The sequence below is a fragment of the Dipodomys merriami genome, unplaced genomic scaffold (assembly GCF_024711535.1).
Source record: "Dipodomys merriami isolate MVZ:Mamm:240054 unplaced genomic scaffold, mDipMer1.0.p SCAF_440, whole genome shotgun sequence".
NCBI lineage: Eukaryota > Metazoa > Chordata > Mammalia > Rodentia > Heteromyidae > Dipodomys > Dipodomys merriami.
Window position 1 is genome coordinate 271368 of NW_027206003.1, and position 248651 is coordinate 520018.

The following is a 248651-nucleotide window of genomic DNA, read 5'->3' on the forward strand; positions in this document are numbered from 1 at the left end:
GGCGCTTGGTGGTCTGCCTGCTAGCCCTTCCTGCTGTCCTGTGTGGGTGGGAAGCCAGCTCCTCTGCTGGCCCAGGGATGAGGTGACATTCGACCAGAGGAATGAGCTGATGAGAGGCCCGAGGAACGTGACCTTCACTTCACGGGCGCTGCCCTGTGGTGCAGGCCTGGGCTGGCTTCCTTTCTGTCCTCACCCAGGGTGGCAGGGAGGTGCCGGGTCATCCGCAGGCCCGGGGAAGTGGAAGCTGTGACCTGTCAGGGGCACATGCATTCCAGTTACCACTGATGTCAGTCAGGAAGCCTGTGGTCAAGGGGGACCGAGGGTTGGGAACCAGCTGGGGGGCTCCTGGCATGGTCCTCTGTCAGTCTAGACGGTCCTAAGGGACTCGAACTGGGAGGAATCCAGAGCCTTATAGGATTTGGGGCAGACAGGAGGGGACCTGAAAGGCAAAGCTTAGGGCCTGGGGTCTGATCACAGTCAGAGAAACACACACTAGGGGCTGGGAAGGTGGCCTAGTGGTAGAGCGCTTGCCTTGCATACATGAGGCCCTGGGTTCAATTCCTCAGCACCACATAAGCAGAAAAAGCCAGAAGTGGCACTGTAGCTCAAGTGGTAGAGTGCTAGCCTTGAGCTGAAGAGCTAAGGGACAGTGACCAGGCCCAGAGTTCAGGCCCCACCACTGGCCAAAAACAAAACAAAACAAAAAAAAAGTAAAACACACACTAAGGCTTCTTTTTTTAGAGATCTACCTGAGACAGTAATTCACTTATTTGTCCAATGTTAACTGAGCCCCTAATGCATTCCACGCACTGTCCTAGGCCCATGGAACCTGTGGAAGGCAGCTGGAGCTACCCTGAAGTTGGCTCACCCACAGCAGGGCAGAGGGACTTACAAGGAAGGCCGCCCGTCATGGCACCACCACCAAAAAACTATTCTTTTTTTTTTTGGCCAGTCATGGGGCCTGAACTCTGGGCCTTGGCACTGTCTTTCTGCTCTTCAGCTCAAGGATAGTGCTCTACCACTTGAGCCACAGCGCCACTTCCAGCTTTTTCTGCTTATGTGGTGTTGAGGAATCAAACCCAGGGCCTCATGCACACCAGGCAAACACTCTACCACTGAGCCACCTTCCCAGCCCCAACACTACTATTCTTGAAACTGGTATTTTGTTATATGCATAGGAAATGGACTTGATTTATGAAGAAGGTGGGCAAAGAGGAGACTGGGTAGAGGTCCAGGTCACAGCTGTGAATGGCCAGCCCAGGTGAAGCTGGCTCAAAGGATAAGCTCAAACTTCTTTAGTGAAGACATGTGAGTGAGAGGAGCAGAGACTAGCAGACAGTAAGCTGTTGCTCACAGAGAACCAGGGGCTTAGGGGAGATATAAATAGCTTATTCCTGTACATGCAAAGCTCAAGGTATCAGATGTGCAATGGAGGTGGTAGGCTTGGGGGCTAGGGGAAGTGCCTGGTCCAGCAAATACAATTTGGAGCTCCGGGAGTATGGGAAGGATGGTGATACGTCATGAGAAGGAGCTTCATACACCAAGGGGCTGGGAAGAAGGGCATCAAGGAGATCCTAAAGAGGAGCTGGTGAGGTAGGAAGACCAGAGAGCCGAAGAGATAGAAAAATGAACCGTGCCAGGCACAGCCAAAGGGCCTAGGAGAGAGCCCCAATCGTGATCCGGGCAACACCAAAGTATTACATCACTACCGCTGGGTTTATCTGCAGATGTGGTCAGGAGCTTGATGGTGGTAATGGACCAGGGGAGGTATTTATGCACAGGTTGTGGGCAAACAGGGGTCACCCACCACCTCAGCCTTGGCAGCAACCTCCCGAAGGAGACAGGTGTGGGACTTAAGAAGAGAGGAAGCAGCCAGGGATCTGGGAAAGACAGCTCACTGGTTTTCAGTTTTCCTATAAAAGGTAGGAAAGGCTGAGGACAGGGCCAGGGAGAGAATCCAGAGCTCTCCTTGTGCTTTCTTCAATATTCAAGATTCACAGGCCTCTCCACAGTTTGATGTCTACAGCCAAGCGTCATAGCCTGGGTGGCTTATCAACAACAGACATTTCTGTTCTGGAGGCTAGAAATCTGCCATCGCATGGTGAATCCCCTCTCTCTGAGGGCCACTTCTTGGTTCATGGTCAGTCCTTGCTAAGTATTTACGTAGAGGAAGGGGAAAATTCTCTGGGCACTAATCCTACGACAAGGCCCTCACACCCAATCACATCCCAGAGCCTCCTCCTCCACATACCTAGGGGTGAAGATCTCAGCATGTAAGTTTGGAGACGGAAACGTTCAGTTATCAGCGGTCTTTGACCCCCAACGTGAGGAATCTGGAGATGGGCTTTTAATGAGGTCCTTGGGGTGGCCTTAGTCACATGCAGAACTGGTGTTCTCACAAGGCAAGGAGACTAGGACAGGACACCACCGGGGGATGTCTGCGCCTCACCACTTCAGACCGGAAGCCGCCTGCTTATAACTCCTGGGGCTGGGCAGGCGGCTCCGTGCCAGAGCGCCCGCCTGGCCCGCCTGGGCGCGGGTTCGAGTCCTCAGCGCCCCACAGGCGGAGCGCGCCGGAAGTGGCGCTGCGCCCGCCTGGAGCTGCGCAGCTGAGGGCGGCGCCCGGGCCCCGAGCTCAGGCCCCGCGACCGGCCAAAGAAAACCCCCCAAACAAAAGCGTCGGGGCGGCGGCACCGGCGCGGGGTGCGGCCGCGCTGGCACGCGGGGACACGCGAGCGCCGGCCCGACAGCGCCCCGCGCCCCGCGCCTAACTCGGCGGCACCCCCGGTTCCTCCGGGACCCCGGCCTCGGCAGGCGAGGGGCGTGGCCTCGCGGGCGGAAGCCCCGCCCCGCCCGCTGCTCCGCCCCGGCGCCCGCCCTGTCACTCAAGAGCAAGATGGCGGCTGCGGCGCTGCTCCGCGGCGCGCTTCCGGGGCGCGGCAGCGCAGCCTGGCGCTGGCGGCTGCACGAGGCTCCGAGGCGCCGCCTGACTCTCGGCTCCGGCTCTCCGGGCGGCGACCCCGCGGACGGCGCCTCCTGGGACTGCTTCCTGCTGCATGAGCGCGCTCTGCTGCGCGTGCGCGGCCCGGACGCGGCGCCCTTCCTGTTGGGGCTGGTGACCAATGATCTGCCACTTTCGAGCCCCGACGCCGGCGCGGCCCCACCCCCTGCGCGCGCGGCGTACGCCCACTTCCTGAACGTGCAGGGCCGCACCCTCTATGACGTCATCCTGTACGGGTGAGCGCGGGCGGGGCGGGAGGGCGCGCGGGGCGGCGCGGGGGCAGAGCCTTCTAGAAGCCCGGGGAGCGGGCGTGGCCGGAGGACGGCGGGCCTCGGGTCTGGGGTCCGGCGTCGGCCTGCCCTCCCGGGGCCCCGCGCCGGCCCCGCGCCGCCCGCCCGCCCGCCCCGGCCTTGCCCCCGTCCTGGCCGCGCGTCCCCCGCACCCCCCGGAGATCCGGCGGAGGAGCGTCCCCGGAACCCGGGGCCCCCGCGGGGCTCTCCTCGGCCCTGAAACGCGTCCCTTCTCGCGTCTCGTCCCGTGGGGCACTTTGGACCCAGAACGCGTCCGCGTGGACTAGACCAGCCGGGCTGCTCTGCGCATGCGCCCGCCCCGGGGCCGGGCCCGGCCTTGCATCCAGACCACCAGAACCCGCCAGAATCCGACGTCCTCCCTCTCCCTCTCTCGTGGTGGTACCGGGGCTTGAACCCAGGGCCTTTTTATTCGAGGATCATACTCTGACGGCTCTACTTCCAGCTTTGTTTGGGGGTGGTTCATTGGAGATGAGTCTCACGGACTCTCCTGCCCGGGCTGGCTTTGAACCGCGATCCTCAGGTCTCGGCCTCCTGAGTAGCCAGGGTGACAGGCCTGAGCCTCGGGCGCCCGGCTTCATCTTAAATCTTTTGTGTCAGCAATGTGTGGTACGTGTGGCCCGGCTGACAATGTTGCTGTTGTTGTTTTACTTTGAAGTTGCTCAGAAGTGATAGCAAGCTGGTGGTGGTCGTTCACACTTGGAATCCTAGCTCCTCAGGAAACAGACCCGAGGATTTGGGGTTTGAAACAAGCCCCAGCAAAAGCCCGTGAGACTGTCCCCAGTTAAACACACAGCTGGAAGTGGAGCTGTGGCTCAAGTGGTGAAAAAGTCTGAGTTCCTCTGTCATGTCAACCCCCGAGTTCAAGCCCCAGGATGCTTGGACGTACACAGTGGTCAGTAGACACCAGTCTTGGAATTTTAAATTTAGATGTCATCTTGTGGCGGTGCTGCTCAGAATAAGGAACAGTTCCCGGATGGTCAGTTGACAACAGCACACTGTAGGGTGGATTGGGTTGCTAAGTTGGAATATTTATCAGGTTATATTCAGTACATTTTCATATTCAGCTATTTTCAATGTACAGTGAGTTACATGGATGTAACAGCAACATAAGTTGGAGCTACTCTGGCATCTATTCTGCCCACTGCTGTTAACATACTCGCTTTATGATGTTGTGTGGGGCCCTAAGACTCCTTTCTTACTTCTGCTATCGCCTTTTTATCTCTCTTCACGCGAGTCCTTGGCCCCTTGCCATCCTATTCTCTGGGAATACAGGACTTCAGTTTTGTTTTTTAGGGCTTTTTTCTCCTTTTCACACCTTTCCACCTGGCCCAGGGTGTGTCACCAGTTTTTAGTAATGGGTGATTTTTAACTGCATTCTCTGCTTGGTGACGGTGAGTTCCCACAGTCTGAGCACGTGGTCTGTCAGTTGCTGTCTGGCGTGCTGAGGCACTGTGGCCGTTTAGCACTGGCCTGAGGCTCAGCTCAGACCACATGCTAGCGACCCCCTGAGCAGGGGCTGTTGAATAATCTTTCATGAAAGCTTCCCTCTCCCATCCTAATTCATTTCACAGTCCTTTCACTCCTCAGCAATGGGATGGTGGTCCGTCAGCCTCCTTGGGGATTTTGGGTGCTGGCTGGTGTTGCCCACATTTTACCCTGCCCCAGCTCCGCGGTGGCTTGTAGGGGATTAAGACTGAGCTCTGCTGTCTTTCCTGCATTGCTGCCCGGGATGCTTAGGGGTGAGTCTTTGAGCTTACCCTTCTTCCTCAGTTGGCTGCTGTTTCCCTCGCTGGCTGCTGTGATGGGGAGAGGGCAGAGCTCCTGGAGCTCTGGAGTGTGCCGGCTGATGTGGTACCCTTCTCTGTGGGCATGTCTCTGCCTTCTTGCTCTTTCTCAGAGCTTGTCTCTGTCTCCCCCAGCCTCCCTCTCTATCTCTCTATCTTTGGAGGTGTTTTTTTTTTCCCCTTTGTTTTTGGTAGTCTTGCTAACAAGTCCAAGCTGGTCTCAAACTTTCACTCCTTGTCTCAGCTGGGATTATAGGTGCACACTACCATGCCAGACAATGTGGATTATTTAAACTTTCATACTTCCAACTTCTTATCCGTGAGGCATTCCTTTCTCTCAGTACCCTGTTCTGCTTCCTGGATCAGTATCTTTTCTCAGATAAAGCTCTAGATTTTTTTTTTTTTTTTTTTTGTCAGTTGTGGGACTTGAACTCTGGGCTTAGGCGCTGTCCCTCAGCTCTTCAGCTCAAGGCTAGTGTTCTACCACTTGAGCCACAGTGCCACTTTGGTTTTCTGGTAGTTTATTGGAGATAAGAGTCTCATGGACTTTCCTGCTCAGGCTGGCTTTGAACTATGATCTTCAGATCTCAGCCTCCTGAGTAGCTAGGATTACAGGTGTGTGCCACTAGTGCCCAGCTAAGCTCTAAAATTAAAAAAAAAATTGTTGGCTGTTATTTTTTTAGGAAATTTTCTTTTTTTTTTCTTTTGATCAGTACTGAGGTTTGAAATCAGAACCTTGTGGTTAAAAGGAGTCACTCTTACCTCTGAGCCGGACTTCCAGCCTAGAGTTTGCTTGTCATTTTTGAGCTAGGGTCTCATTTTCTGGTTGGGTATGCACTAAGGAACAAGAGATGTGCAGAGACGTAAGCTGTGACAAGTCTTCAGAGTAGTCAACCACCTTCCCAGGAGCTCTTTTCCCAAACGAATGGTTGCAAGCCCTTGGTCTGAGCCTAACCATCTCCTCTTGGGCCTTTGGCAGCCCTGGAACCTACTGGTAAATCAGCTGGCTCCTCAGTGGGTTGGTAGTGTACTTCCAGTGCAGTCTCCAGCACAAGGCCCAAATGGTTGGAGGCTAGATCTACACCAGAATTTGTAGGGGCTGGGCTCAGCAATTATACAAGGCGATCCCTTTCTGTGTCTGCCTGTGCTTCCCAGGGACAGTGCTGTGTATCTGTGGATGTGGCTCTCTGTGTGTTGGGACTTTGGAAATGTAGCCCTGAAACTCCACCGTGTGTTTGCCTAAGGGCAAGACTGTCTGCATTGTTTCTCATGTATTTGTCCGTGCTTAATGATGAGACTGGGCCTCTTTGGCCTGCAGTGCACTTGTCTGTCACCAACCCTACCCGCATTGGCAGCTTGCTCTATGTAGCCAGTCCTGACTCTGCCTGATGGTCTTGCTTGTCTGCTCCTCCCATGTGGGCAGAGTGGGGTGGGGTGGTCCCACATGGCTGTGAGCACTGCCCTTGGCCCTCCAGGGGCACGGTCAAAGCGCACACTTGTCTGTCTGTGATGCTGTTCACTGGTGGTGCAGCCGGGCACTGCTCTTCGTGCTTTGGTCTTCATCATTGTTGAGTAGGCAGTGGGCAGAGACTCCTTCCCATTCCCTAACCCCCTCCCTCTCTCCTGACAGGCTTCCCGAGGGGGCACCGGGCTTCTTCCTGGAGTGCGACAGCTCTGTGCTGGGAGCCCTGCAGAAGCACCTTGCACTGTACAAGATCCGACGGAAGGTCACGGTGGAGCTGAGTCCAGAGCTCCACGTGTGGGCTGTGCTGCCCAGCGCCCCCCATCTGTCCAGAGCTGTGCCTCTGCAGGAGAGGGCGGAAGCCACTGCCATCCTGGCCCGTGATCCCCGGACTGCATGCATGGGCTGGCGGCTTCTCACCCAAGACCATGGTGTAACTCTTGTGCCCAGGGGCCGGCTTGGGGACCTCCGGGATTATCACATACATCGATATCAACAAGGTATGGGAGGTTCGCCGGGACGGGTGGAGAGGAGGGGCGGGGAAGGGGAGCCCACATAGCTGTGTGGCCCCCAAGTGGGCAGGACAGGTAGAGAGGCTGGGTGGGATTGTCCTGCCCATTTGGACAAGACTGACAGGACTGGGACTCATCTCTCTGGTATCTGACCCCCCACAGGCATCCCCGAGGGGGTTCGAGACCTGCCTCCGGGAGTGGCTCTACCCTTGGAGTCCAACTTGGCCTTCATGAACGGCGTGAGCTTCACCAAAGGATGCTACATTGGCCAGGAGCTGACCGCTCGCACCCACCACATGGGTGTCATTCGAAAGCGCCTCTTCCCTGTGCATCTCGAGGGCCCTCTCCCTGAGCGTGGCATTGGCCTTGGCACTGTGGTGCTGACTGAAACGGGACAGACAGCTGGCAAGTTCAGAGCCGGCCAGGGGAGTGTGGGACTGGCCCTGCTTCGGTCGGACACCATCAAAGGTCCTCTCCACATGAAGACCTCTGAGAACCGTCAGGTGGCTATAACTGCCTCAGTGCCAGACTGGTGGCCTCCAGCCACCAAGTAGCCCTGTGTGCTCAGTTACTGGGGTGCCACAGTCTGTCTGCTGTGTTCCACTAGGTATGAGCCCCACTTCGCATGGTGCCCCCTGAACGCTCAACTGGAAAGTCCCTGTGTGCCCCGGGCCATAGTCATGCCCAGCCACCACTGATTCTTCTTGGGGAGGGTCCCATACTTGACCGACATCCTCTCCTGGAACACCCTGTGCCTGGGCCAGCAGGAACCCCCTCAGCCAGGAGAAGAAAGGGCCGGACAACCCAGTTGGGTTCACATATGAGTCCTTAGGTCAAAGACAGCATGGCATTGGTGTGGGCTTGGGCAGCACCTTGTTCCCAGCTGGAAGTGGGACACAGCATGTCTGCTGTGTCAGCAGGCTTTGGAAAAGGCTTCGTGGTGGGAGTTTGTCTGAGGTTGGAGCCATGGGCTCCTTGGGACGGGATGTCTGCACCCCGAGTCAGCATGGCTCCTTGGGACGGATTCTGCACATCTGAGTCATCACTTTCTAAGGGTGTCTCTGTGACTAGTTAACGCACACTGTGGGGTCTAGAAAGGCACCCACAACACACATGCCTCCTGCTTTTGCCTCTGGAAGTCTGCTTAAGGGTGCTTAAGTCCTGGCGGAGGGGCTTCTACTTGAGGTGTTTTTCTCTAGTTTGAGAAACTGCCCTGTGGTGTAAGTATGGGAGCAGCTCCCGGCCAGCGGTGAGGCGCGCGCCGCTGGGACTGGCAGCCTTTTCCTGTTGTAATGTGAACATGCTGCACAAGCAGGGAAGGGTGTATTAAAGTGTGGCCTACAAACAGCCACGTCAGAACTCTGGTTTCATTTCAGGCAGGAGGAGGTTGGGATGTGCTTTGGGGGTTGGTAGACTGGACATGTGCAGTTGCCATCCCTGGAGAACAGCAAACACCCGGTGAAATCAGCATGTCTCAGCAGAGCTCTGTGCACAGTGCTGTTGTGAGCAGGGGAGGGTCAGGTGTGGCCAGCGCACGCTCGGTTCTCAGGACTTGGGCAGCTGGTGGCTCTGAGCTTTGGTTTGCAGGTCCCAGGCCTAGGGGCCCCCAAGCCTAGACCACCAGTGGCTGGAACAGGGAGGGAGCCTATTGCCGTGCTGGAGCCCGGTCAGGGGCCCTGACAGCCTTAGCTCTGGAGGCCGTCTAGGCTGGTGGCCTCAGTGCCCCTGCACAGAAGTGCAGTTTTCAGTGGCCTGGGAAGGGGCTGCAGAGGCAAGAAGAAGAGGGAGGACCAGGAGGCTGGGCACTGCCTGGCATGGACTGCATAACTGGGTACAAGGACCAGGCCAGCACAGCGACTGAGGCGGAGCCTCCCCCGAGACCCCACGGTGCTGACGAGTGTCACCACGGGGCCCAAGGCCACGCCTGGTTGGCTGCCTGTAGGCAGGAGCAGAGACTCCTCCTGGGGCCATAAGGCTGTGCAGGCTCTGGCACGTGCCTGCCTTGTTCTGGTTGGGCTGTCCGAGCCTGGACCATGACCGCACGTGTCTGTCACGGCCTGGCGTCTGGCTCCCTTTCCCCCTGGAGAAACACGCACACGCATGCTCGCATGCACACATGCAAGGGAGAGGAGCATGCCAATAGGAGCTACTTGGAAGCCGCCGCAGCCGTGCCTGGCCTCCGCAGAGGACATGTTTCAGAGGTGTCCCTTCGTTGCCACCCCCATGCCTACAGCATTTTCGTCTACTTTGAGACATCTGGGAGGACTTGAGGCCAGTTTTCTCTCAGGTTGCACCTGCCACGTGACTGAAGGCCATCCCTTGGAGGTTGTGACTCTGACGTGAGTGTTTGTGTCTGAGCTAGACTGTTCTGGGTCTGTTACATACTCGGCCTTGTGCAGGAGCCTGCCTGAGAGTGGGGGTGGGTGGGGCCCAAGGCCTGGTGCTGTTTGGGGACTACTCAGTTTTAAAGCATGGTTCATATGGAACAGATACATATTTCTTGGAAAAACTAAGCCATGTTAAGCATGGTGGAATGGGCCTGTAGTTCCAGCTCCTCGGGGGGAAGAGCCAGGAGGGTCATGAATTTGAGGCCAGCCTGGGCAGAGTCAGTGAGACCTATCTTAAGACAGAATAGGATGGGGTGTGACTCAAGTGGTTCAATCCTTAGTCTCCGCCACCCCCCCCAAAAAAACTCAAATGAACAAAATGAATCAGCTTTATGGGGAGGGCTGGCTTAATTCTCCAGGACCCCCTGTGTGTCCTGGTGTGAGATGAGCTATCGTAATTTAACACGTACAGCTGGGTTTCTGCTGTAAACCTTTCGGAGCAACCACTCCGAGTCGTCTTTTAGAGAAAGCCTTCCAAGGAATCGTGACTCCATCCTGGGAAGATAAACTCTTGTGTTCGATGTGGGAGACTGGTCTCAGAGATTTCCACAGGCTCCAAGCTGTAAGATGCGTCCTAATTGCCTGGCACCTTACCCCAGGTAGAAAGGGAGAACTACTGCTTCCTATTTCTGTTGGTAGAGGAGCTGGCTTTGGACTGGTTGGTTTTCGTATTGCACTGTGTCATGACCTCTGGGAACTAACTGGAGGGAGTATCGAGGGGTGAAGGTAAGGGGTCAGGTTCTCTCAGAGGCTTTTAAAATTTTATTTTTATTTATTTTTTTACTTTATTAAAACATGGAACTGATAGTTTATGCCTGTAATCACAGCTCTTCAAGGAGGCTGAGATCTGAGGATTAAGGTTTAAATCCAGCCCAGGAAGATAAATCTATGAGATTATTATTTCCAGTTAACCAACAAAACCAAAGCTGGAACCGGAGGCATGGCTCAAGTTGAGTGCCAACCATGAGTGGAAAAAACAACAGAGCAAGAGACTGAGGCCTTGGGTTCAATCCCCAGTACTAGCACAACTCTCCCCCGCCCCCCAAAAAAAGTTCACAAAAATTACTGTGTATGAGCCAGGACCATTAGGAAAAGAGTACAGTCAAGTACATTAAGACATTGAAGTAACCCAACATATAAAATAAATACATTAAATATATCTAACAAAATAAGGTATTTACATTTGAGTAAGAATATAGAAGTGGTCACTTGCCCATGGCTGGGAGGGAAGAGGGAGACACTGGTTGATAGGTAAAGGTCACAGTAGAGGGAACAGGACCTGTTCTTACACAGGTGACTAGGCACAAACACCGGCATATGATTCAGAATAGCTGAGAGGACTGAGAATGTTCTCGGCATGAAATGATAAATGCGCAGAAACAATGGTAGTAGTATAATAGGTACTTAGAAACTGCTCTTGCAAGAAATACTGGCTCCTCATTTGGGCCCATAAGTTAACTAAGAGCAAGATAAAAATCTGACATCTCTAATAATTAAAAAAGTCTGACATCTCTGCTTCCATCTGTACCTTGGATACCAAGAACAACAAGATTGATAATTAGCATATGTATTTATTTGTTGTGTTGGTACCGGGGTTTGAACTCAGCTTTACGCTTTTGCTTGGCTTTTTCTGCTCAATGCTGATGCTCTATCATTTGAGAACTGGGCCTGGGTGCTGTCCCTGAGCTCTTCAGTTCAAAGCAAGCACTCTACTACTTGAGTCACAGTGCCACTTCTGGTTTTCTGGTGGTTAATTGGAGATAACAGTATCACACTTGGCTGCCTAGGCTGGCTTTGAACCGTGATCCTCAGATCTCAGCCTTCTGAGTAGCCACCGCCACCTGGCCACAATGAATTTTTCTCCCTCTAGAATGGGATCTCATGTAAGAAATTCTTGCACAAAAAAGTTCTCTCAAAATTTCTTCTAATTTGGGTTTGGTTTTTAAGACAGCATAGCTTTTAAAAATTCATTATGTTTTAAAATTCATTGTAGCTTTTTAAAAAATTGAGGTAAGATTCATATAATGTAAGATCATTTTAAAGTGTGCAGTTTGGAGTATTTGGTACAGTACAATATCATGCGCCCATTACTTCTGCATAGTTTCAGCATATATTCATCAGCTCAGAAGGAGACTTGGTACTCAGGAAGCAGTCACGTCAAGTTCATCCCTGTCCAGACCCTAGCAATCATAATGTGTTTACTATCTCTATGGATTTACCCTCTGTGAACATTTCACCTTTATATGGAGTTATACAAGCATGTGCCATGGCTCCTGTTCTTAGTAGGATGTCTTTTGAGATTTCTTCCATTTAAGGCTTAATAAGGTTTCATTGTGTGGATCACACCTGTAACTCTAGCTACTCAGGAAGCTGAGATCTGAGGATTAAAGTTTGATGCCAGCCTGAGCAAGAAAGTCTGTGAAGCTCTTATCTTCAGTAAGAGCTAGAAGTGAAGTTGTGCGTCAAGTGGTAAAGCATCAGCCTTGAGTGAAAAAGCTAAGGGAAAGCAGTCAGCCCCTGAGTTTAAGCCCAAATACTAGCACACACACATACATACACACCCACAAACATTCCTTTGTGTGGATGTGTTATTGGATGCTGGTTTTGATTTATTGTTGTATCCAGGTTCTTGGCATCTTGAGTAAACAATTGAGAAACACACACACACATACACACACACACAGAAACACACTCATCATTAGAGAAGCATAGATCTATTGACAAGTCAGTAAAGAGTAGTATGGGAATATGATCCATGTTGGGGACTGGGCCTGAGCAGGAGAGCTTCAACTCTTGGGAGAAATGATATGCGATGTATAAACATGAATCCTTAATTAGGGTGTTCTGATCATTTACTTAAGTATGACAGCTAACTGCAGTACTGTGCATGTTTATCCATTCATCTGCTGGGAGATGTGGATTGTTTTCATCTTTTTATTACCTCTGGCATTTATTTCTGATAGGCTTTCCTCGTATATGAGGATGTGTTTAATGGTGTCTTTTTCGGTGCAGTGCTGGGGCTTAACTCAAAGCCTCACACTCTTGCTTAGATTTTTCACTCACCCCATTTGAGCCATGACTCTAGTCCTGAATTTTTGCTGATTAATTGAAAATAAGTGTCTTTCAGATTTGTCTGCCCTGGTTGTCTTCACGCCTCATAGCCCAGCCTCCTCAGGAGCTAGGACTCTATGCGTGAGCCACTATCAGCTCTCCTTTTCTTTGCTCTTTATGCTCTTTTTTTTTTGCTTTAGATTGCATAAGCTCTATTAATCAATCTTCATGTTCACTCATTTTTGCCTCTGCTTGTTAAAAGTTTACCATAAAGACTCTAATGAATGTGCCAATTCAGTTATACTTCTTACCTTTAGAGTTTCCATTTGGTTGTTTTGTCTGTTTTCCAGTTTTTATGATGATGAGGTGATGTTGTTGTTAAAGGTGGTGTGGAGAGGGGTTACAGTGACAGAGGGGTTAGTTACATACACAGGCAGTGTGGACATTTCTTTTTGGACGGTGTCACTCCTTACCTCACGCTCAGTGTTTCCCTCCAGTCCCTACCCACAAGTTGTATAGTTCACTTTCAGCATAGTGCCTGGTGTACCACTGCTGCATTTGTCCACCCTTGGTTTTTGGTTTTTGTTTTTCTGTTTGAGACAGCACCTTGCCAGCCCAAGCTGGCATCAAACTGCAATCTTTCTGCCCCAGACTTCCTTCAAGTGTTGGTATGACAGGAATGTACCTCTTTTCCTGTTAAACATCATGTGGATGTTTTTAGGTTTTTACCTTAATATCCAAAATTTACTGTTATTCTCTATTTAATAAGACATCATACTTTTATCTTTCTTTTCTAAGAATGGCCAAGTTCTTTGAACCTAGTTTTAATAGCTGTTTTGAAGACTTAGACTGTTAATCTCGTATCTGCTTCCTCTCACAGTTTATGTTGCCAACGTTTTAGATTCCACATGAGAGCGATATGTGGAACGTGGTGTGTAAGTGAGTGATAAGGGCTGCTTGTCTTTCAGTGCCTGGCTTGTTTTGCTTAATATAATGATCCATGTCCCATCCATGTTAACACAAATGATAGGATATTTTTTTTTTTGTAGAGCTGGGTTTTGAATTCAGAACCTTGTACTTGATAGGCAAGCACTCTACTGCTGAGCCACACTTTCAGTCATATTTTGTGCTGCTTACTTTTTTTTGGGGGGGGGGTCCGGTCATGGGGCCTGAACTCTGGGCCTGGGTGCTGTCCCTCAGCTCTTCAGCTCAAGGCTAATGCTCTACCACTTGAGCCACAGTTCCACTTCCGGCTTTTTTCTTTATGTGGTACTGAGGAATCGAACCCAGGGCCTCAGGCATGCAAGGCAAGCACTCTACCACTGAGTCACCTTCCCAGCCCCTGTGCTGCTTACTCTTGAGTTAGGGTCTTGCTTTCTGACTGGTTGTGTGCCTGAACCAGAATCCTCCTATTTTACACTTCCTTCAGTAGCTGGAGTGACAGGCACAGGCCACCACGCCCAGCTTCTTCCCTTGAGAGGAAGTGTTTCCAAACTGGCCTGGAACGATGATGCTCTTGATCTCAGCTTCTCAACTAGCTAGAGTTTCAGGTATAAGCTACTTACCATCGAGTGCACTGGAGTCCATAGCTCTCCCCTTTAGATACTGAGGGCTGACTATATACCTAATAGGGGTATTGATGGATTGATCCCTGGTGTATCTCTCTCTCTCTCTCTCTCTCTCTCTCTCTCTCTCTCTCTCTCTCCCCCTCCCTCTCTCTCTCTCTCCCTCTCTCTTCTCTCTCTCTTCCCTCTCTCTCTCTCTCACACACACACACAAGAAATGTTGCAAATGTCACAGAGTCATCCGTTGGAATGCACAATTACATCTTCTTGTCATCAACTCCAATAACTTAAGTTAAAAAAAAAAAAAAGTTGGTATGGCAGCTCAAGCCTGTAATACTAGCTATTTAGTATGGTAAAGATGGAGGCTTAAGATTCAAGGCCAGCCCTGGGCAAAGGAAGTTCCACAGACTACCTCTACCAGTGGCTGGGCCTGGTGGCACGTGAGCCTATTGTTTCAGCACAGTGGCTGAGTGCAGCGGTGTGTGCCTGCATTCCCAGTGACATGGGGCGGCACAAGTACAAGGATACCGTCTCAGTCTGGCCTGGGCATAAAGCAAGAGCCTACCTCAGCAAACAGGACTGGGAGTGTGGCTCAAGTGGTGGAACACTTACCTTTAAGCATGAGGCTCTGAATTCAATCCCTATCACCACAAAAAAGAAGAAAGAAAAAGAAGGAAGGGAGGGAAGGAGGGAGGGGGGAAGGAAGGAGGGAAGGAAGGAAGAAAGGGAGGGAGGGAGGAAGGGAAGGATAAGGGAGGGAAAGAGGAAGGGAGGGAGGGATGAAGTAAGTGAGTAAGTAAGTAAGTGTTGGTAGCTCATGCCTGTAATACTAGCTATTCAGGAGACTGAGATCTAAGGACCACAGTTTGAAGCCAGCCCAGGCAAGAAAGTCCTTGAGATGCTCAACTTCAATTAACCACCCAAAAGGCCAAATGTAGAGCCGTGGCACAAGTGGTTGAGTGCTAGCCTTGAGCCAAAAAAACTGAAGGACAGTGCCAAGGCCCTGAGTTGAAGCCTCAGTATCGACACAAGAAAAGTATATGTATTTTAGGTAAATGTGAAACAAAAAGAGGGGACCTATAGTTCCAAGGAATGGAGAGGCTGGAAAACCAGCCAGAAAGGTTGCGGAGCTGTGCTGTGTGGCTGTGCAGGCAAGGCGGGTATGAGGAGGGCTGTAGGTAAGAGGGCTTCATCTCTTCCTGGAGGACCTCTAGGCAGCTGAGCAGCAGGGATGCCCTCTTTGCTCTCCCACAAGCCTATCCTGGGAGACTGTGGGGCGTGCTCTAATGCTTGCCCATACCAGTTCACACATGTACACACACACGTTTACATTAACACATGCAACCACGTATGCATGCACACACAAGAACACACACCCTCCAGCTGACATTCAAATGCAAATGTAAGATGTCATACATGTGCGTGCAGTCATATAACGCAGCTATACACATGTGCACATGCATGCATATATATATGCATGCTTAGGAGCAGCTGTGGCTCCTCATCAAGTTCCTGGGGGAAATGTCTTCCACTCCCTCCCTCCCTCCCACCCTCCCTTTTCTTTTCCCTCCCTCCCCCTCTCTTTCTTAGTTCCCACCTGCTCGCGAGGCGGTGCTCTACCACTTGAGCCACACCCCGGTCTTACTTCTTTTCTTCATCATTGAGAATATGCACTAAGCTTGCCTCCTCCAAAATCAATCAGGCTTTTCGGAAGTGATGAGTTCATGAGCATGGAGCTTCATGAGTGGGATTATTGTCCTTGTGAAAAGAACAGAGAGCTCTGTGGCTCTCTTTCTGCCAATGAAGACACAAGATATTGGTCAAACGCACCCTAGCAGAGGGTCCTCAGCACAAGCTGGGGTGCTAGCAATGACAATGGCACCCTGGAACTGTTTCAGAAATAAGGGTGGAGACTGCAGGTGTAGAGCAGCCTCAGCCCGGCACCTGGGGCTCCTCCCTGTCTTCCTCCAGCTCAGTTCTCTGGCCCCTGGGCCATCCTCCCATGCCCTGCTCTGGCTAACGACTTCCCTGGCTCCCCTGGTGCTGGTAGTTGGGGAAGAGCTCTGTGGAAAAGATGCCCAGAATATGGGCTGCAGGGCACTTGCCTCGGCTCCACCCGCCTCAGTGGGCGCCTGTGGGGAGAGCTGCGTGTCCCTTCAGACCTGGGCTTCTGGTGGCCCTGCTGCCAGCCCGCCCTCCTGGCAGGGTCTCCACGTCAGATGCACATGTCCAGGTCCCTTGGCCTGACCAGTCTGGGTTTTCTCGGCGGCCGAGCCTTGTTTGAAGATGGCTGAGCACAGCGGGCAGGATCAGCGTGGCCCTGGTCACAGGTATGTTTAGGGTGCAGTAGGCAGGGTCCAGGGATCTGGGTGTGGCTCCTGGATACCCCCTCCTTCTGCTAGGTTCAGGTGACTGAGCAGCCACCCAGGTGTTCCAGGGCGTTTGGGGCTGGTCCTGGGCCCCTGGGTACCCTCCTCAAGGCTGTTCACTTGACCCCTCAGAGTCATTCTGAGCCCCACGCTCCTTCCCCGACCTGGCCCGAGGTGGACAGGCTCAGCTGCGCACACCCCCAACCCCAGCCCCACAGGAGGCCGCAGGCGTCTTCCTGTCCCTGACCATCTGCCCTTTGCTTCCCTGGGGCCGAGGGTGAAATCAAATCCTGGTGACACCCAGGCTATTTTGGAGATGGGCTGGGCTGGCCAGCGGTGGGGGTGGGGCGGGGCCAGCCTTCCTCAGCCGAGGGTGTTTGCCTGTCCTTTCGTCCCTGTCCAGTCTGAGGACCAGCCGGAGTGTGGGCTGCCGGGGGAACCACACTGTCCTGGGCCCTAGAAGGGAGGCGCGACCCGGCAGCCCCTCATCTGCCATCAGTGGCCCAGCCTGGGCGCTGCCTGAGCCCCCGCAGAGACAGGTGAGGGGCAGAGCTGCAGTGTGTTGTGGGGGTCAGGCTGGGCGCGTGGGGAGGAGCTGAGCTGAAGGTCATGGTCATTCCGCGGAACTATGGAGCTTTTAGGGGTCCACCCCCTGGGCAAAGAGGGGGCCAGGTTCCCACTTCTCATCCAGGGATGAAGAGTTGGGAAGGGACAGTCTGTCCTGCTGGGGTCTGGAAAGGCTGGGACTGCCATCTGTACCCACCGCGTCACTGGGCTGTCCCTCGCTCTGAGAGTGGCTTGGGGGTCTTGCCAGCCCTGCCCCCAGCTCAGATAGATGCCTGCTGACAGCTGGGGCTATTTTGGGCCTGTTGGCTCAGTGGAGGGGACAGCCAGAGGGGCACTGACACTTGACTCCAGGAAAGAATTTCCTCTGGAGTGGGGGAAGCCGCAGGCCCAGGGGTCTAAGGTGAGGGGCAGATTGCCCTTGGAAATCCCTTCTGGAAGGGCATTGGGGGCACAGGCCTGTGAGGATGTCGTTGGGTTGGTGGCAGCAGGAGAGGGAGGGCTGGTAAGGTGGACATCACTCCCAGGCTGGGCTCCTCCTGAAAGCGTTTCACCCTAGGAGGAGCCAAGACGGTGAAGTTCTGTTAAAGCTGGTGGAGGGGCGGAGGGGTGGAGGGGTGAGGCGGGTGGAGTGGTAGGTGTGCATTGGTAGAGTAAGTCCGGGTCCTGATCCTGCTAGGCTAGACAAGGCCTCCAAAGGGCAGAGGACCCAAGCGTGGCAAGAGGCAGACCTCTCCCCAGGTAGACATCCGCAGGAGAAGGGAGCTTCTGGACAGCTTGAGGGGTGGGGCCTCAGTTTCCCTTGGTGGGAGAGCTTACCATCCAGAATGCATATCTAGAAGCCTCCGAAGGGAGAGCAAGAAGCTTCTGAAGTTATCCTTGTCTGGGTTTCTGGAAGCCGCTGAGGTAGTCTCTCTTTCCTTGTTTGTAGCGGAGTACCCAGGCAGGAGGGCAGCTCTCCAGTCGTGAAATGTGTGTTTCACGAGCCTCTATCCGGCCTGAAGCTGCGGAGTGGGGGTGCCTGTGTGGTGGGTGACTGAGAGGCTCCAAGACACGGCCCCCTTAGGCTCCGTGAACAGTAGGCAGTGCCTGGGCATGCCACTGGCTGGCCAACGTGCTTGTGGTGGGCACACAGGCACAGAACCGGCAGCAGGGCCATGGTGACACTGTCCCTGAAGGCCCCATGAGGCCAGGGGCTTGGGTTGACTTATGTACCTGCCAAAGCCTGGAGCCAGCTTCTCTGAAACATATAGGCGTCATACTGTCTATACACTCTTGCTCCTGTGTCTGGCAGAGTCAGTGTAGGCTCTTCATGTGGTAACAGAGGAAGAAGAGAGTTAAAGTAGAGATGTCCTGTCCTGCCTCGGGGCCCTCACAGACTGATGCGTTAATTGGGGGGTGCTGGAAAGACCTCAGTGCTCAGAGCTCCTGGATAGATGATCTCAAAGCAGCCTTCCATGGAACAGATGCTGAAAGCCCAGGAAATCTTGAGCCCTGGTCTGGGCTGCAGGTGGCTCCTGCCTAAGCTCTCCTGAAGCACAGGGAGATGTGGCCTGGCTGTGGAGAGAGTATGTTGCCCAGAGGAGAGGGTGCTGACTGCACAGTGAGTCAGCAAACCAGCGAGCGCAGCACAGCTTGGTCTAGGCTCAGCCTCCTGGAAGGGATTACAGGGATTAGGTACTTGACTCACCGGACCGAGAGCCGGAGGGCCGGCGGGACATGGACCCCACTCATCCCATGGAGGCCAGCTCAGGCCCAGAGACTGGGTGCTTCAGTGGGAGAGAGTGCTGTGGTGCAAGCCTCTTTTCACCAGGATGATCATGTCTGCACAGGAGTGGAGGGAGTTAAAGTACGTTGTGCCAGCAGCACAGGGTGCTCGTGTCCTTACATAAGGCTGTGCAGGCAGACAGTCTCATCTCATCCCATTCTAACAGGAGCTGGCGAGAGCTCAGCTCTGGGTGAGCCTTTGGAAGACAGAGACATGCAATCCCCGGCAGGGGGCAGAGCTAGCAAGGCCATGGAGTGCTGCGGATCAGGCCGCTCAGCCCCGGGCTCCCTCAGCCCAGCCGGTCTTGACCTGGAGCTCCTAGCTCTTCTCAGGAGGCTGAGATGTTGCTCAACTCCAGCGTACAGCATCCTCTAGCTGTCCTTCCCAGTCACTTCACTGTATGCACTGTCCCCCACCCCACTGGCCTAGGCCCACAGGGGGCAGAGCAGTAGGTGGGCGGCAGGGATGGGTAGGACATCAGAGTGAGTTGGGATGCCAGCCTATGGGCTGTTGGAGCCCCTGTGGTTGGAGATTGCCTTTCCTTTCCTTTCCTGCTGGTTAAGGAAGAACATACCCTCCCTGGGGGAGAGGGGAGGGGAGGGGCCCTATGGAAGAGGGGAGGCCTGCTCCGGTCCAGGGTGGCTGCAGGCAGGGTAACCTTCTTGGTGGGAGAGGGGGTCTGGGAAAGGAGGAGGAAGATGATGTGGCACACACTGAGAAGGGCAGGCTGCGGTAGAGAACCCCTCACCTACGGTGTACCATAGAGACAGGAAAAAGATGGCTGACCACTAGAACCTCAGTCCTGGTGGGTTCGGCACATCCCCACCTCTGCATGGCCAACACTTAGCCAAACACGCAGTTGCAGACGCTGTGGCACCATGGTGTGGGAGGAGGAGGCCAGGCACCCGCAGGAAGAGATGCAGAGCTGCGTGGGGAGTTGCATCATGTGGGAGGAGGCGGCCGGGCACCCGCAGAAAGAGATGCAGAGCTGCGTGGGGAGTTGCATCGCGTGGGAGGAGGCGGCCGGGCACCCGCATGCAGAGCTGCGCGGGGAGGAGGCGGCGGGACACCCGCAGGCAGGGCTGCAGAGCTGCATCGCGTGGGAGGAGGCGGCCGGGCACCCACAGGCAGGGCTGCAGAGCTGCGTGGGGAGTTGCATGGCGTGGGAGGAGGCGGCCGCAGGCATTGCTGCGTGAGGAGTTGCATGGTGTGGGAGGAGGCGGCCGGGCACCCGCAGGCAGGGCTGCAGAGCTCCATCGCGTGGGAGGAGGCGGCCGCAGGCATTGCTGTGTGGGGAGTTGCATGGCGTGGGAGGAGGCGGCGGGACACCCGCAGGCAGAGCTGCGGAGCTGCGCGGGGGCTGCCAATGGACGGGAGGAGGCGTCCGACAGGAGGGCGCCCTTCGGCCAAAGGGGCGCACCTGGCTGCCGGAGGGCGCCGGGGCGGGCGGGGTCCCAAGAGGGATTTTCGCGGGCGGAGAGGCCGCCTGGGCGCGGGGTGGGCGCCGTCCTGGCTGGAGGGCTCGCTGAGGGGTGGGACCCCGCCCCGCGGGCCGCGGCGCTGGCGGTGCTGCGGTGGCGGCGTGGGGAGGCTCTGAGGCGCGCCGAGGCCTCGCCCGCGGACGGGAGTCCACGCGGGAGCGGCGGGCGGCGGGCACAGGCCGGCTCCTCCTTCCCTCCGCAGGTGCCCAGCCCCGCCGGCGCCATGGAGCGCGCCTCCAGCGGCGCGCCCCGCTTCCTGACCAGGCCCAAGGCCTTCGTGGTGTCCGTGGGCAAGGACGCCACGCTGAGCTGCCAGATCGTGGGCAACCCCGCGCCGCACGTGAGCTGGGAGAAGGACCGGCGGCCGGTGGAGGCGGGCGCGCGCTTCCGGCTGGCGCAGGACGGCGACGTGTACCGGCTCACCATCCTGGACCTGGCGCTGGGCGACGGCGGGCAGTACGTGTGCCGCGCGCGCAACGCCGTGGGCGAGGCCTTCGCGGCCGTGGGGCTGCGCGTGGACGCCGAGGCGGCCGGCGCCGAGCAGGCGCCCCACTTCCTGCTGCGCCCCACCTCCATCCGCGTGCGCGAGGGCGCCGACGCCACCTTCCGCTGCCGCGTGCAGGGCTCGCCGCGGCCGGCCGTGACCTGGTCCAAGGACGGGCGGCGCCTGGGCGCCCCCGACGCGCCCCGCGTGCGCGTGGAGGAGCGCGGCGAGGCCAGCGCGCTGTGCATCCGCTCGGCGCGGCCGCGCGACGGCGGCACCTACGAGGTGCGCGCCGAGAACCGGCTGGGCGAGGCGCGCGCGGCCGCGGCGCTGGCGGTGGACGCCGAGCCCGAGGCCGCGGGCCCGCCGGGCGCCTCCACCGCCGCGCTGCTGGAGCACCTGCAGCGGCGGCGCGAGGCCATGCGCGCCCCCGGCGCCCCGCCCGACCCCGCGTCGCCGCCCGGCGCCGGCACGCGCACCTGCACCGTGACCGAGGGCAAGCACGCGCGCCTCAGCTGCTTCGTGACCGGCGAGCCCAAGCCGCAGACGGTGTGGAAGAAGGACGGGCGGCCGCTGGCCGAGGGCCGGCGGCACGTGGTGTACGAGGACGCGCAGGAGAACTTCGTGCTGAAGATCCTGTTCTGCCGGCCGTCCGACCGCGGGCTCTACACCTGCACGGCCTCCAACCTGGTGGGCCAGACCTACAGCTCCGTGCTGGTCGTCGTGCGCGGTGAGCCGGCGGGCGGGGCCGCGGGGCGGGCCGCGGGGTGCGGGCGGGGGGGGGGTGCGGGCCGGGGGGTGCGGGCCGGAGGAGGAGGGTGCGGGCCGCGGGGTGCGGGCGGGGCCGCGGGGCGGGCCGCGGGGTGCGGGCCGGAGGGTGTGGTCAGTGAAGGGTCGAGGCGGGGAGGTGGGCGCGGCCCGCGGCGGAGGGGAGCGGGCGCGGAGGGCCCGGGCGGGCGGGCGGGGGCGAGGCCGGGCGTCCGGGCGGAGCGGCTGCGGCCCGGCGTCCCTCGGCCCTGGCCAGGCCGGGCGCTCCGGCCGCCGCGGCGAAGTTGGAGGGCGCGCGGTGGTCCCGGGGCTCCACACAGTGCGGCGCCGCCGCGGCCTTGTTCCGGGGCCACTCGACGTCGTTCTCGGTGAACCCCCGCGCTGCCTCCCCACGCCCGCCCGGCCCAGGGCGCCGCGCTCTCCTCATGCTCCCCCAGTCTGCCTCTCCCCCTCTATCTCCCCCTCATCTCTCCATCCCTCCCCGTCTCCATCTCTCCATCTCTCCCCCTCGCCATCTCTCCATCCCTCCCCGTCTCCATCTCTCCCTCTCTATCTCTTCATCTCTCCATCTCTCCATCTCTCCCCCTCTCCATCTCTCCCCCTCTCCATCTCCATCTCTCCATCTCTCCCCCTCTCCATCTCTCTGCTCCCCCTCTCCATCTCTCTCCATCTCTCCATCTCTCTATCTCTCCATCTCTCTCCATCTCTCCCCCTCTCCATCTCTCCTCCTCTCCATCTCTCCATCTCTCCCCCTCTCCATCTCTCCTCCTCTCCATCTCTCCCCCTCTCCATCTCTCCTCCCTCTCTCCATCTCTCTGCTCCCCCTCTCCATCTCTCCTCCCCCTCTCCATCTCTCTGCTCCCCCTCTCCATCTCTGAGGACTCCAGCCGGGCCGCCGCTTCTGCGCTTCACCCCGCAGCCGCCTCAGCTCTTGTGCGCGGCCAGGCAGGGGCCGTGCCGTCGCCTCCCCGGCGCCTCGCCCACCCCCCTCCCCTCCCTGTCCTACCAGCGGCTCCTCCGTGTCCTCCCCCACCTCCTCCCCTCCCCAGCTGCACGCCTACCGCCCTGGGGTCCTTCCCACCTACCCTTCCTGCCCCTCACTTCCCAGCCCCATCCCAGCCCTGCCCCCAGCCCAGCCCTGTCCCCAGCCCCGCCCTCCCCCTGTCCCCACCCAGCCCTGTCCCCACCCAGCCCTCCCCCCTGCCCCTAGCCCCGCCCTCCCCCTGCCCCCAGCCCCTCCCTCCCCCTGCCCCCAGCCCTGCCCCCAGCCCCTCCCTCCCCCTGCCCCCAGCCCCTCCCTCCCCCTGCCCCCAGCCCCTCCCTCCCCCTGTCCCCACCCAGCCCTGCCCCCAGCCCCTCCCTCCCCCTGCCCCCAGCCCCTCCCTCCCCCTGCCCCCAGCCCCTCCCTCCCCCTGTCCCCACCCAGCCCTGCCCCCAGCCCCTCCCTCCCCCTGCCCCCAGCCCCTCCCTCCCCCTGCCCCCAGCCCTGCCCCCAGCCCCTCCCTCCCCCTGCCCCCAGCCCTGCCCCCAGCCCCTCCCTCCCTCTGTCCCCAGCCCCTCCCTCCCCCTGCCCCCAGCCCTGCCCCCAGCCCCTCCCTCCCCCTGCCCCCAGCCCTGCCCCCAGCCCCTCCCTCCCCTGCCCCCAGCCCCTCCCTCCCCCTGCCCTCATCCCAGCCCTGCCCCCAGCCCCTCCCTCCCCCTGCCCCCAGCCCTGCCCCCAGCCCCTCACTCCCCCTGTCCCCGCAGAGCCTGCTGTGCCCTTCAGAACGCGGCTGCAGGACGTGGAGGTGCGGGAGAAGGAGTCGGCCACGTTCCGGTGCGAGGTAGCGGAGCCAGCGGTGGAGGCCGCGTGGTTCAAGGAGGAGACGCGGCTGTGGGCGAGCGACAAGTACGGCATCGAGGCGGAGGGCGCCGAGCGCCGGCTGACCGTGCGCCACGTCTGTGCCGACGACGACGCCGTGTATGTCTGCGAGACCGCCGAGGGCAGCCGCACCGTGGCCGAGCTCGCCGTCCAAGGCATGCGGGCGAGGGTGTCCTGTGTGTGTGTGTGTGTGTGTTTGGGACGGGGTGGGGGTGCTGGTGGGGGAGCAGAAGGATGGAGGTGAGGGAGGAGTGTCAGGGGAGGGTGGAGGAGGGAGGAGTGAGAGTTGTTGGGGGGGGAGGGTGGAGTGGGGAAGGTGGTGCGGGGAGGAGCAGGTTGCTGGAAACTTGGTGCTGAGGCCTTTGGAGGCCTGGGCAGGGAGATGGGGCAGACAGGAGTTGGCAGGAGGGAGGTGGGACCCAGTGCAGGGGAGGGCAGGCCGGGGCCGGGGAGGTGAGGCAGGAGGTGGGACAGGGATGAGGGAGGGGAGCAGTGAGGCGTGCATGTGAGACCAAGTCTGATGGGCTCTGGGGTCCCTCCACCCCAGGGAACTTGACCCGAAAGCTACCTCGGAAGACAGCGGTGCGAGTGGGGGACACAGCCGTGTTCTGGGTGGAGCTGGCGGTCCCGGAGGGTCCTGTCCGTTGGCTTCGAAACCAAGAAGAGATGGCGGCCGGGGGCCGGGTGGCCATCACCGCGGAAGGCACCTGCCACACGCTGACCATCTTCCAGTGCAGTCTGGAGGATGCTGGGGAGGTGGCCTTCGTGGCTGGCCACTGCCGAACGTCTACCCAGTTCTGTGTGTCTGGTAAGGGCCTCAGGAGCAGTCTTCAGGCGGATCTCTCCCCTAGGGCGCCACCTTTCAGTCCATGGGCAAGGCCGGCCTTGTCCTCCACAAGGGCTGTGGGCTCCAGCCTGTGGCGGGGTGGGTGGCAGGAAGACACAGATGGCTCATCATCTCTGAACTCCTCTGTCAGGCTGGGGCATTTCCACATCAGCCAATTGTCTATAAGTCTGGGGTGGGGGCTGCTGAGCCCACAGTCTCTCTGATGCCACTAGAGCAGTATCCCCAGGAAGGAAGAGGTTCTGTGACTCACTTTCAGTCTAGGGCTTGGGCGGGGATGCTCAGTGATTTCCACCCATTGCCTTTCTTGGTGATCTCTATCCATCCTCCTTCCAGCCCCCAGAAGGCCACCCTTGTACCCCCCTGCTGACCCTGTGGTGAAGGCCAGGACGGAGAGTTCTGTGACCCTCAGCTGGTCCCCGCCATCCCAGGGGGACCGCCCTGTCACCATCGATGGTTACCTGGTGGAGAAGAGGCGGCTTGGTGCTTATGCCTGGAGTCGATGCCACCAGACCGAGTGGGTGGCCCTGCTGGAGTTTACTGTCACTGGTGTGGCTGAAGAGGGGGACTTCCAGTTCCGAGTGTCAGCCATCAACAACTTTGGCCAGAGTCCCTACCTGGAGTTTCCAGGGACCATCCACCTGGGTGAGCAGGGCTGCCTGATAATTCCACAGGTGTTGTCGCCATGCACAGAAGCAAGGCCTGACCGCCAGCGAGGCCAGGATGATCTTACATGACTTTTTTGGGGTGGCGCACTGGGACCGCCCCAGTCAGAAAGATAATTTTAAGACAGGATCAAGTCCCTCTGAAGCTGTTTCTCTCCATAAGCCCTACGGGGTGGGTAAGGCTTCGGCTGCCTCACCCAGGAAGTGGTGGGACTGGCAGGGGCTGTGCAGTAGCTGACCCTGTCTGTCATGAGCCTGACTTGTGCTCATGGTCCTTGTGTGCATGCGGGCGGGGCTTTTTGGAGTAGGGGACATTTGGGTTCCATAGGAAGAGGACAAAAAGGCAGAGACTGCCCCGTGTCCTGGCCCCGTTCTTAAAGCCACCCACCTTACAGTCCCTCATCTGGCTGTGAGGACACCGCTGAAGGCCCTGGAAGCAGTGGAGGGTGGCGAGGTCACCTTCTCCGTGGACCTCACAGTGGCCTCTTCCGGTGAGTGGTTCCTGGATGGGAAGGCCGTGAAGGCCAGTAGCGTGTACGTTATCCGCCGTGACCGCACCCAGCACACGCTGACCATCCGAGAGGTGCCTGCCAGCCTGCATGGGGCGCAGCTGAAGTTTGTGGCCGATGGCATTGAGAGCAGCGTTCGGATGGAGGTCCGAGGTAGGCCGCGACCCCGAGCACCCCTTCCTCTGAAGGGGGTGGAGATCTGGTGGGTGTCTTGGGGGAGGGTTGGGCCTCCAGTGGAAGGATAAAGGGGCAGGATGATGGCAGGGTGCTGGAGGCTCACCCAGGCTGCCGGTGTGGTCAGGCAGGGGGAGGGTGAACAAGGAGCCCTGTGGCTGGGCCCTCATCTCTCTTTTTCCCCTCCTTTTTCTGTCTCCCCACCATGATTCTTCATGCCCATCTTTCCCCATCTGTTTCTTTCTGTCTCTTTCCATTCTCCTTTGTTTTCCTGATGTATTGTTTCTTCCTCACTTCCCCTACTTGTCTCTCCCTGTGATCTCTCCTTTCCTCTTGGGGTCTCTCCATGCCTTTGTGTTCTTCTTCCATCCTGCATCTCCATCTCTGCATTTGTCTCCTCCACTCTACCCCTCACTCCTCCATCTCCCTGTCCTGGTTCCTCTGCACCTCTTGTGTCTCACCACTTCGGGGCTGCAGCTGCCTCAGGACTGACCGCAAGCAAGCCACCAGCCTCAGCTGCCCGGGAGGTGCTAGCCCGGCTGCATGAGGAGGCACAGCTGCTGGCGGAGCTATCGGACCAGGCTGCGGCTGTGACCTGGCTGAAAGATGGCCGTGTGCTGCCCCTAGGCCCCAAGTATGAGGTGCAGGCATCCGCTGGGCAGCGGGCACTGTTGGTACGAGATGTGGTGCAGGCTGATGCTGGCCTCTACGAGTGCATTAGCCGAGGAAGCCATATTACCTACCAGTTGTTGGTTCAAGGTGAGAGCTACGGGCAGGAAAGAGGGATTGTAGGTTCAGTATTGGGGAGTAGTGGCCTCCGTCTCAGAGAGGACAAGGCCCCTGCTTCTGTCATCCAGGTGAGCTCTGGACTTCCAGCTTCGGGATTCCTATGAGTGTGTTTGTGTGCCTGGGCTCTTGGAGGGTGGAGAGCAGGTCTAGCTGTATCTAGCAAAACATAGTGACTTTCTAGATTCTTTTTTTCAGTGAACATTTGGGCAGGAAATAGTTAAAACTAATGTTTAGGTAGGTAAAAGATAGTAAAGGAAATCAGATAATAAAGAAATTTAGGACCATTGAATAGTCAGTTTTAGCCAATTTGGGGAGCATATTTTCTCTATTTCTGTCCATTCTTTTTTTTTTTTTTAATTTATTTTGTGTTTCATCCCTGCAACTGGGTTATTTATTTATTTATTTTTTGCTGGTCATGGGGCCTGAACTCTGGTTTGGGCGCTGTCCCTCAGCTCTTCAGCTCAAGGCTAGCGCTCTACCACTGGAGCCACAGCGCCACTTCCGGCTTTTTCTGTTTTATGTGGTGCTGAGGAATCGAACCCAGGGCTTCATGCTTGCAAGGCATGCACTCTACCACTGAGCCACCTTCCCAGCCCGCAACTGGGTTATTTTACAGTGCTGAGAACCTTCCTGTTTACTATATGTTTGTGGCGAGGCTCAGGGTCAGGAAAAAAAGCTCTTCTTTGTCTTTGAAAGTTGAGGGAACTCAGGTGGAGAGGAGGTGTACATTGTTTGAAGTATCTTAAGATGGTTGAGATTGGAAGTGGTGCTGTGGCTCAAGCGATAGAGTGCTTGCCTTGAGCTGAAGAGCGCAGGGATAGCGCCCAGACCCAGAGTTCAAGCCCCACGACCGACAAAAAAAAAAAAAAAAGATGGTTGAGATTTGAGCCTAGGTGAGTCTGGCCAAATGACTGGTCTTTCTATAGGTCTAGGGCTCAGACATATTACTACATGGGGGTTAGTGAGGAGGGAGTATTCTCCAAGGAGCATGGCTCCAGCTCACAGGCCTAAGGATGGGAAGGCTCCGTTCTGCCAGGATGCATGGAAAACTTGTATGAAGACATTATACCCACGAACAACACACTTTCACCAGCAGAGCATGAATATTAGTTGATGGTTTCAAAGCTTCTTGGTATATCAGAAGTGGGGCAGGCTGGGGCTATGTTCAGGAGTCTAAGCTTCTCCCACTTTATAGATAGCATTATGTAGGTGTGTGTGTGTGGGGGGAGCCGCACGCACGTTCGGGATGGGAGGGAATGCCCCCTACATCTGCCAGAGGTGCCATAGCAATTTCTAGAATGTCTGTCAAGCTGCTCTGCTGGTGTCAGCAGACATCAGGGCAGGCGTCACATCTCTTGAACCCTTTGGGCCATGGGGAAGGAAGGATCAGGGTCAGGAAAAAAAGCCCTTCTTTTCCTTTGAAAGTGGTGGAAACTCAGGTGGAGAGGAGGTATACATTGTTTGAAGTATCTTTTTTTTTTTTTTTTTGGGTCCGGTCATGGGGCCTGAACTCTGGGCCTGGGCGCTGTCCCTCAGCTCTTCAGCTCAAGGCTAGTGCATTACCACTTGAGTCACAGTGCCACTTCTGGCTTTTTTTTCTTTTTGCTTATGTGCTGGGGAATCGAACCCAGGGCCTCATGCATGCAAGGCAAGTGCTCTACCACTGAGCCACCTTCCCAGCCCCTGTTTGAAGTATCTTAAGATGGTTGAGATTTAAGCCTAGGAGAGTCTGGACAAATGACTGGTCTTTCTAGAGTTCTAGGACTCAGACACAGGGACCCCCGTAGAAGGAACCAGAACCCGTTAAACAGAAACCCAGGTGTGGTACTTGACTTCGGTGGACCATTTTACTGTGTTCCTCCCATGTGTCCCCAGAGCCCAAGGTGGTGTTTGCCAAGGAGCAGCAGGCAAAAAGCGAGGTGAAGGCCGAGGCGGGGGCCAGCGCCACACTGAGCTGCGAGGTGGCCCAGGCGCAGACGGAGGTGACCTGGTACAAGGACGGGAAGAAGCTGAGCTCCAGCTCGAAGGTGCGCGTGGAGGCGTCTGGCTGCAAGCGGCGGCTGGTGGTGCAGCAGGCGGGCAAGGCGGACGCTGGGGAGTACAGCTGCGAGGCCGGGGGCCAGAAGGTCTCCTTCCACCTGGATGTCACAGGTGGGTGTCTTGAGATTTTTTAATTTTCCTTAGGATAAGGAACTGGTAATTGTTTATATTATTATTATATTTGAATTGCTTAGATTTTGTAAAGTGCTTCTAGTCTTTTTACTTAACCTTTGGTAACCTGCCAGGATTTGACTCAGCCAGGAAGTTGTAGAGGCAGCCAGGGTTTGGGCTCAGTATTGCTGCTGCCTCCTCTGCTCCTGCTCTGCTCCTGCTCTGCTCCTCCTCTGCTCCTCCTCCTCCCCTCTGCTCCTCCTCTCCTCCTCTACTCTTCTTCTCCTCTTCCTCCTCTTCTCTTCTTCCTCCTCTCCTCCTCCTCTCTTCATTTCCTCTTCCTCCTCTCCTCTTCCTCCTCCTTCTCTTCCTCCTCTTCCTTGTACTCCTCTTCCTCCTCTTCCCTCTCCTCCTCTTCCTCCTCCTCCCTCTCCTCTTCCCTCTCCTCTCTTCCTTTTCCTTCTCCTCTCCTTCTCCTTCTTTTCCTTCCCTCTTTCTCCCTTTCTCCCCCTCCTCCTCCTTCTCCTCCTCCTCCTCCTCCTCCTCCTCTCTTCTTTCTCTTCCCTCTCTTCCTCCTCTCCTCCTCTTCCTCCTTGTGTTCCTCTTCCTCCCCCTCTCTCCTCTTCCCTCTCTTCCTCTTCCTCCTTCTCCTCTTCCCCCTCCTCTCCTCCTTTTCCTTCTCTCCTTCTCCTTCTTTCCTCCTCTTCCTCCCTTTCTCCTCCTCCTCCTTTCCTTTTCCTCCTCTCCTCCTCCTTTCCTCTTCCTCCTCTCCTCCTCCTTTCCTCTTCCTCCTCTCCTCCTCCTTTCCTCTTCCTCCTCTTTTCCTCCTCTCCTCCTCTTCCTCCTGCTCCTCTTCCTCTCCCTTTCTCCCCTCCCCCTCCTCTCTCCTCCTCCTCCTCCCCTTCTTCTTTCTCCTCCTCACCTTCCTATTTCTCCTTACCCCTCTTCCCCCTTCTTACTCCCCCTTTTCTATTTGAAGATCACTGGCTTCAGTATTTTAGCAGTTCTGCTACTGGTCCACATCCTCTTGATTTCTGCTTGTTTGAAAACATTTATCTCATTTTTAATGTCAAGTGCTATTTTCTCTAGGAATTAACTTATAGTTTAGCAGCTTTAATTTTATATTTTGAAATATCAACTATTGACTTGTTATGGTTCCTTTAAGAGTTACATCTTTTCTTCATCATGTTGCTTTTAACTGTTTTCCCTAAAGTTGGCTTTCAGCAGTGCTACTGTGGTGACTTTATGTGGCTTGTTTCATGTTCATTCTGGTTGGAGTCTAGAGCATCTTGAGTTGTTGTGATTATGACATTTTATTAGTTGTGGACAGTCTTGACTTTTGTTTCTTCTGTCTGGTCAATCTTCTTTTGGGACTTCCATTGTGCTGTTAGACATTTTCATATTTTCTCACCTGTATTATATAGCCCTTTTTCTGCTTCAGAATCCTTTTTCTCTCTGCTTTAATTTTTGTATTTTCTTTTGACCTGTCTTCCAGTTCATCAGTCTTATGTTCTACTACATCTAATACAATGCTAATCTCCTTGAAGTTGGGTTTAATTTCAGTTACTGCATTTTCAAGTTAAAATTTCTGATTTTATACTTTATACTGAGAATGACACTGCTCATTCAATGGATATCCTGACTCTAGCCATTGCATTTAATTCTGATCACAGTCCTCCAGGGATTGGTTCTGACCACAGCCCTCCAAGGATCCCTCAGAGCCTTGGGGTGTTGTGTGGCTCCTTCTTAGACAGCCTTCACCTTTCTTGTCTCTTCAGTCATGTGAGGTTTGCTTGACTTCTGCTGTGGTTTGGTTTGGATGAGTGTCCCCGTTGAGGTTTATATGGTTGAGCTTGGTCCCTGGTGTTTTTTTTTTGTTGGTTGTAGGGCTTGAGGGTCAGTGTGCTGTCCCTCAGCTCTTCAGCTCAAGGTGAGCACTCTACCCCTTGAGCCACAGCACCAGTCCCAGTTTTCTGGTGGTTTATTGGGGATAAGAGTTCTGCAGACTTTCCTGCCTGGGCTGGCTTTGAACCATGATCCTCAGATCTCATCTCCTGAGTAGCTAGGACTACAGAGGTGAGCCACCAGCGCCCAGCTTGGCGGGGTGGTTTTGGGGAATGGGAACTCTACCTCATGAGTAGATTAATAGGGGGGATTAGCTCTTGAGGGACTAAATTGGTTCCCAAGACACTGGGTTGTCATTAGTAAGTCTGGCACCTCTGGAGCCTCTCTTCCACACATGTTCTTCCCACTGTGGTGCCACTTGCTGTGGCATCCTTGCCGGAGCTGAGCCTCTGTGAGGGCTGTCCTCTTCAACTTCTGAAACGGTGAGCTAAATGTATACATTTTCTGAGGTGCTCAGCCTCAGGCACTTTATTACAATAACACAAAACAGACATAGACATCTTTGTAGCCTCCTGCCCCATGCAGCTTCACAGCCCATCAAAGGTCTGGGAAGGGAAATGCCCACGCTTGGGATTCAGTGTCACACTATCCCAGTCCATTGGTGATTTGGCTCCTCAATCTCAACTTTCATCTCTGTCTACAGCATAGTGTCAACAGTGATCTGTGTGTAACACCGTTTCCCTTGTTTCTATGTCTGGATCTCACTGTCCTGCCATATTCAGCAAAGATGAGAAGATGCCTGGTGTGGGCCCCACCTGTGAGTGGCCCTTAGCTGTGACTTTCCCTCCTTGAAGCCAGGAAGTCTGACATTCTTCCAGAAATCTTTCTGCTGCGAGGCACATGGCTCTTCCCCAGGCCTGTCCATACAGGAGACCCTTGTCTCTGTTAGACTTTCCTTCGGTGTTTATCACACTGACTGTTTCTTTACCATCACCCATGCTCTCCCTGTCCACTGAATCTAAGGTGCCAGTCGACTCCTCATGCTGCTCTGCATTCTGTCTTGAAAGCATTGCTTTCTCATTTTCATTGTACACACATGTTGGCTTGTAGCTACCAGCTTCAGCCGTGGTTGTCTGTACCTAGGAGGCCCTTCATTGATGTTGGTTGTTAGAATCTTAGGATCTGTCATTGACTGGCATATCACTATGCAATGTGTGACTAGTTTCATTTATGTGAAGTCATAGGACCAAGCAAAAGTGGTTGTGGATGATAGAGGTCAGAATAGTGGCTGCTTTGGGGGCTGTTCCATATGGACAGGACCTAGGGATATTCTTTTTGTTGACACATTTTGTTTAATTAAAGAGGTTCATGGACTGTGCATTTGCATACTTTATGTGCTAGTTATACCAAGGTAATACATAGGATACTGTGTGGAATCTATATTGTGTGCCAGCTGTAGAGAAACAGTTTTACATAACTAGGACCTGACATGCAGAGCTGACAGTCATGTGGCAGAAACAGAAAACTCATAGGTACAGTTGCTAGGCTATCACTAGGCTCCTCCCGCCAGCCTCCGAATTCTTCTCAAGTCAGAATATCCTCAAGATATACACCTGAGTCTCTGAGACAGGAAACACTGTGTTTGTGAACACACATCCATGTCTGTGAACACAAACTGGGGCACACAATGTCATTGACCTCAGGGATACAATTTATGGGACCCTGAAGTTTCGATCTCTGTTGATACCAACGTTGTGTCTGATAATATGACCCTCCTATCCCCAGAGCCCAAGGTGATATTCACCAAGCAGCAGCAGGCACATAATGAGGTGAAGGCTGAGGCGGGGGCCAGCGCCACACTGAGCTGCGAGGTGGCCCAGGCGCAGACGGAGGTGACCTGGTACAAGGACGGGAAGAAGCTGAGCTCCAGCTCGAAGGTGCGCGTGGAGGCGTCGGGCTGCACGCGGCGGCTGGTGGTGCAGCAGGCGGGCAAGGCGGACGCCGGGGAGTACAGCTGCGAGGCCGGGGGCCAGAAGGTCTCCTTCCATCTGGATGTTGCAGGTGAGTTCCTTGTGGCATTTTTTTGAAGGTGATAAAGATGTGGACTGATTGCCATGATGATAGGCTTTCTGCTCTTTCTGTTAGACTTCATCTCTAATCTCCTAGTTTCCAACTCTCATTTTCCTGATGTGTTAGACCAAGGGAAACTGATGGGAGAGGGAGAAAAACATTTTTTTTTGGTTGGTAATAGGTTTTGAACTCAGGGGCTGGGCACTGCCCCTGAGATGTTTTTTTTCCCCCCTTAAGTCTAGCACTCTACCACTTTGAGCCACAGCTCCACATTTTGGGTGGTTAATTGGAGAGAAGAGTCTCACAGACTTTCCTGCCTGGGCTGGCTTTGAACCTCAATCCTTAGATTTCAGCCTTCTGAATAGCTAGGATGACAGGCATGAGCCATTGGTGCCCTGTGAGAAAGACTCGTTCTGTTCTGTGGACCCCAGTGGTGTTTGCAGTCACACAATCTCACCAGCTGCCCAGCATCTTTCTGGTTTGACTGTCTGTGTCTAACTCTGACTCCTTCAGACTCTGTGGTGTGAGGTGGCCTGGCCGTCTCACCTCGTGGAGGTCAGTTTCTTTCTGCTGGAGGCTGGTGTCATCCTCTTCCCCTTGCACAGCTCTACCTGGCTCTACCTCACTTGTGGGAGATGTTTGAATTTCATTTGATTGGGATTAAGGAAGATTTCAGCCACCAAATACATGGAGTTGCCTCAAGACTTATCTATGGATTTTTAGGGTTGTCGGTCTTCTTCAGTATTCTTCCCTTCTCTTGGGTGGGTATAGATGTTTTCTAGACCCATGCTTGTGTTATGTCAGTGCTCAGTAAACTAGCAGCAGAAATGTTTAGTTTTGAGGCTTAGAATTGTCCTTTTAAGGAAGGTCTTACTTTTCTTTTTTAACTTCAGTTAGAATGTTTTGTGTTGGAATTTCCCTGGACATTTGATTTATAAACTTACTCCTAGGAAGGAATCAGCAGGTTAGTGCTGGTAGTAGGGCTTTAACTCAGGGCCTGGATGCTACCCTTAGATAGTTCACTCAAAGATGGCTCAAAGATGCTGTTTCTTTCTTTTCTTTTTCTTTTTTTTTTTTTTTGTCTGTCTTAGGGCTTGAACTCTGGGCACTTGAGCTACAGTGCCACTTCTGGTTTTCTGGTGGTTTATTGGACATAAGAGTTTCACGGACTTTCCTGTCCAGGCTGGCTTTGAACTGTGATCCTCAGATCTCAACCTGCTGAGTAGCTAGGATTATAGGCATGAGCCACCAGCACCCAGCTATATGATGCTGGTTCTTTGGAGAAAAGAATTTCAGATGTTTCTACTTGGGCTAGCATCAAACCTTGGTGTTCAGATCTCAGTCTCTTGAGCAGCCAGGATTACAAGTATGAGCCACCAGCACTTAGTTTTTTATACTTTTTATTAGCAAGTGTGTGTGTGTGTGTGTGTGTGAGAGAGAGAGAGACAGAGAGAGAGGGAGGGAGGGGGGGAGAGAGAGAAAGAGAGAGAGAGAGAGAGAGAGAGAGAGAGAGAGAGAGAGAGAGAGAGAGAGAGAGAGAGAAAGAGAGAGAGAGAGAGAGAGAGAGAGAGAGAGAGAGAGAGAGAGAGAGATTTGGACATATCCATTTGTAAATGTACCTTGCCCAGTCTTACCTCTGTCATCTTCCCTCCAAGTCAATCTCAACATGCTGCTTCATTTTCACATGTGGATGTAAACTATTTTGATTATATTTACTCTCCTCTCATTATCCTCACCTTTCTTGTCCCTCTAACACCCTAAACTCCAAACATCTCCCCTTTTACATTTCTGCCATTTTTTAGTTCATGATATTCAAAGGAGTTTCATCTTGGGATTTCACACATACATATACTACCCTTTAATCAAACTGACTTCTTTTACACCTTCCCCTATTTTTCAACAGCTTTCAGTGAGTTTTATTTTAGTATCTGTATTAATAGATACAATGTATTTTGGTATTATTCACTCTACTGAATGTTAGAACATTTAGTATCCTAGCATTCTCTCCATGCTTGCCCTCCCCCCATACTGTATATAGTGCTAACATGGCAGTGTTTACTTTGTGACATTCCCCAGTAATTATTTGTGCCTGTACCTTCCTAGATGGTTCCTTGGGGAGTATGAAACTAAATGTATTTTTTAAAAGAGAGTCTTATTAGTTTGTTTTTCAAAATACTGGGCACTGAATACTTGATAAGGAAAAGATTTTTTTTTTTTTTTTTTTTTTTTGGGTCCGGTCATGGGGCCTGAACTCTGGGCCTGGGCGCTGTCCCTCAGCTCTTCAGCTCAAGGCTAGCGCTCTACCACTTGAGCCACAGCGCCACTTCCAGCTTTTTTCTTTTTGCTTATGTGGTGCTGAGGAATCGAACCCATGGCCTCAGGCATGCAAGGCAAGCGCTCTACCACTGAGCCACCTTCCCAGCCCCAGGAAAAGATGTTTTATTCAGCTCTAGATGCATGCTCTAGTTCTAGATGCTGAAAGCCCACAGAATGTAGACTCGGTTCTGCCTGAACCACACCATGGCAGATGGCATTACATATGAGAGGAATTCAGATGGCATGCAAGGAACATATATATATATATATATAATATAAAATGTATGTAAATACATATATTTATAAAATATATAGTATATAAAAACATATATATGTTTACATTATTACATATGAGAGGAATTCAGATGGCATGCAAAGACCATATATATATAAAATCTATGTAAATACATATATTTATAAAATATATAGTATATAAAAACATATATATGTTTACATATATACACACACTGGAGCTTGAATTCTGGGCCTGGGCACTGTTCTTGAGCTTCTTTGGCTCAAGGCTAGTGATCTACCACTTGAGCCACAGTGCCACTTCTGCCTTTTTCTGAATAGTGTATTGGAGATAAGAGTCTCAAGGACTTTCCTGCCTGAGCTGGCTTTAAACTATGATCCTCAGATCTTAGCTTCCTGAGTAGCTAGGATTATAGCCGTGAGCTACTGGTACACAGCTTTAAAATATATTTTAAATGGACACATAGTAATTGTACATACTTTTGGAGTATCATGTGACATTCTAGTACATGTATACAGTACATAATGATCAGATCAGACAAGGAGTATTTCTATCACCCTCAGACATTTGTGATTTCTTTGAGTGGGGAATATTCAAAATCCTCTTCACTAGCTATTTTGAATATGCAATCAATTGTTGTTAATTGTAATTATCTTACTGTGCTATATATAGACTTTTAGAAGTTACTTTTTCCCACTCAATACAGGTTCCACCTTGTAAAAGTCCCATTATCTGGGAATATTCGTGCAGTGGGCCTTGAGCTTGCAGAGTGTGAATCTTGGTGCACAATCTACACCCACAGCAAGAGTCTTACATACACTCCTCATGCTAGCAGTAAATGCGCTGGTACTGTATCATTGCAATGAGGAGGTTTGCAGATGCTAAAATCCCATGTGTATTTTTAATTAAAATGTTTCATATGTGTGTGTGTGTGTGTTATTTAAAGAAAATGTGACAAATTATTTTATAGTGCTAGATATGAAAAGATTAGATTACTTAGTCAAGTTCTTCAAAGTGTTTGTAAAAAATAATACAAAGCCAGGCACTGGTGGCTCACACCTGTAATCCTAACTACTCAGGGGGTTGAGATCTAGAGAGTCATGGTTTAGGAGCAGCCTGGACAAGAGTTTGCTAAACAACTTTTCCAAAAATAACTTTCCTAATACAGAGCTGGAGATGTGGCTCAAGTGACATAGTGCTAGCCTAGCATTAGACCCTGAGTTTAAAAAGTACTGTTAAAAATTGAACCAAACGCCGGGCGCTGGTGGCTCACGCCTGTAATCCTAGCTACTCAGGAGGCTGAGATCTGAGGATCGCGGTTCAAAGCCAGCCCGGGCAGGAGAGACTGTGAGACTCCTATCTCAAATAAACCACAAGAAAACCGGAAGTGGCGCTGTAGCTCAAGTGGTAGAGCGCTCGCCTTGAGCTGAAGAGCTGAGGGACAGCGCCCAGGCCCAGAGTTCAAGTCCCACTACCGACCAAAAAAAAAAAAAAAAAATTGAACCAAACTCTTGACTAGTAACATCAAAAAAGAACAAAGGAAAATGTCATAATGGAATCCAATATTTTTGTACATTCAATATAAGCTAATACAAAAAGAAAAAGAAAAAAAACTCCACCATGGAACGAACCATGGCAAGATGTGTTAGCAATCATGTTTACTGTCATCCTCCTTATTCAGTTTCATGTTCCATGGTTTGCTTCCATGCTAGAAATGATCCAAAAATATTTCATGGAAAATTCCAGAAATGAATAAGCAATTCATCAGTTCTAAATAGCATGTGGTTCTGAGTAGTGTGATAAACTCTCAGGCCATCTTGTTCCATCTGCCAGAGTAGCCACCTGCTCATATTTCATTACATAGTCATGCACTTCAGTGACTCACTCCAGGTAATCCTTCTTTTTATTTTTCTTTCTTTCTTCTTTTTTCTTTTTTTTTTTTTTGTTGGTCATGGGGCTTGAACTTTGGGCATGAGCGCTATCCCTCAGCTCTTCAGCTCAAGGCAAGCATTCTACTGCTTGAGCCACAGGAGATAGGAGTCTCACGGACTTTCCTGCCTGGGCTGGCTTGAACCATGATCCTCAGCTCTCAGCCTGCTGAGTAGCTGGGATTATAGGCGTGAGCCACTGGCGCCTGGCTTATTTTTCTTTCTAAAATTTTTTCTTAATTTTTTAAGTTATTGCAAAGGTGATATATGGAGTAGTTACAGTTTAATAAATCAGGTAATAAGTATATTTCATTTTGGACAACATAACCCTTTCCCTCGCTCTCCTAGTTTTTCCTCTTGTCTCCACCCACAAGTTGTATAGTTCATTTTCAACATGGTGTCTAGTGTGTACCACTGCTACGTTTGTCTACCCTTTGTCCTTCCATTTTTGTGTTCCCCCTTACCCTCTCAAAGTTGGATAAATGAACAAGCAAGACAAAAAGAAAAGAAAACAAAAACAACAACAAAGAAAAAACTTCTTGTTCTCATTTCCTAGAGTTTATTTTGATAAATATTATTTATCAGAGGCTCATGGGCATTGTGCCTCCCTAAGAGTATACTCCTGTGGGCCTTATTTTTTTTTTTATTAAATTTAAATTTTTATTTTTTGTGAACATATTGTACAGAGGGGTTACAATTACATGGGCAAGATAAATTTTTTTGTAGACTTTCATTAATGAATACTGTTGTAATTGTTCTGTTCCAGTTGTAATTGTTCTACTCCTTATTATTGTTGTAATTCCTTACTGTGTCTGATTTATACATCAAACTTTATCATAGGTGTGTATATATAGGGAAAGACAGCATATATAGGGTTTGGGGTTACTTGCTTTTTAGGCATCTATTGGGGTCAGGGAATGTATATTATTAGGTGGATAAGGAAGGTGCTGAGCAGTATTAGGACTTAACCTGGGCACACAGCTGGTGCGGAGCTAGGTTCTATCTAGAGCCACAAGACTGTCCAAATATTTCCCCCCTCTACTTGGCCACCCTAATTTAAACTTACATGTCTCTAGAGCCCAAGGTGATGTTTGCCAAGGAGCAGCCAGCTCGAAGCCAGGTGAAGGCCGAGGCGGGGGCCAGCGCCACACTGAGCTGCGAGGTGGCCCAGGCGCAGACGGAGGTGACCTGGTACAAGGACGGGAAGAAGCTGAGCTCCAGCTCGAAGGTGCGCGTGGAGGCGTCGGGCTGCACACGGCGGCTGGTGGTGCAGCAGGTGGGCAAGGCGGACGCCGGGGAGTACAGCTGCGAGGCCGGGGGCCAGAAGGTCTCCTTCCACCTGGATGTTGCGGGTCAGTGTTTTGGATACAAGGTTAGCCTTGTTTGGAGATAATGACTTGCCTTCTACTCATTGGCTGATTTGTGGTCTTTCCATTAGGCTTTGTCTCTTAATCGCTCTCCTTCCCTCTCCTGCCCTTTCATACTGGCAGCTGGGTTCACTAAGGATAAGTGGCAGCGGCAGGTCCTCCAGTCCATCTTGGGTGTTGTTTCTTTCCTTTTCTGCTTCTGGGGCTTGAATTCAGGGCCTGGGCACTGTCCCTGAGATTTTTTTTTCATCCTCGAGGCTAGTACTTTACCACTTGAGCCACTTCTGGTTACGGTAACTGGAGATCAGAGTCTCACAGACTTCAAATCATGATAGTCAGATCTCAGCCTCCTAAGTTGCTAGGGTTACGGATGTGAGCCATGGATGCCGGCTAGGAGTAGTCCTTTTTACAGATCCTTAGTTATACGTTCCCAGAACCTGCGTGTTGCAGTGTGTTGTTGGGCTCTGGGTTCTAAAGTAGCCCTGAGACTCTCGCCTGGGTGATGTGCTCACGCTCCCAGGTTCTCTCTCAGAGCCACACCCAGTCCTTACAGTTATTTATTTCTTTGGGTCCAGTCGTGGGGCCTGAACTCTGGGCCTGGGCGCTGTCCCTCAGCTCTTCAGCTCAAGGCTAGCGCTCTACCACTTGAGCCACAGCGCCACTTCCGGCTTTTTTCTTTTTGCTTATGTGGTGCTGAGGAATCGAACCCAGGGCCTCATGCATGCAAAGCAAGCGCTCTACCACTGAGCCACCTTCCCAGCCCACAGCTATTGATGAGAAATTTCAACTATTTAGTCACGCTTTTAAGTATGTCAGTCAGCCCTTGTGTGCTTTTTTTTTTACAGCTTTAGGTGTACTAGGATCCATTTCTTACCTTTCCGGTGTAGTGGACAGAAGTTACCTGCATGTCCAACTGTAAAAAAGTCCTACCTCTGCTTCGTTGCAGTGTCTGTGCAAAGTGTATAGAGCAGAGATTGGTTAATATGTGATATGTGATATACACTTGTGAGAGTGGAAAGATCTTTTTAAAGCGCATCATGTGTTCCTTTTGTCTTCCAACATTCTCTGTCAGAAGTGCCCTTGGAGACTGATGTATAAAATCAGAGTGAAGGCAGCTGGAGATAGTGAGCCAGTGCTGAGTGAAGGCGGTTGCTGTGGGGTAGGCGTTGGCTGCTGGACAGCACATACCACTTGGCATTTCCCTTGTGATTAGGCGTTCTTTTGGCTGGCTTCTAAAGAAAGCCAAGAAATTCATGAATTTTCCTTTTGCTAAAAGAGATTTAGCATGGCTATGTACCCATGTTTTACTGTTAGGTAGCACCACAAGTCAGTTGGATGTTGTGTATGTAAACACTTGTCTCTTTCTGTCTTTGGGAGATTGGTTTCAAGACCCTGTGGATCACAAAATTTAATCTTTAGGGAACAATTTCAAGAAAAGAGGTACTGTGGAGATGCTGGTGGATGGATCTATGGGATATAGAAGGCTCGCTGTATAATCAGTTATGAATTTGGTTCCCCAAAGAATTGCTATTGTTTTTGTGAAACATTATTTGGAGAAGATGTGTAACAAACCATTTTATAGCAAAAATTGACAAGTTATGTCAATTCCTATGTAATTATGCCAACACTGACAAAGAAGTGATAGAAAACTTGAACTGTTGTCCCATAACCTTCAAATAAGTGGAAGCAGTATTTTAGAAAATGCTTTTCATAGAGAAAAGATAAGCACAGTGATTCTGCTGGTAAATTATTCCAAAAGTCCCATGCGGATGGTGAATAAGACAAAGGAGATATGGTTTCCAATTCATCTTATGTAGACAGTATGGGATGATTTTCAAAATCTTACCAAGAATTAGGCAGAACTAAAGTTACAGGCTAAGCTAGAATACAGGCTAAGCACAATGTTGACACTTAACACATAAGGACCATATACTACAGTGAAAGCCATAGCTTATGAAGGTGTAGTTGACTTAACATTAGAAACACAGAAGATCACAGTGATGTCTGTTGATGGATTATAAGAGAAGTACACAGCTATTTCAATAAAGGCAGGAAAAGGCTTGATATAATTTAAGATTAGTATCCTGGAAAATATCTGACAAAATTTAGCATCAATTCATGACACACTAAAAAGCTTTGCAAAGTATCAACAGTGGTTGCTATTTTGGGAAACTGGTTGACAGTCTGCCTTACATGAGGGATTTGCCTCAGATAGGGACAGGAAGAGGAGCCCTCTGTCACTGCCCCTGCCTGGTGTACAACACAGTTATATGAGTAACATAGAGGTGTAAGATTGAGAATACCAAGAGTGAGGTTTATAGATCATAAGTTTAACAGTTTAAAAATCCAAAAGATTACTTATTAAACTTGAAAGTCTCAGGAAAGATCACCTTATATATAAATCTCACCTAGAGTTTCAGATATGAGCTACCTACCCCTAGCCTATACTATGACATTTTATATGAAGAAATTGAGAACCCAAAGTGGCTTCTGAGGGTGCATTGGAGCCCATCTTCCTCCCCTTTAGATACTGAGGGCTGACTATATACCTAGTAGGGGCGTTGATGGATTGACTCACTGGTATGACTCACTGTATGACTCACACTCACACACACACACTCACACACTCACACACACACACACACTCACACACACACACTCACACACACACACACACTCACACACACACTCACTCACACACACACTCACACTCCACACACACACACTCTCACACACACACACTCACACACACACACACTCACACACACACACACACTCCCCACACCCACCCACACACACTCCCCACACCCACACACACACACTCACACATACACACACACACACACACTCACACATACACACACACACACACTCACACACTCACACACACACATACACTCCCACACACCCACACACTCACACCCACACACACACACACTCACACACACACACACTCACACACTCACACACACACACACACACTCTCACACACACACACACAATATGTTTATCCATATACTAACAGTAAACACTGAAAAATAAAAATTTTAAAGATTTACAGAAGCTTGAAAAGCATTGTTTTTCATATTCTAGGTCCAACAAATGATAGCCCAGTGGAGGAAATTATTAAAATGTTTTGAGATAAATGGATGGAAGTTTGAAGGAATTAAAAACCATAGAAGATTTAATTTTATCCCAAGTCAGAATTAAAACGTACGATTTTGGATCAGTGTGTGGCTATGGGAGGAAAAAGAGGGTGGTCTTCATTGAGCAGTGCTAAGGTCATCACTGATGTGTAAAAAAAAATAGCCTTCTATATCTTTCTTAGGCCCTAGGTGAGAGTCAGTAACACTTGCATCAGCCACTTCAGTAAAGAAAGTAGGTCTTAACTAGTTATACAGATTATTTAGGCACTTCCTTATAATGAATGGTTTCATAACCAGAACAAAAAGGCACTGCTCACCCTGAATCAGTTAATATGATTTCCTAAGTAAAAAACCAAAAATACCTCCCTCCTCAAATTTATTTCATCAAAGACACCATAACAGAGTAAAAGATTAAGGCACATAGAGAGGGAGAGTGTTAAATGCATGTAACTGGCAAGACGCTGGTATTGAAATGAAGAAGGACCTAAAACCCAGACATTACTAGTGAAACGAAGGTCATCTTGAACAGTGATATGTGAGGAGTAAACACTATGGCAATAAATGGCCGAAGTTCTCAACCCTGTGCATCATCAAGACAGATCACTGGAGAGCCACTGTAGGCATCAGTGCACAGAGATGGTGTCACAGTGTTCCCCGGCACAGAGCCACTGAGCAGGGACAGGATATGTGGATAAACTGTGGAGGCTTGTGCCAAGGAGCACTGGGGCAGGACCTGGAGAAAGCCTGAGCTACTCAGCATCTCTGACCATGTGTTCCTCCCATGTGTCCCCAGAGCCCAAGGTGGTGTTTGCCAAGGAGCAGCAGGCAAAAAGCGAGGTGAAGGCCGAGGCGGGGGCCAGCGCCACACTGAGCTGCGAGGTGGCCCAGGCGCAGACGGAGGTGACCTGGTACAAGGACGGGAAGAAGCTGAGCTCCAGCTCGAAGGTGCGCATGGAGGCGTCGGGCTGCACGCGGAGGCTGGTGGTGCAGCAGGCGGGCAAGGCGGATGCCGGGGAGTACAGCTGTGAGGCCGGGGGCCAGAAGGTCTCCTTCCATCTGGCTGTCACAGGTCAGTGTTTGGCACACAAAGTTCACTTTGTTTCAAGGTGATGTGAGCCTGGGTGATGGTCCAGATAGACGAGTATGCTCTACGTTAGACTTCCTTTTATAGTCTCCTTTCCTTTGTCTCTCATTTTTATTCCTGTGGCTGATCCCAGGGAGGCTCTTCTCATGCAGTTGGAGTGATGTTTCTATGTAATTGTGATTAGCCATTCATCATGAATACCTGCGGAGAACCCTCCTAGTGTTAATTTGTTGTCTAAGACTTCTGCTTTTGGCCTTGTGACCTAAGTGTCCCAGAACCACATGGGATGCTCATTTGAGGAAGATCCTTGAATTTGTTTCAGACAGAGGAGGAAGACATTTTGGCCTCATAATCATCCTTGGAATTATACAGAGGATGAACTGTGGGTTGTCAAAGTTAAGGTTTTGGGCTGTTCTTCTGTCTTTTCCTGGAGAGATGGAAGTTCTCTCAGTGCATTCACTACATAGAGAAAAATCTAGATCCATGATTTCTTTGATGTTTGTGCAAAGCAAACCAAGAGTTGGTATGATGTGTACCTGTGCTCACCTGGGGATTGGAAACTGTAGCTTAAAGGAAAATCTCATTTTTCTTTTGCCTTTAGTTAAAGCATAGTCAGAAATTCCTCAGATAAGTTTATACATTTTGAGCTGGAAAGAAGTAAGTAGTTCAAACTCTTCAAGATGAGTTAGTACAGTAGTAGCCGTTAACTGGTCAAACCATCCATTCATAAAGATTCCTAGTTAGTTGTGTGTGTCTGTGCATCTGATGTGATTCACAGAGCCCGAGGTCTGAGAACTAAATCTGGAGAGTATATATATGTAATATGTGGAGACAGAGAGAGAGAGAGAGAGAGAGAGAGAGAGAGAGAGAGAGAGAGAGAGAGAGAGAGAGAGAGAGAGAGAGAGAGGGCACCTCCCAAGTACCAGCACAGAGCTAGGTGTGGCATCTATATGAATGGTGTGTGGTTGTGTAGGATTCCAGCCTACTAGGCATCTTTCTAAAATGTTATTTTGAGATTGACAAAATTTTACGGTAGTAAATTTGGAAATTTTTGACAAATTGAGCAGTTTCTTAAAATAAGAAGAAATAGACAAATAGTCCTATAACATCTAAAGAAATGTAACCAGAAATTAAAAAAGAAAACCTTCTTTATAGAGAAAGCTGTAAGTTCAGTGGCTCTATTGATAAGTTATACCAAATATACTGGAAAGAAAGTACCCACATTTGTGGAAATATTAAGAGTAGAACAAAAAGATACACTCACAAATATGTTTTATGTGGCGAGTACACAACATGGATACAACATGGAAACAAAAAGCTATATATAGAGGTTAATTCCAGGTGCATTAGAGATCTCAGCACCCCAGGTACACCATAATACTCTTAGTTGATGACATGGGTTGCTGAATAAGGCAAGATTTCTTATGGGGAACAAGCAGACTAATTACAGTGTATCCAGAGTACACGTCTGACTACATTATAATGAATAGCAGCTAAATTAGAAGACATGTGTTTTAATCTGCTTTGTGTTGCAATAACAAAAGGCTGGCTGAATGAGAAAGAAGTAAATTTGGCTAATTGTTCTGGTGACTGGAAGATTGTATGTAGCATGGTGCTGGGGTGCTGGTGGGGATCTTAGCTCCACACCATGGTGAAAAAGCAGAGAGGGAGCCTGCCATGTTCAGAAGGGCCAAATGCACGGAAGTTTATAGCAGTCTGCTCTTGAAAGAACACATTACTCCTGCAAGGCCCAGTGCAGTCTGCAAGACCCAGTTCACTTTTGGGGACTGGCGTTAACTCACGAGGGCAGAGCCCCAGTTGGTGTTCGATGGCTGTGGAGCCTTGGGTGGTCTGGGCTTTCCCCAGAGACAGCAGCTGATGGTGCCTAGAGCATCAGGGTGGGGCCTTGGGAGCTGTGAGCCCTGGGGTGAGGATGTGCCTCTGGGAGACTCTACGTTGCTGTGGAGGGACAAGAACACATGCATCCTGACCTTAGTGTCTCATTGGAGGAGCCTGTGTACAGAGACTGGGCCAGTGTTCTCTCTGAACAGCCCCACAGAACAGTGGCAAGATATATGGATATACTATACACTTTGCACTGAGAGGTGTTGGCACTTGTCTGACCACAACAGCTGGTGCAGTACCTAGAAAATATTCTGTCCCCTAGCCATGGTCATACATAGTATCTCTGACCATGTGTTCCTCCTGTGTGTCCCCAGAGCCCAAGATGGTGTTTGCCAAGGAGCAGCAGGCAAAAAGCGAGGTGAAGGCTGAGATGGGGGCCAGCGCCACACTGAGCTGCGAGGTGGCCCAGGCGCAGACGGAGGTGACCTGGTACAAGGACGGGAAGAAGCTGAGCTCCAGCTCGAAGGTGCGCGTGGAGGCGTCGGGCTGCATGCGGAGGCTGGTGGTGCAGCAGGCGGGCAAGGCGGACGCTGGGGAGTACAGCTGCGAGGCCGGGGGCCAGAAGGTCTCCTTCCATCTGGATGTCACAGGTAGGTGTCAGGGTTGGATTGAATAAGGGGGCACCCTCAGTGGCAGGTACAAAAAAACTAAGGGCATGCCAGGCAGCTTGGGCAGCCAAAAGGTCCCAGTGTTCCTGGGTCTTAGCATCCATGCCTCCAGCTCTGCTTAGAGGCTTCCTGGCCTGGATCATTGTCAGTAGACCAGAGCAAGTGGACAGGCTGAGCTCACTGTGGTGTGCACTCTGATAACACCAATGTGGTGGTCATGTGGATTGTATGATAACCACAGGCAGTTTTGAGGCTTGGTCCCCAGAGTTCTATAAGCCCCTGTTTGAGCCTGTGGTGTTCCTACAAGACCACCTGTGTGCACCTGCCTCTCTACCCTATCCCTTGGCCTGGGGAAAGGAGCCACCAGGGCTAAGCCAACTGTCTCCTGACCAGGGGTGGCATTCTGTTCCCTTGATCCCTCTCTGTAGCTTTGATCAAGAAAGATACATGCTGCTGGTTTGTGCTGAGGGTAGTCGTCCCTCCCAACTTGAGTCCTGCTGTCTGTGGCCTTAAGTGGTGGGATAGAGGAGGGGGCAGTGGTGTTCTGGTGGGGAGGGTCAGGATCCTGTTCATACAGATCAGGAAGCTGGTGTTCTCAGGAGGCTGGACTGCTGCAGTGTGCTCTCATGCTGTAACAGCTTACATGCACAGGCTTGGGTGGGCTTGGGATTCTCAAGGTTGTCTTGAGGACTGGCTATCTCCACCTTGTCTGTACACAGATGCAGAGCGTACAGCATGGGTCATATAGAGTTTGGAATTCTGTGTACTCTCACAAAACACTCTGCAAATCATGGATAGTGCTGCCTTGGCTAGGTCTAGTGTGTATTCTCTGATGCTCTTGTCTATGTCCAGAGCCCAAGGTGGTGTTTGCCAAGGAGCAGCAGGCAAAAAGTGAGGTGAAGGCCGAGGCGGGGGCCAGCGCCACACTGAGCTGCGAGGTGGCCCAGGCGCAGATGGAGGTGACCTGGTACAAGGACGGGAAGAAGCTGAGCTCCAGCTCGAAGGTGCGCGTGGAGGCGTCGGGCTGCACGCGGAGGCTGGTGGTGCAGCAGGCGGGCAAGGCGGACGCCGGGGAGTACAGCTGCGAGGCCGGGGGCCAGAAGGTCTCCTTCCATCTGGGTGTCACAGGTGGGTGACAGGGTAAGGTTGAATGGGGAGGAGCTCTTAGTGCTGGGTATAAAATAGGCCATGTTAGGCAGCAAAGGCCACTTAGGTCCCTGGGTCTCATCATCCATGTCTTCAGCTTTGCTCAGTGGCTCCAGGCCATTGTGCCATTGTCAGGAAACCAGAGCAGGCTGATGGTCCAAGCTCACCATGGTATGCACCTTGTTGTCTCTAACGCTGAGGTCACGGGGCATTGTGTAGTGGGGTGACATGCAGGTGGCCAAAGCTCACTATGCCCTTTTACCCCAGCTCCAGATATCTGCAAGCCCTTGCTTGGGTCTGTGTTGTTCCCACACATCCATCTCTGTATGTCTGCCTCCTCTACCTCCTCTCTGCCTGGGGAAAGGAGCCACCATAGTTCAGTCTTCTTCCCTCTTGGCCCAGGATGGGACTCTGCTCTCTGATATTCCTTTTATAGCCTTGGCCAAGAAAGATATGTGCTGCTTGTTGGTGCTGAGGATAGACATTCCTTTATCCTTTTGCCGGGGCCCCTGAATGGTGGGAAAGAGTTGGTAGGTCATTGGTGGTCTGTGGGCTGTGGGAAATCTGAGGCAAGGAAGAGTCAGGATCCTGTCTGCAAAGATCAGGAAGGTGGCATTGTCAGGGGCAGGCCAGGCTTCAGTGACCACACAGGCAGCAGCAGGTCGTCTGGGCTGGGGAGTCTGGGGTGCTCGGGGGTAATGAGGGCTGAGTATCCCAGGCCTCTCCATACACAGCTATGAAACATCACAGTGGGCCACACATAGCTTAGAACCATGTGCATTGTCATGCAGTGCTCTGCTAATCAGGACTAGCCTGATTGGGCTCAGGTGAGTGCTAGACACTGAAGAATTTGGATCTATTCTATAGTTTCTCTCTGATATCTCTGTCTCTGTTTCTTTCTTGTCTCTGTGCCAGTACTGGGGCTTGAGCTTTGGGTCTGAGAACCGTCCTTGAGTTGTTTTTGTTCAAGGCTCGAGCCAGTTGTACTTCTGGATTTTTGTGGGTAATTGGAGTTAAACATCTCATAGACTGGGGCTAGGAAGGTGGCTCAGTGTTAGAGTGCTTGCCTTGCATGCATGAGGCTCTGGGTTCGATTCCTCAGCACCACATAAGCAAAAAGAAAAGCTGGAAGTGGCACTGTGGTTCAAGTAGTAGAGCGCTAGCCTTGAGCTGAAGAGCTGAAGGACAGCGCCCAGGCCCAGAGTCCAGGCCCCATGACCAGACCCCCCCAAAAAAATAAAAAATAAATCTCATAGACTTTTCCTATCCAAGCTGGCTTTGAATTATTATCCTCATTTCTCAGCCACCTGAGTAGCTAGGATTACTGCCTTGTTCTCTTGTCTGTGTCCAGAGCCCAAGATGGTGTTTGCTAAGGAGCAGCAGGCAAAAAGCGAGGTGAAGGCCGAGGCGGGGGCCAGTGCCACACTGAGCTGCGAGGTGGCCCAGGCGCAGACGGAGGTGACCTGGTACAAGGACGGGAAGAAGCTGAGCTCCAGCTCGAAGGTGCGCGTGGAGGCGTCGGGCTGCAAGCGGCGGCTGGTGGTGCAGCAGGCGGGCAAGGCGGATGCTGGGGAGTACAGCTGCGAGGCCGGGGGCCAGAAGGTCTCCTTCCACCTGGGTGTCACAGGTCAGTTTTTTTTTTCCACAAAGGAAAGGCCCTGTTGGCTTTGTGACATCTCATCTTTCACACTGTGTTGCTTGACTGAGCACTGGAGTGGGAAGGGTGTAAGTAGGAGGGGCCATCACTCTGCACCTGGAACACTGCTTCCTTGTGGTAATGCCTTGTTATGCATTTCCAGCAGTCCTGGCAGCCTTGTGCTGGTTCTTGCTTTCCAGAGATGTATGTGGCTCTGTCTAGTGCATGGGACTCGGGCCAAGTGTGCCTGGGTACGAGAATGTTCTGTTGCGTGTCTGGCAGCACCTGCATTCTCTGATTAGGCAACACACGAAGTTTCCTGCTAGGGCCACTTGTTTCATTTCAATGAAATTAAATGAGGGGAGTTTTGGCTATACCATTGTACTTAAATTACCTTGAGACAAAAATTTGGCTTAGTAATAGTTTCATGTGTCTGGATTCTTCCTTCCTTTCCATGCATAGACGCTGACGTGCCATGGCATTGACGTCCTATTGTCGGCTCTGTGTGTAGGCTGTGCACTGTCAGAGTGCTGGTGGGACTGCTCCGAGGGGATTGCAGTGCTCTCTGATTTCCAAAGGCAATTTAGAACATTCTCTGCTAGTATTCTCTTTGGAGTTTGATTTATAATAGCCAAAGTGCAAGTGGCTTTGTGAGCTTTCTCCATCCTTGAAAAATGAGGTGACTTCCTTTAGAGGCAGCAGTTGTTCACAAGGTAGCGTTTATGTTACAGAATTCCTATTGTTCATCTCAGCTGTCATACAGCAGTCCCCGAAATACATTCCCTTCCCTTCACTAAGCCACCTAATGTCAGGTTGCAGTAGTTGTGACTTTCTATTGACCTGAGTGTCAATGGATGACATTTTTTTTTCCTTTTTTTTTTTTTTTTTGGTCGGTCCTGGGGCTTGAACTCTTCTGTGCCTGGGCGCTGTCCCTCAGCTCTTCAGCTCAAGGCGAGTGCTCTACCACTTGAGCTACAGCACCACTTCCATGGATGACATTTTCATATAGCTCCATTCTGCATTGAAATGTGAGAGCGTGTAGATTTTAAAAAATGTTTGCCGACTTTTAAGAGAATATGGCTAATTATTTTATGATAATAAGTTTGCAAAATTATGAACATTTTGCATTTCCTAGATAGTTATCAAAATGACACAGGGGAAAGAGGAAATTGAACGGCCTTCTTGAAGGAAATTATTAGTGTTTTATTGCATAGTAAGATGACATAATTGATAATGTGTAGTATAGTTCAAAGTAGTTATGAAGAATATATAAAATATAGTATTTAATAGTATACAAAGAATATATGAAATATTCTCACCATCTAGAAATAATAACTATTTTAGGTAATAATCTAACTATCCTGATTTGATCATTCTATGTACATATGTATGGGAATGTCTCGTTTGCCCTATAAATACATGTGATTATTTGTTGGTAAAAATAAAAATATTTCAAGGGCTGGGAAGGTGGCTGAGTGGTAGAGCGCTTGCCTTGCATGCCTGAGGCCTCAGCACCACATAAGCAAAAGAAAAAAGCCAGAGGTGGCGCTGTGGCTCCAGTGGTAGAGCGCTAGCCTTGAGCTGAAGAGCTGAGGGACAGTGCCCAGGCCCAGAGTTCAGGCCCCACGACCGGACCCAAAAAAAAAAAAAACAACAACATTCCACATTCATGTATATTATTCTAACCAGGAGAGGAAAATAAATACACTCTCTAAATTATTTTCTGTTGCACACAATCTGTCCAGTGACTCAAATGCAAATTATAATCCTGTTTTTAATATCAAAGGATAAAAAAGCAAACAGAACTCACTATGCCTGCAGAGGAATACATTGTGCCACAGGTCATAGATTGCATGTACATGATATCTTTAGGTTCAGACACACAAGCACATCTACAGAAAGAATGACATGGTTAGAATGAGTGAGTGAATCATGGGATTGTCTCAACTGATACAGAATAACAATTTTCAATTACATTTAACATTATGAAACCGGTTAGGTTTGATAAAATTTAGCCTCAGTTTATCCCGCACAGTTCTCAAGACATTGTATATATTTTGTTAATTGCTATGGAAAGCATCAAGTAATACCACATTTGAGAGAACCATGAAAGATTTGTCACTGAGATGAGAGAACAGCACATAAAGCCTGTTGTCATCTTCCCTCCAACACTGGATTGTAAATGAGGAGGCACAAAAAGGTGTATGGGTTGGAAGAAACATACATAGACTCACACATCAATCGAAGACTATTTGAGAATCTAAAATAGTAATATTAGGCTTAGCAAGATAAATGAGAAAGATGATTGGACTTGGCATATTTCACTTAGTCTTATATCCTTCAGGCTCATCTGAGTTGAAAACATGGCACTGCACCAGGGACTCCAGTGAGGAGCTTATGTTGCATAGTGACAACATCACAACGGAAGACCTGTAGAAGTAGTAGAAGTGCAGTGGGAGTGACAGCATGATGAGACAGCAGCCTAGTCTTGCTGCTTTATAATATTAGCTGAATATTAGCTAAGTGCAGATAAGAACTCAGACTTGGAGATGAGATTGAGGACTCAGAAACTTTCAGCTTTGTAGTGAGGATGTGTCCCATACTGTTATGTGAGAGACTTTTATTTTATTCTAGAGGCAGGGGCACATATATCATAAAGCTAATGGCTCCTTAGAGGAGTCTGTGCACAGAGACTGTGTCACAGTGTCCTCTCTGGAACAACCCCATCATGCAGGAAAGGTGGGTGAACTGTGGTATGCCAAGAGAGACTTGTTCTGGGCATACAGAAAGTTCTGCCCAGGGTGGCTCAGTGGAAGAGTGCTTGCCTAGCATGAATGAGGCCCTGGTTTCAATTCCTCAGCATTCCATAAGCAGAAAAGCTGGAAGTGGCGCTGTGGCACAAGTGGTAGAGCGCTAGCCTTGAGCTGAAGAGCTGAGGGACAGTGCCCAGGCCAGGCCCCACAACTGACCAAAAAAAAAAAATAAAGAAAGTAAGTTCGACCCTCCAACTACCAGGTCTAGGTCTTCTTCTACTGTGGGCTTCCTGACCTTGATGTATGTAACTTTGTGTATTCAGAGCCCAAGCTGATGTTTGCCAAGGAGCAGCAGGCAAAAAGTGAGGTGAAGGCTGAGGTGGGAGCCAGCGCCACACTGAGCTGCGAGGTGGCCCAGGCGCAGACAGAGGTGACCTGGTACAAGGACGGGAAGAAGCTGAGCTCCAGCTCGAAGATGCGCGTGGAGGCGTCGGGCTGCACGCGGCGGCTGGTGGTGCAGCAGGCGGGCAAGGCGGACGCTGGGGAGTACAGCTGCGAGGCCGGGGACCAGAAGGTCTCCTTCTGCCTGGATGTTGCAGGTCAGTCCTTTGGGGGGATTACCAAGTTGCCTTTGTTTTGAGGGAATGTAAACATTGCTAATAAGCAGGACAGACCCTGGAGCTCTTTCCTAGGTTTCATTTCTGCAAAACTTTTATCCCCCCTCTGCACATCTTCATTCTCATGGTTGAGCCAATAGGCTTGGTGTGTGTATGTGTTTAGTAGAGTCTAGGCTCTTAGATTTCTCAGGCAGAATCTATACACTGTAATGTTCAATCTTATATCCCCTGAATTTGTCCAGAATGTACCGCTGTTTCTTAGTGTTCTGGAATCTAATCATACCTGATTCATATTGCTGAGGTAGACTAGATGTCTACCTCAGGGCTTCTCCCCATAACTCCCATGAATTCTGCTAGACCTACACAAAACTATTTCCAAACTAGTGAGGTTGAAGATATCTAATTTTTAGCACAGAGTAAGGGTAAATTCATCATATCTAGAATGATGCTGACACTAAATATGGGAGTGTCAATGTTAAGTGTTGCAGAATACTCTTCCCCTCTTTCTCATGGATACAGAGCCCTGTTTTATGGCGTACTCTACATCCATGTTTGGTGGCATGTCTATGCAGATCAGAAGAAGCAGTGGAGCGGTAGACATTCCTGTGCTACCATTGTGGGAATTTGCAGCTCTGTTTTAAAAAAACATAGAGATACACTTTTTAATTCTGTATACACACACATACACACAGAGCATAAAATCAATGCTAAAATCTTAAAAGAAAATAAGAATTCGTATTTTAGGCCAATCTGTAATAGTATCAAGATTAATTTGAGACACAAAATACATTTTCCCTATTTTTTCTTACTATCTTTAAATACTTGTACAAAGTGTTTTCAATTTCATATGACCATTTATGTGTGCATCTTAATCTGTGTCAGCCCTTCCATCATTTACAAGTCCCTCCCATCCATCTCATTTCTACCTTTATTCTCAAGCTTCCTAGAAGTTCTACTTATTCATTAAATATTATGACTTATTTTCTCACCATTCCTCTATCCATTCATCCACTGGTTTTCCCTTAACTTTCTTTCTCTTCCCCAGACAAGACATGTTTCAGTTCCCTGGTTTTCATTTTGGTAAACTGTTAGTTGTTCAAATGGGTTACACTTTGAAAACCTGTTTCTGTGTATACCATATTTCAGTCAGCCCCTGGGTGGCCTCTGTGATTTAGTATTTCTGACCATGTATTCTTCTCTGTGTGTCCTCAGAGCCCAAGGTGGTGTTTGCCAAGGAGCAGCAGGCAAAAAGCGAGGTGAAGGCCGAGGCGGGGGCCAGCGCCACACTGAGCTGCGAGGTGGCCCAGGCGCAGACGGAGGTGACCTGGTACAAGGACGGGAAGAAGCTGAGCTCCAGCTCGAAGGTGCGCGTGGAGGCGTCGGGCTGCATGCGGAGGCTGGTGGTGCAGCAGGCGGGCAAGGCGGACGCTGGGGAGTACAGCTGCGAGGCCGGGGGCCAGAAGGTCTCCTTCCACCTGGCTGTCACAGGTAGGTGTCAGGGTTGGATTGAATAAGGGGGCACCCTCAGTGGCAGGTACAAAAAAACTAAGGGCATGCCAGGCAGCTTGGGCAGCCAAAAGGTCCCAGTGTTCCTGGGTCTTAGCATCCATGCCTCCAGCTCTGCTTAGAGGCTTCCTGGCCTGGACCATTGTCAGTAGACCAGAGCAAGTAGACAGGCTGAGCTCACTGTGGTGTGTACTTTGGTAACACCAATGTGGTGGTCATGTGGATTGTATGATAACCACAGGCAGTTTTGAGGCTTGGTCCCCAGAGTTCTATAAGCCCCTGTTTGAGCCTGTGGTGTTCCTACAAGACCACCTGTGTGCACCTGCCTCTCTACCCTATCCCTTGGCCTGGGGAAAGGAGCCACCAGGGCTTAGCCAACTGTCTCCTGACCAGGGGTGGCATTCTGTTCCCTTGATCCCTCTCTGTAGCTTTGATCAAGAAAGATATATGCTGCTGGTTTGTGCTGAGGGTAGTCGTCCCTCCCAACTTGAGTCCTGCTGTCTGTGGCCTTAAGTGGTGGGATAGAGGAGGGGGCAGTGGTGTTCTGGTGGGGAGGGTCAGGATCCTGTTCATACAGATCAGGAAGCTGGTGTTCTCAGGAGGCTGGACTGCTGCAGTGTGCTCTCATGCTGTAACAGCTTACATGCACAGGCTTGGGTGGGCTTGGGATTCTCAAGGTTGTCTTGAGGACTGGCTATCTCCACCTTGTCTGTACACGGATGCAGAGCGTACAGCATGGGTCATATAGAGTTTGGAATTCTGTGTACTCTCACAAAACACTCTGCAAATCATGGATAGTGCTGCCTTGGCTAGGACTAGTGTGTATTCTCTGATGCTCTTGTCTATGTCCAGAGCCCAAGGTGGTGTTTGCCAAGGAGCAGCAGGCAAAAAGTGAGGTGAAGGCCGAGGCGGGGGCCAGCGCCACACTGAGCTGCGAGGTGGCCCAGGCGCAGACGGAGGTGACCTGGTACAAGGACGGGAAGAAGCTGAGCTCCAGCTCGAAGGTGCGCGTGGAGGCGTTGGGCTGCACGCGGAGGCTGGTGGTGCAGCAGGCGGGCAAGGCGGATGCCGGGGAGTACAGCTGTGAGGCCGGGGGCCAGAAGGTCTCCTTCCATCTGGGTGTCACAGGTGGGTGACAGGGTAAGGTTGAATGGGGAGGAGCTCTTAGTGCTGGGTATAAAATAGGCCATGTTAGGCAGCAAAGGCCACTTAGGTCCTTGGGTCTCATCATCCATGTCTTCAGCTTTGCTCAGTGGCTCCAGGCCATTGTGCCATTGTCAGGAAACCAGAGCAGGCTGATGGTCCAAGCTCACCATGGTATGCACCTTGTTGTCTCTAACGCTGAGGTCATGGGGCATTGTGTAGTGGGGTGACATGCAGGTGGCCAAAGCTCACTATGCCCTTTTACCCCAGCTCCAGATATCTGCAAGCCTTTGCTTGGGTCTGTGTTGTTCCCACACATCCATCTCTGTATGTCTGCCTCCTCTACCTCCTCTCTGCCTGGGGAAAGGAGCCACCATAGTTCAGTCTTCTTCCCTCTTGGCCCAGGATGGGTCTCTGCTCTCTGATATTCCTTTTATAGCCTTGGCCAAGAAAGATATGTGCTGCTTGTTGGTGCTGAGGATAGACATTCCTTTATCCTTTTGCCGGGGCCCCTGAATGGTGGGAAAGAGTTGGTAGGTCATTGGTGGTCTGTGGGCTGTGGGAAATCTGAGGCAAGGAAGAGTCAGGATCCTGTCTGCAAAGATCAGGAAGGTGGCATTGTCAGGGGCAGGCCAGGCTTCAGTGACCACACAGGCAGCAGCAGGTCGTCTGGGCTGGGGAGTCTGGGGTGCTCGGGGGTAATGAGGGCTGAGTACCCCAGGCCTCTCCATACACAGCTATGAAACATCACAGTGGGCCACACATAGCTTAGAACCATGTGCATTGTCATGCAGTGCTCTGCTAATCAGGACTAGCCTGATTGGGCTCAGGTGAGTGCTAGACACTGAAGAATTTGGATCTATTCTATAGTTTCTCTCTGATATCTCTGTCTCTGTTTCTTTCTTGTCTCTGTGCCAGTACTGGGGCTTGAGCTTTGGGTCTGAGAACCGTCTTTGAGTTGTTTTTGTTCAAGGCTCGAGCCAGTTGTACTTCTGGATTTTTGTGGGTAATTGGAGTTAAACATCTCATAGACTGGGGCTAGGAAGGTGGCTCAGTGTTAGAGTGCTTGCCTTGCATGCATGAGGCTCTGGGTTCGATTCCTCAGCACCACATAAGCAAAAAGAAAAAAGCCGGAAGTGGCACAGTGGCTAAAGTGGTAGAGTGCTAGCCTTGAGCTGAAGAGCTGAAGGACAGCGCCCAGGCCCAGAGTCCAGGCCCCATGACCGGACCCCCCCCAAAAAATAAAAAATAAATCTCATAGACTTTTGCTATCCAATCTGGCTTTGAATCATTATCCTCATTTCTCAGCCACCTGAGTAGCTAGGATTACTGCCTTGTTCTCTTGTCTGTGTCCAGAGCCCAAGATGGTGTTTGCTAAGGAGCAGCAGGCAAAAAGCGAGGTGAAGGCCGAGGCGGGGGCCAGTGCCACACTGAGCTGCGAGGTGGCCCAGGCGCAGACGGAGGTGACCTGGTACAAGGACGGGAAGAAGCTGAGCTCCAGCTCGAAGGTGCGCGTGGAGGCGTCGGGCTGCACGCGGAGGCTGGTGGTGCAGCAGGCGGGCAAGGCGGATGCTGGGGAGTACAGCTGCGAGGCCGGAGGCCAGAAGGTCTCCTTCCACCTGGGTGTCACAGGTCAGTGTTGGGAATCTGTTCTCTTCTTTTGTAGCCTTTTAGTCATTAGATATCATCTCTTCAGGTCATCCATCTCTCACCTCCTGTCTGTATGCCCATGCTGAACCAGGGAACAGGAAACGGGAAGCACGTGGTTGGGAGGCCTGGTGCCTTACCTGTGCACCTGAAGAAGTGTTCTAGAAAGGAGAACTCAGTCCTCATCAGTTGCCTGTCTCTGCCTAATTAGTCCTGATGTTCCTCAGACTCAGCACTCTAGCTTTATCTTGCCATCTGAGCTAGGTCATATATCCTCACCTGGGATCTGTTTCTTTGGTGCTTTTGGGCAACTCCCAATGCACTCATCTAGAATCCCACAAAGGCTGTCCAAAGTCAGAGGTCTTTTATTTTTCCTGAAACTAATAAGAGGAAGTTCCTGCTTCCCAGGGTTAAATATCAGATCATCAAATTCATTCTTGCCTTTCACACTAAGCACTGTGTGCTCCTCACTGGGGCACAGTCTAAAACCATGTTTTGGTGGCAATGCCTGAGCAATCAAGACCAAGAGTCCAGGGTAGGTTGTAGATATGATCCTGTGATACAACGTCTCTGTATTTTGGAGTTCTCTTTTTAAAGCAAATCTTGTTCTTTTGTCTTCAGTTAGAACATTTTGCATTAGCAAACCTCCAGGAGTTTGAGTTATACATATAGAAGTGAAAAGGACTCTAACCTCATGGCACATCATACACTCCGTTAATGATGTGTGGCAGCCTGTATTGGCAAGATGGATTACTTCTGTAGAATTTCCCAAGTGATTTGAGTGCATATGTGACACCCAGCCAGGGCCATAAGGCGTCTGTGAGGTAACACAACCTTCCGTGTGGTGGGTCATGGTTTTACATGACCCCTAAGTGCTCACTTACATGGCAGTTTGGTATTGCATCTGGACACGACAGTTCGTTGATAGATGTACCAAAGAAAAAACCCACCAGGTACCTTTCTGACAAAGTAGGGAATAAAGCATGATATTGTTTTATGCCTGTAAATTGAAGAAGTTTCAACAATTTTACCAATTTGTGGAAAGCTACATCAAAATGTATATAAAAATAGTGCAATAACCAGCGTGGCCCTGTGGCCAAGCCCGCTGGAGGGGCAGGCATCAAGAGGCTGAAGTTACCACCCCAAGGAATGTGCAACCCAGGGCCGTGCCATGCTGCCGAAGGGGTGGGCCAAGCCGCAGAAAGGAGAGGGGCACAGATTATGTGAAGGCTGCATGTTCCAAGTCCTGAGGGGAGTCCAGAGGAGACCAGGAATCCTGAGGGTTGTCCTGAGGAGAGTCTGGATGAGAGAAGAGCATGGGAAAGACTGGGAGTCCTGAGGAGAGTCCTGAGGGGAGTCCTGAGGGGTCCTGAGGGGAGTCCTGAGGAGTCCTGAGGAGTCCTGAGGAGTCCTGAGGGGAGTCCTGAGGGGAGTCCTGAGGAGAGTCCTGAGGGGAGTCCTGAGGAGAGTCCTGAGGGGAGTCCTGAGGGGAGTCCTGAGGAGTCCTGAGGAGAGTCCTGAGGGGAGTCCTGAGGGGAGTCCTGAGGAGTCCTGAGGAGAGACCTGAGGAGAGTCCTGAGGGGAGTCCTGATGAGTCCTGAGGGGAGTCCTGAGGGGAGTCCTGAGGGGAGTCCTGAGGGGAGTCCTGAGGAGAGTCCTGAGGGGAGTCCTGAGGGGAGTCCTGAGGAGAGTCCTGAGGGTTGTCCTGAGGAGAGTCTGGATGAGAGAAGAGCATGGGAAAGACTGGGAGTCCTGAGGAGAGTCCTGATGAGTCCTGAGGGGAGTCCTGAGGAGAGTCCTGAGGGGTCCTGAGGAGAGACCTGAGGAGAGTCCTGAGGGGAGTCCTGATGAGTCCTGAGGGGAGTCCTGAGGGGAGTCCTGAGGGGAGTCCTGAGGGGAGTCCTGAGGAGAGTCCTGAGGGGAGTCCTGAGGGGAGTCCTGAGGAGAGTCCTGAGGGTTGTCCTGAGGAGAGTCTGGATGAGAGAAGAGCATGGGAAAGACTGGGAGTCCTGAGGAGAGTCCTGATGAGTCCTGAGGGGAGTCCTGAGGGGAGTCCTGAGGGGAGTCCTGAGGGGAGTCCTGAGGGGAGTCCTGAGGGGAGTCCTGAGGAGTCCTGAGGAGAGTCCTGAGGGGAGTCCTGAGGAGAGTCCTGAGGAGAGTCCTGAGGAGTCCTGAGGAGAGTCCTGAGGAGTCCTGAGGAGAGTCCTGAGGGGAGTCCTGAGGAGAGTCCTGAGGGGAGTCCTGAGGAGTCCTGAGGAGAGTCCTGAGGGGAGTCCTGAGGGGAGTCCTGAGGAGTCCTGAGGGGAGTCCTGAGGAGTCCTGAGGGGAGTCCTGAGGGGAGTCCTGAGGAGTCCTGAGGGGAGTCCTGAGGGGAGTCCTGAGGAGTCCTGAGGAGTCCTGAGGAGAGTCCTGAGGGGAGTCCTGAGGAGAGTCCTGAGGGGAGTCCTGAGGGGAGTCCTGAGGAGTCCTGAGGAGAGTCCTGAGGAGTCCTGAGGGGAGTCCTGAGGGGAGTCCTGAGGAGAGTCCTGAGGGGAGTCCTGAGGAGAGTCCTGAGGGGAGTCCTGAGGAGAGTCCTGAGGGGAGTCCTGAGGAGTCCTGAGGAGAGTCCTGAGGGGAGTCCTGAGGAGTCCTGAGGGGAGTCCTGAGGGGAGTCCTGAGGGGAGTCCTGAGGGGAGTCCTGAGGAGTCCTGAGGGGAGTCCTGAGGGGAGTCCTGAGGGGAGTCCTGAGGGGAGTCCTGAGGGGAGTCCTGAGGGGAGTCCTGAGGGGAGTCTTGAGGGGAGTCCTGAGGGGAGTCCTGAGGAGAGTCCTGAGGGGAGTCCTGAGGAGAGTCCTGAGGAGAGTCCTGAGGAGAGTCCTGAGGGGAGTCCTGAGGAGAGTCCTGAGGGGAGTCCTGAGGGGAGTCCTGAGGAGTCCTGAGGAGAGTCCTGAGGGGAGTCCTGAGGAGAGTCCTGAGGGGAGTCCTGAGGGGAGTCCTGAGGAGTCCTGAGGGGAGTCCTGAGGAGAGTCCTGAGGAGAGTCCTGAGGAGAGTCCTGAGGGGAGTCCTGAGGGGAGTCCTGAGGAGTCCTGAGGAGAGTCCTGAGGAGTCCTGAGGGGAGTCCTGAGGGGAGTCCTGAGGAGAGTCCTGAGGGGAGTCCTGAGGAGTCCTGAGGGGAGTCCTGAGGAGAGTCCTGAGGAGAGTCCTGAGGGGAGTCCTGAGGGGAGTCCTGAGGAGTCCTGAGGAGAGTCCTGAGGAGTCCTGAGGGGAGTCCTGAGGGGAGTCCTGAGGAGAGTCCTGAGGGGAGTCCTGAGGAGAGTCCTGAGGAGAGTCCTGAGGAGTCCTGAGGGGAGTCCTGAGGGGAGTCCTGAGGGGAGTCCTGAGGGGAGTCCTGAGGGGAGTCCTGAGGAGTCCTGAGGAGTCCTGAGGGGAGTCCTGAGGAGAGTCCTGAGGGGAGTCCTGAGGAGAGTCCTGAGGAGAGTCCTGAGGAGTCCTGAGGGGAGTCCTGAGGGGAGTCCTGAGGGGAGTCCTGAGGGGAGTCCTGAGGGGAGTCCTGAGGGGAGTCCTGAGGGGAGTCCTGAGGGGTCCTGAGGGGAGTCCTGAGGAGTCCTGAGGAGAGTCCTGAGGGGAGTCCTGAGGAGAGTCCTGAGGGGAGTCCTGAGGGGAGTCCTGAGGGGAGTCCTGAGGAGAGTCCTGAGGGGAGTCCTGAGGGGAGTCCTGAGGGGTCCTGAGGGGAGTCCTGAGGGGAGTCCTGAGGAGAGTCCTGAGGGGAGTCCTGAGGAGTCCTGAGGGGAGTCCTGAGGAGAGTCCTGAGGAGAGTCCTGAGGGGAGTCCTGAGGGGAGTCCTGAGGAGTCCTGAGGAGAGTCCTGAGGAGTCCTGAGGGGAGTCCTGAGGGGAGTCCTGAGGAGAGTCCTGAGGGGAGTCCTGAGGAGAGTCCTGAGGAGAGTCCTGAGGAGAGTCCTGAGGGGAGTCCTGAGGAGTCCTGAGGGGAGTCCTGAGGAGAGTCCTGAGGAGAGTCCTGAGGGGAGTCCTGAGGAGTCCTGAGGAGAGTCCTGAGGGGAGTCCTGAGGAGTCCTGAGGAGAGTCCTGAGGGGAGTCCTGAGGAGAGTCCTGAGGAGAGTCCTGAGGAGTCCTGAGGGGAGTCCTGAGGGGAGTCCTGAGGGGAGTCCTGAGGAGTCCTGAGGAGAGTCCTGAGGAGAGTCCTGAGGGGAGTCCTGAGGAGAGTCCTGAGGGGAGTCCTGAGGAGTCCTGAGGAGTCCTGAGGAGAGTCCTGAGGAGTCCTGAGGGGAGTCCTGAGGGGAGTCCTGAGGAGAGTCCTGAGGGGAGTCCTGAGGGGAGTCCTGAGGGGTCCTGAGGGGAGTCCTGAGGAGTCCTGAGGAGAGTCCTGAGGGGAGTCCTGAGGGGAGTCCTGAGGGGAGTCCTGAGGAGAGTCCTGAGGGGAGTCCTGAGGGGAGTCCTGAGGGGAGTCCTGAGGAGAGTCCTGAGGGGAGTCCTGAGGAGAGTCCTGAGGAGTCCTGAGGGGAGTCCTGAGGAGAGTCCTGAGGGGAGTCCTGAGGAGTCCTGAGGAGAGTCCTGAGGGGAGTCCTGAGGAGAGTCCTGAGGGGAGTCCTGAGGAGTCCTGAGGAGTCCTGAGGAGAGTCCTGAGGGGAGTCCTGAGGAGAGTCCTGAGGAGAGTCCTGAGGAGAGTCCTGAGGAGAGTCCTGAGGAGTCCTGAGGGGAGTCCTGAGGAGTCCTGAGGAGTCCTGAGGGGAGTCCTGAGGGGAGTCCTGAGGAGTCCTGAGGGGAGTCCTGAGGGGAGTCCTGAGGAGAGTCCTGAGGGGAGTCCTGAGGAGAGTCCTGAGGGGAGTCCTGAGGAGAGTCCTGAGGAGAGTCCTGAGGGGAGTCCTGAGGAGAGTCCTGAGGGGAGTCCTGAGGGGAGTCCTGAGGAGAGTCCTGAGGGGAGTCCTGAGGAGTCCTGAGGGGAGTCCTGAGGGGAGTCCTGAGGGGAGTCCTGAGGGGAGTCCTGAGGAGAGTCCTGAGGGGAGTCCTGAGGAGAGTCCTGAGGGGAGTCCTGAGGGGAGTCCTGAGGGGAGTCCTGAGGAGAGTCCTGAGGGGAGTCCTGAGGGGAGTCCTGAGGGGTCCTGAGGGGAGTCCTGAGGAGTCCTGAGGGGAGTCCTGAGGAGAGTCCTGAGGGGAGTCCTGAGGAGAGTCCTGAGGGGAGTCCTGAGGGGAGTCCTGAGGAGAGTCCTGAGGAGTCCTGAGGGGAGTCCTGAGGAGAGTCCTGAGGGGAGTCCTGAGGAGTCCTGAGGAGAGTCCTGAGGGGAGTCCTGAGGAGAGTCCTGAGGGGAGTCCTGAGGAGTCCTGAGGAGTCCTGAGGAGAGTCCTGAGGGGAGTCCTGAGGAGAGTCCTGAGGAGAGTCCTGAGGAGAGTCCTGAGGAGAGTCCTGAGGAGAGTCCTGAGGAGAGTCCTGAGGAGTCCTGAGGGGAGTCCTGAGGAGTCCTGAGGGGAGTCCTGAGGAGAGTCCTGAGGGGAGTCCTGAGGAGAGTCCTGAGGAGTCCTGAGGGGAGTCCTGAGGAGAGTCCTGAGGGGAGTCCTGAGGGGAGAGAGCAACAAAGAAGTAGAGCTACAGACAGGGGAGACAGAGTGGGGAGAGAAACAGCAAGAGGGGAAAGCCTACTGGAGTAGAGCAGGACAGGCCTGAGGAGGGAAGGGCAGGCCTCCAGAGGTCATTTGGGGCTTCCTCAAGAAGCTATTTGGGGCCTCCTCGAGGGGCCATTTGGGACCTTTTCCAGAGGTCAGTTGGAGCCTCCTCAAGAGGCCATATAGGACCTCCTCCAGAGATCATTTGGGGACTCCTCGAGGGGCCATTTGGGACCTCCCCCTAGAGAGGCCTCTGGAGAGATGCCTCCCGGAGCAGAGCAGAGCAGGCCTGTGAAGAGTGGAGAGGCGTGCAGAGAAGGAGGAAGGGAAGAAAGGAAAAGCCTTCCCTTTCGGAGGTTTGGAGCTTTGGAGCTTTGGAGGTCTGAGCTTTGGAGATTTGCAGGCTGACTAATTTCAGATCAACTAATAAAGGTCGGGGCTGCCCATTGGAGGCTTGGAGGTTTGGTGGTCGAGGCTGCTCTGGGTTCTGGGTATCTAGCCCAGGACAAGGTAGTTGTAGGCCCCCTTTAGTGTAAATAAATTTGTTATCTTTAACCATAACTCAGTGGATTGACTCACTCTTCTGAGGTCATAAGTATAGGATACTCATATCATTTGATAACTTTTAAAGAAACAGAACCAAGGTACTAAGGATCCTGAGATCTGAGGATCCCAGTTCATATCCAGCCTGGGTAGACAAGTCTGAGAGACTCCTACCTTCAGTTAACCAGCAGAAAAGTGGAAGTAGACATATGTCTCAAGTGAGAGCACTGTCCTTGAGCAAAAAAGCTAAGTATGAGTGTAAGGCCCTGAGTTCCTCCCCAGTGCTGACACAGTAAAATAAAATAAGATAGAGGAACCATACTTAACAAAAACTCACATAAGAAGGGTTAAATCCAGTTGTTTGGGAGACTGCTAAGAGCAGGAGAGAGCCTACCCCTAGGATGAGATTTGAATTTCCGGGACTCTCGTTCCTGTGGTGAGGACATGCTCTTTATGGTCCTGCGGGAGACAATCTCTATGTCATTCGCATCACCACTTCAGCACCTCCCTGAAGAAGCTTGTGCACAGAGGCTGTGCAGAGAGCCCCTGGAACTGCGCAGTGGGGCACTTGCAGGATGTGTGTATAAACCTGGATTATACCGACCAGAACTGGGACTTGTCCTGGCCACACAGAGCCCAGAGAGGCTAGCCCCTAGCTTGGCACCTCATCCAGATTTTCTTTCCCCTGGGTGGCCACCCTGGTCTAGATCTAGTGTGTCTCTTCCTATGTGTTCTCAGAGCCCAAGGTGGTGTTTGCCAAGGAGCAGCAGGCAAAAAGCGAGGTGAAGGCCAAGGCGGGGGCCAGTGCCACACTGAGCTGCGAGGTGGCTCAGGCGCAGACGGAGGTGACCTGGTACAAGGACGGGAAGAAGCTGGGCTCCAGCTCGAAGGTGCGCGTGGAGACGTCTGGCTGCACACGGCGGCTGGTGGTGCAGCAGGCGGGCAAGGCGGATGCTGGGGAGTACAGCTGCGAGGCCGGGGGCCAGAAGGTCTCCTTCCATTTGGATGTCACAGGTCAGTGTTAGGATAGTTCAGGGTTGGGCTATGGGTCTTGTCATGGGAATGCAAGGCTGGGACGGGCCTGGGTTTGGGTCAGTGCTGGGTTCCTTTCTGTGCTCCTGGGCTGCTGGACTCTCTCCTCTGCTACCCAAGGTACATGATGAGAATGTAGCACTCCTTTCCTTATTCCAGGCAACTTCTGCCCAACCTTGCCTGTCATGAGTTCTGGTGTTGTGTCTTCCTATGGTGGAGCTTTTAAAGTTCCAGGACTGTGGAAAGAGCCACAATCTTGCTGGTGTTTGGCCCTTTCTGTTATTCTTAGGCAGAATGGTCTGTTCTAGGCAAGCTCTGAACTCAAAGCCCTTAGTCTGAGGGGCCCTTCCCTTGGATGTTCTTCCCTGTGTAGGTGTGGGATCCCTAAGTTGGCCTTAGGGTTCTGACAGTCAGCTCTGGGTTGGCACTGTGGGACGACTCCGTTCAGGCCTGCCTCTGAGCCAAGCTGGCCTGCCGCTCACTTCTCTCTCCCACTCTCCCTCCCAACCCTCCCCTCCACAGCTGTCCCTGTGCCCTCTCAGCACTCCTGTGGGTGCAGCCCCACTCCCAGGAAAGTTATTGGGAGAGCCCTGGCAGCCTTACAGTTGAACACCATCCAGTAAAATCAGATGGCATCCTCCAGTGTCTTGCTGGAGACATCGATCCTGAGCTGGCTGATGCTGTGCTTTTCTAGCTATCCCTATCCTTACCTGGACCCCTTAACCACTGATCTGCCATTTCCCCCTCATCGCCCACTGCTCAGTCAGTGTGGTCTAAGGGTCCTGCTGGATGAGGCAGGCACCACCCTTCTTGGCCCTCTCCCGCTCAACCTTTGCTTCCCATGTTTAACTCTCAGCTTTTGCTTAGTGGGGTTTGCACACGCATGCTGTCTTTCCTGGCTGTCCCCATGGACTGCCAGCCTCAGCCCCTCGTGGCAAGATTTTACTGTGGTACTATATCTGGCACCACATTTGTCTGTGGAGTCAACCTTCTTTGGAAGACAAGGCCCTGGGCTTCAGCAATTGGTTGAGAAGAGCTGGTGATCCTCAAGCCTGATGTCCTTTGTAGCCATCTTTCACGGCTCCTGGGTACCTAAATGGTGGCCAATAGGTGGCACCTGTCCCTCTGGCTCCACAGAGAGGCAGCAGTGAGGGCTGTGGTTGGAAAATGATATACTCAGGTCCCCACCCTCATGCCAGTTTTCCTCCTCTCCCCCAGAGCCAGAGCTTGAGCCTCTGGTCCCAGAGAGACCCAGCCGCAGGGAGCCTCTGGTGGTCAGGGAACATGAAGACATCGTCCTGACTGCTACGATTACTGCATCCTCCGTGGCCACAGTGACCTGGCTCAAGGATGGAGTTGAGATCCGTCGCAGCAAGCGGCATGAGACCACTAGCTCAGGGGTCTCGCACACCTTGACTGTGCGTGGGGCCCAGGTGCTAGACAGTGCCGTGTACAGCTGCCGTGTGGGCACTGAGGTTCAGGACTTCCCTGTGCAGGTGGAAGGTAAGCAGGTGGAAGGGTCTCCTCGGCTCCCCCCCCCCCCCCCCCCCGTCTGCCATGAAGACTAGCAGGTGTGGGGATTACAGGGGATCCATGCAGGGCGCAGACTGATATCCCCATTGTGCCTGCAGAGGTGGTTACCAAGTTCTCCAGGCCCCTGGAACCTGTCACCGGGGAGTTAGGGGGCACGGTGAGGCTGGTCTGTGAGCTGATCCCGGAGCAGGCGGAGGTGGTGTGGCGCTGTGGGAGCACACAGCTGCGGGCAGGCAAGCGCTTCCAGATGGCTGCGGAGGGGCCCCTGCGCTCGCTGACAGTGTCAGGCCTGCGTGAAGAGGATGCAGGAGAGTATGTGTGTGAGAGCCGCAATGACCGCACCAGCACACAGCTCACCGTTAATGGTATGTGTGGGACAGTGGGGGAAGCAGGCGGCTCCTTAGGGGAGGTGACCCTACTCCTGACTACAAGAGGGATCTTGGCAGAGCCCTTCCCGTGGTCTCTCAAGCAGAGCTTTCCTCTGCAGTTCCCAGAGTAGTCAAGTTCACATCAGGGCTGAGTGCTGTGGTTGCAGAAGAAGGCCGTGAGGCTACCTTCCAGTGCGTGGTGTCCCCCAGTGATGTGGCAGTCATCTGGTTTCGGGATGGTGCCCAGCTGCAGCCAAGCGAGAAGTTTCTGATATCCCAGAGTGGTGCCAGCCACAGCCTGACCATCTCAGCCCTGGCGCTGGAGGATGCTGGCCAGATCACAGTGGAGGCTGAGGGTATCTCCTCTTCTGCAGCCCTGCGAGTCAGAGGTGAGGCCGGGGGTGAGCAGGGCTTTCAGGGTGGACTAATGGCTGATGGCACAGCATTGCCTACCTGTGTCCTGCTGGTCTGGCTGACCTTTACGTGACATGAAAACTGTCAGCTACAGAAAGATGACCCAGGACCTGAGGGAATGGATTCCTAGTCTGTAGGATAGAAGATGCAATTCTGCAGTTGTGCCTAGTAGGGAATGGTCTTAGGTTGAAGCACTTTAGGAGACTTCTGGAAGAGGTGGGCGTCTGATTCATCTGATGAAGAGAATAAGCATGTCAGCCTGCGTGCCCAGAAGCATGAAGTGTGTCTGAGCTTATCAAGGCCCAGATTTCATTTGAAAGAAAGTGGTAGCCAAAACGAATTCATGTGAGGATGCGATCTGGACATGTGCACCTCCTGAGGAGATCCTGGGGCAGTAGTCTAAAGCCTGTTTGTTTCTTTTGGTTCAGATACTAGGGCTTGGGTGCTGCTGTCCCTTTGTTTTTTTTTGTTTTGTTTTGTTTTTTGTTTTGTTTTTTTTGCTTAAGGCTAGAGCTCTACCATTTGAGCCACAGTTCTACTTCTGGCTTTTTGGTGGTTGATTGGAGTCTCCTGGACTTGCCTGCCCAGTTGGCTTTGAACCTCAATCTTCAGCTCTCAGTCTCTCCAGTAGCTAGAATTACAGGTGTGAGCCAATAGTGACACTACTTTTTAATTTTTTTCCCCCTTAACATGAGCAAGCAAGCATCCTTGCACCTTGTTACGCACAAATGATGGTGCGGCTGTTCTGGGGGCTGCAAACTCAGCCCACTCAGTCCCTAGAAGTACGATGCTGCTGGCTGCAGTAGACATTTCAGGCACTGGGGCATGGCACAATTTTTTTAGAAGAGGGGAGCAGACTTGGGAGGGGCAGTGGAAGGAGCAACTGATCTTACTTCATAAAATGTGCAAATGTGTAGCTGAGGCCTTGAAATGGAATTTTGGGACCCTGGTTCCCAAGCATGGAGGTTGGGAGTGAATCCCCCACTCCAGGGAGATCCTTGCCTTCCTGTCCCCCAGAGGCTCCAGTGCTCTTTAAAAAGAAGCTGGAACCACAGACGGTGGAGGAGCAGAGTTCTGTAACACTGGAGGTGGAGCTGACAAGGCCATGGCCCGAGGTGAAGTGGACACGGAATGCTGTGGCCCTGGTACCCGGTGAGAACGTGGAGATCTGTGCTGAGGGCACGCGGCACCGCCTGGTGCTGCGCAGTGTGGGCTTCGTGGACAGAGGCTTCTTCGGCTGTGAGACGCCAGATGACAAGACACAGGCCAAGCTCAATGTGGAGAGTGAGCCTGGGGCCCTGGGGCTGGGGGGAAGAGAGATCGGTGGGTCTCTCTCTGGGGTGGGGGGCCTGGAAGGGTGGGCCGGAGGGAGAGTTCCAGGAGTGAGGGTAGCCACCAGAGCTAGGAATGTTGCCTTAAATTGGGGTGAGGATTAATGAGCAGGTTTTTCTCTTGGAGGGTTCTGAGGAAATTGGATTGGGAGAGAAGGGAAGGGGAGCAAGTTGCAGACCTGAGTCTGCAAATCCTGGGGTGGGCAGGTGGAGGGAAGGTGCTGACACGGAGTCAGAGTTCTGGTTGGTGGGATGGGAGGGCTTCACTGCAGCATCTAATCAGTGCTCCCCACCATGTACCCCAGTGCGCCAGGTCCGGCTGGCCAGAGGCTTGCAAGCTGTGGAGGTGAAGGAGCAGGGCACTGCCACCATGGAGGTGGAATTGTCACACGCAGACGTGGAAGGCAGCTGGACCAAGGATGGCCTGCGGCTCCAACCCGGGCCCACATGCCACCTGGCAGTGCAGGGCCCCGTCCACATGCTAAAGCTCTCTGAACTACGGCCACAGGACAGTGGGCTGGTGGCCTTCAGGGCTGAGGGTGTGCATACATCAGCCCGGCTGGTAGTCACCGGTGAGTGGACTCTAGAATCTAGAGCCTGCCATCTCCTTTCCCCGCGTGGCCTAGGCAAGCGTACAGCCATAATTGGGGACAGGCTGTGTAATCTGCCTTGTGTAATCTGCCACCCCAACACCACCCTAGCCTAGAAGTTAGTTACCGCATAGCTTTTTGTCTTCCCTCACCTTCCTCCTCCTGTCTTCCCAGAGCTGCCTGTGCACTTCAGCCGCCCACTGCAAGATGTAGTCACCACCCAGAAAGAGAAAGTGACTCTGGAGTGTGAGCTCTCAAGACCCAACGTCAACGTCCGCTGGCTTAAGGTGCCTTTGTCCCTTCCTCATCTCGAGTCATGAGCAGGCAGGCAGGAGGGAGACCTCTGGGTTGAGCCACCCCAGCACCTGACGTGGCCTCTTTCTTCTACAGGATGGTGTAGAGCTACGGGCTGGCAAAGCAGTAGGCATAGTGGCCCAGGGCACCTGCAGAAGTCTCACTATTTACCGGTGTGAGATTGGGGACCAGGGCATCTATGTGTGTGATGCCCACGATGCTCAAACTTCCGCATCCCTGAAGGTGCAGGGTGAGTCTTGGGCAAGGTGTTTGGGATACAGCCAGTGAATGTGAGGATCTCCTTGTGTCCCTCCGTGAGGTGCCTGGCCACTTTGCCATCCCTTAGTAAGCGGGAGGGTGGCCATGCTGGGAGTGCTGCATGCTTGGGAGCGTGGTAGAGCTACCCTTGTTTCCTCAGGGCGCAATGTCCAGATCGTGAGGCCCTTGGAGGATGTGGAGGTGATGGAGAAGGAGGGCGCCACCTTTTCCTGTGAAGTGTCCCATGACGAGGTTCCTGGACAGTGGTTCCGAGAGGCCAGCAAGCTGCGGCCCAGTGACAATGTGCGCATTCGCCAGGAAGGTGAGAGGGCAAAGCAGGCCGCAGGTAGGCAAGGGCCTTGCCCCCATGCTCGGTGCCGCCATCCAGTTCTGACTGGCCTTTGTCCCCAGGAAGGATATACACTCTGATCTACCGGAGAGTCCTGGCAGAAGATGCAGGGGAGATAAAATTTGTAGCTGAAAATGCAGAATCTCGAGCCCATCTTCGAGTGAAAGGTGAGTGGGGGTCTCAGGGGAGGGGGGACTGGAGGAAGGACTGGTAGTTATTGGTCATGAGCACAAGGCCTCAGAGGCAAGTTGCTCAAACAGGACTTGAAGTGTCTAGCATCTTCTGAATCAGTGACTCAGGAGAGTAAGCAGAACAGTAGGGCCGGGATGTGGGACACCTGGGGAGATGGGAGGACTAGGCCCCGTCCTGTGTGTAAAGGGGGAGTTCATGGTGAATTCTCCTTCCTGAGGCTGCAGTCCACACTGGAGACAAGTGGTATGGATTTCTGACAAGCAGGATGCCTTTCCTGGTACCCTTGATAGCAATTGAGGGACCAAGAGGAGGGAGGGAGGGACAACCTTCAGGCAGGCAGGTGAGGGCAAGCTGGGGTGTGTGAGGGGATGGGAGCTCCTGAGGGAGGAATTGGCAAGGCCCTGCCCGTGGATGAGCTCCAGGCTGGGTATGGATGCCGCCGAGGAGAGAGTGGGCAGGGCTGCATGGGTCAGGGAGGCCTTTCATGGGCAAAAAGAAGTTGTAGAGTGGGATGCGCTTTCAGCAGAGGTGCAGCCACCCACCTTGCTGGTGACCCACACCATCCCTGAGAGGGACACTTGACTTGGCTACCTCTTGGTGCAAGCAGAGACGTTGGCTTTAAAGAATTGAGCGAAGGTCAAGCCATTGGGTACCTAAGGCCAGGAACAGTGCCTGTTGATGCCCATGCAGATAAAGTGCCTAGTCCAGCTATTCTGATTCCACCTGGCTATGCCCACAGAGCTGCCCGTGACCCTCTTACGGCCACTGCGGGACAAGATTGCCATGGAGAAGCACCGTGGTGTACTTGAGTGCCAGGTGTCCCGAGCCAGCGCCCAGGTGCGATGGTTCAAGGGTGGCGTGGAGATTGAGCCCGGGCCCAAGTATGATATGGTCAGTGACGGCCTTTACCGGAAGCTGGTTATCAACGATGTGCAGCCTGGAGATGAGGACACCTATACCTGTGATGCTGGAGACATTAAGACCAGTGCCCAGTTCTTTGTGGAAGGTGCGTGGGGCTAGATGCACGGTCTTCTGGATTTCCTGGGAGAGTGTCTGTATGTGTATGTGTATGGCTTGCCCAGGCATCCTCCCAGATGCTAGCTCTCTGGGAAGTGAGAGGGTTTACCCCCAGGAAGGAACATGGAAGTCGCCCTGGGACACTGGTCCTCTCTGCAGTATCCCGCTGATGACCAGTCCTTCACCCACAGAGCAATCCATCACCATTGTGCGGGGCCTGCAGGATGTGACAGTGATGGAGCCTGCCCCCGCCTGGTTTGAGTGTGAGACCTCCATCCCTTCCGTGCGACCACCCAAGTGGCTCCTGGGTAAGACTGTGCTGCAGGCAGGAGCAAGTGTGGGGCTGGAGCAGGAAGGCACCGTGCACCGGCTGACGCTGAGGAAGACCTGCTCTACCATGACTGGGCCTGTGCACTTCACCATCGGCAAGTCTCGCTCTTCTGCCCGCCTCGTTGTCTCAGGTGAGTTAGGTGGGGGTAAACACAGGCAGTACCATGAGCAGACATGGCCGAAGGCCACGGATGCCTCTGGCTCAAGGCCTGGAGTGGAAAGACTCGGGCCTGTGGGGTAGGGATGTGTGTCAGGGCTAGAATTCAGTGGACTTGAGCCCTGGACCATAGGTGATCTGTGTTGGACCATAGCCGGCATAGGGGGCATGGGAGAGCTTGAGTGAAGGAAGCAGGGAAAGTTTGATCTGATCAGAGGTCTGTGCGGCCATGCCTGGGTTCAGGACAGGGTGGACACTGCTCAGTGGCTTTGGGGAGGGGGAGTTGGGCAGAACACGGCCACAGGATAGGAGGTGGAGGGCCCAGAGGGAGCTTGCAGAGGGTGGTGAGCTAGTCATCAGAGGTCTGCTGAGCAGGATAGATGCTCAGGTGCTTGTTGAGCATGTAGGGCTGGAGCACATGTCGGGCAGGGTATGTGGGGCGGGCTGTGGGCATGTGGGGACAAGGAGGAGGCATGCAAAGAAGGGTGGGAGGGGAGGAACCGCGTGTGAATATGGACATGGCTCAGAGCACGGGCAGCTTGATTTGGTTTCTTGTGACCCCACAGCTCTGCCTTCTTCCCACTCTCTGTAGACATCCCAGTGGTGCTCACTCGGCCGCTGGAGCCCAAGGCAGCACGTGAGCAGCAGTCAGTGGTCTTGTCCTGTGACTTCAAACCTGCTCCTAAGGCTGTGCAGTGGTACAAGGAGGACACGCCCCTGGCCCCATCGGACAAGTTCAAAATTACATTGGAGGGCCAGATGGCAGAGCTGCGCATCCTCCGACTTACTCCAGATGATGCTGGTACCTACCGGTGCCAGGCAGGCAATGCCCAGAGCAGCACCAAGGTTACCGTGGAAGGTAGGGAGATGTGGAGAGGGTAGTGAACCACTAGGAGTGTATTAGCTCAGCTGGCAATGCAGTGCTGAGACCCTGACTTGTTCCTTTAGCTCGGGAGGTAAAGGTGACACAGCCACTGCAGGATGCTGAAGCCACAGAAGAGGGCCGGGTCTGCTTCTCGTGTGACCTGTCCCACGAGGATGAGGACATTGAATGGTCACTCAACGGGACACCCCTGTACAATGACAGCTACCATGAGATCAGCCATGAGGGCTGTCGTCATACACTAGTGCTGAAGAGTGTCCGACAGGCTGACGCAGGCGTGGTGCGCGCCACTTCTCCCAAGGTGTCAACCTCGGCCCGCCTGGTGGTGAGAGGTGAGCCATTGTTGTGGGGGTCTTGGGGTCATGCCCTCTGGATGGGCCCAAATCCTCTAACCAAGCCATATGTTTCCTTCAGCAAAGCCAGTGGTGTTCCTGAAAGCCCTGGATGATACATCTGTGGAGGAACGTGGCACGCTGGCTCTGCAGTGTGAGATCTCGGACCCCAAAGCCCAGGTGGTTTGGCGCAAAGATGGTGTGCAGCTGGGTCCTAGTGACAAGTATGACTTCCTGAACACAGTTGGCATGCGGGGGCTGGTGGTGCATGACCTGAGCCATGAGGACGCCGGCCTGTACACCTGCCATGTGGGCGGCGAGGAGACCTGTGCCCGGGTCAGCGTGCACGGTGCGTGGGCAGGGTCTGGCCAGACATCGGGGTGGGTGACCCTGGGGAGTGGTCTTCCTCCGACCTGGGTGGCCCGTGGCACTCTATGAGACTGAAGGGCTGCTTAGAGGGGGCGAGGAGATGTCTGTGCAGATCCCTGTGGGAGCCGGGCTTAGTGCCCTCTAGAGGTCCAGGTGGAGGTAGGTGGGCCAGGGGACAATAGGCCATAGAACCAAGAGTAGGCAGCTATTCTGGATATACTTGATGGCCCCAGTGGGCCGGAGACACTTGCTCTGTACCACAGGATACAGACTGAGTATCAGAGTAGCTGATTTCTGAGCAGAAACTGGCTGTGTGGGTGTGAGGTGCTGAGGGATATGGGCAGGAGGCTGCCTGGGAAAGACTCCAGGACAAGGGCCTGGTAATGACTGACCCAGTTCTCATTAATTATAGAGCCACAGGAGGTTTCTCAGTTCATAGTCAGCACCCAGGTCTGGCCCTGCCACCTTGAACTTGTGGGTTTTGAGCATGTCCCTCTCAGCTTGTTTGGGTTTCTAACTACAGGGCTGGTGCCCACTGCCCTAATTCAGGTTTTGATATCCTGATCTCAGCCCCCAAAGCTGCTTATTTAGAAGACACATGTTCACAGGCTTGCTGGTTCCTCATTTCATGGCAGCTGTGTGATAGCCTGGCTTGTGGTCTAAAGGGGAATAGTGAATTTGTCCAAGCCCTTTGAAGGAGCTCTCTTTTGGGGACTCCAGTTCCTCCTCCCTGAGATGTTCCAAGCTGGTGAGAAGTGCACCGTCCTTGCTGTCTTGGCCACCTTGATCATAGCTCATAGCCACTGGCCATGCAAGCTATGGTGTTGATCATGGGGGTGAGGAAGGAAAGGAGAGCAAGTAGGAACACACGCCATGAAATGTGATCTGACACTTTCTGGGGCAGTGCTGTGTTCTTGGTCCTCTGTCTCTGGGCCGTCTGCCATGACAAGTTTCCCATCGCTCTCAGATCTGCACGTGGGCATTACCAAGAGGCTGAAGACAGTGGAAGTGCTGGAGGGGGAGAGCTGCAGCTTCGAGTGTGTTCTGTCTCATGAGAGTTCGGGTGACCCAGCGGTGTGGACGGTTGGTGGGAAGACAGTGGGCAGCTCTGGCCACTTCCGGGCCACATGCCAGGGCCGCAGATACACGCTGACCGTCCTCGACGCTGCACCCAGTGACGCTGGGGAGGTGGTCTTCTCCATACGAAACCTCACCTCCAAGGCATCACTCATCGTCAGAGGTGGGCACACAGGCTGGAGCGGGCTTATCTCCGTGGCTGGTGGGGGCGGGGCTACCACACCTACAAGCTTTAGGTCCTGTCTTCCCAGCCTCCCACCTTCATTTGAAAGGATGTAGTGATTTGGAGAACCTGCTAAGATGTGAAGGGGTTTAATCATACAAGGGGCTTAATCGATGCATTTCTGAACATTCAGAGCTCACCTCCTAGGAGTTTGGTCTCCAGTCTGTGGTCTGACTATCCTGTTTGGCTGGTAGCTCCTATTCACACGTGGCCCATCTGTCCAGTCTGACACTTGAGCTTGTGTCCAGGTGCTTGGCTGGGAAATCACCATTGGTGTTTATTAGAGCTTGTGTTTCTGACTTTCATACTTGGTGTACTTTGTGAAGCTCTATGAACAAGGGCCAGCCTTGTGAGCCCTGAATGGCACTAAGAATACAAGGTCCTATGGCTTCATAGCTCCTGATTCTGGGTTGCCCCTGACTTCCAGGTCTCCCCTTTTCTGACAGGGCTTCTACTTCAAGGCCTTGCTATCCCTGGGGTCCAAAGTCGCAGGGTTTTAGGGCTATAGGTTCTGCGTTCTTGGTCTCCAGACACTCAATGTTTCAAAATGCTTCTCCTGGCCCACATTCTGGCCGGGGCTGAGGTTGAGGCCAAGGCTGCAGCTGTGGTGATGGTTAAGTGGCTGTGTAGCCATGGCTATGGTCATGGGTGTAACTGAGGTGGTGGTTGGCACTGTGGCAGTGGCTGTGATTCATGGGTGGCCACTTTCACTCTCTTTAGAGAGGCCAGTGGACATCACAAAGCCCCTGGAAGACCAACGAGCCACACCGGGCGAGGATGCAATGCTGAGTTGTGAACTGTCAAAGGCAGGAGCCTCTGTCCGCTGGCTGAAAGACGGGAAGGCCATCCGCAAGAGTCAGAAGTATGACATGATGAGCGAAGGCGCACGGGCTGTGCTTGTCATCCGAGGGGCCACACTCAAGGACTCCGGCAAGTACACATGTGAGACAGAAGCGTCCAAGAGCACCGCCAGCCTCCGTGTGGAAGGTAAGTGCCTTGGGAGACCCAGCTTCTGGTCATGAAGTGATCTCTGTCCTGAGACATTACTCAGAGTCTCAGGGAGAACTCAGGTTTGCCAAGGAAGAGAACAGGGCTGGTATGGCGTGTAACCTGTAACCTGTACCCTTTACCTGTTCTGTCCCTCTCCTAGAAAAGACCAATCAGTTCACCGAGTTGCTGGTTGACCTGAAGGCAGAGGAAAAAGGCACAGCTGTGTTTGCATGCAAGACGGAATACCCAGCACCTGCTGTGACCTGGCGCAAGGGCCTCATGGAACTGCGGGCCTCAGAAAAACACATCCTCAGCCAGGAGGGCTTGACCCTGAGGCTCACAATCAATGCCCTAGAAAAGGCAGACAGCGACACCTACACCTGTGACATTGGCCAAGCCCAGTCCCAGGCCCGGCTCTCAGTGCATGGTGAGGCAGGCGGGATACTCACTGCATTGTTTACTGGGATGCTGGCCTTGGGGACCGCAGGGAGCTTAGATAGAGGCTTTACATAGACCCTAGCGACTCAGAGGTTATCAGCGATCTGGGCTCAGCTTGGCCCATCTCTGAGGTAGGATTCATCACCTAGGTGGTCTTGGAGGGCATTCCAATACAACCTTCTATAAATCAATGCGTGGCCTTCTTTGACTTACGTGTTTATTGCTCAAGGTATGTTTCTCTGATGTCCAGACATGGGCGGCATCAGAGGCATGTGTTCTGCAGGTATTGTTCTGCACATGATGTACCACTGCCAGGTTTGCCAGTGGCCAGGGAGCCTTAGGTAGTCCCAGAGGAAAAGGGATGGTCAGTATGACCATTGTTTTGGTAGCACTGATTTAAAAGGTCAGGGTGAGATTCTCTGAAGAATAATGTGTTGCCATGGGAACACATGTGCTGTGGTAAAGGAAAGGTGTATCCAAGGAAGGAAGGGGAAGGTTGAAAACCAGAGGTGTAGACATTTACCTATGCTGCTTGGGTACAGAGTTCATTGGTCTTGGAAACCTGGAGAGGGGGTCGAGGGAGAGGGGGAGTGTTAGTGTCTGCTCATTGGTGGCGTGCCCCGACAGTCAGGGCATCTTTTGCTGACGTCTTAGAGAAGATAAGTTGTTTTTTTTTTTTTTTCAAACTCTGTGTGCTTGGATAGGCAAGGTATGCAAAGCATTGGTATAAGTGAAATTAGAAGGAGTTTCTTTGGGAACTTGAGAAAGTGTCTATTTCAGAGAAGCAGAACCACCGTTGTAACCCACCTTTGTAACAGCCCTTTGTGATTTTGTCTGGGTCTGACAAGAACAGTTTCATCCTCAGCTCAGGAGCTTTCAAAATAGTGATGGCGACTTTTTGCTGTCATTGTTTGTCTCCAGGTGTCAGTGGTTGTTTGTGTCAGCATGCAGGGTAGCAGCTGTCATTCTCCCTGCTTTGTAGAGAAGGAAGTGGTCTTGAAGTGGTGTGGAGGTGCCTGGCACAAGAGCAGGAGTAACCCTGCAGGAAGGGTCTCCTGACCACAGCCTTGGGAAGAGCCATATTTCTCTAGCTCTAGACAGTGGGGGGCTGACACTCCTTCCTGTGACCTTTCAGGCCGGAGAGTGCTTATCACCGAGGACCTGGAGGACACGGATGTTCAGGAGGGCGCCTCCGCTACCTTCTGCTGCCGTGTTTCCCCCGCCGACTATGGACCCGTGCACTGGTTTTTGGACAAGACCCCACTGCATGCCAATGAGCTCAATGAGATCGAGGCCCGGCCTGGGGGCTACCACGTGCTCACCCTGCGGCAGCTGGCGCTCAAGGACTCGGGCACCGTCTACTTGGAGGCGGGTGACCAGCGCACCTCAGCCACCCTGAGAGTCACCGGTTGGTTTTGTGCTGAAAGGCCAGAGCAAGCCGTGACAGGGCACCCAGTGTAGTCTGTGGAGAGCCTTGAAAAGGCTCAGACAACATCTCAGATAGAAGGTCTCAAGCATGCTTCTGGGGCTCACAGAAAAGGCACAATTAGCTGCCAGTGGTATGGGGACTCCAGTCCCAGGAACACCACTCGGGAGGCTGACCTGGGCTATTCTAGGCTGAATTCCTCCTACGTGATCTTTGGCATAGCTCATGTCTATCCCTGGAGGCCACGTAGAGTACACCATGTCAGGGATAGCAGTTGTGGACCACGGCTGCACTGTACACCGAAGCAACCTTGACTGTGTTCTCTGTTCCCTAGAAAAACCAAGCATCTTCTCCCGCCCTCTCACGGATGTCACAGTTACAGAAGGCGAGGACCTTAGCCTTGAATGTGAGACTTCCACTCTGGATATCCCTGTGCGCTGGACCAAGGATGGAAAGACAGTGCGGTCATCTGCACGGTGCCAAATGAGCTATGAAGGCTGCCGGGCCCAGCTGGTTATCACCGGCACCACCCTGCAGGATGGTGGACGGTACAAATGTGAAGCTGGCGGGGCCTGGAGCAGCTCCATTGTCAGGATCCACGGTAAGTTCCAGGGTGTCTGCCGCAGTTGCCTTCCTGAGGCACTCATGGTTAAGGTGAGCAGATGTCCACCAGGAGCATGACGTAGTGAGGATCCCAGGATGCCTTCTAGTTCTTTCTTTGTTCATTTCTGTTCTCTGTGTGGGCACTTGCAGGCCTTGCTTGGCTCCTTCCTCTATATCTCATCTCTCCTCCCCCTCCCTAACCCCTACCCTTGACCCCAGACTCCCCACCTTCTGTCTCCTGACCTCTGTCTGTGGCCAATAAGGTCTTTTTTTTATGGTACCTCCAGGCACCCTCTTCCCACCTTTGGTTTGCTTCTCTGTTTTATTACTTGTACTCTCCTAACCGAGTGCCATAGTTAGGGTGGCCTAAACACCAGGAGTTGTTTTGTCTGACAGTTGTGGAGAATACAAGTCCCAGGTCCAAGTGTCAGTCTTTACGAAGCACTCTGGAGGCGTCTCTCCTCCACTTGAAGACACTGTCTTCTCCGTTGTCCTCATATTGTTGTGCTCTGTGTATGTCTGTGGCCTGAGCTTTTACAAGGACACCAGTCCTGTGTAACTAACGGCCCATTCTAATGATCTTATTTTACGTTTTCATTTATTATTTCGCTGATGGTGGTACTGGGATTTGAACCTCAGGGCCTAACCCTCACTAGGCAGGCATTCTCCACTGAGCTAAACCTCCAGCACTTTTTTTGCACTAGTTATTTTGAAATAGAGTCTTGACTTTTGCCTGGACCTGGGCCTCCACCACAATATGACTGTTTTATACTTCCTATCATATCTTTGATAATAGGTGAGTGAACTAAACCCAGCTTTTATATTAATAAGGATCTTAAGAAACTGCAATCCTCCTGATCTCATTCTGCTAACTAGCTTGGATTATAGGTGTGAGCCTCTGGAGCCTAGCTAATTCTTTCTTTAAAGTTCAGGGTGTGGTGACACAGACTTTCTCTCAGTTACTTCTAATCCCAGGCAGAGACCGGAAGACCATGGTCTAGGCCAGCCCAGGCAAAAAGCACAAGATCCTATCTGAAAAAAACCTCAATGGAGCAGAAAGGGCTAGGGAAAAGTGGCAGAGTGGAAGAGTGCCTGCCTACCAAGCTCAAGGCCCTGAGCACCACCAAAATCAAATAAAGGAATCAATGAGTGCCTATTACCAATTAGTCTTCTTCTGAGTCAGGAATTGGTGCTTTCGCACTGAATTTTGGAGGACACAATTCAGTCTGTAATCCCTGCCACTTTTCATTCCCCTACTCCCTGGCTCACCATTCCACTCACATATCTTCTACCTTTCCCTAGAGGACGTGGGGGTCCCTGCCTCTGGCCCCCTGTGTGTGAACTGCCTATGTACTGTTGCTGCTTCCACAGGTGGGCTCTTGCTTAGGGAGGGTGACCTGAGTCTGTACTGTTTACAGCACGGCCAGTACGGTTCCGGGAGGCCCTGAAGGACATGGAGGTACCAGAGGGTGGAGCTGCCACATTGCGCTGTGTGCTCTCATCTGTGGCTGCACCTGTGGAGTGGCGCCATGGAGAGGATGTTCTGAAATCTGGTGGGAAGTACAGCCTGCGCCAAGAGGGTGCCATGCTCGAGCTGGTGGTCCGAGACCTGCAACCCAAGGACAGTGGGCAGTACTCGTGTTCCTTTGGGGACCAGGTGACCTTGGCCACACTCACTGTGAAGGGTAAGTGCTCCTGTCCACTCTGCCCATTTGGACCTCTTCGTTTAGTATAGGAGAATGAAGATGATGATGTTCTCTGTCTCTGTCTGACCCTGCTGTAGCCCTGCCTGCCCAGTTCATAGGAAAACTGAGAAGCAAGGAGGCCACAGAAGGGACCACAGCCACTCTGCGGTGTGAACTGAGCAAAGAGGCCCTGGTGGAGTGGAGAAAGGGAGCAGAGATCCTCAGAGATGGGGACAGACACAGCGTGAGGCAGGATGGCACTGTGTGTGAGCTGCAGATCCAGAGCCTGGCTGAAACAGACGCTGGGGAGTACTCGTGCGTGTGTGGGCAGGAGAAGACTTCAGCCACACTGACTGTCAGGGGTAAAGACCACAGCAGCCAAATTGATTTGCGTTCTGATGCTCAAACATTGCCTATATGTTCAGTGTTCCCTCTTCCTGTCTGTGCCACTTCATCTTGTATACCACAGAATCCTTCTCTGCTTCTGGGCTGTTGTATGAACCGGGAGACTGTGTCTTCAGCCAGCTTCCCACCCATGGGCCATGGGTTCTTTCCTATTATCCTGTTCAGTTCTGTGTCTTGTCCTTCCCCTGTCACATGCTACTCCCCAGTGGATTGCAGCAAGTCTGATATTTCTAATATCTGACTTTCCCCAGCCCTACCTGCCCACTTCATTGGAAGACTGAGAAGCAGAGAGGCCACAGAAGGAGATACAGCCACGTTTCATTGTGAGCTGAGCAAGGCAGCCCCAGTGGAGTGGAGAAAGGGAACAGAGACTCTGAGAAACAGGGACAAACACAGCCTGAGGCAGACTGGGGCTGTGTGTGAGCTGCAGATCCGTGGCCTGGCTGTGGCAGACGCGGGGGAGTACTCCTGCGTGTGTGGGAAGGAGAGGACCTCAGCCACGCTGACTGTCAAGGGTAAAGACCGTGTGTGCTCACGTGCATGGCTGGCTCTGTGTTTGAACATTTTCTCACAGCCTGTGTTTGCCTCCGTCTGTGCTGTGGTTTTTGTGGTTTTCTATGTGTCTTCATTCCTTAGTAGGTATTTCCCACACCTACTGTGTAGGACCCATCTTGGAAGCCAGAAAACAGTCAAGAATGGGTGGCTCTTTCCCTCCCCATACAGGTCATGGTTTGGGACAGAAGACAGGGAAAGGCAGGCAATTAGAAAGATGTAATTATAGGTCCGGCTTGGGAGAGGCACAGGGAGGGGGAGGACAGAGCGGGGGCGGTGGTCACAGCACATCAAGAAAGCAGAGTTAGCCAGGCAGCTCACACCTGTAATCCTAACTACTCTGGAGGCTGAGATCTGAGGATCGCGGTTCAAAGCCAACCTGGGCAGGAAAGTCTGTGAGACTCTTACCTCCAATTAGCCACCAGAAAACTGGAAGAGCTGTGGTTCAATGTGGTAGAGCACTAGCCTTGAGCAGAAAAGCTCAGGGATAGCGCCCAGGCCCTGAGTTCAAGCCCCACAATTGACAAAAAGGAAAAGAAAAATAATAGAGGGTTGGAAGAAGATGGAGGGATGATACACAAGGCAAGGATGCAAGAGGGAGGGAATCCTTGATGCGTGCTTCTAACCACCAGGGTGAGTCGGTCCTGTGGGTGTTGAGGTTTGAGATGAGGGTCCATCCTTGGGTGTGAGGAGGAGGTAAGGGCCTGTCCTTGGGTGTCAGGTGGGTGACAGGGCCTGTTCTGTGAGCGTGAGGCAGAAGTGAAGGCCTACCCCATGGAGTAAGATGTATGAGTGTGTGGGTATATCCCCCGTGTGTCAGGGTGGTGGGTGAGGGCAGGGGGAAGGTTAGTCCACTGGAGTTAGGCAGGGGTGGTCCCTGTTCCTTCTTGCCAGTTCCCCTGTGAGAAAGGGCACTACAGAGTCCCTTTGGAAGCTTCTGCTTCTGTCCTGTTGCCCACAGAGTGGGTGTCAGTGCCCCACTTCCTGTCTGCAAACTACGGAGTTCAATGATCTTCATGTCTACGTGACCGCACATGGTTAGGACATAGATGCCACAGTGCAGTCTGAGTGGTTCCTCTCCCTCAGATGGAGGAAGAGGCTTGGGGCCTTAGACAGATACAGCTAGCAGGGAACAGGGAGACTCACAGCTAGCTATGGCAGGTCCAGGGGCTTTTTATACACATGGGAAGCAAATCAGACCTTAGACAGAGCCAGCCTACTACACTCGACTTCTGATCCTGTGGTGTCCCTGTGTCCAGAGAGCTGGAACCTTTGTCCTGGTGTGGCTGGTGTTCCCATGATGGGTCAACTCCCCATCAGAGATCCAGGAGTGCAGGGAAGATTGATGAAGATGGATGACATTTATGAAGAGCTTGGGTATCACGGATGTTCGGGGAGGCCTGGGTATCTTAGCGTGGATGGAGTGAGACTCCTTTGTCTGGAGAGCTCTGTCTCACCTCCAGGATGGACTTCTCAGAGTGGGTGTGTGACGCTGCATGGCCACCTGTTGTCCAGGCCTTTGCTTGGCAGCTCTTGCACAAGTGTTGGAGACAGTTGCAGAAAGGTCAGACTGTCACTACACATCACAGAGTCAGAGCATGGAGGACTGGTGTCAACGAGTCCTCAGACCCACCAGGAGACAATAGGGTTGTCGCCTCCAAAGCTGCAGAGAGCTCATGAGGTAGCCTGCTTCATCAAGACATGCTGTCAATCTCTAATAGAGTCCCAGTGGGCCAGCTACTGTCCACCTAAGGGAGCTGCTTCCAGAGTTGAGCATGTCCCAAGAAGGGCTGGGCATGGTGGGCAGCCTGCCAGGATCCTCCTAGAAAGTGCTGCATTTTCAGAGGTTACCACTGGACTAAATCCAGATGATGCCCCAAGCCACTGTGTGCTTAAAGACCTCCAGGCAAAGAGTCCCCAATCTCAAGCAGATGGCCAGGAGCTCTGCCCACAGCTCTGTCTTCTGCTTCCCTGTGGCTGTCTGGATGATGCTCCAGGGTGGTCTCGGCATCCGTCTATACAGGAGTTCAGTGCACCGAGGAGTGTGCTTGCCCCCTAATGACAAGGGGGTGCAGCTTTGCGACTGCCTGCTCCAGGACCAACGTGGAGACTGCTTCTAGCCCAGTCAGGGTGCTCCTCCTTTCTTGTGTTTCCTGGGAAATGGCGTCAGGCGTAGCTTTCTATGACAGTTTCAAGTAGCCTCTATGGGGTCTCCTTCCTCTGTCCATTCACCAAGATAATGAACAACTGTGAAAAAAGGAAATACAGAATGGGCCTCTGACTCTGGTGTGATATAATCGGTGCATCCTGGCCAGACTGGGCCTTTCAGATTGGAGTTACAATGCAAGGCAAGACCGTTACAAAGATGGCTGGGGCAGGGGTTGTCCCTAATGGCTGGTGGTTCTGTTATCCTCTACGGGTCCTGTGGCTCTTCTGTGATTTGTGCTTGTTCTGACGCCCTCTTCTGTCTCTCCTTGGCCTCTACCTGGGTAGGCTTGGCCAGTCTGTTCTATGCCCTCACTGTGCTCTTTCCTTGCTGTGTGCCATGTGCTCCTTTCTTGTTACTTCCAGCATGTTTTTCATTACCCCAGCGTTCTCCTAAGATCCTGATATTCTTTGTGGTGGTTATTCTCAGCCCTGCTAGTCTTGCAGCCATAGAATGTGCCCTAGGCAGGTGGAACACAGGCTAGACCGTAGGGAGGCACATGCTCGTAAGCAGTGGCCCAGCACAGGCCTATGTGTAGTTGGGTTTTGTGTTTTCCCAGTCTGTTCGGGTCTTATTCTCTTTTCCATGTGCTTAGAAAGCATGATTATGTCCATGCTTTCTGACATCCCCAGGCCTGCCTGCCAGGTTTACAGAAGGTCTGAAGAATGAAGAGGCCACAGAAGGGGCCACAGCTACTCTGCAATGCAAGCTGAGCAAAGAGGCCCCCGTGGAGTGGAAAAAGGGAACGAAGTCTCTTATAGCTGGGGACAGATACAGCCCCAGACAGGAAGGGGCCATGTGTGAGCTACAGATCCGTGGCCTGGCTGTGGCAGATGCTGGAGAGTATTCCTGTGTGTGTGGTCAGGAGAGGACCTCAGCCACGCTCACCATCAGGGGTAAAGATTATCTATGTGTTCATGAACCTGTGGCTTGATGTCTTCACATTGACCCCATCACTGTCTTCCACCTTCACATGTAGTACAGCTCCTGTGGAGATCTGTGATCGACTATCTCTCCTCACTTCTAGTGTTTTCTGGGCATCTCTCACCTCTTGTATTCCTCATCCTAATGTCCTCATTCTCATGTTGTTCCACCGCTGCATCTTTCTTCCAGCTACTTGCTTTCTTCACTGTCTGTATGGTAGTTCATTGGGTTATGTTGTGATGTTTAGCAGTATGTGTGGCTCTTTGTGAATTCGTTTCTATGCAGAGACCTCCAATAGCTTCATGTTTTCAGTGACTGTTTGCCTTTCCCAGCATTGCCTGCCAGATTCCTAGAAGACTTGAAAAGCCAAGCCATCATTGAAGGTGCCACAGCCATGCTGCGGTGTGAACTGTCCAAGGGGGCTCCTGTGAAGTGGAAGAAGGGGTCTGAAACCCTCCAAGATGGGGGCAGATACAGCCTGAGGCAGGATGGGGCCGTGTGTGAGCTGCAGATCCGTGGCCTGGACATGACAGATGCCGGGGAGTACTCCTGTGTGTGTGGGCAGGAGCGGACCTCGGCCATGCTGACTGTCCAGGGTAAAGACATGTGGCCAAGTAGATCCATGCTGTGGCCTTTATGTTGAAGGATTTACATGCTGCTCAGTCCATGTTTTCTTCCATTGTCTGTGTCAACGTCTTTCCAAAACTGTGAGTCCCGATTTCCTGGGCCGTTGTATGAACCAGGAGAAATCACATCCGTAGCGAGCTTTCTACCCCTGTGCACCATGGTTTTCTGCTATTGTCTTGGTAGAGTCTATGTCTTGCTCTCATACTTACCATGTCCTGCCTGCCAGAGATCAACAGAGAATCTGTCCTACATACCAGACTCATATCCTTTACGAGGACTGAAAAGGACACAGGTACCTGGACATAATATTAAGAGAAGACAAAATCTGTATCAAGTTCTCAGCATACCTAGCACCTGACTGACACCTACTGGATTTTGTGTCTGCTCTGTACTGTTGATATATTCATTTGCTCAGAGTATGTTTACAGCTATGTCTTTCTGACTCCCCCAGCTTTGCCCACCAAGTTCACAGAGGATCTGAAGAATGAAGAGGCCACAGAAGGGGCCACGGCCACACTCCAATGTGTGCTGAACAAAGAAGCCCCAGTGGAGTGGAAGAAGGGAACAAAGACCCTCAGAGATGGGGAGAGATACAGCCTGAGGCAGGCTGGGGCTGTGTGTGAGCTGCAGATCCGTAGCCTGGCTGAAACAGATGCCGGGGAGTACTCCTGTGTGTGTGGGCAGGAGAGGACCACAGCCACACTGACCATCAGGGGTAAAGACCGTCCACGTGTGGCCACATGAGCCTGTGATTGTCATCTACACGTTGTGTCTCAGCACTCCTTTCTGCCTGTACGTGTCACAGCTGTGGTGACCCTGTGACCATCTGTCCTGTAACCAGGATTGTCTCAACTCCTTTTCTTCTTACTCAGAACATGTTCTCATGCTCCTGTCCTCCTAACACCCTCTCTCTATGACGCCTCCTTGGATGTGTGTCTCCTGACCATCTGCACTTTCAGTCCTATGTTCCCATGGTGGTCCTTCTACCGTGATGTGTGTGGCTCCTTGTGTAGTCCGTGTTCTGTGGAAGTCCTTCTGGGAGTTCCATGTCCTCAGTGGCTGTTTGGCCTTTCCAGCCCTGCCTGCCAAATTCATAGAAGACTTGAGAAGTCAAGAGGCCACAGAAGGGGCCACGGCCACACTGCGCTGTGTCTTGACCAAGGCGGCGCCTGTGGAGTGGAGGAAGGGGTCTGAGACCCTGAGAGATGGGGACAGGCACAGGCTGAGGCGGGAAGGAGCTGTGTGTGAGCTGCAGATCTGTGGCCTGGCTGTGGCAGATGCCGGGGAGTACTCCTGTGTGTGTGGGCAGGAGAAGACTTCAGCCACGCTGACCATCAGGGGTAAAGACCGTCCATGTGTGACCACATGAGCCTGTGGCTTGTTGTCCATGTGTTGTGTCTCAGCACTACTGTTTGCCTATACTTGTGTCACAGCTGTGGTGACCCTGTGACCATCTGTCTTGTCACCAGAGTCCTCTCAGTGTCTCTTACCTCCCTTTCCCTTGCCCAGGAGATGTTCTCGTGTTAATGTCTGTTACCTGAGCTTTCCCTGTTCCTCCAGAAACATTGCCTCCTTGGCCCTCTGTCCTTCATTTTCAGTTCATGACAAGGTTCTTTGTCAGTTTGTGTGACTCAGTGGATCCCAGGCATGGGTGGCACAGAGCCTTCCAGATAGCCCCATGGTTTCTGTTTGCCCTTCCTAGCCCTGCCTGCCAGATTCACAGAAGACATGAGAAGCCAGGAGGCCGTGGAAGGGTCCACTGCCACGCTGAGCTGTGAGCTGAGCAAGGTGTCTGCTGTGCAGTGGAGGAAGGGAAAAGAGATTCTAGAAGATGGAGGAAGATACAGCCTGAGGCAGAACGGAGCTGTGTGTGAGCTGCAGATCCGTGACTTGGCTGTGGCAGATGCCGGGGAGTACTCGTGTGTGTGTGGGAAGGAGAAGACCTCAGCCATGCTGACTGTCCAGGGTAAATGCCATGTGTGGCCACATGAGCCTGTGGCTGTTGTCTGTATGTGGTGTTTCAACGTTCCTCCCTGCCTGAACATTTGGCTCTGCGGTCGTCACCTGTGCCTCTCTGTCTTAAATCATGGTCCTCTTGGTATTGTGCTTCCCTTTCTCTCCTCTTCCAGATGTTCATTACCTTGGGCCTCTCGGGACATTTGCCTGCCTCACCATCTCTTCTGCTGTTGTTTTTGGGCTGTTTGTGTGTGTGTCCTTGTGTCCTATGCACTGTGTTCTTCCCCATGTTCTGAGTGCCTCCTTGGCCTTTCCTTACCCTGCCTGCCAGATTCATGGAAGACCTGAAAAGCCATGAGATCTGAAGGGGCTGCGTTCATGCAGCAGTGTGAACTGTGCAAGGCAGATCCTTGGAGTGGCGGAGTGGTGCAAGGGGAAAGAAGTCTGGAGAGATGGAGGCAGATGCAGCCTGAGACATCATGGGGCTTTGTGTGAGCTGTGGATCATAGGCTCTCAGTGCAGGATGCGGCGGTGTCCTCCTGCGTGTGTGGGCAAGAGGGGACTTATGCCATCCTGACCATGGATGGCAGTTACCATGTGTGGTCATTCTTCTCCCTCCTGACCATGTGTGGTTTGTACCCTCCTTATGTCTAGATGCCATGATCTCATTCCAAGTCACTGGTCTCTGTGATCCATCCACATGTGCTCCTGAGGACACGTTCTGTTAGCCAGGTCTAGGGACAGGAGAGAGCCTAGAGGAGCATGAGTAGAGGAGCATCGGTGACCCGGAGACCTGCGAGGGCCATCGGCATCTTGCCAGGGCTCTCGAGGAACCCCGGCGTTTTGGGCTTGGGCATGGCGCTGAGGGCATGTGTGTCATCACTGTGTTGAAGGTGGGGTGCTGGGAAAAATAGAATCAGGAATTCTTGAATTTGGCTAGATCACTTAACCGAGTCTTGCAAGGAACATCAGGCCTCTGAAGTTTGCTGCCGTAGGCTGTTCAAGCACTAAGCGCTACAGACCGGGAAACTAAAAAACCAGAAATTTAAATGAAAAAAAACCCAGAAATTTATTTTCCTATAAATTCTAGATAGTAGAATTCCAACAGCAAGTGTGGACGGGTTTTCCCGAGGCCTCTCACTCTGGCTGGTGAGTGTTCCTCTTTTCCATGTGTTCTCACGTGGTCACCCTTCTATATGTCTTTTTGTCCCAAACTTATAGTAACTAGTCATATTTTAGATTGGAGCCCAACCTAATGACTTCATTTTAACTTAATTCCTTCTTTCAGTGCCCTACCAGAAATAGAGTTATATTCTGAGGTACTAGTTGTGGGTGTCAGTGTATGAAGTAGGAGCAAAGAACACATAGCCATTCAGCTGGTAACACTCTACTCTTATAAAACTCATGTTCTTTTCACATGCAAGATACATTAAGACTATCCCAATATTCCAAAGCCTTAACTCATTTGAGCATCAAATCTAATTCCAAAATCATCTCTAAATGTCATCTAAGTGTGAGCCTGAAGGTATGATTCCCTCTGAGGTCAAGTACCTTCCTAGCTGTGAACCCATGAAACCTGGCAGAGTATTCACTTCCAGATCACAGGAGGACAGGTGTAGGATAAGGATTCTTACTGAAAAAGTGGTCAGTTAGAATGAAAAACGCCCCAAGCCAGTCTGAAACGTAACCACTAGGTTTATGTCTAGACAAGAGTCCTCTTTGTCTCAGTGCCCTGTCTTCTGGCCCCACCCATGTGGCCATGAATGGAGGTACCCTAGCCCTGGAGAACTGAGGAGGAGATAGCCTGTGGTCTTGGGATCCCATGTCATCCTCTGTGCCTCAGGCCCTGACCTACCTTCACAGTATAGTAGTAGTTGTTGTTCTTTCTTCTTTCCTCTCCCTCCTCCTCCTCCTCCTCCTCCTCCTCCTCCTCCTCCTCCTCCTCCTCCTCCTCCTCCTCCTCCTTCTCCTCCTCTTCCTCCTCTTCCTGCTACCCCCCTCCTCCTCCTTCCTTCTTACTTCTGGACCTGGGCATTATTGCTCAAGGCTATGCACTACTTAAGCAACACTTTTACTTCCAGGTTCTTGGTGGTGGGTTTGGATATCAGAGTCTTGCAGACATTACTGCTTGGGCTGGCTTTGAATCACAATCCTCAGATCTCAGCCTCCTAAGTAGCTAGGATTACAGGCATGAGCCACCAGTGCCTGGGTAACACAGTCAGACTTGGAGGGTAACAGATGTGTAGCTTAGGGGCTCTGTTGGCTCACCCCCAGAAGTCTGACAGCATTCCTTCATTCTATCATTATTAGGAGGTCTAGGCAGATGTGTGCCTCCCCAACCTAGGCTTTCGGTCATATGTTTACAACATGGTCCTTTACAACGGAGCGTGCGGCTCTTCGTGTTCCATGTTCTATGCACAGTCCTTCGGGGAGTCCCATGTTCTCCTTTGCTATTGGGCCCTTTCCAGCCCTGCCTGCCAAGTTCATAGAAGACTGGAGAAACCCGCAGTTACTCACCCTGTCTCTGTCCTTTTTATTCTAGGCTGGCAGCTTCTCTACTGCTATAAAGTTCTCATAAACCACATCCTTCTGTGCAGCTTTTCAGGTTCCAAGCCATTGCCTATGATCCTTCTCAGGTCCTTCCTGGATAATCTCATCTCTACTTTTTGGCTTCAGCTGAGCTGAGGTGACTAGCCCCTTCCTAATGTTCTCTCCAGATAATACTTTCTGGGTTTTGCTTTATGGCCAGGTTGTAAGTGTTCTAAATCGTGAGGTTCAGGTTTCTTCTTTCTTTAGCTTATCTATCTCTCCTCACATTTTATTGTGGGTGACAAGAAACCAGGCTACATCTTCACCATTTACCTAAGAATCTCCTCAGCTCAACATCCAATTTTATTGTTTCTAAAGTCTACCTTCTATAGAGTACTACAGCACATTGTAGAGTACTACAATGCATATAGAGTGCAAAATGCATTGTAGGTCCCACCTGAGACCTATCTTCCTAATGTGTACCTCTAAAATCTCCTAACCTCTAGCCTTTATACAGTTCGGAAGCCACCTCTATTTGTTACAGAAGTGCCCAGTCTATATTCTTTAGGCTGTCATACAAAGCATCATAGACCAGGGTGCTGAGTGAGAAATTCATTTCCTTGTAGTTCTGGGGTCAGACTGGAATAAGGTTTGTTCAGTCTGAATCCATTGCTTGGCTTCCAGACAGCTGTCTTCTACATGACTTCCTACGGTCCTCCTCCTGTGTTTATGTTTGAACTGCTTATAAAGATACTAGTCCTGTCATTGCCTTTTTTTTTTTTTTACCTTAACCACCTGTGCAAAGACCCCAACTGCAAATAATTAGTCCAGATGCAGCCAGGGTGAGGGATCCCTGGTCACTGGTAACTTGTACAGTGCACACTCTGGAATCAGGAGGGAGGGCTGCAGGACAGGTCAGAGGCCAAGGGTACAACGGGATAACCACAGCTACAGTCAATGGGAGTGCAGTAGGCATGAGTCAGCACGTGGCACTAGTGGGTAGGGTGTGGTTGCAGTAGTGTCAGGACAAGAACGTGTAACAGAGGAGAGGGGCTCATGATCTGGAGGGTGTACTGGAGCCCAAGTGTGTTCAGGTTGGACAGAACTGGATGGATCCCCTGCCTGCGATAGAAAGGCTGTCCATGAGACAAAAAACAGTGTCTGCCGTGGAAGTTACATGAGAGACATTCATCATCACATCACTGCATGTCTAGGCAGCAAGCTGGCCAGGCCTGGTATGCTTCCCAGACCTAGGAGATCACAAAGAGGACAAGATGTCTGCTGAGAAGATCTGGAATGGAGCTCATCTCTCATCCAAACTGTACTTCAGCAGATACAACACAGGATCCTGGAAAATAGTTATTGACCTGCCCTTTCCCATGACCCTCCAGTTTTCCTTTTTCATTCAGATCATGACCTCCAGAAGTTTGAAGGCTTCTATCTGTGTGATCCTTGCTAGTCCACACAGTTCATCAAAGATCTGAAGTTCCAGGAGTGCATGGAAAGGGCCCTGACTACTGCACAGGATCAGCAGAAGCCCCTGTGGGGTAGAGGGAGGGCACAGAGACCTTAGAGATGGGACAGATACGGGCTATGGAGGACAGGGCCGTATGTGAGCTACAGATACATAGCCTGGCCCTGGAAGATTCTGGCAAGTATTGATGTATTTGTGGGAAGACAGGGAATGGCCACTCTGACTGTCGGGGGTGAAGACCACAAGTGACGAAGTAGATCCAAAGGGTGCCAAGTACTGGCCTCATGCCATCCGTCCACACTCACCCCATGGCCCTCCCTGCTGTACCCTCTCCCCTGTGCTGCAGCCCTCGCTCACTGCTTTATTTGTTCTGAGAATCAGGAGATCGCAAGGCCTGCAGCCAGTTTTCTGCCCTTTGTAGCACTGTGGATTCTATCATTGGGTTTTGTCTTTGTATTGTCATGCCCTCTTCTCAGGGTTCTCAAGGAAGTTTGACATTGTATATTTGTTTCTGACTCTTTCTCTGCACTTCCCTGAAAAATTCATATAAAGTATAAGGCCTGAGGAAGCGATCGAAAGAGCTGTGACTTCCATGTGCAGTCTGGCATGAGGAGATCCCGTTCTACAGTGTGTTCAGCATGCCCAACACCTGACCTTGGTCCTGTCAGGTTTTCTGTCTTCCCTGTGCCACCCACATGCTTGTGAGCATGACGGTGGCTATGTCTTTCTGACTCCCCCAGCTCTGCCCACCAAGTTCACAGAGGGTCTGAAGAATGAAGAGGCCACAGAAGGGGCCACGGCCACACTCCAATGTGTGCTGAACAAAGAAGCCCCAGTGGAGTGGAAGAAGGGAACAAAGACCCTCAGAGATGGGGAGAGATACAGCCTGAGGCAGGCTGGGGCTGTGTGTGAGCTGCAGATCCGTAGCCTGGCTGAAACAGATGCCGGGGAGTATTCCTGTGTGTGTGGGCAGGAGAGGACCACAGCCACACTGACCATCAGGGGTAAAGACCGTCCACGTGTGGCCACATGAGCCTGTGATTGTCATCTACACGTTGTGTCTCAGCACTCCTTTCTGCCTGTACGTGTCACAGCTGTGGTGACCCTGTGACCATCTGTCCTGTAACCAGGATTGTCTCACCTCCTTTTCTTCTTACTCAGAACATGTTCTCATGCTCCTGTCCTCCTAACACCCTCTCTCTATGACGCCTCCTTGGATGTGTGTCTCCTGACCATCTGCACTTTCAGTCCTATGTTCCCATGGTGATCCTTCTACCGTGATGTGTGTGGCTCCTTGTGTAGTCCGTGTTCTGTGGAAGTCCTTCTGGGAGTTCCATGTCCTCAGTGGCTGTTTGGCCTTTCCAGCCCTGCCTGCCAAATTCATAGAAGACTTGAGAAGTCAAGAGGCCACAGAAGGGGCCACGGCCACACTGCGCTGTGTCTTGACCAAGGCGGCGCCTGTGGAGTGGAGGAAGGGGTCTGAGACCCTGAGAGATGGGGACAGGCACAGGCTGAGGCGGGAAGGAGCTGTGTGTGAGCTGCAGATCTGTGGCCTGGCTGTGGCAGATGCCGGGGAGTACTCCTGTGTGTGTGGGCAGGAGAAGACTTCAGCCACGCTGACCATCAGGGGTAAAGACCGTCCATGTGTGACCACATGAGCCTGTGGCTTGTTGTCCATGTGTTGTGTCTCAGCACTACTGTTTGCCTGTACTTGTGTCACAGCTGTGGTGACCCTGTGACCATCTGTCTTGTCACCAGAGTCCTCTCAGTGTCTCTTACCTCCCTTTCCCTTGCCCAGGAGATGTTCTCGTGTTAATGTCTGTTACCTGAGCTTTCCCTGTTCCTCCAGGAACATTGCCTCCTTGGCCCTCTGTCCTTCATTTTCAGTTCATGACAAGGTTCTTTGTCAGTTTGTGTGACTCAGTGGATCCCAAGCATGGGTGGCACAGAGCCTTCCAGACAGCCCCATGGTTTCTGTTTGCCCTTCCTAGCCCTGCCTGCCAGATTCACAGAAGACATGAGAAGCCAGGAGGCCGTGGAAGGGTCCACTGCCACGCTGAGCTGTGAGCTGAGCAAGGTGTCTGCTGTGCAGTGGAGGAAGGGAAAAGAGATCCTAGAAGATGGAGGAAGATACAGCCTGAGGCAGAACGGAGCTGTGTGTGAGCTGCAGATCCGTGACTTGGCTGTGGCAGATGCCGGGGAGTACTCGTGTGTGTGTGGGAAGGAGAGGACTTCAGCCATGCTGACTGTCCAGGGTAAAGTTTTTTTTGTTAGTTTTTTATTGTGAAAATACTGTACAGAGGTGTTACAGTTCATGAGTAAGGTAATGAGTACATTTCTTAGGAAGCATTGTTGCCTCCTCCTTTGTTTTTCCCCTACCATCCCTTCCCTCCCACTTCCACAACTACACTCTCCCTCCCCCATGCCTAAATTGTAAAGTTTGTTGTTCAACAGTGTTTTGTACATCTCATTGTTACAATGTGTCAACCTGTATCCCTATTTAAACATTTTGTTTTTTCCCTTTCCCTCCCCAAACTATACTAACATCAACTCCAGTGAAAACAGGTTATACAGTGTGGGAGGAACATACAAAGCAACAAAAAAAATCATATGAGTTGGCACCTGGGGCTCAGGACTGTAATACTAGCTACTCAGGAGGCTAAGATCTGAGGATGGTGGTTCAAAGCCAGCCTGAGCAGGAAAGTCCATGAGACTCTTATCTCCAATAAAGCACTAGAAAACCAGAAGTGACTCTAGCTCCAGTGGTAGAGCTCTCGCTTTGAGCTGAAGAGCTGAGTGATAGTGCTCAAGCCCAGAGTTCAAGCCCCACACCTGACCAAAAAAAAAAAAAATCACATGGTAGAGGGTAAAGATCTGTGAACACGTGACTTGTTTGGGTTTTTGTTCTTATTGTCTGCTCCCAGCCAATGCTGAACCTGTTCCCCAGAGTTGCCTCTCAGCCTTCTGCCCATTTCTCTATTCTGTCTGGTCCCAGTCAGTGTTAGACCTGTTCCTCAGGGCTGTCTAAGCCTTCTCTCCATTTCCCTATTCTGTCTGACTATTTTCACAGCGCTGGCCCGTGTCAACCTTCATCTGAGTCTTGGCACATTCTCCTCTCCTCTCCTCTCGTCTCCTCTCTTATTTTCTCCTCTCTCATCCTTCCTCTTCCCTTCCCTCCTCTCCTTTTCCTTCCTCTCATCTCCCCCCTTCTCTCTCTGATGCTCACATGGGGGAAGTGATTTTCCTTTGTGAGTCTTTTTTCTGTCTCTCATTCCCAGTGTGTCCACGGAGCATGCTTGCCATACCTCAGAGTCTTAGGTGCATGGGGAACAGAGATCTCCCTGAGTCTGTGGGACACAGCTCTCTCTTCAAGTCTGAGGGAGATGCAGCCCTGTCATAGGATCAAAAGGAGAAGTTCTTGGCCTCGGGCCTAGGAAGAACAGTGCCACAGACCAAGGGTCCGACAATAACTACATATCGAACTTGCATGTCTTCTGGGTAGACTATAGAGAACACCACTCCCTTCCCCTTTACTGCCAAGATCCTGAGGACATAGCTCTGTGGCAGGGCTGCCGTGTGAGGCAAACATCAGGAAGCCAGAGTCAGATCTTATGCCCCCTGCTAGCATCCCTACTCTCTTCCTTATTCTTGAAACCACCCAGGTCCTTATCCTCCACCCTTCCCCAGCCAGTCCTGATACATTCGATCCTATAGAGGTAGGCCATGGGACTGCAGGGGTGCCTGGCCCTCGTCCTGGTCACCTGTGTGTTGAGGCTCTCAGGTGTACGTCCTGAGCTGACTCTGCCTCATGTGATACACCCTGCGTTCCCGCAGTCCCACAGGTGGTGTTCCAGGAGCCACTGCAAAACCTGCAGGTGGAAGAGGGTTCTAAAACCAGCCTGCGGTGCAAGCTGTCGACACCTGACACTGGTGTGGTCTGGAGCAAGGGTGGACTGGAGCTGCAGGCGGACGAGCGCCGGGAGCCCCGGCAGCAGGGCTGCGTTGTGGAGTTGGTGCTTTGGGATGTGCGCCGTGAGGATGCGGGCGAGTACAGCTGCACCTGTGGCTCCCAGACCACGAGTGCCACGCTCGTAGTCACAGGTGGGTATCCACCTCTCCGTGTGGCTGGGGTAGGGTGAGTTCGGTCTGCATGCTGACCCTCGCGGCCACAGCCCCATGTCTGGGGTTCCAGTAGAGAAAATGGAGCTCAGCGAAGCAGTCCTGCAGCTCAGCCTTGTCTTCTAGGTTCCTCCTCTGAGCATCTCCGTGGGTTCCCTCATTTTGTACTTGCTTAAGGTCCTAATTTTTGTGTGCTCCCTGTTCCCTTGGACTCTGTGTGGTTCTCCGATTTCTCCCCGTGGTCGAGCCTCCCCACTCCCAGTGCTTTCTGTGTCAGTATCTGCAGCTCCAGGGCCCCCTCTGTGTCCCACCGCCATTCCTGTGCACTCTTCTCCATGGGCCTTCAGACCCTCTTGTAGCTGAGCTGGCGAGCTGTGAGGCAGCTTCTCCAGCTGTCACTTCCGTTTTGGTTCTTTCCCAGGACTGTGCCTGCCTCTCACTATGGATCTGCCTGATGTGGGTTCTGGGCTGCATCTCTTGGTCCTTTGTGTTGTAAAGGCTCAGGGCCTACTTTCATGCTGTCTCTCCAACCTTGCAGCTGCACCCGTGAGGTTCCTCCAGGAGCTGCAGGCCCAGGAGGTGGACGAGGGGACCACGGCGCACCTGTGCTGCGAGCTGAGCATGGCAGGCGGGAGTGTGGAATGGCGCAAGGGGTCCCTGCAGCTCTTCCCCTGCGCCAAGTACCAGATGGTGCAGGAGGGCAGGGTGGTTGAGCTGCGGGTGTCTGAGGTGGAACAGGAGGATGCAGGGGACTACACCTGTGACGCCGGCCATACGCAGAGTACAGCCAGGCTCTCCGTCCTAGGTGAGTGGTCTGTGGTCCCAAGTACCCCAGCTCTTCCTACCACATGGGGGTCGGGGGGCCTTGCTCTGCAGAAAGCAGGGTGGCCCAGAGCCTGTGGCTCTAAGTGTCCTTTTCTGGCCTGCCAGCCCCCAAGCCCACGTTCAAGACTAGCTTGCAGAGTGCAGAGCAGGAGGCAGGTGGTGTGGCCCGGCTGTCTTGCCAGCTGAATGAGGTTGATTCTGGGGCACCAGTGCAATGGCTGAAGGAGGGCATGGAGCTTCGCGTTGGTCCCAAGTATGAGATGAGGTGCCGAGGGGCCACTTGTGAACTGCTGATCCATGGGCTGGAAGCAAAAGACACTGGCGAGTATGCCTGTGTGGTGGGTGGCCAGAAAACTGTGGCCTCTCTCAGAGTCAAAGGTAAGCCAACCGACCTCCTAGGAGGGAGGCTGAGCCCTCTGCTGCACCCTCTCCCCTGAGGCTGCTTGGGAAGGATTCGTGGGCAGACCAGTTCAAAGGGCTGCCCAAGCCTCTCTTGGGTCACAGCTCTCTCCATTCTTGCACCGCCTCCTATGCCAGTCTTCCAAGAGAAGAGGGACCCTGCTTCCTGCCCCCCATCTGGCAGGTGGGGTAGCCCAGTCCGACCTGGGCAGCCTTCTCTGAGTCCCTCAGATCCTCTAGAAAGAAACTCTTGCTTCCCTGTTCCTCTAGGTCTAGTCGGGACAGGCCCGGCTGCAAACAGAGCTGCCCCTGCATGGTCTGTGGGGAGGCAGGTGCTCCAAGCCCAGTCCCTGTGTTTGTGAGCCTACTCAGTGCCTCGCCACACGAAGAGTGGCCAGGGAGGCTTCCTGGGGTGGAGGTGGGGGGGAGCGTCTCCAGGCTGGGTAAGGTGCTTCTTTCACCCTGCCCTCAGAGCCCGAGGTGACCATTGTGCGGGGCCTGGTGGATGCTGAGGTGCAGGCTGATGAAGACGCGGAGTTCAGCTGTGAAGTATCACAGGCTGGAGCCCCGGATGTGCAGTGGCGCCTGCAGGGCCTGCCCCTGCAGAGCAATGAGGTCACTGAGGTGGCTGTTGTGGATGGTCGCATCCACACGCTCCAGCTGAAGGGCGTGACACCCGAAGATGCCGGGACTGTCTCCTTCCATGTGGGGAACCATTCATCCTCTGCTCAGCTCACTGTCCGAGGTAGCTGACTTGGGTGGGCCTGTCAGACTGCACAGATGGACAACAAGGTTCCTTTGGGGGCTAGGATGCTGGCAGGGAGATAGAACTTAGGTGCTGGTGGTTTCTAGGTGCTCCTTGGCTGTGTGGGTGACTCAGGCCGGTGGGAGGTGTTTGGGGGCTCACACAGTATTAAAGCTCAAGGCCCTGCCTCATGGCCTTCAGGAGGTGGTACAGACCGTGACACTGCAGCCTTTGATTATCTCCAGCATCTCCACGGGTTAGAACCCAGATCGTTCTCTCTGCCTAGAGTTGGATCAGGGAGCTGATAACATGCCACCACATGTTTGTCTTCAGAAATTGGGGGATATACATATGTGTGCCAGGAGAGGACCCTTGAGTCATAGAAGCCATACTGAATGAGGACGTATGTCAGACCCAGGCTGATGCAATGCCTCTCCCATACCCAGCTCCTGAAGTGACCATCCTGGAGCCCCTACAGGACCTGCAGCTCAGCGAAGGCCAGGATGCCCACTTCTGCTGCCGGCTGTCCAGGGCCCTGGGCCAGGAGGCCCGCTGGGCCTTAGGAGGAGTACCCTTACAGGCCAATGAGATGAATGACATCACTGTGGAGCAGGGCACGTTGCACTTACTCACCCTGCACAAGGTGGGCATCCGTGACTGCTCTCCACCTAGACTTGGAAGGCTCCAAGTCCATTCCTCTACCAGGGATCAGGTTGGGGAGGTGATAAGCCCCTGTCACTGGGGGTAGTAAGATGAATCTACCCTTCCTGGTCAGGATGGGGCTGCCAGCACTGAGCATCTTCCTACCTGTATCCTCAGGTAACCTTGGAGGATGCGGGGACCATCACTTTCCAAGTGGGCTCATGTAGCTCAGAAGCACAGCTGAAGGTCACAGGTAAGCAGCTCCTCCCCACGCCCTACCCTCTACCTATGGACGCCTGTGGATGCAGGCTCCCCTACACCGTCGCACCTACCCACTGGCAAAAACCCAAGACTTGGAATAGTGATTTTGCCTTGGAATTGGACTTTTCTAAGTTCCATTCACTGAGGTCATGGACTACAGAGGACTCTGGGGTGGGCTGGCAGACTTTTCCATGAGAATGTGGGATCTCAGGCTAAAATTAATAGACACTTGCACAATCAAAGATGTGGATGAAACGGTGTATATGTGACACTGTATGTATGTGGGTGTAGTAAACATAGCCCCAGCACACAAGCGGGTTTCTAGAAAAATTCATCTTGAATTGTGTCTTGCCCCAGAACTAATCAGTCCTGAGGATTTGGTTTTGATTACTCATCCCTTGTATCTTCCTTTTCATTCTCATACTGGTCTTGTCAATCCACCCATTATTCATCTACCACTTAATCACTACCACCATTCCTCTGCTATCCGTTACCAACCCATTATCCATCCATTATTTAGTCCATCTATCTGTCCATATACCACTATTCTGCATCCATCCATCCATCCATCCATCCATCCATCCATCCACCCATCAGATGGTCTAGATCTGTTCATTTACCCATTCAGCATCAGGTATCCATTCATCCATTCACCTACCCACTCACTTATTTACCAGTCCATTTGTCCATTAATTCAAATACCCATCTGCTATTCAGTCATTCACCATCAAATCTTCCAGCCCTTGGAGGGATCTCAAGATAGGCCATGTTCATCTCTGTTCTCAACTAGACATGGTCACTCCTGTGGCCTGTGGGAAAGGCTGCCAAATACGAATGCCCTTAAAAGTTGATTAATGACAAGGGAGAGTTTAGGAGTGGATGAATGGGAAGAGACAGAACCTTTGTTCACTGGGGGATGTAACAGAGATGTGTGGTGTGCTTCAGTGGTGTTCTAGGCTAGGTGTCCCCAGCCTGAGAGAGTTGGTTCATGTACCAACACCTCCCTGTGGCCTTGGGGGGTCCTGGGCAAGGATGTGTAAATGGGTGTCCAGATATGATGGCCACACTTGGAAACTGGTGCTGGAGAAGAGAATGAACTGATACTGACAGCAAGAAGGGGAGGTGGTTAGATGAGTTTGGGGAAGCCAGTCAAGGGGCACTTTGAAGGCTTATGTGGGGTGTAAATGTGGGGGAGAACATGGAAAGGCTCCTAAAAGAGGGCTTACTTGGGTGGGCTTGCGGGCTTCTCTGCCCACCATTTTCTGATGGATACCGTTACCCCTGAAAAAGGTCCCTGCCCATGCCTCTGCTCTCGCCCATGGGACAGACACATCTGGACTTTGCCAGTGTCCTAGGATGGCATATGAGAAGTGCTGAGAGAAGAGCACAGGTCGGGGGAGGGCATACCTTCCTTGCCGGGCCCCAGGAAGCAGGTGGCGAAAGAGACCTGGGGTCTTGTCCTTCTCTCTGGGGAATGGGAGGGAGGGGCCCACTATGTGGTCACTGGTGGTCTGGGAGGGCTCTCAGCTTCTCCACTAGCTGTGGTTACCCCGACTGGCATCCAAGAAGCAGGTAGAAGAGGACAGAATGGAGAGCACAGGCAGGCAGCTCCACACATGCACACCTGAAGCTCCTGAGCTTGGACTCCACCAGGTGACATCCATCCCTGGGGCCCCAGAGGCCTAAGGCTGAAGGGACAGAGTGTCCTTCTGGAAGAAGCATCTGCCTCAACACCTCCAGAGAAGTAGGGTGAGGCTGACTCGCACCCTCTTGGAGCAGCAGGCTCTGGGGTACCTCTCTATTATTCACACTGAGTCAGAAGAGACAGCCTCGACCATGGTCTGAGCACGTCCCTTCTGCTTTCTGAGAAGGTGTGCGGATGTTATTGACCTCCGGTGGGTGATGCTAGGTATGCTCTGAAGGGTGTGTGGGAAGCGTATCGGTGAGCAGAAGTCATGCCTGGGCCTGAGCCACTTTTCAGAGGATCACTGAGGGTGATGTTTGTATTCTCCACTGTGGTCAGAGCCATGTAGCCAGCCTGGGTGGATTTCTAGACCCCAGGAAGAGACTCTTTCTGATTGGGCTGGTGCCTGATACAGAAGACCTCTAGGCCCATGAATCTCAAGACCGTTCTAGCGTATGTCACTTGGAACACCAATTCTAGAGAAAACATCTTTGTTGCTTTTCTCCTATCCTCTCACAGGACAAAACAATTGCTTTGAACGCTGATTTTGTGTTAACGTGTGTGTGTGTTCTTCCTCACACATGGAGCGATATAACTTAATTCAGTGTTGGAACTATCTAGAGTTGGCAGACTGTAAGTTAAGACTGCTCCCCAACTTCAGGTGCCAATTTCAAGTGTCAAATTGACAGACACCTGCCCTTCTGGCTCTCACTAACCCTCCAGGTTGATGGTTTTTCTAGGACAGCTTATCGACATTAGTGAACTAGTATTGCAAGTTTATTACAGAAGAGCCCATCCAGGAATAGCCATAGAGAAGAGTGACATAAGACAAGACCGGGGAGAGTGAGTTTGGCAACCCCTCCCTGACTCCCTCCCTGGGTGTATCACCCTCCAGCACCTCAAGACCCACTAATCTTGATCTCATCAGATCTATTTAAGAGAGTTTACTTTATGGAGATTAATCTATGGCTTTCCAGCTTTCCCAAAAGTTGATGAATGGTGATAGATGTTTTAGACTTCCTACAACTTGGTGACCACCCGAAGCTTTCCTAGTGTGACCAGAGTCCCTCATTAGTATTACCTTGTATATGGTCAAAGGAGCTTGTTACAAATAACAACAGTTCAGTCATTCAGGAAATTCTGAGGGTATTAGGAGTCCTGCGGGAACAAAAAACAAACTTGTTATTAGAACACACTCATGCACCAATGATCTCCGGAGTAGTTCCCACCGGATAGGCTGTAGGGCGCCCAGCCTGGCACTCCTTCTCGCCCTCTTATGCAGAGGCAGCACTATGCCTGGTACGTGGCTTGCAGAATGTGGATGTCTTCGCTGGGGAGGTGGCCACGTTCTCCTGTGAGGTGTCTCGTGTGGCTGGGCCAGAGGCCCGCTGGTGGCTGGATGGCACCCTGCTTCAGGACACTCCCCAGAGTGCCATCGCCGTGCACAGGGGGACCCTTCACTCTCTCACCCTCTCGGGCCTAGGGGCGGCCGACTCAGGCACCATCACCTTCCGCATGGGGCCTCTGGTCTCCACAGCCAAGTTGTTGGTCAAAGGTATTGGCCACGGGGGACCACCAGTGCTGGTGCTTCTGACTTTGCTGTGCCCGCACGCTTCCTGCAGGCTCCTGGGGAGCAGAGGAGGGTCGGATACAGCCTTCTAGGGCACACTTCTCCATGCCCGCTATCTTCCCAGGGCAGCCCCAGGTGGGCATACTTCCTGAATGGGAAATTCAGGCTAGGGAGCCAGGCAGTTGAAGGCGGCCCCATACCCATGTACTGAGTTCAGCCTGTGCAGGCTACTCACCTGGCCGCCACCTTAGCCAGAGGCTAGTTCCTTGAGGGAGCTTTCCTGGGCTCCTGGGTTCCTGTCCACACTTGTATCAACTTGCTCTCTGGACAGGAAGGGCAGCAAAATGTCATGGACTCCCCTAGCTCCTTCATTTGATGCCTTTGCTGACTGGCCTCCTGTAAGCGCCCATAGAAAAAGTGGGTCACTGAGGTAACGGTGATTTATCAAGTAGATTTTCAGCAAAGGGAAATGGGTGTTTCGATGGGAGGCAATCCAAACTATGGCTCTGGACTTTGAGCCAGGGACCCGGAGCCCAGCAAAGGTGTTGGAGGTGGGGTGTGGATGCTGCCCCTGGGCCAGAAGAGCCCAGTCTGGACAGATACCCAGCTCAACAGCACCATCAACCATGAATGTGGTGCTCTCTGAGCTGCCATGGTGGGTCCCACTTCCTGGCTGTGCCAGTAGCTGTGGCTGAGTCATTGCCGACCAAAGCTAAGCTTGCAGCTGCTAAAGCCACTAACATGGACGGCAGAGCGTGGGTGGGTATGGTGGTGTGTCCCAGGGGCTGATGCGTGTCCGGCATGTTGGCCGACAGATCCCACGGTGGAGGTGGTCAGTGCCATGCAAGACCTGGCGGTGGAGGAGGGTGGCTCAGCCGAGCTCCTTTGCCAGTACTCACGGCCTGTGCAGGCCACATGGAAGATGGACGAGCGGGAGGTTCATGCAGATGGGCACCGTGTCATCATAGAGCAGGACTGGACCGTGGCCAGGCTGACCTTCAGGCCAGCCCTGCCCAGTGACAGTGGCATCTATTCTTGTGAGGCTGCGGGCACCCGTGTGGTGGCGCTGCTCCAAGTGCAAGGTGAGGCTACCTGGCAGGCAGCCAGGTTCACCGAGCCATAGAGAAGGGCATGCTGTAGCATCCATCCTGGTCATAGAGGTGCTCTGTACAGGGGAATGATCCTGGGCGTGGCAAAACTACCCCACAATGCACTTAGGTTAGAGCACAACCAGTTACATGCTTACGGCTTCTGTGAGAAACTGACCACTAACCAAGAGGCATGGATTCTGAAGGTTCCTAGTCATGTGAGTGTGAGGAGAGTTCCAGAAACCATCACAGGTCTAGTTGTGCTGTTTGGGATGTGAGGAAGGGGTGTGGAGTCCAAACCCTGATGCTTCAGATACTTTGGCAAGTAAGGGCACCGCATCCAGCATCCATGTGGGGCTCCATGTTTGGGTAGCTTGTGAGTGTTGAAGTCTTGCGATCACCTGTGAGGTTCTCATCTGTGAAACAGGGAGCCCAGAGTGATTACCCTGTCTCCATGCGATCACTGGGGTGGCATTTTGTTTGACTCTTTGTAGTTGCAGGACTCTGTAGTTGCAGGTGAGCTTCTAGGCTCACAAGCACCTGAGCCCCTCCCTGGCTTCTCCCCACAGCCAAGAACACAGTGGTTCAGGGCTTGGAGAATGTGGATGCCCTTGAGGGCGGTGAGGCGCTGTTTGAGTGCCGTTTGTCTCAGCCTGAGGTGGCTGCGCACACCTGGCTGCTGGATGATGAGCCTGTGCACACCTCAGAAAATGTGGAAGTGGTCTACTTTGAGAACGGCTTGCGACACCTGCTGCTGCTCAAGAACCTGCGGCCACAGGATAGTTGCCGGGTGACCTTCCTGGCTGGGGACGTGGTCACATCTGCGTTCCTCACTGTCAGAGGTAACCGTGCTTCTCTGGTGCAGGATGGAGGGGTAGGGTGAGCCCCTCCCACCAGAGGCCTGGGTCCTAGCAAGGGAGGCTGAGGAGGGGGTGGCCTCTGAGATCTTTTCCACCCGATGCTCTACAGGGTGAAAAGATGTTGATCTCTGAGATCTCTTGTCCCCACCCCAAGCTGGAGGCTGTGCAGCCAGCTCAGTGAGACAGAGAGAGATCTGGGATGGGAGTGGCATCTGGTTGAGAACCATTCACCCTGCAGAGAGACAAGATCACGCGGGCTGGTGCAGGGCTGGGGTGCCAGTGGGTGAGACCCCTTCCCAAAGATCTTCCAGCCTGGGAGAGTTGTGGAGTGGGGTGTCAGACGTTGATACTGCTCACACAGGTGGCTCGACCCCTTCAAGTCTGTGGGGGATCTGCAAGAGCCCCTCCTGCTGGCAGTTCCATCTGGGATGAGAAGTAGGGGGTCCTTGGTTTCCGAGGAGCCTCCCACTAGAAGTCTGGCTGCTTTGAAGGAGGGGATGAGTGTCTTCTAAGCCCTTCAGTGTGAGGCTTCACCGGGTGGGGAGAATTGGCTGAGAGGTGTTGTTTTGAGACCTCTCCAACTGGAGGCAGCATGGAGGGGAGGCACAGTAGAGGCCAAGGGTCTCATGCTTTGCCTCCAGAACCTTCCCCTTGCGTTTATTCACCCGTCCACCCTCACAGGATGGCGTTTAGAGGTCATGGAACCACCAAAAGATGTGACGGTACGAGCTGGCGCCCAGGCCAACTTCACCTGCAAGCTCAGTGAGGCGGTGCCTGTGGGAGAGGCAACCTGGTATATCAATGGTGCTGTGGTCCAGCCAGACGACGCGGCCTGGAAGGTCACTGCTGACGGCAGCCAGCACTCCCTGCTGCTACGGAGTGCTCAGCCCCACCACGCTGGGGAGGTGACCTTTGCTGCCCGTGACGCAGTGGCTTCGGCAAGGCTTTCTGTGCTGAGTGAGTTGCAGGCTCCTCCCCGCAGGACGGGCGGGACAGGTCTGTAGACCACTGGGGTGGGTGACCATCCAGAACTGCATCCTGGGTGGAGTGGTTGGACGCCCAGAGTGGAGGTGGTGGTGTGTGTCCTTCTCAGTAGCTCCTCCTGCTGGTCTAAGGGGGTTGCTGAGTGAAGCTGTCTGTCAGATCAGGGCACTGAGGCTAGGGGCCCAAGTCCCGGTGAGGGCAGAAGTCAGAAGGAATGAGGCTCTCCAGTCCTTAGACTGCTGAGAGCTCTCAGAGGACCCCATCTTGAGTGGGCTGTGGGTATACAGTCTACTGAGACACATAGACCCGCTAGTTCACAGGTGGGGGGCTCTGTATCGTCTCTTCCTCCCTGAGACAGGCTGGGCCGCTGGGTATAGTGGCACACAAAACTTGGGGAAAGTGGCCTGCCCCAGGGCCTGTTCCACGTCCAGGGCCTGACCCTGGTGGCTGTTGGAAGGGCTGCAGGCCACAGTGGGTGTGCTGACCTTTCAGGCCTCCCTGACCCCCCAGAGGATGCCGAGGTGGTGGGTCGAAGTGGCCGCTCTGTGACCTTGTCCTGGATGGCTCCCACAAGTGACGGCGGTGGCGGTCTGTGTGGCTATCGGGTGGAGATGAAGGAGGGTTCCACAGGCCAGTGGCGTTTATGCCACGAGCTGGTGCCTGGGCCAGAATGTGTGGTAGATGGCCTGGCCCTTGGGGAGACCTATCGCTTCCGAGTGGCAGCTGTGGGACCAGCAGGTGCCGGGGAACCTGTGCACCTGCCCCAAATGGTCAAGCTGGGTGAGTCACTGCTCTGGGGCCGGGTCTGGGAGAGGAGCCACCTACCCAAGCTGGAGGGAGGGAGCCTGTGTGCTGGGGTCTGGACTGCAAAGCCCACCCTGCCTGATGAGGCCTGTCTGCTGTCTATGGGTGCTGTTTCCCAGCAGAACCCACGGAACCTGCGCCTCCCCCGCTCCCAGTCCCAGAGCGACGCCAGGCGGTGGCTGGCGAGGACGTCTGTCTGGAGTTGGAGGTGGCGACCGAAGCTGGGGAAGTTGTCTGGCACAAGGGGACAGAGCGCATCCAGCCGGGCGGGCACTTCCAGGTGCTCTCTCAGGGCCGGCGGCAGATGTTAGTGATCAAGGGATTCAAGTCAGAAGACCAGGGCCAGTACCATTGTGGTCCTGCCCAAGGCTCCATTCCCACCAAGGCTGCCACATTCCAGGGTATGTTCTGGGCTGGGGTGGAAAGCCCTGGGGTATGGGAACATGGCTGGCCTGGCCTTCCTCCTCATCAGTTCTCTGGAGGAAGGGCCGAGGGTACTCTGACACCCGGAGTAGGACATGATGGAAGACTAAGGCTGGGTCAGGAGATGAAACAGCTCTCACATTATTGCCTGAGGCCATGCCCTAGGCCAGCCCACCCATCCCTGAACAGGGTGCAGCCCTCAGCTTTCTAGTGCTGGTCCTCTTGAGTCTGGAACCTCGAGCACCTGCAGCTCTCTTCCCAAGACTTTTCCTGAGCTTTGAACCTCCTTCCCTCTGAGCATTCCTGTTCTCTTAGTGACTCTGCTCTGAGGTGCTCCCGCATGCTTATGCCCTGCTTGCTCTGTAATGGTGCCCCCTGCACCCTCAGCACCCTGGTACTTTGCCTGCATGCTCTGAGCCCTCTTCCCGGCTCCATTCACACTGAATACCTTAGGCACCCCATGCTCTTACCCCTCACCCCCCATGCCCTCTCAGCTCCCTCATGCTCAGTCCTTCTTCCACTCAGTCCCCTGCTCTGAATGCTATGAATCCCTCCTCTACTCTAGCTTCATTCTGTACTCTGAATACCTTCCTTTCCCGAGTCCTTTCTGTGTTCTGAGCTCCTTCCCCCTTTCTGAGTGGCAGCCTACCTTTAAGCACCACCCTGCACCAGTCTGTCTTTCCCCTGTTGTCTGCACCTGGCCCTAGTGCATTCACACGCATGAATCTCCTCCTTGTGTTGCTCCTTGAATTAATATGGGCTACTATATCAGCAGCAAGGGCCAGGAAGGAATGAAATAATCCCAGTTTGACTTTGCAGTCATGTCTTCTCTGGCCACCATGTGCCCTGTGCAGGTGGTCTGAGGGGAAGCTGATGTGGGCTTAGGCTCAGAGCTTCTAAAACCTGGTAGAATGATGTGGTACCCGGCGGGGAGTCGCGGTCCAGTAAGGTGACACACCGGTTGTCAGTGAGGGTGAGTGTGATCTCACGTCTCAGCCCTATCCTGCTGACCCATCTTCTGCTTTCTTCAGTGGTGCTGACCACAGGTTCTGGGGACGAGGCCCCCGTGCAGCCTAGCCTGCCCCCTGAGGCAGCCCAGGAGGGTGACCTGCACCTGCTCTGGGAAGCCCTCGCCCGGAAGCGCCGCATGAGCCGTGAGCCCACCCTGGACTCCATCAGTGAGCTGCCTGAGGAAGACGGCCGTGTGCAGCACCTGCGGCAGGAGGCAGAGGAACTGGCTCCTGAGCTCTCCGAGGGGTATTCCACAGCCGATGAGCTGGCACGCACTGGAGAGGCTGACCTGTCACATACCAGCTCTGATGATGAGTCCCGAGCGGGCACCCCTTCCCTCATTACCTACCTCAAGAAAGCTGGAAAGCCTGGGGCACCACCCTTAGCCAGCAAGGTGAGTGCCCTGCCTGCCAAGCCCCTTTCAGCGAGCAGAGAAAAGCCTGGGCATCTTAGACTTTCTTCATTCATGCACCCGTCTTTAATCTGTCGATTAATCTGTCTATACATCTACCATTCACCTGCCCATCTATGCATCATCTTTCCTTCCTGCTATTCACGGGTCCATCTACCATGTTCCCAGGCATCCATATATCCATTCTTTCTTGCATTCACTGGTCCATTATATCTACTTACCATATTTCCATCTGTACCTGCACCTGTTTATCCATCTGCACATCTAATATCTATTCATTTGTCCATTATCTACCATCTTTCGATTCATCCACCATCTCTTCTACACCTGTTCACCTATTTGACCACTTATCCATTGACCTATTCACCCACCTATACCCATTCACTGATCCATCAGTCTACTATTCTATGCTTATGTGCCAGTTTGTTTACTTATCTTCTATTTGCCAAGTCATACAGCCAGCCCTTTGTGCCCCACACATCTGTCCCTACTATCATCCATCCATTCGTCATCCATCACCCACCTATCCACTACCTTACCCATAATTTATCCACCATTCCTCAATCCGTCACTCCTGTACTTGCTCACCTATTCATCTGTTCTTACTCATCTGTCCACCTATCTACACCTTTGCCACCCACCTATCCATATATCCACCATTAGCCATCCATCCACCTTCCCTTCATCCATCCAGCCTGCCTTCCATCTACCCGTTCATTCTCCATCCATCTCCACTCACATAGCTGTGAAATTTTTCTTGGTCTTCCTGCTATTCCTTATAAGGCAGCTAATCCTCATGTGTGTGAATGTATAAAGCTATTTCAGGGAGGAGGTGGTCTTGTTTTGGGGTAGCAGTAGAAGCCAGTAGGCACCTAGCTCAAGCTAGTGTGGTTGCCAGTAGGTGGAAGGAAGAATAGAATGCTAGAGCAAAACATGGCCCTGGGGCCTTGATCCTGTGTGCTCCTGACTTCAGCTTTCATGCTCCACCATGACATCACATCCTGTGCCTGCAGATTGGGGTTCCAGCAGTCCCCTCTACGAAGACACAGAAACATCAGGAGCAACCAGCCACAGTGTGCCCACCCCAGGGAGAGGTGAGGGCTGAGGACCTGAGCGATCCCTCCATGGACAAGGCTGCCGTGAAGATCCAAGCTGCTTTTAAGGGCTACAAGGTGCGGAAGGAGATGAAGCAGCAGGAAGGGCCGGTGTTCTCCCGCACGTTTGGGGACACTGAGGCACAGGTGGGGGATGTCCTGAGGCTGGAATGTGTGGTGGCCAGTAAAGCAGACGTGCGGGCCTGCTGGCTGAAGGATGGCGTGGAGCTGACTGATGGGCGACACCACCATATCGATCAGCTTGGGGATGGCACCTGCTCTCTGCTGGTCACTGGTCTGGGCCCTGCTGACACTGGCCGCTACACCTGTCGGGTGAGCAACAAGTTTGGCCATGTGAGCCACAGTGCCTGTGTGGTGGTCAGCGGGACGGAGAGTGAAGCCGAGAGCTCCTCCGGGGGAGAGCTGGACGATGCCTTCCGGCGAGCCGCCAGGCGCCTCCACCGGCTCTTCCGCACCAAGGGCCCCTCGGAGGTGTCCGATGAGGAGCTCTTCCTCAGCGCCGACGAGGGCACCGCAGAGCCGGAGGAGCCTGCAGACTGGCAGACGTATCGTGAAGATGAACATTTTGTCTGCATCCGTTTCGAGGCACTCTCTGAGGCCCGCCAGGCAGTCACCCGCTTCCAGGAGATGTTTGCTACCATGGGCATCGGAGTAGAAATTGGGCTTGTGGAGCAAGGGCCCAAGGGAGTGGAGATGAGAATCAGCAAGGTGGCTCCTCTGCCTACCCCCTCAGTGCCTCCAGGGCCTGTGCCCAGCCTGCTGGCTTCTGATGCTGGTGAGTTCACACACTGCCTTGGTCGGGCTGCACGAGGATCCAGGGTGGACTGGAGGAGGCGTGGCAGCATCAGCTGGGTCACCTGCACTCCAGCATCAGCTGTTTGCAGATGTGGCCTACTGAGCCATGGTACACCCTGGCTCTGAGGTTAAACAGAGCTGAGTATAAACCCAGCTCTGCCTCTTACTAGCCGTGTGCCTCAGAGATGCTATTTGGCCTCTTTGACTTTCAGTTTTCACATCTGCAAATGGGGATGAGAATACCTACTTTCTGTTGTTTTTTTCTTTAAGGAGAGACTCGGAGATGGAACTCATAACATAGAGGGGTTCTGGGGTCTACTATGCACAGTATATTCTATTTCATCAAGTAAATAATTAAAAGTCCATTTCATTGCTTGCTTCTGTCTCTCCAGAACATTAGGAGGTTATCGTAAATGTCTAAATCATGTCTTGAAACTTCTGTCCAGTTTGGGGCAATTGTGTCCCTAAAAGGTCATTTGTCTGTTCTTCCAGGACTCCTAGATCACACAGCCTAACCTCTTTTCCCCCTATTCTTTCTGTTTCTCCATCCTTCTTGCTTAGTGGCTTGGGAAGCAAGCTTAGAGAATGGGAATAGGGCAGACTTAGCCGGCAAGATTCAGGGTGGGGTTATTAGACAGGGCCTCAACACTCAAATGAACAGTTGCACCAGACTTCCGGTCTGGTGGAAGCTTTTGATTGTAGGTGTGATTGGCATGATCAAGGCTAACGTGGCATGCCCTGCCTGTCTGTTCCAGCCCCAGTGTTCCTGACCCAGCTGCAGAACCAAGAAGTACAGGATGGCTACCCTGTGAGCTTCGACTGTATGGTCACAGGCCAGCCGGTGCCTAGTGTGCGCTGGTTCAAGGATGGGAAATTGCTGGAGGAGGATGACCACTATATGATCAACGAGGACCAGCAGGGTGGTCATCAGCTGATCATCACAGCTGTGGTGCCCTCAGACATGGGTGTCTACCGCTGCCTGGCTGAGAACAGTGTGGGGGTCTCTTCTACCAAGGCTGAGCTCCGTGTGGACTGTGAGTACTGCTCTCCTGAGCTGGGCTAGAGGTTGGTGGCAAGGGAGATAGGGAGCCTTGATGTCTTGTGGCCGGTGAAGAGGAGACTTTTCTGGGAGCAAGGGCCAGGACGAGAGTCTCAAGAGCGGTTAGGGTGAAGTGGTACAAGGACCTCATGTCTGTCTGTCAGAGGTGTATCAGCTGGAGAGAGGCCCAGAAGGTTTTGAAGGGGAGGTGACCCAGCCTTCCCCAGCCACTCCATTGAAACTTTTCTTGGGAGACCTCCAGTGGCTTCACTGGAAAATCTCTCAATAGAAGTGTAGAGGTAATGATTGACTGATGCTATGGTCTTTAAAAAATCTATGTGATCTTTACTCCTGATTGCTCGTACAGAGATTCTAAGTCCTTGGGATGCCCAGGTACAGGGCATAGCTTCTGTTCTCATGAGGTGACTCTTGAAGGTTTCCAAAGTAGCTTCAGGGTGGTGACTGCTAGCCAATCAGATCAAACCTTGATAAGGAGTCAGAGCTTTCAAACCTCAGGATCTATGCATACCAAGCAGGCATTTTACCACTGAGCTGTATACCCAGTACTCTTTTTTAAATTTCTTTTTCCTTTCTTTATATTTTATCCTTATTTACTATGTTCTTAGGTACACTACTTTGTAATATCTAACTTTGTTATTAATCCCACCTATCTTATTTATTATTTATTTATTTTTGGTCAGTCATGGGGCTTGAACTCTGGGCTTGGGCGCTGTCCCTCAGCTCTTCAGCTCAAGCACTCTACCGCTTGAGCCACAGCGCCACTTCTGGGTTTTTTGTGTTTTTTTGAGTGGTTTATTGGAGATAAGAGTCTCATGGACTTTGCTGCCCGAGATGGCTTTGAACCATGATCCTCAGATCTCAGCCTCCTGAGTAGCTAGGATTATAGGCGTGAGCCACCGGCGCCGGCTATCTTATTTTTTTAATCTCTAGAAGTTCTTAAGTCTTGGTAATATAGATCATCTACTTTTTGAACATATAGAATACAGTTTTAATAACTGTTTTTATGTCCTCCTCTGCAAGTTCTACCGTCATGGTCAGTTGTGGGTTGGTTTTGATTGATTGATTCTTTTCTACCATGTGCGTCTTGTTTTCTTGCCTCTTTGCATGGCTGATGATCTTAGTTTGTGTTCTACAGATCTTCAGCTGTGTTCTGGGATGCAGTTAGTTCCTAGGAAACAATTTGAGCCTTTATGATTTGTTTGGTGAGTCTAGAGTAGGGCTCAGTCTAGGGCTAATTATTCCCCGCTTCTGAGGCACAGAGTTCTGAGAAACTAGAACCATGTGTGCTGAGTTTTTCTACAGTGACTGGAGAAAACAGGCATTGTTCCTGGCACTGTTGCCTTCTGACCATTCAGATGTGTCTTCTCTCATGAATCTGCTAATCACTACCTGCTAAATGATGGCGAGTCCCGCCTGCACAGTTTTCTCTTCTCTGGCACTGTCCTGTGAACGCTGCTGCTGAGGTCTCCCAGGACTCAGAACTCATGGAATTCCCCTGATTTTGCCTCCATTTTCCCTGCCTAGACCTGGAAACAGTACAGAAAGCTGGAGAAACAAAAGATTTTGCTTGTCATTAAAGCTAGATAAATGATAGGTTTTGCTTATAGTCCCTATAATTAAACCATTATTGTCCTCCATTTGCCTAATGACAAGACTTAAAAAAACACTTTTATATTTATCTAGGTTCTTGTGGTAGTGTTTTTGTTCTTGTTGTTGCTTCAGGTGGGAGTGGTCTTGGTTCAGGCTGTTACAACATAACATGGATTGGGTGCCTTGTAAAGAACTAACTTTCTCACTGTTCTGGTGGCTAGAATTCTGCGCTCAGAGAGCCACTGTGCATATGGGATCTGGTCCTGACAGTCTTATTATTGTATGTCTTATAAATATTTTGTATTTTAGAAGTATCACAAATCAGCTGGGCACTGGTAGCTCACGCCTGTAATCCTAGCTACTAAGGAAGCTGAGATCTTAGGATTGTGGTTCAAAGCCAGCACAAGAAAACCCGGGAGACTCTTATCTCCAGTAAACCACTCAGGGAAAAACCGGAAGTGGCGCTGTGGCTCAAGGGGTAGAGCGCTAAACCTGAGCTGAAAAGCTGAGGGACAGTGCCCAGGCCCAGAGTTCAAGCCCCACGACCTACCAAAAGAAAGAAAGAAAGAAAGAAAGAGAGAGAAAGAGAGAGAAAGAAAGAGAGAAAGGGGCTGGGAAGGTGGCTCAATGGTAAGCGCTTGCCTTGCATGCCTGAGGCCCTGGGTTCAATTCCTCAGCACCACATAAGCAAAAAGAAAAAAGCCGGAAGTGGCACTGTGGCTCAAGTGGTAGCCTTGAGCTGAAGAGCTGAGGGACAGCACCCAGGCCCAGAGTTCAGGCCCCATGACTGGACCAAAAAGAGAGAGAGAGAGAGAGAGAGAGAGAGAGAGAGAGAGAGAGAGAGAGAGAGAGAAAGAAAGAAAGAAAGAAAGATCACATACCTAGCTTCCCACAAGGTAAAATCCACAATGTCAAGATAGTTAACCAAAAATACACAGGCTTGTAAAGAGACAGGAAAAAATAACCTGTAATGTGTAGATTAATCTACTCAATCAATCTACACCTACTCAAATGTTAGAACTAGCAAAGACAGTAAAACTCTATTCTGTGGATTTAAACATTTTAGCTTTTTTTTGTATTTAAGTAGTACAAGAGGTGAGAAACAGTGAATGAGACTGATAGTAGGTTAGGTAGTCTATAGGAAAGAATATAGTGTCATGTGAGAACAGGGAAGAAAGACTATAGTAGACAGGTTCCCTTTTATAAGGACACCGATCCATTCATGAGACTCCGCCATGTGATGTGATCACCTCCCAAAGCCCAAACTCTTTTGGGTTGATATTTTGACATATGAGTTTTTGTGGGGAGCACATTCAGTCATTTGACAGCGGATAAATTCAATCTCTCTTGCTCTATCTTGGCTAGAAATCCAAGTCTCTATCACATACCCATATTGGGACTTCAACTTAGGGTCTGAGTACTGTCCCTTAGTTGATTTTTTTTTTAGTTTACTTTTATTGTCAAGGTGATGTACAGAGGGGTTACAGTTACATACATAAGGCAGTAAGTCATTTCTTGTTGAACTTGTTACCCCCTCCCTCATTTTCTCCCATTTCCCTCCCCACATCCTCCTCCCAAGTTGTACAGTTCGTTTCCAACGTATTGTCTTGTATCACTGTTGCATTGGTTTGCACTTTGTCCTTTGTCTCACCCTTCCCTTCCCTAATTCATATACAATACCCAGGGCACCAAAATCAAATACAAAGGACAATATAAACCATAGGGGGGAAAAGACAAAAGAAAAAAGAAATCATGTGTACATTAAAACAAGAACAACAATGAAAAACCTCTTGTGTCCATATCTTAGAGTTTATTTCAGTTAGCCTCATCTTATGTGGTCATATGTACATATCAATTGAGCTATTCTGCTCATCTGCTAGGACTATCCTAGACATATATTAAGGCTACTACTTGAGCCATAGCTCCACTTCTTTTTTGAAGTTGGTAGTTAGAGTTAAGAGTTTCATGGACTTTCCTGCCCAAGTTGGTTTCAAACCTAGATCCTCAGATCTTAGCGTCTTGAGTAGTTAGTATTACAGGTAGGTGTGAGCCATTGGTGCCAGGCATAGCTGTTGGTCTAGAGGCCAATATCTATTTTATTCCTCATGGTTCTGTAGGATAAACCATAATATTTTTCCACTGTCATTGCCATTTACGAAGACTCCAAATCATGTGCTATTTACGATGCTTTAAGTCAGAGAGGCTTTTGGTTTATTACAGGCCTAGAAATATGGGGCCAGTAAACAGCCCCAAGTCCAGCAGGGTACAGTACAGCTGTTGCCCTCCTGACTTTCGAGTGTAAGTGATGCCCAGTAAGGCTGGACAGTCAGAACCTTGTCAAGGGCTGAGGTGGTCCTGGTTCAAGGTCAGCGCCTAGGCAGAGGAGCGGCAGGCCTTGCTCCAGCGTATCCTCCCTTCCCCAGTGACAAGCACAGACTATGACACTGCAGCAGATGCTACAGAGACCTCATCGTACTTCAGCGCCCAGGGATACCTGTCCAGGTAGGACCCCCTTAGCAACAGCAGAGCTCAGTGACTGGTAATCCCAACACTCTGGGGAAGCGGCCATGCTGGGCTGATGGGGTGGGCTTTGGACGGATGAGCCAGTTCTTGGAGCTTCTACCAGGCCCTGGAACTTTGTCTCTGTACCCTTCAGTTTAGCAGACAGGAAACCTCAAAATCAATCCATGTCTGACATGTACTCCAGAAGAGCCCTCCTACCCTTGCCCTGTTACTGGTCCCCTAATAGCTGCCCCATGATTTGTCTTTCTTGCCAGCCGGGAACAAGAGGGAACTGAGTCGGATGAGGGGCAGCTCCCCCAGGTGACAGAGGAGCTGAGAGACGTCCAGGTGGCTCCTGGCACACGCCTGGCCAAGTTCCAACTCAAAGTGAAAGGTAAGGGGTTGGTTGTGGGCCAGCCGCCATGATGGGACAGAGACCTAGAGCCTCCATAAGCCACAGTTAGGAGGGTACCCTAACCAGCAGCAAGTTGGGGGTCACATGTGCCTACTGCCTGGGTGAGCACCCTGTGGTCTTCTTTGGACTTTTGTCTCCCACTGAGTGAGAGCTCTGGTCTGACCATTTTCCTTTGTGGCCGCAGGCTACCCAGCCCCAAGACTGTACTGGTTCAAAGACGGCCAGCCCCTCACAACATCCGCCCACATCTGCATGACTGACAAGAAGTCCTTGCATACACTGGAGATCGTCTCAGTTACTCGGGAGGACGCCGGCCAATACTCGGCTTACATCAGCAATGCTGTGGGTGCAGCCTACTCATCTGCCCAGCTGCTGGTCCAAGGTGAGTGCTCACAGGGAGCAGGCAGAGCAGTACACCCCAGATAGTGTCCACTGGGGCTGACTGTCCGGCCCTGCCCCATCAGACCTGGGGTCAGAATCCCTTGGTCATTACCCCAGTGGACTGTCACAGGTGTCCAGAAGTTTACCCTTCAAGGTTAGGAGCTTAGGGTTCCTAGACCCAAGGGATCAAGTGTGCACATCTCTATAGAAGCACACTGCGCAGAAGCTGACTTGGGGAGACAAGTCCACATTTTCTTTTATTTTCCAAAAAATCTTGAACACTGAAAGCCAATGCTAAGCTTGACCCAAACCTGCCCCGTCATCAGAGCAAGGCTCCAGAGTCCCAGTGGGGATGGGGGGGGGGGGGGGAGGTGACGAGTTGTCACATTGTGTCTGGCCCGTGTGGCCACATGCCTATTGCGTTCTGAGTGTGTGATACCACTGCTGCTTGCATGAGAGCTCAATCAAATATCTGGAGGCCTTGCCCATGGATGGAGCAGCCTCAGCCCCATGCTCAGTGGGCAGGGCCATTAGGACGGACATGGCACTGTGTATGGAACCTAGGAGAGGGACACCTGTGCGTGCACCTCTTCTACCGGGTGCTTCACTCCTCCTGTTTCTTTCAGGCCCCGATGAGCCAGACGAGAAATCAGCATCAGGTAATACAGACCCAGATGGCAAGAGAGGGCAGCAAACCATAGGTGCCAAGGGCAGGGTGGATGTCCCTGGGGCTGGCAGTGGTGGTATGGGCAGGAGGCTGCCGGTCAGAGGGGCGACATGAGGCATCCTGAGCCTGCAGGATGCAGAAGTCCTCCTGAGGGTCTCCCAGGAGCTGTAGAGGGCTGTGGGTAGTTCCAGCGGGTACCCACAGGCTATGCCTTCCAGATGCACATGAACAACTGGTGCCACCCCGGATCCTGGAACGGTTCACCCCCAAGAAAGTGAAGAGGGGTTCCAGTATCACATTTTCAGTGAAGGTAGAAGGTAAGGCCATCACCTCACAGAGAGTGGTAGGCAGCACCTCACCCCTGGAGCCCCTGCTCCTGACGAAGGATAGGACCTGTCCGTCCTTGGTGAGGACATGCCCACTGGATCCTCTCATCCACAGGCCACCCAGCTCCAGCTGTTCACTGGCTCAAGGAGGAGGCGGAGAGAGGTGTGCTGTGGATTAGCCCCAGCACACCAGGCTACACCATGGCCAGTTCTTCCCAGCAGCACAGCCTGGTGCTGTTGGATGTGGGCCGGCAGCACCAGGGCACCTACACGTGCATTGCCACCAACGCCGCTGGCCAGGCACTCTGCTCTGCCAGTCTGCATGTCTCGGGCTGTGAGTAAGGTGGCTGGGGGTGGGTGACTGCATTGGTCTTGGGGCATGGAATTAGACATGGAACAGCTTTGAAGACTCCTTCACCAGCTCCTGGGATGGGACCTCCTGCAGACCCCTCTCCCAGCTCCTCTCATCCTCTCCCAGTGCTGGCAAAACCCACAGAGCAAGCCAGAGCTGTTAGTCCTGCAGGACCTTGTGTTCACCCTGCCTGTGCTGCTGACTGAGGGCCCTCTGCTCACGAGCCTCGCTCAGTCCCTCTGAAGGCTGCCCTTCAAGGCTACACTCCCATTCCTCATCCTATCTAGTGGCTGCCCCGTGAGCCGAGAGTGGGGCAGGGTGGTGGCTCAGGCACAGTGTCTTTGGAGAGTCAGAGGGAATGGGTATGTTCAGGACCCCACAGCAGCCCACACAACCCAGGTAGGGTCTGGACCTAGAATCTAGTGCATGAGGTCCAGGACCTCATCCTGATGGTTCACCCACTCTCCTGATAGTGCCCAAGGAAGAGGAGCAAGAGAAAGTGAAGGAAGCTCTCATTTCCACTTTCCTGCAGGGGTGAGTGGAGGATGCCCCCCCCAGGTCCCCCAGGCAGGGACACCCATGGAGGAGGCCCAGGAGCGGGGCACAGGGCAGCCATACTCCCGAGGGAGCACCCTGTCCTACAGTACAGCCAGATCTTCCCCTCAGATACCATGGAGTTTGTGCATACTGCCTTCCTCTCCATGACTCGGTTTCCCTGTTGTAAAATGAAGGCTTTCCCAGAATCCTTCCAGTATGGAGCCTGTGGTGTGAGACCCTCAGACTCTTTCACTCTCAGGCGCTCCCACTCAAGCCTCTCAGAACCCCTCTTTTCCCCTCAGGACAACCCATGCTATCTCGGCCCACATGTCAGAGTCTGCAGGTTTCACTGAGCTGGCTGGGCAGAAAAAAGGTACGGAGAATACAGGTGCTCTGAGCACTCCCGCAAGTCTGAATGGGGTTTGGAGAAGGCTGCTCAGAGCAGTGCTGGGTAGACAAACTCCGAGCTTCAGAGGGAATTGGAGGTTCTGTTGACCTCTGGGGTCTGAGGGCCTGTGGGGCCCTGAGGGGCAGCCCAGGCCTTGGCACGGTGTCTGTCCGGTGGGCTGTGGGGGCTGGGTCATCAGGCATCTTGCGATGAGGAGGCACAAACTTACCTTGGGCCCCATGCTTCAGGCTTCTCCTACAGTGGGAGAACTACTCAGCTCCCCAGAAATCAACCCTCTTCCCTGTAGCCATGCCGGCCTCCTGCCAGCCTTGGGCTGTGTCCACTCTCTTCTGGCTACCTCTTGTCCCGAGAATGTAGCCCCTTGGCTACTCCTGCGATTGTTGCCTAGTCACCTACTGGGTGCTCCACTGTCCCTCATCTGTGTCTCCTGTGCTCTGGTCATCTACTTCTCTCTCTATCCAGACCTGCTTCCTCTTGTTCTCAGTCCCATTGGCTCATGGGCTCAGACCCCCCACGAGACAATGTGATTTTTTCATCTGGCTAGACCTTGCTGGCCCCCTACCTAGCCAGCAACTCAGTCTTCTGGTCTCCGTGTCAGGTGGCATCCCATGGGGGAAGCCAGGTCTCCGTGCTGCCTTTGAGGCCCCCAGAACCAGGGATGCGCCTGCAGCATGGGGGACACCCAGCAAACACCCTAAGAATGCACAGACGCTTATGTGTTGCTTTTGCTCCCTCAGGAGATCTGGCAGCAGAGGAGGCCCGGGGTCACCTGTCTCTTGCTGAGGTGGGCACAGAGGAGTTCCTACAGAAATTGACTTCCCAGATTACAGAGATGGTGTCTGCCAAAATCACACAGGGTGAGGGCCAGTGTGTGTGTGTGTGTGTGTGTGTGTGTGTGTGTGTGTGTGTGTGTGTGTGTGTGTGTGTGTGTGTGTGTGTGTGTGTGTGTGTGTGTGTGTGTGTGTGTGTGTGTGTGTGTGTGTGTGTGTGTGTGTGTGTGTGTGTGTGTGTCTGTTTCTGTGTCTGTGTATATGTCTGTGTGTTTGTGTGTGTGTGTGTGTGTCTGTTTCTGTGTCTGTGTATATGTCTGTGTGTTTGTGTGTGTCTGTGTATGTCTGTGTGTCTGTGTGTGTTTGTGAGAGAGAGGTGTATGTGTGTGTGTGTGTGCGTGTGTGTGTATGTGCGTGTGTGTGCCTGTCTGTCTGTGTCTGTGTCTGTGTGTGTCTGTGTGTCTGTGTGTGTCTGTGTGTGTTTGTGAGAGAGAGAGGTGTGTGTGTGTGTGTGTGAGAGAGAGAGAGAGAGGTGGGGGAGGGAGGGAGGGAGGGAGAGGAGAGAGAGAAGCAGGTGGCTGGGTGATGGAGCACCCTCATTCATGCTGGGGGTTGGGCCTGGGTCCCCCTGGCTCCTTCACCCTGGGAACTGGAGAACAGCAGGGCAGCACCCTGGGTGTCACAACCCCGCTCTCACAGCCAAGCTCCAGGTGCCTGGGGGTGACAGTGACGAGGAGTCCAAGACCCCATCCGCCTCCCCACGGCACGGCCGGTCCAGGCCCTCCTCCAGCGTCCAGGAGTCTTCTTCCGAGTCAGAGGACGGAGACTCCCGTGGCGAGGTGAGTGAGGGGCACCCTCGGGGGTCAGGGTGGGAGTGGGCCCTGACCCCCTGGAAGAGATGGTGTGGGGTGAGAGAGGCAGGGGCAGGTCTTCTAGGGGGCGCTCCGGCAGGACCTCTGTGAGCAGGTGGCCCCGTGGGGCCCTTGGGAGGTGGGAAGAAGAATTCACATTCGGCTGGGAACACAGAGACCCCCACCCACGGCACACGGAAGCCAGGAGCCAGAGAACCCGTCATCTGTGCATGGGTTCCTGCAGAAGCATGCTTTGTGGCAGAATCATTCCTCCCCCGTTCCTCCCTCCACTTGTGCCTCCAGTGTGCCAGGCTCCTTGTTAGAGCTCAAAGTGGCAGGTAGGCAGGTAATGAGCTACCAACAGAGGGTAAGTATAGGTAGCCCCAATTGGGAGACCTAGGAGGGAGCAGTCATCTCTTGGGGTGATTGATAGAGGGCAGGTCTTCCACATCTCTTCCACAATGCATGGGGTAGACCATGTGCAGACTGACCTGCACTTCCCTCCTGCAGGCTGAGGTTGGCAGGTCTGGCTAGCACTTCCCTGGGTCTCCTGACTTGGCTTCCCCTCCTCTGTGGGCTCTTGGGGGGACTGTTGGGGAATTTGGGAGACCCCTAGAATCATTGGAGACTGCTAGAGACTGGCAACTGTCCATTCTTACTCTGTCAGATCTTTGACATCTACGTGGTAACGGCTGACTACCTGCCCCTGGGGGCCGAGCAGGGGGCCATCACACTTCGGGAAGGCCAGTATGTGGAGGTCCTCGACTCAGCCCATCCCCTGCGCTGGCTCGTGCGCACCAAGCCCACCAAATCCAGCCCCTCGAGGCAGGGCTGGGTGTCACCCGCCTACCTGGACAAGAGGCTCAAGGTATCCTGGTGGCTGGGGTTGCAGAGAATTGAACCTTGGGTACTTTGCCCCTTGTTCACTGACCTAGAAGACTCTGAAATCGCTGTCCCTGTTTGAGAGATGCGAGTCTGATCTTGGCAGGGGCAGCACTCAGGCTATCTGTGACAAGTTCCTATTTCTGACCAGCTGTCACCTGAATGGGGGCCCGCTGAAGCCCCTGAGTTCCCTGGAGAGGCCGTGTCTGAAGATGAATACAAGACCAGGCTAAGGTGAGTGTCTGGTGGGACTTCCCACTGGCTGGCCCTGGCCCATCACTCACAGAAAACCACTGCTTACCCGAGTCCAGTTGGAATGCTAGACTGCTTCCTTTATGGGGGCCTGTGACTCATTCTACATGAGCCTCTGTCAGGGATAGAGTTGAGCTCACCCCAGTTCCTTGTTGGGAACATACCAGGTCACTTCCTGGTAAAGAGAGCAGTTTTATGGAGGACAAAGGAATATCTCTCTCTTGACTCCTTACCCCCTTTCTGAAAGTTGGTGGTAGGCTGCAGATAGCAAGAGGTGCTCTGATTTGGCAGCTGAGAGATGTGGGCCACAAGGGAGCCAGCTCTGCTGGAGCAATGCTGAGGGCCTGCTGTTTGAGCTCCCAGGTCCCACTCATGGTTGCCTCTCCTGCCAGCTCTGTCATCCAGGAGCTGCTGAGTTCAGAGCAGGCCTTTGTTGGTGAGCTACAGTTTCTGCAGAGCCACCACATGCAGCATCTGGACCGCAGTCCACACGTGCCTGCTGCTGTGGCCAGCCAGAAGACCGTCATCTTCAGAAATGTGCAGGACATCAGCCACTTCCACAGCAGGTAGGTGTGTGGGCTGCATGAGGAGAGGGGGAAATGTGGTCAAGAACTCACCGTATAGCCTACACAGTTAAAAGCACAAGGGAAGGAGGTGGTAGGGGACAGACGTGTGGATGTTGAAAGGGGTGACATTGAGCAAGATGCATTGAATTCACAGATTGTTACATGGAAACTCCTTAAAGATGATAAAAAATAAAGAGGTGCCCAGATTAAAAAAATAACATGTACATGAACATACATACGCAGGCTGCAGGTCAGGCCTAATGGATAGGTATGCAGGAGTTAAGAGGCAACTTTTATATCATGTCTCTGCACAAGGCAGACCCCCCCACCAGGACACACAGATTGTACCTGCCTCCGGCACGGGAAGGCCTGGAGTACCCCTCTGCTGATTAGCATGTGCACAACCCACACGTATGTCTACTGCATGTGGGCCTACATGCATGTGGGTATATGTGTACATGTGCTGCCACCACATTACCACCAATATACTCAACAGCATGCACACCCATGCACAAGGCTTACCTGTGGATATACAGTGTATACATTGTACACACAAGCATATTTACCTGGACATGTGTGCAGGCCTCCATGCACCTGTATGCTATTGCACACTCACACAAGGCATGCAAATGCTCACACAAACACCCACATAGATACCTGTCCCATGCACACCCAAAGGTGTATAGATGACACACATGCACATAATGCACATAATAATACATGCTGTGCTTGTATGTTTGTTCATATCTGTACATCCTTATGTACACATCCACACAGCATACATCTGCCTGTATGTGCACCCACACATGCATGTACATGTGTGTAGAAGTGTACTTACCACACATGTCTGAACTCACGTAGAAGTGTACACACATATCCATACACACATTCAGGACACAGTGTACTTCACGCTCCCAGGGCCTAGCTCCTCCCAAAGGAGAGGACCTAGAGCCAGTCTGGGTGGATGCCCTGACCCCATCCCCTTCACAACAGCTTTTTACAGGAACTGACGCATTGTGACACAGATGATGATGTGGCCATGTGCTTCATCAAGAACCAAGAGGCCTTTGAGAAATACCTTGAGTTCCTGGTGGGCCGTGTGCAAGCCGAGTCTGTGGTCGTCAGCTCACCAGTCCAGGAATTCTATAAGGTGCCTGGGACCTGGCTTACTGGCTATTTGCCCTGCCCTGCCTGCTCCCAGGCCTTAGTGCTGCCCTCAGCCCCTCTGAGAAGGTCCCTTTGCCTGAAGGCCATCTGAGGTTGGAGCCAAACCTGAAGTCCGTCTTCCCTCACCTTCTCCATCACCTGGCCCTGCCCACCCCTCCTTGGGCTCTAACTTAATGAGAAATGCAGCCAGTGCTCTGTGCTCTTCAGCTGCACACTTAAGTTGCCTAAGCCCTGTGCTACACCTGTCAGATATGATGGCAGCTATCACCTCAGTGCAGGGGTGTCTGTGAGGTCCCTGGAGCCTGTCCTCCAGCTCAGGGTGATTCCTGCCTAAGCCCCACCCTCGTGACCCCCACAGAAATACACAGAGGAGACACTGTCAGCCAAGGACCCCTCCCAGCCACCCCCACCCCCACTTCAGCACTACCTGGAGCAACCAGTGGAGCGGATACAGAAATACCAGGCCCTGCTGAAGGTAGGCACAGCCATGTCTGGTCTGTCCAGGCTGGGCCAGAGGACAGATCTGGACTTGGAGTCAGCTGGTGTCCTGCCCCTCTGCCCCTCTGCCCCTCATATCAGGAGCTGATCCGGAACAAGGCCCGGAACAGACAGAACTGCGCGTTGCTGGAGCAGGCCTATGCGGTGGTGTCAGCCCTGCCCCAGCGCGCTGAGAACAAGCTGCATGTGTCCCTCATGGAGAACTACCCTGGCACCCTAGAAGCCCTGGGAGAGCCCATCCGCCAGGTCAGGCTCGGGGGTGCAGCGGGGTATATGTGTGGGGCTGCAGGGCGGGTGGCATGTGATGGGCATGACTTCGGAAGGGTGCTGGCTTAGGTGATGGTAGGTCTTGCACTGTGGACGGGTCCCCGCCAGCCACAGGCCAACCCCTGCCCACTCACGCCCCTAGGGCCACTTCATCGTGTGGGAGGGGGCACCAGGGGCCCGGATGCCCTGGAAGGGCCACAACCGCCACGTGTTCCTCTTCCGCAACCACCTGGTGATCTGCAAGCCCCGGCGAGACTCTCGCACGGACACCTTCAGCTATGTGTTCCGGAACATGATGAAGGTCTGTGGGAGCCGGAAGCTGCTGTGGGCTCTGACGGGCAGATGGGTGGATGAGGGAAGGTCTGTCTGTCCCTTGGTCTCCAAGATGGATGCTAGGGACCAGTCCTGTAGTCTGCGCCTGGGTGGTCTGGGCACGGCCATCGAGACCTGGCATGCCCAGGAGATGGTCAGTCCTCGTTTCCCGTACCCACAGCTGAGCAGCATCGACCTGAATGACCAGGTAGAGGGGGATGACCGTGCCTTTGAGGTGTGGCATGAGCGGGAGGACTCCGTGCGCAAATACCTGCTGCAAGCACGGACTGTCATCATCAAAAATTCCTGGGTGAAGGAGATCTCTGGCATCCAGCAGCGCTTGGCCCTGCCAGTGTGGCGTGAGTGTTGGGGGTTTTTTTTGGGGGGGAGGCCTGGTGGCTGGGGAAGGACATGTGGCTTTCACCCCATCTGTCTCTGGGTGGCACCCAGGTCATAGGACCCCCCAAGACTGAGTGTTCAGGTAACACAGTCTTTGGCCCAGTACCCCAGTGGGCTTGTAGGGATGGCAGGGTTTCTAGGACAGATGGTTCTGTTCCCTCCGTGGTCAGTTCTGGGTGGAGGACAGAGCTGGGGGCCTCACAGGATGGGAGTTGAACAGCATGTGGATGTCCCTGGCCCAGGTAGGGAGCACTTGGGCAACACAGTGAAGACATAACACATCGGGGCTCCATGACAGGAGAGTGAGGAATCTTGCCTCTGAATTTACTGCCTCAACCAAAACAGGATCTTCTTCATGATCTCCACCATCCCCAATACATACCTAGCTACCCTCACTCACCCTTGATCCTGGAGGGAAGCAGCCATATCCAGCCTGTCAGGGTATATTCAAGGGGACACCTCACACAAAGACCATTCAGAGGCCTCCTGTGTGGTCCTCAGGTTCTCCAGACTTTGAAGAGGAGCTGGCTGATTGCACAGCTGAGCTGGGTGAGACAGTCAAGTTGGCCTGTCGTGTGACCGGCACACCTAAACCAATCATCAGCTGGTATAAAGGTACACCCCTGGGGCCAAGGGAGTTCCTAGCCTCACCCTCAAGGGTGCTGGCCCTGAAATTGGGAGGAGGGGCTGGAGAGAAACAGGCTGTGTATGGGATGAGGATAGAGTGAGGGCCGATAAGCAGGGGTCTGGGATGTGAGTTGGGGACAGGCCAGGCCTAGTCCGGGAGCTGGAGCTGACAAGGTTGGGTGGGGGACAGGTGGTGGACAGATGAGCTCATGATGTAAGGTCAGGTACCCAGGGAAATGAGAAAGGCAAGGGAAGAGAGTGGTGGATAAGGACAGGCTCTGAGGTGGTGAGTCTGAAGAGCTGCCAGGCAGCCACGAGCCTGGGTGGAGCAAAGATGGAGACACCAACCGCTCACTCCTAAGTGGGAACAGTACCCTGGACAGGTTAACAGGCCGACCTGGGGAGTAACCATGAGGTTCAATCATCCACTCTAAGGGCTGAGAACTCTGAAAAGCTGTTATAAAGATCATTTATTGCAACAGAAAGACCCAGATTAAAGTCACTGAGAGGAAAGAAGGCTCCTGGGCAGGGTCCACACATCCCCAAGTCTAAGCTTCCAATTTCTCCTCCCAGCTGAGTCCTGAAACTGGCACCTCCCACCCTCGTAACAGCATGTGACACACATGAAGGGTTGCCACCTACGTAGCTCACCAAGCCTTACTTTCAGTCTTTTACTTGGGGGCTAGCTGTGTGTATGTGTGCCGGCAGCCCTTCCTAAAGTCAAGCCGTTACACACGGCCCAGAGGCCCTGCCACAAATACTGTTAAATATGAAGACATTTTAAAGTTGATAAAGTAATATGAAGTTGATACTGCATGAGCCTGAGACCCTTCCGCAAATCTGTGGTCCAAGCCCCCTAGAAAAATCAAGAGACAGCTAGGTGCTGGTGGCTCATGCCTGTAATCCTAGCTACACAGGAGGCTGAGATCTGAGGATTGTGATTCAAAGCCAGCCCGCTCAGGAAAGTCTGTGAAACTCTTGTGTTTTTTTTTTTTTGGGTCTGGTTGTGGGGCCTGAACTCTGGGCCTGGGCGCTGTCCCTCAGCTCTTCAGCTCAAGGCGAGCGCTCTATCACTTGAGCCACAGCGCCACTTTCGGCTTTTTTCTTTTTGCTTATGTGGTGCTGAGGAATCGAACCCAGGACCTCAGGCATGCAAGGCAAGCGCTCTACCACTGAGCCACCTTCCCAGCCCAGTCTGTGAAACTCTTATTTCCAATAAACCACCAGAAAACTGGAAGTGGTGCTGTGGCTCAAGTGGTAGAGTGCTAGCCTGAGCTGAAGAGCTGAGGGATAGCACTTAGGCCCAGAGTTCAGGCCCCATGACTGGCAAAATAAATAAATAAATAAAAAATCAAGAGACTCTTGCCAGCCAGGATATTCTAAGGCTTGAGGTCATCCAAGGAGCCGTGGGCCAAAGTTACATACTGTTTTTCTTTTGGGCTGTACTGAGTCTTTACTATACTTGAGTGGCTCCACACAGGAACAATGGTGGTACAAGCAGGCGGCTGTGAGAGTATGGGGGAGCAGTTGTGTCCCCCATCAGCATCCTGAGCCCAACGAGGCATGGAGTTAGCTTGTCGGTTAATAGCAACCAGCTTAAGTAGCAAACCTAATGTCTGAGCTATTTATACCAGGTCAAGTGAGCAAGAATATAACACACAGCCGGGCGCTGGTGGCTCATGCCTGTAATCCTAGCTACTCAGGAGGCTGAGATCTGAGAATCGCAGTTCAAAGCCAGCCCAGGCAGGAAAGACCGTGAGACTCCTATCTCCAATAAACCACTAGAAAACCGGAAGTGGCGCTGTAGCTCAAGTGGTAGAGCGCTCGCCTTGAGCTGAAGAGCTGAGGGACAGCGCCCAGGCCCAGAGTTTAAGCCCCATGACCGACAAAAAAATATAACACACACACTTCACGATGGAGACTAACATGGCTCAGAGCTGTAAGAACTCCAGTGAGCTCACTGCTGAGCCCGGGACCCCACCTCTCCCCGGGTAGTGCTTTGCTTGGGTAGCTAGCAGCCCGTGTGTACCACTGGGTTTCAGCTTAACTGGATGATGCATGATCCAAGTCCACATGGTGGTAGAGCTGCAAGAATCTCCACTTGGAGCCAGCAGCTCTGCATCAAGGGTGGAAGGGAGAAGCCATTGGAACAAAGCCAGCTGGTCCCTTGCTCCCTTCCCTCAGAATGGAGCCCAGTGAGGGTCATGGGCCTCCGTGTATCAGGAGTCTTGTGTCACCCAAGTTCTGTTGCATGCAAAGGGCTGATTTTTCAAATATGACATGTCTGGTGGCTGCATCAAGGACAGGACAGGGCCTAAGTCCCATAGGATACCTCCTATTGCCAGAAGCTGCCATTGGTAGAACAGTCACAGAAATCTGGAATTTGCTAAAGACCATGAGAACTCCTGATAAAGCTGAAGATTCCATTTTTATGTTACTCTTACAAAATGCCTGAGTCTGGGTTCTTTCAAAAGTAAAGAGATTTCTTGCAGAGTTGAGAGGCTGAGAAATCTGGTGCTAATCTGGTGAAGTTGGCGTGGCCACATCACAGTGTGGTGCTCCAGAGTGTCACGTGGGAAAGTGTGAGGGAGAGAGCAGTCATAGCGAGACAGTAAGCAAGAGGAATTTGGGCTGTGCTGGCTCTTACAGCAACTTGCTTTTGTGAGCTGACTTACTCCTGGCAACCAGCATCGATCTCTTCCAAGAGGAGTGCCCCAGGGACCCCATCCACTTCCCCTTGTCCCCACCTTGTGAGATCCCACCACCTCACATTACATACAGAAAACTAAGTAAGCTCCACTGCACAGACCTTTAGGGGCTGCATTCACACCAGCTCTAAACCACAGCAGAGCTGCAAGGAACTGTTACTATAGAGCCCAGAAATTGGCCTGGGCCCTACACAGAACTGCCTGATGGGTAGACCAAGTGAAAGACTCAGATGGGGCCATGTGGCCCCAGTACTCAAAGCGTCCTGTGAGATGTTCGTCCTCCTGTGGCTGGGAAGGGGACCTGAGGGACAAAGGTTATTATGACTTTGCCCACATAGGAGAACAGGGCCCTGAATCTTAGGCTTCTAAGCCATCCTTGCTGGTGGAGTGTGCAACATTTACATCAGAGCATTTGAGAAAGATGTTCCTCAGAAACTAGATGTCAGAAGGCATTGAAGCTCAGAGTTGCTGAGTCCTTAGAGATTCCTAGAACAGCCTCTTGAGCCTGTGCTGGCATCTTTGTCATATGAATGTGGTTTGGGTCTTTAGACCATTCATTCACCTCGGCACACAAAGGGCTCCCTGCTTATAACTACATTGTGTAGGTTGGTGGCTTGGACGCTGCTCTCCAGTAGAGCAGTTAAAGTGGGAGCTTTTGCTGGTGGTCTCTGCGTCGTGGATGGTTGTGAAAAGGCTTAATGTCCCTCTGGATTGGGGACCACAGCCAGAACCGTTAGAATAGGTTGTACATTTCAGCATTTGGGGGTGGGGAAGGGGTCATCCACAGCGAGTGTCTGCCCCTCCCTCTGCATCTCCCAGGAAGGATGTGTGGTCAGTGATGTTTGGGGTGTTCATACCAGACAGAATTAGTGCAGAATTTTTCATCCATCTTTTATTTATTATACTTTGTAATTTCGATCCTCAAATATATTTACATACCACTACCGATGTTTAAAGGATGGATGGCACCTGGTACTCCTTGGTTGCTAGGGAAAAGGTGGTTGCTAGGGAGGGACGAGCAGAACGGTTCTGTGCCTCGGAGCAGGGGCTCCGTAGATGGAGAAGGTGAAGCACTGGCTACGGAGGAAGGGCTGATGAAGCCAGGACTCAAGCTGAGAGAGAGAGAAAGCAGGAGAGTGTGACTTGAGAGAGGGACCACAAGGCAGGTGGGCACTAAGGCTTGGACTGCGCTGTTAGCAAGCCTTACTTGTCTGGGGGGAGTCTGGGGTGCTGAGGCTAGCTGTAAAGGCTAGCTGGCAGCAGGATAGGCCGGGCATAGGTGAGGGGAGGCAGGAAGGACATGTGGTTCATGGAAGTTCTAGGCTGGGTAGGCAATGAGAGTAGCTGAGTCCATCCACAGCCTGTGAGCCAGGGACACGGTCTCTGGGAGTTGCCAAGGAGGCCAGGGTAGCTGCGTAGCTGACTGCACATGAAATGTTTCTGTGGGGTGAGGCCTGTCCGTCCAGCCTCTGCTTCTAGCCACTGTCAAACTGGACAAAGACATGTTTAGGCTGTGCCCTTTATGGAGAGACACAGAATGGCAGATACTCAGAGACAAAGACAACTAGAGACATAGAGACAGAAACCAGCATTCAGAGACATATTAAGGTAGGGTCAGAGATAGCCCAGGACAGACAAAGAAACAGAAGTTTGGGTGGAGAAATAGATAGCTAGAAACCAAAGGAGGGATCAGACATCTAGAGATAGTGCTACAGATGTTGAGAGATACAAGTTGTCCCTCAACAGACCAGCCTTGGACCAGACTCTTGTACTTGAAAAGGTCAGGCTCTAGGATTACTACTCTTGTGACAGCCCTCACTTTTCCTTTGCAGATGGGAAGCCAGTGGAGGTGGACCCTCACCACATCCTCATTGAAGACCCTGATGGCTCATGTGCCCTCATCTTGGATAACTTGACAGGCGTAGACTCTGGCCAGTACATGTGCTTCGCGGCCAGTGCCGCGGGCAGTGCCAGTACTCTGGGAAAGATCCTGGTGCAGGGTGAGCAAGGAGGCTGACTGGGCTTGGGACCACTCTGCTCAGCCTACAACAGCAGCCTCTGGAGAAGGGGGGGGGCTGCAGCCAAGGCTTGAGGCTGGGACAGGCGAGAGGGTGGTGTAGACAGCTGATCTGAGCCAGAGCCTGCCTGCAGGCTCGGGACAGGCATCTGTGAAGGAGGACCTCAACACTTCCTCCGCTCTACTCACAGAATCTCTGTCACTGTGCTGGTCTGTCTCTGGCTGTCTACATCTCTTTATGTTTCTTGGTCTTTCCCTCACCCTGCAGTTCCCCCACGGTTTGTGAACAAGGTCCGGGCCTCTCCCTTTGTGGAGGGAGAGGATGCACAGATCACTTGCACTGTGGAAGGTGCCCCATACCCTCAGATCAGGTGAGGCTTGGGACTGCAGCCTCTGTCCGAGGTGCAAGGGCTGGGTAGCACAGTCCCTTGGTCAGGCTCAGGCTGGGACAAAGAGAATGGACATTATGGGGCCAAGACTCATGCTAGACATGGGGTTCCCTGTACCCAGCAGGACACGGCCAGGCCGGGTCCTCTGACTTCCCAAGGGCGGGCGGGTTGAGGACAATGGAATCTGGGGATAGCACACTGGGGTGGGTTCCCAGCACAGGGTGCCGCAGATGAGCAAAGGCGCTGAGCACCTAGCAGAGGGTGGCCCAATCCCTGTCTCTCCGGCGCCTGTTCCAGGTGGTACAAGGATGGGGCCCCGCTGACCCCTGGCAGCAAGTACCGAATGCTGAGTGAGCCCCGTAGTGGTGTGCTGGTGCTGGTGATCCGGACAGCCACGAAGGAGGACCTGGGGCACTATGAGTGTGAGGTAAGGTGTGTGGGGAGGGACACTTCTCCTCACCAGCCATCCTCTGTGTCACCCTTCATCTTCAGCCACCCCACCCCCATGCACAGGCCTTGCCCATCTCTGCCTGTGGCTTCCTCTTCACATCAGGTCAGGTCCCCACCAACTGACCCCTTGCCACCATCTTGGGATTGCCACCTGGTCTTTACCTCCAGGGGAAGACCTGGTACTGACCTGGTCTTTCCTCACGTGTGTAGAGATGTAGTGATGTTGCCCAGCACAGGACTTTTGGCCTGACACATAGCAGTGTTACCCTCTGCTCCTAGAGTCTGCATCCACAAGTCTGTGGTTGGAGCCAGTCAGAGTCCTCTGGGCCTCCGAAGCCCTGCCTTTCCTTACAGTAATCCTAAGTAGGTCATGCTCACTATGGATGTCCCTAAAGCCCCTGACTCTGGCCTCTGTCTGGCTCTCCTGGGGTTCTTATTTGTGTGGCTTCTTCGTGAACTAAAGGAGCCTGCTCTACAGGGAAGCCTGCTAGGGAGCAGGAGCTCCAACATTAGCTCTGGATCTAACTGAAGATTTGGATGCACATGGCCACGTGCAATGCTTTCACTCCCAGTCAGATTCTCACTTTTAGCCAAGTACCAGTGGCTCACCCCTGTAATCCTAGCTATTCAGGAGGCTAAGATCTAAGGACCATAGTTCAAAGCCAACTCAGACAAGAATGTCCACAGGATTCTTATCTCCACTAAAACTACCAAAAAGGCCAGAAGTGGAGTTGTAGCTCAGGTGGTAGAGCACTAGCCTTGAGCACAAAAGCTCAGAGACAGCACCCAGGCCCAGACTTCAAGCCCCAGGACTGGTTTAAAATCAAAAAGATTCTCACTATGTACTCACGTGCTCTGCTCCCCAAGGCCAGTAACCAGATTGGGTGGGGCAGGCAGAGAGAAGCTCCATCATTATAGAGACCTTGTATGAATATCATAGCTGGGCAGAGAGCCCTTTGCCCTGCGGGAGACACAGTCAAGGTTGGGAACTCCATGCTCCTGGCCACCAGAGTGACCCCAGCAGGATAGCCAGACCCCTCTGGGGAGCCCTAGATTCTCAGAGGACCTCTGCCATCCATTTTGCAGCTGGTAAATCGGCTGGGCTCAACACGTGGTGGCGGAGAGCTGTACATGCAGAGCCCTGCACTGAGGGCCCAAGACCAGCGCCACCGGGAGCAGCTCGTGGCTGCTGTGGAAGGTAGGTCCCGCCGTGCTGGGCTTACTAAGTCTTAGGCCTTGGGTTGCACTCTCCGTGGGCTTGAGCGGAGCCCAGTGAAGCTGAAACCATCACCCCTCCAAGCAGGATGTGCTGCCTTGATGAGGGGCCAGGGTTGGCATCTCAGGGAAGGAAGGGCGGTAGCTGGAAGGGAGGGGCCAGAGAAGGCAGCTGCAGGGCATTCTCAGTCCATGTGTAGTCTGGCGGAGCCCATGCCATGAGCCTGCTGTGAAGACTGGAGAAGCAGCCTTGGGTGGGCAGAGGATCCTAGAGCCCTGCTCAGTGCTCTGCACAGCAGGAAATGTGCACGAAGACCACATCTCAGCCCTACTGCTAGTGATCAGGGAGGCCCTGTGCAGGTGACAGGAGTAGTAAAAGACTGGAGGTTGGTGGCTCAGGTTGGAACCCTAGCTACTCAGGAGGCTGAGATCTGAGGATCACAATTCAAAGCCAGCCCAGGGAGAAAAGTCCATGAAACTTTTATCTCCAGTTAACTACCAAAAGCTGGACATGGAGGTAGTATAGTGCCAACTTGGAGTGAAAAAGCCAAGATCAAAAGGCCCTGAGTTTCAAGCCCCAGCACTGGCCCAAAAAAAGAGTGGGTGGCAGGAGACTTTCGTGGCGTGCAGCAGGTATTCCCGGTTCCCTGCTCCAGGCTGGGTGTGGCCCTGTAGAGGTCAGATCATTTGTTTAGTGTCCCTGGCCCGACTCGGGTCAATTGCTGGGTCCCTGAGAGGAAATAGGCTTCAGAATAAGCCACACTGGGGACAGAAGGGGACAGAGGTTATGACATGTTACTCCTGCAAGGTTCCAGCTGGCTCAGCCTGTCAGGACGGAGAGGAGGCAATGGGAGTCCTTCCTGTGCTTCCCAGTTGCAGCTGTGCACCTGGAAGGGGCTGCTGGAAAACTTCTCTTCTCTTGGGGTCTTGGAGCAGAGGCTGGGCCCACCCCTGGTGGGCCTGCAGCTCCCACAGTAGAATGGAGTTGAGTTGACACCCTCGAGGCCTGACACCTGGCCACTGTGGTGTTTGGCCACTGGAAACCATCCCTTTGAGGTTGAATCCCTGAGCTCTCTCCCTCTGAAGACCTTCCCAGAACTCAGGCCCTTGGACCCCGGAGCTCAGCCTTGGGACCTGGAATGCAGTCCATAGTTCTCACGGAGACTTGTTCTTCAACAGACAGAGGTCCTTTCGCCCTGTCCCTGACAGGGCCACAGATACTGGCCAAGTCCCTTTCTACTGATAGTCTCCCGTGTCTGATTGGTGTCCCCGAAGGCCCCAGGGTACCCGTGGGCCCCACCGCTGGGTGACCATACACTATGTGCAGCTGCTTTTGCCGCCACCGGCACGTCCACATCTCATGGTTGGGGACAGAGCATCTTCTACTGTCGTTCACTTGGTTATCACAAGGAGTCTCTTTCTGGGCACAGAGGAGGGGGGCAGCGTTGGAGAGCAGGCCTTGGGGCCCACCAGTGCCAGCTGCGTCGTTGATACTCTGGTGAGGCAAGAGGCTGGTTCTTGAAGACCTGGAGTTGGAGCCCAATGCCTCCCTGCTTCCTAACTCCTGTCCTGCCGCTTCTTCTTAACCCTGTGGCTCTGCCGGCCCGGGCAGGCCTGGCTGGGAGGGCGTTGCCCTCTGGCTTGTGAATTGCACCAGGCAGGAGCCCTGCTTTGCACAGCTGCGCCCCTCCTGTACTTGCCAGTACTCACTCAGGCCCACAGCTGGTCATCAGCAGCTGAGGACCATGGATGAAGGTGCTAGGGATTTGGCAGCCCAGAGGGGCCTGTCTACCGTCCCCAAAGCTAGAAAGGGGGAGCCTGTTGGGAAGGACAGAGGAAGACGTCCTGAGCTTTCTCATCATCCTGTTTCTTGAAAGTGGTGAAAATGCGGGCTATCTCTGGGATCCATGGAGCTTTATGGCTGAGTGCCAGTCTTCCTCTCTCCATGGTCATCCCTCCCTAGAAGGAAGCCTGCACAAACACATATGCATGCACATGTGTGAGTACACACATGTGAGAAGCACATGTGCATATACCTACATATATACATGTATACACCTGCATGCACTTGCGTATAATTGCAAGATATATGCATGTATATGCACACACACAGGAATGGCATCTTCCAAATGCACAGGCACAGCAAGTACTTTAGTTCTTTAGTGCACTTCATCTGAGACATGTTGAAAATTCTACCTAAGAGAAAACCTATTTATGTGACGGTGTAGCAAAGCAGGAAATGACACAGGCGAAGTGCTGTGGGCCTCCAGCTCAGTTTTCCCCATAAGGTATGATACAAAGGGCCGATGAGATGTGAGGGTACGGGTAGAAGCTGCCTGCTGGCCTGCTGGCCAGGCAGGTGCTCCGCTCCCAGGTGAGCCCCATCCTGTCCACACCTCTGGTCCTCCCCCAGTGAGGTGGGTCCTGCTGGCTCTGGAGAGTAGGCTGCTGGGACAAGCAAGAGAGGCCACCGAGGTTGTGGGCTGTGAGTACTGTAGGAAGACAGCTTGCTCTTCTCATGCAGAGGTCAAGACCCTTCTCGGGTGCCCTGTGGGGGCTGCTTTTGGAAGGACAGCTGTGACCTCGTACCATGAGCTCAGACATGCATTTTTAGGCCTCCAGTGTCCCTCATCTTTTGGCTTTTAGGATTTGGGCTGAAAAAGACATCAGCATCCAGTTCCAGTGTGGCTGCTGGTGCTTAGGAAGTGTTTCTGTGTCTGAGATGGGGACCAGATGCTTGACAAGTTTCCAGGGCAAGCCGACCCATGAGCTGAGGGAGGACCTGTGCTCCCAACAGGCATCCTGGGTCTTCTCCTGTGTGATGCATTATTGCCACACACAGACTTCGTCACCTCCTTTTCAAAGATGAAGGAGGCCTAGCACTCCAAGCTGAGCGGGACTGCCAGAGAAACACTTCCAGGCAGAACTTAGCCAGACTCCTAAGCTGAGCAGATTTCCACACTGCCATGCCACTCAGGTGGTCAGTCTCCCCCTACCCCACCCTGGCACTGGCTGGAAGGTAACCCTTGCTGTTCCGACTGTTTTCTTTGTAGTCACTGAGCAGGAGACTAAAGTCCCCAAGAAAACCGTCATCATGTAAGTGCAGGCGTGTTTCTAACCTTCCTTCTGACTGCAGTGTGCCCGCATGCCGCTAACTTGGACCTGCCGAGCTCTTGCCTGTGTCTCCTGGCCACCTGCTTGCTTGGCTGCCTGCACACGTGGCCTTTGCATGCCCCTTGCAGATTCTTGCAGACACCTGGGCAACCACTTTTCCTATGCCACTGGCTTCCCACACTTCACATCTTTTCTAGGGTCTCCATGCCTTACCCATAGCTCCCTTTCCCCAGTAGAGCAACTTTGTTCTGCTCGGTCAGGGCCTGGATGCCAATTGCCACAAGTTAGGCTGAGAATGTCTCCTCCATAGGCCGGAGACATAACTCTGCCCCTGTCTGCCCAGAGCATCTGGGGCCGTGTTATCCAGCAGAAGTTGTGGTGGTAGGAATAGCATATCTTCACTGCCCCGTGTAGCAGACAGTAGCTACATGTTTGTTTTGAGCACTTGAAATGTGCTAGTGTAACTCCAGACTGAGTTTTGAGGAAACAGCATGGGGACAGACCACTCAGGAGCCCAGGGGGGTGACCCGTGTGTCCTCATGGACGCAGCAGAGGGAAGATGCTGGAGTGACCAGATGCCTAGCGCCACCCAGCCCTGCCCTCACAGCAGACTAGGGCATTAGGTAACAAGTGGCACCAGCGTTGGAGAAGGCTCTGACTTAGCTGCAGGCCCAGGTTGGAGGCCTGAGTTTCAATGTTAGGTGCAGTGGAACATTTCTTTTTTACCAGATGAGGACAGAGATCTTGAGCATTCCAAAGGTCACATGTCTGTGACCTGTTCTTGGGAGCAACTGCTTCTGGATGAAGCCCCGATTTAGGCAAAAGAATAGACAAGAGAGAGGAATGTCTCAGGTGCAGTCCACACCTGGGGACAGCACCACACGGCCGCCATGTGTCTCCAGCCCCCTCTGCCTGACCCTGAGGGAAGGTTAGGACAGTGGAGCCTGTGTCTTGTCGGTTTGTTCTTACACCTGCTGGTCGCTTTCGAGGAGGACCTGGGTGGCTAATGTGTTTCTGACTTGGCCCCGAGGAAGTATAGAGCCATTCTCACCCCCTCTGCTCATATCTGTGAGAAAGGTAGAACACTCCAAGGCTGTCGGACGAGAAAGCTTGCAGAGTCTCTGGATATAACTAACATCCACCCTCACGTACCTGGCGCTGCATCCTGCTTCTTCCCAGACATTCTAGTCCTGTTTTGGAAGATGAAACCCAGAAAGGAAGGGCCTGTCTCAGTCACATGCCCTGTGACAGCCAGTCCAAGTCTGGAGCTAGCTGTCCAGCTTAGGTTTACCCTTCAGCCTGGCTGGGGCTTCACTAGCCTCATACCTTCCCCCCAGAGGCCAGGAGCAGAGGCTGCAGGTGAAACTGGCTCTGGCCTGCACTTAGCCTGTGCATGCTGCTGTTACAGCGCTGCAGCTGTCCTTAGCCGTACCCAGTGAGAACTGCCCAGTGCACCCTCCCCCACAGAACACAGCACAAAGCCTGCTCGTGGGTTCGATGAGGAGAGACTGGCACAGGGAGACATCATATTCTGGACCTTACCTGGTTTTTGGAGATGCCTGTCTGTGTGATGTGGCATGGGCCTTCCAAATACTGGACTGTTCTTTTAAGATCCCGTGTAGAGTCTGAAGCTAGTCCTATGCAACTTTGTGCTTTGTTTCTTCAACTTTTGGATTGGAGGTGGTTAAAAACTGGGTTCGAGAGCATGTGTAGGAGTTGGTGCACTCTCATTCCCCCTCCTACTCACGCATACGCATTAACTGGCATATGCTGATGGCATGGTGAGGCTGCAGGTCTCTGTACCCACCTCCTCTTGGGCCCTCTCCCCCCACCAGAGAGGAGACCATCACCACCGTGGTGAAGAGTCCTCGTGGCCGACATCGGTCCCCTGGCAAATCCCCCTCCTGCTCACCTTCCCGCCGCTCTGCCAGCCCTCCACGGCCAGGACAGCTGGCTACCGAGCTGTTGTACCCACCGAGGTCCAGCCAGCCCCGCACACTCAAAGTGGAGCCCGACCGGAAGCCTGCTGTACCTACACTGTTTGTGACGGAGGCTGAGGCCCTCTCTCCAGCTCATCCCAGCGGTGCTGGGCCCCGGCCTGAGTGGCTGGAGGTTGAGGAGACCATTGAAGTCCGAGTGAAGAAGACAGGATCACCGGGCGTGTCTCCTGTCAGAGAGAGCCCTGGCAGCTTAGGGGAGCTGCTCTTCACACTACCTAGAGGGACCCCTAGGGAGGATCCCAACACCAATAACTCCAACAACAAGCAACTGGACCAGGAGTCTGGAGCTCAGGGCACAGCTGCGGCATGTGTCAGTGAGCCTCTGTTTTTCTGTGTGCACACTGGGAGCTCTGCCAGCCCTGAGCCAGAGGAGGTGAGCGCCGAGGAGACGGCGGGGGAGAGTGATGGGGACGGAAGCACCGTTGTGACAGAGGAACCCCAGGACACCGGCGGCCTTGGGAGCCGTGACCCCAAAATTCTCACACATAATGGCCGTGTGCTAACCCTGGCTGATCTAGAAGATTATGTGCCCCAGGAAGGGGAGAATTTTGGCTGTGAGGACTCTGTGCCCCACATTCCTGACGATCCACCCTGCGAGGTCTCCGTGCTCCAGAGAGAGATTAGTGAGCCGACGGTGGGGCAGCCCGTCCTGCTCAGCGTGGGGCATCCACGTCCACGGGGCCATCAGGGCCCACCTGGCTTCTTCAGGTTGGGACGCCAGGTTTGCAGCCCAGAGGGTGCCTCCTTCCTTGTGCGGGAGGCCCAAGAGCCTGTGAGCAGCACCCCCTGGACCGCGTCCTTCTGTGCCCAGCTCCAGCGCTCTGCAGACAGTGGCCAGAGTAGCTTCAAAACGGAGGTTTCCACCCAGATGGTTGGCTTTGGGACTGTGGGAGAGACAGTCACTCTGCACATCTGCCCAGATGAGGATGAGGCTCCTGGCCCCTCCCAGAGCTGAGGCTGCACCAGCTGGTGAGACGCTCAGAGCCGGATACTCTCCATGTGCTGCCATTGTGACGTGGGGACAGCAGGGAGGGAAGCTGCTTGTAGCCCTGCTGGGCACTCTCATCTGACCTCAGGAAACTCCCAGCTCACCTTGGAATGTGCGCTAGGACTGCTGACACCCTTGCTGATCAAGTATGAGCATGAGCCAGCCCACCGCCTGTCCTGGCCCTTCTACCTCACTGGATCTGATCTTCAGCGGGGAGGACTGGACAGAGCCCCATAACGTTGGAAAGTGTTCAGTCACCTCAAACGAGCCTTGGCAAGGAGCAGCTTCTTCCTGGCTTGTCAGGGCCACACACAACACAAATCAGGGCATCTGTCTTCTCACTGTGGGTCCCAGCTGCCAGGCCTGTCCTGCAGGCTGGGAGACTGTGACCCAAGACTCGTCTCTTGAGGGATTTTCCTTGGACCACATCCAAGGCGTGTGTGGCCCCCATCACCAGCTCTGAAGATCTTCTGGCATCTTCTCTGCAAGGTGGACAAAGGCTCTGCAATTGGGAAGACACCCCATCTCTTGCTCTGATAGAAACAATAAAAATCTCCCTGCTGCTCTTCTCTGTTCCTTCTTGCTTTTGCAACTGGCTTCCCAGGGTCTCCTCCAGCTGTAGCCCTGGGTGGGCTTTAGCCAGCCACCCCCATTCCTTGATTCCAAGGTCACACTGGGGCCATGTAGGCCCACTCACCTTCCCCAGTAAAGCACCCATATGTCCCATCCCAGCCTTTCTGAGGCTCTGGGTAAACTTGTGGCCGCACATGGACCTAATTTGTCCACATACAAGTTGTGGGAGCAGACCCCAGGGACACATGGGTTGGCCAAGATAGTCACTAATAGTCATTCTGGACTTCCAGGGGCCTGAGCAGCTCTTTCTGAGCCCTGGACAGTTTGCTGTAGACCAGGTGGGCTTTGGGGAGTCACACGTGTGACCGGCCGGAGCACCTGGCACCCAGAGATTGGCTTCTACAGCAGAGATGCCCCAGGCAATTCCATGGTCCCTGCTGCTGCTGGGGACAGGGCTCCGCTGACCTCCAGCACAAGGCTTGACTTGGGATACTGCTGACATCTTAGGGTGGGAAAGGAAGGATGGCTGCCTATCCAGTTTGGGGCAGGAGATTATTACCAGCAGGGCCTGCGGAGGGTTGGAGTGGGGAAGGTTCTGGAAAGGAACTTAATGATGATGGATTGGTCATGTTGCCACATTCTGGGAGGCTTAGGTGAGACAGCTCAGGGGTCAGTAAGCAGGTCTGGAAGAGCCTGCCTGAGACAAGGGCAGGAGCCATGCTTAGGAGGAACCTGGAAGGCATGGGGGGGGGCAGGTGGAGGCTGAGAGAAGGGCCAGGGGAAGGCTGCTGGGCCTGGCTGGACTGTGGGTGGACAGTAGGGTGTTTCTGCTTAGGTAGGGGTGGGTGGGCACTGGGGCTGTCTGGGAGGTGGACCTGTCCTTAGGAAAGGCCATGGCTGTGGCCACCGGGACACCCTAGCCCTTGATATTGTGCAGTTCAGCACCCTAGGGTCTAGAGTCAGCCTTGAGGAAAACCAGCCTGGGGATGGAGGGTGCACACAGCGTGGCAGTGGAGGTGCTGTCTCTGCAGTGTCAGGGGGTGGGGTTGGGCCTGAGCTCTCCTCCAGGTAGAGGAAGCAGCTGCCCCAGCATGGGTCTTGGGGCATAGTCTCCTGAGTGAGGAGCAGATGGGTGGGTGAAATAGCTAGGGGTGTCAGGATCAGCACACGTAGGCAACCTTCCCCCCGCCTCCCCCCATCGGTCATGGGTCTTGAACTCGGCTCCAGGCAAGCACTCTACCACGTGAGCCACAGCACCACTTCTGGTTTTCTGGTGGTTAATTGGAGATAAGAGTCTCATAGATGTTCCTGCCCAGGCTGGCCTTGAACCGTGATCCTCAGATCTCAGCCTCCTGATTAGCTAGGATTATACCTAGGCAATCTTTGAGGACGGGGATGGGGATCCCTGCCTTGACACGCCTTAACCCTATTTGTGCTAACCCACCTCTTCACAGACACCGCCCTGGAGGAGTCTGCCCAGCCTGCCCTGGATGGAGTAGACCAGAAAGTCCTATCTGTCCTTCAGAAACTGCTGGGCCCTGAGTCTCTGGGCCCCTCAGCGGAAGACCTCGCTGGCACCCTTTCAGGAGGGTCCACCACGCTCCAGGGGGCCACTCCCCCACCCCCAGGCACCGCACTCCAGGAGGCCACCCCCTCACCCCCGGGCACCGCACTCCAGGAGGCCACACCCCCACCCCCAGGCACCGCAACCTCAGCTGCAGCCGGTGAGGCATGAAAAGAGCCGATGCATCCCACGCGAGCGGGCATGAGCACACATCCCACGCGAGCGGGCGTGAGCACACATCCCACGCGAGCGGGCGTGAGCACACATCCCACGCGAGCGGGCGCGAGCACACATCCCACGCGAGCGGGCGTGAGCTCTAAGCACACTGGGACCTCGATTTGGAGTCCTGATGGCTCATGAACTGTGCACCCTGGGGGGAACCCACCCCCCATTTGGCCTCAACATCCCATGTGTGGATTTAGGACAGGATGGGCTCTGGAAGGATCTTCCCACTATAGGTCTTTCTCAAGATCCAGGAGCCTCCTATGTTGGTCCTTGGCCAGCTTGGTTACCCCATTCTTCTCAATGGAGGGAGAAAGAAAGAAGCGAGAGTGGAGGAGGAAGGAGAAGAAGTGGAGGACAGGTGGAAGGAAGAGTGGAGGAAGATGGGAAGGAGGATGGAGAGGGAGGGGGAGGGATAGAGTAAGAGGATTGAATTAGGATGCTTCTCCCCATAGGATACTCCACTGTGACCTAAGACTCTTCCTTTAGGTGGGTAAGGTGCTCCTAATGTGGAGTACTGAGTGAATTTCTCCCTAAGGACAGAGGGTGCATTTGGGGGAAACTGAGGCTCCAGGTAGGGGACAGCTCCTCTGGGTCCTGCTGCCTAATGCAGATTCAGTTGCAAGGATTGCAGCTATGTGTCCAGACCCTTCCTGCAGACCAGGGTGGGCACTTGAGAGGTACCCCTGCTCCCCACCTGGTGGTCCAGGAATGGTTAACTCTCTGAGCCCTCAGCGGACAGGGCCAGAGTGAGCACTGGGAGGAGCCGTGTCCTGCAACACAGGTGCTGAGACAGGCAGGGCTGGGTAGTGAGGCCAACAGAGGCTGCAGGCAACAAGACTCTTAAGTGAGACAGGGTGAGCAAAGACAAACAGCTGACGCTGCCGTGCAAGGTCTTGAGGGTTTCAGTCAATGAGGCAGGCCAGCCACATGGAGCTTGTCTGCTCAGCCACTGCAGTGACTGGACTGTAGCCAAGCAAGGGTAAAAATGAGGGCCTACTTATGTCCTTCCACGCCCTGCGGGCATGAGCTTTCTGGCACTGCCTGTGATGACAGACAAGGGCAGACTGCCATGTTTGGGGCCCAAGCCTCGTGTTCCCCCAGCCCCGTGATGAGGAGACTAGGCAATCATGGGCAAAGTCAGAGCCAGAGGACATTCCTGTGCCCCCAAACCAGACCCAGATGGAGAGAAACCTGTGTCTGCCAGGGCTTTTGAGCTTCTGTGCATGTAGGCATGGGGAACAAACGCTGCAGGAGGAAAGGGGCCCGCTACCCATTTCCCCAAACACTGTGGCCTGGGGTGGGGGGTGGCGGAGGGCCCCATGTTGGTCCGTACTTGGGGCTCACAGTGGCGGAGGCCCTTCGAGTCTTCGGGGAGAACATTGCAGCCCCAGGTCCACCCTCACCTGATGTCCTGAGGCATGAGGGTAGCGAAGGAAGATCAGTCAGGAGAGCCTCTTTATGGTGGTGTGGAGACACCAGGGAACAGCACAGTATGACGTTCCTTTAGGAAAGGTGACCAAAGCAGGGAGGACAAGAATCTAAGAGACCCCAGGAGGGCAGGGTGCAGACGATGTGGGAGACAGTGGACTGTATGCTGTGGATGGGGCTGGGGAAGAACACAGGGACCTAGAGGTTCCCCAGTTGGCCACAGATCCACTGCGAGGTCAGCCTCACTCCAGCCCTGTCTGCAGAGGACGCTGTCCACCCCTGGTCCTGACCACCAACTGGGGATCAGGAGTGCGCCTTCCTCTCCAGAGCCCACCCCAGGCTGCAGACCATGCGTGGACAGCTGGCCGCACTCATCAGGCAGCAGGGCTCGGGGCTGCTCTCATGCCTGTGGCTTCAGGTTCCTTGGATGCACCATCTGTCTGCTGCCACCCCCAGCCCATCTTTTCTAATCAGTGTAGTGTGTTTTCTCTCTTCTCGGAGTCTGCTGGGTAGAGTTGGGTCAAGGGCCTTCCTGTTCTCCGTGGGGCCCTACACTGCCGTCTCTGGGCATCTGTGCTTGATGTCCGTCGTTCTGTGTTCTGCCCTTACATCAGTCCTGTTACTAAAAAACTGCAGAAGCCTCTTGGCTCTCATAGCACTAAGATTGTCAGCATGATCATGGTTTTCTCCGGGATGCTCTCCAGGGGTGGCCTGGAGGGCAGGGGCTGCTCTTCCCAGTGCCAGCCCGGCTGTCAGATAGGAGCACTGTGTCCGGAGAACAGGGAAGTCCTGGCATCTGGCCTCCGCAGTGTGGCCGGCGTACATCGCTGGCCTGCCGTCTGCTGAGCCACGAGTCTGAATATGCGGACCCTGCCCGGTTCTCAGCCAAGGTGCTGGGACTTGGAGCTTCTCTTAGCCACGGTCTCCTCCACCCCGCCTGGTGATAGGGAGACTTGCGGGGGACCCACACAATGAGCAGCACACAGATCTAAGGAGCAGCACACAGGTCCTCACCAGGCTTCTTGTCTCCCTCCAGCTGAAACTCAAAAGGTCCCACGGCTTCTCCCCCATGAAGACCTGGAGCAGGAGACAGTAACCTCTGCTGAGACCCAGGAGCGGACCGTGCCCATTCGGTAACCTTCCCCAACCGGCTGGGTTATCGTAGGGACGGGCAGGGCAGTGCGTATCTGCTCTGGCCCAGTGGCCTCAAGGAGTCTCTCAGTGTACTCCTTGCCAGCCCACAGCCCACAGGAGGAGCCAGGAGAGAGCCAACTCTTGGGTGAGAGATGTCCCTCCTTCTGTCTGCATAGCTTGTTGCATAGTTTTTGCCCCAGGCTCCACAAATGGGGTTGGGTAAGGACCTCATCTTATCAAGAGACGCAGCGACACGTGAAGTTCAGGGCTGGCTCTCCACCTGCCTCTGCTGAACCAAGGCTCTCCTTGCTGTGATTCCAGGGTAGAGGGCCTGGGCTGGTCCGGAGCAGGTACAGGGCAGCGGCTCTGGGACGTGCACAGCCACATGGTTGTGGAGACCACACAGAGGACGTACTTGTACCAGGCCACAGATGCTAGTGCTGCAAGTACGGGAGTGGCCCCCCTGCTGGGCGTGTATCTGTGTCCAGCATGGGAACTGTTTGCGTGAGAGACTAGCTCATGCCACCCAGCATGCCTCGGCCCACGCTCCCCTTGTCTCTTCCTCTGGGTCCCCTTGGAGGAGCAGGAACCCTCCTCGGGGGGGGGTGGGGAGGGATGCCAGTGGCAGACTCAGTGTCTGCTGGTCACTCTGAAGAGTAAGAGCCGTGGTCCGCTTCAGTCTGCCCGACTATCCAGAACTGCTTGGCCCACTGAAGTCTCAGCTGAAGGGACAGTGGGTGGGTGGAAAGAAATACTTTCCACCAGGGGCCTTGGCAAACAGGAGGTGGACAGTCTCTTAGGAGGGAGGTTGGAAAACCTCAGGACCAGGCCTGCACCTTTCAGCCGGGAGGGCCTCCCCAAGGGCTTCCCCTTGCCTCTTCCAGGCCCGCCGTCCATGCAGGTCACCATTGAGGATGTGCAGGTGCAGGCAGGGGACACCGCACAGTTTGAGGCTGTTATTGAGGGCAACCCACAGCCCACAGTAACCTGGTACAAGGTAGGCGCGGGCCCAGGACAGGTGGGATGGGAGAGGGCCCAGGACAGGTGGGATGGGAGAGGGCCCAGGACAGGTGGGATGGGAGAGGGCCCAGGACAGGTGGGATGGGAGAGGGCCCAGGACAGGTGGGATGGGAGAGGGCTTGCCGGCAGACGGCAGCTCCCACAAGGGGAGGGGGTGGTCTTCAGCGGATGCTCCTGCATTGCCGCACATTTGCTCTGGGCTGGTTGGGCGTGGAAGGGTGGGGTGGGCTCGGGGTGATGGCAGCATGGCCTGTCCTGTGCCTCCAGGACAGTGTCCAGCTGGCGGACAGCACCCGGCTCAGCCAGCGGCAGGATGGAGCCGTGTATTCCCTGGTGCTGAAGGATGTGTCTCAGCACGATGCTGGCATCTATACCTGTCTTGCCCAAAATGCTGGTGGACAGGTGCTGTGCAAGGCAGAGCTTCTGGTTTGTGAGGGTGAGAGAGATGGTTGGCCCTTTCCAGGTCCTAGCAAGGGGCCGTACCCTCCCCCCACATGGTGGTACCTAGACTAATATCCTACGGGCTACCCTAAGCTGTTCACACCAGTCCCACGGCTGGAGCGGGGGTGGGGGGTGCTGGGGGTCACCTCTGTCCATGCAGTCTATTTCCTGTGCTTTGGCTGCAGGAGACAGGAAGCCAGATTCAGAGAAACAAAGCTACCGAAGGAAGCTGCATTCCTTCTACGAGGTCAAAGAAGAGATTGGGAGGTATCTCCGCAGCCCTTTCCCCCGCCCCCCAGGCTCCAGGGCCTCTCATCCACACCTTGTTCACCGCCGGCTCCCCCCTTTCTTCCCCTCCTCCCTAGGGGTGTGTTTGGCTTTGTGAAAAGGGTACAACACAAAGGAAACAAGATGTTCTGTGCTGCCAAGTTCATCCCCCTGCGGAGCAAAACCAGGGCCCAGGGCTACCGAGAGCGAGACATTCTGGCTACACTCAGCCACCCCCTGATCACTGGACTGTTGGACCAGTTTGAGACCCGGAAGACTCTTATTCTCATTTTGGAGTTGTATCCTGCCCTTGGCCCCTGGGGAGGAGGGTGCAAGGAGAGGTAGCAGGCCCTGGCTCGGGTTACTGGGAATATGGTGGTGACAGTTCCACAGGACCCTGGAAGTCCCCTTGGAGAGGTGGTGCTCCCTTACCAATCAGCTGGCCACCCCTCTCCCGAGTCCACGCTCTTCCTGTGGTAGGAGTCCTTGGGGTGGAGGACATATACCAGTCCCCCCATGCCGCTGCCCGAGGCCTGGGTCTGTCTGCAGCCCCTCCCCTTGGGGTTAGGTATCACTTGCCACCCCAGGGGCCTCCACATCCCTGCGTCATGGTCACTGCTCTGTGGGCATGGTATGCAGGAAGCAGCTGGGTTCCAAATCCCAGAAGCTCTTCCTTGACCAAACCCAGGTGCTCATCCGAGGAGCTGCTGGACCGCCTGTTCAAGAAGGGTGTGGTGACAGAGGCCGAGGTGACTGCCCCTTCTGGCCTCAGCTGCAGGCCTGCTCTCAGGCCTGGACCCGGAGCCCCGGGCACAGTGCCCTGCGATGGAAGGCTTCCTGTGGCCCAGGGGTCCCGGGATGTCCAGCCCCTCCGTCCACATCTCAAGTTCTTTCACATCTCTGTGTCTCATCTTATCTATCCCCATCCCAATTACACATGTCCAGTTGGGTGAACCCCGGCTGCTTCTCTCCCCCACATCCCACTTTTCTTAGGTTGTTGCTTCTTACTCCCTCAAACACTCTTCACCTTGGAGAATCCCCGAGGCCTGTGGTACATAGGGTCCAGGAAAGTTTTGCCCAACACAAACTCTGTGAGGCCTAGCCTGGGTGCCAAGGGAGGAGGAAAGCTTGTCTTCCAGAGCAAGCTGGGTGTGAAATGGGCCCCTAGCCTTGGCACAGGACTGTGGACGGACTTGGGCCTTGGGCATGGGCCTTTGAAAGTCCGGACGGCTCACCTGAACACCTGCCTTGGCCACAGGTCAAAGTCTACGTCCAGCAGCTGGTGGAGGGGCTGCACTATCTGCACAGCCACGACGTCCTCCATCTGGACATAAAGGTATTGCTTCCTGTACCTCGAGAGCCCAGGTAAGGTGGGGCAGGCGGGAGCCTGCCGTCTGTGGACTGGGACGGTGCAGGCCCCTACCTTCCTGTCAGCTACCTGACAGGGCTTGCTTTCCACTGAGGATGGGGAGCTTACTACTTCCTAGAACCTCTCACCAGGTAGTGTTTGGCTCTGAAGGAGGAGAGGTCCTTCTCAAGCTGTCCCTAGCCTGCTTTGAGGGCTTGCTGCTGCTCCATGCTGGCCTCCTGGACCCGAGTGCTCCCTGAGCTAGGAAGTCCCAGAAATTCCCTCCCCCTCAAGGTGTGGCCTTGACCAACTCTCTGACTCTGCCTGGCAGCCCCCTAACATCCTGATGGTGCACCCTGCTCGTGAAGACATTAAGATCTGTGACTTCGGCTTTGCCCAAAAGATCACTCCTTTAGAGCCACAGTTCAGCAAGTATGGCTCTCCTGAGTTCGTGTCCCCTGAGATCATCGAACAGAGCCCCGTGAGCCCAGGCTCCGATATCTGGTGAGTGGGTTAGCAGCTGGCAGGGCTGCAGTTTCCCTGGAACTCCCCCCCATCCACTCCTGGGGAGACCTCTGACTGCTGAGGGGGGGCCAGAGGGTCCTCTCGGAAACGGTCATTTCCGCACACACAGACCCTTGGCCTATATGCTATACTTGGGGAGACTCACTGTGTATGGTTTTGTTCCTACAGGGCCATGGGGGTCGTCTGCTACCTCAGGTGAGCAGTCCCTGCTCTTGAAAGCCAACTCCTTCCCTGCAGGCCCCCAAAGGCCATGTGTTCTGCTGGCCAACCCCCAGATCAGACTCATGACCTAGGGGCCAGCTATCTTGGGAACAGGCCACTAGCCAGCCCTGATAGGAAGTTCCAATCCAGCGTTCTCACAGATACTTTGCTGTCATGAAGCTAAGTTGAGGTTGGAGGGGTGGGGGAAGGGGTGTCCAGAGGGCACTCGTAATAGGATGCTGCTGCTGCTATAGACTGAGAGAGCTGCTGCTGCTATAGACTGAGAGAGCTGCTGCTGCTATAGACTGAGAGAGCTGCTGCTGCTATAGACTGAGAGAGCTGCTGCTGCTATAGACTGAGAGAGCTGCTGCTGCTATAGACTGAGAGAGCTGCTGCTGCTATAGACTGAGAGAGCATCTCCTCTCCATGCTGAACTCCAGTCCCAACCTCGGGCAAAGCCTCAGCTAACCCCGACTCTCTGCCTAATTTGGGACCTGAACTCCTCAAGTTAAGGCTAGTTGCTACCCAAGCTGAGCCTAGATTTCTGTCCAGCTCTAGACCTGGGTCCCTACCCTGGGTGAAGGCCCACTCCAGGATGAACCTGGGTCTCTGTCTCAACCTCAGCACAGAAAATCATGTCAGAGTTAGCTCACACCCCTCCTTCAAGTAGTATCTCCTCAGTGTACTGAGCCTTGATCCCCACCGCAGGCAAAGCAGGGAACCTCTGCAGGTTAACTCTTCCTTGATCCTAAGCCGGGATCGTCACCCCATTATAAGCCCAGATGACCCAGGCTTTAATGTCTTGATGCCCATTCCAAGATGAGCCCCAAGTCTTTCTGGAAAAGCTTGACACTTTTTCAGGGCTGGATGGGAACGGTCGTTACAACCCACAAAAAAAACAATGAAACGCCACCCAAGTTTCATCTAAGGTTCACTTCCGCCCCGTGTTTCCAGCCTGACCTGCTCATCCCCATTTGCTGGTGAGAGCGACCGTGCCACCCTGTTGAATGTTCTGGAAGGGCGAGTATCTTGGAGCAGCCCCATGGCTGCCCACCTGACTGAAGACGCTAAGGACTTCATTAGGGCCACACTGCAGAGGAATCCGGGGTGAGTGCCCGCCTGCCCCTCCCCTGCTGGGGGGCAGCCATCCTCTTCCCTAGGGCTTCTGACCGCCCAGCCCTGGGCTTTCCTCTTCTTCCAGGGCCCGGCCCAGTGCCTCCCAGTGCCTCACCCACTCCTGGTTCCTGGTGAGTAGGGTTCAATCCCATGCTCTGCAGGGAGGGAAACATCTCAACAGGGGCAGGGGCGGTCTGGGCCACGGGACCCATCAGCGCAGAATTGCCGTCCTCTAGTTCAGAGGACACCCATGCGCTCACAAAGCCTCACAGAGGAATTGCCAGGAGGGCAGGCGCAAAGGGTAACGGTCCCTGTTGACCTGTAGCCTTTGACCTGCCCTCATGGACATCCAGGTGAGGACCCTTGTTTCCGGGACCCAGAGTCTGAGAAGATGGAATTCCCGGGGGTCCCTGCCCAGCTGGGCCCGGGCACCCAGGTGTCCCATCTGTAAGACTGTCCCCACCCCCCCTCCCCAGAGGTCCATGCCTGCCGAGGAGGCCCACTTCATCAACACCAAGCAGCTCAAGTTCCTTTTGGCTCGAAGTCGCTGGCAGGTAAGCTGTGCCCACCCCAGGAGTGGCTGCAGTCCAGGAAAGGGAAACTGAGACCCCAAGAGGACTGACTGTAGGTACACCTAGGCCAAGAGTGTAGGGGAGCCAGGGTGACCTGTGTCATTTCAGATTGGGCCCCTCTGAGTGTGTGACCCATGAAAAGGTCACTGGGCGGTGGATGTAGATGACACTGGTTGTCCTGGGGTGCAGTCCCAGCTGTTCCTGGGGACCCTCTCTGGCCCATTAGAGGCCTAGAAGATGGTGGGCAGTGGTCACTCTCTCAGTGCCCTGGCCTGCCATGTCTGCCTTTCACCCCTTTGTCTCACTGCCCCGCAGCGCTCCTTGATGAGCTACAAGTCCATCCTGGTGATGCGCTCCATCCCGGAGCTGTTCCAGGGCCCACCCGACAGCCCGTCCCTGGGAGTGGCCCGGCACCTGCGCGGGGATGCCAGCGGCTCCTCGAGCTCCACCTCTTCCTCAGACAACGAGCTCGCCCCGTTCGCCAGAGCCAAGTCGCTGCCCCCCTCCCCGGTCTCCCACTCTCCACTCCTGCACCCTCGGGGCTTCCTGCGGCCCTCCTCCAGCCTGCCAGAGGAGGCTGAGGCCTGCTCGGCCGTGGAAGCCGCAGGCCCACCCACATCGCCGCAAGGGACAGGGCCGCCGGCGTCGCCTGGCTCCGTGCCCAGACACAGTGTCATCCGCAGCCTGTTCTACCAGCAGGCAGGGGAGGGGTCGGAGCGCGGGAGTCTATCCCCCAGGGTCCGGAGACACCAGGCGAGGCGAAGGCACCTGCTGAAAGGAGGGTACATTGCAAAGGCCCTGCCCGGCTTGCGTGAGCCGCTGATGGAGCACCAAGCGCTGGAGGAAGAGGCTGACCAGGAGGAGCAGGCCATGCTCATGACCGAGACGCCCTCCTTCGAGGCCGCCCTGCAGCTGCCCAGCGCGAAGGCCCGTGAGGCCCCTGGCCGCAGCCACTCCCTGGGTCAGCCGCCGGGCACCACCGGCCCCTCCTCGGAGGCCTGCAGCGAGGGACACTGTCCACCCTCAGCACCCCTGGGGGCCTCTGCCCAGGGTGGGGGACACCCTGAGGAGACAGGGCCCCCTTTTCTGCCTGTCAGTGGTGACGTAGGACCTGCCCGACAAGCGGGGGCATCCAAGGACAGCCATCGGGGGCAACCAGGCTGTCACCTTGAGCCTGGTGCTTCCCCGCAGGAGGGCTGTGGGCCCTGCTCCACACAGCCCCCTGGCTGTGTCTCTCTCGGGTCATTTGAGGAGGCAGGGCCCCCACCCTGCAGGCTCTTCCTCTCAGGACAGCCTCAGACAGCCCCCACGGCAGCCCGGGGAAGCCCCCGGCTGGGCTCTCAGAAAGGGCCTGAGGACGCCTCTCCAGCCTCCAACGTTACCCCAGAGCCCAGACCATCCCTGGCCACTGAGAGCTCGTGGCAGGACACCGGGGATGCCCCAGACTCACCACCCCGCCTTCCGAAGCCTCAGGAGCAAGCGACCACCCGCAAGTTTTCCCTGGAGTCCCGCGGGGGCTATGCAGGGGTCTCAGGCTACGGCACCTTTGCCTTTGGGGGGGATGCAGGGGGGCTGCTGGGGCAGGGTCCGCTGTGGGCCAGGATGGCCTGGGCCACGTCCCAGTCCTCTGAAGAGCAGGAGGAGGTCGGGGCTGGCAGCTCCCAGCCCCAGGCCAGCTCAGAACCTGTGCTGGCGGCCAGTGGGGCTCCCCGGAGGGAGGCCAGTGGGGTCCCCCTGAGGACCTCCCCAGAGCCAACCTCGTGGGAAGAAATCGGACAGGTCTCCTTGGTGCAGATCCGGGACCTGTCCAGTGACGCCGAGGCAGCTGACACCATATCCCTGGACATCTCTGAGGTGGACCCTGCCTACCTCAACCTCTCTGATCTGTACGACATTAAATACCTCCCATTCGAGTTCATGATCTTTCGGAGAGTCCCGAAGCCTTCGGAACCGCAGGAGCCGCCCTCCCCGGAGGCTGAGGGAGAGGCGGGGCTGGCCGAGTTCCCGGAGGAGGCTGCATGGCCCTGGCCCAGCGAGTTAGGCCTGGAGATCACAGAGGAGCCTGAGGACCTGGAGGCTCTTCTAGGGGAGGCCGCTATGGACAGGAAGCGCAAGTGGTCCCCGTCCCGCAGCCTCTTCCAGTTCCCCTCGAGGTACCTGCCAGCCGACAGGGAGCCCACAGAGCTGGGCCTGCGCCAGAGAGTGAAGGCTTCCATGGCTCACATTTCCAGGATCCTCAAGGGCAAACCAGAAGGTGATGTTCCCGTTCCCCTGGTCTGCTGATCCCACAGGGCTCCCCCTCCCGGTGCTGAATGTGGCCCACACCCCCCAGCCCCGCCCTGCAGCCTGGGCAGGCGCCTCATTGCTTACTGAATACCCAAGCCCCAGACAGCTTCAGGCTGACCCCGGGAAGGGGGTCCGCGGACCCCAGAGCCTGCGGTGCCCCAGTCCTCCCTGATCTCTGGTCCTCTCATTCCTAGAGCCTCCCCCACTGCAGACTCTGGGCCATGAATCCCAGCCTCCAGACACCCGTGCTCCATGCCCTGCCCCAGTGAGCGTAGCCGCTGGCAGGGGGGAGGGATGTGTAGTCCCAGTGTTCACAAACTCCCTGGGGTCCCGGCCTCTCCCCTAGGACCTGGAAGTTGGGGGGTACAGAAGAAGCGCTGCTACCAAGGACCACGCCATCATGACCCCTTTTTCCTACAGGCCCTGAGAAGGAGGAGCCCCCTAGGAAGAAGGCAGGCCTGGCTTCCTTTCGGCTGTCTGGCCTGAAGGGCAGGGACCAAGGTTAGCAGGCTCCCATGGCCTCCAGGGGCCCCCTCCGAGCATCCCAGGTGCTCGGAGCTGCCACAGGCTGGAGCTGTCAGAGAGCTCCAGCAGGTTGGGCTGGAGCTGAACTCGGTGGTCTCCCCTCAAGGCTCATCTCATGTCCCCCCTCAGCACCCTCCTTCCTAAGGGAGCTCTCTGATGAAAGTGTGGTCTTGGGCCAGTCCGTGACACTAGCCTGCCAGGTGTTGGCCCAGCCAGCTGCCCAGGCCACCTGGAGCAAAGGTAAGGCGCTATCCCAGAGGCCGGGGCGTCTGCGGGTGGCTGTCCTGTAAGAGGAGAGCCAGGCTTGCTGTGTCTGGCAGACGGAGCCCTCCTGGAGAGCAGCAGCCGCCTCCTCATCTCATCCACCCTGAAGAACTTCCAGCTGCTGACCATCTTGGTGGTGACTGCCGAGGACCTAGGCGTGTACACATGCAGTGTGAGCAACCCACTGGGGACGGTGGCCACCACCGGTGTCCTCCGGAAGGCAGGTGTGTGAACTACGTCAGAGGCCCGTCAGACCAGGGAAGGCAGGGCTGGGGGTGCCAGGAGACCTTGTCTCCTTCCACGAGGCGGATGATGTTAGAAGCCTGAGCAGAGGGCTCGCCTGACACACGCTCTCCCATCACAGGGGCCCTATGGCCACTGCAGGGTATCTGCGTGCTCCCGGGGAGCTGGGCTGTTGCAGAAGGTTTACAAAGAGAGGGATCTGAATGGGGGCCCGGTGCTGCCCTGGGGGAAGCAGAATGCCCAGCAGGCGGGAAAGAATCAGATATGATTGCAGACGTTACCCTGTGCTTTGGGGTTTAGCTCTGAGTTTTCCAGCCTGAACCCCAGAGAGTCCAGCCTGCTGACCCCACATGCCCTGTACTCGGGGCAGAGCTCAGCAGACCTGAGCCTCCAGGACAAGGCCTGCGTGTGCCTGAGCCAGCCCAGGAGGAGGATGGGCTGGCAGATGTCTGACTGACTCTTGGAGAGGGTGGGTGCTGAGGGGAGGGAGGGGGGCAGGACTGGGCCAGAGGTGAGTCCTTGGGAGCTGACCATGGCGGCCCTTGCAGAGCGCCCCTCAGCCTCACCACGTCCAGACATTGGAGAGGTGTATGTGGACAGGGTATTGCTGGTCTGGAAGCCCGTAGAATCCTTCGGTCCCGTGACCTACATTGTGCAGTGCTGCATGGAAGGTACACCGTGGTCCCTTTGCCCACATTCCTGGGGGGGTGGCTGAGGCCCAGGTCTCCACAGGGTCAGCACCAAGGGACCCTAGGAGACACGGGGCCTGCTTAGGCCTCAGGGAGGGATTCTTCTCTCACTCATGTCTGTGTTCCCAGGTGGCAGCTGGACCACCCTGGCCTCCGACCTCTCTGACTGCTGCTATCTGAGTAGCAGGCTGTCCCGGGGCGGCACATACGCCTTCCGGACGGCCTGTGTCAGCAAGGCAGGAATGGGGCCCTACAGCAGCCCCTCCGAACACGTTGTCCTCGGAGGGCCCAGCTACCTGGGTGAGCCCCTGTTGGGTGGATGTGCTTGTGTGGTCAGCAGATTAGGCTCAGATGTCCTCCTACCCATGGCCCATGGGGCTGACCACAGCTTTTAGGAGAGAGAAAGCTCTACTTGCACTCAACAGTCAGAGCCTTATCTCTCCTGAGACCCCCAGCCCCACTCCACTTACACTCACACCTGTGATCTTCTACCAAGTGAACAAGCCCTCCCAGTGTTCCTTTGAGAATCAGTGGTAACATTCCTTGGGTGTTGTGTCTGGATTCGGTGGAAGGGTGCTGCTGATTAGTAATATCTGATGTGGGTGAAGAAGAGGACAGATGGTGTGTCTGTTGCCCCTGGTCTGTCCTGGAGAATCTTCTGACATGGGATGCACACACTTACGTAATGGTGCCTGCTTCTGTGTTCTGTGCTCTCCTATCCATGTACCCTCACAAAATGAGGGAGCCGGGTGTGGGGAGACTTACAAAGAGACCATTTGTCTGGTGCCTGGGAAAGGAGGGTGGGAGAAGTCTGGGAGTTAGGCTGCTGGTGTTTCCCTCCCTGATCCCCCCACTGACTCCTCCTCTCACAGCTTCTGAGGAGGAGAGTGGCTGGGGGCAGCCAGTGCAGCCCCTCCCCAGCACCAAGACCTTCGCCTTCCAGATGCAGATCAGGAGGTGCAGGGGCCTCTGGGGGTGGCTGGCGAGTGGAGACACTGCCTTAATTTCCCCTGCTAGCTCTTCATACTCTTCCCCTCCCCTCTGCACTGGGTCAAGGCACCTGCCCAGTGCGCCCTGCCTCTGCCCGCCTGCCTCTGCCTGCTTGTTCAGCGTGGCCCACCTCTCCGAGCGTGTGGGACCGCTCACGCCTTCTCCGTGCACCCTTACCCAGGGGGCGTTTCAGTGTGGTGCGGCAGTGCCGGGAGAAGGTGAGCGGCCGGGCACTGGCTGCTAAAATTGTCCCCTACTGGCCTGAAGACAAGACTGTTGTGCTTCGGGAGTATGAGGCCCTCAAGAGGTTGCGCCACCCGCATCTGGCCCAGCTCCATGCCGCCTACCTCAGCCCGCGGCACCTGGTGCTCATCCTGGAGCTGTGTTCTGGACCTGAGCTGCTTCCCTGCCTGGCTGAGAGGTACCCGGCAGCCTGGGCTGGCCCTAGCCCCGGGACGGGGGAGCGATGGGTGCAGAGCTCTGGGGAGGGGGCTGTGGATGCTGCTGACCCGCTCTCCCAGTGGAGCCCCCTCCCCCAGCCCAGTGTCCCTGTCCTTCCTCTGGCACTTCCCACCACTCCCTCCCCACAAGGGCTCGGTTGTGGGTAGGGTGCCCCGACCCCCCGACTTCGGGGCCTGACCTGAGACCCTGTGCCCCAGACCCTCCTACTCGGAGTCTGAGGTGAAGGACTACCTGTGGCAGATGCTGAGTGCCACCCAGTACCTGCACGCCCAGCACATTCTGCACCTGGACCTGCGGTCTGAGAACATGATGGTGACCGAGTACAACCTGCTCAAGGTTGTGGACCTGGGCAACGCCCAGAGCCTCCACCAGGAGAAGGTGCCGCCCCCGGACAACTTCAGGGACTACCTGGAGACCATGGGTGCGTACGGAGGCCTGCCCGGGGCCCACCAGGAGGCCCGGCCCCTCCAGATCCACCCACCCCACCCGCCTCGCGCCAGGGCCCCGCGCCCGCGCTCACCCACGCGTGCTCCCCCGCAGCTCCCGAGCTCCTGGACGGCCAGGGGGCGGTGCCGCAGACGGACATCTGGGCCATCGGCGTCACGGCCTTCATCATGTGAGTCCCACGGGGTCCCCGAGCCGTGCGGGTGGGCAGAGCAGGCCTCGCCCCACGCCCCTCCCCGCGCGCCGCCCTCACCCAGGTGACAACCTCCCGCCCTCACCGGGGTCCCCCGCCCGCGCAGGCTGAGCGCCGAGTACCCCGTGAGCAGCGAAGGGGCGCGAGACCTGCAGCGAGGCCTGCGCAAGGGGCGCGTGCGGCTGGGCCGCTGCTACGCGGGGCTTTCCGGGGGCGCCGTGTCCTTCCTGAGCGCCACGCTGAGCGCGCGGCCCTGGTGAGCGGAGCCCCGCCCCGCGAGCCCCGCCTCCTCCAGCCCCGCCCCCTCGGGCTCCACGGCCCCGCCCTCCTCCAGCCCCGCCCCCTCGGGCTCCACGGCCCCGCCCTCCTCCAGCCCCGCCCCCACGGCCCTGCCCCCTCGGGCTCCACGGGCCCCGCCCTCCTCCAGCCCCGCCCCCACGGGCTCCACGGGCCCCGCCCCCGGCTCCACGAGCCTCGCCCTCCTCCAGCCCCGCCCCCTCGGGTTCCACGGCCCCGCCCTCCTCCAGCCCCGCCCCCTCGGGCTCCACGGCCCCGCCCTCCTCCAGCCCCGCCCCCACGGCCCTGCCCCCTCGGGCTCCACGGCCCCGCCCTCCTCCAGCCCCGCCCCCTCGGGCTCCACGGGCCCCGCCCTCCTCCAGCCCCGCCCCCACGGGCTCCACGGGCCCCGCCCCCGGCTCCACGAGCCTCGCCCTCCTCCAGCCCCGCCCCCTCGGGTTCCACGGCCCCGCCCTCCTCCAGCCCCGCCCCCTCGGGCTCCACGGGCCCCGCCCTCCTCCAGCCCCGCCCCCTCGGGCTCCACGGGCCCCGCCCTCCTCCAGCCCCGCCCCCACGGGCTCCACGGGCCCCGCCCCCGGCTCCACGAGCCTCGCCCTCCTCCAGCCCCGCCCCCTCGGGCTCCACGGCCCCGCCCTCCTCCAGCCCCGCCCCCACGGGCTCCACGGGCCCCGCCCTCCTCCAGCCCCGCCCCCGGCTCCACGAGCCTCGCCCTCCTCCAGCCCCGCCCCCTCGGGCTCCACGGCCCCGCCCTCCTCCAGCCCCGCCCCCACGGGCTCCACGGGCCCCGCCCTCCTCCAGCCCCGCCCCCGGCTCCACGGGCCCCGCCCTCCTCCAGCCCCGCCCCCGGCTCCACGAGCCTCGCCCTCCTCCAGCCCCGCCCCCTCGGGCTCCACGGCCCCGCCCCTTCCCCTCGCGGTCCTCCCGCCCGCCCTCCGTCCTCCCGCCCTCGGTCCTCCCGCCCTCCGTCCTCCCGCCCTCGGTCCTCCCGCCTGCCCTCCCTCGGTCCTCCCGCCCTCGGTCCTCCCGCCTGCCCTCCCTCGGTCCTCCCGCCCTCCGTCCTCCCGCCCTCCGTCCTCCCGCCCTCGGTCCTCCCGCCCTCCGTCCCCCCGCCCGCCCTCGGTCCTCCCGCCCTCGGTCCTCCCGCCCTCGGTCCTCCCGCCTGCCCTCCCTCGGTCCTCCCGCCCTCGGTCTGCCTTCCCGCCGCGCCGCCCGCCGCGCCGAGGGCCCAGCCGCCGACGCAGCCCGCTCTTCTCCCTCTCCGCCCAGGGCCCGGCCGTGCGCCGCCAGCTGCCTGCAGAGCCCCTGGCTGACCGAGGCGGGCCCCGCCGGCTCCGGGCCCGCGCCCGTGGCCTTCCCCACGGCGCGGCTGCGCGCCTTCGTGCGCGAGCGGGAGCGGCGGCGCGCGCTGCTGTTCCGCAGGCGCCACCCGGCCCCGGGGCGCTGACGCGGGGCGCTGACGCCGGGCGCTGACGCGGGGCGCTGACGACGCGGGGCGCTGACGACGCGGGGCGCTGACGACGCGGGGCGCTGACGACGCGGGGCGCTGACGCGGGGCGCTGACGCGGGGCGCTGACGACGCGGGGCGCTGACGCGGGGCGCTGACGACGCGGGGCGCTGACGACGCGGGGCGCTGACGACGCGGGCCGGGCCGCCGCCCTCCGGCTCCCAATAAACGCGCGCCTGCCGCTCAGAAACACTCCGCCGGCCCGCGTCTTCTGTGCGTCCCCCGCGGCCCTCCCGCCCGGCCCCGGCCCCCGCTGACCCCGCGGCCCTCCCGTCCCGCCCGGCCCCGGCCCGTCCCTCGCGGGCCCTCCCGTCCTGGCCCCGTCCCCCGCGGCCCTCCCGTCCCGGCCCGGCCCGTCCTGGCCCCGTCCCCCGCGGCCCTCCCGCCCGTCCCGGCCCGTCCCGGCCCCCGCGGTCCTTCCGGCCCCCGCGGCCCTCCCGTCCCGGCCCGTCCCGGCCCCCGCGGCCCTCCCGCCCGTCCCGGCCCGTCCCGGCCCCCGCGGTCCTTCCGGCCCCGGCCGCATCCCCCATCTCCGTCCCCCGTGGGGCCGGTGGCCGCGCCCCGGCCGACCCCGGTTGCCGGCAGGGCGAGGCCGGAGACGCCCTGGAGACCCGAGCGCGAGGCCCGGGGCGGGCTCCGGTCCGGTCCACGGCCGTCCGCCGGGCGCTGCCCCGGGCCGCCCACCGAGGGTCCTGAGCGCCGCGGCCGGCCACGTGCAGCCGGAGGCCCCGGCCTCGGCCTCCAGGGCGGCCTCGGCCGGTCTCCCCGCAGGGCGGCGCCTGGGAGCCCACCGACACCGGAAAGGCTGGCCACAGCTCCCCTCTTCCCCGCTGACACACGGGACGTCTCCATCGTCCTCACCGGTGCGTTGAAGCTCTCCCCGCAGACATGTCCCAATTACCTCAGCAGCCCTTTGTCCGTAGGTACCGCGTGTTTTTGGTCAGTCGTGGGTTTTAAACTCTGGGCCTGGGCGCTGTCCCTCAGCTCTTCAGCTCAAGGCGAGCACTCCACCACTTGAGCTACAGCGCCACTTCTGGTCTTCTAGTGGTTTTTATTGGAGATCAGTCACTTTCCTACCCAGGCTGGCTTTGAACCACGATCCTCAGATCTCAGCCTCCTGAGTAGCTAGGATGACAGGCGTGAGCCACCAGGGCCCAGCTTCGTGGGTACTTCCGTAGCTATTAACTTTAGAGAATTCATGACACTCTGTGCGTGTACCACTCAGGTGAGCTGAACACGCCATTGACTGTATGTACCTGATGTGCGCATTGGATGCCATTTGCACGCACTTGCACGTCTCACACCAAGGCCTGCCCTCTCCACTCCTGCCGGGCATACTGGGGTTCGGGCGCCTCATTTCACCACAGGATAATCAGGGGCAGCAGTTTATTGAGCAGAGTGCTACTCTTTCCACACATACAGGACACAACTCCCCAAGTGTAACACCCTGTGCAGCATAGGGCAGTTCATGCACATCCTCAGCTGCAGGGCCACCAACACGCTAGGAGAGCCAGGAGCTGTCAGCAACCGCAAAGCCAGCCTGGGACACTCAGAACTTCAGAAGATGTGTGTACATGTGTGTTTGTGAGAGAATGTGTTTATTTAGGGGGGGAGGTGTTACTCCGATTATCTTTCTAGAGGCTGCTATCCTGTTCTAGGACACCCACATGCAGGTTAGTAGACTTCTACCAGCCCTACCTCTTATGGGACCAAACTTTTTTTTTTGGTTGGTTTTGGGGCTTGAACTCTGGGCCTAGTGGCTGTCCCTTAGCTCTTCAGCTCAAGGCCACAGTACCACTTCTGGTTTTCAGGTGGTTAATTGGAGATAAGGGTCTCAGGAACTTACAGCCTGGGCTGGCTTTGAACCCCAATCCCAGATCTCAGCCTCCTGAGGTGTGGGCCACCGGTGCTTAGCAGGGTTGAAGTTTAAGACAGGCTGGTAGGTGTGGAGCCGTTAACTTGCCTAACATCCTCACTGAGGCAGGAAGGTTCCTGGGGCTTGGCAGGGGGGCGGGGGGGGGGGGGGCCACGCCACAGGGCGGCCAGGGCACAGCCTGTGGCTACAAGGACAGACGGCCTGGGCTGGAAGGGCTTGTGATATTCCTGGACCTTTGAACCAGAGGAAGTAGTACCCAGGGCTTAGAGCTCTGTGAGGGCTTTTCGCAGAACTGGCACCCTGGCACGTAGGCGTCCACTGCCCAACCCCATCTGCACAGCCTTAACCAGAACCCAGGCTTCCACTGACTGTCCTCGTGGTCCATGGACATGCTCCCTGCCCTTGGGCCCTAGCGTGGCTCAGAAGTCAGGCAAAGGGCCAGGAGGGGAAGGGGCTCCCCAATCTCTGGAGTCACTGGGGAGCTAGGGCATCCCCAGGCCCACCTTTTAGCCGGCAGATGGTCATGGGGGTTGCGCTGCTTGACAGAGGTGAGAAGAGGGGTCGCAGGGGGCCGGAGAAGGGGGTCTCGGGGAAGATGAACAGCAGTGACCCGTCAGTCACACTGTAGAACGAGAGGTGGCCAGCCTCATAGTCCAGAAAGATGCCCACACGTCTGGGAGGCTCCCGGAGAGGGGAGAAGGCGGGCTCTGTGGAGGTGTAATAGCTCCCAAGGAACACCAGGATCCAGAACCCACAGGCAGCCGACAGCTCCCCTTTCTCCTTCCGGTTGACATTCTCTCGGCAGACACCCAGGGCCCAGCTGCTGCGATCCCCGACCTCCACCTCCCAGTAGTGGCGGCCGGAGGTGAAGCGCTCTTGGCCCAGCACACAGGGACTGGGGTCGAAACGCTCAGGGCTGTCGGGCAGGGCCTGCCGCTGCTCTCCTCTCTGCACGCTCCGCCTGTCCTCACACAGGACCAGCTCCGGGTTGGCCGTGTCTGGGTCCAGAGTCACATCCACTGCAAAGAAGGGTCTAGGGTGAGAGTCAGCACCCGCCGCTCAGGGCCGGTGCTGCAGGAGACTGCCCTGCTGTGGCCCACCCAGGGGGCAGCTTTCCCAACCACGTCTAGTTGTATGGGCCCTCCCCTGTGCACAGATGACGAGGAAATCCTGACTTCTCCATGTCTGTCCCGTCAGTCCCACACGGGAGCCTGAGCTCTGGGCCCCACATTCACAATGGGGCTGTGGGTTCTGAATGCCCCCAAGATAAGAGATTCAGAGTGACAGGCTGCTGCCTGGTCCTGACCACATTCTCAGGCATCTCCCCACCTACCTCCAGGTCTGGTGCAGCCCTATAGCCTTCACTCTGTTGCTTTGGATGTCTAAGTATAGCAAGAAAGAGATCTGGACTCTCTCCCTGGAGCCTGGCACTTTCTGGAAGCCTCAGAATTTCCTAATAAGAGCATCTTTTGTTATTCAGAGACCCCTCACATCACACCCGAGCGTCTGCTGGTGGGGGGGGGCGGGTGCACAAAAGCCTCAGGTCACCAGAGGACTAGCTATGGGACTAGATACAAACGTCACCCATGGACTCACCTCCTGGGACTTGGAGGACATTGCGTTTGATGATTGATGACTAATAATTGAATCATCTGCGCCCCAAAAATGGCACTTCCCCGCAAGACTCCTAATTGGTGAGGCGCCAGGAAGGAGCAGTCCCCGAGGGCATGGAGCCCCGTGCATCCCTTCTTTATATGTCGCTGACCTTTATCGTTTACAATAGTCCAGTAATAGTAATGCCTGGATCTCGTGAGCTCCCGGGTAAATTCTCTAACTCAAAAGGGAGTAGTGGGCCATACATTTATAGGTCCCGGCTCACAACGGATTCGACACAGGTGTGGAGCCCTTGGCTATGAAGTCTGCAGTAACTCTAAACATCAGCACGCAGCCAGACTGCTCGACACAGAACGTTGTCCACAAGGCTGGAGAACCCGCGCCGCTGGTGTCACGCAGAGCAGAGGGCGCTGCTCCAAGAACTCGCTGCCCTGTGTCTGTCCCAGGGTGCAGCCCACCCCCCACAGTCCAGCCACCCGAGGCCCTCATTCCTACCGTGAAACCTCTGCAGGGTCTCCACCAGGCCTGGGACCCTGCACACGGTCCTAAGCTCCATGGGCACCACTTCCGGAGGCTGCAGCTTCACATCCTGCGCCCTGCAAGGCACAGCCCAGCCTCATCCTCAGGGCTGGCGGCGGCCCCCACACCCAGCCCCCTGCCCCGGGGGGTCGCGGGCTCATACCTGCGCAGGGCCTCCTTAACGTCCTGTGGGGGGAGAGAGGGTCATGCGCTCAGCACCTGCACTTCTTGGGGACCCCTCCTCACACCCCTCGGCCAGGCCTTGGGCTTTCTTTGCCAACCAAGGTTAGCTCCAGGCCAAAGAAATACATCCATGTCGGGGAGAAGCCCATCCGGCACCAGGCTTGGACCAGGGACGCTGGACAGAAGCCTGAGCACAGGCACGGGCGCCGAGGGAGGGTGTGGTCCGCCACCTTGTCACAGCTCTCCTCCACCGGGCCATTCCCCCAGGGGGCGCCAGGCCACAGGCACCCCCCCCCCCCCCGCAGCGGGCACCATGCTGTGTGGACCTGGAGCCCTCCAAAGCATGAACTGAATAAATCTTTCTTTACCCAACCTCAGAAAATGAACCAACCCATCAACCCACCTGACACCCTGATACTGCACTTCCTCTGGCCAAAACTGAATGGAAATAAGTGCATTTCTGTAGTGTAAGACACTCAGTCTTCAGTGTTTATAGAAAACCAAGTGCAGCAATACACCCATGCACACAATCACGTGGAAGGCAGCTCCTGGAAGGCTTACTCCGTGTGTGTGTGTGTGTGTGTGTGTGTGTACATGCGCGTGCACTTATACTGGGGTTTGAACTCCATGCCTGGGAGCCATCCCTGAGCTTTTGTGCTCTAGGCTAGTGCACTACCACTTGAGCCACAGCTCCATTTCCAGCTTTTTTGGTTACTTACTCTTGGACAAAAAGCTAAGGAATAGCACACAGGCTCTGAGTTCAAGCCTCAGCACTGGAAGAAAAATAAAAACTAAGAACAGTACCCAGTGCAAGGCAGGGACCTTCTTGCACTAAGCCAGGAGTGAAGCCCGCATGCTCACGCCACACCGCCACACACCAGCTGCCAGGCCAGGATGACAGAGTAGCGAGACACTGCTCCTGCCAAGAGGTTCCTTGCAGGTGGGCCCAACAGCTGAGGCTTTCACATAAACAAGTCATTAATTCTGGGAGAGGAAACAGATCCCATGGCTTCAAGGAGCCTCGCGGGCACAAGCTCTGAAGCCCGGGCTGCCTTCACTGGCGTGCGTGGAGATGCGGGCCTGGGGAAAGGAAGCCTGCTGGGAAGGCACAAGGCAGCCACCAACTTCCCACACTTTTGTTCAAGGAGTGTGAAATACCTGCTCACTGCTCCGCGGGAACAGCTGTGCAGGGGCACACAGCCAGACAGCAGGGGCAAGGTCTTCCCGGATAGCAAGCCCAGCACCCAGGGAAGGGGCTGGCGAGGAAAAACACTGTGCCAGAGCACGGGCTGCAGGACTCAGGAGGGAGCACCTGGAGGTCAGCTATTTGAGAGAAAACACTGGCTCTGGAGCAGCCCCCAGGACCTCTCCCCCCAATTCAATCAGCCAGAAGGGAGGTCCTGAGGGGTCTTACTACAAATCATCTGGTGACGAATGCACCAACAATCACAACACACACAATGTAGCAACACCAGACTGCACACTGTATAACTTCAAAGTTTCAAAGTGAGGGGAGAAAATTTTCCATACATCCCGACCATCCCAGCTTGTCCAACCTGACAGTCTCTCCTCCTCTGCTCCCACCTCTTCCCCTCCACCTAGAGCCCGGCCAACCCCCCCCCCCCCCCCACCGTGTCTGACAGTTTGGCAAAGGCCATGCCACCAAGGGGAACACGGTAGGGGGCCTCTTCCTGGTCAGCTTGGGCTTCTTGCCAGTGGGCTGCCCCCTGTAGGAGGGTCCTGACCTACACTCTTCCCCTTGGCCTTGTGATCACACACGGACATTTTCTACATTCAGAGCTATCTGTTTCAGACTGCTATGTTTGCACTACACCAAGAGCACAATCAAGTTTCAGAGTATCTGTGGGGCCCCCCCAAAAATCCAGCTGAGCCCCGAGGAAGTGCCACCTGCAGCCTATCTGGGAACTCTTAGAGGTTATCCCTGTCGCTCCATCAACGCTCACTGAACAGGTTTCAGCAACTGAGGCAGAGAGTCCGTGGAAGGTGAGCAAGCTTTGGAGCAGAGAGCCAAGCATGCTCAGTGTCATTTGGGCTGTCCCGAGGACGGAGACGTGATGTGAGGGAAGAGAGGCCAGGTCAGCGCGCCAGCTTTCCAGGGCCAGAACCCATACCTGGAACAACTCTCCCAAAGTACAGCAAAGGGAGCCAAGGGATTGGCTACGGCCTGAATACCCCCCAAAGGCACGTGAGATTAAATCGCCACTGTGAGGCAGTAAGGGATGGCCAATCGTAAGGCTGTTATGAAACAGCCTTGAGACGCCCCATTTGCCATCTCTATGAATTACCCAGTGGTCACCATAGCAACAGAACGTGGACCAAGATGGTGCCCAGTAATGAAAACACTCATCTTCCAAGGGAAGAAAACAGACCAGGGAGTGTGGGCCTGCTGCTGAGAACAGGAGGAGGGGAGGGCAGCAATCCTGTAGGTGAGTGTGTGATCTAGGGCCATCACCAAGAGGGAAAGCTGCAGGCGGGCTTTTGTTGCTGACCAAACACCAGACGCTACCCCCAAGCTGGGCAGGGAGAGCGCACGTCCACTCCAGTGTCGGTTCAGAACAGTAATGCCCGCAGGCAGGAGGGGACGGGGGACAGACCCTGCAACCTTTGTAAGCACAGTCAGCCCCTCTGTATTCCCAAGGTTCTGCATCTGTACATTCAACCAACCGCAGACTCTGAGAATTGGGGAAAATGAAGAAATCCTGCCGGTAATGAACATACAGGCTTTTTCTCCTTTACATCTTCCCAAAGAACGTCATCTAGTGACTACATACGCAGCACTCACACGGAGGGTATGGTGCACTGTGCCATTTCACAGAACGCACCTGAGCCTCCTTCAATGTTAGTATTTTCTAAGGTCCAGGAAGGAAGCACTTAAGAAAAGCCCTGTTTGAGGATGAGGAGGAACACTTCCAAACCTCTTTTATCCTGGGCTGGGAGGTAGAACACACTGCATCTGGCTCAGCCCTGCCCACACTTCCCGGGTGAGTCTGGCCAGGCCCGCAAAAACCCGCGTCTGTGCCTCTGGGTGACCTCACCCAGGCCTTCCTGCGCTCACTCATTCTCCAGCGCTTGCCGCATCCATCTGTCTCTGGCCCTGAAGACAGCAAGGTCAAGCTCACTGTGACTGGTGGGACGCACTGTGGGACTCACCCAGCGGGGGGTGTGGAAGGCAGCGGTGGCGAGTGTAATGTGGCCAGTGTGTGGCAGGTGAAAGCGGGACACGTGCTGAAGGCAAAACACATGCGTGTCTGGGAAAGCAAGCAGTGTGTCTGCTGACAGGGTGCACCCTTGGGAGCTGTGTGGGCCTACGGGACCCCCCCCCACACACACACACTCACCTGCAGCAGCCCCAATGCCGGCAGCTGGCAGCGGCCCTCAAGCTCGGCAATGAGCGTGGCCAACTGGGAGCTCTGCTGCCCGAGCCTGGCCGCGCCCTCACGCAGTCTCGGCAACACTTCCAGCTCTTCCTCCTCCAGCTTCTGCAGCAGCTTCTGCTCCTCTTCCACCAGCAAGCGGCGCAACCGCTGGAACTCATCGAGCACATTTTGCCGCTGGCTCTCCACCATCTTCTGCAAGGTGCAAGAGCAACAGCCCTGTCAGGACCTGGGGACGCACCCACCCGCGCAGGACCCAAACCAACATCGCCAGGCCCTAAACCCAAACCTTGGGACCATCGACACCCCAAATCCAGCACCACCACCTGTTGCTCCAGGGCTTAAATCTAGTCTTGGGGTTACCAAGACTCCAGAGCCATCGGGAGCAGCACCACTGGCCGTCCCCACCCTGCTCCTCCTGCTGTCCGAGGCACACCGGCTCATCACGAGACCCCCGTGTCTGTGGGCACAATTCCTCCCGCACTGTCTCGGTGCCTCGGGCTGCCCCCGAGGACCAGGACCCCTTTGTTGGCACCTGCCTGCCACAGGGCACACGTTTCCTCGGCCTGTGCTTGGAAGAGCAGCGCATCCTCCATCTGCTTCCGCAGGTGCTCCACGGACCTCTCCAGCCTCCCCTGGGGTGAAGGAGACGGGCAGTCGTGAGACCCCTGCCCAGAAACGAAGCCTCTCACGCCGGACTTCTCGCCTTGCTTGCCGCCCACCGGACCAGCTGAAATTTGCCCTGGAGACGGGGTGCGGCGGCCCGCGCTGGTGTGTATCCTCACTGTGGGCCGTTCCTCTTTCTAAAACGCTCACCAATGGTGGTGGTAGGGGTCACCCCCTCATTGCTTTTGGGGGGTGTGCCTTTTCACTTGGCTTTTTGTTAGTTAGCTGGAGGTGCGTCTCATGGGCTTTGCTGCCTAGTCTGGCTGCCTGTGGAAATGCCTAGACTCAGCCTCTCGGGTAGCTGGGGCGGCAGAGTGAGGCGCGAGGGGCGCGAGGGGCGCGAGGGGCCGGCTTCACGCGCTCAGCTCTGCGGTCCCGCCCCCTGCGGAGCGCCCTCGGCGGGCCGGCGGCGTCAGGGCCTCGGCCTCCCCCTCCCCTTCCCCGCCTCAGGCACAGGGCCTGCACCCGGTCCGAAGCCACGGCCCGAGGGTCGCCCGAGCTCCGAAGCCTCGGGAACACGACGGAGGCTTTCCAAACGCAAGCTCACGCGCAGCACGCGCGCGCTGCCGTCCCCGCCCCTCGGACGTCCCCGCGGGGCTGAGGCCCGGCCCGGCCCGCGCTCCCCTCCGCGCTCCCGCGGCCTCCGCGGCGGCCCCACCTTGAGCTCGTCGGCCGCCTCGGGCAGCGGGCGCACGCGGTGGGCCCAGTGCTCCCCCGAGCGCTCGCAGGCGGCGCACAGCAGGCGCAGCTCCTCGCCGCAGAAGGCGGCCAGCGGCTCGCGGTGCGCGGCGCACACGCCCTGCGGCACCGGCGACGGCGGGTGCAGGCGCCGCGCCAGCTCGGCCATCTTGGCCAGCGGGCGGTTGGGCCGCAGGTTGCGCTGCGGGGACGGCTCGCGGCACTCGGGGCAGGCGTACGGGCCCTCGGGCTGGCCCCAGCAGCGCCGGATGCACTCGCGGCAGAAGTTGTGGCCGCAGTCGGTCATCACCGGGTCGGTGAAGTAGTCGAGGCAGATGGCGCAGGTGGCCTCCTCCTGGAGGTTGGCGGACAGGTCGGGGGCGGCCATGGCGGCGCGGCTCTCGGCCGGGCGGGCGGCGGCCGCGGGGAGCGCGCGGGGCCCGGGAGGCGCGGGGCGCGGGGCGCGGGCGGCGGGCTCCGGGGACGCGGGGCGCGGCCGGCGGGCTCCGGGGACGCGGGGCTCGGGCGCGCCCGCCCCGGCTTCCGGGACGCAGGCACGCCGAGAAACGGCGGCGGAAGCAGGAAGTGCGTTCTTTTTCATCCGCTTTCGCCTGGGATTGGCCACAGCGGGTCACGCGCCCTTCCGGGGCCTGAAGCGGCGGCCTCCCCGCAGGCCCGGGGGCGGGCGGGACGCAGGGCCGCGCTCCGGTGCCGGGGGCCTGGTGAAGGCGCCCCGAGCCTCCTCCCCTATGCGCGCGCTCCCCGTGCCCGCTCTCCCCGAGCCTCCTCCCCGTGCCCGCTCTCCCCGAGCCTCCTCCCCGTGCCCGCGCTCCCCGAGCCTCCTCCCCGTGCGCGCTCTCCCCGAGCCTCCTCCCCGTGCCCGCGCTCCCCGAGCCTCCTTCCCGGGCCCGCTCCCCGTGCCCGCTCTCCCCGAGGCTCTTCCCCGTGCGCGCACCCCGGGCCTCTACCCCGTGCGCGCGCACCCCAGCTCTCCCCGCCCGTGCGCCCCGAGCCTCCTCCCCGTGCCCGCGCACCCCGAGCCTCTTCCCCGAGCACGCGCACCCCGAGCCTCCTCCCCGTGCCCGCGCACCCCGAACCTCCTCCCCGTGCGCGCGCTCCCCGAGCCTCCTCCCCGTGCCCGCGCTCCCCGAGCCTCCTCCCCGAGCACGCGCACCCCGAGCCTCCTCCCCGTGCCCGCGCACCCCGAACCTCCTCCCAGTGCGCGCGCTCCCCGAGCCTCCTCCCCGTGCCCGCGCTCCCCGAGCCTCCTCCCCGTGCCCGCACTCCCCGAGCCTCCTCCCCGTGCCCGCGCTCCCCGAGCCTCCTCCCCGTGCCCGCGCTCCCCGAGCCTCCTTCCCGGGCCCGCTCCCCGTGCCCGCGCACCCCGAGCCTCCCCAGTGCCCGCGCACCCCGAGCCTCCCCAGTGCCCGCGCACCCCGAGCCTCCTCCCCGTGCCCGCGCTCCCCGAGCCTCCTCCCCAGTGCGCGCACCCCAGCTTCTCCCCGCCCGTGTGCCCCGGGCCTCCTCCCCGCGCGCGCACCCTGGACGGGGCGTCCTCCGGACGGGAGACGGCCTGGCACAGGGCGCGTCGACGCCCGCCGGGGTCCGCGAGCAGGAACCACACCAGCACTCGGGCGCCCGCCTGCAGCTCGGATATGTATTTAGAAGCCGGTCCGCTCGGAACTCGGGGCTCTTTGCAAAATTACCTCTCGAAGCTTCCGCCACTGCGGCCGCCGGCGCCCGCGCCTAGCCCTTGACCCACATGGTCACTGTGGAGATGACCATCTGGCCGGACTTGGGGGCCCCCAGGCAGAAGAAGGGCTGCAGGGGCCCGGGGAAGGCGGCCTGCGAGTAGGTGTGCAGGTGCGCGCCGTCGTGCGCGCTGTAGAAGGACACCTCCCCGGCCTGGAAGTCCAGGAAGACGCCCACGTAGCTGGGCGGGTCGGCGAGCGTGACGGGCGCGGGGGCCGCCGCGGGCGCCGGCTTGGGCCCCTTGCACAGCTGCACCACCCAGAACCCGTTCTCGGGGGACTTGGGCACGCGGTCGCGGCGGCTCACGTTGTCGCGGCACACGCCCAGCGCCCACAGCGCGTCCCCGGTGAGGTTCATGCCCACTTCCCAGTAGTGCCTCCCGGCCGCGTAGCTCTTCTGGCCCACGGCGCACGGGTAGGCCACGAAGCGCTCGCGGCCGCCGGGCGCGCCGCCGTCGGGCGGGAGGCTCAGGTAGCAGCGCTGGCGGCTCTCGTACAGGAGCAGGTAGGGGTAGGCCGAGCCGGGGTCGGGCACCACGTCCTCTGCGGGGAGGGGCGAGGACGGCCGGTCGGGGCGGGGGCCGGAGGCCCCTCCTGCCGCCCCCCTCCCCGCTGACCCACCGGCCCTGTGAGCCCGAGGTCGCTCGGTGGCGCCGCTCCCGGAGCCGGAGCGACTCAGCTCGGCAGGCCAGGGATGCCGCCCGATCGGAGCCGCCTCCGCACCCCGCCCGGGGCGCACTCCCCACCCGAGGTCCCCGGACGGGAGGCCCCGCGGCCGCGCTCACCCTGGAAGCTCTTGAGCACCTCGATCTGGCCGGGCACCCGGCACACCGTCCGGAGCGCCGCGGGGAGGTCCACCTTCGGGTACTGCACGCTCAGGCTGCTCTTCCTCCGGGGAACAGACGCGGCCCCTCAGCCCGCGCGCGCCCCCGCCGCCTCCCCCGCGCGCCCCCGCCGCCTCCCCGCGCGCCCCCGCCGCCTCCCCCGCGCGCCCCCGCCGCCGCCCCCGCGCGCCCCCGCCGCCGCCCCCGCGCGCCCCCGCCGCCTCCCCGCGCGCCCCCGCCGCCGCCCCCGCGCGCCCCCGCCGCCTCCCCGCGCGCCCCCGCCGCCTCCCCCGCCCGCCCCCGCCGCCTCCCCGCGCGCCCCCGCCGCCTCCCCCGCGCGCCCCCGCCGCCGCCCCCGCGCGCCCCCGCCGCCTCCCTCGGGGCCGCCCGCCTCCCCCGCCCGCCCCCGCCGCCTCCCCGCGCGCCCCCGCCGCCTCCCCCGCGCGCCCCCGCCGCCTCCCCCGCGCGCCCCCGCCGCCTCCCCCGCGCGCCCCCGCCGCCTCCCCCGCGCGCCCCCGCCGCCTCCCCCGCGCGCCCCCGCCGCCTCCCCCGCGCGCCCCCGCCGCCTCCCCGCCCGCCCCCGCCGCCTCCCCCGCGCGCCCCCGCCGCCTCCCCCGCGCGCCCCCGCCGCCTCCCCCGCGCGCCCCCGCCGCCTCCCCGCCCGTCCCCGCCGCCTCCCCCGCGCGCCCCCGCCGCCTCCCCCGCCCGTCCCCGCCGCCTCCCCCGCGCGCCCCCGCCGCCTCCCCCGCGCGCCCCCGCCGCCGCCCCCGCCGCCTCCCCGCGCGCCCCCGCCGCCTCCCCCGCCCGCCCCCGCCGCCTCCCCGCGCGCCCCCGCCGCCTCCCCCGCGCGTCCCCGCCGCCTCCCCGCGCGCCCCCGCCGCCTCCCCCGCGCGCCCCCGCGGCCGCCCGCCTACCTGGCCAGGGTGTCCTTCACGTCCTGGAACCAAGAGAGAGAGGGGCTCAGCTGCCCCCTAAAGAGGGGCTCAGCTGCCCCCTAAAGAGGGGCTCGGCTGTCCCCGCCGGCCGCCCTCACTCTGCAGACAGCTCTTCCCAGAGCCGTCTCTCCCGTCCCGTCTGGTCCGGTCCGGCCGGTGCTGTGCCAGCTCAGCCACGGGCGCACGGAGGGCCGGGAGCCTGGGGAGCCCAGCCCGGGCGCCTGCCCGACATGAGCGAGCCGCGGCCACGCGCGCGCGTGCGCACGGAGGTCACACCCACGGTTGCGCGCGCACACAGCTCCCCATGCGTGCAAGGCCCCGACAACGCGCTGGAGAGGGGCGTGGGGCAGAGCCCGGTCTCCACCCGGCGGGGCCTGCCGGGCTCCCACCTTGGGCAGCAGAACCCTAACGCTGACTTCCGGCACAGGACCCGCCCGGACGGTCTGCGGGAGCTGCCTGCTCACCAAGGCTCTGGGGCTCAACCTCAGACACAGGAAAAGGCCCCACTAAGTGTGAACAGGTTGTGGTTTTGGTTTATTTGCTTTTAAAATTTTGCCAGTCCTGGGGCTTGAACTCAGGGCCTGGGCGCTGGGCCTGAGCTCTTTTGCTCAAAGCTAGCGCTCTACCAGTTGACAGCTCCACTTCTGGACTGGTTTTGAACCATGATCTCCAGGTCTCAGCCTTCAGATTACAGGCTCCTGGCTTTGAATAGGCTTTTTTGTTTTTGTCGTTTTTTAATAGAAGAAAAACTGTATCCTAAGTTAGAATGGCTGTGAAAGCTATCAAGGAAAACCCCGCAGGGCATCAGCACCTGTGTGCTGTAATCCTTACAGATTCCCTGCAGGAGATATTTGCTTCAGTTGCATAACTATATGCATGCATGCGTCTTCAGGATCGTAGGGCAAAGTGCATTCTGTGCTGTAATTACCGGGTGCTCGAATGAGCCAGATGCCCACCCGTGTGTCAAGTCAAGGCCAGCATCTCTCCACCCCTTCCGGAGCCGTAGCATTGCAGGTACCTCTGCCCTGCCCCCAAACCAGTTCTGCCCATGCAGAGTCAGTGAGTCTCCTCCATACTAATGGTGAGCCCTGCCCCAGCTCTCCATCAGATGCCAAGTGCCCAGCACCACCTCCTTAGGCCTGGAAGCAGGGAGGTGCGGCTCATCTGGGTTGGAGCCTCCTGGAGGCTGAATTATTTCCTCCTTCCAAAATGTCATAGACAGAAGTCCTAGCCTCCAGGACCTTGGCATGTGAGTGTATGATGATCCTTTATTAAGCCTATTGAAAATTAAAAATACAGTAGGCTTGGCCACTGCACATCCCCTCACACTGTATATATTGGGAGCACACCCTGGGAGTCTCATGGCTGACTGGGAGTTATGGCTTGCTACTGCTGCCCAACATGGAGAAGGAACACTACACCACAGAATGCTAGCCTGCTGGTCTCCAAATCTTAATCTTTCCAAGCACTGCTGGGACACCATAGTGGAACATTCCACACCCGATCTCATAGGATCAGAATGATAAGTCAGAACACAGGGGTACTGAAAATTATTACATATATCCACCATCAGCAGAACAGATGAATTTCATGTTGAGACACTGGTTCTTGCCCCCAGATATCTCATTACATTGATGGCAGTATTCCAAAATTCAAAAGAAGATTTGACATCTGTACTTCTTCTGTCCTGAGCATTCCTGGTATGGGATGTGCCACCTGTACTCTTCCATCAGCCTAAGCTATAGCAGACGTGTCTCTCAGGCTGCATTTTCTCCCACGTTTAGCCCATGCTAGCTATCCCTGGGCCTGGGCATCCTCATACCACACCCCCATCTCCTGGCGATTTATACAGGTATGTGGCTATGGGTGGCTGGCCCGGCCCAGCCAGCCTCACCTGCAGCATTTGGACAGGGTCCTCTCGGCTCCGATCCTCCAGCTGCAGGAGCAGGTTGTGCAGGGAGTGGTTCTGTCTGTCCAGGGAGGCTTTGCTATCCTGCAGCCTCATCACTGTCTCCTCCTCCTCCTTCTTCAAGGTCTGCAGGAGCCTCCGCTCTTCCTCCACCAAGAAGAGGACCACCTTCTGGAACTCTACCAGGATGCGCTCTCTCCTCTCCTTTGCTTTATCCTGCAGGGGCCACAGCCAGCCATGAGATACCATGCCACCTGTACCATACAGCCAGCCATGAGAGACCATGCCACCTGTACCATACAGCCAGCCATGAGATACCATGCCACCTGTACCACACAGCCAGCCATGAGATACCATGCCACCTGTACCATACAGCCAGCCATGAGATACCATGCCACCTGTACCACACAGCCAGCCATGAGATACCATGCCACCTGTACCATACAGCCAGCCATGAGATACCATGCCACCTGTACCATACAGCCAGGGGCAGACAGCTCTGCTGCTGTATCCGTGCTCCAGCCAAACTGAACTCACTCGCTGGATCTGGTGAAACACTGTTGTTTTTTTAACCTGAAGTTACATGCTGTGGTTTCGTCCTTGGATGAATCTCCAGAGGTCTAAGTCTGCATCCACGGCCCCTGCACGCTTCCTCCCCTGAACACCTCCTCTCCCTCATGTTTTATTTCAGGTTAATTCTTGGGTCAGCGACTGACATCAGAGGGTGGAAGGAACCTTTTCCTTCCCTGAATCCCCGACACTGAAGACACTGGAAGGCGTTGGGGGCACATGCTACCATAGTGGGTGGGGATGGCTGTGGGGAGGGAAAGGCCCTCGGGGCCCCTCCACAGCCCTGGCACCGACCTGCCACTCTACTAAGCTCTGCTCCTCCTTGGCTTGCATCTTCTCTGTCTTTTCTATCTCCTCCCGGAAGTACTTCATGTCCTCCTCCAGCTTCACCTGTGGGATGCACAATCACAGGAATTAGGCCAGTGGATCGACCCCTCTCTGCCCGGCCTGAGTTGTGCTCTCTAAAGCTGCATGGACCAGACACCCCACCCCAGACAAGCCAGTTCAGCAGCGAAGCAGGTCAGAACAGGCCCCAATAGTCCATTTCTGAATGAGGGTTATGAGCTAGAGGCCCCTCAAATACAAAAGTATAGTTGCAGGAATTGCTCAATCTTTTTGTTCCTGAAGCCTGAGGGACAGAAGCTGGCCACCTTGTACAGGAGACACTTCCGGCTTTTGTCTGTTTATGTGGTGCTGAGGAATCGAACCCAGGGCCTCATGCATGCTAGGCAAGCACTCTACCCCTGAGCCACCTTCCCAGCCCAAGTCCAAGCACCTTTACTTGTGCTTTTCCAGTTTCCTTTTCTGTCCACATTAAGTCATCCAGCCAAGCATTGATGGCTCACGCCTGTAATCCTAGCTACCCAGAAGGCTGAGATCTAAGGATTGGGGTTCACAGCCAGCCCAGGCAGGAACGTCTGAAATTCTTTTTTTTTTTAAATTTTATTTTATTTTATTTGAGAACATACTGTACAGAGGGGCTACAATTACATGGGCAGGATAATGCATACATTTCTTACCAAGCATTGCAGCCTCCTCCTTTGTTTACCTTTCACCTCCCTTCCCAGCCTCCCCCCTCCCCCCACCCAATCATACCCCCCTCCCCCCCACCACCGACAAGCTGGTTTTGACATGACATTTTGTACTTCTCATTGTTGCAACAGGTCCACCTGAATCCTTACGTCTGAAATTCTTATCTCTAATCAACCAACAGTAAACTAAAAGTGGAGCTGTGGCTCAAAGTGGTAGAGCATTAGCCTTGAGCAAAAGAGCTCAGGGACAGCACCCAAGGCCTGAGAACAAGCCTCACAATTGACCGAAAAAAAAAAAAAAATGATCCTTTGGAGTCTGATTTGGAGAATCAGAACACTTGCAGTTCTGTAATTTGGGACTGAGAGGGGAAGGTGTGCCAGGGCTGGTGTAGCCTATGTTCCGCAGCTAGACCAGCAGCAGCCTAGTGCCGCTTTCTCCTACAAACCATTTGAGCACATTTCTAACCGGCCAGGCCGCAGGGACCCTTAGCTCTCAGAGGGAGTGGAACACAACTACCCCGGGACTCCACCCCTCCAGAGTGGCTCACTGGGCCGCCAGGCCAGGCCAGGGCCCTGAGAGTGAAGCCTAGGAGTAGGCCACGGAAAATGGCCTTGTTGGCTTGGGCCTAGGAGCCCTGCCCTTCACTGGACACCCTCCCTCTCTAGCATTGATCCTGGCTCCCTCTTCACTGGATGCCACTTTTTCATCTCCAACCGGGGTTCCTGACCCCCGAGAGGCCATTCCCAGTGCTGGCTAGCGCCTCTGACCCGCTGGTCAGGTGCCCTCCCTGCGGCCCCTCCCCTACCTTGTACTCCTGCACGGCCTCATCCACGGGGAGCGCCCTGTGGGACTGGTGCTCCCGGGACTCCCTGCAGACAACGCAGATGGGGGTCTGCTCCTCCAGGCAGAAGAGCTTGAGGGGCTCCTGGTGTGCGGGGCACAGGTCCCGCCTCTGCAGCCCCGGGTGCTGGCGCGCCATCTCAGCCACTTTGGTCAGCAGGCGGTTTGGCCGCAGGTTTCTCTGGGGGGACATTTCCCTGCACTCGGGGCAGGGAAATGACCCCTTCTGCCTCCTCTTCCCCTTCTTGCCTTTGGCCTTCTCCCAGGTCATCCGGATGCACTCGCGGCAGAAGTTGTGACCACAAGAGGTCATCACTGGGTCAGTGAAATAGTCCAGGCAGATGGAGCATGTGGCCTCTTCCTGTAGCTTTCTGGCAAGTTCCACAGCATCCATGGTTCCTGGGAGATTAAGGTGAGGGTTTCAGCTGGCTCACTGCGCCTGCTGCTTTCCCATAAACAGCACAGAGCCTCTGTGGCTGCTCACCCAGCCCCTCTGAACCTTGGTGCATTAAGCCTGAGCTGAACCCTGCCTGTCTTCGCCTGTCCAGATGGCCCTGCAGAAAATGCTAAGCTTCCTGAACACTTTGATGTGAGCCCCGGCCAGCCTTTGGGGCAGGGATGTCGCAGGTTCCTTGAGCCCGTGGCTGCGTTCTCCACCGGGTACCGTCGTCCCTCACACTGCAGTCCATTCCCAGCTGCAAAGTGACCGGGGCTCAGCGTCTGCCCTCAAGGCTGGAGCCCTCGCCCTGAGCTGACCAGACCTCAAGGCTGGAGCCCTCGCCCTGAGCTGACCAGACCTCAAGGCTGGAGCCCTCGCCCTGAGCTGACCTGCAGTTCTGGCTTTGTACGGTCACTTGGATGTGCGGAGTCTCACTGACTTTTCGCCGAGACCCCACCCCCAGCCTCGAGACCCCCACCCCCAGCCTCGAGATCCCCACCCCAGCCTCGAGACCCCCACCCCAGCCTCGAGACCCCCACCCCAGCCTCGAGACCCCCACCCCAGCCTCGAGACCCCCACCCCCGGCCTCGAGACCCCCACCCCAGCCTCGAGACCCCCACCCCAGCCTCCTGAGTGGACGGAGGGGTGAGCGGCCGGCGCAGAGCCGCGCGGGTCTTTTCTATTAGGAGCCAAGTTCGGTGCAGCAAAGATGCAAGCACCCGCCCAGTGCGCGGACACGCGCGGACACGGCCAAGGCTGCCTACACCTACAGTGCGCGGACACCCGCGGACACGGCCAAGGCTGCCTACACCCGCCCAGTGCGCGGACACCCGCGGACACGCGCGGACACCCGCGGACACGCCCAGCCGCGTGCACGCGCGGGCCGACGCACAGCCCACGTGTGGACGCACACGCACGCCGCCGGCGGACGGCGCTGGACGCGGGGCCGGGGCGGGCCGGGCTCGGAGCCGCCCGAGGGCGCCCGGGGCCGGGGCGGCGCGCTCCTACCTGGCCCGCGGCGGGCGGCTCCGAGCCCGGCTCTGTCCGGGACGCGGGGTCCCCGGACCTCGGTCACCGGCAGCCCCGAGAAGGCGCCTTGGCGGGCGGAAGGCCCATCCAGGGCCCCGCGGCCGGAGAGGCTGGCGGGGGCGAGCGGAGGGGTGCCCCGGGCCGCGCCGGGAGCCTCGGGGGTCGGAGAGGGCCGGTACGCAGCGGAGGTCCCGCAGGGCGACGGGTGCGGGGCCAGGCGCCTGCAGCCCGGGAGGCCCAACAGCCCGCCGCGCTCTGTGACGTCACCCGGAGGCGGCGCCTCGGGGTTGCCCGCACCTGGCCCCGCCCTGTCAGGCCCCGCCCTCGGGGCTCTGTGACGTCCCGGGAGGGCGTTGCCTCGGGGGTCTGCCCGCGCGAGGCCTCGCCCCGCCCACGGGGCTCTGTGGCGTCATCGGGAGGGCGGTGGATTACTTGGGGCAGGGCGGGGCTAGGTGAGGACGGGGCGGGGCTAGGTGAGAGGCGAGGCGGGGCTAGGTGGGGGCGGGGCTAGGTGGGGACGGGGCGGGGCTAGGTGAGAGGCGAGGCGGGGCTAGGTGGGGGCGGGGCTAGGTGAGGGCGGGGCGGGGCTAGGTGAGGGCGGGGCGGGGCTAGGTGAGGGCGGGGCTAGGTGAGGACGGGAGGGGCTAGGTGAGGGCGGGGCGGGGCTAGGTGAGGGCGAGGCGGGGCTAGGTGAGGACGGGGCGGGGCTAGGTGAGGGAGGGGCGGGGCTAGGTGAGGGCGGGGGTCTAGGTGAGGGCGGGGCGGGGCTAGGTGAGGGCGGGGCGGGGCTAGGTGAGGACGGGGCGGGGCTAGGTGAGGGAGGGGCGGGGCTAGGTGAGGGAGGGGCGGGGCTAGGTGAGGGCGGGGGTCTAGGTGAGGGCGGGGCGGGGCTAGGTGAGGGCGGGGCGGGGCTAGGTGAGGGCGGGGCGGGGCTAGGTGAGGGCGGGGGTCTAGGTGAGGGCGGGGCGGGGCTAGGTGAGGGCGGGGCGGGGCTAGGTGAGAGGCGAGGCGGGGCTAGGTGGGGGCGGGGCTAGGTGAGGACGGGGCGGGGCTAGGTGAGAGGTGAGGCGGGGCTAGGTGAGGACGGGGCGGGGCTAGGTGAGGGCGGGGCGGGGCTAGGTGAGGGCGGGGCTAGGTGAGGACGGGAGGGGCTAGGTGAGGGCGGGGCGGGGCTAGGTGAGGGCGAGGCGGGGCTAGGTGAGGACGGGGCGGGGCTAGGTGAGGGAGGGGCGGGGCTAGGTGAGGGCGGGGGTCTAGGTGAGGGCGGGGCGGGGCTAGGTGAGGGCGGGGCGGGGCTAGGTGAGGGCGAGGCGGGGCTAGGTGAGGGAGGGGCGGGGCTAGGTGAGGGCGGGGGTCTAGGTGAGGGCGGGGCGGGGCTAGGTGAGGACGGGGCGGGGCTAGGTGAGGGAGGGGCGGGGCTAGGTGAGGGAGGGGCGGGGCTAGGTGAGGGCGAGGCGGGGCTAGGTGAGGACGGGGCGGGGCTAGGTGAGGGAGAGGCGGTGCTAGGTGAGGGAGGGGCGGGGCTAGGTGAGGGAGAGGCGGTGCTAGGTGAGGGAGGGGCGGGGCTAGGTGAGGACGGGGCGGGGCTAGGTGAGGGAGGGGCGGGGCTAGGTGAGGGAGGGGCGGGGCTAGGTGAGGGCGAGGCGGGGCTAGGTGAGGACGGGGCGGGGCTAGGTGAGGGAGAGGCGGTGCTAGGTGAGGGAGGGGCGGGGCTAGGTGAGGGAGGGGCGGGGCTAGGTGAGGGCGAGGCGGGGCTAGGTGAGGGAGGGGCGGGACTAGGTGAGGGCGGGGGTCTAGGTGAGGGCGGGGCGGGGCTAGGTGAGAGGCGAGGCGGGGCTAGGTGAGGGAGGGGCGGGGCTAGGTGAGGGCGGGGGGGGACTAGGTGAGGGCGGGGGGGCTAGGTGAGGGCGGGGGTACTAGGTGAGGGAGGGGCGGGGCTAGGTGAGGGCGGGGCGGGGCTAGGTGGGGGCGGGGCTAGGTGAGGACGGGGCGGGGCTAGGTGAGGGAGGGGCGGGGCTAGGTGAGGGCGGGGCGGGGCTAGGTGAGGGCGGGGCGGGGCTAGGTGAGGGCGGGGGTCTAGGTGAGGGCGGGGCGGGGCTAGGTGAGAGGCGAGGCGGTGCTAGGTGAGGGAGGGGCGGGGCTAGGTGAGGGCGGGGGGGGGCTAGGTGAGGGCGGGGGGGGCTAGGTGAGGGCGGGGCGGGGCTAGGTGAGGGCGGGGCGGGGCTAGGTGGGGGCGGGGCTAGGTGAGGACGGGGCGGGGCTAGGTGAGGGAGGGGCGGGGCTAGGTGAGGGCGGGGGTCTAGGTGAGGGCGGGGCGGGGCTAGGTGAGGGCGGGGCGGGGCTAGGTGAGGACGGGGCGGGGCTAGGTGAGGGAGGGGCGGGGCTAGGTGAGGGAGGGGCGGGGCTAGGTGAGGGCGGGGGTCTAGGTGAGGGCGGGGGGGGCTAGGTGAGGGCGGGGCGGGGCTAGGTGAGGGCGGGGCGGGGCTAGGTGAGGACGGGGCGGGGCTAGGTGAGGGAGGGGCGGGGCTAGGTGAGGGAGGGGCGGGGCTAGGTGAGGGCGGGGGTCTAGGTGAGGGCGGGGCGGGGCTAGGTGAGGGCGGGGGTCTAGGTGAGGGCGGGGCGGGGCTAGGTGAGGGCGGGGGGGGGCTAGGTGAGGGCGGGGCGGGGCTAGGTGAGGGAGGGGCGGGGCTAGGTGAGGGAGGGGCGGGGCTAGGTGAGGGCGGGGGGGGCTAGGTGAGAGGAGAGGCGGTGCTAGGTGAGGGCGGGGCGGGGCTAGGTGAGGGCGGGGGGGGCTAGGTGAGGGCGGGGGGGCTAGGTGAGGGCGGGGGTACTAGGTGAGGGCGGGGCGGGGCTAGGTGAGGGCGGGGCGGGGCTAGGTGAGGGCGGGGCGGGGCTAGGTGGGGGCGGGGCTACGCGAGGGCGGGGCGGGGCTAGGCTGAGGGCGGGAGGGGCCGGGATGTAGTTGTGAAGGCACCGTGCCCAGGCGGCCGGGCGGAAGGGCTCGCGGCGGCCGCCACCTGGGGAGGGCGGGGCCTCCGTCGCGGTGAGGATCGAGGGTGGAGGATCGCCCGCGGCGTGGGGCGGGGCGGGTCTGCCCCGGGTCTGCCCCGGGGCTGGGGAGGTGGAGATGGGGTGCGGTGGCCCGAGGCTGCCCGCGGTCTCAGGGCACCGTGCGGGGCCGTGAAGGGCTGGGGGTCGCCACCCGGCTGCGGGTGAAGACAGCCCGGCCCGGGCCGTGGCGCAGGGTCGGTCCGTGCAGACAGACAGCCAGACAGCCAGCCTGGCGCGGGGTCCCTGCAGACAGACAGACAGCCAGCCTGGCGCGGGGTCCCTGCAGACAGACAGACAGCCTGGCGCGGGGTCCCTGCAGACAGGCAGCCAGACAGCCAGCCTGGCGCGGGGTCCCTGCAGACAGACAGACAGCCTGGCGCGGGGTCCCTGCAGACAGACAGACAGCCTGGCGCGGGGTCCCTGCAGACAGACAGACAGCCTGGCGCGGGGTCCCTGCAGACAGACAGACAGCCTGGCGCGGGGTCCCTGCAGACAGACAGACAGCCTGGCGCGGGGTCCCTGCAGACAGGCAGACAGACAGCCTGGCGCGGGGTCCCTGCAGACAGACAGACAGCCTGGCGCGCGCGGGGTCTGTCCAGACAGACAGACAGCCTGGTGCAGGCCGCAGACAGCGGCCTCCGGGTGGAGCGGCCCTGGCCGCATGGTGGACAGCTCACTGGGCTGCAGTAGGCTTTCAGCCGCTTCACTAGCACACGCACTCGGCCGCCATCCAACCTCGTGTGTAGCAGGCAGTGAGAGAAAGAGGTACAGACAGGCTGAAAGAGCTGGAGAGCCGGACGATGACTGCGTAACACCCAGGCAGGTCTAATTAAGGGGGGTTCTGGGCTGAGGCTCACTTCAATATGGAATAGAGCACAGAATTTTCAAAAATCTAATAAAAAACCCCAAGCGCACACATGACATCAGCATGGGAACGTCAAGCACACACATGACATCAGCATGGGAACGTCAAGCACACACATGACATCAGCATGGGAATGTCAAGCACACACACATGACATCAGCATGGGAACGTCAAGAAGCACACATGACATCAGCATGGGACCGTCAAGAAGCACACATGACATCAGCATGGGAACGTCAAGCACACACATGACATCAGCATGGGAACGTCAAGAAGCACACATGACATCAGCATGGGACCGTCAAGCACACACATGACATCAGCATGGGAACGTCAAGCACACACATGACATCAGCATGGGAACGTCAAGCACACACATGACATCAGCATGGGAACGTCAAGTACACACACATGACATCAGCATGGGAACGTCAAGCACACACGACATCAGCATGGGGACGTCAAGCACACACATGACATCAGCATGGGAACGTCAAGCACACACATGACATCAGCATGGGAACGTCAAGAAGCACACATGACATCAGCATGGGAACGTCAAGCACACACATGACATCAGCATGGGAACATCAAGCACACACATGACATCAGCATGGGACTGTCAAGCACACACATGACATCAGCATGGGAACGTCAAGAAGCACACATGACATCAGCATGGGAACGTCAAGAAGCACACATGACATCAGCATGGGACCGTCAAGAAGCACACATGACATCAGCATGGGACCGTCAAGAAGCACACATGACATCAGCATGGGAACGTCAAGCACACACATGACATCAGCATGGGAACGTCAAGAAGCACACATGACATCAGCATGGGACCGTCAAGCACACACATGACATCAGCATGGGAACGTCAAGCACACACATGACATCAGCATGGGAACGTCAAGCACACACACATGACATCAGCATGGGAACGTCAAGCACACACACATGACATCAGCATGGGAACGTCAAGCACACACGACATCAGCATGGGGACGTCAAGCACACACATGACATCAGCATGGGAACGTCAAGCACACACATGACATCAGCATGGGAACGTCAAGCACACACATGACATCAGCATGGGAACGTCAAGCACACACATGACATCAGCATGGGAACGTCAATGACCCAGGTCCCCATCAGCTGCGATTGCTCCCTGCTCATTTTAATGATATTGCTGATCCAACACAATGGACTTGAACTGTAAACATGAAAGTCAGGATTTGCAGAATAAAACATTACCATCAACAGCTACATTTACCATCAGTTTGGGTATCATTTCCACAGCTGGGGGATCTGGGTGTTGGAAGAAGCCTGCATGGTGCATGGGCTACTGTTATTTTTGTCACCATCTCATAGTGTGCACCCAGCTCCCAGTGAAGGAGACACTCGCTGGCCCAGGCAGGAAGCTGATGAAAATGGACTTGTAATGTCTTCATGGTTGCCACTATTTCTTATAGGTCTGGGTTCCCAGGCTTCTCACTAGGTGACATTAAAAGAAAGTACTGCGGATACTGCTCTTATCTGTGAGTTTTGCGGCAGTAACGAAGATTCTCACATCCCAGAGACTTGCTGTAACTATTATTCCCAATATTCACAATGTGTGCATGTGGGCCCTCTAAGCAGGAGGGCTGGTAGAGGCTTGTGAATTAAACCGACAAAGGATAAAGAAGAGATCTAGCACCCACATTTCACGGTACATTGTTCACTTTACATGTTGTTAGACATGGAAGTTTCTACGCCATTTTAACAAGCTGTGAACATTTGTGAAGCAATTAGAGAAAGGAAGCAGGGGACGGGACTTCTGGGGGTGCATTGTGGGAAAGGAGTGTAGGACATGCATGGGGGGAGGGGGGCTGGGAAGGAGCCTAGGACACGCATGCGGGTGGGTGGGTTGGTAGTTGTCTATGTAGACAGCTTGATGCAAAATCCAGCATTACAGACACAGATATCTGGTGCAAGACAGGAGACATCTTCATACCTGGAAATGTCCTTTACAAAAGAGATATCTGATCCCGGTGTCAGAGTCTGACACCTGTATCCTAGCTTCTCAGGAGGCTGAAACCTGAGGATTGTGGTTTGAAGTCAGCCTGGGTAGGAAAGTCTGTGAGACTTCTGTCTCTAATTAATCTCCTAAAAACTGGAAGTGGAGCTGTGGCTCCAAGTGGTAGAATGCTAGCCTTGAGTAAAAGAGTCCTGGGGTAACACCCAGGCCCTGAGTTCAAAGCTAGGGGACTGGCACACACACACACACACACACACACACACACACACACATGGGAAAAGGAAAAGAAATCTGTACCTTGATTTCATGTAGGAAAGGATAAAGGATTGAGGTTTTTTCTTTTTTCCTGTGTGTGGTTCTTAAGTTGCCTTCAGCTTAAAATAATATACCAAAAGGAGTATATTTTGAGATAACACGTCCCGATCCTCTCCAGCCCCTGGGCTTTCTGCAACAGGCCTTCATCCTCTGGAATGAATCTGAAATGTTGCTAGTGATGTTTTTAGGACAAAACACTCCAGACAGAAGTTTCTGGACCTTCAATGTCCCTTGAGCCCGTGTGTTGAAGGCGTTGTCTTCAGCCAGTGACACTGCTGGGAGATGGTCTAGAAGCTTAGGAAATGGAACCCAGTGTCAAGAAGTCATGGAGAGAGCCCTTGGAGGGGAGGTCAGGATGATGGGCTCGCTCTCCTCTCATTTAGCATCCATGAAGTGTCCGTGTTCACACGTGACAGTACGTGCTGCCACCGCAAGCCCAAATGGAGCCAGACGACAGCTCAGCCCCGCGAAGCCTTTCCTCCTCCACGGCGGTGACCGCCAGTGTCCGTCGTGGTCAGGGAAGCTGCAGCTGTAGCTGTGGGAGACCAGAGCTCACCACACCGCGTACGCCGGGGCCCAAGGATTACTTCGAGTGGACCAGCTTGGAAGACAGCAAACAGAACAGCCTAGAAACGTGGAGAAGTGGCCGTCTTACCGGTGAAATACAAACCCACGCAAGCTGCCTGGGACGGGCTCGGGCTTCCCAGAGAGCAGGCTTTTCCGGCGCCTCCCGTGATCTTCCTGGGCCGCCCCCTAAAGCTCAGAACCCTAAATTGCGACAGCTACTTTTGGGGATCCAGTGGGTGGCTCTGGACAGAGCCTTCGGGTCAACAGCTGCAAAGCCAGGTGCCTGCGTAGCCTGGGATCGTCCTCCGCGGGTTCCGCTATCTCAGCGCCTGCCGCGTCCCTATTGGCTGGCTCCCCGCAGGCGTGCTGGCTTCCATAGCGCCTGCCGCGTCCCTATTGGCTGCCTCCCCGCAGGCGTGCTGGCTTCCATAGCGCCTGCCGCGTCCCTATTGGTTAGCTTCCCGGAGGCGTGCCGGCAGGCTGTACTCTAATTGGCCCGCGGGTGCTCCGCCCTGCCGCCTGCCTCTCCTAGCTGCCTCTACCAGGTTGGGCTCCGCCGCGGCTAGGGGCGGCCGTGCGTGGCCGTGCGTGACCGTGCGTGGCCGCGCGTGGCCGTGCGCGGCCGTGTGTGACCGTGCGTGGCCGGCGGCGCGGGCCGCACCCTGTGTCTTTCGGAACCACAATTCTCTCAGAGCTCCTCTTCCCAACGCCCCGCGGTCACGTCTTCACAGGAGACGACGGAGGACCCGGCGTTCGGGGGCGGGACGCTGGCGGCTCCCTCGTGCGAGGGTGTGAAGTCAGTTTCCCTGGAAAGTAAAAGAAAACAAGCCAGAAAACAAGCCGGGTGCCCGTGGCTCCCGCCTGTCACCCCGGCTACTCAGGAGGCTGAGATCTGAGGATCGCGGTTCAAAGCCAGCCTGGGCAGGAAAGTCCGTGAGACTCCTATCTCCAATAAACCACTAAAAAACCGAAGTGGCGCTGTGGCTCCAGTGGTAGAGCACTCGCCTTGAGCTGAAGAGCTGAGGGACAGCGCCCAGGCCCAGAGTTCAAGGCCCACGACCAACAAGAACAAAGAAATGAAAGGAAAACAAGCTTTTCGGGCCCCAAAGGAATTCGCTACCATCGGGGCTGCGCGGAGCCTCCGACTGATCAAACGACCCCGGTGCGCGCGGGATCGCGGGACGGCGGCGCGGCCCCGGGGGCGCGGGATCGCGGGGACGGCGGCGCGGCGCCTGGCGCGGGATCGCGGGACGGCGGCGCGGCCCCGGGGGTGCGGGACCGCGGGGACGGCGGCGCGGCCCCGGGCGCGGGATCGCGGGGACGGCGGCGCCTGGCGCGGGATCGCGGGGACGGCGGCGCGGCCCCGGGCGCGGGATCGCGGGGACGGCGGCGCCTGGCGCGGGATCGCGGGGACGGCGGCGCGGCCCCGGGGGCGCGGGATCGCGGGGACGGCGGCGCGGCCCCGGGGGCGCGGGATCGCGGGGACGGCGGCGCCTGGCGCGGGATCGCGGGGACGGCGGCGCGGCCCCGGGCGCGGGATCGCGGGGACGGCGGCGAGGCGCCTGGCGCGGGATCGCGGGGACGGCGGCGCGGCCCACCTCCAGCGGGCTGAGCCTTGGGGTTGGTTCTGCTTGAAGGCCGCTCGTTTGATGGGGACGAGGCGCGGACACCCGGCTGTGATGCTTTTTAGCTTTCGTGCTCAAGGCCGGGGCTCGACCCCTGGAGCCACCGCTCCTCTCCTGGCCTTCGTGGTGCTAATTGGAGGTAAGAGCCTGCCATCTTCATGCCTCCTGAGTGGCGAGGACGGCAGCCGGGTCGGCGCTTGGCACAGGCACAGGTAATACACAAACCCGTCAGTTTAGTATAAATGTGACTTTGAAGGATAAAATAAGACGAACCCAGGAGCGGGTGTAGAAGGCCACGCGCGGCTTCTTTCCCGGTGGTGCTGGTGCACCCCGGGCGCGTGGACTCCGCTTTCCTGGGAGCCTCCGCAGCTTCAGCCTCAGAAGCGCTCGTAGCGCACTGACCGCGTGGACAGCTGTGTAAATGTGATTGGACACAAGCTATGACCCACCGACAGGTGACAGAGGGGGTGGGAGACCCGGGAAGGCCTGCCTGCGTCGCCCTCCAGGCCTGTCGGCGCGCTCTCCTCCGGGTATGTGGCAGGACTCTTCTAAAACGTGGGGCTTGTGAGCTATTATCAGACACAGCCAGCTCCAAGACAGGAAAGTGGGACAAAGAGGATATTTTCAGTTTCTGTGACCTACCTAGGGGAGGAGAAATGTTAGTTTCTGGAGGCTGCCTTCCTGCCTTAGGAGAGAAAGCAGGGGAGGGGAGGGGCAGGCAAGAGGGAGGGGAGGGGATGGAGGGGCGGACAAGGGGGAGGGGAGGGGAGGGGCCGGGAGGGGAGGGGAGGGGAGGGGGGGGCAGGCAAGAGGGAGGGGAGGGGAGGGGAGGGAGGGGCAGACAAGGGGGAGGGGAGGGGAGGGGCCGGGAGGGGAGGGGAGGGGAAGGCAGGGGGGGGGCAGGCAAGAGGGAGGGGAGGGGAGGGGCCGGGAGGGGAGGGGAGGGGAGGGAGGGGCGGACAAGGGGGAGGGGAGGGGAGGGGCCGGGAGGGGAGGGGAGGGGAGGGGGGGGCAGGCAAGAGGGAGGGGAGGGGAGGGAGGGGCAGACAAGGGGGAGGGGAGGGGAGGGGCCGGGAGGGGAGGGGAGGGGAAGGCAGAGGGGGGGGCAGGCAAGAGGGAGGGGAGGGGAGGGGCCGGGAGGGGAGGGGAGGGGAGGGAGGGGCGGACAAGGGGGAGGGGAGGGGAGGGGCCGGGAGGGGAGGGGAGGGGAGGGGCCGGGAGGGGAGGGGAGGGGAGGGGCCGGGAGGGGAGGGGAGGGGAGCACACAAGCACTGTCAGAGGCCGAAGCCCCGACATTATAACAAAAGATGACCGTTCACCTTTACTACTGCTCTAAAGCTATTCCGAAGTTAGTTCAGGCATCAAGGACAGAAAGTCCAAATACTTCAACCAAAAATACACTTATGCTAGGAAATAACAAGGTCTACCGAGTTACAAATCAGGACCATGGAGAAACAAAACAGAATACCACATGTAAGCCAGGCATTGGCGGCTCATTCCTGGCTACGCAGGAGACTGAGATCTGCACATTACAGCTCAGAGCCAGCCAGGGCAGGAAGTCCAGGAACTCCGGCTACCCACCAGAAAAGCTGAAGTGGGACTGGGGCTCAAGTGAAAGAGTGTCAGCCTTGAGCAAAGAAGCTCAGGGACAGTGCCCAGGCCCTGAGTTGGGGCCCCAGACAGACAGACAGACAGACAGACAGACAGACACACACACACACACACACACACACACACACACACACAATTTAGCTTTTGAACCCTGCCTTACTTAGCATTATGTCCTTCAGGTTAAACCATTGTGTTGCCAAATTTCAAAATTTCTGACCTCAGACCTCAGCCTTCTGAGAGCTAGGATTACAAACATGAGCCACCAAAACGAGACAAGAAATACTTTCTGCTCTCATTCATATGTGAAAACTAAACAGGTCTAATTTGTGGAAAGAGAGTAGAATGGTGATTATCACAGACTGAGCCTGGAAAAACATGTATCACAACATCACTCTGCAGGCTGGGGTTGTAACAGTGTTAGAGCACAAGGCCCTGAGTTTGATTCCCAACTCTGTCCCTTCCCCAAATCACACTGTACAACTTGAATATCTATGTGTGTGCTTATGCACATATTTAATATACCTCAATAATGCTGTGAAAAAGCACAAGTACATGGATGAAGTCACAATAACAAAAGCAGGCTTTTTCTGAGAGTGATAGGTCCAGCCCCTGCAGGGTTCCTCGATGTAACCAGAGGTGATCTGTTTTCAAGCGCTTTGGAACCAAACAGATAAAGCTCCTTAGGCCAGAAATGTGAGATTTTTGAAAATGCGCACCTGGTGAATATATCACACACAAAGCATCCTTTCCCACAATTTCATCCAAGTGCATCAGAAGCAAGGATTCTGGCCGTCAGCAGCTGGATGATGTTCTTAAGTGCATTGGCTCGGCAGTAAACGGGTGCAGCTGGGCCTGTGGCTCACAGCTGTGGTTCTGTGGACAGGGACAGACGTCCTGGGCCGTGCCGAAAGGACAGGTGGACTGGCGCAGGCCTCCCCAGCCAGTGGCAGAATTAAGGTACAAATCAGGGAACAAATACTTCATGTGCGCCATGCTGCTGTAGATTCTGGATATTTAGTGTTTCCTGTGTACTTAATGATCTTGAACATTGAGAACTTCTTACATATTTGGTAACCGTGATGTCTAGTGCCTCTTATCCTGAATATTCAGTGTCTCTTGAATATTGAGTGATACTTAATACCAAGTATTAATAGCAAGTGCTTTTTGTTTACCTGTATTATAAATACTAAGCAATATAACAAATTTAGTGTATGTTGTGATCATGAATATTTCCTTTCTTTCTCCTATATGTAGTAATCTTGTATATTGTCTCCTGCAGATTTAACATGCCTTAGTGTAGTGCCCAATTGCGATGTATTTGCTCACCACCTCCAGAGTATTCTGAGCCTCTCATCCTCTACCCTGAGGCCCATGTGTACTGCTTCTTGGGCACTGACATGGTGGTGAGAAGTCTATGCTTCCATCAGAAAGAATGATACTCCATCATTCATAAGGAAATGGAGACTTCGAAAAGCTAAGTGAAGTACACCAGATCCAAAGAAGCATAGGTTGTAAGGTTTCCCTCATTTGTGGTAATTAGAATGTGCCTAAAATCTACAGGTAAACACAGTGGATGCTAAAATACAAAAAAATTACACTTGGACATGATATAAATCAAACGGAACTTTAAACATCCACAGAGTAAGACCAAAGAGCAAAGGAGAGGCCCAGAGGCTCAGGAGCTCTGTATATGATCACTTATCCAGATGAGCTCCAAGAAAAGGAAATAGCGGGCTTTTTTGTTATTTTGCTTTTGTTTCCCCCCCTCCCCCCTTTGTGGCTGTTTTTTCTTTCTGTATCTTTTGTCTGTATGTAAGTTGATCTGTTTGGGGAAGGCTAAGGGGCCACAGAAATGGTGGGATAAAGGGCAAACAAATGCTGCAGTGATATTCACTAGACACTGTTGAAAATGAGCTGCCAGCTTGTAGGGGAGAGGAGTCGCGGGATAAACTGGGAGAAAACAAGGGAAAGTTGACATTGTTGAAAAAGAAATAAACATGTCACCTGACTTCTGCCTCTCCTTTACAATTAAACAACAACAACAACAACAACAAAAAAAAAACAACAAAAAAAAAACCTCTGGACAAAGCCAGGCACTGGCCGCTCACATCTCTAATCCTAGCTACTCAAGAGGCCAAGATCTGAGAATCAAGGTTTGAAGCCAACCTAAGCAGGAAGGTCAGTGAGACTCTTAGCTCCAATTAACCACTTAACGCCCAGGAGCAGAGCTGTGGCTCAGAGGTAGAGTGCTAGCTAGCCTTGAGCAAAAAAGCTGAGGGACAGCGCCGGGGCCATGAGTCCAAGACCCATGACACACACAAGCCAAAAACAACTGTGGACACTCAGAAAAAGACATAATGCATGTGCTTGTTATTGTGAAGTTGTAAGAGTTGCACTTGCTTTAGGTTCTAGGCCTTTGTCAACCATATGGTTTGCAAATGTTTCTCCGGCCTGCTGGAAGTCTTATCTGTTCACCTAGCTTGCCTGCTTGCTCCTCCCACCCCCCAGGCCCCTCTCTTTTGTGGTACTGAGGAGAGAACCCAGGGTCTTGTGCTTGCTGGGCAAACATTCTATCACTTAAGCCATGCTTTTTTGTTTGCTTTTTACAGTATCCAGACTTTGCCCAGGCTAGTCTTAGACTGTTATCCTCCTCTTAGCTGGCATTACAGCTATATGCTACCATACCTGGCCCTCATTCTTTTTAGAGTTCAATTGTAACTAATTCTTTAGAGCTCAATTATAGCTAGTTATAATTAAAAATTGTATTTTTTTTTTTTTTTTTTTTTTTGGCTAGGCACCTAGTGGCTCACTGTAACCCTAGCTACTCAGGAGGCTGAGATCTCAGGATCACAGTTTGAAGCCATTTGGGGCAGGAAAGTCCATGAAATTCTTAGCTCCAATTAATCACAGAAAAAGCTGGAAGTGGCACTATGGCTGAAGTGGTAGAACACGAGCCTTGAGCAAAAAGCCCAGGGACAGTGCTCAAGTCCAGAGTTCAAGCCCCAGGGCCAGCAAAAAAAACACCACCACCGCCAACATTTCCAATCCATTTAAGTGTCCTTGATAGACACTTAGGTTGATTCTGGATCTGTTTTGAATGGTGTCAAAGTGATCATGAGAGTGTGGGTGTATCTTCTTTAAACTCATTGCTTTTCCTTTCATTTATACCAGGAGTGAAATAGATGGGTCCTATGGTCGTTCTGTTTTTAATTTATGAATGTGTGGGTAAGCCTGTAAGAAATGACCTAGCAGAGCAGAAACAAACTCGATGTGGGAGGAAGGGGTGGGACAGGCGTACACTAAGACAGGGGACAGGCGTACACTAAGACAGAGGTGGAAGAATCACCAAAGCCAGAGCAGAAAATCACCGGTGAGGGTTATCTCTGAAGCTGACTCGGTTTGCACTTTTTCTGGAATTCAGTTTATTTCTTGTGCTCAATAAACATCTCATAGAGAGCAGCCCCATACAAGCATGTGCCAGGGATACACAAGCGAGCCAAGCCCTGTGGAGAGCCTTAAGTGGCCTGGCCGTTTGGAGCTGGGATAGCGACCCAGAGCCAGTCAGGCTTTTGCTCCACCTCCTATCTTAGGAAAGCCAGTGATGATGTCCTAGGCAGCCTTGGAATAGATCACTGTCCTTCCAGATCTCCAGTCTACCCTGTCCCCACCCCTTCTATCTTCCTTGGTCTGTATTTTCATTTTCACTAACTTACTTGTCCACATTCACTTCCAGGCTTAGATTTAAAAAAAAAAAGAAGAATTGAAACAAATTTCACATGACACATGGTAAACCATATGAAAGTTAATAATTCATGGCATTTAGCACATTTGCAGTATTGTATAACTATCACTTCTGGTTAGTTCCATCGCAAGAGAAAAATCTTGCACCTGATACTTCCCCCCTCTTCCAGCTCTGAACAATAATTAATCTGCTTTGTCTCAGAATTGGCCTATTCTGGACATTCCATGTATCATATGTAATTTAGGGTCTGGTTCACTTCTCTTAGTATTATGGTTCACGTAACACTGTACAATGAAACAGCATTTCATTGATTTAGAAAACACAATCTAAGTCAATTACCAGTTGAGTATCTGGGAGGCTCACACCTAGGAGTGGACTGGCTGGAAGAGCCGCTTTGTTCCCTAGCCAGAAATCCAACCAACATTGGCTTACAGAGGCGGCTAGCTGTTTGTCCTTCACCCCATTCCTGACAAACGCAACCCAACAAATGACAAGCTTTACACCAGCGTTCCCCGGGTGGAACTTTCTGGAACGGAAACATTCTGAATCTACGTTCTCTAACATCCGCTGGCTATGCATCGCCAGGGCATCTTCATAATTCTTAATTTAAAAAGCAAATGTCCCCAGGGTGGTGGCTGCGTGTTGACAGCTTGGCCTTGGAGGTGGAAATGGGAAGGTTCTCCTCAGCAGTCCTCTCACACTGCATTGAATGTTTCTTCGTGTGATACCCTGAAACGTCGACACCCAGCCCAAGGAAAGCGCCTCAAGTCACCGAAGGGCTCGGCGACGGGGTGGCTGCCCGGGCGGGCCCTGCACGCGCTTCACCGGGGCCCGCGCTCGCAGTTGGGTTTCGGTCAAGTGGTGCCACTTGCACGCCGCACCTCGTGCGTGTGCGTGCGCGTGCGCGCACAGGGAGTCCTCCGGGTCAGTGCCGTGTGGTCGGGGCACCGGGACGTTCTCCACCGCAGCAGCGTCGCTGGCTCCCGATGGCGTCTGCGGAGCTCGGGCCCGAGCATGACGTGCGCCGCACAGGGCGTTGTGTAACGTGTTATGTAAGTCCCGCACCCGCTGCCGCCGGCCGCGGCCTCCCGGGGGCCGCAGGCGCCCGCCCGCCCCGGGGACCCGCCCGCCCGCGCAGTGTCGCTCTTTCTCGGAGGCGGTGGGTGGCTCTGAAAAGAGCCGTTGGGGGCCGCGCGGGGCCGGCGCGGGGACTCACTTGCCCTTGGCCTTGTGGTGGCTCTCGGTCTTCTTGGGCAGCAGCACGGCCTGGATGTTGGGCAGCACGCCGCCCTGCGCGATGGTCACGCGGCCCAGCAGCTTGTTGAGCTCCTCGTCGTTGCGGATGGCCAGCTGCAGGTGGCGCGGGATGATGCGCGTCTTCTTGTTGTCGCGCGCCGCGTTGCCCGCCAGCTCCAGGATCTCGGCCGTCAGGTACTCGAGCACGGCCGCCAGGTACACCGGCGCGCCGGCGCCCACGCGCTCCGAGTAGTTGCCCTTGCGGAGCAGCCGGTGCACGCGGCCCACGGGGAACTGCAGGCCCGCGCGCGACGAGCGCGACTTGGCCTTGGCGCGCGCCTTCCCTCCCTGCTTGCCGCGGCCAGACATCCTCAACGCCCAGGCGCCGGACTCGGAGCGAACCAACAGCCGCGCGGAGGAGAGCGCGCGTGCGGCCCCGGCCAGTCCTTATATGTCGTCCAGAGGTAGGCTGGACGGCGCCTTCGGATTGGATGGTTCCAGGAACCAATCACAAAAGGAACCCGGCAGCTCCTAATTTGCATATGCCTTTCCCGCGGGTGACGTAACGCGACCTTTCATCCAATACTAGAGGCACGCTGTGCGATCCTTCATTTGAATACGGAGCACATAAGTAGAGTTAGCGCGGCCGCTGCGCGTAGACCTCCCGAGACTGACCACCATGCCAGATCCCTCCAAGTCGGCTCCGGCCCCCAAGAAGGGGTCCAAGAAGGCGGTCACCAAGGCGCAGAAGAAGGACGGCAAGAAGCGCAAGCGCGGCCGCAAGGAGAGCTACTCCATCTACGTGTACAAGGTGCTGAAGCAGGTGCACCCCGACACCGGCATCTCGTCCAAGGCCATGGGCATCATGAACTCGTTCGTGAACGACATCTTCGAGCGCATCGCCGGCGAGGCCTCGCGCCTGGCGCACTACAACAAGCGCTCGACCATCACCTCGCGCGAGGTGCAGACGGCCGTGCGCCTGCTGCTGCCCGGGGAGCTGGCCAAGCACGCCGTGTCCGAGGGCACCAAGGCCGTCACCAAGTACACCAGCTCCAAGTGAGGCGGCGCCGCCCCAACGGCTCTTTTCAGAGCCACCTCCAAGCTCAGAAAGGAGCGTGCAGCCGGGCCTGGGGCCGCCCGCACCGCGACCCGCACGGGCTGCGAACCCCGCGTCCTGTGCGGGCGCCAGAGGCGGGGTCGGCTCCCGTGCACGGAAGGGCGGCCTGGGGGCCGGGGAGCCCGCGGCTGCGCCCCGCCCCGGGGCCCCGTGCCGCCCGCCCCGTCCTCCCCACGGTCCTGAACGCCCAGTGGCGGCGGCGCGGTTCGCGCGGCAGAGCACCAGCCGGGACGTCGCCGGTGCCCAGCCCCGTCCCGGCCAACGGGGCTCCTTTGCTTTTCTCGGGCCGGGTGGGGGTTTGGGCCTCGCGGCCGCCCGCACCTGGCGCAGGCGCTCGGACCCCGGGGCAGCGGGGCGCAGCCGGGCCACGGCGCCGGAAGCCAGCCCGGAACAAAGCGAGCCGGGCCCCGAGAGGCACGGCCGGGGCCCCGTCTGTGACGGCTGCACCTTGTTTTCAAACCCTCTCCCAGGGCTCCATTTTCACTTCGTTCTAGATATTCCCTGGCAGGGATTTGTTTTTCTGGTGCTGGTCCTGGGACTGGAACTCAGGGCCTGAGCACCGTCTCTGACCTCCGTTGAAGGCTGAGGCACAGCGCCGTCTCCAGCTCCTTGGCGCTGGGGATGTGAGCGCAGGCCAGCTGGCCCGGCCTCCCGGGTGGCGGGGATTGCAGCCGAGCGGGCCTCCGGCGCCGGCTCTGCATTTCCTCCGTGTCTTTAGCAGTGGCCTTGCGTCACGGCGGCTGGGTGCAGTAAATCACTTCTGGTGGCTTACACCGTGCAGAGCAACGTTTCCAAAACGCTGCAGGTGAGCACAGGAGTCCTTTTGCTGGGTCCCTCCCCCTTTCCATCTGGGAACATGCAGGTCATTAAGAAGCCGTTTTGTATTGACTATATTTGGCACACAGTAAGGGTAACGGAAATGTTTCGATATTTGTGTGCATGAAGACGATGACAGACAAACCCAGGTTTATGTGAATTCCACACAGATGCGTTTTTGAAACTAGCTTCTTATATAGACGGTGCCACCAGAAAACCAGAAGTGGCTCAACGTGGTAGCGCTAGCCTTGAGCCAAAGAGCTCGGGGACAGCACCCAGGCCCTGAGTTCAAGTCCACCACTGACCCAGAGAGAGACAGACAGACAGGATAAAAGCTGTCTACTCTTCAGGTTTCTCCCGGGAAGGCTTGGTATTTTCAGGCATCAAGTAGAATCAGCATTCAGAAGCAAGGGTTCTGGAGGGTTCCTGTCTTCTCAGGAGGAACGCCAGGTCAATTTCCAGTGCTCTTGCGTCAAATTTAAGTGAATCATTGGAAAAGGAAATTTTATAATTCGCTTATTCTCTTTTGCTTCTGCATGTCTAGAAATCAATTCCGGAGACGTCGGTCCCGCCAGCCATCCAGCGGGCTGTGGCGATCGTCGGCTCCACGTAGTGTGCCTGGAGATGGACTCAGGCGCGAACTGCAGCCGCACTTGTCCACTGAGGGGGAGCAGGAGAGCGGACTGAGCGCTCAGCTGGCTTGGCACGGGCCGCGCGGGGTCGCAGTGGAAAGCGCGCCTGTGTGACCTCCGCGGCCGGCCGTGTGCGCAGCCCTGGCGGCGGCGCCCAGATGGGGGGGGGGGGCGTGAGATGGCGGCTTTAGTTAGCGACGGGCCCGGGCCCCGCTGCCGTCTCACCGTGGGCGGCTCTGGACGGTGCACAGCCCGCTGGCTTCTGGGCCATGACCCGGAGGCCGCGACGGAAGGAACAGCTGCGTCCCGGCTCCCATTCCAGTGTACCGGACGGACGGACGGACGGACGCGGGAGCCGCCGGCCGTGGCCCGTGCCATCGAGGCCCCGGGCGGGGGCGGAGGCGCTCGGCCTGAGACGAAGGGCGCCACCCGGGGCCCGCGTCCCCCTCCCGCCTCCCTGACTCCGTTTCCCGGGTTGGTGCGAGGCCCGGCCGCGCCGTCCGTGGGCGATCGGCTCCCAGGCCGCGGGCCCGGCGTCGCTGCCCACACGCGCGCGCACGCACACACTGTGGGGAGAGAGGCCGCGGGTGTGGGGAGGAGCGGCGCCGCTCGCTCACGCACGCACACTGGACAGAGACGCGGGTGGGGGGACCGGGGAGTTAAGTGGAGACCCCGCCCCGCCGGACGCGGGATCCGGTGCTGCTCCAAACGCACCGCACCAGCGACCCGGGCCGCGCGCTCGAGCGCCTGCGTGGCCGCGGAGCTGGGGTCCGTGGCGCCGGCCTTGGTGCCCTCGGACACGGCGCGCTGGGCCAGCTCCCCGGGCAGCAGCAGGCGCCCGGCCGTCTGCACCTCGCGACGTGATGGTCGAGCGCTTGCTGTAGCGCCAGGCGCGACCCGTGTCGGGGTGCACCTGCTTCAGCACCTTGCACACGTAGATGGCGTAGCTCTCCTTGCAGCCGCGCTTGCGCTTCTTGCCGTCCTTCTTCTGCGCCTTGGTGACGGCCTTCTTGGACCCCTTCTTGGGGCCGGCCCGGAGCGGGAGGGCTCCGGAGCCGGAGACAGCGCCCGCACCAGCCGCGCGCGAACCGCGGCACCGCCGAGGAAGGGCTGCTTCTCAGCTCTATATTCAAATGAGGGTTTGAAATTCGTAGTCTTTGATTGGACGCTCTCCTCCGGGACTAGGTATGTAAATAGGAGATGCGAGCATCCTCTTGCGATTGGACCGCCGCCCAGCCAATCCGAGCGCGCCTCGCCGGGCCGGCGCCTGGACCGGGCGTGCTGGCAGAAACCCTTTGTTTGAAGGCGGAGGCGCCCGGCCGGGGCCGCCTGCCGGGACGCGGCGCGGAGGGAGGGGCGTCCGGCGCCACCTCGGACCGCGGGCTTCGGTTCTGGGGCGGATTCCCGGACTCGTTCGCTCGTTAGGCGGGGAGAGGCGCTTGATGCCCGCTTAGCGGAGAGGCCGAACTGGCCGAGGCATTTACCCCGCCCCCGCCCCAGGCCACGCATTTGTGGCGGATTCGGAGCGCGTCGCCCGGCTCGCTCGGAAACAGGATGCGGACGTGTTACGGTTCGCTCTCGACCAAAGGGGCCGGGAGGCCGCGGCGGGGCGGCCGGGTGCGGCCTCCGGGGCGGCGGCTGTCCGCGTCCCGCCGTGACCGCCGGGGACCGGCCCCCCCTTTCCTCCCCGGAGCAGCGGCCCCGGCCGAGGCCACAGCCCGGGTCAGAAGCGTCCGGAAGGGAAGCGGAGGACGTCCCAGGCTCGGGCCGCTGCCTGCGCGTCTCCCTGCGGGAGTCTGTCCTTCCTCCCCGTGGAGTTCCGCGGGCGACGCGCCGCTGCGTCTGGAGCTGGACTCCCGCGGGCGCCCGGCCGCCTCCGGCCCGGCCTCCCCACCGCGCCGCCCCTGTCTGCGGGCATCGCCCCCCCGGGCCCGGCCCCCCCCCCCCGCCCGCGCCGCCCCTGTCTGCGGGCATCGCCCCCCCGGGCCCGGCCCCCCCCCGCCCGCGCCGCCCCTGTCTGCGGGCATCGCCCCCCCCCGCCCGCGCCGCCCCTGTCTGCGGGCATCGCCCCCCCCCCGCCCGCGCCGCCCCTGTCTGCGGGCATCGCCCCCCCCCCCGCAGGTGCCCGCGCAGCGCTTGGGAAGCGAGCACGCCCTGCGTCAGTCGCTGTCCGTCGGTCCAGCTCTGCCTGCTGCGGCCTGGTGAAGCTTAAAATTGGTTAAGGGCGGGCGGGGACTCAGCCCTCAGAAAGAGGAGGGAGCCTCAAAGTGTCCTCCAACAATACACAGAAAAAGTACCTCCAAAAGATACGGACACAAAGGGAAGCAACGGGGAGCAGAGGGGCGTCGTGTGAGGAGAAGAGCAAAAGACCCGCGTTGTTAACACGCAGCCCTCGCACGTCAGTGAGAGGAAATTTCCAGAGTGGCCTAAGAATATGGAAGAGAGACGTGCGCCACGCGGAGGTCACCAACGCTTTAAATGCAGGTTAACACGGACACTAAAGGAGATGCGGACGCAGCCACGCGTGCCGGAAAGCGCATCGCCGCCTCTGCGTGGGGAAGCGGCGGGCCCGCGGTGCGCACGGGGCTTTGCGCATCGCCTTTGCGCATCGCCGCCTCTGACTGCGGGACGAGGCGAGCCCGCAGTGCGCACGGGGCTTTGCGCATCGCCGCCTCTGACTGCGGGAAGCAGCGAGCCCGCAGAGCGCACGGGGCTTTGCGCATCGCCTTTGCGCATCGCCGCCTCTGACTGCGGGAAGCTGCAAGCCCGCGGTGCGCACCGAGGCTTTGCGCATCGCCGCCTCTGCGTGGGGAAGCGGCGGGCCCGCAGTGCTCACGGGGCTTTGCGGTGTCTTCTTTGATCTAGAAATCTCTGCTATGTGTCCGTCTACAAAGGAAATAACCAGGCTGCAAACAAAGATCGTGCTTCATCCACAGAGCTGGTAATAATGAGAAATGAGAGGCCTGACCAGCCGGTACTGGAGGATTCTGAGATAGGCCACGGCTCACGCTCACGGTGGAACATAATGAAATCACTAGCATTTTTAAGCTATTTAACAAGAGACCCTTAGGTGAAACAATATTAAGTACAAGGCTCAGAACGCGTCTCCCTGGGCGCCACAGCGTTACCACTCACCCCTGCAAGCCAGCCCTTCCTGCTCCCGGGACAAAAGGCTTCCCAACAACGCCCTCCTGCCTCTCCCGAGCCCCCCACCCTGGACCCCTGCCCTTTTGTTACTGGCCCTCGTCAATGCAAACACTTCTTTGAACATCTGTACAAAGACAGAAGAGGTTTTTCCTATTTTCTTAACCTTCTCAAAAGACAACTCTCTCCATGGACAACACCTAGCTGTACCTTCTCTGCTGATCCAACCAGCTCTGAAGACGTTTCGCTGTTTTTCCAACCCCTACCTTTATGTCTGAAAGCCTCTTTTCTTTACAGCATGTAATGGACACTCAGCTATTCCTTGAATGAATAAATGCGTAAATCAGCAGTATAAATCCAATTCTGACAAAGAAAATCGAATTAGTGAATTCTGTTCTAGATGGATTATAGCATGCCTTCATTTCTTGTATGTATTCTATTTTCTCATATTTTGTAGAACAAATTTATGACAAGCTTACTTTTATGATGAGGGGTTATTAAACAGATCTATATTGTTCTTCCAGTTTAACTGACTCCCAGATCTGGATTAGAGATGCACCTGCTTGCCCTGGGATAATAAATGAAATTCAGCTGTATGATTTCCATGTATTTTAGAAACTATTTAGGACCTGTGGTGAATCTGCTTATTCCTCCTCTGCATCAGTGGCATCTGGTGTACAGCACACTGAGCTAAGAACCGCTGTGCTGACCATCGCACCGAAATGGCTCACCAGGAGACCAGGCCTGCTGGCTCTCAGGTCTCTCTAGGGGGTGGCTCAGAGTTCATTTTAGATGTAATCTGTAGAAAAACCTGAATTTCCAAAGCCAACTCTTCTCAAACCTCCCTCAAAATATTCTTGTAAATTCACCATCTTGCAGGATGTTTTTTCCTCTTCAAATTGGATCGTTTTCCAGGAAAAAAAGGACATAAATGGCTTTTCTGTAAACTTTTAAGCACGCCTCTGCTGCATAGCCAGCAGTTCAGCAATCCCAGTTTAATAACCCCAGTCCTATCCCTTAGAAAAGCCCCTCCATGATGTAGTTCCTCCTGAAACATGCGGTTAACTTAACAAATATTTTAGGGTGCTCACTTAGGCCAGGTAACCCAGTTCCCAGATGTTTAAGTCAATTTAACTCTTATAACAGCGTTCAGGGTATATGAGGGTTTCTGCTTGTTCAAACTTTGTCCAGGCTCCTGAACCACCTTCTAGGCCCACTTGTGTGGGTCCACGGCAAAATCGTCTTCACAAGAAATCCTGGTAAGTCAGCGGAACCCTGTAAGATGTCACCAGTTTCCTCATCAATTTTCCTCTCATGCCCAGGTGATGTCTGGCTGTGCCGGCAGTGGATTCCCACCTGTCCACGCTGTGTTCCCAGTGGAGCCCCGGCTATCCCCACTGCAAGACCACACTGACGTGGTCTACACCTACGGTCATGGTCCTGAGTAAAACCTTACTGTTTTATGTTTTAGTCTGTAGTGTTAATGCCATAAACCTTGATATTTTATAAAGTATAAAAGACACATGAAAGTTGCCAGCATAAAAATTGAGTTATTTGTGTCAACACTAACAATAACAACAAACTGGGAAGTTGTTAAGGAAGTGTTCTTATGCATGCTTGATTGATAGAATCAGTCATGAACGACTATCAGAAGTGCAAGCTCACAGTTCACCACAATCTTACACAAAAGTGATAGAGGGGTTGTGCTTAACTTTCAGGGGACCCTCATTCAATCCCAAGCATTCTGCCCCCTTTCCCCATCCTCCACAAAGACATCTACCCAGTTGCTGTCCGATCAGCTTCAAATCATGGTCATCATTGTTTAAAAATATATATTCTTCCTCATTGGAGTGTTTCAAAACTTTTGTTCACCTCAGTCTCTTTGAATGTTCTATAGCTTGCGGTCATACACAATTTCTGTCATTACCAAGTCCCTCTGATGGGTACTTGTTTCCTTGTGGTGCTGAGGATGAAACTTAGGGCCTTCACATGTCAGGTACATGCTGAACCATCCAACTCAGCCATCAATCCATTTGTTACTCAGCTCACCATTTGTTACTTGGAATAACAAAGCCAGTCTGTTGGATGGACTGATGAAATGCTATAGGGCAAAGGAAGTTTTCCTTATGAGAAAGAGAGAATGGGAGAGAAGGAAGGGAGGGAGGGAGGGAGTGGAAGGAGAAGGGGTAAAAGCAAGCCCAGAAGCCATGGCCTCCACTTAGATACAGAGGGTAGATGGTTGTGTTTAGGAGTCACTTAAAAGAGGTTCAAGTAGCTGGGCGCTGGTGGCTCACGCCTGTAATCCTAGCGACTCAGGAGGCTGAGATCTGAGGATCATGGTTTGAAGCCAGCCTGCGTAGAAAAGTTCATGAGACTCCAATAAACTCAGAAAAAGCAGCAAGTGGCCCTGTGGCTCAAGAGGTAGAGTGCTCGCCTTGAGCACAAAGCAGCCCAGGGCAGCGCCAGGACAGACAGAAAAAAAAGAGGTTCAAGTGATTAAATTTCTTAAAAAAACACAAAACAGTAACAACAACAAAAACAAGCCGAAAGCCGTCCCCCTACTGTCCCTCGCGGCCCCGGGGACAGTGCGCAGTGCAGGGACAAGGTCATGCCCGGGCCGGCGGTCTGCATGAGCAGGACTCGCTCCTTTCTAGGAAGGGCGGGCCAAGAAGCCAAGTTCTTCCAAAATTCACTCAGGCTGTTCATACTGACCAAACACCGCCATGGTGGAGAACACGAGTGTCCACCTTGCAGCCCCGGCCAGGGGCCTGTCTCCAGCCCTGTCCCCAGCCCCAACTCCAGCCCTGCCCCCGGCCCCAATTCCAGCCCTGTCCCCAGCCCCACCCCAGCCCTGCCCCCGGCCCCAGCCCTGCCCCCAGCCCCTGCCCCAGGACTGTGGACTCCAGAACCAGGTAAGCCGCCTCTCTCCCCACGGGACACTGCTGTGCCCTGGAACTCTGTTGCAAGAAAGCCGTGGCCAGATGCATCCCCTTCTTGGAAGCCATGAGCCCAAATGAGTCCCTCTCCCTCGATGTTGCCAGGTCTTTGGCACTGTGGTATCAGCATGGAGATGGACCACGCCGGCTTCTGACCGTCCCGTGGATCTCTGCAAGCGAACCCCGGGAGCCCAGGCGGGTGCTGACCCCAGACACAGGCAGGAGTTGGGCCACCCAACCATCAGGCTCTTCTGCTTGGCCTTATTTATTTATCTTCCAGCAGTCCTTGGCAACGCCTGCGGTGGCCGCCTGACACTCGATCTGATTGAGCCCAGACATCTAGAAGAGGGGGCTGTTTCCAGCGAAGGCGAGTGGGCCTCCGGAGACAACTGCCTGAGTGTGAGCCAACCCTGAAGATCTGGGGCTGGGAAGGCTCAGGAGGGGCCGCGCCTGAGGAGACGGATTCCCACCTCTGCAGACACCATTCCCAAGGCAGAGGCACCACCCACCACCGAAGGGTCCCACACTAGTCGAGGCATGGATTGGGTTTCCTAGAAATCTCATTTGTGCTTTTTTATTTAGGTATGACACAGATGGGAATGGATGCAATCAATCCATTTGTGTTTTATACTTGACTTTTAAACCAAGGGAAAAATCTGAATAAACCCTCTAGCATCATTTGCTTGTACAGAACTTAAAGGACATTGATTTTGAGCTGGGTTCTGGTAGTTCACGCCTGTAATCCTAGCTACTCAGGAGGCTGAGATCGGAGGATCAAGGTTTGAAACTAGCCTAGGCAGGAAACTCTAAGACTTATCTCCAATTAATCTCCAAAAAGCTGGAACTGGAGCTATGGCTCAGATGGCTGGAGTGCTAGCTTTGGGGAGTGGAGAGTCGCTCAGCACCCAGGCCCTGAGTTCAAGCCCCAGGACTGGTGCACACACCCACCCGCCCACCCCACTGGTTTTGGAGTCCATGCAGCTGAGTGATTATTCTTAACTTCCCACTGGCTTTGCTGTAGATGACATCTGTGATGTATGGGTTATGATAGGAACACTTGACTAGGTTATTTTTCAAGGACTTGAAGACCAGCTCTGTAGAAAGTACTGACTCTTTATTTGGGCCTGCAAGTATCCAATCAGTAATCGTTTGCCATTCGGAGGCTGAAATTTCTACCTCAGGATGCTAACACTGTATTTCTGTACATACAGTCTATGAAGAGCCATGAAGACTGACTGCATGTGTGTAGATCACTGATTACTCCAAAAACCTTTACCCTGCCTCAGACACCCCCTATAAGTAACTCAAAGACCCTAAGCTCAGAGAGGTGGATCCAAGACTTGTTCTCCTATCTCCACATCTTAGCCCCATAGTAGACAAACCTTTCCCTTTTGCATATATTGTGTTATTTATGAGGATAAGGGAAAAAGAATGATAGAGTGTGAACAATCAGAAAAGGCATCACACCTATCTATGAAACCAGAATAAAGAATCTCAGTGAAAGCTGCCGACGACAGGAGGTTGGGAAGGAAAAAGACGTACCTTGGAAGGTGGGTGCCAGTGGGCGAGGCTGTGTAGGAGGAGGAGCATGGTCAGGAGCAGCCTGTGTGAACATGAACGTGGAACGACGAAGTCATCAGAAGGCCTGGAACACATCGCACGCAGGGGTGGAAATGGCAGAACCCCCTTTGTGAGCACCAACGCATGAATGCATGGCGATGAAAGGGAGGCGTGTTGCAGACAGACAGACAGACAGACGCTGGTCTTGCCTGGGGAAGGCTTGCCTGGCTGCGGCTCGGAGGGTGAAGGCGCCGCAGGCTCTGGACGCTCCCCCCAGCCCGGGATGACAGGCGGCGGCACGGAGCCCGGCCAGCTCGCGCTCGCGGGACGCGCACCTTCCAGCGCAGCTGGAGCTCAGGGCCCGGAGCGGTGGCCGCGCGTGCGCACGCGCGTGTGCACGGGTCACGGCCGGGGCACCCGACTCAAGCCGATAATTCTCCTTCCTCAGGAGGCTGAGATCTGCGGGTTGAGATCTGACGCCAGCCTGGGCGGGAAAGTCCTCAGGACGCCGGCCGGCCGGCGCGCGTCCCCGGGGGAGGGGAAGGGGGGGTCCGGCCGGCGCGCGTCCCCGGGGGAGGGGAAGGGGGGGTCCGGCCGGCGCGCGTCCCCGGGGGAGGGGGGGAGGGGGTCCGGCCGGCGCGTGTCCCCGGGGGAGGGGAAGGGGGGGGTCCGGCCGGCCGGCGCGCGCGCAGACGCGTACACCTGGCGGTGCCCACCCCGGGAGCGCAGGTCTCTCACACAGCTCGCCCGCAAGGAGCCGGGCACGCGAGGTGGATCTGCGCAGAACAGGGACTCGCGGGGAGGCCGCAGGCGGGAAAGGCCCGACGGGGACGCGGGCTGCAGGGGCAGCGCAGGAGCCGGGGGCGCGGCGCGTGGAGGGGACTCCCGCGCGGTCCTGCTGGCCCCGCCCCGCGCGGTCCTGCTGGCCCCGCCCCGCGCGGTCCTGCTGGCCCCGCCCCGCGCGGTCCTGCTGGCCCCGCCCCGCGCGGTCCTGCTGGCCCCGCCCCGCGCGGTCCTGCTGGCCCCGCCCCGCGCGGTCCTGCTGGCCCCGCCCCGCGCGGCCGCAGCCCCGCCCCGCGAGGTCCTGCTGGCCCCGCCCCGCGCGGTCCTGCTGGCCCCGCCCCGCGCGGTCCTGCTGGCCCCGCCCCGCGAGGTCCTGCTGGCCCCGCCCCGCGCGGACGCGGCCCCGCCCCGCGAGGTCCTACTGGCCCCGCCCCGCGCGGACGCAGCCCCGCCCCGCGAGGTCCTGCTGGCCCCGCCCCGCGCGGACGTGGCCCCGCCCCGCGAGGTCCTGCTGGCCCCGCCCCGCGCGGACGCAGCCCCGCCCCGCGAGGTCCTGCTGGCCCCGCCCCGCGCGGACGCAGCCCCGCCCCGCGAGGTCTTGCTGGCCCCGCCCCGCGCGGACGCAGCCCCGCCCCGCGCGGACGCAGCCCCGCCCCGCGCGGACGTGGCCCCGCCCCGCGAGGTCCTGCTGGCCCCGCCCCGCGCGGACGCAGCCCCGCCCCGCGCGGACGTGGCCCCGCCCCGCGAGGTCCTGCTGGCCCCGCCCCGCGCGGACGCAGCCCCGCCCCGCGCGGACGCAGCCCCGCCCCGCGCGGACGCAGCCCCGCCCCGCGCGGACGTGGCCCCGCCCCGCGAGGTCCTGCTGGCCCCGCCCCGCGCGGACGCAGCCCCGCCCCGCGCGGACGTGTCCCGTGGAGACGACGCTCAGGTCCTAGCAGCTCACAAAGAACGACCCCCAGACGGGGGCTCTCCAAATGACTAGAATGCTGCGTCCCCCGGTGTGAGAGCCGTGCGCGTAAAGCGATCTCCGGTAGGATCTCCCCGTGAGGAAGAGACGCCCGCCGGCAGAGCCGCCAGCGCCCGCGGCTCACGGCTTCCAGGACCCCGGAGGGGAGGCGCGCCGCCGGCAGGACTGGACCGGAAGCGCGCTCGGAGGCCGGGACCCCGCCCTGCTCACGCGCTTCCGGCGTTGGCGTAGGCGACGTCGCCGACGCCGTCCCGGTCCCGGCCCCGGCCCCGGCGCGCAGCGAGCCGTCCCGAGCGCTCGCCCCGGCCCGCCGGCTCCCCGGCGTCCTTCCCGCCCCGCCGCCGCCGCCCCGCCGCCCGCAGCCCTGGCGCTCCCCGCCGGCCCCGCCGAGGCCGCCTGCGCCCTGTGCCAGCGCGCGCCCCGCGAGCCCGTGCGCGCCGACTGCGGCCACCGCTTCTGCCGGTCGTGCGTGGTGCGCTTCTGGGCCGAGGAGGACGGGCCCTTCCCGTGCCCCGAGTGCGCCGACGACTGCTGGCAGCGCGCCGTGGAGCCGGGCCGCCCGCCGCTCAGCCGCCGCCTGCTGGCCCTGGAGGAGGCGGCCGCCGCCCCGGCGCGCGATGGCCCGGCCAGCGAGGCGGCGCTGCAGCTGCTGTGCCGCGCCGACGGGGACCCGCTGTGCGCCGCCTGCCGCATGGCCTCGGGCCCGGAGCCGCCGGAGTGGGAGCCGCGCTGGAGGAAGGCGCTGCGCGGCAAGGTAGGCCCGGGCCCCGCCGGCCCCCGCCTCCCGGGCCCCAACGCCCGGCCCCCGCCTCCCGGGCCCCCGCGCCCGGCCCCCGCCTCCCCGCGGCCCCCGGGCCCCGCCGGCCCCCGCCGGCCCCCGCCTCCCGGGCCCCCGCGCCCGGCCCCCGCCTCCCCGCGGCCCCCGCCTCCCCGCCGGCCCCCGCCTCCCCGCCGGCCCCCGCCTCCCCGCCGGCCCCCGCCTCCCCGCCGGCCCCCGCCGGCCCCCGCGCCCGGCCCCCGCCTCCCGGGCCCCCGCGCCCGGCCCCCGCCTCCCAGCCCCAGCCCTTCCCCGCCGAGCTCCCCAGGCCCTTCTCTGTAGCACCTGCTGTTGGGCAGAAACAACCCCCGAGTCCGGCCGGGTCCACGGTGACAGGACAGAGGCTCCCGCGTCTGCCCGCGGGAGGGAGGAACGGAGGGAGTGGCCGCCCGGCTCGGGGCCTGGCCTGGCCCCGGCGCGGGACCTCGGGGCGCCGCGTCTGGGCTGCCCCCCGCCGGATGGGGTCGGCGGGCCACCCTCGCGGGGCTCCTCCCCGGGGCGCAGGGACCCACGGGCCGGGGAGTGGGAGCGGACCGGGCGCGGCGGGCAGAGGTGATGCGGAAGGGGCCAGTGTGGGAAGAGCTGCCTCGCTTTGTCCTGAGACCGGGACGCTCCCCGGGACCCCTCCAGGGCACCGTGCTGCCTGGCCCGCCCGCAGCCCCCCTTCCTCCCCCCCTTTTGCACGGTGGCAGTGGGAAGCAGAGACTGTGCACTTTGGGGTTGTTTATGGATTGACAGGTGAGATGCCACACAGATGCCCAGCTAGGGGCATCGGGGCTTCTGCTGGGCTTTGTGCTCCGATCTTCCCCCTCGGTAACCAGCTTTTCTCCCAGGAGAACAAAGGGTCGGTGGAGATCATGAGGAAGGACCTGAATGACGCGCGGGACCTGCACGGCCAGGCCGAGTCAGCCGCCGCTGTGTGGAAGGCAAGTGTGGGGGGGGGTGCAGCAAACAGACCAGGCAGCAAAACAGGGTACCCCCCACCCTGGTTGACTGGAATAGGAGCTTTTGGACGCCATGGTATTTTTCTAGTGTGCTTATGGGCTTTTCCCCAAATAGAATCTAACCAAAAGTGGGCAGGGATCTTCACATTTTATATTGGGGGACTGCAATGCTAACTCTTTTATACATAGTGCTTTGTAGTACGTTTGTGGGGGGTGGGGAAGCGACAGTACTGGGGTTTGAATTTGCCAAGCTAATTAGGCAAGTGCTCTACCACTTGAATCATTTCTACCATGTACTGGTTTTTTTTTTTTTTTTTGACACTCTAAGGGAAACAAGACAAAACTTCCTCTTCTAGGGCCCTTGTCTGGGTTGAAAATTGAGTTGGTATAAAGTAGATTAACAGGAAAACAGTACTTGTTCATTAGCTCTAGTTTATGTGGCACACAAGTCCTTATGAGAAAATAGACCCAAAGATGCAGTTACATTCCAATCATTGTATACTGAATTGGGCAAAGAATTGTGTGCTGAGCTGACTGGTGTCGCATGCTATAATCCCAGCTACTCAGAAGGCTGAGATTTGAAGGTTTGATTCAAAGCCAACCTAGGCAGAAAAGTCTGAGAGACATCTCCAATTACCCAACCAAAAACCCAGCCTGGTGTAGCTCCAGCGGTGGAATGCTAGCTGAGAGCAAAAAAGCTGAGTTAGAGGTCAGCCCTAAGCTCACACCCTGATGCTGGAAATAAAAAAGCAAATATATTTGAAAAACAACTAAGTTATGTCAGGAAGCACAGAAGACAGTTATTTCGACAAGGTCTATGCAGAATCAGCCTTACTTCTCTCCTCAGTGATAAGAACATCAACTCTTTTGGTACAAGCAGGAATACATTGGTTTGTGTTGCTGTAACAAAAACACACAAGACTGAATACTGTATAAAGAAAGTGGGTTTCTTACCTTGGAGTTGTGGAGTCTGAAAGTCCAGGGTCCAGTGTCTCCATCTGTCTAGCTTCTGGTAGCATATGTTGACTACACTGGGAGACCAGAGACCTAGGGACCAGCCTTATCTTTCTCTGACAGTTTACCTTCTTGGGAATCAGCCAGGGTCTTCCCGATGACCTAACTCTTTCCAGAGGTAGTTCAGGCTCTTAAAGGCCACACAACCTTCGCCTTGTCGCGCTAGGGCTAAGCTCCAGCCCAGAAACCTTGAGGGACCATAAAAGAGGGCACCTTTCACATAGGGGTTTCATTCTTGCTTTAAGAAATAGCAAGGATCAGATCTTCCTAAACCTACTATTTTTGTTTTAATGGCCTTTGTTTTAGAATACTCAGGCCATAGCCGGGCGCTGGTGGCTCACGCCTGTAATCCTAGCTACTCAGGAGGCTGAGATCTGAGGATCGCGGTTCAAAGCCAGCCCGGGCAGGAGAGACCGTGAGACTCCTATCTCCAATAAACCACCAGAAAACCGGAAGTGGCGCTGTAGCTCAAGTGGTAGAGCGCTCGCCTTGAGCTGAAGAGCTGAGGGACAGCGCCCAGGCCCAGAGTTCAAGCCCCATGACCGACAAAAAAAAAAAAAAAAAAAAAAAAAAAAAAAAAGAATACTCAGGCCATGTTTTGGGGCTATCAAACTCATAACTTTATTTTTCTTTTTTCCCTTTTAAATTTTATTTTATCGTAAAGATGCTGTACAGAGGGGTTACAGTTACATGAGTAAAGTGATGAGTACGTTTCTTGCCGAACATTGCTTATAACTCTTGAAAGCAGACAGGGGTCTCTTCCCAACTAACAGCAGTGGTAGTAGGGACTGTGGTTCAGGGTGTCCGCAAGGCCCAAGGATACGGTTTTTTGTTTCCTCCCCCGCAGGGACATGTGATGGACCGCAGGAAGAAGGCCCTGACTGATTATAAGAAGCTGCGGGCTTTCTTTGCTGAGGAGGAAGAGCACTTTCTGCAAGAGGCTGAGAAGGATGAGGGCATCCCGGACGATGAGCATGCCGACCCTGCTGAGCGGTTCCGGTCCCTGCTTCAGGCTGTGTCAGAGCTGGAGAAGAAACACCGAAACCTGGGCCTCAGCATGCTGCTGCAGGTATGGGGCCGCGGGCAGGGTGCACGCCACGCCACCGGGAAGCAAACGTCTGGGGTAGGGACTCATGTCGGACGAGGCCCTACAGCACGGCCTGCCTTGGGCCTGCGTGCCTCTGGGGCTGGATTTCGAAATGGTGAGTGGTTGAGGCAGACATTGCAAGCAGATTCTGAGGTGAGGAAGTTACAGAGTATTCCCGGTTTCACCTGGGACGGGATACGTCACTACGTAACCCCGAGCGAGGGCCCTCGCGGGGCCCAGCGCCGCCTGGCTCCTCAGGACAGGAGACACCAGACCCCTCCTGGGGGCAGCTCTCCCCGCCCTTGGCCCAAGACGCGCGGCAGCTCGTTAGGGCTCTGTGCGCGCCACACACACCAGCACCTCCCTGTCTGCAAGGCGCCCCCACCCCCACGCGCATCACCTGCGGTGCGGCCCTGAGCATGGGCACAGGCCTGGGTTCGCGTCCCAGGTCCCCGTCGCCTGCATTCTGGCTCGGTTACGCCGAGGGCGTAGCTAGCTCCACCTCTCTCTCCCTCTGTCTCACTGTCTCTTTGCTGCTCTCTGTCTTTATTTCTTTTCACTGTCTTTATGTCCCTCTCACACCATGTCTGTGTGTCTGTCTCTGCCTCTGGTTCTGTGTGTGTCTGTTTCCCTTTCTCCCCTATTTCTGTATGTCTCTGTGTCTGATTTGTCTCTTTCTGCCTTTGTCTCTGTCTTCCTGTCTCTTCTCCCCTGCAGTGATGACGCTGAGCAGCAGGCGGGTCCCCAGTGGAGCCCAGGAAGGACCGCCTTCTACAGCCGGCCTGCAGCGGCCCCGCTGCACCCCTGGCCTCTGCCCAGCGTCGCCCTCCACACTGGACAGATGCTCACCCCTGGCCTCTGCCCAGCGTCGCCCTCCACACTGGACAGATGCTCATCTCCGTCAGCACCGACAGCGCGTAGGGCCGGAGGAAGTGTCGCAGGTGCCCCTGCCTCTGGTCATCCATGTAGCTCTCCGTCTCAGCAAAGTGTTGTTTTCCATGTTCCCTGAGGTGTGAATGTATTCCAGGCTAGTCCTAGGACTCCCTCCCCAGTGTGTCCAGCCTTCCTCGAACCCGTGCACCGAGGTCCCGGCATTGTCTTTGTTGAGGGCCTAGTAGTCACCAGTGTCAAAAGAACCAAACTGCATGCCTTTCCGTAGTGCCCAGGCCAAGGCTTGCTTGTGGGACCTCCCTCCGTGGGTAGGAAATCTGGGGCACGCCCGCCAAGGTCACATTAGGCACTGGGAAAGGTGAAATGCGGGGGGCACTGGGATGCAGTTTTAACCTGGCCTTTTGGGGAAGAGAAAATGAAACATTCTCCACCGTGCTCAGCGGCGTCCCGTCCTTTGAAGACGTGCTCTGCCGTGTGCTCAGAGCTCCTCCGCTGGCCGCCCGCCCCCTTCTTCCTGGCTTGTGCCTGGGTAGTCTCTGCTCCTCCTTGCCTCGGGGAGGGGCTCTGCCTGGGTAGTCTCTGCTCCTCCTTGCCTCGGGGAGGGGCTCTGCCTGGGTAGTCTCTGCTCCTCCTTGCCTCGGGGAGGGGCTCTGCCTGGGTAGTCTCTGCTCCTCCCTGCCTCGGGGAGGGGCTCTGCCTGGGTGGTCTCTGCTCCTCCTTGCCTGGGGAGGGGCTCTGCCTGGGTAGTCTCTGCTCCTCCTTGCCTGGGGAGGGGCTCTGCCTGGGTAGTCTCTGCTCCTCCTTGCCTCGGGGAGGGGCTCTGCCTGGGTAGTCTCTGCTCCTCCTTGCCTGGGGAGGGGCTCTGCCTGGGTAGTCTCTGCTCCTCCTTGCCTCGGGGAGGGGCTCTTTCCCAGCACCGGAGGGCGGACTCCCCCCCCCACCCCCCCAGCCCTCGCCACTCTGTGCGTCACCTTGCTGTATCTTTGGCTTCTCCTCGCTTCATGTTTTCTCCAGTAAGTGAATTTCACAAAATTTGTGATGTAGCCGTAGTGTGGTTGCCTGCAGCATCGTTGTGTGTAGATTATCTAGTCCAAGGGATGAAAGTCCAGCACAGGTGGTCAGAAACGAGTTCAGGGATCACAGATGCAGGCACGTTTAGACTCACTGTTTCAGGGATAACACCTCAGTGGGTGACTGTTTTCTCCAGGACCCCCCTGGCCTTGAGTGAGGACTGAGTCTGACCTGCCCCCACCCTGTGGTCCGGGGTCTTAGTGCTGAATAAAGTGGGTTTGCGCCAGCCCGTGTGCTTCATGCCCTTCCTTTGGTGTCTCTGTCCTCGTCTTTTACCCTGCCTCTGGCCCATTTCCAGCGTTAATGTTAAAAAGTTCTCAGTGATGCCTTGTTAAAGCATGGTAAAGAGTCTTTGCTTGGGACCACTGAGACAGGTGTGGTGGCCGCTTGCCCGTGGCCCCGTGGTCAGTGGACGGTGTGGGCTCACCTCCAAACACAGCCAGAGATTAGGATGATTGAGACTTCAGGAGTCGGGTCTCTAGATGACCCACCAATAGAATCTCTACTGCAGGCAAGACGGGGTAGCAAGGCATCCTTTGGGGACAGCGGGAGAGGAGGGACCCCGGCAGATGTATTAAGAGGATGAGAAGTTCCCTATGCCTGGCAAGGGTGAGCTGCAGCCATCAGACCAGGAACGGCGTGAACAGAGATGCAGCTGGCAGGAAGCGGGGCAGCTCTGGCTTCCCACTGAGTGTTTCTGACAAAATATGACCTCCGAACTCAGAAAGTCTTAGGTGGGTTGGAGATCAAAGTTAGAAGTCTGTGTCAGTTCTAAGTCGGCTCTATGCCATTCTACACGCGGCAGACCTAAGGGATGTACATCAGACTCAGAGGCTGTTTTCTTGGAACCTGTGATTGGCATGCCCTGTGGAGCTCAACAGGGGCTAGGGAAAGCCCTCGTGAATACCTCTGTAGCTCGGAGCTGTGTGTTGAGCACTCAGGAGCCCTGTCCCTGTGACTCCAGCCAGGTCCAGAAGGCCCTGCGTGTATCCCAGGCCTCTGCCTGCTGGCTGCTGGAGTGATCTCCACAGTCTACCGTGCTGTTTCCAGGGTTCAAATGTGTAGCCTGATGAAGTGTGGCGAGGCCTTAGTATTTTCCTATGCTGGCAGCTGGCATTGACCTCCCCTTGGACCTGATTCCAGTGGAAGAGCACTGGCCCTTTCCCATGCTCAGAGCCCTCCTGGCCCTCCCCTTCCCCACTGCAGAGCGGTCAGCCCTCCCCCGGGAACTGGCCAGCCTTGTCCTCACCCATTGCACCATGGGAAGAACTGACCTTCTCCACTAAATCACGTGTCTGCTGAGGCCTGCTTCCCGGTTCACGGGTGACCCTTCTCATTGTGTCCTCACGTGGTAGGAGGGTTGAGGGGCCTCCCTGGGGGCCCTTTGGTAAAGATGCTCATCTTACTTGTGAGTCCTTGTCCTTGTGATGGCATCGTTTTCTTCCTAATACCATCACAGGGACAGGAGGAAGAAGTCAGACATTCAATTAAAGCAGAAGCCAAAAGGCCGAGAATCCCAGAGAGAGATGCTCCAATTTATTAGATCTTTGAGAAACAAAAAACGACGTGCTCGTAGGAGTGAGTGGCCTCGGGAAGGTAGAGATACAAAACGCCTTCTCTCAGCATTACTGCCGAGTGCGTTACCTGGCAGGTTTTGCCAGATTTTAAAGTCAGTGACTCAAGAACCCAGCAATTCCATTCTGGTGTTTTCTGAAGAAATCCTCTTCAGTGCACAAGGTTACGGTACATCATGTGTAGTTCCACTGTTGGAAGTGGTGGTATACACCCTGTGCTGGAGAGGTGGAAGGTAAATGGGAGGAGACCATGGGGCAGGTCACACCTCGGGGAGGGATAAACTCCTGACACAGCTGCATAGTGGGACTGCAGGGTGCCGTGTAATGGAGACACAGCAGTCCATGTTTCAAAAAGCCACTTTCAAAGTGAATGGAATCCTATAGGCTGATTGCCAAATGACAGGAGAAATGAGGAAGAAGACTAAGAGCTGAGGGCATGAGTTGGCTCAGAACAAGAAGGAAACAGCGCCCTACCTTGGGCCTTTGCTTGGCTGTAGGAAGCCAAGTTCTAGGTCAGTTTAAGTCTGACCTAGTTTGGAGTTTTTGCAGTAGCACCTTACCAAATCTCGGGGAGTAGAGCTAGTGAAAAGAGCCTTCAACGTTTTGAGAACAGTAAAATGGTGAGCATACGGGAACAGGTCTGCGCCCAGTCCAGCAGATTCACAATGAATGCAGTGACCTCTTAGCATCCACAGGAACTGGTTTTAAGAGCAAACTCTATGCCCTCAAGTACCTATTTAAAATACTATTATTTGCATGTAACCTGTACACATCTTAAGTTTTGATCATCTCTAGAATACTAATATCTAATGCAATGTAACTGCTGTTTAAATCGCTTTGTATTGTTTAGAGAACAATGACAAGAGAAAAGCCTGTATGTGTTTTTCCAAATATTTTTGACTTATGCTTGGTTGAATCCACAGATGAAGACAACCCTATAGACAAAGTGAATGGTGAATATGACGTTAGTTATTCTAACATGCAAAGGCCAGTAGGTCCTTGAAAAATCCAGTAGGGCTCTGTGGGAGTTCCCCTCAACCTGCAAGCCGCAGGTAAACTTGTTCTCAGCTCCTTTGGGGACTTGGTTAGGCTCTGCTCTCTACCACGCATTCCCGTCTATTCTTTAAAGCAAGCGGCTATGCTCGAGACCCATAAAACAGCTCTAAAGCCCTCTGCCCTCTGCCTCCTCCTGAAGTGTGCGAATGACAAAGCAGCTTCCTAGATAGGTCAGTCCAAAGACCAGCTCTGGCACCTGGCTAGAGCATTCTCAAAGGAAGGTTAGTGCCTGGAAGAGGCGCTGCCTCTCGCGGGAAGGTCATAAAACAACCAAGAGCTCCTGGAATGACGTCCTCAAGTGCACTTGGACAAAGGATGCTTGTGGCACCTTTGTTTTACATAGTAGTTAATGCTAGGGGAGGTAATTCCTTTTCTTAAGAGATTGTGACTCTGTAGACGTGGGTAATTGAAAAGACACAGATTCTTAGAAGCTCTGTTGTTTCTGTGTTTCTGAAAAGATAGTGTTTTGTCCTTTGAACTGGTGTCTCTCTGATAGTAGATGGATTACACTGATCACCCTAGCTACTTAGGATTCGGAGCCAGCCCAGGCCAAAAATGTGCGAGACTCCTACTCTGATTATAATCAGAAAAAGAAAGAGCAGGACCCTGGTTGCTCACACCTGTAATCCTAGCCACTCAGGAGGGTGAGATATGAAACCAGTCTGCAGGTAAGTCTTCGAAACTCTTATCTCCAATTAACCACCAAAAAAAGCCAGAAGTTGAGCTGTGGCTCAAGTGGTAGAGTGCTATCCTTGAGAAGCTCCGTCAGGGACAGCACCCAGGGCCTGAGTGTCCTGGTGGCCACCCGCAGCTGTTGGAGGTGTACACCCCAGGGTGAATCCCTGGCCAGGTCTGGGCTTAGCTCCCGTGCATCTCATCTGGAGAGCTGTGTTGAAGGGGTTCAGCGTGGGCCTGGATGGCCCTCTTGGCGCTTGTGCTGCTCTCTGGCCACGGGCAGGGCAGGCGCCTGCCTTTGGTCCAGACCGGCCCGAGTGTTGGGGGAGGCCTGGTGGAGGGACTCAGCACGGAGATGGACTTTCTGGTTCGTTGGGCATCTTAGTTAGAAATTGTAGTCGCCGCAGGATGAACGCCCGTCCTGGATGCATCTCCTGGTGATTTTGCCACCAGCAGCCTTGAGATCAGGCCCCTGGACCAGCACCAAAACCAAAACAATAATAAATAAAACCAAAAAACAAACTCTCTTGGCAACTTTTTTTTTTTGCCAGTCCTAGGGCTTGAACTCAAGGGACTGGGCACTGTCCCTGAGCTTCTTTGGCTCAAGGCTAGCACTCTACCACTTGAGCCACAGGGCCACTCACTTCTGGTTTTTTCTGTGCATGTGGTACTGAGGAATCGAACCCAGGGCTTCATGCATGCTAGGTGAGCACTCTACCGCTGAGCCACATTCCCAGCCCTCTTGGCAACTCTTGAAAATGTACTACCTTACTATTGGCGAGAGCCGCCATGCAGTACGAGGCCTCTGGAGCCTTTTCATTTTATAAACAGAAGTTTCTGTTCCCTTCACCCTGACCCCAACTTTCCACATATAATTAAAACAAAGGCTTGACAGAACTTGGTGAAGATACATACTCAATAAAAGGCTTGCATCCAGAACACATCAGAAATTCTTTATAATCCAGTCACACAGAACTCCAGCCACCAGAGAAACGAGTGTGTGCAGAGGGTGGCTTGAGCATCCCGTCAGCAGTCAGGCGTCTGAAGTAAGCCAGGATAGAAAGGTAGCTCTAAATGCAGGCATGACCGTGTATCCCTGAAGTTAAATGGACTTATTCCAAATTAAGAACACGGAGTGAAAAGCAAAAGAAAATAGAGGATTCTGAGGGTGGGGGGTGGGGGACAGGCCTCAAATTCCAACAGATTTTGAGGAAACATTTAGCGAGGAAACACCTCGTTTGTTGATGGTGTTGCTGCAATATGCAATGACCCCCACTTGGCTGGGTGCCAGCAGCTCATGCCCACAGCCCAGCTGCTCAGGAGGCTGAGATCTGACACCAGCCCCAGCAGGAATGTCTGTGAGACTCTTATTGCCATTAAACTATCTCCCCCTACCCTCCCCCCCCTGAAAAAAATGCTGGAAGTGGCACGGTGGCTGGAGTGGTAGAGCATGAGCCTTGAGCAAAAGAAACAAGCTCAGGGACAGCGCCCAGGCCCTGAATTCAAGCACCAGGACCAGCACACACACGAAACATTGTTGTAGATAACTATCACAATAAAAGGGAGAAAGAAAATTAAGTATCCATCCATCTCTACCTACCTTTACAATACTATGGAGATGACAAGGCTGGCCAATTCTGTCTAATCTCCCTCTAGTACTTTAAAGTCCTAGTCTTTCTCCAAAGTGCGACGCAAGCGTCCCTGGACCCTAACTAACCACATTGGTCATCTGGAGCATGAGCCGGGAATGCCAGAAGCTCCTCTGTTGTGTTTGGGGAGGGTTTCTCATCCAGCCAGCGCTGGTGCCTGCCCCACAAGGACTCCGCCTCGGACGGCATCCTGCTGGAAGATAAAAACTTCAAATGCAGTGTAGGAATAACTCCTAGGACAGGATCACCTGCTGGAAAGGATAAAGTCATCTCTTTAGGGGATTTTAAACGGAGAGACAGCAGATGGCGGCCGGTGCTGGAGGCTGGTGTGGAGTGATTTCTGCAGGCTTCACAGCCTCCAGGAGAAACCACCCGACGACAACCCGACTTCAGGAAGGAGCCAGGGCTCCGCAGGACGCCCAGGGGCCGACCCCCCGGCCTTCACTCCAGCGGGAGCCCTGGGCAGATGACATCTTCCCAGACCTTGTAGACTAAGCCACCTCAGTGTCCTTGCTCAGCGCCCTTCCCCCGGGCTTTCTATCTGACTGCCCTCTGCCCTCTGCCCTCAGCCACGGGGAGGAGAGGAAGTGTTTCTGGTAGTGGAGCGTCATCCTCTTGCTCTTCTATTCTAGATTCTTCTCTGTTCACGTCTGTGCTCACTGCCAACTGCTGGTGTGGCGTCTGTCTGAAGACTGAACTTAGACCTGTGCCAAGGGCAAGGCTAGGAATTCTGGGATCTTTGGCTTGGCCTCGGCCGGCCTCTTGAGGGGAAGGAGAGGGAGAGAGCACTTTGAGGTAGAACAGATTCGAGGAAGGACAAGGGGAGGTGGAGGGGGAGGAGGACGGGGAGGAGGAGGATGTACAGGGGGAAGACCAGACAGGAGGCGGGAGGGGGGGCTGGCTTTATGTGTAACAGACTGCATGTTTTACGCACACCTCCAAGCACGCATCAGAACAGAACCCTACAGTGGACGTAGTTTCACTCCTGGGGAAGGCCATAGCGAGAACTACAAAGTGAGACTCACACGACAGAGTATTACTTTCCCGCAGTCCTGGAGACGGGAAGTGTGAGGTTGGTACGGCAGGGTTGGGTTTTTCTGGGGCGGGGGGGGGGGGGGCTCCTTGGCCGGGAGACAGCGCCTCGGAACCCTCGCAAGGTCTTTCCTCTGTGTCCGTGTCTGTGTCCTGACCTCTGCGGTGAGAGCCCGCCTCAAATTCATTTACCTTGTTTTCCTCCTTGAAGGAGCCATCTCGATATACAGCCATATTCAGAACTCCTGGGGGTTAGGACTTTAGTGTGTGCATTTTGGGTCAGGGCACAATTCAGCCCGATGTATGGCCAGGATTTGTTCTTAATTTCTATTTTATTTTTTGAACTTGGCATCGAGCCCTGTCCCTTAGCTTTTTTGCTCAAGGCTGGCATTCTGCCACTTGAACCACACCTTCACTTCCAGCTTTTTGCTGATGAATTGGAGATAGGAGTTTCATGGACTTTTCTGCCTGGGCTGGCTTAGAACTTGGATCATCATATTGCTCCTCCCGAGCAGCTAGGCTTTATAGGCATGAGCCACCAGCCTGGCCCGCGGCCACGGTTTTACACAGAAGGTAGCGAGTGCGAGGAGGAGGCAGACGTGAGAAGGTGCTGCTCCCTGCTAGGCACCCCAGGGGGCCCCAGGGGCAGTGAGGGCCCGGCCCGCGGGGAGCCTGTGTCTTCCTGGGTCTCTCTGGCCACGGGGCAGAGCGTCAGGGGGCTAGGATCGTGGGTCCAGAGGCAGAAAAATGGCCGTAGGGGGCCAGTAAAGGACAGTCCGGAGAATTTATAAATGAGGGAAGCCTGGGTGGCGTTGTAGAAGGCAACCTCGCCCGCGTCACAGTCCAGGAGAACCCCGACCTGCAGGAAGGGCTCAGGAGGACAGAGGGGGGTCCTGGGGTAGGAGAGAGCCCGGAATCTCCTCCTGTAAAACTCTACTGCCCAGAGACCGTGCCGGGGAGACTTGGGGATTCTCCCTTCCCGGCCCAAACTCTCCAGACACACCCCCAGAATCCAGGCCCTCCTGCTCCCCACCTCAATTTCCCAGTAGTATCTTCCTGCCCAGAATCTCTCCTGGGCCAGGACGCAGGGGTCCTGGTCAAACCTGTGGGGGTTAGGAGGCAGGTCCTGTTCAAAGAGCAGCCGCGTCACACTCTTCTGATCCTCAGACACCATGAGTTTGGGGTTCGCAGTGTCAGGGTCCAGGGATGGGCTCACTGTGGAAAGATTGGAACGTCAGGCCCTGGTGCGGCCACACGGGTGGCAGAACCCAAAGCCTGACAGGCGCCTAGCATCGCTCTCGGAACCGCTTGCTGCCCACGCGTCCTGCGTCTGGAGCCATCCGAATAGCCTCTCCCCAAGAAGGCGGCCGGCCAGGCTGGGAGGCAGGCTGAGGGGTTCCTGGGGTGTGTGGACATGGCTGCCAGCATGGGACGGAGGGTCAGCTCCCACTGTGGCCCTGAGCCACTTCCAGTTCCAGGTGTGAGAGGCAGATTCTGAGACAGTGAAACTGAGACATAGAAGAGCTACAGCGAGAGACGGTGACAGGGAGGCTGAGAAACAGACCGAGTCAGAGACACTGAGACAGAGCTACTGAGGGACAAACTACTGAGACAGACAAGCAGAAATACTTGGTCAGAAGCTGGGCACCGGTGGCTCACACCTAGAATCCTTGCTACTCAGGAGACTAAGATTCAGAAGATCAAAATGCGAGGCCAGCGTAGGAAGAAAAGTCCTTGAGACTAAAAAATAACCCGCAAAAAACAGAGCTGGAGGTGTGGTTCTAGTGGTAGAGCTAACAGTTGAGCAAGCAAAATCCAGTGAGCACAAGACCCTGAGTTCAAGCACCAGTACTGCAAAAAAGAAAAGATCCAGGCCCTGGTAGCTCATGCTTATAATCCTCCTTACTCTGGAGGCTGAGATTTGAGGATCAAGGATCAAAGCCAGCCTGGGCAGAAAAGCCCATGAGATTCTTATCTCCAAATAACCAGCAAGAAACAAAACAAAAAAGGCAGGATATAGAGGTGTTGCTCAGACTTGAGCAAAACCAGACAAACAAGAACATAAGGTCCTGAATTTAAACCCCAGTACCAGTACAAAGGAAGAAGGAAGGAAGGAAGGAAGGAAGGAAGGAAGGAAGGAAGGAAGGAAGGAAGGAAGGAAGGAAAAAGAAAAAGATAAATACTTGTGAGACAGAGACAGAGGCTGACTGTGGACCCTAACACAACCATGCAGATAGATATCCCGTGTTCGCGGGTGACCCAGCTGTGGAGTCACCAGCCTCATGTGCAAAACTCTAAGAAGATTCCAGCCCTGGAGATACAGAGACAAACATCTTCTGGAATCGGCTCTGTCTGCTCCTCACAAGCCTGTCCCATCCTTCCACTGCATGGAGCGCAGCCTTCCCGAAGCCCCCTTCCTGCAGTTACTCTTCCCGAAGCCCCCTTCCTGCAGTTACTCTTCCCGAAGCCCCCTTCCTGCAGTTACTCTTCCCGAAGCCCCCTTCCTGCAGTTACTCTTCCCGAAGCCCCCTTCCTGCAGTTACTCTTCCCGAAGCCCCCTTCCTCTTGGCGCTCGAGCCGGTGGCCCTCCTTGGCTTCTCAAGATCTGCCTGCTGTTGCTTGCTTGGCCTCTGATGATATTCCTGAACGTCCGTCCTTTCCTGAAACTACATCCCCATCAGCTGGGCTGAACAGGACCCGCCATCTTCTGTCTTCCACGCCGCTTCCCTTCGCCCGGCGTGTGCGGTTTGCTGCCTGTGCTTCTGGTCACGTGTCTCCCCCATGCCCAGCGGCGTCCCTTCTCTGTTGAGTCTGGGCGGTGCGGTGGAATCACTCATGTATCATCTGCTCTGTGTCTACACCTGAATTTCCTGTCTACCTCACCCCTTACTGAGGAAGTAGCTAACTCTGTGTATTTCCTCCCATTCCAGACTCTCTGATCATTTAAGAAAATATGAATTCATATCTGGGCACCAATGGCTCACACCTGGAATCCTAGCTACTCAGAGGTCAAGATCTGAGGATTGAAGTTCAAAGCCAGCCCAGGCAGACAAATCGACTCTTCTTTCCAATAAGCCAGCAAAATTCTGGAATTGGAGTTGTGGCTTAAGTAGTAGCATGCCAGCCTTGAGCAAAATAAGCCATGCAATGACATATGTCCCGGAGTGCAAGTCCCAGTGCTAGCATGCACGCGCGCGCACGCACACACACACACACACACACACACACACACGAAAATAGGTATTCTCATTTAAAAACATCTTCTGACGTTTCCCAGCACATGGAAAATGAAAGGCATTTGAGGAGATGCGAATGTCAATTACACTATAGACATGAATCATCATACTATATGATACGTACATATCACATACAATTATGAAAAGTACCATATATATGTAGTTACTTTTTTTGTTGCTGTTGTTGGTTGTGGGGCTTGGAACTCTGGGCCTGGACGCTGTCCTCGGCTCTTCAGCTCAGGGCTAGCATTCTACCACTTGAGCTACAGCACCACTTCTAGTTTTCTAGTGGTCAATTGGAGATAAGAGTTTCACGGACTTTCCTACCTAGGCTGGCTTCGAACTACAATCCTCAGATCTCAGCCTCCTGAGTAGCTAGGATTATAGGTATGAGCCACCAATGCCCGGCTCACGTATATGTAGTTACATATTCACTGAAAATCATTTAACTTACCAAAAGTTGCCAAAAAATTGTGTTGAAAACACATACAGCATCTTCCATAAACATAGTGAAGTCATCAAACCCATAAGCTTACTATTGATACAATACTAGTTAGTGACTCTTGTACACCCACTGAGCTCACTCTGATTGCCAAGTGTCCTTCCCAGTGCCCTCTGCCTTTCTCAAGCTTTATCTTTCATGCTCCCTTTCCCAAGCAGCTCTTCTCAATGCTTCATGCCCACGTGCTTGTGTCCACACTGGACAGCCCCCGACATGTCTACCATGCGTGACAGTACCCTCTGGTCTCCTCACACCCCTGTGGTCTCTTCCATATGCAGGACGGTGTCTGTTATAGCCTCTCCCCGCTTTCCTTTCCAAGCTTAGAAATACAGAAGGAACTAAAGTCTTCCAGAGAAGCTACAACTTGGCTTTTACTAGGGTGTGGCATTTGATACCACATCAGTGCTGTCTGCAATAGACAACTGCCTCATCCACCCGCATGAGCACACACACAAACACACTCGTGCACATATACATACACACAAAGAGGCATGCGCTCACATCTACCCCTGCACACATGTATGCACAAACACATCCATGTACACACACAACTCATGAACTGCATGCACTTGAACACACTCAGATATATGCACACATTCATGTGCACACATGCACATACAGATGGCAAAGATTTACCCAATGTATGGACAACTGCGTGCAGAAACACACCTGCATATAACTCACACGTACACACATATATACATGCTCACACGCGCGTGCATACAAGGTGAGCATCGGAAAGCCAGCGAGGTTCTCGATTCATCTCCTTGTGCCGCTAACCCATCTGTCTTCTTCTGTCCCCTTGGGTCTCTCTGGACTGTTCCTTTTCCTCTTTCTCTTCCTTTTCTCTTTCACCCTGAGGTTTGAGTTCACATCTCCTTTTCTCTCCATCATTCAAGAGTACACGATGGGCCGAGGCCAGATCCGCATGCCGTGCCCACCCTTTTCCCTTTCAGAGCCGCTCTTGTTTCGCGGTCCCAGCGGAGGCCGCTGCCCGCTCAGCCTGTGGATGGACAGCCCCAGCGGAGCACGGGTCAGGAGAGCCGCCCGCTCAGCCTGCGGATGCACAGCCCCCTCGGAGCACGGGTCAGGAGAGCGGGTCCCCTCACAGCGCTACCTGCTCACGAGGTTGCCTTTTCTGTAACTGGCAACGACACGTGAAGATGTGATGTGTAGAGTTCCGCCCGGACTCCGCAGCCGCACCCTCGAGGCTAGAGCTTTGCTCAGGTTTGAGCCTATTTTGCAGATGTTCCCAGTGTGCACTGGAAGTCTGGTCCTCAGGATGGGGGTGCTGCAGGCTGCTGGGACTTGCTGGCGATGGGGCCTCTTCAGCCCAGAAGAGGTACCCTCCCAGGTCCCTGGCTGGCTACCGGGGCTTGTTATCAAGAGGGAGCCTCGTACCGCCGTCTCCTTGTGTGATCCCTCATACGCATCCTGCCACACGGCGTGTGTCGTGAAGAGACCCTCTCAGAGGCTGACCCAGCCGGGCCAGCTGGCCATGACCCTTTCCAACCGAGAGTTAAATCAACCTCTTAAAAAATACATCACCCAGCTTCAGATCTTTGGTTACAGTCATGAGAAAAGCACAAGCATGGGGCTGGAACTGAGATGCGGGAAGCCAACCAGCCTGCCCAGAATTATCTAGTGAAGAATAACCAGCCCCCAGCTCTCTCGGAGGTGACAGGTTCTCACGGGACGGCTGGTGATGGGGCCATTCTCCCGCCACCCCTCCCGTCTTTAAGGGTAAAGGCAGTCCCTGCGCGCTGGCGGGGGGGGGGGGGGGGGGTTGGCATCCAGGCCTGTGGTTTGAGGGGGCGGACCTGTCTCACGGCGGACCACACTCACCATGCAGTGGCTCAGCCTCCGCTTCGCTGGGACTGGGTCCCTGCTGCTGATCCTTTGCTCTTTGCTCTGCCTCCTCCTCCAGCCATGTTCTGTGCTCTCTCTGGCGTTTTTTAAAGAGACAGACAATTCCAGCTATGACAAGTCCCAGTGAGATGCAGGTCAAGGGCAGCGCTAGTCTCCATTCCATAAAGAGATACCTGGAGAAGGGGGCTAAGGGCAGCAGGAGGAGCAGGTGAGAGAGCGTCTTTCACACTGCAAGACTGACAGCTTGAAAGGCATGATGTTTACAAACCAGTCTGAAAGGGTCATGAACGTGTATGGTACAATGGTACTATGGTGCCATACATATTCTGAATGTTTATGTCCCATCTCCACAAGCCACATACTGAAGTCCTCACCCATGAGACGGGATTGGGAAGTGGGCCTTTGAACATGATATAGTCATGTGGGGTGGAGCCTCAAGCCTAGAATTGGAGCCCTTATAAAAGGGGGTCTCAGAGAGCTCCTTGTTAGGGTGTAGTGAAAAGTGCTATCTAGGACCAGGAAGCAGCTCCCACCAGACACAGTACCTGCTGCCCCTTCACCTAGACTCTGACCTGCACCCAGGGCTGCTGTTTGTGGTTTAATCGCCACCCAGACCCAAATACGTGTTGCGGCATCAATCAGAATGGAAGAGGACAATTGTGCACATACAGAGAGAGAATATAATGACTAGATATCTACTTATAGATAAAGAGAGACAATGAAATATTAAACTGTGATGATTTGGGTAAAGGATGCATGATCTTCTCTATTATTTCTACAAGTTATCTGTAAGGTTGACATCATTCCAAAGTAACACTTCTAATAGGGCAGGGTATTGGGCTCACTCCTGTAACCCTAGCTATTCAGGAGGCTGAGATCTGAGGACCACAGTTTGAAGCCAGCTTGGGCAGAAAAGTTGCTAAGACTCTTATCTCCAGTTAATCAGCAAAAAGCTGGAAGTGAAGATGTGGCTCAAGTGGTAGAGCATGAGCCTTGAGTGTAAACACCAGGGGAGTGAGCAGGCCCTGAGTTCAAGGCCCAGGACTGGCACAAACAACAGCAGTGAATGTTTACTGGAAATTTAGTTGATAAATGACTAAGTAAACTGTGCCCCGTTTAGACAGTGAAATATTACTCAGCCATCAGGGAGGGAGCTGAGTGCTGGTGGTTTGCGTCAGTCATCCTGGCTACTCAGGAGGATGAGATCTGAGGATCACAGTTCAAAGCCAGTCCTGGCAGAAAAGTCCCTATGACATGCTTTTTTTGTTTGTTTGTTTTTGGGGGGGGGTCCGGTCGTGGGGCCTGAACTCTGAGCCTGGGCGCTGTCCCTCAGCTCTTCAGCTTAAGGCTACCACTTGAGCCACAGCACCACTTCCAGCTTTTTCTGCTTATGTGGTGCTTAGGAATCGAACCCAGGACCTCATGCATGCAAGGCAAGCGCTCTACCACTGAGCCACCTTCCCAGCCCTCCCTCCCCCCATGATAGTCTTATCTTGAATGAACCACGGACAGTGCCCAGACCCCGAGTTCAAAGCCACATGACTGACAAAAACAACCTCCCCGCCTAATCTATTGCATATTTTTAAGAGCAAAATAAATCCAGAAAAATGAATACTGAAGCATACCTTGTCTTATTCCTACGGCACAAGAAAGGTCATGTCCCTGGCCCTCATCTTTGACCCAGCTCAGGAATCAATATCCAGACTGTGTCACCGAGTCCCCAGCAGGGCTGTGGACGGGGGCCAGCTGACCAGACCCGACTGCCCCGGGCAGCACAAGCCCCTCCCGCGTCCCCGGGGTGCAGGGCGGTGGGCACGGTGCGCGGTGGGCACGGTGCGCAGTGATTATGAAGACAGAATGGCACAGAATACTCACAGGGCAGGCGCCTCGCAGCTACTTTACTCTCAGAGAGGAGAGGGTTGGAGATGGAGCAGGTCAGACCGTCTGTAGCCCTGTCCTGGGGGGCTACGCTGGACACCACGCCGAAGAGGCCTGTGGAGGCTGAGACCGAGACGTGGGTCACAGCAGGCAGCGTCTGCCCTCTGAGGTCCCTCCACTCCACTCGGGGCTCTGGGTACCAGCCTGCTGAGCTGCACGTGGCCCAGATGCCTTGGTCCTGTTTGTCAATCACTTGGATTTGAGGGGCTGTGCCCAGCCCTGTGGAAAGACATCAGTCAGCTCAAATCTTTGTAGCCACAGCCTCTTCCATTTAAAAGAAAGCTTAAAGAGTTTTAGTAGGTGCTAATAGTGTGTGTGTGTGTGTGTGTGTGTGTGTGTGTGTGTGTGTGTGTGTGTGTGTGTGTGTGTGTGTGTGTGTGTGTGTGTGCGCGCGCGCATCAGTCCTGGAGCTTGAACTCAGGGACTGGGCACAGTCCTGAGCTTTTGTGCTCAAGGCTAGTGCTCTAGCCACAGCTCTGCTTCTGGCTTTTTGCTGGTTATTTTGAGATAAGAGTTTCACAGACTTTCCTGCCCAGGCAGGTTTTGAACTGTGATCTTCAGATCTCAGCCTCCTGAGTAGCTAGGATGACAGGCGTGAGCCACCGGTGCCCAGTGTAGTACTAACAAATTTTCACCAACTGTGTATCATGACTACTGCAGGACCTTATTATCTAGATGAAAAGAAACAAAACAAATCAGAAAAGGACCAGGAAGACAGATTGAATTTCCTCTCCTATACTAATTGACCAGGATCTGTGTGACCAAAGACCAAGCTCTGAGTCGTATAGGAAAACTTCTCTTTACACCCCTCGCTTTCTCTCTTTCCCCCATATTCTTTTCATGTTTTCTTCTTTCCCTCTCTGGGTCTCTGCCCCTGCCTCTCTGTCTCTTTTGCTTTTTCTGCTTCTTTATCCTTCCATCTGTTTTCATTTGTCTTTGTCTTCTTTCCATGTTTTCTTTGTCTCATTTATTATTCTTTGTCTTTCTTTCACTCTCTTTTTTTGTTTCTCTCTTTCTACCTCTGTCTTTCCAATCCTCTGATCTGGTTGTCTGTCTCTGTCTTGCTCTGTTTCTCTATTTCTTTGTCTCTGTTTGTCTGTCTGTCTCTGTCTCTTCCTTTTCCTCCCCATAGTCTCTCTTTCCAGAAGATGAGCAGGCAGTAGTGCATTGGGAAGTGCATTCTTGGGGAGACACGCAAGGTGCAGAGCTTGTGGGAAGTTGGGTCTCCAGCTTTAGAGCTGTGGGCCACGAGGCCCCGAGGTGCGGATTGGGGTTGGTGTGGTGAGGGCCGAAGCCCTGGGTGACAGCTCTGGGCGATGGGAGGGCCGCGCTCCTCACCTGCCACCTTCAGCCACAGGGTGGCACGGCTGTAGGACGTGTGCTCCTTGAAAAGGCAGTGGTAGGTCCCATTGTCAAACGTGGTGACGTTGTATATCCTCACGGCGGCCACACCCCGGTCCAGGCCGTCGCTCACAAGCGCCGTCCTCCCCCGGTACTCCACCATCTGCTCTTCCTGGGCGTCCCTCCCGCTCACACGCACGTGCACGGCTGGCGTGGGCTGCTCCCGGTACCACCTCAGCTCCATGCCCTGGGCGCTGATGCTGGGGGCGAGGCTGCACGGAAGCTCTGTGTCCTCCCCCACAATCGCCAGGAGCGGGTCTTGAGGTGCAAGGACGTAGAAGTCCGCTTTCCCTTAGAGAGATGGAGCCCAAGGACCTGTGTGAGGCCACGCGTCTTTGTCTTGGGGGGTGAAGGTTCTCCAAGCCTGAGGGAGCCTCAGCTCAGCTCAGCTCTGGGCATGTCCCTTCTGGGCTGGGCACCGCCCCAGGGGCAGGGGTGGGGGGGACCTACCGTGGCCCGTGGGCAGCATCTGCAGGAAGAGGAGCATGACGAAGCCTGGCAGAGAGCCATCTCCACGGGCTGGCTTCGCCATTCCTATTGGAAACACAAGCCACACGGAGGGGACATGCCTCAGAAGGCAGCAGAGGAGTGAAGGAAAAATGACCTTGATAGAGAGAAGCCACTCACTTACGCTGCCATCGCGTTACTGATCACAGTAAGAGGCGGCCGTCCACCGGGCGCCATCCTGTTCCCCATACCCTTGGCTGGAATGGGGTTTGTGTTCTAGCCTGCTCACGTAAGGGTTTTCACCCCGTCTCCAGACTTTACAGTTATGAAACACCAGTGTGCTAGGGAGACAAGCCAAGCTGTGGAAAACGGAACCACACCAACAGCGGCCCTTCGGGTGCACTGCTTTCCTGGAAGAATTGTTACAACACGGGGTGTGGAGGGGGCCAGTCCCGCCCGGACCGCACCCACATGCGCCTGCGGAGACACTCGGCAAACACACTGGCGGTGTTGTCTGGTTTTTTTTTTTTTTTTTTTAAAGTCACTAACACCTCTTAGTCTTCACAATGGTAACCATCAGTGTTTTGTTTGTTTGTTTGTCATGGGCCTTGAACTCTGGGCCTGGGCGCTGTCCCTCAGCTCTGCAGCTCAAGGTGAGCGCTCTACCACTTGAGCCACAGCGCCACTTCCAGTCACTGGTTTTTAATAGTTATCGTAAGCTCTGTCTGGGGAGAAAGTTTCTGGAAGCAGGGCTGTTAGCTGGGGGGCCTCCCGGACACAGCATCACGTGACTGGCATTGATGTCGGCAAAGGGTTTTGCCTTCATTGGTTCTTCCCTCCTGGAAAGCCTGTGGGGTCTCCCTGCCTCGTGAGCATGGAGAGAGAGGAGAGAGAGCTAAAACACCAGGGATTTTTGTGAAAGTAGAACACACGCACCTCACTTGAGTCCGGAGGCCAGCTTCCAGAACACCGGTGGCTTACGTCCGTGCACCTTCCCGGCAGGGCATCTCCAGGTGGCAATGTGGGAAGGGAAACTAGAAACCCAGCTCTCTGGGTTTACAGCTGCTTTCTTGCTTGCAAAAATAACCAATTCTGACCTTCTGGCAGGTGTAACAGAAAAAAAGTCTCCTAAGAGGTGTGGCCCACATTGCTGGGGGCCGCAGATAACGCTGCTGGTAGGAGAGATATGGGAGGAGAGTAGGTGTGGTGTCCCGGGCGGGCGGGCGGCAGCAGGGCTGGTTTGGGGCCTTGAGGTTCCAAGGAGGCAGGCAGGCTGAGCCCCGCCGAATACAGATGCGGAGGGAGTCACACTGAGAACCCCTCAGTCAGCCAACCTGGGTCCAGTTCCTTTTAGAACGGTGTTAGGGTAGTGTGGACTTTGCCCTTTCCTTTCCCCTGCGACTCGGGTCTGAGGAGTCTGTCCTCCTGGAAGCACCACTTGTTTCTCTGCATCCAGTGCCAGTCCTGGGGCTTGAACTCAGAGCCTGGGTGCTGTCCCTGAGCTTTTCTGCCCAAGGTGAGAGCGCTACCGCTTGTGCTCCTCTTCCAGCTTTTTGTTACTTGGATGCAAGCATCTCATTTACTCTCCGGTGTGGGCTAACTTCAAACAGCCATCCTCGTCTCAGCCTCCTGAGGTGCTAGGCTGAGGTGAGCAGTTGGTGGCTGGCCCATTTTTCTCTCTTACTGACTCAAAGCTTTGGGTATCTTCGGGACAGTGAAGTGTTTCATTTAATTTAGCAGAGAGTACAGGATTCCTCGGGTTCTACTCTGCTCAGAGCTGTTGAGAAAATACAAGCTCCAAATCCTCCCTGCATTCCTCCTCATGAGAGGTATCCCTTTGATAAGCAAGTAATTCCCTCCCCCTCCTGTTTCTTTTTACATTAATGTAAGAATTATGGTGGCTTGTCTTCATCATCCTGTGAACTGCTTTAACTTGGCTCCACATAAAACTCAACTCACACATCGTTAGGTGTCGGGAAAGGAGGATTTAGGTTTTACCAATCTGGAGCCAGGACCTGTATAATCATGATAGGAATAAATAAAATATAAATAAAAATTAAACTAGGTTGGACTCCAGTGGCTTATGCTTGTAATCTTAGCTATTCAAGAGAATGATAAGGGGCTGGGAAGGTGGCTCAGTGGTAGAGTGCTTGCCTTGCATGCATGAGGCCCTGGGTTCGATTCCTCAGCACCACATAAGCAAAAAGAAAAAAGCCAGAAGTGGCGCTGTGGCTTCAGCTGAGGGACAGCGCCCAGGCCCAGAGTTCAGGACACACACACACACACACACACACACACACACACACACACACACACACACACACACACACACACACACACACACACACACACACACACACACACACACACACACACACACACACACGAGAATGACAGATCTGAGGATTGAGGTTTGAAGCCCATCTGGACAAAAACCTCGTGAGACTTTCACCTCCAGTTAGCTAGCAAAAAGCTTGAGTGGAGGTATGGTTCAAGTGATAGAAGGCCAGATTTAAGCAAATAAGCCAAGAGAGAGCTTGAGAGCCTGAGTTCAAGCCACAGCATTGGCACAACAAGAAAAACCAAGTACCAGCAGCTGCCTGTCATCCTAGCTACTCAGGAGGCTGAGATCTGAGGATTGTGGTTCAAAGCCAGCTCAGGCAGGAGCTGGAAATGGAGCTGTGGCTCAAGTGGTAGAGTGCTAGCCTTAAACAACAAAGCTCAGGGACAGCACCAGTTCCTGAGTTCAAGCCACAGGTCTAGTACAAAAACAAGGCAAAACTAGAACCACCATAGGATCCAGCAATCCCACTCTTGGATATGTCTGTGTGTTCAAAGGAAGGGAAAGCTGGGTGCAGGTAGCTCATACCAGTAATCCTAGCTACTCAGGTGGCTGAGATCTGATTGTGGTTCAAAGCCAGCCTGAGCAGGAGACTCCATGAGCCTCTTATCTGCAATAAACTACTCAAAAAAGCCAGAAGTGGTGCTGTGGCTCAAGTGGTAGAACACTTGTCCTGAGCAGAAGCAGCTCAGGGACAGCCCCAGCTCTGAGATCAAGCTCTAGGACAAGCAGAAAAACGAAAAGGAAGTCAAGTCATTGTGTCAGCGACATTTGCCTCCCACTCATCACAACAGCATCACCGCTGCCTAGTTGTCCACCAGTGGGTGGGTGAATTGCTAAAGAACACATGGTGCATGTGGACAACGGAATGCTAATCTGCCTCAGAGAACAGTGCAATCCTGCAACAAAATAAATGAAGCCAGAGGACACTGTGTCAGGTAAGAAATCCGGCGCAGAAAGAAAAGTGCCCCATGTCTTGACACAGGTTGACGCTACAGAAGTGGGGAGTAAAATGGCTACCACGCTGTAAGAATAGAAGGGGGTGAGAGGTGGGAGGGAGAGGGGAGGTCGGAGAGGTTGATCAGGATCAAGACATCCTGGTGCACAATGGTTTAGTGCATCACTACTGATTATACTGAATGTTTTCACCATAGAAGTATGAAAAAGGTTTGAGTATTTCACAATGTGTGCGTGAAAGCATCCCATACGTGCGTACCCCATAAGTATGCGTAATTTTTAATGTTCTGATCACACTGTAAATTTAAATAAAAACATAGACGGCTCATAAGATGAGTAAACTGGATAGCATAGGAAGGGTGAGTGCTGTAAGTCCTATGCATTAGGAAGCCGTCTGAAGGAACCGAGAAGCTTCCAGACAGTGGGTGGCCCTCACGAAGCAGTTGCTCATGCATGGCACAGCCGCTCTTGCTGGAAGCAAGAACACCCAGAGACATAAACTGCCATTGTGTCTCAGGCATGATTTTAATATTCAAAGGTGGAGTCTTTAACTCCTGTTTCTTGCAGAAAAAGAAGGAAATGCTTCTCTCTCTTTACTTTCTCCTGTTCCTCACACCAGCGCCTGGCCTGTCTGGGAGTTTTTTTTTTATTTTGGGTCCGGTCGTGGGGCCTGAACTCTGGGCCTGGGCGCTGTCCCTCAGCTCTTCAGCTCAAGGCTAGCGCTCTACCACTTGAGCCACAGTGCCACTTCCGGCTTTTTTCTTTTTGCTTATGTGGTGCTGAGGAATTGAACCCAGGGTCTCAGGCATGCAAGGCAAGCGCTCTACCACTGAGCCACCTTCCCAGCCACTGGGAGTTTTATTGTAGGGCTCTGAGCTACTTTAAAATCAGCTAAAGGTGCTAACTGCCAAACCCTGGGACTGTCTTAAATGTTGCTGAATTGTGTACTCTAAAATGGTTAATGTATGCTTGGTTCCCGTGGCTCAGTCTATAAACCTAGTGACTCGGGAGGCTGAGATCTGAGGATCAGGGTTCAAAGCTGCCCACAATGAAAAGTCCACGAGATTCTTTTTGTTTGTTTGTTTTTTCTTTGTCGGTTGTGGGGCTGAGCTCTGGGCCTGGGCGCTGAGCCACCTTCCCAGCCCACCCATGAGATTCTTGTTGTCAATTAACTATCAAAAAAAAAAAAAGAAAAAAAAAAAAAAGAAAAAGGAAGCCGTAAATGGAGCTGTGGATCAAATGGTAGAACACCAGTGAAAAAGCCAAGGGAAAACCCCCAGGCCTTGAGTTTAACACACATGCATGCAGTCGCACAGGTAAATACATGCACTGATTTTATGCTAGTGAATTTCACTGCAATTTAATAAAAATAAAGTAAAAATGGAAAATAAGAAAAAAAGTGAAGAAATAAGACACAAATACCCTTTTACAGCTAAAGTAAGTTTAAAAATATCTTCAAGTGGCGTGTTTAGCTCTTGGCGCCCTCTGCCGGAATGCTCAGGTAAGCACACCTGGTGCTCCGGCCTTGGGACCAAGCTAAGCTCCCTGTCCTCCTCCCCATCCATCCACCCGTCTCTGCTGCCAGGCCCCAAGAAGGTTCTCTTCTCTCCAAGTTTCTTTGAGCCTCTGTAAACAGCTCATCCATTTCCCGTAATTCCTTTCTGTCCTACTCGTGGGCAGGACCTGGGAGACAGATGGAAGACCAAACGGCTGTCCTCCGCTTCTCCCCCATCGCTGCGTGGACTTCTTATTTTCCGTGGGCTTGGGGTGGTGTGCACAGAGCTCCTGGGTGAGATGACATGCACACAGATGGACAGTAGTCTGTCTGTGTCTCTCTAGGCTTTCCCCACCTGTGCGCATGGCCAGGCTAACAGTAGCTTGCAGCACCTGTCACTGGGTGTTTTGAGTTCCTGGGTGTAGAATCGCTGTACTTTTCTCAGCAACTCGTGAGGCGTTCTGTGCACATGGCCAGAGGAGCCCTGACGGGCCGAGCTGCCCACGGGTGCCGCCTGCTTACCTCTCCAGACCTCTCTGCACGGTCACCTGTTTCCTGCTTGGGAAAGGCTTTCGTGGCCCGCACAGTGATGCGAGCACTGAAGACTCTGGGCTGGCCCTCCCTAACCAGACAAGAGGAAGGGCCTGCTCCTGGGAGGAGTGCGGACCACAACAGCTGGAGACAGGTCTTCATGACAAGATGGGAGAAGAAAAAGGAAAGACGGAACAGAATTACACTGGACAGAAAGAGGATGAATCACACGGGTTGAGCCACTGTGAGTCCACTGAGAGAAATCGTTGATAGGCCTTCAGGCTTTTGGAAATCCACTCAAAATTTTAAAGCTACTTCCAGAGGGGGACCCACAAGCCCATAATCTTAGCTATTCAAAAAGTTTAAAAAACAATTCCATTCACAAAAGCCTAACAAATTAAGCACTAACAAGGTGCCAGTGGCTCACATCTGTAATCCTAGCTACTCAGGAGGCTGAGATCTGACTTCGGAGGCTGGAAGCTAGCTGTGTAGGAAAGTCTGAGATTCTTATCTCAAATTAACCACAAAACAACAGCAAAAACTGGAATTGGAAGTCAGGGCCTGTGGCTCAAGCCTGTAATCCCTAGCTATTCAGGAGGCTGAGGACTGCTGTTCGAAGCCAGTTGGGGTAGGAAAGTCTGTGAAACTCTTATTTCAAATTAATCATAGAGAAAACTGGAAGTGGAGCTATGGGCTCAAGGTGGTAGAGTACTAGTTTTGAACAAAAGGAGCTCAAGGAGAGTGTCCAGGATCTGAGCTCAAGCCCCAGGATGGCAAACAACAGCAAACAGAAATAAACAAAACTTTAAGTGGAGCTGTGATTCTAGTGGTAGAGCACTAGCCTTAGGCACAAAAGTGCAGGAACTGAGCCTAGAGATCAAGCCCCAGGACTGGCACAAAAAATAAAAATAAAAACCTAGGAATGAATCTAACTAAAGAAGTAAAAAACATCTATAATGAACTCGACTGAACACTGAAGGAAATCCTAGAAATTGGAAGGATTGGAGAGAACTTTCATGTTCACAGACTGACCTTTCATTGCTAGACTACATAAATCAAGCTACAGATTTAATGCAATCCCTATCAAAATCCCAATGTCATTCTTCACAGAAATAGAAAAATCAACCCTAAACTTTTGTTTTTTTTGTCAGTCATGGGCCTGAGCTCTGGGCCTGGGCACTGTCCCTCAGCTCTTCAGCTCAAGGCTGGCGCTCTACCACTTGAGCCACAGTGCCACTTCCCACTTTTTTCTTTTTGCTTATGTGGTGCTGAGGAATCGAACCCAGGGCCTCAGGCATGCAAGGCAAGCGCTCTACCACTGAGCCACCTTCCCAGCCCTGGCCGTTTGTTTTTGGACGGAGGCGCCAGAGCCCTGCGCTGGAGAAGCAGCCGGTCCCCTCCACAGGCGGCGCTGGCACGACGGGACGTCCAAGATGGAGGCCCGAAGCTAGATGCTCATCCCTCCCCTCTAGGAGCTCCACCAGGACGCGGGCCGGAGTTCGGTGCAGACCCGCGGCCGTCGGGGCGGGGCGGGGCCTCAGGGGGCGGGGCTCTCAGGGGGCGGGGCCGCGGGGGGCGGGGCCTCGGGGGCGGGGCCGCAGGGGCCTCGGGGGCGGGGCCTCAGGGGGCGGGGCCTCGGGGGCGCGTGCACGGCGGGCCGCGCGAGGACCCGGGGCCGGGGCCGGGCTCCGCCGGGGCAGGCCGGGTACGGAGCTCCGCGGCGGGCCCGGGCGCGGGACCCCGGGCGGCCTCACCGAGCCGCGTCCGCACGGGGCGGGGGGGGGCGGGTGCGAGCCCGGGCAGGCGCACGTGGGGGGACCCCCGCCTGTGCTTCCAGATGCTTCCACGCCGGGACCTGAGATCCGCGGATCGCCGCTGCAGGGAAGTCCTCGACCCCCGCGCACGCATGCGCACACAGAGGCGGGCGCGCCGCCTCTTCAGGAGGCCGAGTTTCCCAGGCTCGCCCGCCTGTGACCCGAGCCTGGCCTCTGACCTCTGACCGAGTCGGCTCTTCCACCTGCCACGCGGCGAGCTGCAGGGGCATGCAAAGGCCCGCGTCGGAGCAGCTCCCCGCTTCCCGCCGTCGCGGCTCCGTGTCAGGGCAGTCAGCACGAGGCTGGGGCCACCGAGGCCCGGGCACAGCAGCGCCGCAGCCGCTCGGGCCCGCCGGCGTCCGCGCTCGGCGGCCAGGGGGCGGGGCCTGACGCCCCGCCCAATCAGGCGCGGGCCCCGGGCGGAGGCGGGCTCTGGCGGTCTCGCGGGTCTTTGTGTCGGAAGCTCGCCATCTTGAGGCGCGGCGCCGGGCGCACGTGAGTGACGGCGGCTCGGCCGGGGGCCGCGGCTCCCGCAGCGCCGGGCGGAGCGGGCCGCGACGCCGGAGCCGGGGATGGTGAGTGCGCGCCCGGCCCCGGGGTGCTGGCTGGCAACGGGCGGGAGCCGGCCCTCCCCGCGGCCGGACCCGGAGCCCCGAGCCGAGCGCCGGCACCGCGGGTCCCCGGCCGGGGGTGAGGGGATCGGGGGGGGCGAGGGGCCGGCACCGCGGGTCCCCGGCAGGGGGCGAGGGGATCGGGGGGCCGGGGCCGGGGGTGAGGGGATCGGGGGGTGAGGGGATCGGGGGGGCGAGGGGCCGGCACCGCGGGGTCCCCGGCCGGGGGTGGGGGGATCGGGGGATGAGGGGCCGGCACCGCGGGTCCCCGGCCGGGGGTGAGGGGATGGGGGGTGAGGGGATCGGGGGGACGGGGCCGGGGGTGAGGGGATTGGGGGGGGCGAGGGGATCGGGGGGACGGGGCCGGCACCGCGGGTCCCCGGCCGGGGGTGAGGGGATCGGGGGGCGAGGGGATCGGGGGCCCGGGGCCGGGGGTGAGGGGATCGGGGGGGGGGCGAGGGGCCGGCACCGCGGGGTCCCCGGCCGGGGGCGAGGGGATCGGGGGGCCGGGGCCGGCACCGCGGGGTCCCCGGCCGGGGGTGAGGGGATCGGGGGGCCGGGGCCGGCACCGCGGGGTCCCCGGCCGGGGGTGAGGGGATCGGGGGGCCGGGGCCGGGGGTGAGGGGATCGGGGGGCGAGGGGCCGGCACCGCGGGGTCCCCGGCCGGGGGTGAGGGGATGGGGGGGGGATGAGGGGCCGGCACCGCGGGGTCCCCGCCTCCCGCCTCCCGCGTCCGCGACCGGAGGCCAGCGCGGCCCGACACCGCCGTTAGCAGAAAAGCAGTCTCCTGCCGAGGGGAAGCCCCCGGCCGCCCCTCCCGGCCACCCACCCAGCCACGGAACTCTGACGCCTGGAGCGCTGGGTGGCAGGGTGCGCGTGCGTGCGTGCGTGTGGTGTGTGCGCGTGCGTGTGTAGTGCGTGTGTGGTGTGTGTAGTGCGTGTGCGTGTGGTGTGTGTGCGTGTGTGGTGTGTAGTGCGTGTGCGTGTGGTGTGTGTGCGTGCGTGTGCAGTGTGTGTGCGTGCGTGTGCGTGTGCGGTGTGTGCGTGCGCGCGTGTGGTGTGTAGTGCGTGTGTGCGTGTGCATGTGTGGTGTGTGTAGTGTGTGGTGTGTGTGTGTGCATGCGTGTGCATGTGTGCTGTGTGTAGTGCGTGTGCATGTGCGGTGTGTGCATGTGTGGTGTGTGTAGTGCGTGTGCATGTGTGGTGTGTGTGTGTAGTGCGTGTGCATGTGCGGTGTGTGTGCATGTGCGGTGTGTGCATGTGTGGTGTGTGTAGTGCGTGTGCATGTGTGGTGTGTGTGCATGTGTGGTGTGCATGTGTGGTGTGTGTGCATGTGTGGTGTGCATGTGTGGTGTGTGTAGTGCGTGTGCATGTGTGGTGTGCATGTGTGGTGTGCATGTGTGGTGTGTGTAGTGTGTGTGCATGTGTGGTGTGTGTGCATGTGTGGTGTGTGTAGTGCGTGTGCATGTGTGGTGTGTGTGCATGTGTGGTGTGTGTAGTGCGTGTGCATGTGTGGTGTGTGTGCATGTGTGGTGTGTGTGCATGTGTGGTGTGTGTAGTGCGTGTGCATGTGTGGTGTGTGTGTGCATGTGTGGTGTGTGTGCATGTGTGGTGTGTGTGCATGTGTGGTGTGTGTGCATGTGTGGTGTGTGTAGTGCGTGTGCATGTGTGGTGTGTGTGCATGTGTGGTGTGTGTAGTGCGTGTGCATGTGTGGTGTGTGTGCATGTGTGGTGTGTGTGCATGTGTGGTGTGTGTAGTGCGTGTGCATGTGTGGTGTGTGTGTGCATGTGTGGTGTGTGTGCATGTGTGGTGTGCGGTGTGTGTAGTGCATGTGTGGTGCGTGTGCATGTGTGGTGCGTGCGCGCGTGTGTGCCCGTGCGCGCCCCCCCCCCCCCCCCCGCCGGGGTTTGAACTCAGCCCCAGGCCGCCTTCCGGGCACGGATCGTGTCTGCCTGCGCCGCCCTTGCCTTGTGCTGCCTTTGGGGACGCATGTGATCGCTGAAGATGTTCTTTTTGGGGTGCTCACTAGACTGGCCCGTACTGCTCGGCCACCTCCACGCCCTGATTTCCGTGGCTTGTTTTTGGGGTAGTCTCATTCCTGTCCAGGGGCGCATCTGCCCGGGCTGCACCTGCTGGGCAGGCCGCTGTCCCCAGGCCCCTTGGTCTCGCCCCGCTTCTCTGTCCGGGCGGCTTGGCAGCTCCTCTCGTGTCAGCTTCCCACGTACAGGGCTGCCCCGTCCATGAGTAAGAAGGAGGGTGAGTGACTGCTCTGCCCAGGCCTGCTGGAACCGCCCAAATAGCTACAATTACAGACATGGGCTATGAAGACGGTTGTGCTCAGGTTGCAGGAGCTTGGCCTTTTGCTTCATTAAATATGCGATCGTTTTTTTTGCCAGTCCTAGGACTTGAACTCAGGACCTGGGCGCTGTCTCTGAGCTCCTTTTGCTCAAGGCCAGCACTCTATCACTTGAGCCACAGCACCACTTCCAGTTTTTTCTGAGTCCTGTGAACCCAGGGTTTCATGCACGCTAGGCAAGCACTCTACCACTGAGCCACCTTCCCAGCCTGTGCATTAGTTTTTAAAAGTCAGGTTGTCAAGTAGCTGCAAGTATGTTCTAAACCTGTCTTGTAATCAAAGGGATCTTTGTTTTTTTACTTTGTCTAGATTGCTCTGGAGTTTATAAAAGTCTATGGTTTGTATGGTTCGCAAGTATCATATTCAATGACATTAAGTATCTTCAAATTAATTTTCAGCTATCTCTGTCACTAAGTCTGTAAGAAGACTTATGAAATTACAAATGAAGCAGTAAATCTGATTCTTTGCATTACTGTTTTTCTTCTTCAGTTCTGGTGTTTGAATCTAGGGCCCCCTGCTTGCTACACAGACACTTTACCTGTGAGTCTTGCCTCCAGCTCTCAACTTTGTCTCTATGGTATTTGTCTTCTGTAAGGATGTTACAAAAATGTCATTAGGCAATACTTGTTCTCTTGTGATTAACTCATTTTATGTAGCATACTAGCTCCTTTAACTGTTTAAAATGTTCAAACACAAAACTTGCTCAATTCTTTGATAAAAAGTAGCCATGGTGAATAATGGCATTACATACTATGTACAAAAATCTGTTTTAGTCTTTCAACTTATTTTGTGTAGTGCAGCTGGTGGATTTAGGACAGTTCTTCGTAGCCATGCTTTCAGAAATCTCCATACATCATCTCCACTCCTGTTTCCACCACTTCACATTCCCAGCATCAGTGCATTGGTGAACCATTTACTGCCAGTGCTGGGTTTGCTATTTTTTCTTAAGTCCTTTGTAATGTATAAATGTATTTCATTGGGTTTATATCTTGAGAAGTGTTAGTAATTTCAATAGTCAATAATTTTGTAGTCAAAATTATGGTTTATTTCTATGAAAAAGCATCTAAAGTCAACCATGGAAACAGGACCATATAGCAGTGTCTGGGGTTGTACATGTTAATTGTGGTGTAACCCCACACACATCTCAGAATCTCAGTGCTTTCAACAAAGATCTCATAGTAATGAAATTTGTTTTTTTCCTCATTTTTTAATTGACTTTGAAACTTTGAACTTTATATGCTGCAGATATTAAAAGGATGCTGGATTTGGGAGAACAGAAATATGACCTATCACATACTGTTTAATTTTCATTAGAAATTTTAAATCAGCTGTCCATATGTAAGAATGTGATGTTTCTATTCATATGTAGTGTTTACTGACTAAAGAGAATTGATGTCTTTATGATGTAGAATTTTATTGCTCATGAATATGGTACTCTTCATTAGTTCTTTTTGCATCCTTAACTTTTCCACCTTAAACTGCATAAATTATTAGGTAGTTTTTCGTTTGTTTGGTATTGCATGAAAGTTCTAATCTACAAGAAGAATTTAATGTTTTTTCCTCCCTTTTTATTAATTGTATTTAGTATTTGTGTGGTACTGAGAAATTGAACCCAGAGCCTCACGTGTGCTAGGCAAGCACTCTACCACTGAGTCACATTCCCTGCCTTCCTCCCACCTTTTTTTGGTCACAGGGCTTGAACTCAGGGCCTAGGTGCTGTTCCTCAGCTCTTTTGCCCAAGGCTAGTGCTCAGCCACTTTTGAGCCACAGCTCTACTTCCTAATACATTTCATAGTCTGTTAATTTATCATGTTTTCCAATTGGAAATAGGTTTCAGGAGATTTTCTAGATATAAATTATTAATCAAATCACAATTTTGTTTTTGACTTTATTTTAGTTTGAGTTAAAACCTTTTAGTAATAAATCTATGGTGATGGAGCATCATTTGTGCGTTTGTGGATTTTTGTTTTTTTGAGACAGGGTCTTGCTCAGCATTGAGTCCAGGTTAGTATTGAACTTGCTTTCCTCCCACTTATCCTTCTCATGTGCTGGTTTCTATTGCCACGCCTGGAAAAACGGAGCTTTTTTTATCCTTCCAATTTCTTTTGGTTCGTGTGGCTTGAGCTCAGGTCCTGGACGCTGTCCCTCAGCTTTTGCTCTCCAGGCTAGTGCTGTACCACTTTGAGCTATAGCTCTACTTCCATTTTTCTGGTAGTTAACTGGAGAACAGATGTGAACCATCAGCACAGTGCCAGGCTCTGAATTCTCTTCCAGGTTTTTTTTCTTTTTTGACAAAAGGCTCATATTTTTAAAAATGCCTTCTAAATGTCTTAAGTGGATGATCCCATTTTTTTCTTCATAGAGCTATGGCTACAAAGAAATACTTTTTAAAAAACTTAAATGGAGACTTAATGTACCTTAAACATTTTTTTAAATAAAGGTGATGTACAGAGGATTACAATTATATAAGTCAGGTAAACATTGGACAATGTTACCCCTTCCCTTGCTCTCCCAAAAATTCCCTCCTCATTGTTTTTTTTTTTTTTTTTTTTTTTGGTCTGGTTGTGGGGCCTGAACTCTGGGCCTGGGCGCTGTCTCTCAGCTCTTCAGCTCAAGGCTAGCGCTCTACCACTTGAGCCACAGCGCCACTTCCGGCTTTTTTTTTCTTTTTGCTTATGTGGTGCTGAGGAATCGAACCCAGGGCCTCATGCACGCAAGGCAAGCACTCTACCTCTGAGCCACCTTCCCAGCCCTCCTCATTGTTTTTTAAAAAAAGATAATATTGAACTTTTATTCATTCCTAGACTATTAAAGGCCTTTCTCAGGTCCATAGTCTGTTTCTCAGTTACTGAACAAATTTTGTACTTTTCTATTTTTTTATAGCTTCAGCTATCCAATCATGTTCTGTTGCTTTCTAAAATCTTCGTCTTCCCATTAAATTTTTCTTCTGAGATCTAGATCATGTATTCAGTGGCCAGTTCAGCATTTCCACTTACTTGAATACATTGTTGTTTTCCCCAGATTGTAGTTTACAACATTAGCTGTCATTCAAACAGCTTAGAAATAGCTTCAATTTTTGCTCTAGTGACGAATATTAAATTCTAATTATTACTATTTTTCCTCCTTTGTCTAGGCTGAGATCTCTGTTTTGTATTTGTGTGTTATCCTGGTTCTTTTGTTCTCCCTTAAGTTTTATCCCATTCTTTTATAGGATGACTTACATAATGCAGATCTGGCTGGTGGTGTGGCTCAGTGGAAAGATGCATACTAGGCCCAAGGCCTTGATTTCAAATCTCAGTACTGTCAAAAAAAAATGAAGGTCTGTTCAAGTAACTAGTTTTTATTACTCTCCTCCTCATTGTTTATATCCTGTTTCAGGAAGTTATTGACCACCTTTTGTGGACAGTGGAAATTTTGGATTTCAGAGGGAAATACAAATTGCTTATAAATATAGTTTACTAGTACCAGTAAGCAAATGGCATTTCTTAGAATTGGATTAAGCTTTTAAGTGGAAAAATCAATTGATTACCAGTTAAACATACTATCTTCATCACTCATCACAGTATATAGGATCCTCCTCTAGGTGGGTTCAACCTATTTCTGGCTCCACTAATCTAGTCTGTGCTTTAGTGTTTTTGCACTTTGAAATCTCATATTCAGGAAGACACATTCTTGTAGAATGTCTGAACCTCTTCATTTCAGTGAAGGATACACCTGATGATACAGTATAGTCTTGTTTTCTTCCTTATTTTACTATGTTCTACACTGAACCTTGTGTATCTCGTTTGTTCTTAAGGCTTCACAGTAGATCATAGCTCCTTTCATTCATATATTCTGCTAGGAACAATAACAGTTAAGGAAACTTTGTTAGTGTTTTATAATTACTAAATAAATGCAGAATCAAGTTCATTTTATTCTTTTCCCCTTGCACCCCTCCAGTGGTGCAAATCAAGCTGCGTCTTAGGTAAGACATATTCACACAGAATGAAAAGGTTCCTGGGTTAGGTTTCTGTTTTTTGTTTTTAACAGAACTGAAGGATTTGGATGAGGAGAAATGTTTTGTTACAGGGGTTCGTGTCCTTTGAGGATGTGTCTGTGGATTTCACCTGGGAGGAGTGGCAGGACCTGGATGATGCTCAGAGACGGCTCTACAGGGATGTGATGCTGGAGACCTACAGCAGCCTGGCGTCCCTGGGTGAGCAGAACAACACTGTCTTTGTCGATAAGTACAGAAACCACTTCTACGGTCTAAGATACCTCTTTATTATACTGAAGTGACACCTATTTATGGAATTCAGGTTGTTTCAGTGTATAATACATGGAAAATGTATGACCTTCTTTGTATTGGGATCTTTTAAAAATCCTTGTTAGCTAATCTGAAATGTTGAAGTTCATTGTTGCTAACTATAGTTGTGCTTCTATGGTATCGAATGTTGGAATTTTATTCCTCCTCTCCAGTAGCTATCATCTCTCCATGCCTTTCTTCCACTCACCTTTCCATGCTCTGGTAATAATTATCATGTTATTTGAGATCAGTTTTATTTTCCATGTATAAGTGAGAATATTCAGCAGTCCTCACTTAACACGATTGCTCTCCAGTTCCATTCATGTTATTGCAAATGAGAAAATTATGTTTTTAAACAAATATAAAATGGTTAATAACTTCTTGTCTACATATGCCATATTTTCTTCACCCATGTTGTCTTGTAGTGTGAGTAGTACTATAATAAAATTGTAAGTGCAGATAATTTTATTTATTTATTTTTTGCCAGTCCTGGGGCGTGAACTCAGGGCAGAGGCACTGTGCTTGGGCTTCTTTTGCTCAAGGCTAGCACTTTACCACTTGAGCCACAGCACCACTTTGGGCTTTTTCTGTGTATGTTACTGAGGAATTAAACCCAGGGCTTCATGCATGCTAGGCCAGCACTCTACCACTGAGCCACCTTCCCAGCCCTGTTTAATAATGGAGTGTGAACTCAGGTCCCTGTGTCTGCTAAGCAGGTGCCTGGCTTTAAGGTTTCTTAAAATCATTCATTCTTTTGTTTTTCTGTTTAATTGCAAGATTACAGTCTATGAAGCCTGTGAAGTATAGACTCTTTCACAAAATATTTCAGTTGGTACTTCCTAAAGTGGAGATTATATCAGTCTTCAGTACACCTGATGGGGCAGTTTGGCACAAATTTGACATCATTTCCTGTTATTAGGTCATTGTATTGTCAAGCCTGAGGTGATCTTCAGGTTGGAGCGAGGTTCTGGGCCATGGATGGTAGAAGCAGCTACAAGCTGGAGCTACACAGGTTAGTAAATGCAGTGAGTGACCAAATGAGGAGAGGTCATCAAATATTGGTCATGTTGAATGTTTTTCATCAATATCCACCTCCAGCTTGTCATCCTCACCTCCATTTCCTGTCCAGAGGAGAGCGATCTTACATATTGTATGTTTTAGTGTTTTATATGTATATGTATGTACGTGTGTGTGTGTGTGTGTGTGTGTGTGTGTGTGTGTGTGTAATGTATTGCAAAAGCCTAATCAGCTTACATTTACAAAAATTTGAAGTTGTATTCATTTTACACTTTTTTCTTGGTCCTGGGACTTGAACTCTGGGCCTGGGCGCTGTCCCTTAGCTCTTCAGCTCAAGGCTAGTGCCACTTGAGCTACAGTGCCACTTCCAGTTTTCTGGTGGTTTATTGGAGGTAAGAGTCTCACAGACCTTCCTGCCTGGGCTGGCTTTGAAGTGCATTCCTCCGATCTTAGCCTCCTGAGTAGCTATGATGATAGGCATGAGCCACCGGCGCCTGGCCATTTTTGTTATCTAGATATTTGCCCTAAGTTCTCAGCTTTCCTCTTTTTCTCCCTATTTTTATAGCTTATTCTTCCCCATGAAGAGTTTTTGATTTTTGGTTCTTTCTGTTGTTGGCATTTGATCGCCTTCTATAAACTATAAATTACAATTATGTCAAACACCTTAAAGCACTCACATTTTGTTGAGATTAAAAATGAAACAAATACATAGTTTTTTGTTTTTTGTTTTGCCAGTCCTGGAGTATGAACTCAGAGCCTGGGCAATGTCTCTGAGCTTCTTTTGCTCAAGGTAGCACTACCCATTGAGCAACAGTGCCTCAATCTACATATAATATTTGATAGTAAGGTAAGAATTATGAAGAATGTTTTACCAGGGTGAAAGGAAAAAAAAGGCAGTTTTATTATTAAAAAAAAGTCTAAAGGGAAGCAGTTTTAATAAGTTTAATAAGATTACTATTCACTTAAGATGACTATTTTAAAAATTATTGGCTGGGAAGGTTGCTTAGTGGTAGAGCGCTTGCCTTGCATGCATGAGGCCCTGTGTTCCATTCCTCAGCAACACATAAGCAGAAAAAGCTGCAAGTGGTGCTGTGGCTCAGTGGTGGAGTGCTAACCTTGAGCTGAAGAGCTGAGGGACAGTTCCCAGGTCCAGAGTTCATGACCAACAAAAAAAATAAAAATTATTTTTGCTTTTGCCTGTCTTGAGGCTTGAACTCAGGGCCTAAGTGCTGTCCTTGAGTCCCTTGGGACTCACGGCTAGCATTCTACCATTTGAGTCACTTCCCATTTTTTCTCAGTAATTTATTGGAGATAAAAGTCTCAGGGACTTTTCTGCCCGGGCTGGCTTTGAACTGCAATCCTCAGAACTCAGCTTCCTGAGTAGCTAGGATTACAGGTGTTAGACACCAGTGCCCAGCTAAGATTACTGTTGTCCAAATTTGATACACAATATGTATGTGAATATAAAATTTAGTCACAAGTGAACATGATTGTAATGAATTAAATGCCAGTATTTAAATTATAGTTTCTTCAGGCAGTTACCTAGGAAATTTGGTTTATGGAGCACAGCATCACAGATTGAGAAAGTGACAAGTACACAACACGGGAGCATCTTGGATTGTGAAGGACAAGTGAAATAAAGATTGATGTTGAAGCGTTCTGACTTACGTATAGGAATGGGAGTAGAGTTTCATTTCCTCTTCTCTATGGAAGTTATTGAAAGAGACCAAAGAAAATAAATTTATATAGTTGACTCTATTCAGGAACAGGACAGCTAACCATGTTAACTTTGCTAAAGCAGGTTACTATGAGAATAGGTCTTTTTTTTTTTTTTTTTTTAAATCAAAGTGTGTTACTTAAAATGTCCTGTTTTGGCCTGGTGGCTTGCCTCTTGTTAAGGAAAAGAGGGACTTCTTTGGGATAAGAAACAGTTTTTGAAATGTAAGGTCTTGTCAAACTTGTTTCTTCAATTTATTTTTTATTAGTTGTGGGGCTTGAGCTTGACTGGGCACTGTCTTTCAGCTCAAGGCTAGCGCTCTACCACTTGAGCCACAGTGCCACTTCAGTTTTCTGAGTGGTTTATTGGAGATAAGATCTCACGGACTTTCCTTTCCTTTCCGGGCTGGGTGAACCAAGATCCTCACATCTCAGCCTCCTGAGTAGCTAGGATGACAAGCTGCTGGCTCCTGGCTTCATTTTTTTAAGTACACTTTTTTTTTTCTTTCAATTTTTTTGGCAGTCCTGGGGCTTGATCAGTGCTTGAGCACTGTCCCTAATAAGCTTCTTTTGCTCAAGGCTAGTACTCACCTCTTGAACCACACAGTATCACTTCTGTCTTTCTGAGTAGTTTATTGGAGATAAGAGTCTCAGTGCCTTCTAAGGACTGGCTCCGAATACAATCTTCAGGTCTTAGCCTCCTCAGTAGCTGGGATTATAGGCATGAGCCTCCTATATCCTTATAATTGGAGCCTATATCCTTATAATTGGAAGCTAACTTGTATTTGAAAAACCTTATGTTTCTACTGCAGTTCTTCAGGGAAGAGTGTCAGCCCTTTGTCTAAATTGTATTCCTGCTCAGTGAGATACAAACCTTACATCTTAGATAGTGAATCTTGGAAAACAGAGTAACAGCAACCAAAAAAAGCGAAATAGAGGTTTACCCAGAGATTTACCATTGTAGTGAAACCTATTTTAATTAAATATCTTTCCCATTTTTCAAAATAATATAACAACCCAAAGTAACAGAGTAATATGATTTGATACTATGAAATCAATGAATGTAATTTCTAATATTCATTATTGACAAAATCCACACATATTTTGAATTGTCTTTTGAAAGAAATCTTAGGTCATTAGTGCAGGAACCTTCTTCATTTTTATATTTGAATTTCTTAAAAAATGTTCATCTGTTGATCATGAATACAGCTCTTTGTATTTCATTTTAGATGTCCAGAAAGAGAATGACCTGAGTGAGACCAATCATGAAAATCAAGAGAGAGGTTTATGGCAACTTAGAGTTACCAGCAACAGCACATCAAAAGAGAAGGATGAATTCAGAAAAGTATTTAATGGGAACTCAAACCATGTTTCAAGTCTGACTGTAAAGAATAAAAAGCTTTCAGGAGTGACGCCCAAGACATTTGATATATGGCAGAAGGTGCATCTTTCTAGTAAGTCTGGTGAGGTGCAGGCTGGGGAGGAACCTGATGGCCTTCATCAATCTCAGAAGGCCCTCAGACATTCTGAGCATCTTCGTGTGCCTAACACAAGTCAAGGTAGGCAAAAGAACTTACAAAGAAAAGCTTGCAGCATGAAGGCACTGTGGAGACATAAGAGGCTATATATAGGACATACCTCTATTAAGGGTGCTGAATGTGGAAGGTCCTTTAATAAGGTAGCTCATACTACCCAAGAGGTGATTCAGGCAAGAGAGGAAACTTTTAAATATAATATATATGGGAAAACACTATATGAAAAGTCTAAACATACTAAACGTGAGAAAAGATGCAAGGGTCAAAAATATGAGTGTAGTGATTGTGAGAAACTTTTTATTAAGAAATCAAACCTTATAAAACATCAGAGAACACATACAGGGGAAAAGCCCTATAGATGTAATGAATGTGGGAAATTCTTCTGTCAGAAGATACAACTAACTGTACATCGAAGAAACCACAGAGGAGCAAAAGCCTATGAAGGTTATGAATGTGAAGAAAACTTTAACCAAAAGCAAAACCTCACCAGACATCAGAAACCTCAGACACGTGAAAAACCCTATGGATGCAATTTATGTGGAAAATCCTTTTATCGGAAGTCACACCTTTATAGGCATCAGAGAGTCCACACAGGGGTGAAACCCTACAAATGTATGTTTAAGGAATGTAGGAAAAGTTTCTTCCATAACTCATCCCTTATTATACATCAGAGAACTCACACAGGGGAGAAGCCCTATGAATGTAAAAAATGTAGGAAAACTTTCTACTCTAAGTCTGACTTGAATGTACATCAGAGAACTCACACGGGTAATAAACCATATGCATGTGAACAATGTAGGAAAACTTTTTACTCTAAGTCACACCTCAGTATACATCAGAAAATCCACACAGGTGACAGACCGTATGCTTGTGAAGAATGTAGGAAAACTTTCAACCGTAAGTCGAATTTCACTGTACATAAGAGAACTCATGCAGGTGATAAGCCCCATGAATGTAATACATGTGGAAAAACCTTTCATCGGAAGTCACATCTCCACATGCATCAGCGAACTCACACTGGTGAGAAACCACATGCATGTAAAGAATGTAGGAAAACCTTCTACCAGAAGTCTAGCCTTATCAGGCATCAGATAATTCACACAGGTAGCAAACCATATTCCTGTGAGGAATGTAGGAAAACTTTCCTACATAAGTCGTCCCTGACTGTACATCAGAGAAGTCACACAGGTAATAAACCATATACATGTGAAGAATGCAGAAAAGCTTTCTACTCCAAGTCACATCTCACTGTACATCAGAGAATTCACACAGGTGAAAAGCCCTATGAATGTAAGCAATGTACAAAAGCCTTTTACCAGAAATCACACCTCAGCAGGCACCAGGTAACTCATGGAAATGAGAAACAATTTGAATGTAAAGAATGCTTGAAAACTTTCTATCATAAGTCAACTCTCAAGACACATCAGAGAATTCATATGCGAGAGAATCCTGTAATAACGTTGTTTGAATGTGAAGAATGTTTGAAAACCTTCCACCATAAGTCATCTCTCAAGCTACATCAGAGAATTCATATGCGGAACAATTCTGTAAAAAATACGGAAAACACTTTTGCACAAGCCATCTTTACCAGCAAGTTCACATAGGGGAAACATCCTAAAATGACGGGAAAATTTGTGAGACGGCATATCAACAGGTATCAAGGGACTGGGACGGTGGTCGTGCACAGCACAGACCTGCTCATTTCACTGGGACACAGCCCTACTTTTTTTTGGTTTGTTTGAAAGACCATGTACAGTGGAAATAGGTGCATATAGTGATCATTCATATGGCCCATATAAATGCTTCCATTAAGTTCTTTCTGATGAGGCCTGGCCTGAAGTCAGCAAGACCCTAGACTGGGCCAAATGGAAGGTTGTTGTGATTTAAGATGAACGTAACTAAAGAGCAAAGATCTTCCAGCTCCCGTCTGCTTAGTTTACACACGAGAAGTGCCCTGTTGAGCCATTGTATTTGCATTGCAATGTAAACCCAGTGTCCCTCACCTTGCAAAATTGTCACAAGGGAGAAACTGCTTTTACCTTTTATTCTGAAGTCACTTTATGAAAAACAATTATGTGAAGAAGTACCAATAACGAGTATGCCTTATAATGCAATTTTAATACATTGAGTAAATGAAGTCTTCATGAGTCACTCTAATTAATGTGAGAAATTTCCACAAATCTTTCTCAACTTTTTATGTTTCAGTAGTTTGTATTGAAGCAAAACTACCAGTGTCAGTAGTTTTGATGGTAATTTTTAAGTGGAAGTTATAGTATTGGAAATTATTTAAAAAAGTATCCAATTGTATACCAATAAATGAATATATTGCCACTCAGTATATTGGGTTGTATCTTGGAACATTTGTGGAAGTCATGAATGCAGGGTGAAGTCACTATTGGCATCTAGTGGGTAGCAGCCAGCCATGCTTTTAAACAACTTCCAGTGTACAGAATATTAATTCAAATTATATGATTTGTGTATGTGAACATTTTGTATAAAGAGAAATAACTTTCAAGGGTACGTGCACTTTGTAGTTGGAATTACATAGTGACTGAGCCTGAGATTGTATCTCTGCAATAGAATACAAGTCTGTCATGCACGAGGCTCTACTGTTTCCAGCATAAATACATGTATATATTATATATAAATATATGTAATGTGTATTATACATGGGAGATGTGTAGTGTGACATTGATTTTTCACAGTTGCTGGCCACCCAGTGGTACATGCCTGTAATCTCAGCTACTCAGGAATCTTAGATGTAAGAATCGAGGTTTGAAAACAGCCCAGGCAGCAAGGCCATGAGACTTGTATCTCTCCAGTTAATCACCAAAAAGCCAGAAGTAGGGGTGTGGCTCAAGTAGTGGAATGCTATCTGAACAAAAAGGTCAAGGACAACACCTAGGTCCTGAGTTCAGGTAGGCCAAAGTACATTTAGTAGGAATATGTAGACATTCACAAATCAGACATTGTAAGTTGTGAGTTCATCTGAACCATAGTTCTTAGGCCATCCAACTTAATGTCAACTAGTTTCTGAAAAACATTAATTCCCCAGTGTACAGCTATGTGTTGTCTAGCAGACATGGATACTCAACTCCATGCCCTTAGAGTTGGAGACCTATTGCTTAGAAGACAGACAGGGCTAGAAGCACTCACGTTTTAGAGGTTTATCACAGAGGGTAGTTCCACCACTTGACAGTTCTTTTAATCCTTGGCTCCCAGCAGCAGTGAGCAGTGGCATCAGCAAGAAACAGTAAGGTGGCACCTTCTATTGTTTGACATGTTACGCAGCCCTCGGGTGCTGGGACCCCTGGCCTTCCAGGTGTTCTAAGTCTAAAGTATCAGGATCCTCAGCCTTCAACATCAGTGGTGTTACAGCCCTTGGGCCTCATGTGTTTGAAACTGAGTTGTCTGGCTGTTTACACACTGCCGTCTTTCGGTTCTCTGCGCATTTGCCTTTCGTCAACTTCTGCCGCCCTTTGTTGACTCTGCTGTCTCTCGTTTCTGCCTCGGCTACTGACACTGCTCCCACCATTTTGCATTGCTTCTTTCGCTTACCAGCTCAGATTGTTGCTAAAGTTTGCAACACCAAGGGCGTTTGCAGCACTGAGGGCGTTTACTGGACAGTATTAACAGCATACTTACATAGCCAGAAGGGGTGTGTGGCAGAGTGTTTGCACCAGTCACAGCCTGTCATGCAAATGAAGATTTTTGTTTGTGCCAATTACGACACAGTCCCTTAGGCGAATGAAAAAATATGTGCATGTGCTGTAAGCCTTTGGGCTACCATGGGAGATGCTCCTCCACTGGGAATTACTGCGTATGATGGCACATAGCCCAGGCCAGGTGCTGCTGCCATGCACGTGTAGTCCTAACTATTCAGGAGGCTGAGATCTGAGAATCCTGGTTCCAAGCCAGACGGGGCAGGAACGTGAAACTCATCTCCAATTAATAACAGAAAAAGCCAGAAGTGGAGAGGGCCAGCCTTGAGCAAAAGGAGCTCAGGGACAGCACCCAGGACAAGAATTTTGAAGTCCCTGGACTGTAAAAACATCCCCTTCCCCCCAAAAGAACACATGCTGTTTGGAATGGTGCATGTGACAGTGCTTTCTATAGCAGGCTTTGCTTTAGCAGCTATTTCATACAGCTCCTGCAGAGTCTTCAAAACACCTGTCAGCATAGTCTATGCAGTTGGCTAACAGTTCTTCACTCAGAGCATCTGAGGCACAACAATCAATTAGGACACCAAACTTCCCTAGCCAGCTCAGTTTACATAAAGACCAAAAGGCATGTTTGTCATTAACAGATAACAGTGTTTGAAAGTTCTCTAATCTCCTGCCTAGTTGTCCAGGGAGAAGCAGGTCCCTCAATCTGTCTCTCAGGGAAAGCAAACACCATGTGAGGTTATGGAATCACAGATAAATAGACACAAGAGGACAGAAAAGGTAGTGGAAGGTGAGCTCCAGGAGAGAAAACTGAAGCAGAGACTCCACTAGCACACACGTCAGGAGCTTCCACGGTGCCATTTATGCCACCTTCCGCACAAGAGGGAACTGCCTGCCCTAGCACTCTCAAGGGTACACTCTATTCAAGTGTTTGGACCAGACACCTAAGTGGGCAGTTGGATACAGAAGTAGGCTGCATTGAGACCATGAGGTTTCTCTCCAGCCTGAACAGTTGTGGAGATGGGTAAGGATGTCAGTTAAATCATAACATGAATGTACTAAATGCCACTGTAGTATACGTGCAGTGAGTTTCATGAAATGTATGATCTGTCTGTCTTTTTTGTTCAAGCCTAGCACTCTACCACATCAGCCACAGCTCCACTTCTAGCTTTTTTTTGGTGCTTAATTGGAGTTATGAGTCTCACGGACTTTCCTGTCTGGGCTGGTTTCCAATCCGGAAACTCAGATCTCAGCCTCCTCAGTAGCCAGGATTACAGGTATGAGCTACTGGTGCCTGGCTTGTTGCTCATTTTTTGTGAATCCTTAACCTGGTGTGTTAATATTACACTGATGACAATGTAAATTGTTGGTTTCCTAGTAGGGACACAGCCTAGGAACTAGGAAGTCTCACTAGAGTGTTTGGATAGAGCATTTGGAATAAAATTTAATTCCAGTCTCCAGCTTTGCTCAAAAGGTATACCAAATCATTTTTAAAGAAACAAGAAAAATATGGAAATACAGTCATTTGCAGTGTGACTTATCTTGTGTATGACGTTCCAACAGACCGCTAAACCAGACATCGGAAGTCAAGATCATTGCTCTATTTTCTATTTATTACTATTTGAATCTAATTCTACTTCAGGCCTCTGCTTAAATTCCTGGCACTAAAAAAAAAAAAAGATTTATGTATATTAAATGAGACTCTTCACAATTAGAACTGAAAACTTCCAAGATAAACTGCATGCATATGCTTTCACTAATCAATTTAGGCGACTACAAACTGTAATTATAAGTGAAATTTCATTTCTTCAGAGCTGTGTGTGCGTGGCAGTGGCTTTTTGCCGTGCTCTGTATTGGTCGTGTCTTGCAGTGAATGACAGCGTGTCACTGGGGCAGGAAGGACTTGAGCGGCTTCAGTCCCACCCTTCACTGTCTCGGCCTCTATGTGCTGGGCTCCACACCAGTTTTTGAACAGGTGAGAGTAAAACTAATTTTTAGGTAAGCCAAATTAAGTCTCTAACGGCTGCTTCTTCCCACGGGAAGGCAGGGCTATTCCCACATTGCTGAGTGGTTCCGGAATCAGGTGGACAGCTTGCATCAGACCACGTGTTCCCCACCTGCTCCCTCGGGGCCGGAGAGCACCACACGGGATAGCAGCGGCTAATGAGGCGGAAATAACGAGGGAAGGTTTGGGAACTTAGAAAACTTTCTTTTTGTGTGTAAATGAAGTATTTGAACAATAGCCAGGGGACTTGTTACGCTCACAAGTAATGTTTAGAGTTCTGTCTCCTGAGAGCCCCTTCCTCTTGCATCACACATAGTTAAGTCTAAAACCTAAGTGTGTTCCTGTAGGAACACACGGACGCAGGGGTAGCGACCAGGAAGTGAGTGTCACCCTGGGACTGAGGGATTGTTGTCCCCAAGCATCTGCAGGAGGAACGGTGGAAGCAAAAAACAAATGAAGGTATTAGAGGATGCAGGAGTTGGCCTGCGCCTGTCACGGTGGCCCACGGGCCTGCAGTGTGGCAGAACTTCTAGAGCTCGAAGCAGATCATTCTGTTGCCTTGCCATCAAGTTTTTTGAGTAACATGAAAATAGAACATTGGAAAATTAATTTTTTTGTTAAAGTAATTTGGCTGGCGTCTTTCTACTCTTTAAGAAACACAGGGAAACATCCTCGAATCATTCCTCTTGCACATTCTTTGTTGTTGGCGTGGGGTGTCAGCTGACTTTCAAAAGCATGCACTTCTTGGGGCATAAGATTTTTGTTGCTTCAGGAAAAGAAAGAAAACTGAAATCAGGATTTGGTTATTGTGACTCACACTTTGTAATCCTAGCTACTCAAAAAGAGGACTTAAGAAGGATTGTAGTTTGAAGTGGAGGTGTGGCTCTAGTGGTAGAACACCAGCCTTGAGTGAAAACGCTAAGCAAGAGCACAGGGCCCTGAGTTCAAGCCCACTGTTCACTGTGCACAGCCAGCAAAGTGTGGAAACAAAATACTCACTGGGCGCAGCTGTGGCTGCTGCGTGTTCCTTGCCCCGCCCGGCACTTCTCAGATGGCAGTCGCACAACCTTCTGACATTGCCTTCTTGTCTTGGTAAATCCCTAGCCAGTCTTTACTTTTTCTTACTCTCTTGGCTTGGTAAATTTTTACCAACCCTTGGCTCCAAAAGTCTGTGGTAAAGCTTACGGTAAGACTGCTGACCATGATCTATCTTTCTGGGGCTTTCTCTGTCCTTTCCCTATCCCTGCGTCCTACGCGCGTGAAGAGCTGGCTGCTCTGCCCTCTCCATTTCCAGTTCCTCACGTTTACCTTCAAATCCTCTTATTCACACCTCAGGCAACATCTGCCCCGAGGAAGGACTGTTTCTGTGTGTAGAGGACTCAGTACTGGTGGTTAAGTCCTTCTTGTCCCAACCCTTCTTTGGTTCAATCTGGACAGAACTGTGTAGGTTCACTTCCTGTTGGAGAGACTTCTCACCCCCAAGTGAATGACACCTTGCAGCCCAGAGCTGTCCTCCACCTCCAGGGCCCTTTGATTCCATCAGCTCATTAGAGGCCATGGTGGACCCAGCCCCTCCAGCTGATTGGGCCCTTTCTATCCAGACAGGACACCCAGGGAGACTTAGAGCACTGGACCCCCCTCTTCTGACAGGGGACGTTACTTGTGACTCACCATGTGCCGCGTTCTCCAACACTGGGTTGAATTTGATCCTCAAATGCTTAAAAAACAAATCTAAGGGCTGGGAAAGGGGCTCAGTGGTAGAGCGCTTGCCTTGCATGCATGAGGCCCTGGGTTTGATTCCTCAATACCACATAAGCAGAAAAAGCCAGAAGTGGTGCTGTGGCCCAAGTGGTAGAGCGCTCGCCTTGAGCTGAAGAGCTGAGGGACAGCGCCCAGGCCCAGAGTTCAGCAGGCCTCATGACCAACCAAAACCCCCCACAAAAACCTAATCATTCCTTGTCTAAAAGTCTTCTGTAACTTAGCAACTAGAGGATGTGGGGCAAATTTCTTAAATTTTTGTTACCATATTCAAATTTTGTGTTTTTTAAATGTGCCCCATGATTTTCCTTCCTATTTTGCTTCTAAATCAAACTTTGATGGGGAAGATAATTTTTAATTTTTCTACCAGCAATGGAGCTAGAACTTAGGGCTTCATCTTCTTGTTTAGCTTTTTATGCTCACGTCTGGCACTCTACTGACTAGCTATATCTCAATTAGTCCACTGTGTTGGCTCTGAATCATGATTCTCAGATTTCATCCTTCTGGGTAGCTTGAATTATAGGTGTAACTGGAAAGAATTTCTATTGCATATTTCATTATATATATGTATATATATCCAGAATCACTACTTGAATTTTTAAATTATTTTAATCTCTTTGCCAAATTTCTCCAATACATTGGTTTTTCTTCAAAACAGTGATTTGATTTTAAATTCTTCCTGTGATCATACATCATCCTTTAGGGTTGTTGTTCCTTGATTCACACTAAATTCTGTGTGTTGAAAGTCCAGCCCTTAAAGTCCTCTGTCTGTCTGTCTGCCTGTCTGTCTCTCATCTCACAGGGACTTTTCTGCCCAAGGTGGTTTCAAACCATGACCCTCAGTTCTCAGCCTCCCAAATGGCTAGGATCACAGGTGCGTGCCCCAGCATTTGGCCGTGCTCATCTTTGTGCAGTGTGCGCCAGCCCCCGTTTCCTCAGTTAATTGAACAACCACCCCTCCACCCCCAAAAAACCCACTGTCTAGAACTGGACAGCAGAGGGCAGCCAAAGCACAGGCTGGCAAGCATGTACCACCAATGAGGGTGCTTGACTAAAATAGGCTACACCGGTTAGCTGCCTCCAGGGACTCCTGGGCCCATTCTGTAAGGCAGTGCTGCTGGCCAGCCGCTCTGACTGGAATGAAGAGCGGTCACTGCTGTCCCTTGCTCGCTGGCCCAGCCCCGTCCTCTCTGTGGCCATTTTCAAGGGCTTCAGCCTGCCGTCACTCACAGTGCCTCCCCTGTGCTGAATTACAAACTCACAGGTGGCACAGTTTTCTCCAGATTTCTTGGACTTACCGAAAGATTGACGCCAATGACTGGGAATTTGGTTCTTGTATCCCTTCTCCGTTCAGGTATCTGTAGAGCACTGCAGACTTTGTCATACAAGGCCGAGACTGAGATTATCCCTTAAAAAAAAGGAAAAAAATTCCTTTCAATAATATTCTTGGTAGAGAAAATGGGTATGTCCCTCCAGCTCCCTTGAACGTTGTTATTATTATTATTTTTTAATCGGTTGTGGGGCTTGAACTCTGGGCCTGGGGCGCTGTCCCTGAGCTCTTCAGCTCAAGGCTTGCGCTCTACCACTTGAGCCACAGCGCCACTTCCAGTTTTCTGGTGGTTAATTGGAGGTAAGAGTCTCACGGACTTTCCTGCCTGGGCTGGCTTTGAACACAATCCTCAGATCTCAGACTCCTGAGTAGGATGACAGGTGTGAGCCACCGGTGCCCGGCTTTGAACACTGTTTTTCTACGGGACATATCTACCCTGCTACCCTGGGAACAGGACCTCTTGGTTATAAAGCTCCATTTCCTTTATGTTTTGCGTTTGTTTCTTCTCTGCTCAGTGGCCCAAGAAACTGTCAACAGCCGCAGTGATAAGTGCTAGAATATTATTTTTCTTTTCCTTGTCCTCCTCCTCCTCCTCCCCCCTTCTCTCCCTTCCTCCTCCCCCTCCCTCTCTTCATCTTCATTCTTTTTGTGTGTGTGCTGGTCATGTGGCTTGAGCTCAGGGCACTGTCCCTGAGCTTCTTTGGCTCAAGGCTAGCACTCACTACCACTTGAGCCACAGCTCGGCTTTGGTTTTTTGGTGGTTAATTAGAGCTAATCGTCTCACAGACTTTCCTGCTTAGGGACGGATTAGAACTGTAATGGTTTCAAGCTGCAATCCTCAGATCTCAGCTTCCTGAGTAGCCAGGCTTATAGGTGTGAGCCACCGGTGCCCAGCTACAAGTGACTATCATTAAAGTCATAAAAACAACAGATGAACAGCCTCAGAACTTAAACTTTGGTGTTTTTCGGTCTGGATTTATTTTTCAAACATTCTGTTGATTTCAGAGAAAAATGAAGTATAGTCCAGCCCACACTGGGAATAAAAATGGGAATAATATCATAAATGGGAATAATATCTATCAATATTCTTCCCCCTTCTCCATGAGCTAGTGACTGTTATCAGTCACCAATTTCTCTCTTACGGGGCTTCAATTTTAACTCCCTCTACTGACCATTTAACTAAGAAAAATCATACGTCAGGGCTCCTGTCTGCCCCATCTCCAATTTTAGACTAGCTCTCTCTCTCCTTCTGAGAAAGCTCCTTAGAAAGGCACACCTTTGTTCACACTTGTAATCCCAGCTATTCAGGAGGCAGAGATGATCACAGCCATTAAACTACTCTTGTCTCCAGTTAACCACCAAGCCAGAAGTGTAGCTGTGGCGAGCTGGAGAGCTAACCTTAAGCAAAAGCGTTTAAGTCCTGAGACTGGCGGCAAAGGGTTTTCTCAGGCCTCTCCAGCACGTCACCACAGAGGGGGTGTCTGCGCCCACCACCCGCAGCGGCTGAGAGAGCTTTCCCAGGCGGGGTCTGTGAGGGTTGTGGAAGTCCCTGCAAGGTAGTGGAATATACATTTGTTTTGTCCCACTTCCCCGACAACTCGTGAAGGCCTTAGAATCTCCCTGGTGACACCGTCTTTCTGAAAACGGATGTTCGACTGCCCCTGCCGGCCCCTGGAAAGCCCACGGCAGGAGAGGAGAGGAGTCCCCTGCCCACCGAGAGCCTGGCCGCCCGTGGCCAGTTGCACCGCCAGGCCTGTGACTCCTATGAAATGTCTAGCAAACTCCCCAGGACAGGATTTGGTGCTTCCGGAGAGCACCCAGGAGGTGCGCCCAGGAGGATCCTGGAAGGCGGCCACGGAAGGGTGGGGAGCCCACTCCCTCCCCACGTCCCCGAACCCTCTCCTATCTGTGCCCGCTGTCTGCGTAATGAGCCAGCACGTCTAATCTACACTGACTGGTCAGGAGCCAGGTGAAGCACACTGGGCTCTCACGAGGTCGGCCCCAGGATCTGTCAGCCTGCGGGTCTGCAGGTCCCGGCGGAGAGGGACAGCCGGAACTCAACGGAAGGAATGGCTCTCCTCTGGGCCCCTGCTTCGGAACCTGCTGCTTGCTGGGCGTGGAGAAGCTCCCCACACCCCTGACTCAGACACGGCCGGGTTGAGAACAGCAGCAGACACTGGGACTGGGTTTTTGACTCACTGGCTTTCCCCACCCCACGCCTGGACACGCAGGGGCGGTGTCCTTGGTCAGTGGGCTGGCTCAGCTCTGCTGCTCCCACCTCCTCCCCTGTGAGACGCCTCTGCCCCAGCTCGTGGTGTTAGCTCAACTCGCTGAGTGCCCCACTAAATGAGAGCTACAGCGGTGGTTCTCAGAATACCCACCAAGAATGTGCAATGAAGTCTAGATTGTTCTTATTGGTGACGGGCAGTCTGCTGGGTGTGACCCTGCACTTGGTAATGATGTTTAACGAGATGATGTTTAACAAGACACAGGTTGCAAGATCAGGGCTCAGTTAGTTTCCTGGCAAGTATCTGTGACTTCCATGGATATGAGGTCTTGGACACTCATAACAACAAAAAACCAGGCTGCCAAGGGTAGAGTGGCAGAAAGAAGGCTGTAGAACTGTGCCGGTGTAGGTAGCCAGGAGAGATTTGGAAAGAAAGATGTAAGCAGTATTTGGAACAAACAAATGGGAAAGGTGGGTGGAGTTGGGAAGGAAAGGTCTAGATAACCAATGTTTGAACAAAGATCATGAAGGCTTTAAGCTGTCAACAAATGAATAGGAAGAGTCCCTAGAATCAGCAAAGCAATTATCAGAAAAAAACCAATTAATCTGATTCATTAAT

The 248651-nt window shown here is 54.6% G+C and overlaps 9 protein-coding genes across 15 annotated transcripts; 5 read left to right on the plus strand and 4 right to left on the minus strand.

Moving 5' to 3' along the window:
* Positions 1-2895: 2895 nt before the first annotated feature.
* On the plus strand, positions 2896-8417 carry Iba57 (iron-sulfur cluster assembly factor IBA57). The gene is made up of 3 exons (XM_069994063.1): positions 2896-3237; positions 6727-7058; positions 7233-8417. Exons 1-3 carry the CDS (start codon positions 2897-2899, stop codon positions 7622-7624), a joined length of 1065 nt encoding a protein of 354 aa, XP_069850164.1. The 5' UTR covers position 2896; the 3' UTR covers positions 7625-8417.
* A 7932-nt stretch (positions 8418-16349) lies between these two features.
* Obscn (obscurin, cytoskeletal calmodulin and titin-interacting RhoGEF) lies at positions 16350-151887 on the plus strand. The gene is made up of 112 exons (XM_069994064.1): positions 16350-16403; positions 16846-16981; positions 20458-21469; positions 23254-23523; positions 23916-24176; positions 24549-24857; positions 25273-25539; positions 26038-26319; positions 28225-28500; positions 32131-32406; positions 37989-38264; positions 42219-42494; positions 44729-45004; positions 45875-46150; positions 47520-47795; positions 50881-51156; positions 52387-52662; positions 53533-53808; positions 55180-55455; positions 62348-62623; positions 63860-64144; positions 64273-64539; positions 64662-64931; positions 65974-66240; positions 66593-66859; positions 67052-67164; positions 67268-67421; positions 67590-67751; positions 67841-67945; positions 68710-68976; positions 69179-69448; positions 70067-70333; positions 70423-70689; positions 70772-71038; positions 72026-72298; positions 73079-73345; positions 73509-73775; positions 74922-75194; positions 75547-75813; positions 77234-77500; positions 77599-77862; positions 78157-78420; positions 81296-81559; positions 81920-82183; positions 82666-82929; positions 83291-83554; positions 83917-84180; positions 88914-89177; positions 89539-89802; positions 90165-90428; positions 92008-92274; positions 92831-93097; positions 93223-93495; positions 93989-94261; positions 94708-94904; positions 95081-95156; positions 100076-100348; positions 101048-101323; positions 101843-102130; positions 102274-102555; positions 103609-103982; positions 105014-105890; positions 106666-106944; positions 110984-111062; positions 111338-111456; positions 111662-111859; positions 112485-112517; positions 112744-112842; positions 112967-113185; positions 113677-113737; positions 114043-114113; positions 114887-115006; positions 115619-115758; positions 116438-116638; positions 116804-116886; positions 117297-117470; positions 118464-118620; positions 118996-119112; positions 119217-119381; positions 119545-119703; positions 119896-120073; positions 120615-120728; positions 125281-125448; positions 125734-125836; positions 126152-126281; positions 127391-127502; positions 135649-135918; positions 138448-138544; positions 138867-138991; positions 139430-139542; positions 139833-140001; positions 140192-140273; positions 140372-140572; positions 140962-141022; positions 141532-141609; positions 141953-142125; positions 142315-142341; positions 143302-143454; positions 143549-143594; positions 143940-144017; positions 144351-146289; positions 146742-146822; positions 146976-147086; positions 147167-147334; positions 147902-148024; positions 148172-148342; positions 148915-148999; positions 149214-149453; positions 149692-149915; positions 150035-150110; positions 150238-150387; positions 151695-151887. The coding sequence occupies exons 1-112, from the start codon at positions 16360-16362 to the stop codon at positions 151870-151872; spliced, it is 25596 nt and encodes an 8531-aa protein (XP_069850165.1). The 5' UTR covers positions 16350-16359; the 3' UTR covers positions 151873-151887.
* A 1417-nt stretch (positions 151888-153304) lies between these two features.
* Positions 153305-161291, minus strand: Trim11 (tripartite motif containing 11). Its single transcript, XM_069994075.1, has 6 exons — positions 160844-161291; positions 160059-160154; positions 159484-159714; positions 156105-156127; positions 155918-156018; positions 153305-154827 (listed from the first exon to the last, which is right to left on the minus strand). The coding sequence occupies exons 1-6, from the start codon at positions 161249-161251 to the stop codon at positions 154280-154282; spliced, it is 1407 nt and encodes a 468-aa protein (XP_069850176.1). The 5' UTR covers positions 161252-161291; the 3' UTR covers positions 153305-154279.
* Positions 161292-162481: 1190 nt separating this feature from the next.
* Positions 162482-177263, minus strand: Trim17 (tripartite motif containing 17). 3 transcript variants are annotated; one of them, XM_069994073.1, is made up of 7 exons: positions 176432-177263; positions 168690-169123; positions 167147-167242; positions 166268-166498; positions 164353-164375; positions 163400-163503; positions 162482-163157 (listed from the first exon to the last, which is right to left on the minus strand). In XM_069994073.1, exons 2-7 carry the CDS (start codon positions 169116-169118, stop codon positions 162610-162612), a joined length of 1431 nt encoding a protein of 476 aa, XP_069850174.1. In that variant the 5' UTR covers positions 169119-169123; positions 176432-177263; the 3' UTR covers positions 162482-162609. The 3 variants fall into 3 exon arrangements, with proteins under 3 accessions (XP_069850174.1, XP_069850173.1, XP_069850175.1); XM_069994072.1 differs by lacking the exon at positions 176432-177263 and adding an exon at positions 170172-170447; XM_069994074.1 differs by lacking the exon at positions 176432-177263 and adding an exon at positions 169934-169955.
* Positions 177264-185104: 7841 nt separating this feature from the next.
* H2ac25 (H2A clustered histone 25) lies at positions 185105-185951 on the minus strand. Its single transcript, XM_069994081.1, has one exon. It carries the CDS (start codon positions 185597-185599, stop codon positions 185207-185209), a length of 393 nt encoding a protein of 130 aa, XP_069850182.1. The 5' UTR covers positions 185600-185951; the 3' UTR covers positions 185105-185206.
* LOC138808128 (histone H2B type 3-B) lies at positions 185726-186343 on the plus strand. The gene has a single exon (XM_069994083.1). The coding sequence runs from the start codon at positions 185910-185912 to the stop codon at positions 186288-186290; it is 381 nt and encodes a 126-aa protein (XP_069850184.1). The 5' UTR covers positions 185726-185909; the 3' UTR covers positions 186291-186343.
* An 11129-nt stretch (positions 186344-197472) lies between these two features.
* Rnf187 (ring finger protein 187) lies at positions 197473-203235 on the plus strand. The gene is made up of 4 exons (XM_069994082.1): positions 197473-197939; positions 198836-198928; positions 200808-201029; positions 201765-203235. Exons 1-4 carry the CDS (start codon positions 197877-197879, stop codon positions 201765-201767), a joined length of 381 nt encoding a protein of 126 aa, XP_069850183.1. The 5' UTR covers positions 197473-197876; the 3' UTR covers positions 201768-203235.
* A 5907-nt stretch (positions 203236-209142) lies between these two features.
* On the minus strand, positions 209143-218473 carry LOC138808120 (putative butyrophilin-like protein 10). 2 transcript variants are annotated; one of them, XM_069994070.1, is made up of 5 exons: positions 218392-218473; positions 217879-218232; positions 216478-216759; positions 214579-214788; positions 209143-210210 (listed from the first exon to the last, which is right to left on the minus strand). In XM_069994070.1, exons 1-5 carry the CDS (start codon positions 218471-218473, stop codon positions 209558-209560), a joined length of 1581 nt encoding a protein of 526 aa, XP_069850171.1. In that variant the 3' UTR covers positions 209143-209557. The 2 variants fall into 2 exon arrangements, with proteins under 2 accessions (XP_069850171.1, XP_069850172.1); XM_069994071.1 differs by having other exon boundaries at positions 216478-216603; positions 218392-218469.
* A 3161-nt stretch (positions 218474-221634) lies between these two features.
* On the plus strand, positions 221635-239690 carry LOC138808119 (zinc finger protein 39-like). 4 transcript variants are annotated; one of them, XM_069994066.1, is made up of 6 exons: positions 225971-226101; positions 228984-229034; positions 231706-231813; positions 232563-232689; positions 233699-233791; positions 236742-239690. In XM_069994066.1, exons 3-6 carry the CDS (start codon positions 231808-231810, stop codon positions 238649-238651), a joined length of 2136 nt encoding a protein of 711 aa, XP_069850167.1. In that variant the 5' UTR covers positions 225971-226101; positions 228984-229034; positions 231706-231807; the 3' UTR covers positions 238652-239690. The 4 variants fall into 4 exon arrangements, with proteins under 4 accessions (XP_069850170.1, XP_069850167.1, XP_069850166.1 ...); XM_069994065.1 differs by lacking the exon at positions 228984-229034; XM_069994069.1 differs by lacking the exons at positions 225971-226101; positions 228984-229034; positions 231706-231813 and adding an exon at positions 221635-221667 and having other exon boundaries at positions 236742-239689.
* Positions 239691-248651: the final 8961 nt, after the last annotated feature.

Coding starts and splice junctions, on each gene's coding strand:
- Iba57 (XM_069994063.1), top strand. CDS start 2,897: ATGGCGGCTGCGGCGCTGCTCCGCGGCGCGCTTCCGGGGCGCGGCAGC. Junction 3,238..6,726: donor TATGACGTCATCCTGTACGG/GTGAGCGCGGGC, acceptor CTCTCCTGACAG/GCTTCCCGAGGGGGCACCGG. Junction 7,059..7,232: donor CATACATCGATATCAACAAG/GTATGGGAGGTT, acceptor GACCCCCCACAG/GCATCCCCGAGGGGGTTCGA.
- Obscn (XM_069994064.1), top strand. CDS start 16,360: ATGGCTGAGCACAGCGGGCAGGATCAGCGTGGCCCTGGTCACAG. Junction 73,346..73,508: donor CGCCAGCCTCCGTGTGGAAG/GTAAGTGCCTTG, acceptor TCCCTCTCCTAG/AAAAGACCAATCAGTTCACC. Junction 140,002..140,191: donor AGAGCTTCTGGTTTGTGAGG/GTGAGAGAGATG, acceptor CTTTGGCTGCAG/GAGACAGGAAGCCAGATTCA.
- Trim11 (XM_069994075.1), bottom strand. CDS start 161,251: ATGGCCGCCCCCGACCTGTCCGCCAACCTCCAGGAGGAGGCCACCTGC. Junction 160,155..160,843: donor AGGCGGCCGACGAGCTCAAG/GTGGGGCCGCCG, acceptor CCTTCACCCCAG/GGGAGGCTGGAGAGGTCCGT. Junction 159,715..160,058: donor AAACGTGTGCCCTGTGGCAG/GCAGGTGCCAAC, acceptor TGCACCTTGCAG/AAGATGGTGGAGAGCCAGCG.
- Trim17 (XM_069994073.1), bottom strand. CDS start 169,118: ATGGATGCTGTGGAACTTGCCAGAAAGCTACAGGAAGAGGCCACATGC. Junction 166,499..167,146: donor AGAGCTTAGTAGAGTGGCAG/GTCGGTGCCAGG, acceptor TGGCCCCTGCAG/GATAAAGCAAAGGAGAGGAG. Junction 163,504..164,352: donor GTGAAGGACACCCTGGCCAG/GTAGGCGGGCGG, acceptor TGTTCCCCGGAG/GAAGAGCAGCCTGAGCGTGC.
- H2ac25 (XM_069994081.1), bottom strand. CDS start 185,599: ATGTCTGGCCGCGGCAAGCAGGGAGGGAAGGCGCGCGCCAAGGCCAAG.
- LOC138808128 (XM_069994083.1), top strand. CDS start 185,910: ATGCCAGATCCCTCCAAGTCGGCTCCGGCCCCCAAGAAGGGGTCCAAG.
- Rnf187 (XM_069994082.1), top strand. CDS start 197,877: ATGGCCTCGGGCCCGGAGCCGCCGGAGTGGGAGCCGCGCTGGAGGAAG. Junction 197,940..198,835: donor GGAAGGCGCTGCGCGGCAAG/GTAGGCCCGGGC, acceptor CTTTTCTCCCAG/GAGAACAAAGGGTCGGTGGA. Junction 198,929..200,807: donor CAGCCGCCGCTGTGTGGAAG/GCAAGTGTGGGG, acceptor CCTCCCCCGCAG/GGACATGTGATGGACCGCAG.
- LOC138808120 (XM_069994070.1), bottom strand. CDS start 218,473: ATGGCGAAGCCAGCCCGTGGAGATGGCTCTCTGCCAGGCTTCGTCATG. Junction 218,233..218,391: donor GATGCTGCCCACGGGCCACG/GTAGGTCCCCCC, acceptor CATCTCTCTAAG/GGAAAGCGGACTTCTACGTC. Junction 216,760..217,878: donor CCTGTGGCTGAAGGTGGCAG/GTGAGGAGCGCG, acceptor GTCTTTCCACAG/GGCTGGGCACAGCCCCTCAA.
- LOC138808119 (XM_069994066.1), top strand. Junction 232,690..233,698: donor CAGCAGCCTGGCGTCCCTGG/GTGAGCAGAACA, acceptor TCCTGTTATTAG/GTCATTGTATTGTCAAGCCT. Junction 233,792..236,741: donor TACAAGCTGGAGCTACACAG/GTTAGTAAATGC, acceptor ATTTCATTTTAG/ATGTCCAGAAAGAGAATGAC.